This window comes from Oncorhynchus masou, chromosome 3 (genome assembly GCF_036934945.1).
Source record: "Oncorhynchus masou masou isolate Uvic2021 chromosome 3, UVic_Omas_1.1, whole genome shotgun sequence".
NCBI classification, from domain to species: Eukaryota; Metazoa; Chordata; class Actinopteri; order Salmoniformes; family Salmonidae; genus Oncorhynchus; species Oncorhynchus masou.
In genome coordinates, this window is record NC_088214.1 from 26701950 (window position 1) to 26909021 (window position 207072).

At 40.7% G+C, this 207072-nt stretch overlaps 6 protein-coding genes across 13 annotated transcripts; 3 read left to right on the forward strand and 3 right to left on the reverse strand.

Moving 5' to 3' along the window:
- Positions 1 to 10929: 10929 nt before the first annotated feature.
- On the forward strand, positions 10930 to 28648 carry cnpy1 (canopy FGF signaling regulator 1). The gene is made up of 7 exons (XM_064936607.1): positions 10930 to 11147; positions 14574 to 14641; positions 15045 to 15147; positions 22085 to 22200; positions 26278 to 26487; positions 27397 to 27493; positions 28466 to 28648. Exons 3-7 carry the CDS (start codon positions 15054 to 15056, stop codon positions 28504 to 28506), a joined length of 558 nt encoding a protein of 185 aa, XP_064792679.1. The 5' UTR covers positions 10930 to 11147; positions 14574 to 14641; positions 15045 to 15053; the 3' UTR covers positions 28507 to 28648.
- Positions 28649 to 33125: 4477 nt separating this feature from the next.
- On the reverse strand, positions 33126 to 38258 carry LOC135513711 (homeobox protein engrailed-2b-like). Its single transcript, XM_064936594.1, has 2 exons — positions 37482 to 38258; positions 33126 to 35525 (listed from the first exon to the last, which is right to left on the reverse strand). Exons 1-2 carry the CDS (start codon positions 37945 to 37947, stop codon positions 35185 to 35187), a joined length of 807 nt encoding a protein of 268 aa, XP_064792666.1. The 5' UTR covers positions 37948 to 38258; the 3' UTR covers positions 33126 to 35184.
- An 8089-nt stretch (positions 38259 to 46347) lies between these two features.
- paxip1 (PAX interacting (with transcription-activation domain) protein 1) lies at positions 46348 to 65283 on the forward strand. The gene is made up of 20 exons (XM_064936620.1): positions 46348 to 46552; positions 47645 to 47779; positions 49184 to 49227; positions 49361 to 49424; positions 49518 to 49628; positions 50230 to 50859; positions 51775 to 52696; positions 52882 to 52976; positions 53111 to 53206; positions 56925 to 57062; positions 57992 to 58113; positions 59886 to 60070; positions 61700 to 61811; positions 62023 to 62125; positions 62301 to 62469; positions 63020 to 63120; positions 64285 to 64419; positions 64532 to 64607; positions 64719 to 64778; positions 64895 to 65283. Exons 1-20 carry the CDS (start codon positions 46472 to 46474, stop codon positions 64909 to 64911), a joined length of 3396 nt encoding a protein of 1131 aa, XP_064792692.1. The 5' UTR covers positions 46348 to 46471; the 3' UTR covers positions 64912 to 65283.
- A 2881-nt stretch (positions 65284 to 68164) lies between these two features.
- On the reverse strand, positions 68165 to 158751 carry LOC135513735 (sickle tail protein homolog). 5 transcript variants are annotated; one of them, XM_064936630.1, is made up of 21 exons: positions 158283 to 158751; positions 135110 to 135396; positions 125891 to 126077; positions 125466 to 125664; positions 122671 to 122767; positions 110129 to 110209; positions 107787 to 108583; positions 106982 to 107109; positions 106657 to 106826; positions 105845 to 106029; positions 94673 to 94809; positions 94284 to 94461; positions 93679 to 94192; positions 92463 to 92745; positions 76098 to 76354; positions 75702 to 75881; positions 75262 to 75381; positions 74497 to 74580; positions 72703 to 74397; positions 71697 to 71816; positions 68165 to 71537 (listed from the first exon to the last, which is right to left on the reverse strand). In XM_064936630.1, exons 1-21 carry the CDS (start codon positions 158506 to 158508, stop codon positions 71529 to 71531), a joined length of 5934 nt encoding a protein of 1977 aa, XP_064792702.1. In that variant the 5' UTR covers positions 158509 to 158751; the 3' UTR covers positions 68165 to 71528. The 5 variants fall into 5 exon arrangements, with proteins under 5 accessions (XP_064792702.1, XP_064792709.1, XP_064792718.1 ...); XM_064936637.1 differs by lacking the exon at positions 158283 to 158751 and adding an exon at positions 140254 to 140364 and having other exon boundaries at positions 68165 to 71816; XM_064936646.1 differs by lacking the exons at positions 135110 to 135396; positions 158283 to 158751 and adding an exon at positions 134408 to 134602 and having other exon boundaries at positions 68165 to 71816.
- Positions 158752 to 168915: 10164 nt separating this feature from the next.
- c3h10orf67 (chromosome 3 C10orf67 homolog) lies at positions 168916 to 189601 on the forward strand. Of its 4 annotated transcripts, none has more exons than XM_064936677.1 (16): positions 168916 to 169316; positions 169587 to 169707; positions 170552 to 170695; positions 170804 to 170878; positions 171126 to 171278; positions 173417 to 173564; positions 174669 to 174727; positions 174884 to 174949; positions 178314 to 178379; positions 183466 to 183585; positions 183692 to 183780; positions 184040 to 184105; positions 184274 to 184361; positions 185023 to 185103; positions 185187 to 185280; positions 188115 to 189601. In XM_064936677.1, the coding sequence occupies exons 1-16, from the start codon at positions 169231 to 169233 to the stop codon at positions 188234 to 188236; spliced, it is 1578 nt and encodes a 525-aa protein (XP_064792749.1). In that variant the 5' UTR covers positions 168916 to 169230; the 3' UTR covers positions 188237 to 189601. The 4 variants fall into 4 exon arrangements, with proteins under 4 accessions (XP_064792749.1, XP_064792758.1, XP_064792764.1 ...); XM_064936686.1 differs by having other exon boundaries at positions 170594 to 170695; XM_064936692.1 differs by having other exon boundaries at positions 169228 to 169316; positions 169598 to 169707.
- A 7122-nt stretch (positions 189602 to 196723) lies between these two features.
- ptf1a (pancreas associated transcription factor 1a) lies at positions 196724 to 197901 on the reverse strand. The gene is made up of 2 exons (XM_064927922.1): positions 197248 to 197901; positions 196724 to 197140 (listed from the first exon to the last, which is right to left on the reverse strand). The coding sequence occupies exons 1-2, from the start codon at positions 197846 to 197848 to the stop codon at positions 196941 to 196943; spliced, it is 801 nt and encodes a 266-aa protein (XP_064783994.1). The 5' UTR covers positions 197849 to 197901; the 3' UTR covers positions 196724 to 196940.
- Between the last annotated feature and the right edge of the window lie 9171 nt (positions 197902 to 207072).

The following is a 207072-nucleotide window of genomic DNA, read 5'->3' on the forward strand; positions in this document are numbered from 1 at the left end:
ACATTTCTACTTCTGTTGCACCTTGGGTGCAGGACAACACTCAGCAGGAGATCAATATATGCATGGCTCCACAAAGCCAAACAACACTAGAATACAGTGAAACAGTGACCAGTTGTTTGTGACGGATAAAAAAATCATATTTAACGGATTGAGGAAAACAACCAGTTTTGTTAAACAACAGGAAAGGCAAAGGTGATCATCTGACATGCTATAAAACACCAAATCGAACTGGCCTTATTCGTCTTAAGGAACCTACAGTCCAGCAGGCAGGTTCGGAATGTGATCTGCGCTGGTGATTGAAGAAAACACCTCCACTGAACAAATCTTGCTTCCAATGTCAAGCCTCGTCCCCATTAACAGACTCAGTTAATCATCCATACTAAGCACCAGACAGACACGAGGTGCACCTCACCATTATGGGCTTAATCATCCCCTCTAAAAAGGTCCGCTCCAACCCTCAGTAGGATTTAATTAAAATAACCACAACAATACAGGAAGGAGCTGCTTGTGAAAATATGATAACCAAGCATGCTCTCCTGATGGCTAATCCTCCATTTACAAAAAGATAAATTGTTCAATGGGACTCTATGGAATGAGGTGTGGGTGGGCAGTGGAAACACAAGCAATTTGTATGGAGAGGATGGTTTCTATGAGAGCAGTGCTCTCAAATCTTTCACATCTTGAAATTGGCTTGCATTTGGAGAGAAATTAACAGCAATTGAGCTTGATGCTGTGTGCATAATTAATTTCACAATCTGATCAGACAGCAATAAATGGCTGTCATGCCTTCCTTTCACTACCCAGGAATCAACATACAGTCACTGTACTACCAGCTTCACTTACATACAGTTGAAGTCGGAAGTTAACATAGACCTTATTCAAATTCATTTAAACTCAGTTATTCACAATTCCTGACATGTAATACTTAGTTAAAAGTCCCTGTGAGTTAGGATCACCACTTTATTTTAAGAATGTGAAATGTCAGAATAATAGTAGAGAGAATGACTTATTTCAGTTTTTAATTCTTTCATCACATTCCCAGTGGGTCAGAAGTTTACACTCAATTAGTATTTGGTAGCATTGTCTTTAAATTGTTTAACTTGGGTCAAACATTTTGGGAAGCCTTCCACAAGCTTCCCACAATAAGTTTGGTGAAATTTGTCCCATTCCTCCTGACAGAGCTGGTGTAACTGAGTCAGGTTTGTAGGCCTCCTTGCTCGCACACCCTTTTTCAGTTCTGCCCACACATTTCTATAGGAGTGAGGTCACGGCTTTGTGATGGCCACTCAAATACCTAGACTTTGTTGTCCTTAAGCCATTTTGCCACAACTTTGGAAGTATGCTTGGGGTCATTGTCCATTTGCGACCAATCTTCAACTTCCTGACTGATGTCTTGAGATGTTGCTTCAATATATCCACATAATTTTTCTTAATACTTTTGTACCTGTTTCCTCCAGCAGCTTCACAAGGTCCTTTTCTGTTGTTCTGGGATTGATTTGCACTTTTTGCACTAAAGTACGTTAATCTCTAGGAGACAGAACGCGTCTCCTACCTGAGCAGTATGACGGCTGCGTGGTCCCATGGTGTTTATACTTGCGTACTATTGTTTGTACAGATGAACGTGGTACCTTCAGACGTTTGACTTGTGGAGGTCTACAATTTTTTTCTGAGGTCTTGGCTGATTTGTTTTTATTTTCCCATGATGTCAAGCAAAGAGGCACTGAGTTTGAAGGTAGGCCTTGAAATACATCCACAGGTTTTTTTTATTTTATTTCACCTTTATTTAACCAGGTAGTCCAGTTGAGAACAAGTTCTCATTCTCAACTGCGACCTGGCCAAGATAAAGAAAAGCAGTATGATAAAAACAACAACACAGAGTTACACATGGGATAAACAAACGTACAGTCACTAACACAATAGAAAAGTATATACACAGAGTGTGCAAATAAAGTAAGATTAGGGAGGTAAGGCAATAAATAGGCAGTAAATAGGCCGTAAATAGGTACACCTGCAATTGACTTAAATGAAGCTTTTAAAGCCATGACATAATTTTCTGGAATTTTCCTCGCTGTTTAAAGGCACAGTCAACTTAGTGTATGTAAACTTCTGACCTACTGGAATTGTGATACAGTAAATTAATCTGTCTGTAAATAATTGTTGGAAAAATTACTTGTGTCATGCACAAAGTAGATGTCCTAACCGACTTGCCAAAACTATAGCTTGTGAACAAGAAATTAGTGGAGTGGTTGAAAAACTAGTTTTAATGACTCCAGCCAAAGTGTATGTAAACTTCCGACTTCAACTGCACATATGGGAAATAAAATGCTCAAAGTGAGGGAACATCCCCTTATCCCTGAGATGTGTGAATGCCTTGGCTTGGCATACATAGCCTGGCTGTGACCCAAACTGGAACCTCATTTTCTCCAGCTACCTTTAGCATTAATAAGCTTGCCCCACAATGTGTCAATCAGAGCCACCTGATACCAGAGAGATGCCGCCGAGCCTACTGCACGCTGGAGGGGGCTAGATGCCAGATCTCCACAGCCTGTTCAGACTCTTTATAACGTTATAATGAATCACTTTACTGAACCAGGGATAGCTCAAGAATATATATATTTTTAAACTTTGATGACAATTTCACCAATCCAAAGTTTATGTCCACACCACTTTTTAGACATATATGTTAAAGCTCATAGGCAGACAGCCAAAAAAGAGTGATACATGAAAACAACACTTTTTTAGAACCTCTTTTTAATTTCCATCATTGAGGTACAGCTTGATATGCTAAACCCATGACTGCATCCTTCATCCTTCACAGCAAAACTAAGCCCCCACCCTTCGCCCTCTAAATTAAATAAATAATGAAATCCCTGAAACTCATATCAAACATTTCCAGTTGTGCAAGGATGCCTATCAATGTTTACCGATTCTCCAACCGTGTTTAGCCATGGCGGAGCATTAAATAGTACCCCCTCATCCACCGCCCCCACCCCATCGCCCTGTGTGTGTGCTGCCCATGTTGTTGTGGAGAAAGAGCGAGCAGCTGCTACTCTCTGGGTGTCTCTGGGGACCCACAGCAGGCTTGTGTTTGGTTTGTGAGCACATCAAGGGCACACCAATGAGAGGAAGGAGACCATTCGATACAACGACAATGAACAGAACTCTTTCTCTCTGGAAAGCATAGGGACTGTAGTAGCTATAGGCCTACATAGACATCTTCCATTTCACCTGAGAGGCAGCGAGGTAAGCCCAGGATGTACAGTCCTCTGATGCAGAGGTTAACATTAGAATATTGATTGTATAAATGTGTTTTTTGTGAATGTAATACTGTTTAGTAACAGAGCAGTGTCAACTAGGTCCTGGGGAGAAAGCACTTTGTTTTGTACACTTAATTCTATTCATTCAATATCTCAACATTATAATCCAATATCTTTCCAATATTGTCCCATTCCATCCTTCCCTTTCCGTCCATTTTTAGGCGTTTCATATTCTTTGTTCACATTTCAACTTTATCCCACGCAACCTCTTCCCAAAACACATTTCACATAGTTTATGCCTGTGTGCTGTGTTGTGTGGTGAAATAACAGCACAAACGTTATTCCTCATCGTTACGACCACACTCAGATCATACATATTTAGTTGAGGAACACATAGGACATCAAATATGTGAAATACCCCGGGGCAGGTAGGAGGAGAACACAACCCCATGCTTAAATTGAGCCTGTCGAGGGGTGAGGGAGCGGGGGCACATTTTGGCCTGACGTGCGGAACAAGCCCCTCGGCTGTCTGTGTATATTAAATCTGTGATTGGAGACAAGGCCTGAACTGAAACCAGGAGCAGGACAATACTCAGGAGGAACGCCAGATAATAATGACTCATCAGTGGACCATCCGTGTAGAACACAACCTAGACGGAGGGACAGATATTACACACCCAACTATTTAGAATGAGCGACTAGCTAAATACATTGGCAAAGCTTCATTTAGGTAACAAAACACAAGGATGAATGGACCAGCATATTCATCGCTTGTGAAACGGTATACCATACCGTATGTTTTGTATTTTGCTTGTTTTTGGCGCCAACACTAGAATGAACATGTAACTGTCTGTGGAAGTTATACGTTGTACAGCAGTGGTGTAAAGATCAATTACTGTAGGCCTACAGTTGAATCCCCTGTGACATCCTTTTAGTGAACATCAGCTGGAGCACTGAAGAAAGCCAACAGCCCTGACATGCTCCATATACTGTACATGAATACTTCACATACAAGTACCCGTCAACAGACTGAGAAATTCCACAGTAGATGAGGAGTGTACAGTATTATTCAACAGTGAATAAAGATGTTGACTGTTCATCCATGCTGTTACTCCTCCCGTTGACTCTGCTTTCACAAGACTACCTCTCTTACACACCACCTGAAAACTCAGAGTATGATTAAAGGGACTATGAAATGGACATTTATGGTAGACAACTGTATTATTAATTTAAATGCTTTTAGATTCTTAGCTCTCACAAATATTTAATTAAAATCCTAAAAACAAGGAACAATATGCTGAATCTCAGGGAAAGCACACATTTAATTTAATGTCATGTGCTCACACAATGGACGACTGCCAAGTCATCTAACATAATCCATGTATCAACATGGATAAGAGAAGCAAATTACTTGGTTTAATTGTCATTTTCTAAAGCAAACTCATACTACACCCACAAGGACATGTCAAAAGAAGGGTAGAAGCTACCTGAAAATCATAAACAGCTTCAGTGAAGATGGCAAACACAGCCACTACATAAACATGGTGAGGCTGAGATACAAATATAAGGGCATCCATATCTGTTCCTGCAGCTTCACACACCAATATACATTCTAAAATACTGTAGGAAAAACATGATGGAGAAAGAGAAGTGCCTATAATATTTCAGAAATCAGCTTCTGAGGAGAAGATATTTCCTATAAGTATTAGTAATACTAATACTATTGAAATCCAGGGATTTGCAGTAAGGGTAAGCATAACCTATATTAAAAAAAAGCTGTTATTAAAAGCCAAATAAAAAATACAATGATCTAAAAAAATATGTAATTATTTTTTGTTATCTAATGTTTTTTTCTAAAACATTCAGGTGGTTCCTCAGACAAGTGGACCGTCCAATACTCACTGTTCACTTGCCTGTCATGTCACATATTGATTTGTAGAGCTCCTGTATACTGCCTCTGTCTGGTTTTAACTTGAATTATAGTTGACGTTCTACTCTTCGAACCCTCCAAATGGCGCACTAAATTATTCCAACTTGGACAATTGTTTGAGGTGCAGTATTAGTGTCCATTTGTCAGATTGTTTTTGCTAGCTAGCAAGTTTCGAGTTCGTTCAGTTCAAGGGATGCAAACGGCAAATAATGTAGACACGTCCCAAATGTGCAGCGCTTACCCCCAGGTTATGAGATATGAGAGCACCTTCTATAACATCTGCTAAACTGTGTACGCAACCAATAAACTTGTATTTGATATGCAACAAATTACACTACTTCTAGCTAGGCAAAACAACGACGCCTATGCTGATGCTGTCTATTATCAGTGACTGTAGTCAGGAATGGCCAGGAATTCAACGATTTGAATGGCTGGGAAAAAAGCATAATAACGTGCCACCTCCTGAGGTTTGAAAGACACATTTTGAACACTTGAGCATAATGTCTGAAACGTCATGTCATTAGCAATTAAAATATTTTTTACCCAGACTTTTATACATTTTGGACATTTACTTTTGCTTTGTGGACAGTAATGGGAATGGGGAGTACTGTTTGTGCTACTGTGAAAATGGAACGCCTTGGGGATGCGCCTCCCATATGATTAGCCCTGCTATGTGCATGCAGAACAAAATAATGGACATGGGGTTATGCTGACTTCTACAACGTGGACACAAAGAGGTTCACCCTGAAGGACAGACCAATGGAATTAATTTACAAATAAAGGTAGACCTAAATGCTTTTTCTTTTGCAAATGTGTAGGTTAGGCTACATTTTGAAATGCATGTTTCAGTCATTCTGATTCTTGATATGGACATTTCGTTAGAATCTTATTTATTATACACTGTGTATACAAAACATTAGGAACACCTGACATTAGGATCTTTCCCTGACATAGACTAGCCAAGTGAATCCAGGTGAAATCTATGATCCCTTATTGATGCCACAATCAGTGTAGATGAAGGGGAGGAGACAGGTTAAAGAAGGATTTTTAGCCTTGAGACATGGATTGTGTAAGTGTGCCACTCAGAAGGTGAATGGCCAATACAAAATATTTAAGTGCCTTTGAACGTGGTATGGTAGTAGGTGCCAGGTGCACTGGTTTGAGTGTGTCAAGAACCTAGAATGTTTTTGGGTTTTTCACACTCAACAGTTTCCTGTGTGTTTCAAGAATGGTCCAACACACCCAAAGTAAAGCCAGCCAATTTGACACAACTTTGGGAAGCATTGGAGTCAACATGGGCCAGCATCCCTGTGGAACGCTTTCAACACCTTGTAGAGTACATGCCTGAATGAAATTGAGGCTGTTCTGAGGGCAAAAGGGGTGCAACTCAATATTAGGAAAGTGTTCCTAATGTTTTGTACACTCAGTGTATCTTGGCTACATTGGTATTTACATTAGATTTTGTTTTTGTCAATTTAGGTTAATAGCCTATGTCACTCAGGTTTGTAGGAGTTATCTGTCATATGTGAACTTGGGCTTCATCAAGGTTTATTTGTGAGTAAATCTAGATTTGAGAATAGCCCATGCTTACCCAGCCACAACGCCACCGCACATCACTGTTCAAATCAATAACACAGACAATTTGTGAAAATAACCTGGTTCAATAGGAATAGGCCTTGAATTGTAGATGGAAGCTTTAATACATAGTAAAAACATACCATATTATTAAACCTGACAGGCAATCTCCTTTAATACTGTGAATCATCAATTATTTCTCTGGTACTTAATGTCAAGATTAATTCCACCACCCCTCCGTAATAAGATGATTTCAGATGACATCTCCAATCAGTGGGCTTGGAGTGCTTCCAACCGATACAAAACCTGTCACATAAAGTCAAAAGTGATGACAAAATAGAAATAACATTTGCATTTGGCTCCTCTGAAGACATACTCTGAGTTAACACAATATTTCATCTGCCTACATCCAGAGAGGTGATCCTGTGTTTCATCATAGTGCATTTTCAGACAAAAATGGCACATCTGGGTTTCATTCTCACTGATCAGTGAATGATAAAACAGTCAGCCCAATGTATTTAAATAGTTATCAACATAAGTGTAAACATTAAAAGTAAAGATGACAGAGTGCGTCAACAACAGCAATGTGCCTATCACATTTGTATAGCGACCTATCTCCCTCTGTGACCCATCCCTACTACCCCCCCTCTTTCCATGCATCACCACCCACCCCAAAATCCCCCTCTCCCTGCCCTTTTGTTCCCCACTCCAGACACAAACAATGTGGCTCCCTGCTATAGATGATGGCAAACTAGCTTGGCATAGAGCCTGCAGCATGACCATACTGTGGATCTCACAGAGGAAGCCATCTGTACTTGTTTATCAGGACTCTTGAGTCCGTCACTAAAAGAGGTCCATCAGTGAGTAACAAAAGGTCATTTTTAAAGATGGACTGGTGACAATGAGTCGTCAGTTTCATAAAAAAAAAAAACGGTGATTAATCAAAGTAGGGGTAACGTCATAGACACGGTATATGATTCAATTCTACAGTATGTCAAGACACAGTCTATGGTTAGGACTGTTAGCTAAATATAAAGTCATAAAATAAGTCAGAACTTATTATGTGGTTGCCTACCGGGATTCAAAAAGCATTACAGAACTTTGCTGCAGTGTCCCGCGACGTTACAGGAAGCAACATCTTTATCTGTGGTGTAGATAAAGAGACAGGGTTTTCTACAGTGTCCTTGCACCACATTCTGTGCAAGTAACAGAAAATCAACCACACTGGAGAGGTATCACTCCAACAGCAGCAAGGTAATCCAGTGTCTCATGAGAATGTAGAAAACAAAGTGAGAGGAGCAACAATTATCCTATCACATCCAAGACCTCATTATATTCAACTAAAGAGGTCAATACTCTTTTATCCAGAGAAGAACGTTATCAGATCTAGTCTTAGTGTAGACAGAGGCCGTTGTATTACCTGTCACTGGTAATTGGCAATGGATCTCTGCAGCACAATGCATCTCTCTCCAAAGGGCTTCGGCTCCCAAGGTCAGTGCAGAACGCACCAAGAAGGATGACAGAGGAACGTCAGTTTCTGCCAAACAAGCTGTCAGCACAAACTTTGTCAGTCAGGCCACAGATTGACAAATAAACTGCTAGAGAATGATAATAGATGTGATCGTCCCCAACTCCAGCCCTCCCTCCATGCATCCCCCGGGACTAGAATAGATCTGAAATTGTACCTTTTGTAAAATGCCAATGTCATTTTATCTTTGGAGATTCAAAAGAAAAGAAGACTCACTTGAAATTCATTACCTTGAGAGTCATTGATTTTGATGTCATCTATGTGGGCTTCACTCTGGCCTGGACGTTTTGTCCTTCAGTGTGTAGTTTGGTCTCCATCCACCTCTGCCTCCTTGTTCTCACATCTCAATATTCTTCTGCACTTTCTGGAATCCCCCATCTTCAGTCCCCACTTCACATAGACATCTAGTATGTGGATCCTATGAAGACCTAAGGTTGGCTATGGCATCAATACTTAGGCCTACTGTTAGGCGCCGTCTAGAAGAGGGAGAACACCACTGACCACTTTTCATTATGCTCTAATTCAACTCCAGTGATGTACACTAACTCCCCCCCCCCAAAATACTATTAATCCATGTGAAAACTGTTCAGCCATGCTCTTGTGGTACCAAGCTGGTTCTAAATTTTCCAAAAGGATTTTGGTCTACGCAGTCACATAATCCCTGTTTGCTGATTTGTCAGGAGTAGATAACACATCGTGTTTACTCTGACCTTGTTCTCATCCAGAAGCTCTCTGGGTCATAAAAAAGCTAACTTTCAACTAACCACTCACCTTTACCACTGACAGTAGATGGGGAAAAATGGGCCTCCTGCTTACTGTGCTAAAGGTCATCATTCAGCTCTTCATCTGACATACCAGCACAAGATTTACTATCAGTACATCACTATCAGTCATCACTATCAGTACATCACTATCATTACATCACTATCAGCATTCACTATCATTACATCACTATCAGTACATCACTATCAGTACATCACTATCAGTCATCACTATCAGTACATCACTATCATTACATCACTATCAGCATTCACTATCATTACATCACTATCATAACATCACTATCAGCACATCACTATCAGTCATCACTATCAGTACATCACTATCAGTCATCACTATCAGTACATCACTATCAGTCATCACTATCAGTCATCACTATCAGTACATCACTATCAGTACATCACTATCAGTCATCACTATCAGTACATCACTATCAGTCATCACTATCAGTACATCACTATCAGTACATCACTATCAGTACATCACTATCAGTACATCACTATCAGTACATCACTATCATTACGTCACTATCAGTCATCACTATCAGTCATTACTGGAGACCAAGTAGACAATAATATACTATTGGAATTGTATCACTAACAGACAATTTTACAGGATATACAGTACATGCCGAATGGTTTTAAAAACATACTGTCCAATTGCATTTCAAGATCTATTCTATGGGGGCTCTGTAGAAAGCTTCACATTGATAAATGTAAATATACTGTATCAAAATCATGTTTATTTTAACTAATAATTGACTGATCAAACCATTTTCTTTCAGCACAAAGAACCAGCTCTATCATATCTATCACATTGTCTCATCTATATTGAGAATTCTCAATGTAAACACACTCCCCCTTTATAAGAGAAGGTGAGCTGTGGTTAATATGCAGTTACTGGTGAGAAAACCAGGTCAAATTTCCCTCTCAAAGGGACCACCTGTCACTAGCTGGAGGCACAATGTGAAACCAACAGTCATTGTAGCACACCTCTAGTTTGCTAGTAGTGCTTGACTACTTTGAATTACTAACCACCAAAATTAAGAGACAAAAATTGTTCATGTATAGAAAATGAGCACCATGATCTCATCACTGCTCATGAATGCAAAACAATTATGTATAAATCAACACAAGCAATTAAATCTCCGTAAGCACAGGACCACAATTAAGCTAAGCTAACATGACTAATTGTTCATTTCTAATAGAATGGACTGGGGTGAAAGGGTAATCCTAAAAGCCTGCAAGAAAAATTATACCAGCACGCCAATGGTTACTATACAATAAAGTAGGGATACAGTATTGACCATTACCTGTTTGATGAATGTTAAAGGGTTTATAAGAAGAAGAATTGTTCATTTATATAGTTTAAGGATATGTAATCTACCGTTATAACTCATTGTATAAATTGTGTGAGTGTTATTGTGGTGCTTGGCAAATTGGCTTACACTTCTGTCCACATTTCTGCAGCAATGCGCCCACATGATGTGGGTCATTTAACAAAGAGATCAGCATAGCCTTCATATTGCACTATTAGGCAATTGGGCTTATTCACAAGGGTCGACTGCGAAGGGTATTACAGGATAGGAACTACTTGGAAAGATGGAGAAAATTTGCGCAGAGTCTATATAGTCGACTCACTCATTAACAAGCATAATCAAGTTACTGTTAGCTCAAAAGCAGGTGATTGTTGTCGATCTGGAAAGCAACTCAGAGCAACTCGACGCCCGGTGTTCTCAGTATGTTCATTCCCGTGAGGCAGCGTTCAGTCATTGGATATCTGTGCTGAGTTTACAATATCATTGGCTCACATAGCTGTCATTGTTCTGCTTCCTGGCTGAACGTGGCAACGCCTGGAACAAGCACGTAAGTAGACACTGTCCACTGACAGTAAGGTAGATATGATCATGGTTCATTCAATACAGGCGAACATTAAAAAAACGAACTTCACTTTAGCCGTTTGTTTTATGTACAGTCAGCATTCACAACGTTGTCCCTCGCGTCTGAATCCGACTTCACTGCTGTAACCTACCGTGCTGAAAAGTTCCTAATTCTTACTCACCTGACTGTTGAATCAGGTAAGTTCCAAGGGTCTATTGTAATCCACTATTACTGGTGTAATTATTTGAAAATGGTAGGGTAGCATATTTGGCCTTTCTCTTTATAATGTTTTTGACAAGGGTAGGCTACATGAAAATAGGCTGCCCCACAACTTTATCTATGCTGAATGCTGCATTCAATTTAGCTTAGTTTTTGCCGCTTTTAACGCGCCGCCAGTGATGCATCCAGAACGCTGTCAATGAGAGCAAGGCGTCTAAAGGAACATTTACAGTGCTGTGGTCAATTTACAGTGCTTTGCATCCAGGATTTTTTATCAAAAAATAATTATTTGTTGAACTTTTTTTTGCAATGCATTTTAACGAGGGTATAATTTTAACTAATGTGTCTGTGTAGGTCAGTCAACCTATAGTATACCTTGCTTTCTTCATACCACATGCCTTTGCTTATTTCAACAGTGATCTACCGGAAGTTGATTTTAAAGATAGAGTCAGTTATATGACTAGATGCACAAAGTAAACAGCATAGCGGGTCAATTATTTCCACAACGACTAAGAGTGTTGGAGCACAGCAAGGCTAAACTTTTTAGGGGCCCTAAGCAAGATTTGGTTGGGGGGCCCCCCTCACAGTCATAACATTTTAGCATAAGTATAATACAGGAAGGCACAATTTATAGTCCAATATTTACACATGTTTTGTGAAGGGGGTATTGGGGGGCAAGTGTTTAAATTGTGCACTATGTAGCAGTGTGTGTGTGTGTGTGGGGGGGGGGGGGCTGTGTGTGTGTGCGTGAGTGAAACCATGTGTGCTAAGGTGCGGAGAATCAGAGCAGGTGGTCAGTTCAGTTCAAGTGTTCAGAAGTCTGATTGGTTTGTAGATAGAAACTGTCTCTGAGCCTGTTGGTATTAGGCCTCATGTTCCAATGACGTCGCCCCGACGTTAAGGTAGTGAACAGCTTGTAGCTGGGGTGTGTTGTAAGGTCTTTGATGATGCTGCGTGACTTCCTCAGGCACCGTTTCACGTAGTCCTGGATGGGTGGGAGCACGGTCCCAGTGATGTACTGTGCGGCCTTCACCACCCGCTGGAGGGCCTTGCATCTGTGGATGGAGCAATTTCCATAACAGGCCATGATGCAACCGGTCAGGACGCTCTCGATGGTGCAGCGATAGTATTTGGAGAGGACCCGAGGTGGCATGCCAAATTTCTTCAGCCGCCTTAGGAAGTACAGACGCTGTTGAGGCATCTTGACAGGAGTGGTGGTGTTGTTGGTCCATGTCAAGTCCTCTGTGATGTGGACGCTGAAGTTCTTAAAACTGCTGGCTCTCTCTACTGCAGTCCCGTTGATGTGGATTGGAACATGTTCCCTCCTCTGCTTTCTGAAGTCAACAATCAACTCCTTTGTTTTTCTGACGTTGAGGGAGAGGTTGTCCTGGCACCACAATGCCAGCTCACTTACCTCCTCTCTATAGGCTGACTCATCGTTGTTTCTTATCAGGCCTACCACCGTGGTGTTGTCAGCAAACTTGATGATGGAGTTGGTGTCGTGCAGAGGTACGCAGTCGTGGGTGAACAGGAAGTACAGTGGACTCACCCCTGGGGGGCCCATGTGTTAAGAGTCAGTGTTGAGGAGTTGGTGTTGCCAATCTTCACAGCTTGTGGTCTGCCAGTCAGGAAGTTCAGGATCCATTTGCGAAGGGTGGTGTCCAGACCCAGGGCTCTGAGCTTGCAGTCGACCTTGGAGGGAACAATGGTGTTGAATGCAGAACTGTAGTCAATGAATAGCATGTAGGGTGTTCCTCTGGTCCAGATGTGTTACGGCCATGTGAATACCGATGGAATGATATATTCTGTGGATCTGTTGGAGCGGTAGGCAAATTGTAGTGGCAATCAATATTTTTAGCTGACATGGGCAAATTGAGTGACTGTCAGTAAGTACGTTTACATGCCCAGTAATAATTCGATATTAAACTGATTATGGCTGTAGGCAGATTATGCAATAGTCATGTAAACACATTACTCTGCTTATCTTAATCAGCGTAAGTGTCACGCCCTGGTCTTAGTATTTTGTGTTTTCTTTATTTATTTGGTCAGGCCAGGGTGTGACATGGGTTTTTGTATGTGGTGTGTTTTGTCTTGGGGTTTTTCGTAGGTATTGGGATTGTGGCTTAGTGGGGTTTTCTAGCCTAGTCTATGGCTGTCTGAAGTGGTTCTCAATCAGAGGCAGGTGTTTATCGTTGTCTCTGATTGGGAACCATATTTAGGCTTTGTTGTTTGTTTGTTGTTTTCGTATTTATTCGTGTTCAGTTATTTTTATTAAACATGAATCTCAATATCCACGCCGCATTTTGGTCCGACTCTCTTTCACCTGAAGAAACCGTTACAGTAAGGTCAAAATCGAAGTAAGCATACGCAGATTAAAACACCTGGTTTTCAGAGAAATCTTTTGAATTATTAGAACATGTAAACATCTTAATCGGTGTTCCAGCGGTGTATTTGATCTGTGTATGTGCAAACACCAGCGAGAGCCTCCCTCTTTAGACCGAATGAAGTGAGTTCGGAAACAACTGAATGTGTGCGTCTTAGAAGTAGTTTTCACATACACATTTTATATGTCCGAACACAGAATCAAATATGCTTCCCAAAAATAACATGGAAGCTGTGGTAGAACGTTTATTTTGATTGCTGATTTTCTGCATTTATCAGAGTGCATTCAGTAGACTGATGTCAGATCTGTCCATGGAAACAGGATTATTAAGGAAAGTGTTCTTCTTACAAAGCATGTATAAACGTTTCAATAGAACTATTATGTTAATCTGACTATCCACAATAATCATATTATTTTGTGAAGGTAACCGTGCTCAGCGACTGACATAACAAGTGGATAACTGCTGATGCACTACCACATTTCTAAATTGCACCTTGTGTATTTTTACTTTTATCACTCTTAACAGTAAGTTCCGACCCCGACTGAGTTCCAACATTTTATTTTGAATTAAACATTTTTTGGGTCTGGGGCCCCCTAGCGGTTGCAGGGCCCTACTCACAGTGCGTAGTCGGTGTATAGACAGAGAAGGCACTGGTGCCATAGCTACCACATTGTAAGTGCACATGCACTGATACTTTGTGTGGCTGTGTGCGAGCGACTTCTTGCTTCCTGCTCATCGCAATATCTGCTGTGCTGCTCCTGCAACGTCATTTTGTTAATTCTACCGTTAAATATACATTTTAACAGTATCAAGCCTATCAACCCCATAACAGCACAATAATGTTTTCTCTCATTCAAACTGTGTTCAGCTTTAGCCATCCAATCAAAATATATCACCAAAGACAGAAACATATATATTTTTGCTGGAATAAAGGACTCTTGTTTATTTATACTCCACTATTCTAGACTACACAGACTCTGCAAAGATTCATCATTCACTACCCTCTTAACTTTTTGCTAGACCAAGGACCACTAACCTCAAGGACCACTAACCTCAAGGACCACTAACCTCAAGGACCTCTAACACCGGTTTGTGTTCCACCTCCTTTCACTATTTATCAATACTTCTCAAGTGAAGTTGTAGACTAAGTTCTGTTTGAATATTTGATCTAAAGATAACACGACTTGTGGCCAAGTCCCTTGTGGAGTGGCACTAAGTTTTATGGCCCATGTTAAACCCAGTTTCACTCTAGCTCTGTACAGATCATGTAACTACTTGGCGCTCAACACATTCTGTTATGTCTAGACAGTTTGTGGAAATCAGTTTTCTTGTTGTTTTGTGTTAAATTAAGGCTACTTCTATAGTAATTTGCCTCAACCGGATTTCAGAATATGACTCTTGCTAGATAGACTGTGGGTGGCGCTCTTTAAAAAAAATAATTGAATAATGAATTGGCTTTGCTTGCCTGCTTTATACATATCTTTCTCTCAGGGTACGAATATGGCACCATGGATTATTCAAATTGCCTTGGTGGCAATGAGTATCTTAACCGAAACTACTGAAGGGAAAAAAGACACGGTGCTGTATTGTTCAGGTAACTTGGGATGTTTATTTGTCCACTTTGTCCTTTTCTACCTATGCAATATGCTTTTTTTCAGGATTTAGGCCTACATGTAATGCAGCCCCTGTTGATAGTCAATACAGACTATAGATTTGCAAAGGGTTGTGAAGTATTGTGATAAAATATATTATTTTGTGAAAGTTAACTCAAGCAAACTAATGTATTGTACGCTTGTTTCCTATCATTTCACCTGCCACCTGCATTTCCTATTCTACATCTGATTGTTTTCTTGATTATCAAGAGTTTTTTTTTTACTGTGCAATTTCGGACAATCCTTATATTAGTAAAACTATTGAGGTCTTATTGTTTGTGCGTGCAGTTTAAAAAAAATATTTCTGTAACGTCTGCTTCCAATTCCAACTCAAACACGTAGATCCCCTGAACATAGCTCACTTTCCAGCTCACACTCTCAAACACGTGGATCCTCTGAATGTAGATCCCAATCACCTGAATTCTAATCACCTGTTCACACACCTGTATGTCATTATAACACACAATTTAGTTCAGTTTTTTGCCCCCACCCCATCACTGTGAGGTATTGTTTGTTTTGCGACACAGCTTTCAGAGCTCTGTCCCGTGCATGATAGTTTTTGCATGCCCCACTAACGACTCCTTTTGCCTATTCCCTGCCTGTACTTTAGCCTATCGGATTTCCTGTTATCTAGCTATTGCCTGATCTCCCGGACTACGTTACTAGCCTTTTCCCTGCCTGTATTGTTGCCCTTTTGGACGACCTTCTGCCTGCCCCTGGACCCAGCTACCTGCCTCCTCCTGTGGTCCTTTACAATAAACACCTGCTGCACCCTGCGCTTGAAACCAACTCTCTGTCTCCCATCGTGTATATTACAATTTCTTTTGAATTTCAAACGTGTAGAAGGACAGAGACAATTTACAATATTCTTTATCTAAAAATAAAAAAAGGTTCACTATTGAAAACTTTGTCATCATGATAATTAACATTTTCCAGCTATTACATAGTTTTAGCAATTATGTTTTAAAAAGGCAAGTTAAACTTGGTAAAAGGCAGCTCATCACATTTAATTGGAGCACCATTTTCTTTCTTTGAACCCAGCACTGCAGTCTTACCAAACCTTGGAGTCATCCTTGCATGACTATGTAACACTTCTCAAGCTACTAATACATTAAATAATCAAAGCTGTGACCGAGGTACTGATGAACAGCCTCTATCTCTAGGCCATCAGACTGTTAACAGTCACCACCCTGCCCTGCCCTGAACCTTAGTCACTGTTACTAGCCGGCTATCACCTGCTACTCTACCCTGCCCCTTAGAGATTGCTGCCCTATGTACATAGAGTCATTGAACACTGGTCACTTGAGTAATGTTTACATACTGTTTTACCCACTTTATATGTACAGCCTGAATTTAAAATGGATTCAATTGAGAATTTCTGTCACTGACCTACACACAATACCCTATACTTTCTAAATGGAATTATTTATTTTATGTTTTTAAAAGTTAATTAAAAATGAAAAGCTGAAATGTCTTGAGTCAATAAATATTCAACCCCTTTGTTATGGCAAACCTAAGTTCAGGAGTAGAAATGTGCTTAGCAAGTCGCACAGTAAGTTGCACATATTCCCTCTGTGTGCCATAATAGTGTTTAACATTATTTTTTAATAACAACCTCATCTCTGTACCCCACACATACAATTATCTGTAAGGTCCCTCAATCGAGCAGTTAATTTCAAACACAGATTCAACCACAAAGACAATGGCGTCGAAGGGGATAGCTGCCGTTTTACGGGATCCTAAACAACTATGCTATTTTGTTTTTTGCATTGTTTGTAACCTATATTGTACATAATGTTGATGCTACCGTGTCTTATGACCGAAAAGAGCTTCTGGACAACAGAAAAGCAATTACTCACCTCGAACTGTCTGAAGATTTTTTTCTTGAATGATGCAAAGGATATACTGCTTCCCCGAGATCAGGCTCAAATCCCCATCATTAACGTGAAGAAAAGACAGAAATACAGGGGGCGGAGGTCGGGTGCCTTGTGAGAATTTGTCGGCAAGTGGGTAAACCGCCTTTACCATCCGTTCTATTGGCCAACGTGCAATCACTGGAAAATAAACTGGATGATCTATGATCGAGACTATCCTACCAACAGGACCGAGTCGTGGCTGAACTACCACACAGAGAATATAGAGTTGGCTGGGTTTTCCGTGCATCGGCAGGACAGAGCAGCTACTTCTGGTAAGACAAAGGGTGGGAGTGCGTCTATTTGTCAATGACAGCTGGTGTGCGATGTTTAATATTAAAGAAGTCTTGAGTAATGCTCGCCTGAGATAGAGTACCTCATGATAAGCTGTAGACCACACTATCTACCAAGAGAGTTTATCTATATTATTTGTAGCCATTTGTTTTACCACCACAAACCGATGCTGGCACTAAGACCGCACTCAACGAGCTGTATAAGGCCATAAACAAACAAGGAAATGCACATCCAGAAGAATTACTCCAAGTGGCCGGGGACTTTAATGCAGGCAAACTTAAATCTGTTTTACCTCATTTCTACCAGCATGTCACGTGCAACCAGAGGAAAAAAACTCTAGACCGCCGTTAGTCCACACACAGAGGCGCATACAAAGCTCTCTCTCGCCCTCCATTTGGCAAATCGGACCATAATTCTATCCTCCTGATTCCTGCTAACATTCAAAAACTAAAGCAGGAAGTACCAGTGACTCGCTCAATACAGAAGTGGTCAGATGACATGGATGCTATGCTACAGGACTGTTTTTCTAGTTCATACTGGGATATGTTCTAGGATTTATCCAATGGCTTTGAGGAGTATACCACCTCAATCACCGGCTTCATCAGTAAGTGCATCGGCGACATCATCCCAACAGTGATCATACGTACATATCCCAACCAGAAGCCATGGATTACAGGAAACATCCGTACCGAGCTAAAGGCTAGAGCTGCCGGCTGCAAGGAGCGGGACACTAATCCATACGCTTATAAGAAATTCCACTATGCCCTCAGATGAACCATCAAACAGGCAAAGCGTCAATATAGTACTAAGATTGAATCTTATTACACTGGCTCTGACGCTTGTTAGATGTGGCAGGGCTTGCAAACTATTACGAACTACAAAGGGAAACCCAGCGGTGAGCTGCCCAGTAAGGAGAGCCTACCAGATGAGCTAAATGCCTTTTAAGCTTGCTTCAAGGCAAGCTCACTGAAGCATGCATGAGAGCACAAGCTGTTCCAGACAACTGTGTGATCACGCTCTCCGTAGCCGATGTGAGCAAGACCTTTAAACAGGTTATCATTCACAAGCCTGCGAGGCCAGACGGATTACCAAGTGTCTTCACTGACATTTTCAACCTCTCCCTGACTGAGTCTGTAATACCTACATGTTTCAAACAGACCACCATAGTCCCTGTGTCCAAGAAAGGGAATGTAACCTGCCTGTTCAAGGCTCAAATCAACACCATCATCCCGGAAACCCTAGACTCACTCCAATTCGCATACTGTCCCAACAGATTCACAGATGACGCAATTTCTCCACACTGCCCTATGTGAGAATGCTGTTCCCATGCCATAGTGCCCACAAGCTCATCACTAAGCTAAGGACCCTGGGACTAAACACCTCCCTCTGCAACTGGATCCCGGACTTCTTGACGGGCCGCCCCCCCAGGTTGTAAGGGTAGACAACAACCCATCTGCCACGCTGATCCTCAACACTGGGGCCCCTCAGGGGTGTGTGCTTAGTCCCCTCCTGTACTCCCTGTTCACCCACAACTGTGTGGCCAAGCACAACTTCAACACCAACATTAAGTTTGCTGACGACACAACAGTGGTAGGCCTGATCACGACAACGATGAGACAGCCTATAGGGAGGAGGTCAGAGACATGGCAGTGTGGTGCCAATACAACAACCTCTCCCTCAATGTGAGAAAGACAAAGGAGCTGATCGTGGACTACAGTAAAAGGAGGGCCGAACAGGCCCCCATTAACATCGATGGGGCTGCAGTGGAGCGGGTCGAGAGTTTCAAGTTCCTTGGTGTCCACATCACCAACAAACTATCATGGTCCAAACAAATCAAGACAGTCGTGATGAGGGCATGACAACACAATTTCCCCCTCAGGAGACTGAAATAATTTGGCATGGGTCCACAGATCCACAAAAGGTTCTACAGCTGAACCATCAAGAGCATCCTGACCGGTTCCATCACCGCCTGGTTTGGCAACTGCTCAGCATCCAACCTTAAGGCGCTACAGAGGGTAATGCGTACAGTCCAGTACATCACTGGGGCCAAGCTCCTGCCATCCAGGACACCACGTCAGAGGAAGACCCAAAAATATTTCAGACTCCAGTCACCCAACTCATAGACTGTTCTCTCTGCTACCGCACGGCACATGGTACCGCAGCTCCAAGTCTAGGTCCAAAAGGCTCCTTAACAACTTCTACCCCCAAGCCACAAGACTGCTGAACAATTAATGAAATTTCCACCCGGGCTATTTACATTGACACCCCCCTCCACCATCCACTGCCTCTACTCACTGTTTATTATCTATGCATAGTCACTTTATCCCTACCTACATGTACAAATTACCTCAACTAACCTGTACCCCTTGTATATAGCCTTGTTATTGTTATTTTTGTAGGTTAGTTTATTTAGTAAATATTTGATTAACTCTAATTCTTGAACTGCATTGTTGGTTAAGGGCTTGTAAGTAAGCATTTCACAGTAAGGTCTGCACATGTTGTATTCGGCGCATGTGACAAATTAAAAATGCACTTAATTAGATCTGAAAGACCAAGGATATTTTCCAAGTTTTGGCAAAGAAGGGTAGCCATTGGTGGATGTGTTAAGAAAAAAAGCAGATATTGAATATCTCTTTGAGCTTGGTGAAGTTATTAATTACCCTTTGGATGGTGTATCAGTACATCTAGTCACTACAAAGATACAGGCGTCCTTCCTAACTCAGTTGCCGGAGAGGAAGGGAACCGCTTAGGGGTTTCACCATGAAGCCAATGCTGACTTTAAAACAGTTACAGAGTTGACTGGCTGTGAAAACAGAGTATGGATCAACAACATTGTAGTTACTCCACAATACTAACCTAGGGAAGGATACCTGTACAGTATACAAATATTCCAAAACATGCATCTTGTTTGCAACAAGGCACTAAAGTAATACAGGAATAAATGTGGCAAAGCAATTAACTTTTTGTCCTGAATACAAAGTGGTATGTTTGGGGCAAATTCAATACAACTGATTACTGAGTACCACTCTCCATATTTGTAAGCATAGTGGTGGCTGCATCATGTTATGGGTATGCTTGTAATAGTTAAGGATAAAAAGAAAAACCTGGTTCAGTCTGCTTTCCATCAGACACTGGGAGATGAATTCACCTTTAAGCAGGACAATAATCTAAAACACACTGCTAAATCTACACTTGAGTTCTTTACCAAGACAGGGGCAGAGGTACAGTTTTGACTTAATTGTATATGTAATATATATATATATATATATTCCAAAATCATGGGCATTCACATGAAGTTGGTCCCCCCTTTGCTGCTATAACAGCCGTCACTCTTCTGTGAAGCCTTTCCACTATATGTTGGAACATTGCTGTGGGGACTTGCTTCCATTCAGCCACAAGAGCATTAGTGAGGTCAGGCACTGATGTTGGACAATTAGGCCTGGCTCGCAGTCTGCATTCCAATTCATCCCAAAGGTGTTCTATGGGGTTGAGGTCAGGGCCCTGTGCAGGCCAGACAAGTTTTTCCTCACCAATCTCGACAAACAATTTCTGTATGGATCTCGCTTTGTGCATGGGGGATTGTCATGCTGGAACAGGAAAGGGCCTTCCCCAAACTGTTGCCACAAAGAATAATCTAGAATGTAATTTTATGCTGTAGATTTCCCTTCACTGAAACTAAGGGTTCTAGCCCGAACCATGAAAACCAGCCCCAGACCATTTTTCCTCCTCCAGCAAACTTTACAGTTGGCGCTATGCATTGGGGCAGGTAGCGTTCTCCTGGCATTCGCCAAATACAGATTTGTCTGTCGGACTGCCAGATGGTGAAGCGTGATTCATCCCTCCAGAGAACCCGTTTCCACTGCTCCAGAGTCCAATGGTGGCGAGCTTTACACCACTCCCGCCGAAGATTGGCATTGTGCATGGTGATCTTAGGCTTGTGTGCGGCTGCTCGACCATGGAAACCCATTTCATGAAGCTCCCGCCTTAACAGTTTTGAGCTGACGTTGTCTTTCAGAGGAAGTTTGGAACTCAGTAGTGAGTGTTGCAACCGAGGACTGATGATTTCTATGCACTACCCACTTCAGCACTCGGCGGTCCTGTTCTGTGAGCGTGTGAGGCCTCCCACTTCATGGCTGAGCTGTTGTTGCTCCTAGACTTATCCACTTCACAATAACAGCACTTCTAGTTGACAGGAGCATCTCTAGCAGGGCAGAAATTTGATGAACTAACTTGTTGAAAGTCATCCTATGGCTGTGCCACGTCGAAAGTCACTGAGCGCTTCAGTAAGGCCATTCTACTGACAATGTTTGTCTATGGAGATTGTATGGCTGTGTGATCGATTTCATACACCTGTCAGCAACGGATGTGGCTGAAATAGCTGATTCCACTAATTTGATGTGATGTCCACATACTTTTGTATATGTAGTGTATTATGAGTTGTATATGTTTTCTTATCAATAGTTCTGCATACATAATGACTTATTCACTTTTGTTTCTAGTGTGCACCCTGTATTATCAAAACATTTCTATCAAGCTTATTTCATGAGAAATAATTTTATTGTAGTTTTACTTTTGCTTTTCGCTAGCTGTGGGTATAATATGGATCTATAAATACTTATTTTATAGTAAATGAGTGCTGTGGATTGTTCTAATCTATGTCTGTTTTTTTTAGCATGCAGGGCTATTGTTGATGAGCTCAATTATTCAATCAGTCAGATTGATCCGAAGAAGACAATCCATGTGGGAGGCTTCAGACTCAACCCTGATGGGAGCCTGACTGATAAAAAGGTACCTACCTCAGTAAAAGCATGTTGCAAAAGTAGGAAATTATTCCAAAGTGCGCTCCTCTAGATCAAAACATCTCATAGTACACATAAAGCTATCAATTGAACTTCCTTGAACAAAAAATATTTGATGATTTATGGATTAAGAGATTGATGCATCATTCATACATTGAAGAATGCATATTCATACTTACAATACTTGATAAAGCATAGGTCTAGTGGTTTCATAGTAGTTCCTGGTTTCCTGGATCTCATACCTTGAGAAATGGAATTTAGTGTCTTGTGAAACATCCCGGCAGAAGAAAAGAAAGATCAGTATGTAACTTCATTTCAGTTTGGATGGTTGTAAGCATTGGTACCCACTTTAATACTGTTTCACCTGTATCTCCCTCTGGAATATTCAAACCACTGTATTTTCCCCTGGAATATTCAAACCACTGTATTTCCCCCTGGAATATTCAAACCACTGTATCTCCCTCTGGAATATTCAAACCACTGTATTTCCAAATGGAATATTCAAACCACTATTTCCCCTTGGAATATTCAAACCACTGTATTTCCCCCTGGAATATTCAAACCACTGTATTTCCCCCTGGAATATTCAAACCACTGTATTTCCCTCTGGAATATTCAAACCACTGTATTTCCCTCTGGAATATTCAAACCACTGTATTTCCCCCTGGAATATTCAAACCACTGTATTTCCCCCTGGAATATTCAAACCACTGTATTTCCCTCTGGAATATTCAAACCACTGTATTTCCCTCTGGAATATTCAAACCACTGTATTTCCCCCTTTTTCGAACCAAGCATTGTTGTGGTGTGAAGAGGTCAGACCTGGTAGTGTTCCAGTGTCCTATCACTAGTGTCCAGGGACCGTCATTAGCTGGTCAGCTCCCCTATTGATCTCAGGGGTTAATCCCCTTTTGATGGTAATTGATAGCTAGTAACGTGCTGTTCATTTAGCGAGGCTGTTTGTGGTTTTTCCTCTCCCCCATGGCCATTTCAAGTTCACTTTCAAGTAAAAGGGATTCTGATATTATATCTCCTAATATGACAACTCTAATTATCTCTCATTCATATAGATTTGAGTTAAATCAAACATTCCATAGGCATAGTATAACAAACATGGAGTTGGATTCATTTTTTCATGAAGTATCGTCTTTACCTTCTCTTTTCAAATCAAATCAAATTGCATTGGTCACCTACACATGGTTAGCAGATGTTATTGCGAGTACAGCGAAATGCTTGTGCTTCTAGATCCGACAGTGCAGCAATATCTAACAATTCCACAACAACTAGCTAATACACACAAATCTAAGTAAAGGGATGGAATACGAATATATCCATATGGAAGAGCAATGGCAGAGCGGCATAGGCAAGATGCAATAGATGGTATAACATACAGTATATACATATGAGATGAGTAATGCAAGATATGTAAATATTATTAAAGTGACTAGTGATCCATTTATGAAAGTGGCCAATGATTTCAAGTCTGTATGCAGGCAGCAGCCTCTCTGTGTTAGTGATTGCTGTTTAATAACAGTCTGATGGCCTTGAGTCAGAAGCTGTTTTTCAATCTCTCGGTCCCAGCTTTGATGCACCTGTACTGACCTCGCCTTCTGGATGGTAGCGGGGTGAACAGGCAGCAGCTCGGGTGGTTGTTGTCCTTGATGATCTTTTTGCCTGCCTGTGACATCGGGTGGTGTAGGTTTCCTGGAGGGTGCTCTTGCTACATGAGAATAGTTTTTTTGCCATCAGTCTCCGTCCTTCCTGATTATTATGCTGTCTATGGATCAGGTGTGTATGTCATATTCACAGGCTCTCATTAAGTGTTTCCTAAAATAGGGTTAATTTGAAAATAAATGCTAATTACAGTTTCTATACCCCTGTGAGTCATGTTCATATTCCATTTTGTTTGCCCTCAAGCTGTGGGGGTGTGCCTCTGCAATACCCCTGTTGTTGTCAGTAGAGAGAGTGTATGAATGCAATGATATAGCTCCACTATAATTACTAAATCAAAATGAATACTAGTACGAGAAGAGTTAAGTATTGAATTATGTACCTGGTTTTTACAGTGCTCTGAACGGTAAGCACACTGACTTTTAAGTGAAACGACCAACAGACCCTGATGGCTGATCAACTCTTTTGATCAACTTCTGTACTTACTGCCCTATGGAAGTGTACCTTTTGCACTAATCACTGGCTTGTTTTGACTTCTGAGCATAAATCCAAGAAACCCTGCCCCCACCCCACCCCACTGGCTTTTGACCCTGTCTGAATCAAGGAGGGAGGGGTGTTCAAGCTTAGATGCCATCATAGGAGATTTGCTGGTCTTAAGTCTCCTTTGCTGTCCTCAGAAAGCAGCAGGGCTCCCTGAAGGAAGGTTGACACCAGTCACACCACAAAGTTAAACCTACAACAATGAATCATTAAGCCAAAGACATTGAACTTAGATGAATAAGTTGATGGAAGTTGTTCATGTCTTCTGTTTTTATATTCGTATATAGATTGTATTTCAAAAATGTATTAATTTTCAGCGAATGGCTTTCAATGTTTCTGGTTGGACCATGACATTTTTTTTTTGTCACTCTTCATTAAATTACATTTCTGTCTTGTCACGATAAAGGTAAATACTGAGGCAATCATTTGTCTGTGTGTTTATGCAAATATTTCCTTTTCTGAAGACTATAACAATATTACACATTGTTGTAAATGGTGGCATTAATAGGTTCTAGTTTTTATGAATTTGTGTGTTTTCATTGGTCCATATTATTCACACCAGAAATTGAAAGCCCCTTTCCAATAATGGCTGGTTTTCCAATGGGAATTCAATGGAGGATAGCATCCCTGAGAAGCCTTTTCTCTGCAAGGTCTGCCTAGTCCCCTCCTCATTCTTCAGGAAATGTGTGATTGACAGGTCCCTTTCAAACCCGTCAGACTGGTAAGGAAGGAATTTAATTCCACACCATTTTCAGGATTGCATGATAAGGATTTGGCTTGACGTTGGACTTTTTCATGCTGGACGTTTTTGGTATGTTTCAAAAACTAAAAAAACAAACATTTTAGGCAGATTTTTCTGACCAATCAAGTCAAGATCTCATCATACATATTCATAGAAATACACCTATGGTGTAATAAAATGTAATAATAATCAGAATAGCTCCATTTTTGGTTTACAATTTTTGCAAAAAATTGCTGTTATGGTTGATATTCCAATTTTTATTTTGAAGTGACTTATTAGTTAAAAGTTAAACATTAATGTTGAAGTAGTCAAACCATTTTTGTTGTTGATAGACCATCCTCAATGTTAACTACTTAGCTATCTGTACATTGAAAAAGGAGAGAAATGTGTACCAAGGTTCAGGCAGTTTCCTGAAACCTTTTTATCTTATTTGTGAGCAGATGGCAGTGAGCCACGGAAGCCCCTTTGTGTCACTACGAGTCAGATATAAAAAAAGAGGAGGGGGAAAATGCTTCTATAATGTAATCAGTGGGTCCGGAAGGGTCCATACTGAGGCTGAAAGGGGACAATAGGGTCAGGGATATATCTACATTGCACAAAATCCAGTTCATCTGCAATATGCCCCCCCTTCCCCTTGCCCAGCACCTTTTGACCGGGATTGACAAGGAAAACTTCCTGCTTTGATCATTGGAGGGTGGAGGAGATGAACCGCCAAAAGGGACCAAAGGATGAGACTGAACTGTTTACCCTGCACTTGGCTGCTGTTTAGGCCTCCCCCTGCTCCTTAACTCAGCCCCCCTCCCTGGCCCTTTCACTGCCCCTGCCCCCCGTCACCCTTTCCCCTCTCTCCTTCCGGGGAGGCCACGGGGGCGGGAGCATGGTGCACCTTGACCTGTCTAGACACCATTGCATGTGTTGTCCTGTTTCCAAGGGGAAGGGGTATACTTCTACAGGTTAAATGTCATAGTTCCAGCATAGGGGAAGTAGGGGTTGTTTGTGTGATGGGAATGGAAGTTAGGGGTCACCGACATGACCCGGCCGGATCCCAAGCAACTTCATAGAACTGGAATCAAACTCAGTTAAGTTTAATTTGTATTATTTTTTATCCACCAGGTCCCTCTTGCTAGGTCTGAGGCCAACTTGAGTGAGCTTCTGGATGGAGTTTGTGGTAGCATGAGTGACTATGCTCTTCATGTGGACCCAGACACCAAGATAAAGCAATACAAAAGATTTGCTCCAAGAAGTTCTGATGCTGGGGATTTTCCTGATTTTAACAATTTCAAGTTTGACGGCCCAGAGGGATCCAATGCCCTAAAATTTGTGGTAAGTGTGGCAATAATTGATTAATTTACTCACATATTTATTAATTTATTTTCACTCATGCTGTACATACTTCAAAGTTCAGGTGAAATTTTTTCCTATGTTCTGCATTTCCAAGTCTTTTTTTTCACCTATTAATTAAGTATTTCAAGGTTGAATAGAGATATTGGTAGCAGAGGGAAACTGATTATTATGTTTTGTTAAACAGGATGAAACTTTGATGTCATTTAAAGTACAGAACTCAATGTTATACCTTGGCCTTCGATATCACAGCTTGATATTATCTGAAAATCCATTTACATTATTGATAATTGGGCCCGTAACATTAAAACATACATTGATATTGTTTTTCCACTTTACTTATGACCTTTCTAATTAAGATATATTGCATGCACCGTAGTCTGTAATATAGAAAGCCATTAATTGAAATTATAACAAGAAATCTGAAAACATGTGTATTAAAGCTTGCATTTGTATTTTTCATTATTATTATTATTTTTTTTTTTCAGTTATTACAATGTAACATTGAAGTTTGTCATTTTGGTGCCAGGGGTGTACTGTATTCTAACCCAAAATGCAGGCAATAACGCGTTTTCCTTTTGTTAATTTACAATTATATTGCGGTCTTACACGTAAGTTGCGCATATTTAAGATCAAGTTAAGCATCACAAGTAAGAAATCGTATAATGCGCAAAGATGTGTGTGTGTGGATTCGCCAACAATCGTGTTGCCTATCTAGGATACATGAGTCATCCAAGATGGCTGAACGGCAAGGCGAGAGGAAAAATGGCAGTCTGCCTCACGGCCATGCCCACTATTGTGTGAAACTACATGCTTGTGAATCTCTCATGTGCGGAGGACCTGTTTTTGCTGTCTGTCGAGTGGCAACCGATCCCCTTTCTTCTGTTACAGTGTGAAAGCATTGTGGAGGAGTTTGAAGATGATATCATCTCTCTCTTTGCCAAAGAGACAGACCATGTGGTTGACAAGTTATGCAATGAAGTATCAGGTACGGTTTCAGACATGTTGTTGTTTCTCTCTGACCAGGCCTCCTGTTTGCCCCTTAATGCATAGATATTACCTAGAACTATATTATCACTCACATCATTACCCAAATGATACTACCTAGAACTATGTTATCACTCACATCATTACCCAAATGGAGTATAGATGACAGCATTGGGTTTTGATTTGCTTTTAGAGTTTATTAAAATGACTAATCACTCTTTTTTTGTATGAACAAATAATCACTGTATCTGGGTGTTTGGGCATTGAAGAGCTTTGATTTGTAAAGAATAGCGGACAGATGACCTACAAAATACAACATTTGGTGATGTTAAACATGTTTAGAAGAGTACCGTGTTGCTTCCAGGGAATAGAAACATGACCACTTTTGGTTATTATGCATCTGAAAACAGAATATGAAAATGTATACATCCAGACACTAACTACCTTTATTCCAGCTCAATTTGTAGTGTCATGATTTCCCCCTTACGTAACTGACATCTTTGATCCACCATTTTGTTTCAACCCTGTTAAGTGAGAGTTCTGAAACAGCAGCTCAACCGGCCAAGTATTATATCTAAGCTGAAACAGTTTATTTAACAATTTAACATCTCAAAGGATGATGTTGTGAACCTATATGAAACTAGTACTCCATTAGAGAAGCTAAAGGGCAATTTTTGTTCAACAAGATCGCGGTCGTAGACCGATAGTTTGAATGTGCTATGTGAAGAAAGTCAGGACGGATTTGGCCTCTTCGCTGCTATTTGAGTATCAGGGTTATATGGCATTCATCATCCGAAAGAAACCACAGCTCCTATCTCTCGTATGTTTTCAATATGATGTCATTCATTTTTCGGCAGGTGTCATTGCAGTAAATGGTGTGTCTGCTACTGGATGTCTGCAATTATCGATAGTTCTTCTCAATAGGCCATCTGAGAAGATGGCGGACTCATTTTTGTCTATATTTCATTTCCAGATCACTGTAAAGGCACCAAATTCCAGAGTGACGAACTATAGTTTTACATGCATCTCTGCTGCCGATGACCGGACCAGTTTAGATATATATTTCAAATGAAGAAATCATTCTTGAAGGATATTGTATCAATCAACTTGAATACTTATAAATAAAGTTTTCTATTTTGAATTGAGATACTACAAAGGTTGTCAAATCCACTGAATTGTATTATGATATAGAAAGTCAGGTGTTTCTTCAGAGGTAGTCCTAGTAACTTCCAGCTGGGAGCTGTTGTCAAAAAGTAATAAATTATACATTTCTTAAATATGCAGGAGGAAGAAGTAGCACTCAAAATAAGGATATGATGGGTGTAAAAACACATAACCAAAACTAAAAGTGCTATACTCAGCCTAGAGGGACTGTGAGGAAGCAGCCATGTCAAAAAAAGATACCGTGGCATCCTACAAGCAATGTCAAGATGATCTAGATGAGCATTTTTTTCCACTTTTGTGCTTTCACTTTCATCAGCTGATCAGCTTTAGAATTGTTTGTAATGTCACAGAATTCCAAATCTGTTGATTGTACAGGCCATTTCTTGTCCAGAATTCAACTGTTGGAGATAGTGGATTTCCGCATGCCAGGTTGCATTTGATTTGCACTGTGTGTACTGGGTGGAGGAGGGAGTTGATTCTTGATTTTGAAATGGGCAGTCCCCTTACGTTCCATCATCTGCTGTCTCCAACAAACAGTCACCCAGTATGTGCTCTGACATATGGGGAAGTATGTCAAATGTTATGACAATTGATCCAACAATTTTTCTAAAATAGCCCTTTTCGACGATAGGCAGCATTTTCAGTGTTACAAAAATTCTGTGCAAAGTGGGGGAAAATAACGTACAGAAGAGCCTTGGCAGATATAAGCAGCCTGATATGCTTATCTCCCTATAAAAACGTGTAAATTCCTAAATCGGGTCAATTATCAACAAAATTGTGATAACACATATCTCAGAAAACAGAGGTTGTAAATTCACCATCTACAGTTTGAACACACTGCTATATACCAGGGAACTGCAAAACCTCATGGACAATGTTGTTCCTTTTTCATATAATGACCCTCACAGCTTTATCCAATAATGACAAATAGTCACGTGTATTTTGGGGCTTTATGGTCTAAATATTATTGAGCATTTTTGGAGTTTTACCCAACATGTATCTACACTTATTTTTACCCAACATGTATCTACACTTATTTGTGGAAAGATTTAGGTCAGTTTTGGAGGAAAAAATGTCAACCTCCTTTGCTAAGGAACGAAGAACAAATGCATGGGTCAAGCTTTGTATGGGTCAAACTTCCACTGACTACATGTGACTGAAAATAAACCCTATGAAGCAGGCAAGTTGAATACTAACCGGATATATAATTTCGATTATCATCAGGAATTACAGCATTTTCCCCCACTGCACATCTAGTTCTTTCAAAACAAAAGTTTTCAACTTGTTGTATATTCCTAGAAGTTGTGTGTTGGGAGTTTATTCTGGCTTAAAAAAAAGTGTCAGCTTTGCTTTGTGTGCATAGCTGTCTCTGGATGTCTAGGGCTTCAGCTTAACTTCATGACAGATCAAGGGTTACCAAGGTGCTGTTGGCAAGGGGCTCAAAGTGGAGGGGCAAACTGCACCACTAAATGCTCATTTCCTACGCATGTTAGTGCCTTTGCAGTATGCTGAGTGGACTCCTGGAGAGTTTTTTTCAGATGAAATGCAACCTTCACACAGGTAATGAGGACAATATGATAAACCATTTGTACAATTTCTTAAATGCAATTTCAATGGTCCAGGAATACCATCTCATTCAGAAATGTTGGGAAAGTGAATATTTCCCTTACTCTCTATAAAGTTTAGTCACTGATCTGCAGCATTAACTTGTATTCTAACAAGATTAAAATATATTTGTCCTGGAGATTAGCATACTTAAGTCCTCCTTTGCCTTTTTGGTAGTAGTAGTGTGCTTTGATCTGTGTTGCGTGGCAAGAGCCTAGCTTGGGCCCGGCCATCCGAGTGCCAAGTGTGAAATTGGCCTGATGTCATCCCTATTCTTCACCTTATACATCTTTCACCAGCTTAATTATATTTCCGCCACAAAGCCCGAGCGCTTCATTCCATATTCAAGTTTGACTAGGAAGCGTTTAAGAACTATGGATAAATAACTCAGTGGGGGGAAGGGACAGGATGGGTCTTTTGTTTGAGAGACACACAAGAGACATCAATACTTTTCTGATATGTATTTTCTTTTTGAGTCAGACTGCCCTTTGCCTCTGCCAATTGGAGAGGTTAAATTTTATGACACTGGATATGTGAACTTATGATAACTAAGATGTAGGGCAGGCTATTTATTTCTTCATTGTCTGTGGGCATTTGCATTTGGACCTTCTTAAAGTCTCGTGACTAAAGTGGTGGCTGGAATGTTGTGGATGAAATCATGTTCATTTTCATGTCCAGAGGCAGGGAATGAAATTGTGGCAGAACTTTCTATCCAAACTTCAACTTTCATCAACATGAAGAGTTATGCAGGAACTTTTTGTGTATTTGATGCTCAAAAGATATCATGCATCACTGTTATGGAGAGTTGGAGGAGAGAACGTACAAGCTTTTTGACGATGGAATTTTTGTAGAAATGTACATAATTTAATGAGATTCCTTTTTAGGGACATTTTGAATTCTAAGGTGTAGAAGAAGTGATGCGTTTAAGGAAATGAGCCACCTGCAGCTGTGACCGAGGGCTTTGACCTTCATCAGGGGATCCCGGCCACAGACTCCATTGAGGAACTAACCGAGTTGCTCAGCTCAGCGTCTAAGGCACCAGCTTTTCTAACCCAGAGAGCTCATCAAGTCAGTGACCGTTGGGCGTTACTTCCACATACACAAGCTGGGCAAGAATAGAAATGCAGATGAGGTTCTGGGGCATTGAGGAGCAGGTCAATGCTGAGAATGGTCCGCACAGATAGCTCTCCCTTTTGTGTTTGGATCCTGTTTCTGTTTTTTGGGGCCTTTCTATACATGTTTGAGAGCATCAGGTAATACTGAGACTGCAGAAAGTTGTGACCTGTATTGGTGACTGAAGTTTGATGTGTTTGTTTATGCATGGCAGTTTTGAAATCCACATGAGTATATTGTATTATGATCATATTCAAAAGGTGTCATTATTTTTCTGGATTTGATCAATGCATGTGAGGGGAAATTGACTGAGATGATGAGAGACTCTGTTCCAGTCAGAAACTGGTACTGGGAAAGCTTCAGCATTCTGGATTACTAGCTCCTCTGTAACCAAACAACACGAGTCTCAAAAGGCTCATTTATGAGGATATGTATTCTATTGAACCTACTAGTTTCAATGTTTCCATAAGCTTTTAATTCCCTGTTTGTTATTCTGCTGTGGATATGTTTGACAGAGCAAATTACTTGAAGGTGAATGTTATAGCAACTGAGTGGAATACAGAGTAAAAGTGCTGTCGTGGGATTCTTAGACCACTTTTGAGATCGTTGCAGAGTTATTGCACATATAATCTCTTTTCGGAAGACAGAAATGAGTACTTTACCTTTTTGAGATGCTGGGCTTTCTCTTTAAACTCTATTCAAGCCTCCTAAGTATAGGGTGGCCTGCATTCAGCATTATACACCAATGACTTCAGAGATGTTAACCTGTATTTTGACTTCGGTAGGAGTTGTGGCGGTCACCCGACCACTACTCAATTGTAAAACTAAAACGAGATATACTCCGCTGCATATAACTTAGACATCATGGTGCACCTTGGTGCAAGTTATGTGTAACTTTTCTTTGTGGTCAACATTTCTTTTTAGTATTTTGCATTTAGTAAATACAATGTAGACTGTGTTTGCCTGGCGAAACCAACAGTCGTCCTTTCCATTGTCATTTAAATAAAAATGCCATTCCTGGTGCAGGGACAAGATGCTTTCTCTGCATACCAAATTTGATTGAATTCTGTTCATACTTAAACTTGAAAAGTGCAACTTTTTTAAGTAATTTGAACTCTGTAGTGATTTAACTAATACTTTTCAGTCCTGTTACTTTACTGTAGGGTTACTTTAATTTACTGTTTCACTTGTATTTTCTCTGTTATTTACAAGGACATTATACAGTAACTATGGATACTTCTGTTGCCACTTCCAAGAAATCAACACAACTATAACTACCTGGTATTTTGTGCAAGTGCTGCTTGTTTGAATAAAACCCAAAGAAACCAGAATGCAAGTAGGCCTATTAGGTCATTACCAGCATGTAATTTATGTAAACACCACTTAAATTGCAGACTGTAAAACAAGTCTAATACGTTATTTCCATGCATGAAATAATGTTTTCTTCTTTATAGGTTTATTTAGCTGATGACCACCTGCAAATAGCAAATCACACAATGCAGTCTACCCTGTATGAGAAAACACGTCCACAAATATGTGTATTGAGAGCTAAGCCCATCCAGAAAGAGACATGGGGCAGGCCTTGTATCAAGGAAATGATCATGCATCATACATAAACCCACCAATTGCCTATCAGAGGACAATATTTTTAAGTGGCATTATTTGTTCTGTACTTCGATTAAATTCTCCTTGCTGTCTCATTTACCTTCAAGACAGGCCAGTAATTGTTATTCAAATTGATATTCAGTTATTTCAACATAAATGTGGCTTGGCCATATCACATTTATGCCTTAGAAATGATTCCCAGAGGGGCAGTTTGTGAATTAACAGTAGACGTTAATCAGCCTGTACTTTTAGAGCCCTCTGATTACTAACATGTTGTTTATATCACTATAAAAAAATAAAGGATTTAAACTTGTCTTAGTATTCTTGTGGTTTATTTACTTATTGGTTAATTTCACAGTATGATACAAATTATTTACATTTGTCTCATATCAAAGAATACTGACAGAAAAATACAACCAAATCTTTGTCCTTCTTTATACATATGCTTAAATATTCTGTTGTAAATTCACGTTGTATACCATCTTTAATGGCAATAGCCCATTCTTGTTATAAACATTTAACGTGTTATTTATTTGTAGCACAGTTCTCATAGAAAAGTTCATTTACAGAATTTTTAAGGCAAAGTGTGTTTTAAATTTGGATTTTAATTTACACACACTTAAGATTGACAATAAAAGATCATTCACATCATAAGACCACAATTTGGTAGATACAGCAACTTTTGTCTCGTGATATACAGGTGACAAATTGCAGGTTTCATGCAAAGGCCTCTAAATGTTTCATTCACAAAAAGAAGTTATTGCAAGATAAATAAGTTATGTAAACATTATTTTAGAGAAACAATATGGGCGCTGAGTATTGTTTATAAATATGAACATTATGTTATTTGCAAATAACAATAAATTGTATTTCAAACTATGGAATGCATGGACAATTTGAGATACATTATTTGTACAGTAGACTTATATATGATGCCCATTGACGTTACTTCAGCGGTGAAGTGTTTCATAAAGAGTATAATGATTGAAGTGAAGATGTTCCATATAGGCCTATGGTACAAAGTTAAAGGTCCTTGCATGGCACTGAAATCCTGATTTGAGTCGGGGTTAAATTGGATTTTGTTGGTGGTGGAAGTGACCCAAAACGGATGCATTTCCATTATAATTCCAAATGGATATCTGTTCAATTCCCATTGTTGTCATCCACCCCCACCACTCCTCCCTATTTAACCATTGGATATGAGCTACGCGCGCATAACTTGAACTTTGGGGTGAATCATAGCATTGTTAACCAATGGTAGACTTGCAAGAAAGTTCGTTTTACGCGTTTGCATACCAGACAAATATTTCGGTTTATAAAATACTCTTTTGTTTTTCTTACTATATGCTATGGGTATTTCAAGATAGGTCCTTTCGTGAAAGTGAAGTTAGGCTACATTCCTTTTATGACTCAACTCATTTCTATAGTTTGGGTCAAGTTTAAAGTAATTTATAGGCCTATTGAATATATTATGTATTTATTTTTCATCAAATCTCAGTTTCATATCAATACATGTACCCAAAGCTGAATTATTTTACTGAATTTATTCATTTTTAATGCTCACGAGATAGCTATAGTTAATGCAGCACTTGAATATAAAAATGCATTGTTATCAGATAATACGCATCATTTAATGCGTATGGTTCCCTCCATATCAACTCAGACAGGCTGTATTTTTACACAAAACAAAGGAGCCTCAGAAAACATATTTTCAACATGAACATCAAAGTACAAGGAAACAGTGTGATAAAAAAAAGTAAAAACATAGATAAACACTATTTAGGCTATTTAAAATTCACAGTTTCCAAAATGCAGCAGAACAAATCTTTGGACATCAGCATGTTTCCATTATTTCGGTCAAATGTGATAAAAACAAAACAAAAACAAAACAAACTTTGATGCTGAAGCAATTCTAAAGTTCCAGGGAGAACATGGCAAGTTTTATAACACAAAATGGTTTAAACCAAATCAAAGTGTATTGGTCGCATACACTGATTTGCAGATGCTATCGCATGTGCAGCGAAATGCTGGTGTTTCTAGCTCCAACAGTGCAGTAATAATACCTAGCAAAGTTTAAAAAACAATAAAAAAAAACAACTATACCTACAGAATATTGCAAAATCCTGTCTCATTCATGTTTTAAATATTTGCTGGTGTTTTTGTACACTGGCCCTTTAAAGTTATTTATTGCTTTGTATCTTTTCTTCAATCGCTGTCTGATTTTTCATCCTTAGATGATGTGGCATGATTGTATAGTCCCTGTGCCATCAGGTGCAAGGCTAAAGAGTTTTTATTCCCGGTAGCCTTCTTTATTTTAGCCCTCTTGTTTTGAAACCATATTTTAATTTGAGATTCGTTGAGGCCGAGTTCTTGTGCCAGACTCTGTCTTCTCTGTTCGGTCAGGTACCGACTAGTCTGAAACTCCGTTTTTAGTCTCTGGAGTTGTTCTGCTGTGAAGGCCGTTCTTGGACGCTTGTCATCCTTGCTTGGGGTCGTCGTCGTTGTCGTGGTAGTGGTCGACTTCTTTGGTTTACGAGATCTTGGCCCTGTAGATTAGAATACATTCAATGATCAGACATTGAAACAGACACAAATTATGCCTTCAACATCCTCAATAACATCACTAATGCCTGACTCATTCATATGATTATCATGTCGATCAAAACAGATTCGTAGTACTCTAACATGCTAGAATAGACCTAGTAGGATATCAGTAGTAACCAACTATTAGGCCCAATGGGCCTTTAGTAGCAGAATAAGTATTGTGGTGGTATTAATATTAGCTAAATTGCCAGTATAGGCACAATAAGCTGTAGACCTAAAATTGTATTCGAATGTAAAGTATTCTAAAAGGGTGCAGGGTTTTGTGTGCATAGGGGAGGATGATGGGTGGGTGTTGATGGGGGTGGGGTTAGAGGGAGGGGGTATAGGCGCCCCTTTCTCGCTGTTACCATAGGAACTACATTTATAAGCTTCATAAATATGTAATGATTATCGTGAACATTTCATAAAACTATTTTTGAGTTGGCTGGTTCTACACCAAATAAGAGATCGATTCGCAGCTACACGTTTATTGGATTCACAATAGCATTTGAATGTTATTATGATCAATAGGCCCTTTTCTTCCATCGAAGTATATTTTTCCGTACTCCTGCATTTAAGTTTCTTATACCGTTTATTTCGTTACATGCAGACCTATGTTATGAGACCAACATACAGCACAGTGGTAACTTTTTTTGTTTCGTAATGGAACTTTCTTTTGTTACTATTTTGGAGTTGTTCAGAGAATTTAATGTATTCATTTCAATATGCATAATATAGGGCATATATGTTATACGACGATGGCATGTTATCGATATTAACTTCATGTGCTTCTAAATAGCTGAATGGATAATCCAATATAGTTTAACAATGTGTTAATTTGAAACGATGCTAGCTAGAAATTAAATAGCCTAGAAATGAAAACAGACGGTATCTATATTTGTTACTTTGATACACTTTGGAAGTGTATTTACTTCGACATTATATGAAAAAGCTCAAAATATAACAAACATTCGGCTATAGGCCATAATGGAAGATCTGACAATCACATCCTACAGCAGTAGATAAACACTTATGCCAGGCCTAATATCCTAATATGAGAATAGTTTAAGAATAAGATAAACTACAGGCTGAATATAGCAGAGGAGGGAAGTAAAAAGTAACTATAAAACAACGTCTTTATTCATAATATCTGTCAAATTTTTCTCTCGAAACGTTGCACTCTAAAAGTCTGATTGCACGCATCTCAGTCATTTCGCATATAGATGGAATACTTTTTGCCTTGCTCCATTGTCAAAACAATATGCTAATTAAATATTAACAAAGACGAGTGAGGAACAATGGCGATAAACTGCGTTTCAATACTGATTTAAAAGTTGCTTTACAAGTTAACTACTTCAATATGTTTAATACTTCGATACTACCTTTTTTTTCCTCCAAAAAGTATTGAATTTTCTATTTTTTTCATCCTTTTCATTGTTTTCTTTATTAGGGCTACTCAAACGGAATTGTCAGCTTGATAATAATTGCATGACTTGACAAATATTTTTAAGGAGATACTTATAATAACAGTAACAATACGATGACATTGCCTATAGTAGGCCCTATGCCTAATATTTGGTTTGTAACCGCCATTATCATCCAATCAGAATTCTAGGTCAATCGAAATATTCCTTGTCGTTATGGATAAAAAATAAATAATAATAACATTACTTGGCAACCAAAAAATAATTCGAAATTTTTTTTATTCATTTCCTAAAAGTTTCGGACAAATAGTTGAAAATGGGCTACACAAAGGGATAGTTTTTATGTTTGTATAATGCGGCTGCAGGAGATCGTTTCAGGTTTATATTTTTACTTATTTAGTTCACTGAGTCAGTTTATATTGCACAAGTGATCCAATGGTTCATGGTATTCCTATTCTTACTTTATACTAAGGCAAGGAAAATACTATACTTTACCTGAGGATGGTCGGTCTGAATATCTTGTACAATACACCCAGGCTGGCCAGAGCATAGGTTTCGACGAAGGTGCAGAATTGGCTTGAGAACTATCCGAGTCGGAGCTTAGGCACTGATCTCCAATTTCTCCTCCGGACTTGAGAGGCGCATCTCCAACAATATCTTTTTTGGGCTCACCGACTGAACGAGAATTCGATGTTCCTTCCCCTGCCACGGTCCCACCTAACTGCCCAGATTTGGGGGGAAGGCGAGGACTATTCTCTCGTCTATTGAGGTGATTCTCATCATAATTAAAAGTCCCGTCTTTCCGCCGTCCAAAGTCTGGTCTCAAAATATTATCAATGTAAAAGTTCGTGATTCGGTGCGGTTGCTGGTTCCCAGGTGCTTGAAGAAGAGGAAGAATAGCTCTGTTGAATTCTTCGCCCGAATCCTGACGCTCTCCATTGCGATTATCATCTTCTTCCATGGTGAAATACTCAATGTCCAATTCTGGTAGCCTACCTTTCTCGCTCTCCCACACAAAATTATGAATTCCAATGAATGAATGTTTTAGCTTTCCTTGTCCACTGCGTTTTTTAAATACAATGTAATTGGAAATAAAAACGAAATCCGTTTTTTTTTCAGTATCTAGTTTTGGTAGTAATAAAACCACGCCTCTTGCCTTTTTCACAAAGAAAAAACATACTTCAAATGTATTTTTCCGGCTTGCTGCGATCAATCTATTTGTTGAGGAAGTAGACTACCATTTAAAATACTGAGTAGTAGTAGTCCCCTTTCAGAACCAATCCAATCTTGATGCTTCAACTACTAAACTACGAGTAGATAAAGAGGCGCTAACTGCTCCTGAAATACTTTCACTATGGATTTTCGTTCTTATTTTTAATAGGCTACGAGTCCCCCCAGTGACGTTGCAGTCCGGTATCTAAGACACGTGCCTTGAACCAATAGAGTTCGTGAAATGTTACCACATGACTAATGACTCCAGAATACTAGAAGACCGATGACAGCACCCCTACATCTCACCCAATCCTCAAAGCTGTAGTATTCAAAAAACATAAACAAGTAGGACACCATTTCTGATTCAGTCAGCCTTCCCAGTTTGTTTTTTTATAATAAAAAACAAACTATTTTCTGCTGAGAGTTTAAAAAAAAAAAGTTTTTTGTTATAGACATATCTCCACATTTCGTTGGTTCTTCGGTTCAAAGCGCACACAAGACTTGCCCATGAAAATGGGGTATCCTCGAATGGGGGAGGGGTGTGAAACCTCAAATATGTTTCTCAATCTTCCCCCCAAAATTCTGGATGATTGAGGAATATTTCCAAATAGGGATGAGCCATCACTCCGGAAATGCTCTAGCAGTCCCCAACATTACTGAATAAGTTTCCATCGGTGTTTCCCAGAGTAGCGCATAGTTGGCTAGGGGGACACGATGGGTGGTGCACTTGCTAGGCTACTCGTTTCTTCGTCTATTGCACGTGAAGTAGCCCTATGTCAAATTATATGTGAATGCAACTTAATATTCCCCTATGTTGTCAAGGTAGCCTAATCAAATATGGTGCGCAATAGGCATCCATTGGTCTCCGGTTGTCCAGTAGTATCTATAACCACTATAGGGCATGGGTAATGTAGTCTATACTTTTTATCATACGATTGTCGCTCTAGTGGACGCGGACAATCTGTTTGGTCTTTAGTCCAGTCAATAGCCGAAATCGGTTTGCGCGTAAAAAGGACCGTGGCGCTTTAAAAATTGGCGATGCCATCAAACAGCTGTGATATCAGACGTTGCGGTGAAGAATCGAAGACTATTCTTCTCTCGGTGGCCTATGCATAGGGGTGATGTCCTCAGTCAAGTCTTTCGGTAAAATGTAGACTTTCTGACTGTCGTAAACAATCAAACTGGGATATATTTTGACATATTGATGAGCGAAATGAGCTCAGGTCAACAAGCGCGCATCATGCTCTCTAAACATGGTGAACTAGGTGTGCATTATATATAGTGCAGGCGTATTGAACAAATTGTTATTTTCTATTTGATAGCCTATGTGTCATGCAGTGCCTATGGCATCACCAAAAACATGACGTTGCCTAGTTGTTGGGATTGGCCATAACATGTCTGAATCCATTATTTTGTGTTATTACACAGCGTTTGAACATTATTGTTGGGTTATTCCAGATGTTATCAACGATCCGCAAAATATTACTGTAAACAAATAATGCACAAGAATAGCCTATTAATTAATGTTTTGGACTGCTCCTTAGAAAATATTAAATTACCAAGACTGGCTTTTGTTTGAGAATATTGAGTTGGATTGATCTGATCTAGTATTCATTATACTTTTCCCTTTTTCATTTTCCTTATAGTTGGATGTAGAGGTTACAGGTTTATAGACAACATCACGGAGAGATTACAAAAACCTTTGCATATAGCAAAAACTGAAAAAAGACATGTGTTCATGAAATATTGACTTATAATGGTCAAATCATTCGTTATATGGCTGTATTAAATCATACACGTTTTAATCATTTATATTCCAGAAATACAATTGTTCAGCTAAATGTGTGTTTTTTGTAGTCCCAGTGTCTTCTTAATTCATCTTTGTGATTAGTTTTGTTTAGGTGTGCCTATTTTAGTCCTGATACAGGATATTAGGCTGCCTATTTTAGCATTTAATTGTTACATTGATTGTTAATGTTTGGTGCACCTGCATCAAACATTAAATGTGACATATAGACTATTCATACGGTATGCCTAAAGCATTTAAAAGGACAGCTTTGCATGTGGACTAGGTGTGCCTTGCCTACATGCGACGAAGCAAACAATGAAATTCCAATTCCATATTGCTGAAAAACACGTGCAGACTTGTTGACGTTATTTTAAATTATTTACGCTGTTCTTCAATGCTTATTTGAAAACGTACCAGGACTCGTTGGTGAAGTTGGACCCTGTAATCGAAAATACATGCAGCTTGAAGTTGTCAGAGGTCCAAGCAATGTCAGATGAGTTTTGTTAAGCTTCTATTTTTTTAGAAGGTGTATTTCGGCCTACTCCGCCACCCCCCCCTTCCCTGCACACTTATTCGAAATGTATTTTAACCTGCTTTGAACTTCTCAGGCAAAACAAGGATCCTAGAATGACATTCTATAGGCCTAGGCAACTTTTCCACAATTTAATCAGGCAGGTGAGAGAAAGTAGATCCACTCTCCAATGACCTTTTATTTAACCTCATTCCAGGGGATTTACACCAGTAAAAGTCCAAATATTCACTTCACCTTTGAACAGTAACTGTAACTAATTAATAAACCACCACAAAGTTGTAAAATGTTAAATCCAAGCTCATGCAGATTCGATAGCCTACTGAAATGGTGACTAATTCCTTTATTGTGTAATTTAGTTGGCTTATAATAATATTATTGCATGTATGAATTGCATTCATAACCTTGTCCTATGAAATATTGAAATTCGTGTGGAACGATTAACAAATGTGCAGAGATGTGAATATTAGCCATTTAAAATATTTTGACGGAAGTTTCTGTCCTTCATGTTGACATCCCCAACTCTCACAATCTGCAACACTGTCTGTCAAACATAAATATAATTTGCCATATTGTTTGCAAATGTTCAATCGTTCTTTTACGGAGTTAATCTTAGGCCAAATCATATTTTCTATATTATTCTTAATTGCTCATATTTAAAAACATCGCAGTTCAACCTATATGCAACTTTTCCTAAAACACATTTCTGTATAGCCAATTATTGGCAGTTGGAAAAGTATTTCATTATGAGTCCAATAATTCCAGTCTAGCCTATTCTAACAGAGTCATCCACCGACAATTTTAATAGGCCTAGGCAATCTGGTGCCCATTTTCGGAACTTTCATCCTAGCTCTCCTAACCCAGTCAAAACTTTCTATTTCGGTAAATGTCTTTTACTTTCCCTCAGAAAGGGTTATGCTTCGGGGGCAGAGGGATTTGTGAATGAACGCCATAGCGTTGGCTGCAGCTCACAGATCATAGCCCCAGATCACCAGCACACAGATGTGCTCCATTGAATGGCTGTGATATCTGCTCTGTAACAATGCAGGGGTCATGTTGGATCCTGACGCTTCCTGTTGGCCTTTGAAAAACAAACGGAGAGAGAAAACACTAAGGGGGTCCCCGAGGATGAGGATAAAGGTTAGGCCTACTGACCACTTCCTATAGTCTGGAAAGCTTTTGGTGAAAATTGTGCGGCACACTGGTCTCAACCGTGATAAGGTTTTTCTGGCCAGGACATAGCCTATCCAACTTTCATATTGGTTTCCTTTTGGTTCGATTATGTAGATTATCTATTGGCATGACGTAATCTCCCGACACATTTTAAATTGTTCTTATGCGAATTTATTTATACTCATACCCCGTTAATTATGTTTACCTCGTTTATCCTCACATAATGTCATATTCCAGTGAAATGAATCCTGAACTCAACTGATTGCCGTCAGTATTTTCATTTTAATGTATAGCCTACGTGTCATTTAAATGTATACTTTTCTATAAACATGTAATTTATTGGATAAATGGCATTTGAAATACTTTCGGATGTGCTTGCTATTTACTTATAGATCATTGATCTAAACTGTCCCTCCCTCTGTCCGCACTTTCCTTTATGTGCAAAGTGACCAAGTCTCCCTCAACAAGACGTTGAAAAGGCCAATGGGACGATTGTTTATGGGGTTTAATTACTGGTTAATCCCCCCGATCGCCCTGGCGTGGATAAATCCCAGTTGAATAGGCGTTTGAAAACTGAGCCAGTTTGGATTTCTCCAGTCAACTCAACCCCAGCCTTTTCCTCTACTTTTTGGTGACCATGGTTGCAGCAACTATAGCCTATATCAGGCTACAGCGGGGAAAAAAGGGTTTTGGTCCATTGTGTTTTAATTTCGGTCAGTTCAGGAAATAAATAATAGCGTGTTTCAGTGAAATAGCCTATGGCTACTTGATACATGATTATAGGCCTATAGAAATATAAAGAATTGCATCTTTAATTACATTTACTGGAATTTAACTGACACCAGCAGTGCAATTTAGGACCAATTGAAAATGCTAAGCAAAGTTGTCTTGATCCTGATGGCATTTCCCCATCATAGTTTATGTCACCATTTAAAGAGATACGGATTCCAGCCATGTGTTTTTGCATGTGCATAATAGGAATTTAGTTAACTTTTGCTTGTCTTCAGTAATCAATGATGTATTAAGTTCATTGATCACCATATAGAAAATGTATCAATCAACTATTATAATATATGATTTTACACTCATTTAGTCATGTACACTAATTTAGCCCTGTACAAATATGTATATTAAAAAGTATAAAAGGTGGACTTTATTCAATAGTGAATGTATAATACATTATGGCATGCTACACTGTTGTATGACATCTTTTGATGGCATATATGTGACATTGGATTTGACAGAATAGATACTTCTCATTACAATGCATTTCGTCATATTCATGTAGCATAGATTTGAAGAATACTTCATTAAGATCTTCACTCTTTGTCAGAGCTAGAGAGACAAGGGAAGATGAAAAGGGTGGAAAGCAGAAATGTGAGAACTTTTGTGCAAAACTTTATTCAGTCAAAGTGCAGTAAATGCTTTTGCTTTATGTTAAATAGCATTTGACAATCTCTGTCAGCATGAATGGTAAACATAGCCGATACTGGTGAACAATAGCCCATACTGTACTCAGTTCAAAAAAGGAAATCACAAAAGGCACTGGCTTAGTTAGACATATTGATATTTTCAAAGACTCAAACCATTAGTGTGTTGTGCTAGGTGTATCTGGCTTGGTTATTCAGCATCATAATTGACCATTAAATAACATGTAATATCTCATATGAGTGTTTTCAATAACGTCTCGTGAACGAATATGCATTGATAACCTTATGACCTTGACCTAATATAAAATAACATTGAGAAGCCATCTCCTTTACAGTACTTTAGTGGTGTTATTTCATCAACCAAATAGTAGTTCTGATAGAATATCGGGGAACAATGCCCTAATTAAAAATGTGTTGCTCCCTTTTTTAATCTGAGCTTGCTGATTGAATCTCTGTGTAAGTACTACTGTATATGGACCCCAGGGATATTTTATTAGACATGTTGGCTCTTTCCCTTTTGCTCCAGCAGGTCATTTTCAGGTTTTCAATTAACAGAATGTTATTAAAATGTAATAGCCCTGATGATCTGCTCACTATTACTTTAGAGAATATGTTCATAATTGAATTGATGTTACCCCCATATTGAACTTTCAACAGTACAGTAGGTATACTGTACCATAACAGTTGGTGGTTTGACCTATTTGCCCTACAAACTGTTTGAAAGTGCCTTGAAGTGTGTGCACAATGCACATGTTTGTGTGAGTGATTTTCTGTGATTTCATTCACAGCTCTCACCGAGAAAGAAGCTCTTAAATTTCTGGTCAGAGGCAAAACAATTCATAGTGAATGTTGTATCTTTCCAGCAGGGGTCTCTTCTTTGCATTGTCCTGAGTGGTTGTAAATTACGAGCGTATTAGAGAAAGTGTAAACAGTTCCATCTAGTGGTACATTTGGGTTAGGATATTTTGGATGCACATGGGATTTTATTAAATCCTTTTAAAATCATTTATTTCAGTTGATTTTCCAACTGTAATCTAAGAAAACTAAGACTTATCAGATCTGTTTAAACATGTAAACATGATAAACAAAAAAACTGGTTTATGGTAATTGCCCTAACAATCTGTTATGTAAATATATCAATATAAGTAATAATTGTCATTACAAAATTATCAACATAGGCTACATGTGATCCACGATTCTTGGATGGAACACAATCATCTTCACAACCTGAGGCACAGCTGGGGATAAGAAACAAAATGGTTACCATGGAATCTATCCAGGGAGGGAAAGTTGGCCCTGCTCCCAGAAATCTCTGGGCGGAAGGCTGACTGTCAGTCCCCCACCAGGACTATGTACGACGCTGCCTCAGAAGGGAAGGGACTGATACAGGATGGTTGCTGCTGGTGAGCCTGGTGGCAGTCCTGTTAGTGAGAAGATGAATGTCTCAGTGTAATTCAAATTAATAACTAAAATGTAAAAAAAAATAGACTACAAGGTCTACTTGTGATGCTGTGTGTCATTTTGAGTCCTGGTAAAAACATTTAGTGGATTCAGAATAAGGTGTATTATTAAATGGAAAATTCACCCAAATGTACCTCATAGAGGGTAGCCTATGGAACCAGAGAATCAGTAACCCAACATTGTTTTAAATTTATGTGCTCTATGAAGGATCAGATGTTTCTAATGTTCAAAATTTGAATCATTTTCTCTGTCCAAAATGTTTCCAATGACCTAGGCACAGTTTGTTAGCTGTGGCTTCATGATGGACTCCCTGTCATGAAATCATATAGCCATAATGGTCACAATTCTTAATTTATTAAATGGCATTACACCAATGTGCTCGCGGGTGACCTTGATAGTCATGCTGGATTAATATAATCCTCTTGAGCATGCTATACCTGTAAAGGAGAAAGACAATATGCTCATATGGGTAAAATTGACTTAAATCAAACTGCTTCACCTTGTCAAAAGCTCCAGATCAAGGATGTCAAATTGTAACTCTGAGGTCACAAGGCCACATTCTCATACGTAATGTAGCTGTCAGTGAAGTGATCCAATTATGGCTTTAATTGGATGCATTTCAGAGTTTGTCAAGGTCTTTTCACACTGATGTCCATAATTCACTATGGATATATCATACACACCCCTGCTATGGTCGATTTGATAGCACTTCAATTTGACACCTTCTAATTAATGAAGCAATTAGGCCAATTAACTAAGAACCGTTGAGGAATGAATTCCATAGTAGATGAGATCTTCGAAAAGGTGAATTACATGTGTCTGTAACATTAGGGGAAAACGTGCTACTCTAACATACACGTTATCACCCATAAACATGAATATAGTACCATTTCTATACATTTTCATGGGGTGGAGAGGCCGTTTAAAAAGTCTGCATGGCCACACTTACAGTATGATCTGTCTTTGTTTGCATGACTTGCCTCATTAAATAATACATTGTGTCTGCTACAGTCTGATAATATGGCGCTTTTCCTGCTCTTCCACTGCTAGGCTAAATTAAAGGCCATCATCACTAGGCCAACATCTGCTTCAAGCCCTGCCTACACTCTTAGAAAAAGGGTGCTATATCTTGAACCTAAAAGGGTTTGTTGGCTGTCCCCATAGGAAAAGCCTTTGAAGAACCATTTCAGGTTCCATGTAGAACCCTTTACATGGAACCCAACAGAGTTCTCTTCTGGGGACAGCCAAATAACCAGTTGGAACCATTTTTTCTAAGAGCATAGGAGCTGCCTGACATGAGGACAGTTTTGCTTTTGGGGGGACACTGGCCCAGACCCCTGAGGCATCTCCAGCTTTTAACAGAGTTCATTAATGATCTCAAGCTTCTCCCATTATCTGCATTATTATATCTGTCTGCATTATACCTATTTTCTGTAGCTGGTAAAGAGATCCCTGTTTAACGTTCAATAAAGTTAGTTAAGAAAATACCCCCTCCCGTTTGTACCTTTGCACTGATCAGTATTTTGGCACTTCAGCATGGCTTTTCCACCTTGCGTCATTACTTAACTCCTCCCATAGACGTTCCATGTTTCAAATTGTTGTGGGGTAGCATTTCTATTTGATAAATGTTTGTAGAGTTCTGTTGAATGTAAGGCGATGCATTTAGTAATGAATATAATAAATATGTATAACACAATACATCACTATATCTGAGAAACAATACATAAATGAAACAATGTTATTCCGTTCCACCCCCTTTGTCGTCACGCTCTGGTACAGGCGCGCTCAGTGAGATTTGGCGCTAGTGCCTTGAGGGGAATAACTTTTTAATGTCTTTTGACTTTTTAGTGATTTTGTTTTACATATCTTGATTAGCATTTTATGGATAATAATGTCGGATGAAGAACCGAAGGTCCCGGAGGATCTCTTTAAAGATGTTAAATTTTACGTGGTCGGGGACATTGACCAAAAGGTAAAGCTATCACTGTTGACATATAGCTAGCTAGCTAACCTAGCGAAGTAATGACGTTTACCGCACTAGCCAGTTAGCATAGCGAAACGCTAACGACCAGTGTTTCCATTTCCCTTTTGTAACCCGTATTGTTTGCAGATTTGGTGTATAAACTAATACATGCATTGCGTTTTACAAATATATATGAAGTTGTCATTGATCCAGATGAGGTTAGTTTGTTGACGTTAGCGACCGTAGCCAGTTGGATGCTTAGCTAGCTAGCCAGTTTTCTACTAGTGCAGGTTAGCCTGGCATTCCTATGACTTGGTTATCCAATTTTGCAACGCAGCTAATAATACACTAAATATACATTTGGCATGTTTTGCATTGTATATGTATGGATTACCATAGCTAGAACGAGATGGATTGATAAACCCAGGGTCGTTAAAATAATATTGAGGTGATAGCCCATCGTCGGTTTGCTGAATTGTGCGCCTGTCATTGCGCATATGCGAGGACAAATCCGCCATTGTAGAGATGCAAGTGGCAACTTCCTGCCAAATCATGCCTTTAATTTACGCGCCTGTGTTTATAATCTGATTTATCGTGTACATACGATGTATATGCCTAGTTAAATACATCACGAACATTTTCAAATTGTTCCTTCAAACTATGTTTCAAATAATCAATCCCACTGAGATTGATTTGGCCTATACCGTGCATATTTTTGTCACTTACTAGCTAGCTAATAATCAACAGTATCTTCTACTGCTCATTGATAACGTGAATTTCTTAAGTATACAGGCCACTCCATGATTGATGAATCGCGTCTTTGATGCCTCCTGCCTTTTCTTATCACACTTTGGTTGTAATTGTACACATTTATCATATAATTTATCATATTTATTTTTTTACAAAAGTTGATTTTATTAAATATTTTCTTAACACTTTTTGTTGTTGTAAAACTGCATTGTTGGTTAAGGGCTTGTAAGTAATCATTTCACTGTTGTATTATGCAAATACGATTTAATTTGATCATGTGCATATAACTGGTTCATTCGACCCCCAGGTGTTCTGTTTTATTTCATTGATGTGATTTCATGTGCACTTTAGGTTGTCCAGCTGCTGAAAGCAGGGAAAGGCAAGGAGGTCTCATACAATGCCTTGGCTACACACATTATAGCAGAGGATGGAGATAACCCAGAGGTTGGGGAGTCACGAGAGGTCTTTGACCTTCCAGTTGTCAAGGTAAGGGTGTGAATTATACATGGATAACTGCCAAAATAAAGGAAAAACCAACATAATATGTTTTAATAGTGCGTTGGACCACCACAACCTGCCAGAACAGCTTCAATGAGCCTTGGCATAGATTCTACAAGTGTCTGGAAGTATATTGGAGGGACACAACATCATTTTCCCACAAGAAATTCCATCATTTGGGGCGTCTTCATTACGCAGATTCGGTTGCAAAACGTTTCTTTAACGGAAGTCAATTGAATGAAAAGGGGAGGGACCGACCTGAATTTGTCCAATAGAAACTCTCGTTTTAGTTATGTTTTGCAACTGTTTGGCTAATGATTACACCCCAGGTTTTTTTGTTGATGGTGGTGGGAAAGCTGTCTCAGGCGCCACTCCAGAATCTCCCATAAGTGTTCTATTTGGGTTGAGATCTGGTTAAATGCGGAATACATATTTCAGTTGAATGCATTGTTGTACAACTGACTGTATCTCCCTTCACCCTTTAAACCATCTATGCTCCTTTGAGACCCCTCTTTCAAAGTCACTAAGCAGTGGTGGAAAAATAACTCAATTGTCATACTTGAGTAAAAGTAAAGATACCTTAATAGAAAATGACTCAAGTGAAAGTCACCCTGTAAAATACTACTTGAGAAAAAGTCTTAAAAGTATTTGGTTTAAAATATACTTTTAAGTATCTAAAGTAAATGGGATTGTTAAAATGTACTTAACTATCAAAAGTAAAAGTATAAACAATTTCAAATTCCTTATATTAAGCCAATCAGATGGCACAATTGTATTTTACATTTTTATTGACGGATAGCCAGGGGCACACTAATTTACAAACAAAGTATTTGTGTTTAGTGGGTCCGCCAGATCTGATGCAGTAGGGATGACCAGGGATGTTATCTTGATAAGAGTGTGAATTGGACAATTTTCTTGTCAAAATGTAACGAGTACTTTTGGGTGTCAGGAAAAATGTATGGAGTATAAAGTACATCATTTTCTTTAGGAATGTAGTGAAGTAAAAGTTGTCAAAAATATGAATAGTAATGTACAGATACCCCCAAAACCTACTTAAGTAAAACATTAAAGTATTTTTACTGAAGTACTTTACCCCACTGTCACTGTGATCTCTTCTAGCTATGGCATCCAAAATAATGGGCAACTGGGCATTTTTATACATTACTCTACCCTAAGCATGATAGGCTGTTAATGGCTTATTTCTCAGGAACCACACCTGTGTGGAAGCACCTGCTTTCAATATACTTTATCCCTCATTTACTCAAGTGTTTCCTTTATTTTGGCAGGTACCTGTATATCCCTTTATGTAGACAATTCACAAAAAAACCTGGAGCCTTGGTGGTGTGAAGGGAAAAAGTTCAACCGTTTTAAACTGTTTTCCTTGTTTTTCAGCCGTCTTGGGTGACTTTGTCTGTCAGATGTGGAGACCTGCTACCGTATCTTTTCATAGAAATGAATTTCATGAACAATTGATTGATGTTTGTGAATTATATTTTAACGGTAACACTTTAGCTGAACGAGTAGCTGAACATTTGAGTTGAATGACTTTCTTAACATAAGATAATTCAGAGTCACCGGTTTCTCCCCAGAGTCAGGACAAATATTCTTCGGTGTCACGGCATGTCTACCTAAAGTATGTACTTTTACGTATATATTGTTTTATGGATTTATTAGGATAAATATTTTATATCATGTTAAGATCTTTCTCATGCATTTCTTTGTTTAGCTACCAGATGATCTGAACACTCTTTGGGCCTTGATCACTTTTTATGGTGGTGACTGTCAACTCAACCTAAACAAGAAGTGTACTCACCTGATTGTTCCAGAGCCAAAAGGGGTAATTATTTTTCAGTACTATTCTCACCATATTAAGTTTTGTCATTCTTGTGTGGTGTTTGTGTTTTTCTAATGTAAAATTATTCCAATGCTCTTCTGATTCACAAGAAAATATGGGGGGAAAAACACGATTTAAAGTGTTCACCCATTTTGGAGAAAATTGACAAATTGGTGAATTGGAACAGTCTTCTGAAAAATAACGTCGGCATGTTACTATTTTTAGGATCTATTGAAGTGCCTGCTGAGGCCTTGCTTGTGTTGGACATTTTATAAGTCTTGCTTTGGCACTGGTCTGTCTGATGGTTATTGCAGGAAGGGCATGTCTTGTTTTACTGCTGTCTTTATGCTCAGGCACCAGGAGGTAGAGCCTGCCCATAGGCTGTCTAGTGTCTAGTCTTTGCTTGGCCACTGAGAAATGCCTGAACACAACATGTCTTTGTTACTTCAGGTTGTATTCTAATGAAACAATTAATCTCAAGATCTTGATAGCTGTACTATGTTGGTCAGATGATACCAAAACACACATTTTTGCAGTACACAGAACATGATACACCTGAAACGTATTATTTCTGTACATTCACGCCGTGAATTGTGTTTTCCAGGAAAAGTATGAGGTTGCCCTGAAGCACAGCAGCGTCAAAATCGTCACGCCGGAGTGGATCACACACTCCGCATTGGACAAGAGCAGGAAGGACGAGGCTCTGTACCACCCCCGGCTGACCTACCAGGAGGAGGATGAGGAGAGCGAGTACGAGTCGCGCTCTGAGGGCAGCTACAGCCCTCCAGGTCGTAGGCGCCCAGGCCCCAGGTCCCGGAGATCCAGCCCCTCATCAAGAGATGACTCCCCTGCTAGTGGCCGAGGAGGGACCTCGCCCAAAGCTGAGCGACGAGACGAACTCATGTTTGATGACTCGGATGACTCTTCCACGGAGAAGGAGGAGCGGAACCTGAACTGGACCCCAGCGGAGATGACCGGGCCGCCCCTGGGTCCCAAACGCAGACTGCAGCCAGTGAAGGACTCTGGCCTGATCAACCTCTGTGCCAGTGTTCCCCCTGTGCCAGGCAGTGCAGGGCCATCAGAAGCCCGGGCTGCCCTAGTACCCAGTGCTGCCCAGCCAGGGGCAGAGAGGACAGAGGGCATGGCAGGCTGGAGCCCAGCGGCCAGGACACTACGGAACATCACCAACAACTCTGACATCCAGCAGACCACAAGGCCCCCCAATGTTGCACACGTAAGAACACCGTTCTTTGGCGTTCTCTCAGGCTTTCTTTCTTGCTTGGTTTCTTTTGCAGTAGTGGTGTGAAATCGGGGTTCGAAACGGCGACCAGAACTCTCGCATTTGCAACCATTTTACTTGGCATTTTTTTATGGAGTTGGTCATGTAATTTTTTTGGTTAACAACTTGCTTAAAAAAATGCTGTTATCATGATTTATTCAAACCATTATGTGCATTTGACCAAATATAAACCATATGAAAGTATCTGCCTGCCCCTGTTTCGCTGTCGTCTGCTGTGTGAAGCCACTCTCACTCCCTCTCCCTACTGTGCTCATGGAGGAGAGAGGGATGGATTCTAATAAGCATAGAAGCATATGACCGTTGCTCAAAATGCATTTGTGGGAAAAATATAGTTTTCAAAGCAACTACTGTTGTTCTAGTTACAGAGAGGGTGGCAGGTAGTCTAGTGGTTAGAGCGTAGGACCAGTACCCGAAAGGTCAGCTCGGGATTTGATACAGAAACAAGGTAAAAATCTGTTGTTCTGCCCCTGAACAAGGCAGTTACAAGGCAGTTACGAGGCAGTAACCCACTCGTCATTGTAAATAAGAATTTATTCTTAACTGACTTGCCTAGTTAAATAAAGGTTAAAAAAAAGAATGTAAATACCCAGTAGATTTTATATTCGGGCCAGTAGTTTCTTTTTAAAACTCTGAGTAAATCTATCCAAATCAATCTAAGAACACAAGGGCATGCTAATTTAAAATATGGCGAGTCATTATTAGCCTGGTTCTGTATGGAATGCAGGTACATATGGGACACAGGTCAGGTCATTATGGTCACATAGCGGCAAAGTATTGGCGCAATGCCATCAACTGAAAAAGTTGATGTCATTGATCAAATGTCAACATTTGTTTGGTTTCTTACCACAGATCCTACAGAGTCTCTCTGCCTCAACGAAGACATTAGAGCAGCAGCAGCAAACGAACCAGGGCCAGCCCAACGCCCAACCCAACCCGCTCCTGTTCAACCAAGCGAAGCCCCAAGGTCAGCAGCAGCTCACAGCCGAAGCACAGCAGCAGTTACTGCAGCAGCAGTCTCATCAGGTCCCCCAACAACAACAGCCACAACAACAGCCACAACAACAACAACCACAACAACAACACCCACCTCAGCAGCTGCCACAGCAGCAGCACCCCATGCTGCAGCATCTCCCACCACAGCAACTCATGCAGTTGCACCACCAGCAACAACAACAACAGCAGCAGCAGCCACAGGTTCCTCAGCCAGGTTTCCCTCCTCAGTTGCCACAACAACAAGCACATCAGTTCATCCAGCAGCAGCCACAGCAACAGCAGATCCACCAACAACAGATCTTCACCCAGCAGCAACAACAACAACCACAACATGCATTCTCGCAGCAACAACTGCGACCGCAGCAGCTCTTGCGGCCACCAATGCAGCAGCAGCAGCTCCAGCAGCAGCAGCATGCTTTACAACAGCAGCTACAGCAGTTCCAGCAGCACAGGCTCCAGCAACAGCTGCAGCAGCAACAGCAGCAGCAGCAACAGCAGCAGAACCAGCAGCAACAGCAACTCCATCAACAACACCTCCAACAGCAGCAGCAGCAGCATTTCCTGCAGCAACAGATGCAGCAGCAGCACATGCAGCAGCTCCAGCAACAACAGCAGCAGCAGCATCTGAAGAGCCAGCAGCAGTCGCTGCAGCAGCATCCAAGCCAGCAGCCACTCCAGCAGCAGCAGCAGCAGCAGCAACAGCAGCAAGGGTCACTACAGCCTCAGCTCCAGCCGCCTCAAGTGCACCAGCTGTTTGGCCACGAGCCAGGACAGGAGAGTAAGTTCTCTAAGACACAATTGAGTTTTCAATTTCGGTTTCAGGTCATTACAAAAAGTCATCAAAATACATTACGAAAACAATTGTGATCAGATGATATACATCCAATGATCATCATGCTGTTTTTAATTGTTATAGTTCTGATTTGTTTGACTAACCAAACCTTGTTCTGTTTGCTGCTGTAGTTCCTGAAGATGGCTTCTTGGTGGGCTGTGTGTTTGCTGTTGCTGACTACCCAGAGCAGATGGCAGACAAGCAACTCCTTGCCACGTGGAAGAGAGTAAGAAAAAAAAAACGTTCATTATTTTCTTGGACTTATCTTGTGTCTTAGCAAACAGCATTCGTTATAACTGCATTTTTTATCAACTGCTGTTTTTCCCCTTGCATTGCTGAGTTGTATTTTGTGAATCGCAGATTATCCAGGCCTATGGTGGAATTGTGGACTCCTCTCTCAACAACCGCTGCACTCACCTGCTCTGTGAAACTCAAGTTAGCAGCATGTATGTCCAGGTAAGCATCACTATAAAGAGTTTTTCATCTCAGCTAAAGGCTTGTTTGAAGGACAAGTGTGTGTGTGTGTGTGTGTTAGAGTCCTGCATCGGGTCGGATACCCGTGGTTGACCCGCAAAAAAAATAGCTGGCGGGTGGAATGAAAGTAGAGGTCGACCGATTATGATTTTTTCCAACGCCGATACCGATTATTGGCGGACCCAAAAAAAAGGCTGATACCGATTAATCGGACGATTAAAAAAAAAAATATATGTTAAAAAAATAACTAGAATTTAATTTATTATTTTTTAATATATTTTTAGTTTAATTAATTTTTAAAATGTATTTATTATTTATTTGTAATAATGACAATTACAACTACTGAATGAACACTTTTTTATTTTAACTTAATATAAATCATCAATAAAATCAATTTAGCCTCAAATAAATAATGAAACATGTTCAATTTGGTTTAAATAATGCAAAAACAAAGTGTTGGAGAAGAAAGTAAAAGTGCAATATGTGCCATGTAAAAAAAGCTAACGTTTAAGTTCCTTGCTCAGAACATGAGAACATTTGAAAGCTGGTGGTTCCTTTTAACATGAGTCTTCAATATTCCCAATACACAAGTATATATTTTTAAACCTGCATATTTAGTTAATATTGCCTGCTAACATTAATTTCTTTTAACTAGGGAAATTGTCACTTCTCTTGTGTTCTGTGCAACAGAGTCAGGGTATATACAGCAGTTTGGGCTGCCTGGCTCAATGCGAACTGTGAAGACTATTTCTTCCTAACAAAGACAGCCAACTTCGCTAAACGGGGGATGATTTAACAAAAGCACATTTGCGGGAAAAAAAGTATAAACGTTGCATGAATGTACCTAACCATAAACATCAATGCCTTTCTTAAAATCAATGCACAGAAGTATATATTTTAAAACTGCATATTTAGTTAAAATAAATTCATATTACCAGGCAATATTAAACTAGGGAAATTGTCAATTCTCTTCCGTTCATTGCACGCAGAGTCAGGGTATATGCAACAGTTTGGGCCGCCTGGCTCGTTGCGAACTTATTTGCCAGAATTTTGCATAATTATGACATAACATTGAATGTTGTGCAGTGTAACAGGAATATTTAGACTTATGGATGCCACCCGTTAGATACGGGTGGCATCCACGGAACGGTTTCGTATTTCACTGAAAGAATAAACCTTTTATTATTGAAATGACAGTTTCTGGATTTGACCATATTAATGACATAAGGCTCGTATTTCTGTGTTATTATGTTATAATTAAGTCTATGATTTGATAGAGCAGTCTGACTGAGCGGTGGTAGGCAGCTGCAGGCTCGTAAGCATTCATTCAAACAGCACTTTCGGGCATTTGCCAGCAGCTCTTCAAGTATTGCACTGTTTCTAACTTCAAACCTATCAACTCCCGAGATTGGGCTTGTGTAACTGATGTGAAATGGCTAGCTAGTTAGCGGGGTGCGCGCTAATAGCGTTTCAAACGTCACTCACTCTGAGACTTGGAGTAGTTGTTCTCCTTGCTCTGCAAGGGCAGAGGCTTTTGTGGAGCAATGGGTAACAATGCTTCGAGGGAGGCTGTTGTCGATGTGTTCCTGGTTCGAGCCCAGGTAGGGGCGTGGAGTGGGACGGAAGCTATACTGTTACACTGGCAGTACTATAGTGCCTATAAGAACATCCAATAGTCAAAGGTATATGAAATACAAATGGTATAGAGAGAAATAGTCTTATAATAACCTCAACCTAAAACTTCTTACCTGGGAATAAGAAAAGCGTTGATGTTTATGGTTAGGTACACATTGGTGCAACAAGTGCTTTTTTCGCGAATGTGCTTGTTAAATCACCCATTTGGCAAAGTAGGCTATGATTCAATGATAAATTAACAGGCACCGCAACGATTATATGCAACGCAGGATACGCAAGATAAACTAGTAATATCATAAACCATGTGTAGTTAACTAGTGATTATGTTTGATTGTTTTTTATAAGATACATTTAATGCTAGCTAGCACCTTACCTTGGCTCCTTGCTGCACTCGCATAACAGGTAGTCAGCCTGCCACGCAGTCTCCTCGTGGAGTGCAATGTAATCGGCCATGATCGGTGTCCAAAAATGCTGATTACCGATTGTTATGAAAACTTGAAATCGGCCCTAATTAATCGGCCATTCCGATTAATCGGTCAACCTCTAAATGAAAGCATTATTTCAACCCGCGGGTCGGCTCGTGGTTCAGAACAATTATTCTGTAGGTCAGAAACATTTTAAATCAAGATTCTATTTTTTTTTTACAAACCCAGGAGCTTGTTGTGTTGCATTGGGTTGTGAGTTCCATTCTGTGAGTGGTGAGGCAGACCTATAGGCTACTAGCCATGCATGCAGTGGAACTGTCCATTATTTGTGTGGTGTTGAAACTTATGTTTCATCCCCTCCATGTGAGAATACATTGCCAAGTTTAGGCCTACTTTCCATGGATAGTCTAGCTCACATGAAAAGGGCAAACGTAACCAGAGAATAAAAAGGTTATGAAATTCAGAATTGGGAAAATAGGTGCTGCGCGGGTGAAATCCCTGGTTTGGTTTGGAAGGATCATTGTGGACAAGAACAACAACCTGGTAGATGGATACACAGCCTGCAAAAAGTGCAAGCAGGTATTTCTTTACAATAGGCCAATTCAGTTTATTAGCACATTAATTCAGGCTTTTGTTAATTTAGACCAGGGGTTCCCAAACTTTTTCACACCTTCCAGCATTAGGGAACATTCTGTGCTTATTTCCTGCAATTCTTTACATTTTGCCATGTCTAATGTGTGTTCATTTGTTATTTGAGTGAGAACAAAATTACAACTATCTATGGGCAAAGAAAGAAGAAAAAAAACATTAGCTGACATGAGCTAGTTGATATGTACATTTCTGACAAGTTATACATGGCTCTCTAAGGTAAGTAATGACTGACATGACAAGAGGAACTGATGATGCACTACCCAATTTTGAAATTGCACCTTGTGCTTTCTACTATGATAACTTTCAAGAGTAAGTTTAATGCCGGACTGAGTACATTTTTTTGTGGTGGGGGGAACCCCACAGTTTGGGAATCACTGATTTACACAGGCCATATCAAGTTTAAACCAGTGTGCCCGGTAGAAGTTGTGAGTATAACCTACTAAATAAATGTATTTTTGCATCCTATATTCGATTCTGGGAATTGTTTAAGTTTCAATTAAACTATTTTATTATCTAAACAATGTTGAATGTAAAGGTTTAGTTATGTCAGCTAAGAAGGCTAATTAGAAGGCCCTTTTTTTCCAGAGGGATTTGAGTCGTCTATGTGCCGCATCTCATTGTGAAAAATAAAAATATATTGTTCTTAATTCATGGCATGGTTTCCTTTTATCCAAATGTTGAATAGACATGCAGACAAATGAATTCATACAGGCCAGGGAAGGGGAATAACAGCCTTCTATTTAATTAATGAACCATTTTTATTATGTTATTTGGCGGGTCACGGATCGGCTCTCAGAACTATTCTATGCGGGTGTGTCGGGTTACGAGAAAAACCAGTCCTGATGTAGGGTATATTGGGTGGGGCTTGGAATTGATGTGGCCGGGGCGGATGTGTCTCCAAAAAAAACGGATCCGTGCAGGACTCTAGTGTGTCTGTGTCCGTTTTATATTAGGTTTTAAAGGTCATCTCTCTTGTTGCTGTACCTCAGGCCCTACGGGAGGGGAGACGCTGTGTCACTGCCCACTGGCTTAACACAATCCTGAAAAAAAAGAAGATGGTTCCTCCCCACAGAACCCTACACCTCCCCTTCGCCTTCCCACCTGGAGCGAAGCCCTGCTCACAACACGTATGCATCACTTCCGCTTTGTCTCACCACATTCAAAACATCTAACATGGGTTGGGAACTGCTTTCATTTGTTTTTATTTTGAACAACGGTACAATCAGTGGTGTGCTATTTCCCCCCCCCCCATAATTTCGCAATCAATGTTTATTCTGACATGTAGCCTATTGAAGAGACCTGATATCATTTTAAAATCTGTATAAAATGCATCCCGCAAATGAGATCAGATAAATGTTTCCATTTTTAATACCCTCAAACACCAAATTAGGCCTACCAAAACCAAAAAATAAAGGGCACCATCTCTGTCAATCGTGGATGACAATTCTTCACGTTTTACGGATGAAACGTCCAAGCTGTATGCCAACCATTTGAATCTAAATCAGTTTCATGGGTACATGCTTTCAGATCTTCTTGATTGATGTACATAACCTACTGTTTGAGTGCATTTTAGAGCAGATGAATTTCACAAGCTTTAGCCTCCCTGTGTTTTGTTTGTCAAAGCAAATATTTTGCCCAGTGGCACGTTCTGTTGAGTCTTGGCCTCATGATTTAAAAAAAAAAAATGCAACCATTCAGCACAATCATCCTGACGTCTTATACGAAATGATGTGTTTTTTGGTCTAACAGTAACATTGTACTAGCTATTATATTTGGTTTGTTATGTCGAATACTGGTTCATCATTAAATGATCTTGCGTGAACTTGATTCCACTTCAACTTTATTAAATGAGCATCATTGCATTCTGAGAAGTGGCAGAGCGTTGCTCCGGCAGCACTACACCCATGGGTACAATCATACATTTTGCATTGGTGTATGATGAGGTAATGACTAGAATTCCAAGGAGAACGAGGCCTATGTAATGAATAGCTCCGAAGTAGTGTTAATAGCTTCAATAGTAAGTCCATTGACGTTCCTAACATTCGTTCCTCCTCAGATCATCTCTGTGACTGGCTTTGTGGACTCAGACCGTGATGACCTGAAGCTAATGGCCTATCTGGCAGGAGCCAGATACACAGGCTACCTCTGTCGTAGCAACACCGTGCTCATCTGTAAAGAGTACGAGAAGATATTGATATGCTTTCACCTATTTAGAATGGCATGCAAATGTTGTAGACACAGTCCAGTGTTTGGCGTAATCATGTTCAGAATTTGTGTGGATGGGTTACAGGTTTTATATATACAGTGGGGCAAAAAAGTATTTAGTCAGCCACCAATTGTGCAAGTTCTCCCACTTAATAGGTACACTTCAACTATGACAGACAAAATGAGAAATTGTAGGATTTTAAAGAATTTATTTGCAAATTATGGTGGAAAATAAGTATTTGGTCACCTACAAACAAGCAAGATTTCTGGCTCTCACAGACCTGTAACTTCTTCTTTAAGAGGCTCCTCTGTCCTCCACTCGTTACCTGTATTAATGGCACCTGTTTGAACTTGTTATCAGTATAAAAGACACCTGTCCACAACCTCAAACAGTCACACTCCACAAACTCCTCTGGCCAAGACCAAAGAGCTGTCAAAGAACACCAGAAACAAAATTGTAGACCTGCACCAGGCTGGGAAGACTGAATCTGCAATAGGTAAGCAGCTTGGTTTGAAGAAATCAAATGTGGGAGCAATTATTAGGAAATGGAAGACATACAAGACCACTGATAATCTCCCTCTCGGTCTGGGGCTCCACGCAAGTTCTCCCCCCGTGGGGTCAAAATGATCTCAAGAACGGTGAGCAAAAATCCCAGAACCACACGGGGGGACCTAGTGAATGACCTGCAGAGAGCTGGGACCAAAGTAACAAAGCCTACCATCAGTAACACACTACGCCGCCAGGGAATCAAATCCTGCAGTGCCAGACGTGTCCCCCTGCTTTAGCCAGTACATGTCCAGGCCCGTCTGAAGTTTGCTAGAGAGCATTTGGATGATCCAGAAGAAGATTGGGAGAATGTCATATGGTCAGTTGAAACCAAAATATTACTTTTTGGTAAAAACTCAACTCGTCGTGTTTGGAGGACAAAGAATGCGGAGTTGCATCCAAAGAACACCATACCTTCTGTGAAACATGGAGGTGGAAACATCATGCTTTGGGGCTGTTTTTCTGCAAAGGGACCAGGACGACTGATCCGTGTAAAGGAAAGAATGAATGGGGCCATGTATCGTGAGATTTTGAGTGAAAACCTCCTTCCATCACCAAGGGCATTGAAGATGAAACGTGGCTGGGTCTTTCAGCATGACAATGATCCCAAACTCACCGCCCGGGCAACGAAGGAGTGGCTTCGTAAGAACCATTTCAAGGTCCTGGAGTGGCCTAGCCAGTCTCCAGATCTCAACCCCATAGAAAATCTTTGGAGGGAGTTGAAAGTCCGTGTTGCCCAGCAACAGCCCCAAAACATCACTGCTCTAGAGGAGATCTGCATGGAGGAATGGGCCAAAATACCAGCAACAGTGTGTGAAAACCTTGTGAAGACTTACAGAAAACATTTGACCTCTGTCATTGCCAACAAAGGGTATATAACAAAGTATTGAGAAACTTTTGTTATTGACCAAATACTTATTTTCCACCATAATTTGCAAATAAATTCATTAAAAATCCTACAATGTGATTTTCTGGATTTTTTCTCTTCTCATTTTGTCTGTCATCGTTGAAGTGTACCTATGATGAAAATTACAGGCCTCTCTCATCTTTTTAAGTGGGAGAACATGCACAATTGGTGGCTGACTAAATAAGTTTTTCCCCCACTGTATGTGTGTGTGTGTTTTATGCCTGCATCATGTCTGTTTTACTTTACTGTTGGAATTCCCTGTGTTAACCCTCTCCCTCCCTGTCTCCTCAGGCCCAGTGGTCTGAAGTATGAGAAGGCCAAGGAGTGGAGGATCCCCTGCGTCAATGCCCAGTGGCTCTGTGACATCCTCCTGGGGAACTTTGAGGCTCTCCGGCAGATCCAGCACAACAGATACTCCAACTTCAACCTGCAGGAACCACTCATCCCCAACCAGCATCTGGTTCAGAACCTACTGGGTACAGGGTTCAGAAGTCTTAGTGGGGGCAAGGGGACTTTACAGCGCATTCGGAAAGTATTCAGAACCCTAACCTTTTTCCACATTTTGTTACGTTACAGCCTAAACGATGAAATAAAATAAAACATCCTCATCAATCTGCACACAATGCCCCATAATGACAAAGCGAAAACAGCTTTTTAGACATTTTTGCAAATTTATTTAAATAACAGATACATTTTATTACATAAGTATTCAGACCCTTCATTATGGGACTCATAATTGAGCTCAGGTGCATCCTAGTTCCATTGATCATCCTTGAGCTGTTTCTATAACTTGGTTGGAGTCTACTTGTGGAAAATTCAATTGATTGGACATGATTTGGAAAGGCACACAACTGTCTATATAAGGTCCCACAGTTGACAGTGCATTTCAGAACAAAAACCAAGCCATGAGGTCAAAGGAATTGTCCGTAGAGCTCCGAGACAGGATTGTGTTTATCTGGGGAAGGGTACCAAAACATTTCTGCAGCATTGAAGGTCCCCAAGAACACAGTGGCCTTAAATCATTCTTAAATGGAAGACGTTTAGGACCATCAAGTATCTTCCTAGAGCTGTGACCAAGAACCCAATGGTCACTCTCGTAGAGCTCTGGAGTTCCTCTGTGGAGATGGGAGAACCTTCCAGAAGGACAACCACGTATGCAGCACTCTACCAAAGGCCTTTGTAGTAGAGTTGCCAGACGGAAGCCACTACTCAGTAAAAGGCACATGACAGCCTACTTGGCGTTTGCCAAAAGGCACCTAAAGGACTCTAACCATAAGAAACAAGATTCTCTGGTCTGATGAATGCCAAGAGTCCCGTCTGGAGGAAACCTGGCTCCACCCCTACAGTGAAGCATGGTGGTGGCAGCATCATGCTGTGGGGATGTTTTTCAATGACAGAGACTGAGAGCCTAGTCAGGCTCGAGGGAAAGATTAACAGAGTATAGCGAAATCCTTGATGATAAACCTGCTCCAGACCCCAGTGGGGTGAAGGTTCACCTACCAATGAGGACAATGACACTGAGCACACAGCCAAGACAACTTAGGAGTGGCTTCAGCACAAGTCTCAATGTCCTTGAGTAGCCCAGCCAGAGCCCGGACTTAAACCCAATCGAACATCTCTGGAGAGGCCTGAAAACAGCCGTGCAGCGACGCTCCTCATCTAACTTGACAGAGCTTGAGAGGATCTGCAGTCAAGAATGGGAGAAACTCCCCAAATATAGGTATGCCAAGCTTGTAGCATCATACCCAAGAAGGCTCAAGGATGTGATCACAAAAAGGTGCTTCAACAAAGTACAGAGTAAATGATCTGAATACTTATGTAAATGTGATATTTCAGTTGTTTTTTAAAATATAAATTTGCAACAATTTCTAAAAAACATTTTTTTTTTCTTGATGATAATTGGGTATTGAGTGTAGATTTTTTGTTAATATAATCCATTTTTGAATAAGACTATTGTAACAAAATATGGGGGGGATAAGTCAAGGGCTCTGAATACTTTCCGAATGCACTGTATATGGGTAATAATCATTTAAAAAAATTGAGGGTGATGGACAAAATTCTTACACACAGGTGTGGATTATACATTTTTCTCTGTTTGATTTTAGGTGCTTGGCGGGCTCCTGTGAAGGTTTCACCTGATGCGTTGGCAGCATTGCAGCTGCAACAGAAGCAGAGACAGTCTGAGTCAAACTCCCAGCCTCCAAATAAGAAGCCAAGGTGAGTCTCCATCACTCTAAATTTCACAGTGTTGCGTAGCACAGCATGTTGAATTCGTCAATCTGCAAAAATTTGTGTTAGGAAAAATATTTGTTTCTAAAAAATTTTTTTAAAGTTTATATATTTATTTATTTGTATGTATGTATATATGGATACAACGCAATTACCTAAAGTTTCTCACCCAATGATCCAAATGTTCTCTCAATTGTAGACTTGAGGAGATTCAATCCCCAACCAAGAAGCTTCCACCAGAGTCGACACCGTACATTTTCTTTACTGGCTTTGAGCCAACACAGGTCCAACAATTCATGAAGGTAATTGCCTTTTTATGCCTCTGCACAACTGAGTCTGCAGGAAACAGTCATTGTCTATAATTACTGTTATCCATCACCAATATTTCTCAAAACGTATCACAGGATGACTTCTGATTCTCAGCACTCACAGACCAGCCTCTGACAATGCATCCGATGTCTCCTTTTGTCTATCCAGAGGCTGCACAACCTTGGAGGGGAGATTGCAGAGAGCGCTCAGAAGTGTACCCATCTGGTGGCCAACAAGGTGACGAGGACGGTGAAGTTTCTCACAGCCATGTCAATCGTCAAGCACATCGTCACCCCTGAGTGGTTAGAAGAGAGCTGGAAGAGCCAGAAGTTTGTCGGTACGTTAAATATGCATTCAGTTATTAGAGAATAGATCTGTGTGAGGGAGTTTCATGTTGCGAGACACTGTTGTGATCACTTACTTTTTGTGTGTAGCTTTGTAGAGTGTATGTGGGTTCTTAGAGTGAGTGTGTTTTGGTTTTTGAGTTTTTGTACATTCTTCAGAGTAGGGTTCCCCAACTGGTGGCCCGCTGACTGAATTTGGCCCGCGGGTGATTTTATTTCAAAAGTGAAATTTAAAAAAATGTTTTTATTGTTGAACATAAGCGTGTGAAAACACCAGCAAATCACTGATATTAATTTAGTGATCGTATACAAATCTAAGCAAGGTATAAAACTATTATGTTTTAGTCAAATATGATCTGTTTTGACTTCTTGCTGTCAATTTGCAGAATACAAACTACTTGGAATTATGTTCTGGCCCCCTGACCATCTGCTTAAGAAAATCATCCCTTGGCTGAATCTAGTTGATGATCCCTGCTTTAGACTACAGTATGTGTTTATTCGTTAGAGTATGTGTATTCTTATAGTACGTGTTTGTTTATTCAGATGAGCAGAACTACATGCTGAGAGATGCAGAGGCAGAGGTGCTGTTTGGCTTCAGTCTGGAAGAGTCACTGAAGAGGGCCCACACTGCACCACTCTTCAAGGTCAGTGAAACAATGCACTTATGGAATCTATCCCCATTGTCTATCTGCCTGGACAGTGGACACCAATGTGTATATACTTGTTCTGTCGAGTCAGATTGTTATCGAGTCAATTTGTCTGATTGGTTGCATTCGATTAGGGCTGCACAATGAATCGAAATTGCAATATTGACATGTGCAATATCCATATTGCATGCAATATTTTGAAACGCCAGTCAGCCGCATGTGAGGTCCATTTGTAGTTTACTATGTTTGTCGTCGCTCTCCCTCTCTTGCGGCTGCTTCCCACACACCTTCCCACACACCAAGCCCCAACCCGTCACTCAACAATGCAGTTCCACCTCACCGCTGTTTGCCCGGTTGTTGGTCACTATAAGTTTGCATGCTGTTCTGTCATGTGCAGTCAACAGATTGTTCCAAACAAGCATGATGGTGCTTTCCACTTTGCTTTCTTAATATGAATCACTCGATTTCCATGATTCCAACAGTCACCCAAGTGTTTTGAGCTACTCTGTACTAAACATTAGGAACAACTTTCCATGACACAGACTGACCAGGGGAATCCAGCTGAATGCTATGATCCCTTATTGATGGCTCTTGTTAAATCCACTAGAATCAGTGTAGATGAAGGAGAGGAGACCGGTTAAAGAAGGATTTTTAAGCCTTGTTACAATTGTGTCTGTGTGCCATTTAGAGCATGAATTGGCAAGACAAAATATTTAAGTGCCTTTGAATGGGGTATGGTAGTAGGTGCCAGGCACACCAGTTTGAGTGTGTCAAGAACTGCAACACTGCTGGGTTTTTTCCACGCTCAACTGTTTCTCGTGTGTATCAAGAATGGTCCACCACCCAAAGGACATCCAGCCAACTTGACACAATTGTGGGAAGCATTGAAGTCAACATGAGCCAGCATCCCTGTGGAACACTTTTGACACCCTGTAGTCCATGCCCTGACGAATTGAGTCTGTTCTGAGGGCAAACTGGGTGCAACTCTCAATATTATGAAAGTATTCCTAATGTTTTGTACATTCCGTGTAAGTCAAATCACAATCGCAAAATTTGGTTTAAAAAAAACACAATTACATTTTTTGCCCATATCTTGCAGCCCTACATTAGATACCCAACTGGCTCATAAACATGTCTTTCTGTTTTTCTCTCCCTCTCTAGGGCAAGTATTTCTACATTACCCCTGGGATCTGTCCCAGCCTTATCACTATGAAAGCCATTGTAGAGAGCGCAGGAGGCAAGGTGCTCCCCAAGCAGCCCTCCTTCCGCAAAATAATGGAGCACAAGCAGAACAAGGTACTGGTCCTCTCCATGTCGTCACAGCATTGTTATAAATGTGTACTTGGAAGGATGTGACCGAGGTGATGTTCTATTACTGAACTCGTGGAACGTTTTCTGTTCTTTTCAGAACCTTGCTGAGATCATTCTGATATCCTGTGAGAATGATCTTCATCTCTGTAGAGAGTACTTCTTGAAGAACATTGGTAAGAGAAACCTGTAAACGTACACATTTGGATGTGGCCGATTTTGTTTTGACATCCTGTTTTGACTCTAGCCTAAACCTACTTCTTGTCTCCTCTGTTTCTTCCTAACAGACACTCACAATGCTGAGTTTATATTGACTGGTGTATTGACACAGAAAATGGATTATGAATCATATCCTTTTAAATGAAACATGGGTTTTAAGATTGTGGCAATTGATTGTAGTGATTGTGATAGCCACTTTGTTTTTCTGTTAAAGCCCAGCTCACCACTTTCCTTAACAATCTCACGTATAAATTCACATGATGGCGAAGACAAGAATGTGAAGATGAGGAGGCAGCAAGGAAGGCTAAATACAAGTTGCAATGTACAGTCACACTACCCTTGATATTTTGCAAGATTTTGTACACTGTGGATAGATAATCGGTCGTTTTGTAGCTTTTTGTAACAACCGTTAATAATACATACATACATTTATGTTATTTTTGTGGACTGAATGTTTAAATTATGGATTTTAACATGTTTTATTGTATTGTCAAAATGTTCCAGCAATTATTCAACACTTTTGGAATAAAATCAGAACTTTGTTGTCGAAATGAATCTGAGAATTTTTTTGCATTCTCGCAAATTTCACTATTTAGATATTCATGGTACAGTGCCAAAACTCTGCCGAGAGGCATTTTACAATCACAACATAAGAAACAGTTTGTTTCCAAACTGCACTAAGCAACATAATTTAATGATCAAATTCTACTGTTATACCAGACTTTTCCAAACTACCAAATTGAACATGGTCTCTACTCTTGATCTTACTTTTAAGACATAATTCCTCAAAGACTTGATTTAATTAATTGTTAATGAAGTATTAAAGTAGTTACTGGTGATCGAAAATTGCTTGCTGTCAGACAAGTGCCTGGAGTTATCTCTTGGCCCCTCTGGTGGGTGAATAGCCTGAGGTGATGCCCTCAAAAACACAATTGAATTAGTGCCTCATCCAAGGTCGTGTGCCAGATATGCTTTGGGGAGCTGATCACGTTACCAAAGATGTTGAAGTTTGGAAAACTGGAACCAAGTCATTGTTGTTGCATTGTGGATAACATTTTGGGTTTCTAAATATGCTTTGTGTCATTAAATATTATGTACTGTGCACAATGCTGTTATCTTCTTCTGACGTCATAGAACTATATTTTGAATAACCTTCATTTCCCATACAGGTATTACTAATAACCTTGATAGGCCTACTGTAGTGGATCCATAGGTAACTATGAACAGGGGATCCTCTTTCTTGAGACCCTTGGGTTTTAAGAAATCTAGTGCTGTACAGGGATTCATAGTCATCTGAAAAGAAACTTGGCTCTATAATCAAACAGGACGTACCAAATCAGTATTAGCAGAAATATAGGTTACATTTGCTGACAGAGGTGGGCAAGAGGAGAGATCCATAGTCCATTGCATCAAAAAATTTTGATTTTCAGGACCTACAGTATGATGAATAGATTTTAGCTAAAATTAATGTCTATATATGCCAGAGCTTTCCATTAGTTCTCTCTTAAAAAATATTGCATAAAGCCACTGTACTTGAACAAATACTATATTGCACCCACTTTCATTAATTAAATAGAAAAAAATGTCATGTACAATTCAGTAATAAAGCATTGCAGCAGTTCCAAAATTTTTTTTTGCCATGACCCTTGAAGAGGGGTAGCAGGTAGCCTAGTGGTTAGAGTGTTGGACTAGCATCCGAAAGGTTGCAAGATCAAATCCCTAAGCTGACAAGGTAAAAATCTGTCATTCTGAACAAGGCAGTTAACCCACTGTTCCTAGGCCATCATTGAAAATAAGAATTTGTTCTTAACTGACTTGCCTAGATGATAAAAGAGCAAACACTGACAGCTATTTTCCACTGTCCAGACTGCCTGCAACTCCATAATAAAGATACATTTTAGTCACATGCACCAAATACAACTGGTGTAGACCTTAATGTGAAATGCGTGCTTACGAGCCCTTCCCAACGATGCAAAGTTAAAAATAATAATAAAATATTAACGAGAAATGAATAATAAAGTTACCAATGATTCTTTGTTTGCTCTCTGCAGTGCTGGCTGCTAAACGTTGCTATGATGACCTATCTAAATACCAACAAAGGACAGCACTCACATGATGCACTTTCATTGATTTAGGGCAACAGAGTTAAAAATGAAGACAATAGATTTGACCACATTCCCCCCTAATCTATTTTTAGCCAGGACCGTAGATGGTGGCCATAGAGTGTGACCCACCATATGGGAAATAATGCTTTTACCCACAGTGGTCACCAACACTGGTCATGGAGAGCTACAGGGTCATGAGGAGCTACAGGGTTTGTAGACTTCTGTTCCTGTCAAATACCAACACTTTAACACTTGCTTTTGTTTCACTAATAATTTATGGTGTAATTTGTTCATTGTAAATCTTGTCGGTACTGGATATGTTGATCTGTAGATATTTATTATCCTTGCATCTTCACCTCACCTCGTTCATGCTTTGTGCTGTTGCTAAAGATCTAACAACATGGCAAATTTATTCACATTTCTAGTATTACTTACAGAAAACTACTTGGCTAATTTGGCAACCATACTGATTGACACCCTCATTACAGTAATTCCAATTAGAAATGCAAATTAGGGAGCCACATCTTTGATTAACTGACAGAAAGTTCCTTGTTGGTTTGTGGATGTCCTCCTAGACTTGTGCTGTTGATGTGACACTACTATAAAGCATTGGGAGAGATCATAATTAACCCTATGATGCTAAAGTGAGTTATTTTTAATTACCAGCCATCCGTCCCTCTGTGTTGCATCTCACAATCTGGACTCTCTTCAACTTTCCTGTGTTAAATATGATGCAGAATGATGATATGCTAATTACCGTAGATGGGCATTGGGATTCATTATGTCTGGAATTTACATGAGCTAATTATCGTTTAATGAAACTAATTACTAATAATTTTACTAATTAAAAGGATGAGATATCTCATTATGGTTTTTTTCTCTTAGTGTGATTCCACAATGGACTGTGTGCATATACAGTATGGACAAATTGTTTCAGGAAATGTGTTAATGACATTCACTAACACATATTATTTGTAATGTCTAAATGTCTTATTTGTAATGTTTTCATGTAGTTTTCTTTGTAATAGCAATATCCTTTCATGACCTAATCATATGACCATTTAAATTGGTTTCAGATTTTATTTTGGACTTTTGGACAAATGATTGCTTCAATATCATGGGGAGCTGTTTGAAATGTGTTTGATATAGACACAAATAATATTACATTTAGGTATAGCTATTTTAGGTAAATTCTACAGAACATTTGAAAAATACTGGTATGCAAACCTGAGTTTTGCTGTCTGGCTGCTCTCTTTCCTGTACAATTGCATGTGTATATTGACCTCTGTTGGGCAATAATAGGAATCGCAAACAGACTTTGCATTGATTCCCACAATATGTCAGTGAACCGATTTTCATACAATCACACATTAATATAACATGAACACATAAAGCATACAGCAAATCACTAACAGAAAGCCCTTTATTAGTTTCTCAACCTCACAAGCATTAAATTCTACAATACCTTTTTACAACATGGTTTACAGCTTTACAAAATCAGAGAACACAAAATATTTACAGAGTTGTGAAAACAATAGTTCTCTAACATGACAGATAAATCTCTAAAAGGGCATGCATAGGAGTGAAGTTTGGCAAGTTAAAATACTTTTCTGAAGACAAAACTCTCTTAAATACATACACTTGCATGTAAACTTCTGTCACTAATTATGAATGTAAACACCAGTTACTAATATGAATATAAGTCAGTTGCCATCCCAAAGGTAAACATTACAATGTCCACATAGTGCATGTCTTAGATACATGATCTGTAAAACCAAACACTTTAGTACAAGCATGTTAGTACATCTACTGCCTTAAAATGCCTATCTTGTTAGCTCAAAGGATTTGGCAGTGCATCGGAAGCTTGAGAAATCACCAAGCATTTTGATCTTCAATGTTCCACTTGCACAACTCCACACATCTAAGATCATTGCATAAGAGAGATGACATCTGAGTGACTGATGATGCTAGATGAAAGTCTGCATCTATGCCTTCATCCACCATAAAAATGTAAATAAATTATTTGATTTCTTTACATAAATTGTTATTTTAGATCAAATCTTTATATTATTAAGTGTCACTAATTCGTTTAAAATATAACACCATCCGTTAAAATCACAGATTTCTCACATCAATAAAAATGAACCACTAAACTACATTAGTATTAACTCTAGAATGTTTGCACCTTTTTGTGTTGATCATTTGTAAAGCTAGTAGTTCTTGTGAATATGTTTATCATCATACAACAGGGTCATTCCACCAATTCGGTGCCTTTTGAGAAGTGTAACTTGGAAGAAAAAAAAAACCTTTTGATTTCACTTAATTTGTACATTCGGTCATAAAATGCACATTTAACTTCATAAAAACATATTCACGTAAAAAAAGACCCTATTAAGTGCCAAATAAAGTAACATTTCATCTTAAATCAGCCATTAATCCCCTCGTGAACAGGGGGAATGTACGTTTGTTGTGTGCAACAGGGAGTGGCAATTAAATGCAAGCTAGCTTCACAAAAACAATGAAATAGCTTAAACATTTCTAGCCTGTCTTATCTATGTGTTTTGCTCGACCCATTCAGTTTTCCACCACAAAACACCAGAAAATGGCCAGAAAGAGTAGAAACGGCTCACCTGCTCTTACACTATGATTTGACTATGTTACATTCTTATTACGATTTTTTTTTAAAGGAATAGTTTCACCATATTAAAAACAGATTTCAGTTAATGTAACAGGATTGACCTTAAAATGTAAATGTTTTGTCCTTTAGAAGAACCTCTTATCCAGAGCGACTTACAGGAGCAATTAGGGTTAAGTGGCTCCTCAAGGGCACAGGCAGAATTTACACCTCGTCAGCTCGGGGATTCGAAACAGCGACCTTTCGGTTATTGGCCCATCGCTCTTAACCTCGAAACTTCTTGCCTCCAAAATGAGAGATAGATTTAAATGAATCACTAATCACATGAAATAAAAAATACTTTTCAGAAATGACTGTCAAAGCAACAACTCGGGCTTTACAATGACGGTGAAATTATGGAGGAATCTTTGGATTAAGTTGGTTGAAATCTTCCTAGAAGTGACAGGGTTGATGGAGGAACATGTCAAAATGCTGAATTGGCACTTTAGCAAACCTTTATTCATATATTTTTTTAAACATTGAATTCTCCATGGAGTCTATATTAAAGGGCACTTAATTTAATATAACAGGTTTTTACAATTCAATACTGGTGCACAATGTCTATTTAAATATCAAAGGGACGCAAAAGGCGCTATTTTCGTGGAACAACCCATAAACTGAGGCAGAAATGAAAAAAGTTCCCCTTTCTGAAAGGGAGCATGGAATGAAAACCAGCTCACGCTATTCTCTGTTTTTGTATGTGAACTCAAATTGATCATGATTAAAAATGTATCAAAGCTAGAGAGAAATGAGAGAATGCCCTGCAATTGTATTAGGTTGCCTTGAAAACAGCACTTTCCTCAACTATACTCTATACTGTTATGTAACAGGGGTCTGTGTGCTGCTAAAAGCTTAGCTTCCTCCACTGTCCGACTGCCCAATACTGGGTTCGAACCAGTGATCCTCTGCTTCGCAACACACGTAACTGTCCTCCTTGACAATGTTCCAATGTGTTGAGCCATCCAAAATGTACAAATTGGATGGCTCCATCTGCAACATTTCAAGCAAGCTGTGGCATGAGTTTACGGTATGTTTTTAACTTTGTTACATATAGATATAAAAAGATGATCATATGTCCTTGGACAATGAAGCTGCTGGTGTATGTGTGGTTTTACTGCTGTATCCACCTTGCATCTTGTGTCCGGTGAAGCTGGGTATATGAGCAATGCGGTGGATACTCCTCGCACCTTGACTCATGGCAGTCGGGGAGAGGAGGGATGGAGAGGGAGGGGAGGAGGAGGTGGAGGACGTGGATGTGGGGGACAAAGAGGAGGAGTTGGAAGAGGGGGAGGTGGAGGAGGAAGAGGAAGATGAGCAGTGAGAGAAAGGGCTGGGTCGGCCATTTTGGGTTTGTGATGAGAGGGAAAGAATTTGACGTCTGTCATTGAGAGAAGGGCTAGGAGGGACGAGACGACTCAGATTAAGAGACGGGATGAAAGATTTGTGTGAGGAGGATGGGGAGGAGGAAGGTGATTTAATAGGGTTAGACACAGTGTTTGGACCGGGCAATGACATATTTTTTCCAGAGCTATGACAAAAGGCTGGGATCTTAGAAGCAGGTAAAGCAAGGAAATAATGGTTACTATCCCCACCAGCTTTCTCAGCACTTCTGTTAGCCTGCGAAACAAAGATGGCGGGAGATATGGAATGTCAAGAAAGGCAAAAGAAGGGTTATTATACAAAGATAAATAAGCATCATGTTAGAAAGCAAAGAGGTGGCACTAAAATACACTAATTATAGATCATTCATAGAAAATATGAAGTCAGGATATTATCTACAGGGTTAATGATGCCCACTAATTCACTAATTCAATGCACCAACTCATAACACACATGCAGTGTTTATGACATAAATATCATGCTTCTCAGGGTGATATAAAGAGGGTTAAATAATATTTGGACAGTTCACAGAGGGTGAGTTTAGTTTGAAAATATGTTTAGTTTAGTTGATTTAGTTTAAGGTTGAAGACGTTGAAAAAGTGAAGTGAATCTATCCTTGCCAATCTATCCTTGCCTCCACCTCCAAGTGGATTACAGTTACATAGTGAGCATGCTCAAGGAGCATATAGAGGGGAAGAAGAGGGTACAGATGGTAACAGTCAAAAGGTCTTGAAGACATACAGTAGGAGAACAAGACAGAGAGTGAGTGGATTCAACAAACAGATCCTATAATTGTACAGTTTCCAAGGCTTCATGTAAACTTCTCTAAATCATGAAAGTAGTTTCTCCAATACTTCCTAACACAGGCCATCTTACAGTAAAACTACCTGTGGAAACTGCTTCTGAGTTTTTCCTCCTGGTTTGCCAGCTGACCCGGCTGGTTGCTGCCAGGACTTTGCAGACACAGAAAGTGACATCTGACTCGAAGAAGGAGAGCCACTGGTATTCTGTAAGTATTCAAAAACAGACAAAAGTCATATATTAGGAACAGATTGTGAAAACACCTAAGAGCCAAAGCAACAACAACAGAAAAGACATGTATCCAGAGATAAGATGGCAGTATGCTTACAGTAGATCTGTGCTTCCCAAACTGAGCTACTAGTAGAGTTACCAGCTCCAGGGGGAAGTCTGGGACTATAATGGGGGATTTTGTGTTGAGCTGTATTCTTTTTTTAGTTTGCACTTATAGTTCCACATGCTGTTTGGACATTATTAGTAAAAGCTAATTAAGTTATTTTACTATCAGCTGAGAATAAATTAGCACCCTTGTCATTGATGGTTAAAAACAAATAATATTTATTTATGGTGTTGCGGTATGCCAGAGATGTTCTCATAAAGTAATAACGTTATATTGCCTGTGATTACAGGCTTTGGGTATATCTAGAAAGCTGCCGAGTCCAGTTAGGGGTCCTCGTCTTTTTTCTAAAGTTCAGGAGCCACTGACCCGCCTGCATCAACACTGAGAGCAAAGCATGCACAGTGGAACCATGGCCACAATATAAAGCCAGTCACTGTTCAAAGTCCACAATTAGGAAACAAACACACGTCATAGCAACCCAGGTACCCTGGGACAACAATTATGTCAGCTGACACCACAAAGACAGCTTATAAGCAGAGGTAGATCCCAGCTGTATCCCCAGCAGCGCCTGAAAAACATGTTAATCTTTAGTGGTTAGAGGGAGAGAAGGTGGGAATCTACCAGGGACACAGCCACCAGCCCAGCCCTCATAGGGACCCAGCCACCAGCCCAGCCCTCACAGGGACCCAGCCACCAGCCCTCACAGGGACCCAGCCACCAGTGCAGCGTTAGGGGGAAGGAGCTCTAAGAGAGACCTGTTTCTTGGAGCTGCTTGTGATGGATGGCCTGGGAAGCTCTGGTTTGGACTTCTTACTCTGAGGATGCTTCAGGAACTTTGAGACCTGAGGAGGGGCAGACCTCTTGGAGGGACTTCTCTCTCGTTGGGATTTCACTGTGGCTGGAGACTCTTCACAGGAGTCGGTGTTAGGCGCTGCTGGGCTTATATTGTCCACAGTGATCTCCAGCTGTTTAATGGTCTCCTCTAGACTGGTTATGGAGTCGTAGGCATTCTTACAGATCTCCTCTGTCCTGCGTTTAGAGTTTGACCTGGTGAGAGTGCTTGGTGACGTGATGTTATTCACAGAGGTGAGGTGACTAAAGTCAGTTTGTGGTATGCTACTGCTGTTGATCTCAAACCTTTCGGTCTCATTCATGTGTCCGTCCCACTCCTCCTCGTCCTCATAGACCACCACCTGAAGTGTCTTCTTCCCTGTTTTGGTCCCAGTGCGAATCGCCTGGCTGATGGCCGCCAGCTTATTTTTGGGGAACTTGAATTTGAACTTCTTTTTGGTCTCTGGTTTACTGGTGTTTGAGGGCTCTGTTTTAGACTGTTCTGGTAATGAGCACTCTGCTGTACTCTTCTGTTGCGCAACCACAGCAGGAGTATTATGGTGACTGGTTGCAGTATTTCCTGTCACTGCTGTCTTGTTTGCCTGATGTAGATAAGTGTTAGACTTTACCTGAGGTACACTCTTCTCTGATCTTGCCTCCTCTGCTTCCTCCTTGATGCTCTCCTGGTGCAGCAGCCTATCCAGCTCCTCCTCACACTCAAAGATGGTGGACATACGCTTGTAGGCCGACCGGATGTCCATGGGCTCGTCGAATATGATGATCACAGGCTTCCTGTCGAAGCCACTGTGCTCCTGGCTGATACTGGTGGTGTCGTTCCCCACACTGACGGTCTGAACCTCGGACATGCTGGTACCATTCACTATCTCCTGGTACTCCCCAGTGGACAGAGCCTGCACTCTGTTGCTGGTGATCATCATGAAGGAGATGTTCTCAGGAGGAGGAGGGCCCTCCTCGTCTGGGAGGTCAGGGCTCAGGCTGCTGCCCTCCTCTACATACCGTGGTGTTCTGCTTCTGAAGGACCTCAACACTACCTGCTGGCTCTGGCTGTCACCCAGGCGCCTGCTCTCTGGTGGAGACCCTGGACTACCTGAAACCTCTTGGCCTGTACTACTCACAAACTGGATTACTGGTACTGGGGGTGGTAAAGATGATGATAGTGGAAGTGGTGGTGATGCTGGTGAAGATGGTGGTGGTGATGATGATGGTTTACTGTTAGTAAGATAACAGTCTTGCTGAGAGGGTTCAGATATGTCCTGCTTCTCTGCAGGTATTGGAGGAGACACAGGTTCAACTACCCCCACTTTCTGACACTGAACAGGATCCTTCCGGACATTCTCATCAACGACGCTCTCCTTCCCACTATCTTCTCCAACTGCTATCTTCTGTATATTAGGAGGACAATCTTGGCTTTCCAGCACTGAGTTACATGATACCAGAGGTGTTGTGTATGCTATTAGTAACTCTGTCTGCTGGGAGTCAAATGTATTTGAGTTTGCCACCTGTGAGGGGGACAATGTTCCCTCCCTGCCTTCCGATTGGTCTGTTTTTCCCGATGGAGGCTTCTCATTGGATAACTGCCCTGTGACATAATACATGACCTGGAGAAAAAAAAAATCAGGGGAATATCAACATCAAAAATATACAATATACTCTATTCTGACTGAGGAACATGGTTATTTGGGGAAGTTAAGACTTACCCTGGGACTCTTTGGAACAATGACAAATCTGTTTTCGTCAGTGTTGAGCACACTTTTCTCATTACCCTTGTTCTCCTGACTCTCCTATGACAGTTTAGGAGATAACATCATTGCACAACAGCTCCGAGTTCAGTTTACTTTTCAAATTACATTGAGGAGACCAACCTTGGCAGCCAAGAGGGCATGCTTAGAAAACTAAGGGAAATAGAGTCAAGCACAATGTCATAAGAGATATGCCACAAATGATCAGATGCAGATTCATTCACGGAGCCAGGCAAGAACACTGCACAGTGTGAATGACAAGTCTAATCTCAGAGTGGAAGGAAATGGAAATTAATTGAAGATAATATCACATTTGGAAATCAAGAGCAAACATTTTCCAACACCAAGAGACACCTTTTATATGAGATCAGCCAATTCTCTGAAAGGCATTGATAACATGACAGACAGGAAACACCAAAAGAAACACCAAACCTCCAGCCCCCCAGGCCATTCCAATAGCAATAGCTGCAATAGCTGCAATAGCTGAATACAGCAATGAGTGGCAGTCAGACCAGTGTTCAGAAGCATATTCAATCAAAAGCAAGCTTTCGATCCAAGCTCAGACCAGATTCAGAGGCTGATTAAGCTGTAAGCACAGACAGAACAGACAGGCAGGCCCCAGATCAGATTAGTGTTAGAGGCCAGACAAGCAGTGAGTGAGTTACAAGCAGTGCATGCCTATGGGGGCGGAACGGGTTAGAAAAAGGGTACCACATCTGTTACCTTTGGGTCTTTGGGTGAGAGAGAGAGTTCTGGCTCTATCTGTCTGACTTGAGATGCAGTGCTTGTAAGGTCTATGACACACTTTGTGCTTACATCTCTAAGAGTGTACTTCTGAAACACCTGAGGAGGTCAAATTACACCAATTAGATCACAGATCGTATATCATGACAAGGCCTCTGTGACTGTACAACAAAGGCTGAGTTAAATATCACAGTAACTGATGTATTAGGCAGAGCATATTCTTGTTCACACAGACAAAACCCTTTCCTCCATTGAACAACAGAGGGAGACATGAACACATTTCCATGAGGTTTTCGTAGTAATACAGGTAAGATAAGACCACATACAATAGAGCTACTGTTTATGTTAAAAAAGGCTAAAAAAAAATAGACAAAGGCTTTGTACATATTTGTGGTTTACATGTGACTGTGTATTTTTACCTGTAGTTCCTTCATGAATTTATCCTCTTCCTCATCATCATCCTCTTCTTCTTCATCCTCCTTTTCCCCTGGCTCAGCTGAGGCTATAAAAACAGGAGTGGTTTGGGGCTTGGGCTTGACCTCTGGGGGCTGTCTGGTGGGTTTGGGACTGGGTTGAGGGACCACCGCCTCTTCATCATCCTGAAGGGGATAGTAACACATTGACTTGGACACTGGAATACTTGCCAGAACAAAACTGGCTTAGATAAATTGTCACTGTATCCCCCACTAGGTCATGTGTGCATACACTACTAAAGACAACCATTTGACTGGCAGTGTTATGAGGTTATCCTGTTGAAGACAGCTGTCTGGGAATGCTGCTTGACTAGTGAAATTGCCAACAAATGAGTGGCACACCTGGGCGGTGGTGGCTTCCTTCCTGGTAGTAAAGATGACTTCTCCAGACCTCCCTGTGGTCAGCCCTGGGCCGGACAGTGAAGGGAAGAACCTCCGTGCTGGGGGTGGTGGAAGAGACTTCCCTGACTTCTCTGGGCTGTTCTTCATCTCTCTCTCCACACTGGGCCTGCGAGGCTTCTCAACCATAGGCCTGTGTGGTCGCTCAGGGCTGACCTGAACAGTCATCTCAGCAGCCACATCAGCTGCCTGAGTGGGTTCTGTCAGACGACACACAGACACAGACAATTTATACTGTATGTAGAGCATAAATAATACATACACATCTTGACAAAAGTTTTATTAAACCATGTTTTCAACCCCTTAGCACCCCGCCTAGCAATACAGGTTGGTTGTCAGTCCCCACCCCCCCCATATCTCTATCTACCTGCCCCCTACCCCATATGTTTTCAACCCCTTAGCACCCCGCCTGGCAATACAGGTTGGTTGTCAGTCCCCACCCCCCCCCATATCTCTATCTACCTGCCCCCTACCCCATATCCCCTAACCTAGGATGCTTTTACGTCCACCCCCCCCCCCATAAAAAAATATGAAAATAGGTACTGTATATGTAGCATCTTAGGATGCTTCTTAGATTGATGACACTGGACACATACGTATGTTTTAGTATTTAAATGGTAACTTTGAATAACATTACCGGAATGCACCTGGTGTAAAACTACCTGAGGCTTTCTCGAGCACGATATATATTGCAGACATTTAAACGTCGACGGATAGCAGAAAGCAAACCCCGTTTTGAATCAATACTGCCATCTATTGGTAAACACAATACTCAACATACATATGTGTATATATATACTGTAGTAACCTGAAATATTTATGTTGAGTATTATATTTACCATATATATATATATGTGTGTGTGTGTGTGTTGGGCTTTAGCTCAGATTATTCTTCACAGAGTCTTCTTCACAAAGCAAATTTGTCCAGGCCTCAATTGTTTCTTGACAAGAACCTTTCATTCTCGCTGTCGATAATTCTAATGTTATAACTTCTACTAGTGACTGTATCCACTGGTGAATTGTGAGAGTGGGGTGTTTGCCACTTAAGAGCCAGCATCTTTTTGTTGCGGAAGTGCTGCCTGCCCGCAGTAATCGTCTGTGATTGACTGAGAGATTGAAGGAGTTATCATCGTTTAGTACCATAGTAGATGCAACGCATTGAATGTTTACATTCATGCACTTCGAAATTAATTTTGTAACTTTGTCCCAGAAGCATTTAACTGCAGGGCACTCCCAACATCACATGAAGGAATGTGCCTACCTGTTTTAGGAGACACACTGAACAGTGTGATACAGTCTGTGAACAAATTTAGAATGTATAAATTGGTGGTTCAGATTACGGGATGACAAGGTCATATTTTTTCATATTCTTTTCCAGTTAAAGGGTTATTCAGATTCACTTACTGTAGATCTGTGTACCATACTTTTTTAATGTCTAGCCTAGAATATGAGCTTTCCAAAAGTGCTTAAAAAAACTTTATTTATAGATTTTCAGATATAACAACAAAAACAGTACAACCCCAACCCCTCATCCCTCCCTCCAAACCACCCACCCACAAAGGCATCTATAAATATAAGTTAAATAGGAAAGAAAAATAGAAACAAACATTAATAGAAACTGAAACATTGGAAAAATCAGCACAAATGGCCACTAGAACTGACATGACTGCTCACCAAACTATGCAAGTTACACTAAGTAAAAGACAGGCTGTCCACGTATTGTATTAATGGAGACCAGTTTAAGTCTAACTTCTGTCGGGACCCAAGCACAGTGTATTTCACCCTCTCCAGAGGCAGGGATGACATCACTTCCTTAACCCACTGCATAAAGGAGGGCGGCTTTGCAGACTTCCAGTGAAAGAGGACAAGGTGGCAAGCTAGCAGTGATGCTGTCGCATTCACCTGATGTGTGGTAGCATTCTGGTCTAGGGGAAGTACCCCAAAAATAGCAGTGACTGGGTTGGGGCAAACAGCTGCATTACACATATGTGAGAACGCATCAAAAATGGGTCCCAGAGGCCACTCAAAGATTTGCATGACCAAAACATGTGTTGCACAGTTGCTGGACTCTGGGGTCAACATTTGGGTATATTTTTTGCCAATCTGTCATTTGAGTAATGGAGACGGTTCAAAACCTTAAACTGAATAAGCCATTGCCTTATGCAAAATTATGTGTGGATACACTCAATACTTTATTGCCATATACTGTATCACCGGGTAGCTTGCCACCTGTGTCTTGCTCCATTGCAGATTTTGTATTTGCAAAGGAAGGCGGATTAATGTCCTGTATTATGTCGTATAATCTTGAGATTGTGCCGTTCAGATAAGGGTTAAGATCTAAACACCTCACGACTGGACACTTTGTGGGCTCGAGTGGAAATTAAAGGGAAATGTATTTTGGCAAAGTTGCAAGTATCTAAAAAAGTGGGTTTTGGGAATATTATGGTCAACCCTCAGAGTATCAAATGAGACAAATGTGTTATCAACAAATAGGTCACAAAAAAACATTTGTGGATTTCGTGGATTCGTCCTTCGTGGACCACCTTATGAAATCCTGCTTACTGCGCTCCAGGAGTGTTTTGAAGTTATGTGTAAACAGAGTGTGTGACCTTTATTCCCAAATAAGAAAAAACCTGATGCTCCACCTTAAATGGGAAATTGGCATACCCAATTCCTTCTGCTAACTGATTCATGGGGAGGAGCATGCTTTTTGTTAGGTTTAACTTCTAACCAAAGAATGTCCCAAAACCTTGTAGCATGTCCAAGAGATGGGGTATAGACTCCACAGTGTTAGAGATGTATAAAAGAAGACCGTCTGCATATAAGGACACCTTGTGAGTCATGTTGCCCCTCAATATCCCCTTAATCCTCTCCTCCGCCCGCAGAGCGACAGCAAGAGGCTCAGTAACCATATTAAATAGGAAAGGGGATAAACAGCAACCCTGCCTGGCCCCCCTGTGGAGAGGGAAGTAGCTGGAGGTAACATTGTTGGTGCGAACAGAAGCCACTGGGGACGAGTACAAAATCTTAATCCAGTAAAGGAATGGCGGCCAAACACAAATCTCTCTAGTAAATAATTATTCCCACTCAACCCGGTCGAAAGCCTATTCAGCATCAAGAGATGACAACCTTTGGCTGTAGAGTTGACTGGGCAGAATAAAGAACATTAAATAGCCGGCGAATATTGTAGAAATATTGCTTACCTGAGATAAATCCGGTTTGGATCACTGTCTCTAAATGGCACGAAAGGCTTATAGGGCGGTACGAGCCACAGTCTAGGGGATTGTTTTTTTAAAGAAAAAACTAAATAGTCGCCTGGGTAAGTGTCTGTGGCAGTTTCTGACTAGAAAGGATTTCATTGTACATTGAGCTGATGATAGGAGATCATTTAGAGGAGAATGTTTTATAAAATTCAATAGGGAAGCCATTAGGCACAGGGGCTTTACCACTCTGCATGGACTGGATTGCCAGAGTAGCTTCATCATCACTTATTGAGGCATCCATGTTGGTTTGTTCATCTGAATTGAGACAGGGGATGTCCAGATTGTCTAGAAATGCATGCATACAAGATGTGTCAGGAAGAGCCTCTGGTGAGTTAAGAGCCGAATAGAATTGATTAAATTGATTGTTGATTTCTTTGGGATTGGTAGACGTTAAATCAGCTGCAACACAGAATTAAGGTATTGTGCTGCTAGCAGCGGATTGTCAAAGCTGGTGAGATAACAACTTGACATAGAATTTTTGACTGGACTTAAAACAGCAGTTTGTTTGGTGGAAAGATTGTCAAATTTCGATTGGTGTAGCAGTCTCTCTTTGTAGAGTTCAGGAGTCGGAGAAGAAGCATATCTGTAGTCCACATTTAGATTGAGTTGAGAGAGCTCCGATAAGCGTTTGGTGCGCTGTGTGTTGGCATGGTAGCCTAGTGGTTAGAGCGTTGGACTAGTAACCGGAAGGCTGCAAGTTCAAGCCCCCGAGCTGACAAGGTACAAATCTGTCGTTCTGCCCCTGAACAGGCAGTTAACCCACTGTTCCCAGGCCGTCAGTGAAAATAAGAATTTGTTCTTAACTGACTTGCCTAGTTAAATAAAGGTAAAATAAAAATACGCTGTGTATGAAATAATTTGTCCCCTTAGATATGCTTTTAACGACTCCCACACAGTAGAGTGAGACACATCAGGGGTGCAGTTGATCTGTAAAAAGACATCAATGTGAGTTGATATGTATTTTTTTAAAGGCACTACAGGATAGTAGTAGTGGGTCAAGTTGCCACACGCATTGTGACACAGTACTGTCCGGAAAGCGGATATCTAGCTGGACAGAGCTATGGTCTGATATAATGATGCTGTGATATTGGGGCGGCAGGTAGCCTAGCATTGGACTAGTAACCGAAAGGTTGCAAGATCAAATCCCCAAGCAGGTAAAAATCTGTCGTTCTGCCCCTGAACTAGGCAGTGTTCCTAGGCCGTCATTGAAAATAAGAATTTGCTCTTAACTGACATGCCTAGTTAAATAAAGGTAAATATATATATATATATATTGCCTATTACAAAAGGAAGAATTCTATTGTCCAGCAGGAAAAATTAGTTGATTACTGCACCTGATTTTGAAAGAAAATATTAAAAAATATTGGCTATTAGTTACAAAAGGAAGAATTTTATTGTCAAAATCAGGCACAGTAATCATTTCTAGAATCATATACAAAAAATGTTTAGCCCTTTTTTCTCCCCAATTTCGTGGTATCCAATTGTTAATAGTTATTGTCTTGTCTCATCGCTACAACTCCCGTACGGGCTCGGGAGAGACACAACCCAACCAAGCCGCACTGCTTCTTAACACAGCGCACATCCAATCCGGAAGCCAGCCGCACCAATGTGTCGGAGGAAACACCGTACACCTAGCGACCTGGTCAGCGCGCACTGTGCCCGGCCCGCAACATGGGTCACTAGTGCGCGATGAGACAAGGATATCCCTACCGGCCAAACCCTCCCTAACCCGGACGACGCTAGGCCAATTGTGCGTCGCTCCATGGACCTCCCGGTCGCGGCCGGCTGCGACAGAGCTTGGGCTCGAACCCAGGGTCTCTGGTGGCACAGCTAGCACTGCGATGCAGTGTAGAATCCTATAATTTGTCTGATCCATGGAGGAGCAATCCCACAGAAAACAAGTAAAACCTAGAGTATGATTCGTGGACTGGAGGGAAAAAAAGGAGTACTGTTTAGCAGTGGGATTTGCTCCCACATTGTTGGGCTTCGGTCGGGATCTGTCTAGACTTGGATGCAATACACATTTGAAATCTCCGCCCAATATCAAATGATGAGGGTTAAGGTCGGGAACTGTTGCGATAAGGTCAGAGAAATTGAGCGTCATCCCAATTAGGATCATAGAGGTTAGCCAGAATAAACCATTTCCCCATCACTATAATATATCTGCCATTAGTATCTGAAATTACTTTGGTGGAGACAAGCTAGGTACCTTTTCTGATAAGGATGGCTGCCCTGCTGGTCTACCCATTTTCTCTTTAGTTTATCATGGTCGCTGGACCAGAGATGGGTCTCTTGGAGAGAAACCATGTCCGGACTTAAGGACTTAAGATGAGCATACACGCGGCTATGCTTGACCACCTGATTAGTTCCTTTCACGTTCCAGCTGATAAAGAAAGTGGAGCCTAGAGTATGTGAATTAGGCAGTCATAGTAATCAGAAATGAATGTTAGGACAATCACATGGCCAGTGTGCTGAAAGGTCAGAGTAATAAAATATAAATACAATTTTAAAAAACTGCTAAAAACAGCAAAATACCCTGAAGAAAAGCTTGGACCCCTATGCTGGCCTTCCCCCTGTTGGTAGGCTGCATCTACCTCTCCTAGACTAGAGCAAAATGCTACTGTGTTAAACTAAACCTCAGTAAAGTTCTATCCAGGGCAAACATAATCACATTTACACCTAGGGAAGGGGATTCTGGAGGGAAACTGTCACACCCTGATCTGGTTCACCTGTCCTTGTGATTGTCTCCACCTCCTCCAGGTGTCGCTTATAATCCCCGGTGTATATATCCCTGTGCTTCCTGTCTCTCTGTGCCAGTTCATATTGTTTGCCAAGTCAACCAGCGGTATTTCCTGTCCCTATTTTATCCCAGTCTCTGTTTGTTTCTAGTCCTCCTGGTTTCGATCCTTGCCTGTTCTGACTCCGAATCCGCCTGCCTGACCACCAGCCTGCATATCCCCTTGTACTGTTTTGGACTCAGATCTGATTTCTGACCCCTGCCTGGCCCGACCTCGATACTTCATATCGTCTGGTACCGTTTGTACTCTGCCCTGGTTTATGAACTCTCGCCTGGCCCCGACATGCCTTTGACCACTCCCTTTGTTATAATAAATATTGGAGCACTACCATCTGGCTCCTGTGTCTGCATTTGGGTCTCGCCACGTGCCCTGATAGATGGCTGAGGTGGTTCTAAGGTATCTTATGCTATTTGCATATTTGAAGGATAGTAAAACAATATATAAAAAAGGAGGTATAGGAATATGTCCCCCCCCGACCAACCCCATCTACTTGGGATGACTTAAAAACACATATACAGTTGAAGTCGGAAGTTTACATACACTTAGGTTGGAGTCATTAAAACTTGTTTTTCAACCACTCCACACATTTCTTGTAAAAAAACTATAGTTTTGGCAAGTCAGTTAGGACATATACTTTGTGCATGTCAAGTAATTTTTCCAACAACTGTTTACAGACAATTCCAGTTGGTCAGAAATTTACATACACTAAGTTGACTGTTCCTTTTAAACAGCTTGGAAAATTCCAGAAAATTATATCATGACTTTAGAAGCTTCTGATAGGCTAATTGACATCATTTGAGTCAATTGGAGGTGTACCTGCGGATGTATTTCAAGGCCTACCTTCAAACTCAGTGCCTCTTTGCTTGACGTCATGGGAAAATCAAAAGAAATCAGTCAAGTAGATTTGTAGACCTCCACAAGTCTGGTTCATTCTTGGGAGCGATTTACAAACACCTGAAGGTACCGCGTTCATCTGTACAAACAATAGTATGCAAGTATAAACACCATGGGACCACGAAGCCATCATACCACTCAGGAAGGAGACGCCTTCTGTCTCCTAGCGATGAACATACTTTTAGGCGAAAAGTGCAAATCAATCCCAGAACAACAGCAAAGGACCTTGTGAAGATGCTGGACGAAACAGGTACAAAAGTATCTATATCCACAGTAAAACAAGTCCTATATCGACATAACCTGAAAGGACGCTCAGCAAGGAAGAAGCCACTGCTCCAAAACCACCATAAAAAAGCCAGACTACAGTTTTCAACTGCACATTGGGACAAATATCATACTTTTTGGAGAAATGTCCTCTGGTCTGATGAAACAAAAATAGAACTGTTTGGCCATTATGACAATCGTTAGGTTTGGAGGAAAAAGGGGTGCTTGCAAGCCGAAGAACACCATCCCAACAGTGAAGTACGGGGGTGGCAGCATCATGTTGTGGGGGTGCTTTGCTGCAGGAGGGACTGGTGCACTTCACAAAATAGATGGCATCATGAAGAAGAAAAATTGTGTGGATATATTGAAGCAACATCTCAAGACATCAGTCAGGAAGTTAAAGCTTGGTCGCAAATGGGTCTTCCAAATGGACAATGACCCCAAGCATACTTCCAAAGTTGTGCCAAAATGGCTAAAGGACAACAAAGTCAAGGTATTGGAGTGGCCATCACAAAGCCCTGACCTCAATCCCATAGAACATTTGTGGGCAGAACTGAAAAAGCGTGTGCGAGCAAGGAGGCCTACAAACCTGATTTAGTTACACCAGCTCTGCCAGGAGGAATGGGCCAAAATTCACCCAACTTATTGTGGGAAGCTTGTGGAAGGCTACCCAACATGTTTGACCCAAGTTAAACAATTTAAAGGCAATGCTACCAAATACTAATTGAGTGCATGTAAACTTCTGACCCACTGGGAATCTGATGAAAGAAATAAACGCTGAAATAAACCATTCTCGCTACTATTATTCTGACATTTCACATTCTTAAAATAAAGTGGTGATTCTAACTGACCTAAGACAGGGAATTTTTACTAGGATTAAATGTAAAGAATTGTGAAAAACTGAGTTTAAATGTATTTAACTAAGGTGTATGTAAATTGCAGACCTCAACATTTAATTAAGTAAGTAAATAGGAAAACAAACCCAGTAAAATTCAACATTTGTAGAAATGTAACCCTCTGTTGAACATCCTAACAAGCCAGAACACTGAAAATTGACTGGCATTGTAATTAATACCTGTCGCTCGGCTATACAACCAGCAAACCCGTGCCATCCGCCCACAAGCACCAGAGCGGACCAACCAGTGAAATTCTAAAGAATAATACATATGGTCCTTTGGGAGTATAAACTTATATGTATTAAACATGCTCACAGTATGTTAGTAGGGTATCCTATTAAGGCATAGAAAGAGAGCTCAGAGGCTAGCCTTAGGCAGCGAATAGGCTAATTATTACTGCATCACCTAGCACTGTGCCTATACAGCCACAGATAGTTGGTAAAAGCTAACTGTGTCATGTACTGTAAATAAAATACTATTCAAACTATATTGTCCTTGTGAGAACATGTCACCCTATACATACCATCATTGTTCATAACGTTAAATTACTGGATGAATAATTGTCATTTTTTATTCCGGCCATCGTGGGTGATGGGAGCCGCTCGCGCTGGCTTACGGAAGACATCCTCCTTCTCCTGAATGTAGTGGAATTTAACTAACTTTTCGGTAAGGACTGTATGCTTCTGTGCGATTGGGGGCGTAATCGAGGCCTAGAATTTCCTGTAGCAATTTAGCTATGGACAGGGTAGGCTGCATTCCGCCTACGGTCTCGAGTCCCTCTCTCACGCCGAAAATTTGACTGTTCCCCCGGCGCTGTCTGTTCTCGAGGTCCTCAACCTTGGAAGTGAGTTTGAAGACATCTGATGATAGCCGGGTGACTTGCTCTTTGTGTCACCACTTTGTTGGAGTAAATATTTGCACCATCTTCCAGGCTATTCAGACGGGTGTCATGTCTCACCAAGTCTAGATTAACGGAGTTGATCTTTATGTTGACCTCGGTGGAGAGAATAGCTATTTGTGGAGATGGGTCAGTGGATAATGACTCCACCTTAGCCAGCACAGTCTATTCAGGTTTAATGATAGCCACCATTACCATGTCTAGGTTGGGGGGGGATCAGAGTCAGTGTCAGGTGAGCCCGAGGTTTCAGCAGAGGCCTGCTCCTTTGTGGGCCGCGGACCGTTGTCTCAACATTTTACGATAAAAGTGCCAACATTTTCAGAAAATAAGACAGATTAGTAAATTGGGTTTGATTCCAAATTAAATGTTACAAAATTAACACGTGGGGGAGGTGTTGGTCAAGTATTAATAGTAAATTGTTCGCCCTGGATCGGAACACTGAGAAAACGTGACTTCACAGGTTGCTGCTCACCAGCGCTCCCCCTTTCCACATTTTCTTATGTTAAAGTCTTACTCTAAAATGGATGAAAACATTTTTTTTTTATCCTCAATCTTTGTTTTGTGTCCCACAAAACCACTGAAATATCACATTTACATAAGAATTCAGGCCCTTTACTAAGTACTTTGTTGTAGCACCTTTGGCAGCGATTACAGCCTTGAGTATGATGCTACAAGCTTGGCACACTTGTATTTGGGAAGTTTCTCCCATTCTTCTCTGCAGATCCTCTCAAGCTCTGTCAGGTTGGATGGGGAGCGTCGCTGCAAAGCTATTTTCAGGTATCTCCAGAGAAGTTCGATCTGGTTCAAGTCCGGGCTCTGCATTGTCTTGCCTGTGTGCTTGAGGTCATTGTGCTGTTTTAAGGTGAATTTTCACCCCAGTCTGAGGTCCTGAGCACTCTGGAGCAAGCTTTCATCAAATATCTCTCTGTACTTTGCTCAGTTCATCTTTCCCTCGATCCTGACTAGTCTCCCAGCCCCTGCTGCTGAAAAACATCCTCACAGCATGATGCTGCCACTACCATGCGTGACGCTTGGCATTCAGACCAACAAGTTCAATCTTGTTTTCATCAGACCAGAGAATCTTGTTTCTCATGGTCAGAGTCCTTTAGGTGCCTTTTAGCAAATTCCAAGCGGGTTGTCATGCACCTTTTACTGAAGAGTGGCTTCTGTCTGGCCACTCTATCATAAAGGCCTGATTTGTGGAGTGCTGCTGTGATGGTTGTCCTACTGGAAGGTTTTCAAATCTCCACAGAGGAATTCTGGATCTCTGTCCGAATGACCATCAGGTTTTTGGTCACCTCCCTGACCAAATCCCTTTCCCCATGATTGCTCAGTTTGGCTGGGTGGCCAGCTCTAGGAAGAGTCTTGGTGGTTCTAAATTTCTTCCATTTAAGAATGATTGAGGGCACTGTGTTCTTGAGGACCTTCAATGCTGCAGAAATGTTTTGGCTACCCTTCCCCAGATCTGTGCCTGACCTTATATGTGTGTGTGTGTGTGTGTGTGTGTGTGTGCGCGCGTGTCTCCAAATCATGTCAAATCAATTGAATTTACCACAGGTGGACTCCAATCAAGTTGTAGAAACATCTCAAAGATGATCAATGGAAACAGGATTTACCTGCGCTCAATTTTGAGTCTCAAAGCAAAAAGTCTGAATACTTATGTAAATAAGATATCTGTTTTTTTAAATTATTTATACATTTGCAAAAATGTCTAAAAACCTGTTTTCGTGTTGTCATTTTGAGGTATTGTGTGTGTATTGATGCAGATTTTTTATTTTTTTTAATCAATTTTAGAATAAGGCAGTAAGTTAACAAAATGTGTAAAAATTCAAGGGGACTGAATACTTTCTGAATGCATTGTATATGGTTCAATCATCAGCATACTGGGACACAAAGGCTTTGTTTAGTGCCAGGTCATTGGTAAAAATATAAAAGAATAGATGGCCTAGAGAGCTGCCCTGCGGTACACCACATCCTACACGTTTCACATTAGAAAGGCTTCCATTAAAGAAAGCTCTGTGAGTTTAATTAGCTAGATCAGAATCCACGATATGGCAATCTAAGGTTGAAAATGCATAAAACATACAGTACCAGTCAAAAGTTTGGAAAAACCTACTCATTGAAGGGGTTTTCTTTATTTTTACTATATTGTAGAATAATAGTGAAGACATCAAAACTATTAAATAAAACACATGGAATCATGTAGTAACCAAAAAAGTGTTAAACAAATTAAAATGTTTTATATTTGAGATTCTTCAAAGTAGCCACCCTTTGCTTTGTGTAGGTGTGTCCAAACTTTTGACTTCTACTGTAAGTTAACAGGTTATGGTCAATAATATCAAAGGCTCCACTGAAATCTAACAGTACAGCTCCCACAATCTTTTTATTATAATTTTTTTTCAACCAATCATGAGTCATTTGTGTCAGTGCAGTACATGCTGAGTGCCCTTCTCTATAAGAACGATGAAAGTCTGTTGTCAATGTATTTGGTCAAGGCAAAACAGTTTGCTAAGATCTGGCAACAAGCTGATAAGTCTGCCGTTAGAACCAGTAGAGGCCGCTTTACCACTCTTGGGTAGTGTAATGACTTTGGCTTCCCTCCAGGCCTAAGGACAAACACCTTCCTCTGGACTGGCTATTCCCAAACTGGGGTACGCGCAATGTCGTCGGGGGTACGCCAAATAAAAAATGTGATTTACATTTTCAAATAGTCCATTTAGATTTTTCAACGGGGCTATACATTTGGGTGATGTTTTTTCTCGCCCGTGTAGCCTCGTTTCACTGCCTAAAATAAAATTGACAGTTGTGAATCTGATGCAGCCAAAGAGCTACTGCCCCCGTTCCCCGGGAAAGCACCGAACAACAGACAGGGACGTTGGACTATCGAAGAGGCGCAAATATGATGAGAACTACATTGGTTTGCAGTTCACTTATATTGGGAGTAGTGCCTTTCCTCAGCCACAGTGTGTTTTTCGTGAAAAATTACTAATCTCACAACTTGATGACACCTTCACTCCTGGGCAAACATTTGGAAACGAAACATGCCAATTTGAAAAATAAACCACAGGAGGTTTTTGAGGAAGAATTAAGATTACTTTTGAGCAGTAAGCAACAGATACCATTAATAAGAAGGGGCTAGAAGCATCTTATGTGGAGAGCTACCGAGTGGCTAGAACAGGCAAGACCCATACTATTGTGGAGGACTTAATTCCTCCTGCTGCCGCGGATATGGCTGGGACAATGCTTGGGGGAAAGGCAAAAAAAAAAACTATACAGACAATGACTTCATCAAACAACACTGTTTCACGATGCATCAGTGATATTTTTTTATTTTTACCTTTATTTTACTAGGCAAGTCAGTTAAGAACAAATTCTTATTTTCCAGGACGGCCTAGGAACAGTGGGTTCTAACTGCCTGTTCAGGGGCAGAACAACAGATTTTGTACCTTGTCAGCTTGGGGATTTGAACTTGCAACCTTTCGGTTACTAGTCCAATGCTCTAACCACTAGGCTACACTGCTGCCCCGTGATGTATTAAAACAATTACTGCTTCGCATACAAGCTAATGAATTCTATGCGTTACAGCTAGAGGAGTCAACAGATGTGGCAGGCCTGGCACAGCTCCTAGTATATATCTATTACGTTTATTTGGGGTCAATTAAGGAAGATATCCTCTTCTACAAACCACTGGAAACCAGGACAACAGGAGAGGATATTTTCAAAGTACTGGACAGCTTTGTGACATCAAATGGACTTTGGTGGTAAAGATGTGTTTGTATCCATACTGATGGCGCAAAAGCCATGACAGAGAGACATAGTGGTGTGTTAATTGGAGTGCAAGATGCCCCGATGCCACTTGGTCACACTGCAGCATCCACCGAGAGGTTCTTGCTGCCAAGGGAATGCCTGACAGCTTGAAATATGTTTTGGACACACAGTCAAAATGGTTAACTTTGTTAAAGCAAGGCCCCCCTTAACTCTTGTGTATTTCCTATATTATGCAATGATATGGGCAGCAACCATGGAACACGTTTACAACAACACACAGGTCTTTCCATCATTGTATAATTTTGTGTGTGTAAATGACCTCAAGTTTACAGACAATGTTAAATGTGATATAGCAAAGCACCTGAGTGAGCTGGTTGCGCAATTACGCAGGTACTTTCCCAAAACACAAACAACTGGATTCGTTATCCCTTTCATGCCCTGCCTCCAGTTCACTTTCCAATATCTGAACAAGAGATCCTCATCGAAATTGCAACAGGCGGTTCTGTGAAAATGTAACTTAATCAGAAGCCACTGCCAGATTTCTGGATAGGGCTGCGCTCAGAGTATCCTGCCTTGGCAAATCACGCTGTTAAGATACTGATGCCCTTTGCAACCACGTAGCTATGAGAGAGTGTATTCTCGGCCCTCACTAGCTTGAAAACTAAATACAGGCACAGACTGTGTGTGGAAAATGATTTAAGACAGACTCTCTCCAATACAACCCAACATTGCAGAGTTATGTGCATCCTTTCAAGCACACCATTCTATTTAACCTGTGGTGAGTTTTTGATGAACAAATAAGGTTTTATATGTAAGATGGCTAAATAAAGACCAAAATTATTGATTATTATTATATTATTGCCCTGGTCCTATAACAGCTCTTTGTCACTTCCCACGAGCTGGGTTGTGACAAAAACTCGCACTCATTATTATGTTTAATAAATGTCTCGTATAGTGTGTGTGGCAAGCTTACAATGATGGAAGTAAAAAAACATTTGAGAGTGCGCTGACCAGGGTGCTAGTGGGGGTACACAGCTGGAGGTTGAATGTTTGAAGGGGTACGGGACTATAAAAAGTTTGGGAACCACGGCTCTTGACTAAAATTAAAGAAGTGACAGATAGCAGTGATCATAGGGTCATCTACCATCCTCAGTAGCTGTCATTCTAAGTTGTCAATGCCAGGAGGTTTGCCATTATTGATTGATAACAATCATTTCCCCATCTCTCCCATACAAACTTGCCAAAATTCAAACTGACAATGCTTTTCCTTCATTATTTGGTTAGATTCATTTTATAACTTGAAATTAGGCTGAATTTATCTATGATCTTCAATGCGATTGAGATACATTGTCTAGATATAGTAACATATTGTCCAGGTATAATGAGATTAAGTGATCAGTAGATTTTAGGGAAATTTATGTTTTTTCCTTCGATTGACAAATTGCCTGTGCCAGGGATTCAATGGATAATACAAATAGCAAAGGAGAAATTGAATCACCCTGTCTAATGCTTCTAGTGATTCTGAACGGAGCAGAGCAGATATTGCCTGTTATAACTATGGCTGAGGGATTGGCATATATAGTATTTTAATCATATTAATGAAATTGGAGGCAATTCCCATATGTTCCAAGACAGACAAAGATATGACCATTCTAGTTTATCAAAACATTCTTCTGTATCGAGAGATAAAACAGCCTAAGGAGCTGTTGTTTCTGATGAAGCATTTAAGATATGTAATTGTCAATGGAGGTTATCCGAGGATAAAGGTTTTGAGTCTTGAGACGGGACAACAACATTTTGGAAAACATTTTAACATCTGTGTTTATCAAAGATAGTGAGAACACTGGGTGGCATTCTTACTTTTCTTTAATAAAAGCAAAATTAGTGCTGTATTCACATCTCTCCCAAATGAACCTTTGTGAACGCCTGTATTAATAATTTCGAGCAATGGCGGACCTAATTGATACCAAAGAAATGTATAGACCTCAGGGGCAATACCATCCCATCCAGGTGATTTGCCTTTATTCATGCTATCCAATGCTGTTTTGAGTTCATTGAGAGCGATTTAGGCTCCCAGCGAGGTGGCTTCCTCTGTTGAGAGAAGAGGAGTTCTTTATTCTTTTAGAAAGGACTTAGTCTGGCTTGGTGTGGATTCACAATCAGAGGTGTACAGAAGTTTACAAGTGTACAGGTGTTTATAGAAGGGGGATAAGCTTTGAGCGTTGGACAAGGAACCGAAAGGTTGCAAGATCGAATCCCTGAGCTAACAAGGTAAAAATCTGTTGTTCTGCCCGTGAACAAGGCAGTTAACCCACTGTTCCTAGGCCGTCATTAAAAATAAGACTAACTGACTTGCCTAGTTAAATAAAGGTAAAATACATTTAAAAAAATGTATTTAGGATTCAGATACAATAGTTGCTATATCAGCTAATTGATCATTACTGCTTGTTGGCCAGTACAGTGACCGATTACCATGGAAGTTATGGTTGAGTCTAACTCGAAAGTCGGCAAATTATGCTCTCTGTCTTATCAATAAGTTATGTATTGACTTTGGAAAGAGTAACAGCTACCTAGTCTGAAAAAAGTGTTTATTGAGAACGCTTTAACACAGTTAACAGCATTTCTAATTCTGATATCTTCTTTAATTGTGATTTATTCAACCCAGATGCAAATGCAGTTGCATTATTATTATTTTTTTAAACAACCTTTGGTGGCATCCCATAAAATCTGGGGGTCATTGCCTGAATTTGTATGAATCATTATGAATTAATTTAGTTCAATTTCAAATTGATCACAGAATGTAGGATTTTGTAGTAATAAAACATTGAAACGCCATTTTGTAGGAGAATCTGAATTGTGTAATTGGCTGTAATAGGCGTGGTGATCGGACAAGCTCATATGTCAATTTTCTATTTTCTTAATTTTAGAAAATAGAGGTGTAGATAAATAATATACAATTGATTCAGGATAATCTTTTATGCCTGTTTGAGTAGAACATTTACTCATTTGCTTTTGGATTATGTGCTTGCCAGGCATCACTGAGATTGTAATCAGAGAGTATATGCTGGAGAGCCTTGGTTGCGTGTGGATTGTAGTTAGTCTTATTAGATTTGTCCCGCATGTCCAAAATGGCATTCATGTCTTTCCCAATAACCAGATGGAATTCAGTTAATTCTAACAATTTGCTGTTCATAGAATCAAATAAAGCAGGATAATATGAATTTGGAGCATACGCATTAATAAAGGCAATTTTCTTTCCATTATGGATACATTTAAGGAAAGTGATTCTGCCTTATTGGTCTTCGCCCTTAACCAAGATGGTTATTTCCACATTTTTTATGTATCATTATGATTATTTACACCATCAGTTTTGTTTGGGGATGATGAACAATCTTCCAGTTTGTACAATGGTTATGCATTCTGAGTCCTTCCAGAGTTTCTTATAAAAATAGGAAAAATTACAGCAAACTGGTAACTTTGATGCTTCCAACAATTGAATTGGTCTATTAACTTCCATAGTTCCTTACCTGGAAGAGATGCCTCAGTAGGTTGAGGGGCATCTACTTCGTCTGGCAGTGGAGGGTTGAGGGGAAGCTCTGGGTCTGGGAGAGATGGCTGGTCTGGAGCTAGGGGTGGAGGGGAGGACTGAGCCTCCCTTCTCCTGGTCTCAGTCACCTCCAGGTCGGGTATGGCCTTCATCAGGCTGGCCTGGGCCTCCTGGAGAATCTGCTCAAACTCACTCCCAGAAGAGGTGGCTGCTGAGTTCTGTGGCGACCTCCCCTCCTCCAGGTCCTGCACTCTCTCTGCCGTCTGTGGGGTGGAGGAGATTTTTAAAATTTATTTCACCTTTATTTAACCAGGTAGGCAAGTTGAGAACAAGTTTCTCATTTACAATTGCGACCTAGCCAAGATAAAGCAAAGCAGTTCGACACATACAACGACACAGAGTTACACATGGAGTAAAACAAAAATAGTCAATAATACAGTAGAAAACGAGTCTATATACAATGTGAGCAAATGAGGTGAGATAAGGGAGGTAAAGGCAAAAAAAAGGTCATGGTGGCGAAGTAAATACAATATACCAAGTAAAACACTGGAATGGTTGATTTGCAGTGAAAGAATGTGCAAAGTAGAAATAGAAATAATGGGGTGCAAAGGAGCAAAATAAAATAAAAAATACAGTAGGGGAAGAGGTAGTTGTTTGGGCTAAATTATAGATAGGCTATGTACATGTGCAGTAATCTGTGAGCTGCTCTGACAGCTGTTGCTTAAAGCTAGTGAGGGAGATAAGTGTTTCCAGTTTCAGAGATTTTTGTAGTTCGTTCTAGTCATTGGCAGCAGAGAACTGGAAGGAGAGGTGGCCAAAGGAGGAATTGGTTTTGGGGGTGACCAGAGAGGTATACTAATGATATATAATGGCCCAGACGTCTCAATGCATACCGATCAGAAATGTAGATGCACTTTACTGAGATTGGTTTATGTTAGAGAACTGGCAGAGGGCTCTGTTTAATCCTCTTGAGTGATAGTGTGGTAAGTAACAGTCATCTCAGTTTTAAAGACTTTCTTCATCTCAACCCACCTACCTTGAGCAAGTTTCCTGGACCCAGATTAAGTCCAGTCTTAGACTAAGAATAATCTCAATTTAATATTTTTAGTCTCGCTTTAAGCTTAAACAGGAAACCGACTCATGTGTTTTACAGACACTAAAATAATTACTAGGATTATCAGACCGACTATGACTACCTCAACATCCATGACAATGTGTTTGATGCTGCCCCTGTTGGTGTGGATCTCCTCTGAACCAGGTGGTTGTGAGGTGGTCTCAGTGCTGCTGGCCGTGGGTGCCGGTCCATCGCCACACCAAGGGACTATTCTCTTCTGCAGGGCCGGACTGTTCTCTCGGCTGCGGGGACTGACCTTGGCCACGGTGGGGGAGTCTCGGCCGTGGGTGGAGGTCAGTGGGGGGCTGGGGTGGTGTGGCAGAGCCGCTGAGTGCTGACAAGAATGCATGTTGACGGGAGAGCTCTTCACACGGTGGACAATGTCAGGTGAGGTGGGGACTATGTCTGGCCTGCCTGCAGGGTTCTTGACCTGTGGCTGGGGGGTTCTGACAGAGGGCCTGGGCTGAGGTTTGGGGGATTCCATGGTGGGGAGATTCTTCCGGGGGGGTTCAGACTGGGCAATGGCAGGCTCTACACCCCCCTCTGCTGTGGCTGCTCCAGGCTCGGGATTGTGAGGATGATTCTCTGTGACACATCTGAAGGGAACACAGCACAACTTTATTTGACTACTCAGATCATCAATCATCCTCTTACATGTCCTGGATGATATATAGGGGCAGCATGTACCTTCTGAGACCGCTGAGAGCCTCTGTCAGGGCTTTGACCCTCTTAAGCATGCTGTCCATCTTATGAGGCTCCTCCTTCAGGAAGCGCACCGCCTCCACCTCCACACGCAGCACCGTCCGCATCTTCCCTTGCAGGCTTGGGAACTCACCTGACAGAGGGGCGGGAGGGACCATAAATCCTAAAGTTGTCACACATCAACGAGGTGTCAGCTATCCACGGTGTCCTTTCTTACCCTTCACATATTTTAAAACATTACAGAACTGACTGGTTGTATATGATTAATGCTGCTATGGCGTATCTCCTGCTATTGGTAACTTCATCACTTGAACATCTTCTACCTGTGGTCAATGATGTGCTAACCTCTAGCAGCAGCCCCAGACAGTGCTCACCTTTAAGTCCAGCCAAGGCCTCTCCCACCCTCCTGAGGTTGACAGCTCCCTCCTCCACGTCCCTGAGGGTGATTGACAGCTGACCTTTGCCGGAGGACGAGTCTCTCCTCAGACGGTCCACATACTCCTCCAGCTCCCTGAGAGACACAGGTTCCACATCTCATCATAACATTACAGTAAAATGTTCATGTTTGGCATGACAAGGAAAGACATTGGTGATTGGCCTATATTATGATGGTGCTCACTGCTCAACTAATAAATGGTTCCATTTTTGCATCTTCTCCCAGGCACTGTAGTTTTTGCACGGTGATTTCTCCTAATGTAATAACGAGCAATAAACATCAGATGGCAACGAAGTAAATGTTGAGTTCATGCAAGTGTGTGCAAAGCTGTCATCAAGGCAAATGGTGGCTTCTTTGAAGAACCTCAAATCTAAAATATATTTAGATTTTTTTACTCTTTTGGTTACTACATGATTCCATGTGTTATTTCATAGTTTTGATGTCTTCACTATTATTTTATAATGTAGAAAATAGTCTAAATAAATAAAAACCCTTGAATGAGTAGGTGTGTCCAACCTTTTGACTGGCACTGTATATACACATTTTGGGGGACACGTTGTATATTGTAAAATTCCAAATCAAATCAAATTTTATTTGTCACATACACATGGTTAGCAGATGTTAATGGGAGTGTAGCGAAATGCTTGTGCTTCTAGTTCTGACAATGCAGTAATAACCAACAAGTAATCTAACTAACAATTCCAAAACTACTGTCTTATACACACAAGTGTAAGGGGATAAAGAATATGTACATAAAGATATATGAATGAGTGATGGTACAGAGCAGCACAGGCAAGATACAGTAGATGGTATCGAGTACAGTATATACATATGAGATAAGTATGTAAACAAAGTGGCATAGTTAACTTCTTGACGGGATAATTGTCATCAACAACCGCTGAATTGCATAGCGCCACATTCAAATAACATTACTAAAAATATTTATATTCATGAAATCACAAGTGCAATATTGCAAAACACAGTTTAGCCTTTTGTTAATCCACCTGTCGTCTCAGATTTTGAAAATATGCTTTACAGCGAAAGCAATCCAAGCGTTTGTGTAAGTTTATCGATCGCGAGACAAAACATTATGTACACTTAGCATCAAGTAGCTTGGTCACGAAAATCCGAAAAGCAATCAAATTAATCGTTTACCTTTGATGATCTTCGGATGTTTTCACTCACGAGACTCCCAGTTACACAATAAATGTTCCTTTTGTTCCACAAAGATTATTTTTATGTCCAAAATACCTCCGTTTGTTTGGCGCATTATGTTCAGAGATCCACAGGAAAGAGCGGTCATGACAATGCAGACAAATTCCAAATAATATCCGTAATGTAAAAACATGTCAAACATTTTTAGAATCAATCCTCAGGTTGTTTAAAATATATAATCGATAATATATCAACCGCAACTGTCTTTAACAGTAGGAGAGGGAGAGGCAATGTTGCCCAAACTCTGTTGCGCGAGCCAAACTCATGCGAACACCTGATGCGATGTTATCTTTCTCGCTCATTTTTCAAAATAAAAGCCTGAAACTTTGTCTGAAGACTGTTGACACCTTGAGGAAGTGATAGGAAAAGCAGTCCGATATCCCTTTAAATGGAGCAAAGGCAGGCTATGGAACATGGATTTTTCAAAATAGAAGCCACTTCCTGGTTTGATTTTCCTCAGGGTTTCACCTGCAGTATCAGTTCCGTTATACTCACAGACAATATTTTGACAGTTTTGGAAACTTTAGAGTGTTTTCTATCCTAATCTGTCAATTATATGCATATTCTAGCATCTGGTCCTGAGAAATAGGCCGTTTACTTTGGGAAGGTTATTTTTCAAAACATAAAAATAGTGCCCCCTAGCTTCAAGAGGTTAAAGTGGATAGTGATACATGTATTACATAAAGATGCAGTAGATGATATAGAGTACAGTATATACGTATACATATGAGATGAATAATGTAGGGTATGTAAACATTATATTAGGGAGTATTGTTTAAAGTGGCTAGTGATATGTTTTACATAATTTCCCATCAATTCCCATTATTAAAGTGGCTGGACTTGAGTCAGTGTGTTGGCAGCAGCCACTCAATGTTAGTGGTTGCTGTTTAACAGTCTGATGGCCTTGAGATAGAAGCTGTTTTTCAGTCTCTCGGATCCAGCTTTGATGCACCTGTACTGACCTCGCCTTCTGGATGGTAGCGGGGTGAACAGGCAGTGGCTCGGGTGGTTGTTGTCCTTGATGATCTTTATGGCCTTCCTGTAACATCGGGTGGTGTAGGTGTCCTGGAGGGCAGGTAGTTTGCCCCCGGTGATGCGTTGTGCAGACCTCACTACCCTCTGGAGAGCCTTACGGTTGTGGGCGGAGCAGTTGCCGTACCAGGCGGTGATACAGCCTGCCAGGATGCTCTCGATTGTGCATCTGTAGAAGTTTGTGAGTGCTTTTGGTAACAAGCCGAATTTCTTCAGCCTCCTGAGGTTGAAGAGGCGCTGCTGCGCCTTCTTCACGATGCTGTCTGTGTGGGTGGACCAATTCAGTTTGTCTGTGAGGTGTATGCCGAGGAACTTAAAACTTACTACCCTCTCCACTACTGTTCCATCGATGTGGGTAGGGGGGTGTTCCCTCTGCTGTTTCCTGAAGTCCACAATCATCTCCTTAGTTTTGTTGACGTTGAGTGTGAGGTTATTTTCCTGACACCACACTCCGAAGGCCCTCACCTCCTCCCTGTAGGCCGTCTCGTCGTTGTTGGTAATCAAGCCTACCACTGTTGTGTCGTCCGCAAACTTGATGATTGAGTTGGAGGCGTGCGTGGCCACGCAGTCGTGGGTGAACAGGGAGCACAGGAGAGGGCTCAGAACGCACCCTTGTGGGGCCCCAGTGTTGAGGATCAGCGGGGTGGAGATGTTGTTGCCTACTCTCACCACCTGGGGGCGGCCCATCAGGAAGTCCAGTACCCAGTTGCACAGGGCGGGGTCGAGACCCAGGGTCTCGAGCTTGATGACGAGCTTGGAGGGTACTATGGTGTTAAATGCTGAGCTGTAGTCGATGAACAGCACTCTCACATAGGTATTCCTCTTGTCCAGATGGGTTAGGGCAGTGTGCAGTGTGGTTGAGATTGCATCGTCTGTGGACCTATTTGGGCGGTAAGCAAATTGGAGTGGGTCTAGGGTGTCAGGTAGGGTGGAGGTGATATGGTCCTTGACTAGTCTCTCAAAGCATTTCATGATGACGGAAGTGAGTGCTACGGGGCGGTAGTAGTTTAGCTCAGTTACCTTAGCTTTCTTGGGAACAGGAACATTGGTGGCCCTCTTGAAGAATGTGGGAACAGCAGACTGAGATATGGATTGATTGAATATGTCCGTAAACACACCAGCCAGCTGGTCTGCGCATGCTCTGAGGGCGCGGCTGGGGATGCCGTCTGGGCCTGCAGCCTTGCGAGGGTTAACACGTTTAAATGTTTTACTCACCTCGGCTGCAGTGAAGGAGAGTCCGCAAGTTTTCGTTGCAGGCCGTGTCAGTGGCACTGTATTGTCCTCAAAGCGGGCAAAAAAGTTATTTAGTCCCAGGTGGAATGAATGTAGATGGAGCCCTAAACATACTTTTCATGGGGACAGATGGGTTACAATCTCTAAAGAACAGTTTCAGATGCAATGTGCGTATGAAATAGTATTCTAAACATGTTGCAGTTGCGCGTCCTGATATTCAGGATGTTTTGCTCCTAAATGTGTTGTTTTGTATACATTTTCTGGAAATGGTTCACTGAAGTCTGTTGCACTGTACTTGCAGCCTACTTGTTTTGTTTTTTCCAATCAAATCTAAAATAAATTGAAAAATAGAAACCAAACGGGGGATCTATTTCTCAATTTTAAGCTTTTCAAATATATTCCATTCTCTTGTTTATATTATGGTTATATTCCCACTAATATTCCTTTGTGTAATTCAACTTTGACGTGTATTTTTCTGTCTTTATAATACTAATATTTCACTTGTAAAGAGCATTTCTCACGCTCAATGCAAATTAAGTTGGTTGAAGCTTGCTTTTGTGCGCAAATCATTTGACTGCTACAGGTTGAGATTATTTATTCTCTTTTATTTATGAAAAGGAGCTGATACTGGCCTTCATTACTTATGATTTATTTCTGATATTTTAGCTTAATTAAAATGGCAATATGTAACCCGAACAAATTTAGATAGTATAGCATAGAGAATCATCTTATTTTGTCACATATACTGAAAATGGGTGAACTATTAGAATTTTTGCAATTTCTGCATAGTGCAAGCTGAAGTTTATATTATGGTGTTTCTATTCCAAGAAAAACTCAAATACATTACATTTTATAGTAGCCTATATATTGCTTACCTAAAACATCTGTTAATACATTTGAAGTCATACATAGTTGAAGTCGGAAGTTTACATACAAATACATTTAAACTCAGTTTTTAACTTGGGACAAACGTTTCGGGTAGCCTTCCACAAGCTTCCCACAATAAGTTGGGTGAATTTTGGCCCAATCCTCCTGACAGAGCTGGTGTAACTTGCTCGCACACACATTTTCAGTTCTGCCCACACATTTTCTATAGGATTGAGGTCAGGGCTTTGTTATGGCCACTCCAATAATTTTGACTTTGTTGTCCTTAACTTCTTGTGACTCCCCATCCCGGGTCCGGGAGCGTAATCATCGCCTGACACTAATTAGCATAACGCAACGGACATAAATATCCCTAGAAAATATTCCTATTCATGAAAATCACAAATGAAATATATTGAGACACAGCTTAGCCTTTTGTTAATCACCCTGTTATCTCAGATTTTCCAAATATGCTTTACAGCCAAAGCTAGACAAGCATTTGTGAAAGTTTATCGATAGCCTAGCATAGCATTATGCCTTGCTAGCAGCAGGCAACCTTGTCACAAATCAGAAAAGCAATCAAATTAAATCGTTTACCTTTGATGAACTTCAGATATTTTCACTCACGAGACTCCCAGGTAGATAGCCAAAGTTCATTTTTTCCCAAAAGATTATTTTTGTAGGCGAAATAGCGCCGTTTGCTCTTCACGTTTGGCTGAGAAATCACCCGGAAATTGTAGTCACGAAAACGGCAAAAAATATTCCTAATTAGCTCCATAATATCGACAGAAACATAGCAAACGTTGTTTATAATCAATCCTCAAGGTGTTTTTCAAATATTTATTCGATAATATATCCGTCGGGACAATTCGTTTTTCAGTAGGATCGATTGGAGTAATGGCTACCTCTGTATTTTACGGGAGAGTCACCCTGGGAGCCATCAGGTGACCACTTACGCAATGTAGCCACCTACGGCTATTCTTCAACATAAATGCGTAAAACTACGTCACAATGCTGTAGACACCTTGGGGAATATGTAGAAAGTGTAAGCTGGTTGATAGCACATTCACAGCTCATTAGGCACTCATTGGAACGCAGCGCTTTCAAAATATGGGGCACTTCCGGATTGGATTTTTCTCAGGCTTCAGTTCTGTTATACTCACAGACAATATCTTTGCAGTTTTGGAAACGTTAGAGTGTTGTCTATCCAAAACTGTCATTTATATGCATATTCTAGCATCTTGTCTTGACTAAATATCCTGTTGAAAACGGGAACGTTTTTTTTACAAAAATGAAAATACTGCCCATGTTCTGCCGCCATTTTGCAACAACTTTGGAAGTATGCTTGGGGTCATTGTCCATTTGGAAGACCCATTTGCGACCAAGCTTTAACCTCCTGACTGATGTCTTGGGATGTTGCTTTAATATATCCACATAATCTTCCCTACCTCATGATGCCATCTATTTTGTGAAGTGCACCAGTCCCTCCTGCAGCAAAGCACCCCCACAACATGATGCTGCCACCACGTGCTTCACGGTTGGGACGGTGTTCTTCGGCTTGCAAGCCTCCCCTTTTCCTCCAAACTTAACGATGGTCATTATGGCCAAACAGTTCTACTTTTGTTTAATCAGACCAGAGGACATTTCTCCAATAAGTATGATCTTTGTCCCCATGTGCAGTTGCAAACTGTAGTCTGGCTTTTTTATGGCGTTTTTGGAGCAGTGGCCTCTTCCTTGCTGAGCGACCTTTCAGGTTATGTCGATATAGGACTCGTTTTTACTGTGGATACAGATACTTTTGTACCGGTTTGCTCCAGCATCTTCACAAGGTCCTTTGCTGTTGTTCTGGAATTGATTTGCACTTTTCGCACCAAAGTACGTTCCTCTCTAGAAGACAGAATGCGTCTCCTTCCTGAGCGGTATGACGGCTGCGTGGTCCCACAGTGTTTATACTTGCATACTATTGTTTGCACACATCAACATGGTACCTTCAGGTGTTTGGAAATTGCTCCCAAGGATGAACCAGACTTGTGGAGGTTACAATGTCTTTTCTGAGTTCTTGGCTGATTTAAAAAAAGAAATTCTATGATGTCAAGCAAAGAGGCACTGAGTTTGAAGGTTGGCCTTGAAATACATCCACAGGTACACCTCCAATTGACTCAAATGATGTCAATTAGCCTATCAAAAGCTTCTAAAGCCATGACATTTTCCAAGCGGTTTAAAAAGGCACAGTCAACCTAGTGTATGTAAACTTCTGACCCACTGGAATTGTGATACAGTGAATTATAAGTGAAATAATCTGTCAAAACAATTGTTGGAAAAATTATTACGCACAAAGTAGATGTCCTAACTGACTTGCAAAAACTATTGTGTGTTAACAAGAAATTTGTGGATTGGTTGAAAAACTAGTTTTAATGACTCCAACCTAAGTGTATGTAAACTTCCGACTTCAACTGTATACCAATGTTAAAAAGTAGAAACCATATTCTGAACAAAAATATAAACGCAACACAGTGTTGGTCCAATGTTTCATGAGCTGAAATAAAAGATCCCAGAAATTATCCAGAAGCACAAAAAGCGTATTTCTCTCAAATTCTGTGCATAAATTTGTTTTTTTCCCTGTTAATGAGCATTTCTCCTTTGCCAATATTATCCATCCACCTGACAGGTGTGGCATATCAAGAAGCTGATTAAAAAGCATGATCATTACACAGGTGCACCTTATACTGGGGGACAATAAAAGGCCACTCAAATATGTGCAGTTTTGGTACAGAACACAATGCCACAAATGTCTAACGTTTTGAGGGAACGTGCAATTGGCATGCTGACTGCCGGAATGTACACCAGAGCTGTTGCAAGAGAACCCAATGTTAATTTCTCTACCAGAAGCCGCTTCTATTGTCATTTTAGATAATTTGGCAGTATGTCCAAACTAGAGGTCGACCGATTATGATTTTTCAACGCCGATACCGATTATTGGAGGACCAAAAAAAGCCGGTACCTATTAAAATCGGCCGATTTTTAAAATGTATTTGTAATAATGACAATTACAACAATACTGAATTAACACTTAATATAATACATCAATAAAAATCAATTTAGCCTAAAAAAAGCAATGAAACATGTTTAATTTGGTTTAAATAATGCAAAAACAAAGTATTGGAGAAGAAAGTAAAAGTGCAATATGTGCCATGTAAAAAAAGCTAACGTTTAAGTTCCTTACTCAGAACATGAGAACATATGAAAGCTGGTTGTTCCTTTTAACATGAGACTTCAATATTCCAAGGTAAGAGGTTTTAGGTTGTAGTTATTATAGGACTATTTCTCTCTATACCATTTGTATTCCATATACCTTAGACTATTGGATGTTCTAATGTTCTAATAGACACGGGGTGCGCACCCCGTGCGCACCCCGCTAGCTAGCTAGCCATATCACATAGGTTACACCAGCCTAATCTCTGGAATTGATAGGCTTGAAGTCATAAACAGTGCAATGCTTGAAGCACAGTGAAGAGCTGCTCGCAAAACGCACGAAAGTGCTGTTTGAATGAATGCTTACAAGCCTACTGCTGCCTACCACCGCTCAGTCAGACTTCTCTATCAAATATCAAATCATAGACTTAATTATAACATAATAACACATTGATAAGTCGAACCCGGAAACTATCATTTTGAAAAACAAAACGTTTATTCTTTCAGTGAAATACGGAACCGTTCCGTATTTTATCTAACGGGTGGCATCCCTAAGTCTAAATATTGCTGTTACATTGCACAACCTTAAATGTTATGTCATAATTAGGTACAATTCTGGCAAATTAATTACGGTCTTTGTTAGGAATAAATGGACTTCACACAGTTCGCAACGAGCCAGGTGGCCCAAACTGCTGCATATACCCTGACTGCTTGCACAGAACGCAAGAGAAGTGACACAATTTCCCTAATTACAAGTAATTCATGTTAGCAGGCAATATTAACTAAATATGCAGGTTTGAAAGTATATACTTGTGTATTGATTTTAAAGAAAGGCATTTATGTTTATGGTTAGGTACACGTTGGAGCAACGACAGTGCTAAATCATCACCCGTTTGTAGGCTGTGATTCGATAAGAAATTAACAGGCACCGCATCGATTATATGCAACACAGGATATGCTAGATAACTAGTAATATCATCAACCATGTGAAGTTAACTAGTGATTATGTTAAGACTGATTATTTTTTATAAGATAAGTTTAATGCTAGCTAGCAACTTATCTTGACTTCTTGCTGCCCTCATGTAACAGGTAGTCAGCCTGCCATGCAGGCTCCTCGTGGAGTGCAATGTAAGGCAGGTGGTTAGAGCGTTGGACTAGTAACTAGAAGGTTGCAAAAAACGAATCCCCGAGCTGACAAGGTACAAATCTGTCATTCTGCCCCTGAACAAGGCAGTTAACCCACCGTTCCTAGGCCGTCATTGAAAATAAGAATGTGTTCTTAACTGACTTGCCTAGTTAAATAAAGGTGTAGATTTAAAAAAATGTTTTTTTTAAATCAGCCAAATCGGTGTCCAAAAATACTGATTCACGATTGTTATGAAAACTTGAAATCGGCCCCAATTAAATCGGCCATTCCGATTAATCGGTCGACCTCTAGTTTACATGTTGATAACAATCTTTTGATTCTAAGCCAACCCTGTCTGTTTTGCCCCAAGTGTTGCACACACACACATCGGTTTTTGTTGCTAAACGGGCAGCAGGTAGCCTAGTGGTAGGGCCAACAACCAAATGGTTGAGCTGGTAAAAATCTGTCGTTAACCCACTGTTCCTAGGCTGTCATTGTAAATAAGAATTTGTTCTTAACTCACTTGCCTAGTTAAATAACGGTTAAATTTAAAAAATAAAAATGTCTACACTAAATTACCAAAAGTATGTGGACAACTGCTTGTTGAAAGTCATTCCAAAATAATAGGCATTAATATGATGTTGGTCCCCCCTTTTCTGCCAAAACAGCCTCCACTCTTCTGGGAAGGCTTTCCATCAAATGTTGGAACATTGCTGCTGGCAACTTGCTTCCATTCAGCCACAAGAGCATTAGGGAGGTTGGGCAATTAGGCATGGTTCGCAGTCATTGTTCCAATTAATCTCAAACGTGTTTGAGGGGGTTGAGGTCAAGGCTCTGTGCAGGCCAGTCAAGTTCTTCCACACCGATCTCGACAAACGATTTATGTATGGACCTCGCTCTGTGCACGGGGGCATTGTCATGCTGAAACAGGAAAGAGCCTTCCCCAAACTGTTGCCACAACATTGGAAGCACATAATAGTCTAGAAAGTCATTGTATGCTGTAGTGTTAAGATTTCCCTTAACTGGAACTAAGGGGCCTAGCAAGAACCATGAAAAACAGCCACAGACCATTATTCCTCCTCCACCAAACTTTACAGTTGGCACTATGCATTGGGGCATGTAGCATTCTCCTGGCATCCACCAAACCCAGACTTGTCAATCGGACTGCCAGATGGTGAAGTGTGATTCATCACTCCAGAGAAAGCGTTTCCACTGCTCCAGAGTTGAATGGCAGCGAGCTTTACACCACTATAGCCAACGCTTGGCATTGCGCATGGTGACCTTAGGCTTGTGTGCGGCTGCTCGGCCATGGAAACCCATTTCATTAAATTCCCGACGAACAGTTATTGTGCTGAAGTTACTTCCAGAGGCAGTTTGGAACTTGGTAGTGAGTATTGCAACACTCGACGGTTCTGTGAGCTTGTGTGGCCTACCACTTCGCGGCTGAGCCGGTGTTGCTCCCAGACATTTCCACTTCACAATATCAGCACTAAGAGCAGGGCAGAAATTTGATGAACTGACTTGTTGGAAAGGTGACATCCTACAAAGGTGCCAAGTTGAAAGTCACTGAGCTCTTCCGTAAGGCCATTCTACTGTCAATGTTTGTCTATGGAGATTGCATGGCTGTGTGCTCAACTGTATACCTGTCAGCAACAGGTGTGGCTGAAATAACCGAATCCACTAATTTGAAGGTGAGTCCACATACACTATGTATTCAAAAGTATGTTACGCGTGAAAAAGTGTGAGCAATAGCTGTTTCCCAATATCTGTTTTCCCACCCAAATTGTGCTCTCAACATTACATAACAGCTACATACAGTATACAGTAACACAGGTGTTTAACAGATACATTACTGTCTAACCCCCCCTATCCCCAAGATGAATTTGGCCCAGTGATCTGACATAGTAAAGTAAGACATTGGCTTTGACTCCATTACTAATCTCTCCTATCACCGTCAGTACCACAGTCCCCCCAGATCACATACTTAACCTCATTAGCACTCATTTAAACATTGTGAAACATTACTAGCAATTTTTGGCTGAATACCAATGACTCATTCCATAGCTGAGTTAGTGTACTGGTAGATAGACTGTGCTCTGATTCACTGGAATCTGTTCTGATTACATAATCAGAGTAGATTAACTAATCCCACTTGAGCTGCAACGAATTACTTCACATTGCAACATAAGATCACGCTCACAATGTTAGCTTCAGCGGTTTAGCCAAATAAAAAAAACTAATAGGGCATCTGGAGCAATTGCGTATTACTATCGTCTGATCACTGTTTATTGTAGGAAGTATATGATTTCTCTTTTTGTTGCCATAGGATATAATCTGTACTCTTGTTATTAACAATAGCTGTATAAAAGGAAGATGGGCTCAACAAAGTCAATGCCTTCAATAAATTACATATCCTGTCAGTCAGTGTGTGGGGTTCCAACCCTTTACCTGAGCTGGGCCAGAACGCTCTCCTCCATGGCCTGGTACTTGCGTCTCTCCTCGTCCACCGTGGTCCTCTGTCTCTGGCCAGGCTCGGTCTCCTGCTGTTGTCTCTGTCGGGTCTCAGACATCACCTCAGCTAGCTCCTCCTCTGCTCTCTTCAGCATCCCCTTCACACTGTCCTGGTTCTGCATCTAGTAATGGACCATACACAGTGGCATTACAACACTCACTCAATGAATGAGATGCACTATACGTGATGGAGGAATATAACAGAGTACATAATATGAACACACCATATAAAGGTATACTGTATATATTGGATCTAAATATATGCAGATTCTCTCAGATACCACTATTGTGAATATTGTACATCTGTCTTTTACATTTGTGTTTTCAGTTATGGTGCTTGGATGACAAGAGGTATCACATAAAGCTGCAATAGGAAACTTTTTGGGCAACCCAACCAAATTCACATAGAAATGTGTGTTATATATGGAAGTGTCATTCTCATTGAAAGCAAGTCCAAGAAGTGGCTTCCCTGTTCTTAAGTTTCGTTTTTGCATCTTTGACTTTCGGTTTTGTACACTAGCTTCAAACAGCTGAAAATACAATATTTTTGATTATGGAAAATATATTTCACAGTGGTTTAGATGGTACAATGATTCTCTACATTATACTTGCTATTTTGTGACAAACTGAAATTAGGCTAACTATTAGAATGTTTGCAACCAGGAAAGGGCGGAGCAATTTCTGCATAGTGCATCTTTAAACAATTCTGATAATGGATTAATGTAATGTGCTGGTGTCTTATTAAGTACCTGTAGCTGTCGGAGTTGGTGAAGCTGCTGTCGGAGGTCAGTGACGTTCCTCCTGACCGTGGTCAGTGTGACCTGCAGGGTGGAGTCAGGGGAAGGGGCCTGAGGGACTAGAGCATTGAAGCCATCTGCAAGGAGGGCAGGGGTTCTGGATGCAGGAACTGGTGACACTCCTACACATCAGATCAGTGAGACAACTCTATAAGTTACTGTAATACGAGATTAAAATAGGGCAGATTCAAAATAACTTGAATTATCCATGCATGAAACCACAGAAAAAGAATCCTAATTTGACTTTGTAACACTAATAGTTGTGTAATAAGAGCACCTGCACTGTTGTTGACATGGAAAGGAGAAGCAGTCCTCCTATCTATCTCAGCTGGCCCAATAGCAAGTGCATGCTGAACAAGGCCAGCCAGACTGGCAATCTGTTGTTCCATGGCCTTCATTCGCTCACTGCAAAACACAATACATGTTCAGCCAAAAACAATACTGTGCTATGTACAGGTAACTGCCAAAATAAAGGAAACACCAACATAAAGTGTGTTAATAGGGCGTTGGGCTACCACGAGCCAGAACAGCTTGGCACAGATTCTACAAGTGTCTGGAAATCTATTGTTGGGATGCAACTCCATTCTTTCGGTGCCACTCCCGAATCTCTCATATGGTTTACATCGTTTTCTTGCTTATCAAACCATTCAGTGACCACTTGTGTGCTGTGGATGGGGGCATAGCCATGGTAACCAAAATAATGGCCTGCCCAGGATTTTTTATACATAACCCTAAGCATGATGGAATGTTAATTGCTTAATTAACTAAGGAACCACACCTGTGTAGAAGCACCTGCTTTCAATATACTTTGTATCCCTCATTTACTCAAGATATTGGCAGTTACCTATAATACATAATATTAACAACAACAACAACGCATTGAATTTCTATCGTGCTTTATCAAAAACCCAAAGGTGAGGTGGTAGTTAGTTACCCAGGACTCCCTGGAAAACAGAGGCAATCGTTACTGAGTGGACTATAAACAAATAAATGAGCTCTCTGTCAACAAATAAAATGAGCCCTCTGTTACGTGAGTATCAACATAGTTATAGAATGAGTAATTCTATGTCTGTGAGTCTCACCTGGTCTGGGGGTCATTGGGGCTGAGGTGTCCCTGAAACAGCCTGTCCCCATAGTGCCCTGTGGGGAGCTCCACAAACACAGGAGAGGAGGACACAGAGGACACACTACCCCTGGTCCTGTTCACCACCTCCACTGTATTACCATTACTCTCCTTCCGCAGAGACCGGCGAATATGAGAGCCCCTCTCTGAGGCCACAGGGCCGTGGTTGTCGTTCAATCTGTGAGGGGAAGGGGGCGGAGTTTTGGTGCCGAGTGGCGGTAGTCCCTGGCTTTCCCCGTACCTCCGGGACTTCTGTCTGTAGAGGGAGTGCTGCTGCTCCGGGTTCTCTGTATAGGAGGCTGGGGACTTGACCAAGGCTCGGTGGAGGCTACCACCACCTATGTCGACCATGTCTCCCTTGTGGCCATCCCCCTGGGAGGAGGCGATACTCAGCCGGCCCTCCTGGACAGCATAGGGGTCAGTGACGTTGACATACAACCCATCGGCACGCACCAGCGCCATACTTGTACTGCTCAGGTCCTCGTCAGGTTTGACGTCTCTTCTCTCCAGGATGGCACTGGGGGAGGGTGTGACGGACCTGCTGGGGGGCCCACTGGACATGCTGGCCCTGGGGAGGGTGGCACTGCCTGGCATCCCTCCCCCTGATCGGTGGCCATAGGGGATCCTGGAGGGGGAGGAGGGCATGGAGCGGACTGTGGGGGGAGACATGGACCCCTGTATGGAGTGGACAGGACTGCAGGTGGATTGTAAAGTGTGCACAGGGCTATGACTTCCATACAGTATCTCCCTTGGTATCTGTAGACAGGAGGAATATCAGAGAAAAGATCATCAGTCAATGAAAAGAGACTTGATGTGCTATGCAGAGTGACTCTCAGTCATTAAGTTAATGGTATATCTGTCCCCCCAAAAATAAATCTATGAATCAAAATGTTGCTTTTCTTAATGACAAATTGTAGACATAATGTGCATCTGTTTTGACAAAAGCCATACACAGAGTGTGGGAGAAAAAGAGAGGAAAACCACATCCACAAAGGTGGAATTGTACCACGGGTAAACGGCACTATCTGTTTAGACATGTCGTTGTTGCACAGTCATGCGTCACTGTGCAGAGTGAAGACACAGAGCGTTTGTTGTGTATGATGTGCGTGCAGGACTAGTTCAATACGCAGTATGAGTAATTCCCAACATTACCATTGACACATAATTCTCCCTGATCTGCATCTTTGTCTGTATTCATTTCAGAGTCTTTTCACAACAACAATCTAAAGACAACTTGTTCAGATCATAAGGTCATGTAAAATGGACTCTTGACACGATTCCCGTGAAAAAGTCCATTAATCAAGCATTGTCAGTTGATGTGTAAACATGCCAATCACTGAACTGGAGCAAATCTAAGCTAAATTACATTAGCCAGAAATAGTTGACTACAGACTCAAGAAAATAATTGTTATGGTACTCACAATCTTCCTAGTACTCGTGCTGCAGGTACATGCTTTACCTTTACCAGTTCAGCAGATTTCAAAAGTGATCAGAAAGTTATAGAACCGTTGCATGATGCAAGAGGGGTGTTGGCTAACTTTGCGTTCTGCTTTTTCATAGGGATTATCTATTCACCTTTCATAAAGTGGCTTGTCATAACAGATAAAACTGCATTTGGAATATTCTAGAATAACCCTAGAGTCAAACAGGTGACATTATTCACAACGACTGGGAATAATGTGAAAACCAGTTGTATTGTTTTATGACAATAAGAGCAGCTCATTCATACACAACAAGTCATTGACATGTACGTTGAAGTATTATTATTTATTTTTTTACCCCATTTTTCTCCCCAATTTCATAGTATCCAATTATTAGTAGTTCCTATCTTGCCTCATCGCTACAACTCCCGTACGGGCTTGGGAGAGACGAAGGTCGAAAGTCATGCGTCCTAAAAAACACAACCCAACCAAGCCGTACTGCTTCTTAACACAGCACGCATCCAACCCGGAAGCCAGCCGCACCAATGTGTCAGAGGAAACACCGTGCACCTGGCGACCTTGGTTAGCACGCACTGTGCCCGGCCCGCCACAGGAGTCGCTGGTGAGTGATGAGACAAGGACATCCCTACCGGCCAAACCTACCCTAACCCGGTCGACACCAGACACTGCCCCTAATCAAAACGAAACAAAACGGCCTAAACCCAGCCGTCAGAAAACACAGAAAATTAAACTTTTTTCAGTGTGTCAATCACTCTCGAGTCATCTGGGACCCACGAGCTAAGCCCAAGGGACTACTAGGGGGGCACTTGAACATTCGTAGTGTCATTCCAAAAAGTGAACAAATTCAACATCTACTCACAGACTCCAACCTTGACTTTCTCTGCCTCTCAGAGACATGGCTCCATAAACACTCTCCATATGCTGCTTTGATTGTGCCTGGCTACAATGTTTTCAGGAGAGACAGGATTGAAGGAAGAGGAGGGGGTGTGATTATTTACATTAAAGAACATATCCGATGTAAACAAATTGAGTGGTCATGTGATAATGAACGAGAATGTATCGGCCTGAAAGTTACACTGTCTCCCCAAATGTCTTTTACCCTCATTGGAATGTATAGGCCACCTTCCACCAAAAGTGTGTATTTTGATCAGTTTAATACCATGCTTAGGGAATGTGATTTTGGGAAAGAGGTCATCTTAATGGGAGATTTTAACATTAATTATGAAGACAAGTGTTGTAGGAAAACCCTCAAACGGATCACTAATACCTTTGACCTTACACAGCTAGTTAAAGGGCCAACCAGGGTGACTTGTTGCTCTAAAACACAGATTGATTTGGTGTTCAGTAATAAACCAGAGAGAGTGACTAAATCATTCAATATGGTTACTGGGCTGTCTGATCATAATCTGACACTTATAGCCAGAAAGCTGTCTAAGAGCAGGTTTAACCTCTCTACTGTTAGAAAGCCGGATCAACTCAGAATACCTAAGAGTGAATTAAACTATTTTGAAAAAGCAATTAAGGGAATAAACTGGAATGATCTCTTGTCCTATACAGACGTGGAAGCTGAAAGTCAGGTTTTTCTATCCACAATCCAGACTACAATAAATGGCTTCCTAAAGAAAATCAAATCCAAACCTGGCCAAAAGAGCACTCTTCCTTGGCTAAATGGAGAAATCTGGAAATTGATGAAAGAACGAGATTATGCTCTAAAAATAGCCCTAAAATCTAAATTAGAGCATGACAGACGTAGGTTTACCATGTTGAGAAATAAGGTGATGAAAGAAATCAGACAGGCCAAGGCAAACTTTTTTATTAACATAATTGGTGAAGCAAAGGGAAATTCTAAATTGATATGGGAGAATCTAAAAAAGTTAACAGGGAAAGATGATAGTAACACTGCAAAAAGACTAGAAATCATGGTGAATAACAATCTAACACAGGATGCAGTCGAAATAGCAATAGCCTTCAATTCCTACTTTATTGACTCTGTCAGGGCACTGACACAGAACCCCTCCACCGGTTTCTTGGGCTCAGTGCTAGTGAATGACACTCAACCTGTCTTCATCATAAGGGAGGTTTCTGAGTCAAAGGTGAACAAGGTGATTAGCTCACTAAAGAACTCTAAAGCCAAAGATGTGTTTGGGATGGACTCTACCTTTCTTAAAAACTACAAAGAGTCACTCATTGGCCCCATTACTAAGGTCACCAACACATCTATTGGTCTCGGTGTGTTTCCAAGGGTATGGAAGTCGGCCATAATAACGGCCATCTTTAAATCAGGCGACCCTGCTGACGTGAGTAACTACAGGCCCATTAGTATACTACCTGTGGTGTCAAAGGTTGTTGAAAAGTGTGTAGCAGAACAACTGATTGCCCACCTCAACAACAGCCCCTTCACATTACACTCCATGCAGTTTGGCTTCAGAGCGAAACACTCCACAGAAACGGCCAACTGCTTTCTTCTGGAAAATGTGAAGTCCAAGATGGACAAAGGGGTGCTGTTGGGGCTGTGTTTCTGGACCTAAGGAAGGCTTTTGATACTGTTAACCATGAGATTCTCATCACAAAATTGTCAAAGTTCAACTTTTCCCCTGATGCCTTGAGATGGATGAAATCATACCTTGAAGGCAGAACTCAGTGTGTCAGAGTGAGCAATGAGCTGTCGCCCTATCGTAGCTATGATGTGGGCGTGCCCCAAGGGTCAATACTGGGGCCCCTCCTGTTCAGCCTGTACATTAATGATCTGCCTTCTGTCTGTACTGGGTCTGAAGTTCAAATGTATGCAGATGATACAGTGATATATGTGCATGCAAAGAGCAAACAACAAGCTGCACAAGAACTCACTACTGTAATGGTCCAGGTTACAAAGTGGCTCAGTGACTAGTGTTTGCATCTCAATGTGAAAAAAACTGTTTGCATGTTCTTCACAAAGAGGGCAACAGATGCTACTGAGCCAGATGTCTATGTGTCAGGGGAGAAGCTCCAGGTGGTATCCGATTTTAAGTACCTTGGCATCATACTTGATTCCAACCTCTCTTTTAAAAAGCATGTGAAAAAGGTAATTCAAATAACTAAATTCAACCTAGTTAATTTCCGATTTATACGAAATTGTTTGACAACAGAGGTAGCAAAACTGTACTTCAACTCTATGATACTCCCCCACTTAACATACTGCTTGACTAGTTGGGCCCAAGCTTGCTGTACAACATTAAAATCTATTCAGTCTGTCTACAAACAGGCTCTCAAAGTGCTTGATAGGAAGCCCAATAGCCATCATCATTGTCACATCCTTAGAAAGCATGAGCTCTTGAGTTGGGAAAATCTTGTGCAATACACCGACGCATGTCTTGTATTCAAGATCCTTAATGGCCTGGCTCCCCCTCCACTCAATATTTTTGTTAAACAGAAAACCCAGACATATGGCAGCAGATCCACAAGGTCTGCCATGAGAGGTGACTGTATAGTTCCCCTAAGGAAAAGCACCTTTAGTAAATCTGCATTCTCTGTGAGAGCTTCCCATGTCTGGAATACACTGCCATCAGACACACATAACTGCACCACATATCACACTTTTACAAAATGCTTGAAGACATGGCTAAAGGTCAATAAGATTTGTGAACATGGTCCCTAGCTGTGTGTTGCCACTTTCCATGTTGTCTGTTGTCTGTAGCTTGTGAGGTGTGGAAACACTTTGTTGCTTTTTTGAATTTTGTCTTGCTGCTTTTTGCTCTATGTTGCTCTGTCTGTATGCTACGTCTTGCTTGTCCTATGTTGCTATGTCTTGCTTGTTCTATGTTGCTATTGTCTATATTGTAATTGTTTTTAATAACCTGACCAGGGACTGCGGTTGAAAATTAGCCGGCTGGCTAAAACCAGCACTTTTACCGAAACGTTGATTAATGTGCACTGTCCCTGTATAAAAAAAAAATATAAAAAAATAATAATAATTTAAAAAAATAAAAAATAAAAAAAAATAATAATAAATTGTGCGTCGCCACATGGACCTCCCAGTCGCGGCCGGCTGCGACAGAGCTTGGGCGCGAACCCAGAGTCTCAGGTGGCACAGCAAGCGCTGCAATGCAGTGTCCTAGACCACTGCGCCACCTGGGAGGCCTGTTGTAGTATTTTAAACTCAGTTTGTGCATAATTCTAGCAAAATTCCCTTCATGATCTTTTGCGCATAACATTGATACCCAAATATTTCCACAATAAAGCAGACAGACATTTAACATAGGCCTGCTACAATGAAAATATTCTTATCTTGTTTTCCCACATTTCCCCTTTTCTCAACCTGTGCAAAAACAACAGGAGTGCCTCAAACAGGAAATATTTTTAGAGTATGGCATTATCAATCTTATCTGGTCAGAAATACCCTAAAACACATGGGGCTATTCCATCTATGGAAAAATATGCTGGGCTGACCACCAGTGGGTACAGTAATAAACTTAAACAAAAGACACATTTTCATGCCGACATGCATTCCAGACCAGGGTAAAAGTGTTATCATCTTTCATCCACAAGCCTAAATGTCTCTGTGCCTACACAAAAAGATTCCAAAAGAGTTACGCGGCTGTCCACACAGGAAAAAAGAGGTAGAATCCTTTTGGGTTCCACGTAAAACCCTCTGTGGAAAAGGTTCTACATGGGACTCAAAAAGGTTCTACCTAAAACCAAAAGTGTTTTACAAGGAGCCTAAAGGGGTTCTTCAAAGGGGTTTCTTATGGGGACAACCGAATAACCCTTTCAGGTTCTAGAGAGCACATTGTTTTCTTTCTGTGAAGAGGAAGATCTGCACTACCACAGACATCATATGCATTTATGGGCAGCAGGTTCCCTAGGGGTTACAGTTTTGGGCCAGTAACTAAAAGGTTGCTGGTTCAAATATCCGAGCAAGACACTTAATCCAGGGGCGACTTACTACTATGGCTGACCCTGTAAAACAATACATTTCACTGCACCCATCAGGTGTATGTAAAACAATATATATATATATATATATATATATATATATATAGTCTGATCTTGTGAGGTGTGAGTTAAATCAAGGTGTCTAAGGTGTGAGTTAAATCAAGTGGATCTGAGAATAAAGAATGTCCAGGATGGTCGGGCACTTCCTTCGGTGTTGCAACACAAGGTTGTACACAGTACGTCAATCTAACAGAACACTCTACTTTCTGAGCAACAAGGCCTCTGATCACTAGGCACTACTTCTCCTAACAGCACAACACAACGTGCTGAGAACAACACCCACCAAAGGAATTTGAGCTCTTTCCCAGCAGGGTTACATGCCTCCCAATTAGGGTTGCAAAATTCTTGGAACTTTCAACGAAGTGCCTTGTTTTCTGGAAATCCTGATTGGAGGATTCCCGGAATCAGGAGGGAAAACCAGGGAATTTATTGAAAGTTCCTGGAATTTTGAAACCCTACTCCCAATCCCTGGGCCACTCAGAAGCCCACCTGACCAACTGAGCTAATTGATCAGTTCAGTGATTGCCTAAATTCAACACACCTGTCCTTCCAGGTCGGTTAAATAAAACACATGAAGTGCCTGCAGCACTCCAGGACCAGGTTTGCCTACCCCTGCACTATGATGTCAATATGGTGCAGACCAGAGGCGGTCGGAGCTGTTTAAGAGGGAGGACATTTTTTACTTTTTATGAGAGTGGACTTATTTATATTACAGCATATTGGATGACTGTCATTCATATTCTATTCACCCAGTTCAATGTAACAGCGATAGATTTAGGCTACAACATGATAGTCAAATTCAATACCGCCTTGCACATCCTTGCCTACATCTAGTGGATCTAGGGGTGAAATCATTGGTCCAACAGTTGTAAATTAGTTTCTATTAGACAAATTCAGGTATGTTTATCCCTGTTTGGTTCCATGTGAGAAACGTTTTTCAACAGAATCGGTGGGATGAATACACACCTGATTACAAGTAAACACAGTTCACGTTCTTAGCAGCCACGTTGTATTCCTTCAGGCATCTACTCGCTCTCCTCCTCTCACCTTTTCCCTTCGCTTGTGGACTTCAATGCACAACACAACAGCTGTCTGTGGTCAGGTGATAAAACCTTTCCAAGCCATACCATATCATAACCACAACACACAGCCTACATCGTTGTCAACATATTAGCTAAAGTTATGTCATAGTCAACATAGCAAATAGAACTAATGTGTTAGCAAACCTGCTACAATCATGCAGTACAGTAAGTCAATAAGCAATTTAGCAGCTACACCAGCGGGCCCCGGTGTCAATAAATTAGTAAGACCAAAAGCTTGCTTAGACTTGGAAGAGTTCCAGTGTTGGATAGTCATAGCCAGCTAGATAACATAGCATCCCTCTGTTTGAGCTGGGTGTTTGAGTAGGCTAAACTAGCGAGCTGCATTTGCTAGCTAGGTAAGTAAAAGTGAATAAAAATGACTAAATATAGCTCTCTCTCTCTTGTTTGCTTCTCCTTCAATTTTTGAAGAAATTAATTTAGTAAAAACTGTTCAACTATTGCCTTTCTTGCTCTCTGTTTCAAATACTCACCACATTTTATGCAGCGCTAGGTAGCTGTAGCTTACGCTTTTACTACTAGAAGCATTCTCTAAACCTTTGATTGGTGGGCAACATGTCACAGTTCATGCTGCAAAAGCTCTGACTGGAGGACGTCCTCCAACCCGTCATAATTACTGTGTAAGTCTATGGAAGTAGGTGAAAACCAATGTACCCAGAGGAGAATGGAAGCTAGCTGTCCTCCGGCTACACCATGGGGCTACCCTAGAGTACTTAATTGCAAAGCAGTATGTTTTAATCAATTATTTGGTGACATGTCAATATATTTAGTATAGTTTAATCTAAAAAGGATAACTTTATGTTTCACAAAATAAATAAAAATTCACTGAGGAGGATGGTCCTCCCCTTCCCCCTCTGAGGAGACTCCACTTGTGCAGACGTCCACTATCCAAAACGACAAGATACAATATAAAATAACTTTCAACAGTTTGTTGAGACACAGCTCTGCCCTACTAAGCAAAAAAGCAGTCGATGCACATTTGGTCAAAAAAGTGTTATTATTTTATACATTAAATACATGCTTTATCATGTGGACAAAATATCCTGCCTCCATTGTGTTGTGTTATGGAGGGGGGGTCATGTTTGCAGTAACTGCAGAACGTTCCATTGAAACCAAGGAAAAAGGCAGTAACTGCCATCACTCACATCAGTTACTGCCTTTTACCTTGGTTTCACTGATCTTTGGGCTGCAGTGTCTACGGTTTACCTTGGCATTATTTATTGTCCTTTGCTGATACAAGTATCAAACTATATGACACTGACAACCACATACAAATAAATATATGAAAACAAGTTTGTGCTAAAAAAAAAATGTTGTCTGGGAAGCTTATTCCAGTGTCACAGGTCATGTCAGAGGTCAGGGTCAATATAAATAAAAAATAACATAATAAAACAACCACATCTCCAACGATCTGCCTACAATTCATTTGGCTGAACAATAAAAAAAAACTTAGAAGTAATTTATCACATTTTCACTCTATGAGCAGTTAATGCTCTTTGCTTGGTAGGGTAGAGCCTTCAGGAAGTATTCACACCACTTGACGTTTTCCAACATTTTGTTGTGCTACAGATTACATTTAAAATGGATTAAATTGTGATTGTGTGTAGGCCAGTGACACACAATGACTATAATGTCAAAGTGGAATGATTTTTTTTTTAAAGCTGAAATGTTTTGAGTCAATAAGTATTAAACCCATTTGTCATAGACAAGCCTAAATAAGTTCAGGAGTATAAATGTGCTTAACAAGTCACGTAATAAGTTGCATGGACTGTGTTTAATAATGGTGTTGAACATGATTTTTGAATGACTACATCTATGCACCCCACAAATACAGTAATATGCAAGGTCCCTCAGTCGAGCAGTGCATTTTTCAAACACAGGGCAAATCCAACACAGAGTACCACTCTTCATATGTACCAGCATGGTGGTGGCTACATCATGTTAAGGGTATGCTTGTGATCGGCAAGGACTATGGATATTTTTGTTGATAAAAAGAAACGGAATAGAGCTAAGCACAGGCAAAATCCTAGAGGAGAACCTGGTTCAGTCTGCTTTCCAACAGACACTGGGAGACAAATTCACCTTTCAACAGGACAATAACCTAAAACACAAGGCCAAATATACACTGGAGTTGCTTACCAAGATGACACTGACAGTTTTGAGTGGCCTAGTTACAATTTTGACTTAAGTCTGCTTGAAAATCTATGGCAAGATTTTAAATGTCTGTCTTGCAATGATGAACAAACTTGACCGAGATTTAATAATTTAAGAATAATGTGCAAATATTGACAATCCAGCTGTACAAAGCTCCTAGAGACTTACCCAGAAAGACTCACAGCTGTAATTGCTGCCAAAGCTGATTCTAAATTTAATATTTCTGTATTCCATTTTCTATTCATTTGCAAACATTTCTAAAAACATGTTTTCAATTTGTCATTATGGAATATTGTGTAGATGGAGGTTAAAAATATATATTTAATCAATTTTGAATCCAGGCTGTAACACAAAATGTGGAATAAGTCAAGGGGTATGAATATTTTCTGAAGGCTACAGTAGCTACAGTATTACTTTCCTCTGGTTTTATTTATATATGACATGAAATAACTCCGTGATGGTCAATAATATCCTAGTGTAACTATTTCGGAGACAGATTGTAACTGTAAAAGACATTCAGAAAATTCTACAGTAAATACTTGTCATTTCTAATCCAGAATGGGAGCTTGCCATGAAAGCATCAACATACTGTCAGTAGTACATTAGTGGCATGTAGCATGCTTTCAATTCAGTCCAATAAAGTGATCCTATCCCATTGGGAACAGACGTAATTTCAACGTCTAGTTTTTATTTACATTTATTTACATTATGTTGATGGCTTTTTGCAAATCCGATCAGTTTTCCACATTGAATCAAAGTCAACACATTGAATTTGGTTGTTGTTGAAATAACGTGGAAACCACCGTTTTTGCCTATTGGGAATACATGGCTAATGTGATTATTGGAAAAAAGACAGTTACGAGATGAGTTGTTCATACTATCAGAGTCATACTATACTGACTGACAGAAGAGCTCCTGAAAACAGACTTTTTTGGCCCGCGACCCTATTTTGATATTTGCGACCCCACCAAGTTAGCTAGTTGGCCGTTGATTACCTATGAAAGTCTATTACAAATCAGTCTGACAGTACTTTTGACTGTATTTCAATCTGAAGGAAGTATGGTTGGAATGCATAAGAAAGGTATTGGAAAGTTCAGAAGATCATCAGGCAATAATTGTGTACGATATTCTTCCAAGATTTAATGTCACATGCACATACAGTGAAATGCCTTTCTTGCAAACTCAAAACGCAACAATGCAAAAATCAATAACAATGTATTACTAGAAAACATAGCATAAATAAGAATAGGATTTATGAAATACACAATAAAGTAATATATACATTAAATATTTAAAAAGTCAGATCCAATACCATATTTACATGTGCAGAGATACTGGATTGAGGGAGGTAGATATATATAGGGGTAAGGGGACTAGGCAACAGGATACAAGATAAACAGAGTAGATGCAGCTTGCATGTGAGTGGGTGTGCAGGTGTGAAGAGTCAGTATGAATGTACATGAATATTATGTGTCAGTGACCAAATGATGAGTGACAGTGTGTGTGTGTGTGCAGCGCCCTGTGAGTGAGTGTGTGTGTGTGTTGGAGTGACAGTGTGTGTGTGTGCAGCGCCCTGTGAGTGTGCATAGCGACAGTGCAAATATTGAAATAAAAGGTTTATAAAGATACAAGGTAAACTCAGTCTGTGTAGCCGTTTTGTTTGCTATTTATCAGTTGTATTGCTTGGGGATTAGAAGTTGTTCAAGAGCCTATTGGTGTCAGACTTGATGCACACGTACCTCTTGACATGTGGCAGCAGAGAAAATAGTCTATGGCTTGGGTGGTTAGTGTCTGACGATTTTTCAGGCCTTCTTTTCACACCGCCTGATACAGAGATTCTCGATGGCAGAGAGCTCGGCACCAGTGATCTACTGGGCTATCCACACCACCCTCTGTAGCGCCATGTGATCGACAGCGGTGCGTTTTCCATACCAAGCAGTGACGCAGCCAGTCAATATGCTCTCAGTGGTACAGCTGTAGAACCTTTTCAGGATTTGAGGGCCCATGCCAAACTTTTTCAACCTCCTGAGGGGAAAGAGGCACTGTTGCGCCTTCTTCACAACTGTACATGTGTGTTTGGAACATTTTAAAACTTCAGTGATTTGGAAACTGAGGAACTTGAAGTGGTCTATCTGATCCACTGCTGCCCCGTTGATGTGGACGGGGGCGGGCTTTTCCCTGTTTCCTGTAGTCCACTATCAGCTCCTTGGTCTTGCTGATGTTGAGGGAGAGGTTGTTGCTCCGGCACCACACTGCCAGGTCACTGACCTCCTCCCTGTAGGCTGACACATCATCGCCGGTGATCAGGCCTAACCCCGTTGTGTCATCAGCGAACTTGATAATGGTGTTGGAGTCATGCGTATCCATACAGTCATGGGTGAACAGTTAGTACAGGAGGGGACTAAGGACACACCTCTGTGGGGCCCCTGTGTTAAGGGTCAGCGTGGTGGAAGTGATGTTGCCTACCCTAACCCCCTGGGGTCGGCCCATCAGGAAGTCCAGGATCCAGTTGCAAAGGGAGGTGTTCAGACCCAGAGTCCAAAGCTTGGTGATGAGCTTGGAGGGGACAATGGTGTTGAACGCTGAGCTGAAGTCAATGAACAGCATTCTCACATACGTATTCCTTTTATCTAGGTGGGTGAGGGCAGTGTGGAGAGCAAATGAGATTGCGTTGTCTATGGAACTGTTGGGGCGGTATGCAAATTGGAGTGGGTCTAGGGTGGCTGGGATGGTAGAGTTAATGTGTGCCATAACCAGCCTCACAAAGCACTTCATGATTACAGAAGTGAGTGCTACAGGGCGGTGGTCATTGTGGCATGAGGCTCAAGGTTGTTGTTGTCAAAGCGTGCATAAAATACATTGAGTTCGTCTAATAGAGAGGCATCGTTGGGCAGATAACGGTTGGGTCTTCCCTTGTAATCCATAACGGACTGTAGCCCCTGCCACTTGCGACAGGCGTCAGAGCCTGTGTAATACGATTCCAACTTATTCCTATATTGTCCTTTAGCTCATTTGACGACTCTGCGGAGGTCATAGCAGGCCTTCTTGTACTTATTCCTATCTTTGGCCATAGCATCAGGTTTGTCTACGATAGCGCTGTGTGCGGAAGCCCTGCTCTTTAGCTTAGTGCCAACCTTGGTGTTAACCTTGGTGTTAATCCAGGGCTTTTGATTGGGGAAGCAGCGAACCCTCACCGTGGGTACAACGTTGCCGATGCATTTGCCAATGTAACAGGTGACAGAGGTGGATAGCTCATCAATGTTATAGGTGGAGTCTCGAAACATATTCCAATCAACGCTAGCAAAGCAGTCCTATAGCATAAACTCTGATTCTGGTGACCATTTCTCAACAGAGAGAATCATGGGTACTTCCTGTTTCAGCTTCTGCTTGTAAACAGGAAGCAAGAGTACAGAGTCATGAGGCAAACCCCTCCCCCCCTTGATTTCCCTGACTCCACTGTCCTGTCGGTGAATAGAGAAGCCATCGAGTTGGATAGCCATGGCGGTTATCCTGTCCGAGAGCCATGTTTCTGAAAAGCAAAGAATATTGAGAGTCCCGTTGGTAGCAAATCCGCGATTGGAGGTCATCCATCTTATTATCAAGTGACTGTACATTAGCTAGTAGAATGGAGGGAAGAGGTGACCGATCCACCCTCTCTTGCCTCTGTAACGCCGGTGTTTTCTCTTGGGTTGCTCGAAAATTGGGTTGGAACTAAAGCTAGAGGAACCATCAAACAGGCAAAGCGTCAATACAGGACTAAGATCGAATCGTACTACACCGGCCCCGACCCTCGTTGGATATGGCAGGGCTTGCATACCATTACAGACTACAAAGGGAAGCACAGCCGAGAGCTGCTCAGTGACACAAGCTAAACTACCTCTATGCTCGTTTCAAGGCAAATAACACTGAAACATGCATGAGAGCACCAGCCAAAATGACGACTGACCCGTAGCACTCACGTCTGTAGCCATGAAGTGCTTTGAAATGCTGGTCATGGCTCACATCAACACCATTATCCCAGAAACCCTAGACCCACTCCAATTTGCATACCGCCCTAATAGATCCACAGATGATGCAATCTCTATTGAACTCCACACTGCCCTTTCCCACCTGGACAAAAGGAACACCTATGTGAGAATGTCTAAGTCTAGGTCCAAGAGGCTTCGAAACCGCTTCTACCCCCAAGCCATAAGACTGATGAATATCTAATCAAATGGCTACCCAGACAATTTGCATTGCCCCCCCCTTAATGCCGCTGCTACTCTCTGTTATTATCTATGCATAGTCACTTTAATAACGCTACCTACATGTACATATTACCTCAATTACATCGACTAACCCTGCACATTGACTCTGTTCCTGTCACGAGTCCGACCGAGGGTGGCTTCCCTTCCCGGTCGGGTGGCGCTCGGCGGTCGTCGTCACCGGCCTATTAGCTGCCACTGATTGTCTTTCCTCCCCCTCCTTGTATGTTTATTGGTAGCACCTGTTTGTGATGATTAGTTGGGCTTCTTTAGACAGCCGGCCCGCCTGTTTGTTGTGCGGGATTATTCATTGTAACCTTCGGCTCTGTAGTAGAGGAACGTGTTAGTTCCTGGTCGTGCATTTTTCAGTAGTCATTTTTCATTCCCTGTGTTTTGGGGCCGTTATTATTGTGAGCACCCTGTAGTGCGTTGGTGCAATTAAAGAGCACAGCATTGCACTCTCTGTCTCCTGCGTTTGACTCCACACCCACGACACCCGGAGCATTAAAGTTCCGGTACCCCCTGTATATATTCTCACTATTGTTATTTTACTGCTGCTTTAATTACTTGTTTATTTTATTTCTTATTCACATTTTTTAAACTGCATCGTTGGTTAGGGGCTTGTAAGGTCTACACGTGTTGTATTCGGCGCATGTGACTAAAAATATTTGATTTTGATAACTGTTTAGCAGGGTATACCCAAACACAGAGAAGAATAACCCTGCCTCTGATCCTACTTCTATTACAATCAAGAATACACAAGGTTGCTTTTATCCCTGTGTGTGTCTCAGAATGATGAGCTAAAGGCCCCTGGTTAGGGATTTAGGACCGGAAGCTTCCTTGATGTCAAAGGTAGTGCACTAGACAGATGGATTTAGGGGACTTAGGGGAGTTTGTGTGCTTGGCTGTGTTATCATTTGGGCTTCACTCACCCTGCCCTCAGCATTGTTAGGCCTTGCGTTGCTGCGATTGAAGGCATGTGCAGGGTCTTTGTGGTACACCTTCAGACAGCATCGAGATGTAATATTTCTGAAAAAAAGAAAAACGTCCAAATTTACACTGCTTGTGTGGACCCCTATTCCATTTTGTAAACACACACCATTTTGTAAAACACAGGTTTTATTTTTACATTTCTTTATTTATTTAACTAGGCAAGTCAGTTAAGAACAAATTCTTATTTACAATGACGGCCTAGGAACAGTGGATTAACTGTGTTGTTCAGGTGCAGAACGACAGATTTTTACCTTGTCAGCTCAAGGATTCGTTCAAGCAACCTTTCAGTTACTGGCCCAATGCTCTAACCACTAGGCTAGGTTGCTGACATCTAACAGCGAACTACACTCCACTGTATAATTGCTAGCCTTCACGGCACTATATTTCTCAGTCTACTGTAGCGCAGTGTTTCTCAAACCTCTCCTTGGGGGACCCCCAAACATTTCACAATTTTGTTGTAGCCCTGAACTAGCTCACCTGATTTACCTAGTCAAGGGGTTGATGGTTAGTTAACAAGTTGAATAAGGTTTGCGAGCTCTGAAATATATCAAATACATGGAACCACTGCCGTAGAGGAGTGTCTGTGCAGATTAGGGTGTGGTGAAGACAGACACCCTGTCATCAGCAGACATGGGCCTCCTCTCTTGTTGCCTCAACAATACCCCAATTAATGCCTCCCTGCCTACACTGAAAAAGAAGGAGGTGGAGGAGTATTCATGTTACGCTTAGAATGCTGAAATGCAGAAGTAGAGACTAAATTACTTGCAAGGCTTCCCCTGTAATTTGAAGATCTATACCAAAAGATGGATGTTTTAACAGCAGTGTTATAGATACTTGTACTACTATACAGCACACAAAGCTTGACAATCCCTTTTTTACCCGACCACACAACATACAGTAGCATTAGGTAGTATCATACTGTACCAACCTCCATTGTTAGGTAAAAGTGTGCCAATTTGTGTCTGTCAAGTGTTTAACTAACCCTATGAAAGTCACGCCAACTTCCTGTTGCAAGTCCTAAACAGTTTTTGAATGGGCTTCAAGCTTATATCATAAAATTCCTGAAAAAGTGGTCAATTAAGATACATGTAAAATTATATTCAAATTCGTGGATTAATTTACTTCTACTTGATGCTTTTCATGAAGGTTTTTGATTATGAAAATAAAATAAAGAATCAAAATCAAAAACATTTATGAAAAGTGTCAGGTTGAAGTAAATTAATCCACAAATACGAATACACAGTACCAGTCAAAAGTTTGGACACACTTACTCATTCCAGGGTTTTTCTTTATTTTCTTCTACAAAATAACACATATGGAATCATGTAGTACCAAAAAGTGTTAAACAAATCAAATTATATTTGAGATTTTAGATTCTTCAAAGTAGCCACCCTTTGCCTTGATGACAGCCTTGCACACTCTTGACATTCTCTCAACTACCTTCATGAGGTAGTCACCTGGAATGCATTTAAAGCATGCTATGCTTTATCTTGGCCAGGTAGCAGTTAGAAATGAGAACTTGTTTTCAACTAGCCTACCTGGTTAAATAAAGGTGAAATAAAAAAATAAAATAACAATTTTAAATTAACAGGTGTGTGCCTTGTTAAAAGTGAATTTGTGGAATTTCTTTCCTTCTTAATGTGTTTGAGCCAATCAGTTGTGTTGTGACATGGTAGAGTTGGTATACAGAAAAAAGCCCTATTTGGTAAAAGACCAAGTCCAGGTTATGGCAAGAAGCTCAAATAAGCAAAGAGAAATGACTTTAAGTCATAAATTAGTCATAAACCTCGATGAAGAGACTTGCTTGGGCCTAGAAACACGAGCAACGGACATTAGACAGGTGGAAATCTGTCCTTTGGTCTGATGAGTCCAAATTTGAGATTTTTGTTTCCAACCGCGTGTCTTTGTTAGATGCAGAGTTGGAGAACGGATGATCTCCGCATGTGTGGTTCCCACTGTGAAGCATGGAGGAGGTGTGATGGTGCTTGGCTGGTGACATTGTTGGTGATCTATTTAGAGTTCAAGGCACACTTAACCAGCACGGCTACCACAGCATTCTGCAGCGATATGCCATCCCATCTGGTTTGTGCTTAGTTGGACTATCATTTGTTTTTCAATAGGACAATCAACCAAAACTCACCTCCAGGCTGTGTAAGGGCTATTTGACCAAGGAGAGTGATGGAGTGCTGCATCAGATGACCTGGTCTCCACAATCACCAGACCTCAACCCAATTGAGATGGTTTGGGATGAGTTGGACAGCAGAGTGGAGGAAAAGTGGCCAACAAGTACTCAGCATATGTAGGAACTCCCTCAAGACTGTTGGAAAAGCATTCCTCATGAAGCTGATTGAGAGAATGCCAAGAATGGGCAAAGCTGTCATCAAGGCAAAGGGAGGCTACTTTGAAGAATCTAAAATATATTTTTTATTTGTTTAACACTTTTTTGGTTACTAAACGATTTCATGTGTTATTTCATAGTTTTGATGTCTTCACTATTATTCTACAATGCAGAAAATAGTAAAAATAAAGAAAACCCCTTGAATGAGTAGGTGTGTCCAAACTTTCGACTGGTACTGTACATTTACATGAATTTTTATGATATAAGCTTGAAGCCCATTCAAAACCAGTATGGGCCTTGCAACATAACATGCTCAATGGAGGGGAAATGTCATCTGAAGAAATAAATCACAACAGAAGGTAGAGTCACTAATGTACAGTAGATAGATGAACACACCTGACATCAGTTAGCTCGTGGTACATGTTCCTGGTCTCATCTTTGATGTACACAGCTACACTGGGAGACTCCAGCATCTTTATGGTGAGCTGCTGGGGGAAAGCACTAACAAACAGAGCCCTGATTGTGTCTATGCTGGTAATCTCATTGGGCATCCGGATCTGCTTGGTTTCCTCTGCGTACTGCAGGTACAGCACACCTGAAGAGGGAGGGTGAGAAAACACTTTGTAACATCAAAATTAGAGCGAGAGCGAGAGGGGTAGAGAGCGAGAGAGAGAAAGAGAGAGACAAAGACAGAGATCGAGAGAAACCGTGAGACCTCAAGGAGTGAGAGCGTAAAAGATTGGGAGAGAGAGATAACGTGTCAGAGTACAAGGACATGTGTGACATAGAGCATGCGAAAGAGAGAGCTCCATAGTACCTACCTAATGATCTGTCCCTGGTCTGGTTGGCAGAGCGGACCACCGGCAGGCTGGCCCGTGCCTGGCAGCCACGGGTGAAGACGGCTGGACCGTCTCCCTCTGACATGGTCTCCAGAGACTCCAACGAGAGGTGCTCGAGCTGCTCCCCTATACTGGGCGGGGGGCTGGCAGAGTGCTGGGGGCTCCTGACCTGTAGAAGCAGAAGGAGAGATGGAAGATGGAGAAACAGTCACCAACACACAATCACAAAAGTTCTATAGTCAGGGATGTGATGTATTCAACCTGAAGTTACATCTACTTCCACTAAATTACTGTCAAACATGCATGCTTGCACACAGAAATATGCTAAAGTAGGACCAGTCTGCTTAAGGGCACCTTGCTCACTTTTGAAAATAACAACTGTCAACACGTCTTTAAGTTAATTTGTAGTTAACTGTCATACTTGCAAAAAAAGCAGATTTAATGGACTTGTTCTGTGTATTTGGCAAACACATAATTTGATGTGAATGTGTCCCTGATGCATGCTGCCTCTGTAAGGGTTACTTCTGGGGACATCTGCAACCTGACACACAAACACGCACACTGAGTCACTCACAGCATTTACATTTTAAGCTTGGCACTGACTGGGTTACGCTGACACACTCTGGTGAATAACCACCTCAGGCAGCTCTGGATCAGAGTGCCCTCTCCTCTTCACTTTGACTCACATAATTACCACTACATTATTTGATGCACAGGAAATAAGTTGAATTCATGAAATGTACATAAATACAGTATAGCTAGTGGTAGTGGTATACATGCTTTGTTTCAGTTTTAACTCTGCATCTCATTACAACAGACCTATTCTATTTCTATGTCAACATATGCTTTGTTTGAACATGTATTTCTAGACTCATAAATATATCCAAATTCCCATAACAACAATGAACACGGAATAACAATACTCCAAATTTGGCTGATGTTTATTCTCTATCAACATAGTTTTGGTCTCTCCTTTCATTCCCATAATGGTAATGCTTTACCGATAATACTAAAACTTCAGAGCAAATTTGAGCTCAGAGCAAATCATTTGTTTAGTTAATCAAAAGGTACCCTTAAAGGCCTCCAATAACTTGAGCTGTGGCTACTGGCGAGAAAACACACTGGTTACATCCAATTATTCTTTCCCAATAGATTTACTTTATCTTTCATAAAATATATGTTCAGTATTTCCTACCTAAAAGAACACAAGATTTGGAGTTGACAACGAGCATGATCGTGATGGGTGTTAACTGTCATCCACTTCAGGTTGACCCTATGGGTTTCAGATATTGTGTTAATAATGCATTAGAAGATTTGACTAGCTAGAGAAGCTACCTGTGCTGGAGTTGAAGGCACCTACAAGTCAAAACCTTTACGGACTCCTACACTGGGGTTTTAACTTGGCTATGGAACAAAAATAACTGTCCCATTGTTTAGTAAGTGGGAGTAAAACCATGTATTACATACAATAATTACAGATGGATACAGTGAAACTACAGGTTCACACTGTGATAGTGATTACAACTGTGATACCGGTTTGAAGCTGGCACAATAATACAACAAGGGAAATGTAGTACATTGTAGCTACTAAATGCAGCTAGTTAATGTTTAAACCAGCGTCACTTAAGCGGGACTCAGCGATCTGGTTAGCTAAATCTTGCAAAGGTCCCCTCTAGAAGGACCTTGCCATCTGGGACACTGTAAAGTCCATGGAGAATAAGGGCACCTCCTCCCAGCTGCCCACTGCACTGAGGCTAGGAAACACTGTCACCATCAATAAATCCACGATAATTGAGAATTTCAATAAGCATTTTTCTAAGGCTGGCCATGCTTTCCACCTGGCTACCCCTACCCCGATCAACAGCCCTGCACCCCCCACATCAACTTGCCCAAGCCTCCCCCATTTCTCCTTCACCCAAATCCAGATAGCTGATGTTCTGAAAGAGCTGCAAAATCTGGACCCCTACTAATCAGCAGGGCTAGACAATCTCGACCCTCTCTTTCTAAAATGATCAGCCAAAATTGTTGCAACCCCTATTACTAGCCTGTTCAACCTCTTTCGTATCGTCTGAGATCCCCAAATATTGGAAAGCCGCGCAGTCATCCCCCTCTTCAAAGGGGGGACACTCTAGACCCAAACTGCTACAGACCTATATCTATCCTACCATGCCTTTCAAAGGTCTTCAAAAGACAAGTTAACAAACAGATCATCAAACATTTAGAATCCCACCACACCACCTCTGCTATGCAATCTGGTTTCCGAGCTGGTCATGGGTTCACCTCAGCCACGCTCAAGGTCCTAAACGATATCATATCCTCCATCGATAAGAGACAATACTGTGCAGCTGTATTCATAGACCTGGCCAAGGCTTTCGACTATGTCAATCACCACATTCTTATCGGCAGACTCAACAGCCTTGGTTTCTCAAATGACTGCCTTGCCTGGTTTACCAACTAATTCTCTGACAGAGTTCAGTGTGTCAAATCGGAGGGCCTGTTGTCCAGACCTCTGGCAGTCTCTATGGGGGTGCCGCAGGGTTCAATTCTCGGGCCGACTCTTTTCTCTGTATACATCAACGACGTTGCTCTTGCTGCTGGTGATTCTCTGATCCACCTCTACGCAGACAATACTAACCTGTATACTTCTGGCCCTTCATTGGACACTGTGTTATCTAACCTCCAGACGAGCTTCAACGTCATATAACTCTCCTTCCGTGGCCTCCAACTGCTCTTAAACGCAAGCAAAACTAAATGCATGCTCTTCAACCGATCGCTACCAGCACCTGCCCGCCCATCCAGCATCACTACTCTGGACGGTTCTGACTTAGAATATGTGGACATCTACAAATACCTAGGTGTCTGGTTAGACTGTAAACTCTCCTTCCAGACTCACAATAAGCATCTCCAATCCAAAATTAAATCTAGAATCGGCTTCCTATTTTGCAACAAAGCATCCTTCACTCATGCTGCCAAACATAACCTTGTAAAACTGGCTATCTTACCGATCCTTGACTTCTGCGATGTCATTTAAAAAATAGCCTCAAACACTCTACTCAGCGAATTGGATGCAGTCTATCACAGTGCCATCCGTTTTGTCACCAAAGTGACATATACTACCCACCACTGCGACCTGTATGCTTTCGTTGGCTGGCCCTCGCTTCATATTCGTTGCCAAACCCACTGGCTCCAGGACATCTATAAGTCTTTGCTAGGTAAAGCTCCACCTTATCTCAGCTCATTGGTCACCATAGCAGCACCCACCCGTAGCACGCGCTCCAGCAGGTATATTTAACTGGTCACCCCCAAAGCAAATTCACCCTTTGGCTGCCTATCCATCCAGTTCTCTGCTGCCAATGACTAGAACGAATTGCAAAAATCACTGAAGCTGTAGACTCATATCTCCCTCACTAACTTTAAGCACCAGCTGTCAGAGCAGCTCACAGATCACTACACCTGTACATAGCCCATCTGTAAATAGCCCATCCAACTACCTCATCCCCATACTGTTATTTATTTTTGCTCCATTGCATCCCAGTATCTCTACTTGCACATTCATCTTCTGCACATCTATCACTCCAGTGTTTAATTGCTAAATTGTAATTATTTCGCCACCATGGCCTATTTATTGCCTTACCTTCCTTATCTTACCTCATTTGCACACACTGTATATATACCTTTTTTATATTGTGTTATTTCCTGTATGTTTGTTTATTCCATGTGTAACTCTGTTGTTGTTTGTCGCACTGCTTTGCTGCTTTGTTCTCAACTAGCCTACCTGGTAAAAATAAATAAAAATAAAAATAAATTCTGAGGGGAAAACAAAAGTGCCACCTTGTTCTGCTACAAGCCTCTCAGACCAAGATGGGCCGAGCCTGTCAAGAGTGCAATAGAACAAAAACACTTCCAGCTGTGCCCCCGAAACCACTGAATCTATCTATCCATCCAATATGGACCGCATGTGTAGAGCAACAATTGCATACCTCTCCACCATAAGGTAGCACTCCGTCACTGTTCAAGGTGTTACTTGTAGTGAAGGGAGGGAAGAGCACAGCACAGTGAGCCAGATAGGGATGAAAGCAGGGCCAAGCATCAAATGGCCCACTTTGATCTCTAATCACTGACAGATGCATGGGCAGAGACCAGACCATGGTTCCTCTGCTTTGGTGGGATGCCAGGTCTTTGAAAGCATTGGCAAATGTTTCATCCTCAACTCCTACCTTGCTGCAGAACATTAGAATGATCACACTGGGTAACAGGTAGATGGATGAGCATTTAACTAACACAGCAACATGGACTTCACCACATAAGAAGAGTAGACTCTGGTTTCACTGCTACTAAAGTCATTGAAATCATTCCATTACAAAAATGTGAAGCATTTTATAACAATTGTACACATTTTATAGCAACTCTATATATATGTACAGTTGAAGTCAGAAATGTACATACACCTTAGACAAATACATTTACACTCAGTGTCTCACAAATCCTGACATTTAATCCTATTAAGAATTCCCTGAGCTAGGTCAGTTAGGATCACCACTATTTTAAGAATGTGAAATGTCAGAATAATAGTAGAGAGAATTAATTATTTCAGCTTGTATTTCTTTCCTCACATTCCCAGTGGTTCAGAAGTTTACATACACTCAATTAGTATTTGGTAGCATTGCCTTTAAATTGTTTAACTTGGGTCAAATGTTTCAGGTAGCATTCCACTAGCTTCCAATAACAACAAGTTGGGTGAATTGTGGCCCATTCCTCCTGACAGGGCTGGTGTAACTGAATCAGGTTTTTAGGCCTCCTTGCTCGCAAATGCTTTTCAGTTCTGCCCACAAATTTTCTATGGGATCGAGGTCAGGGCTTTGTGATGGCCACTCCAATACCTTGACTTTGTTGTCCTTAAGCCATTTTGCCACAACTTGAGGTATGCTTCGGGTCATTGTCCATTTGGAAGACCCATTTACAACCAGCTTTAACTTCCTAACTGATGTCTTGAGATGTTGCTTCAATATATCCACATAATCTTCCCTTCCTCATGATGCCATCTATTTTGCGAAGTGCACCAGTCCCTCCTGCAGCAAAACACCCCCACAACATGATGCTGCCACCCCTGTGCTTCACGGTTGGGACGTTGTTCTGCGGCTTGCAAGCCCCCCCCTTTTTCCTCCAAACTTAACAATGGTCATTATGGCCAAACAGTTCTACTTTTGCTTCATCTGACCAGAGGACATTTCTCCAAAAACTACGATCTTTGTCCTCATGTGCAGTTGCAAACCGTAGTCTGGCTTTTTATGGCGGTTTTGGAGCAGTGGCTTCTTCCTTGCTGGGCGACCTTTCAGGTTATGTCAATATAGGACTCGTTTTACTGTGGAAATAGATACATTTGTACCGGTTTCCTCCAGCATCTTCACAAGGTCCTTTGCTGTTGTCCTGGGATTGTTTTGCACTTTTCGCACCAAAGTACGTTCATCTCTAGGAGACGGAACGCGTCTCCTTCCTGAGCGGTATGACGGCTGTGTGGTCCCATGGAGTTTATACTTGCGTACTGTTGTTTGTACAGATGAGCGTTGTACCTTCAGGTGTTTGGAAATTGCTCCCAAGGATGAACCAGACTTGTGGAGGTCTACAATTTTTTTCTGAGGTTTTGGCTGATTTCTTTGATTTTCCCATGATGTCAAGCAAAGAGGCACTGAGTTTGAAGGTAGGCCTTGAAATACATCCACAGTAGAGGTCGACCAATTAATCGGAATGGCCGATTAATTAGGGCCGATTTCAAGCTTTGATAACAATCAGTAATCTGCATTTGTCACCGATTACATTGCACTCCACGAGGAGACTGCGTGGCAGACTACCTGTTACACGAGTGCAACAAGAAGCCAAGGTAAGTTGCTAGCTAGCATTAAACTTATCTTATAAAAAACAATCAATCTTAACATAATCACTCGTTAACTACACATGGTTGACGATATTACTAGTTTATCTAGCTTGTCCTGCGTTGCATATAATCGATGCGGTGCCTGTTATTTTCTCATCGAATCACAGCCTACTTTGCCAAACGGGTGATGATTTAACAAGCACATTCGCAAAAAAACACTGTCGTTGCACCAATGTGTACCTAACCATAAACATCAATGCCTTTCTTTAAAATCAATACACAAGTATATATTTTTAAAACTGTATATTTAGTTAATATTGCCTGCTAACATGAATTGATTTTAACTTGGGAAATTCTGTCACTTCTCTTACGTACCGTGCAAGCAGAGTCAGGGTATATGCAACAGTTTGGGCCGCCTGGCTCGTTGCGAACTTTGTGAAGACCATTTCTTCCTAACAAAGACCGTAATTATTTTGCCAGAATTGTACATAATTATGACATAACATTGAAGGTTGTGCAATGTAACAGCAGTATTTAGACTTAGGGATGCCACCCGTTAGATAAAATACGGAACGGTTCTGTATTTCAAATAAACGTTTTGTTTTCGAAATGATAGTTTCCGGATTCGACCATATTAATGACCTAAGGCTCGTATTTCTGTGTGTTATCATGTTATAATTAAGTCTATGATTTGATATTTGACAGAACAGTCTGACTGAGCAGTGGTAAGCAGCAGCAGGCTCGTAAGCATTCATTCAAACAGCACTTTCGTGCATTTGCCAGCAGCTCTTCGTTGTGCTTCAAGCATTGAGCTGTTCATGACTTCAAGCCTATCAACTCCCGAGATTAGGCTGGTGTAACCGATGTGAAATGACTAGCTAGTTAGCGGGGAGCGCGCTAATAGCGTTTCAAACGTCACTCACTCTGAGACTTGGAGTAGTTGTTCTACTTGCACTGCAAGGGCCGTGGCTTTTGTGGAGCGATGGGTAACGATGCTTCGAGGGTGGCTGTTGTCGATGTGTTCCTGGTTCAAGCCCAGTTAGGGGCGAGGAGAGGGACGGAAGCTATACTGTTACACTGGCAATACTAAAGTGCCTATAAGAACATCCAATAGTGAAAGGTATATGAAATACAAATGGTATAGAGAGAAAGTCCTATAATTCCTATAATAACTACAACCTAAAACCTCTTACCTGGGAATATTGAAGACTCATGTTAAAAGGAACCATCAGCTTTCAAATGTTCTCATGTTCTGAGAAAGGAACTTAAACGTTAGCTTTTTTACATGGCACATATTGCACTTTTACTTTCTTCTCCAACCCTTTGCTTTTACATTATTTAAACCAAATTGAACATGTTTCATTATTTATTTGAGGCTAAATTGATTTTATTGATGCATTATATTAATTTAAAATAAGTGTTCATTCAGTATTGTTGTAAATGTCATTATTACAAATAAATAAAAATCGGACGATTAATTGGTATCGGCTCTTTTTGGTCCTCCAGTAATCTGTATCACCGTTGATAAATCATAATCGGTCAACCTCTAATCCACAGGTACACCTCCAATTGACTCAAATGATGTCAATTAGCCTATCAGAAGCTTCTAAAGCCATGACATCATTTTCTGGAATTTTCCAAGCTGTTTAAAGGCAGTCAACTTAGTGTATGTAAACTTCTGACCCACTGGAATTGTAATAGTGAAGTGATAAGTGAAATAATCTGTCTGTAAACAATTGTTGAAAAAATTACTTGTGCCATGCACAAAGTAGATGTCCTAACCGACTTGCCAAAACTATAGTTTGTTAACAACCTAAGTGTATGTAAACTTCTGACTTCAACTATATATATAAACCTATTCATCTATAAATACCAATAGGAAAATGGTATCTGTAGACCTAGACTATTCCCCTCATTTAAAGGGATAGTTAACCCAAATTACAAAATTATACATTGGTTTCCCTACCCTGTAAGCAGTCTATGGACAAGGTATGACAACAATACATGCGTTGGTTTCGTTTCCCTGGAACTGTTCCCAAATGCTAATGTTTTAGCTTTGTGGGCTTTGTGGCACAAATACCCAAGTCACGGTAGGTAACATTTTTGATACTTTTGGTTTATTTGGACATGAGGATGTAGAAAATGTCTAATATCTTACCATAACTTGAATGTAAGTTGTGCCACAAATGCTAAAACGTTGGCATTTTGAAACAGTGACTGGGAAATAAAACCAAAGCATAGATTGCTATCATACATACCTGGTCCATAGACAGCTCACATGGTCATTTGGTTGAACTATCCCTTTAAGAAAAAATACCAAATGAACGCAAATAGACATTGATGTAGTTGGAGTGTAGGCGCCAGACTAAATTGAAATGAAAAAAAAACATACGTAAAAATAAATGTATATACTGGTAGCATAGGTTACACTGACTGGAAAGTATGCAGGGCAGGTTATTGCGTATATCTGCTATTCTTATATCGGTTTATCTGCAAACTACCAACAAGTTATCACTACTGTACAAGCATCTGCGCTACACCAATACCAATAGAATACTGTAATTGCACAACTGGAGGTAAACTAGGTAAAGTAGTCTAATGTAGGCCTACTTTCAACGATAGTTTACCTGAACGTAGCCTAAATATCAAAACCTCAATCCGAGGGTAAGCGTGCGTTGCATGAGTCCTGCTCAATTCGGAGTAAACGGGTTTCTTTCGCAATGACTGCAACAAGACGACGTTCGCTTGTAAAATGAGCTTTCCTCGAGGTGACAGGTGTGGCCATGGAAATGGCCACCTAGCCCAAATGCGGGTCTGGATTTACCTGTCTAACTTGTAGAACAGTCACAGTTTATTTTTCCACATGGCCACTTCTAGCATCAGCGCGCGCACGGCACCACCCCCCTGGCGAGGCGGCACCGCTATTTCAGGTAGGCTGGACTAAACAGTAAGCTTATACTGAAATTGTTCCATACTTTATTCTGTTTTACTGGAAATTCTTATTGACATCTCTATTTCCATCATTTACGTTAGGCTACACTCCAGGCCAGGCACACCTGACACCACACAATAGTATCTAATTAACGTATTGCATATGTATTGATGAAACACCATGTATTGAATTTAAAAAAAAAGAAAGAATATGTTCTACATTCATGAAATTCTTCAATTCAAGGCATAGTGAGACAAATGTGTCATATGTGCTTTGAAATCCTTATACAGTAGCTGATATACTCACACCAATACAATAACAACACAAGCCTACAGTGTATATCATGCCATTATGCAGGGAATCAGTACCAACCAATTAAAAAAGGGTTCCCGCTTACATGGTCTCTGAGGCGGTCCTGGTGGCCCATGATGACAGCAGCATGGTGAGGATACCTCTGCTTCAGGTGCTCCAGGAACACCTCTTTCTTCCTCTCTACGTCAGCGTGCTGCATGGTCAGGGGGTCTCTGGCACTGTGGGGCCCTTGCCCTCCGATGGTGTACCTCCTGGGGACTGTGCTGGGGGAACGTGGCTCAGAGTGGTGGTTCTGGTTCTCTACAGTCTGCTGCCTGTGGAAACGCTCTACATCCTCAGGTGATGAGTCTCTCTGGTTGTTGTTTCCTAACTCTATTAGTAAAACAGATATAAAAGAGAATCATATATTACACTATAATAATACAACAGATATAAAAGAGAATCATATATTACATTATAATAATACAACAGACATAAAAGAGAATCATATATTACGTTATCGGGATTCAAACACACCAAAGAAATTATGTTGTTATGAAGTAAAACACAACCACAACTCTTACATGAGGGTGTTAACTGTTTATCAGTTGAAGGCATTCAGTTGTACAACTGACTAGGTATCCCACTTTCCTTTCCTTTCCTTGTTTACCATGACACGCAAACATCCAAAGACAAGACCGTGCATGATGTGTACAACAGTATTTCATGTGATGAGTAATCATAGCTGTCTGTTTCATGAACCTTCAGAAAGTAGTTTTGCCTTTAAGAGTTCCATGGATGGCAATCTGTGCTGCACTCATATTCCTAGCACACAATGACTACCTCAAGCTTGTTACTATACAAAGTTGTTGGATAATACTTTTTTTGTACTATTATTTTTTTAAACATTTATTTAACTAGGCAAGTCAGTTAAGAACAAATTATTATTTTACAATGACGGCCTACCCCAGTCAAGCCATCCTCTAACCCGGATGACGCTGGGCCAATTGTGCACCGTCCTATGGGACTCCCAATCACGGCCGGTTGTTATACAGTCCGGGATAGAACCAGGGTCTGTAGAGACGCCTCGGGCACTGAAATGCAGTGCCTTAGACCGCTGTGCCACTCGGGAGCAAATGGATGCATTTGCAGTTTGATTTTGTTTGTGTTTCAGATTATTTTGTGCCCAATAGAAATGAATGGTAAATAATTTGTCACTATTATTGTAAATAAGAATAGAATATGTTTCTAAACACTTCTATATTAATGTGGATGCTACCATGATAACGGATAGTCCTGAATGAATCATGAATAATGATGAGTGAGAAAGTTAGAGGGTCAAAGATCATACCCACAAGACATGCTATCCTCTCACCATCACCAATAACAGGGGAGGTTAGCATGTCTTGGGGGTATGATCTCTCACTCAAAATTCACGATTCATTCAGGATTATCTGTAATCCTTGTCAATCATTTTGACCCCTACCCTTTTGAGAGAGAAAAATATTACTTGTTAAACAACATTTCTTTCTCTGAGCAATTGTATTAGTATAAAAAACATTTTTAAAAAGCTCAGTATTTGAATGATTTATTTTATACAGTAATTATTGCTAGTGTTTATTAAGGGTGCCAATCGTTTTAGGACCCCTCTGTATGTTACCTAAATTAACACCTACAACATGAACCCAGAGGGTGAACAACACACAACTCAAAATATTTAAACAAACTGAAACAGGCATGTGCCTTACTTTTACTATGCTATAGATACAGCATAGAAATGTGGATCAAAAAAGCAAGAATCCAACCTTGTATGGCTTAAGAATGATAAGGCCACCATGGAGTTTGCTTTTGAAAAGGGTGGTATCGCCTAAGCATCTTGAATATGAAGGCTTAGACCCTCAAAGCAGGCAGACCAAATGAGAGAGAAGTTCTAATCCTCTGTATTCATTATATCTATCACATAGTGCTGATTTAGTCTGGAGTCAGACTGTCTGTAGTCTTGTTGGGGGAGATTTAGGCCTACTTTATCTCTTGGACTTTCATCACACGATTGTGTGGTGATATACGTGCCTACTGTATGAATACACAGTACAGAGCTTCATATTAGAACAAATGCGTAGATTTTCAAACACGTAGACAAAATTATTATGATATTTAAAATGCTTTACATGCTTTACTCAGAGCATGCACAAGCCGTGTTTACTTCATCTTGACTAATGACTGATGTCCACATTGTTGAGTAGCATTTTGCACAACTTCAGGCAAAGAATGACGCAACACATCTTGTTGACATTTTAAGTGGACCTAAAGGTATGCCTTTTTGGTTAAGCAGAAAATGACTTTTAGAATTATGCTGGAAGGGCGGTATGTGTGGGGGGGTTGTGTCACGGGAAACGAATGGCATCAACACAAAGCTGCAGTTTTGTAAGAACGCATCTGTTGTAGTATAATTACAAATCCTGTATAGGAAAGAATTCAATGCTGGGACAATGCATCATCAAGAGAAGTCTCTTATAGGTTATGGTCAACATAGATGTGCTTCCTGCTCAGAACAATGCCTATCCCACGAGGAAGCCATCCCACGTTGGTTAAGGGTCTGCTGGAAAAACAGACTCCCATCTGCATGTGTTGTTTGTCTGGAAGATGATTGCTATCTCTTCAATCTAACAGCGGCAGGCCTAAAGCAGTAATCAGCCAAAGACTTGAGCAAGTCCCCTCACCTATTAAGCTTTTAAACAGAGTGGATACAAGCAGGACACCTCAGAGGATATCCTCAACCCCACACCTTGAATATACCAGGGAACTGTTATGAGATGTTTTCCACTTACGGCATGGAGGACAAATCCATGTAACACAACATGTAAAGTGTTGGTCCCATGTTTCTTGAGCTGAAATAAAATATCCCATAAATGTTCCATATGCACAAAAAGCTTATTTCTCTCAAATTTTGAGTACAAATTTGTTTACATCCCTGTTAGTGAGCATTTCTCCTTTGCTAAAATAATCCAGCCACCTGACAGGTGTGGCATATCAAGAAGCGGATCATTACACAGGTGCACCTTGTGCTGAGGACAATAAAAGACCACTCTAAAATGTGCAGTTTTGTCACACAACACACTGCCACATATGTCTCAAGTTTTGAGGGAGCGAACAATTGGCATGCTGACTGCAGGAATGTCCACCAGAGCTATTGCCAGAGAATTTAATGTTCATTTCTCTACCAGAAACCACCTCCAATGTCATTTTAGAGAATTTGCTAGTACGTACAACCAGCCTCACATCCACAGACCATGTGTACGGCATTGTGTGGGGGCGAGCGGTTTGCTGATGTCAACGTTGTGAACAGAGTGCCCCATGGTGGCAGTGGGGTTATGGTATGGGCAGGCATAAGCTACGGACAACAAACACAATTGCATTATATTGATGGCAATTTGAATGCACAGAGTGACTGTGACAAGATCCTGAGGCCCATTGTTGTGCCAGTCATCCGCCGCCATCACCGAATGTTTCAGCATGATAATGCACGGCTCCATGTCACAAGGATCTGTACACAATTCCTGGAAGCTGAAAATGTCCCAGTTCTTCCATGGCCTGCATACTCACCAGACATGTCACCCATTAAGCATGTTTGGGATGCTCTGGATAAATGTGTACGACAGTGTATTCCAGTTCACACCAATACCCAGCAACTTCGCACAGCCATTGAAGAGGAGTGGGAAAACATTCCACAGGCCACAATCAACAGCCTGATCAACTCTATGTGAAGGAAATGTGTCGCACTAAATGTGGCAAATGGTGGTCACACCAGATACTGACTGATTTTCTGATCCACACCCCTACTTTTTTTAAAGGTATTTGTGACCAACAGATACATATCTATATTCCCAGTCATGGAAAATCCATAGATGAAGGCCTAATGAATTCATTTAAATTGACCAATTTCCTTATATGAAATGTAACTCAGTAAAATCTTGTTGTTGCATGTTGCGTTTATATTTTTGTTCAGTGTACGTCAAAGGGTGTGAAACACACTGAGGTCAAAGAAGGTCCTACTACAGTCCAGAGGAAAGCTGGGCTTGTAACCAGAATATAGCAAATTCAGGTCCTCTCTGTATCATATCCCAACCCATCCAGTTGGATATAAAATGAAGCAAATGTGTGAGTTTAAATCAGCAAGACTACCTCTGCTTTTATACTCTGGTTATAAAGGAAGAGAGCATGAGGCATGCTACCAGGAAACAAAGACAGAAAGCAGAGATTGTAGGCAGGTCACAGGCCCATGTATGAGTCTCAGTTGTAGTCAAGCTGGACTATTTATCTTCCTGGAATTAGGCAAGAGGAGCCTAGGGAGAGAAGGAACTCATTCTGGCATGTGCAATGTGCTGTGAAGCCTCCTCGGGAGGGGGGTGGGGATGGGCAGGCAGGGATGTACACAGCTGTTGAGAATTTCCCCAGTGCTTCAATCTTGGCTATGAAACATGTTTTTGTTGATTTATCTGAACCAGTTAAAGAGACAGGACTATTTTGTTTTCTGTTGTATCATTTGAGTGCACAGTGGTTCCTTAACCTGAAATAGACTCTGGGTCAGGAGCTTATGATGAACTGTAGGTCTGGGTTACAAAGCAGAATTACATATGCCTAACTGTAGTGTCAGATTATATTCCGCTATGTGTAGACTTTCTGTATCATATTTTGTTTCTTCAACCAGCCGCACATCGAAGTAACATACAGTATAACACCATGTGAGCGAGACCTACAGTTCATCATAAGCTCCTATGTAGGCATACTTGTCAGTACATCTGCTTAGTGTTGTAAGACTTCTCTGCATGTCAAAGTTTCAGACTAATTGATGAGCTTCCAAGGAATGGGCTTAATCCATCTATGTAATAGAGTTTCTAAATACAGTAATACCGCTCGGGAACCTTGTCCTCCCTCTTGTCTTTTATCCTGCTTTAAATATTTAAGCTTAGCGTTCCCCACTTGACTGAGTGTTTAATTAAGATAAAACTGGGTATTAGTTGGCTAATACAAGGAATATTATTCAAGTGTCTCTCTTACTACAACCTCTGACTGCTGCTTTAGTCCAGGTTCAGTTTATTGGTGATTCCTCAATGACACCTTGGATCATTATTCACTAACATGACAGTCACAGTATCCAAACGCATCCACCAGAGGAATACTGCAAAGACCACAGAGACAAAAATCAACAGATAAACATTTAGTCTTTACTTAGATTACATTATGCCTTACCTCTTCTCCCTCTCCAGTGAGTATGCCGTATGTACTGATATTCCATTACTTTGTATGCTATTCCCTTAAACACTATGAATTCTGCATTGACAGTGCAGACAGTGTTCAGGTCTTTCTGTAGTGCAAGGTTATACGTGGAAAGTTATGGTCAAAACCAACGTGTGTGTGTGTGTGTGTGTGTGTGTGTGTGTGTGTGTGTGTGTGTGTGTGTGTGTGTGTGTGTGTGTGTGTGTGTGTGTGTGTGTGTGTGTGTTCCTGAGGAAGCTCCATTGTAAAGCTGTCCTCACTTTTTCCAAACACCCTGTTTTCCAGCCTATGAGTGCATGTTGGGAATACATGGCATAACAAATTAATGAACAAATACATATCTTTACAACATAAGTTCCAGATGGTCAAAGGTTTAACATATATACCTTTATAATAAAAATGTAATGTCTAATTTTTTTTCTTCATAATAATATAAAAAAAAGTTTGACATCATTAGTCTGTTCTTTTTGGTGATTTTTGCCTTCATCACCTCAACCTCTCCCACTGTTCCCTCTTCACACAGCTGGACTCTGAGGTCAAGGTCACAGTCATGGTCGTCAAACTGGAAACCCCACCAATAGTTTCCTTCATGAAAACTTGAAAATAACTACTATTTGGTTCTATTGTACAAATCAGCATTCATTTTCTATCAGAAGTGAACCTGCAAACCAAGGCCATGCAAACAAGCATAGGAAAATAGACTAATTCCACAGCAAAGAGTAATGTTTTGTTGTTGTACTTAAATTCATCAGGCTTTGACGTTAGATGTTAGTAAGTGGACTAAAATGTGTCACATTTAGTATTTGAGCTGTCATAAGAACAGAACAAAATTATACAGAACAAAAATATAATTTCCTCTCAATACAGTTTGAACTCCATGCATTCGATTTTCACTGTTGGGTAAACCTAAGACACTCACGGTGGGCTGTATCAACACTCATTTTAAATGTTCTGTTGGGCATTGTTGATATTGTACATGGAGAAAAGCCCTGAAACTGTAGTTTCACGTAATTGCATACAAGTAATGCTCTTGCATAGTGTAGTGGTGTATATAAAGTGCTTCGAAAAGTATTCAGACCCCTTGACTTTTTCCACATTGTGTTACGTTACAGCCTTATTCTAAAACTGATTACATTGTTTTCCCCCCACATCAATCTACTCACAATACCTCATAATGACAAAGCAAAAACAACAACATTTTTTAGACATTTTTCCAAATGTATTAAAAATTAAAAACAGAAATATCACATTTACATAGGTATTCAGACCCTTTACTCAGTACTTTGTTAAAGCACCTTTGGCAGCGATTACAGCGTGGAGTCTTCTTGGGTATGATGCTACAAGCTTGGCACACCTGTATTTGGGGAGTTTATCTCATTCTTCTCTGCAGATCCTCTCAAGCTCTGTCAGGTTGGATGGGGAGCGTAGCTGCACAGCTATTTTCAGGTCTCTCCAGAGATGTTAGATCGGGTTCAAGTCCGGGCTCTGGCTGGGCCACTCAAGGACATTCAGAGACTTGTCCCGAAGCCACCCCTGCATTGTCTTGGCTATGTGCTTAGGGTCGTTGTCCTGTTGGAAGGTGAAGCTTCGCCCCAGTCTGAGTTCCTGAGTGCTCTGGAGCAGGTTTTCATCAAGGATCTCTCTGTACTTTGATCCTCGATCCCTCGATCCTGACTAGTCTCCCAGTCCCTGCTGCTGCTGCCACAACCATGCTTCGCCGTAGGGATGGTGCCAGGTTTCCTCCAGATGTGACACTTGGCATTCAGGCCAAAGAATTCAATATTGGTTTCAACAGACCAGAGAATGTTGTTTCTCATGGTCTGAGAGACCTTTAGGTGCCTTTTGGCAAACTCCAAGTGGGCTGTCATGTGCCTTTTACTGAAGTGTGTCTTCCATCTGGCCACTCTACCATAAAGGCCTGATTGGTGGAGTGTTGCAGAGATGTTTGTCCTACTGGAAGGTTCTCCCATCTCCACAGAAGAACTCTGGAGCTCTGTCAGAGTGACCATCAGGTTCTTGGTCACCTCCCTGACCAAGGCCCTTCTCCCCCGATTGCTCAGTTTGGCAGGGTGGCCAGCTCTAGGAAGAGTCTTGGTGGTTCTAAACTTCTTCCATTTAAGAATGATGGAGGCCACTGTGTTCTTTGTGACCTTCAATGGTACCCTTCCTCAGATCTGTGCCACGACACAATCCTGTCTCAGCGCTCTATGGACAATTCCTTCGGCCTCATGGCTTGGTTTTTGCTCTGACATGCACTGTCAACTGTGGGACCTTATATAGACAGGTGTATGCCTTTCCAAATCATGTCCAATCAATTGCATTTACCACAGGTAGACTCCAGTCAAGTTGGAGAAACATCTCAAGGATGATCAATAGAAACAGGATGGACCTGAGCTCAATTTTGAGTCTCATAGTAAAGGATCTGAATACTTACAGTGGGGCAAAAAAGTATTTAGTCAGCCACCAATTGTGCAAGTTCTCACACTTAAAAAGATGAGAGAGGCCTGTAATTTTCACCATAGGTACACTTCAACTATGGCAGACAAAATGAGGGGAAAAAATCCAGAAAATCACATTGTAGGATTTTTTATGAATTTATTTGCAAATTATGGTGGAAAATAAGTATTTGGTCACCTACAAACAAGCAAGATTTCTGGCTCTCACAGACCTGTAACTTCTTCTTTAAGAGGCTCCTCTGTCCTCCACTCGTTACCTGTATTAATGGCACCTGTTTGAACTTGTTATCAGTATAAAAGACGCCTGTCCACAACCTCAAACAGTCACACTCCAAACTCCACTATGGCCAAGACCAAAGAGCTGTCAAAGGACACCAGAAACAAAATTGTAGACCTGCACCAGGCTGGGAAGACTGAATCTGCAATAGGTAAGCAGCTTGGTTTGAAGAAATCAACTGTGGGAGCAATTATTAGGAAATGGAAGACATACAAGACCACTGATAATCTCCCTCGATCTGGGGCCCCACGCAAGATCTCACCCCGTGGGGTCAAAATGATCACAAGAACGGTGAGCAAAAATCCCAGAACCACACGGGGGACCTAGTGAATGACCTGCAGAGAGCTGGGACCAAAGTAACAAAGCCTACCATCAGTAACACACCACGCCGCCAGGGACTCAAATCCTGCAGTGCCAGACGTGTCCCCCTGCTTAAGCCAGTACATGTCCAGGCCCGTCTGAAGTTTGCTAGAGAGCATTTGGATGATCCAGAAGAAGATTGGGAGAATGTCATATGGTCAGATGAAACCGAAATATAACTTTTTGGTAAAAACTCGTCGTGTTTGGAGGACAAAGAATGCTGAGTTGCAAAGAACACCATACCTACTGTGAAGCATGGGGGTGGAAACATCATGCTTTGCGGCTGTTTTTCTGCAAAGGGACCAGGACGACTGATACGTGTAAAGGAAAGAATGAATGGGGCCATGTATTGTGAGATTTTGAGTGAAAACCTCCTTCCATCAGCAAGAGCATTGAAGATGAAACGTGGCTGGGTCTTTCAGCATGACAACGATCCCAAACACACTGCTCGGGCAACAAAGGAGTGGCTTCATAAGAAGCATTTCAAGGTCCTGGAATGGCCTAGCCAGTCTCCAGATCTCAACCCCATAGAAAATGTTTGGAGGGAGTTGAAAGTCTGTGTTCCCCAGCAACAGCCCCAAAACATCACTGTTCTAGAGGAGATCTGCATGGAGGAATGGGCCAAAATACCAGCAACAGTGTGTGAAAACCTTGTGAAAACGTTTGACCTCTGTCATTGACAACAAAGGGTATATAACAAAGTATTGAGATAAACTTTTGTTATTGACCAAATACTTATTTTCCACCATAATTTGCAAAAAAATTCATAAAAAATCCTACAACATGATTTTCTGGATTTTTTTTCTCATTTTGTCTGTCATAGTTGAAGTGTACATATGATGAAAATTACAGACCTCTCTCATCTTTTTAAGTGGGAGAACTTGCACAATTGGTGGCTGACTAAATACTTTTTTGCCCCACTGTATGTAAATAAGGTATTTTGTTTTTTATTTGTCATAATGGGGGCTTGTGTGTAGATTGTTGAAAAAAAAAATATTTAGTCCATTTTAGAATAAGGCTGTAGCGTAACAAAATCTTGAAAAAGTCAACGGGTCTGAATATTTTCCGAATGCACTGTAAGGGTATACTGCATTAGGCTATTAAATAGCTCAAATTAATATTATCACATCATTATGATGATTGGAAATGTAGCCTACATGTTCATAAAGAATATTTCATTTTCCTTTAGCAGAATATTTCACACGCAGCTATACAGTTTTGTTTTTGCACCCCCCCCCCCCAAAAAAACTGCCAATTTTTAATCAGCAGTTGAATTAATTCAACATGAAAAGCGTGCCAAGTGGATGTGACACTTAAGGTCCACTGTGTGACAGTCCACACAAGTGGATTGAAGAGTGGTGAGAGAGTTAGAGACAGAGAGAGTGAGAGAGAAAGAGAGACGCAAGGGTAGCACTAGATAGAGCCGAGGAGAGGAAAGGAAGCCTAGTCTCGCTCTCTCCTTTTGACAAAGCTGAGCTGATTGATCTAGTTCACTTCTGCCCCGAAGGTGGATCTCTGAGATGCCATGCTGCATTGGTTCACTGACTACACTACACAGCCAGCCATCGAATGCTTCAGCTTCAACTACATATCGGTTTGCACAATGCTGGAAAATGTCATTATGGTTATGAGGAAGATATTTTTCCGGATGGGTTTTTGTGTCCTTATCGCAGAGTAGAGATAACGAGAGAAGAACAACCATGACAATTCGAGGAATTGCATCTCAATGCTGAGAATAAAAAATGTAAGGGTGATGGCACCCTCTATTGGTGGGTCAGATCTTTACTAATTTTGTAAAAGTAACTCTCAATGTCTTTATCATTGACTAGCATGTCATATTCCAGGACAGAAACACAATGAACACTTCACTCACAAAAATATGGACTTCCAAACCAAATACAATACCCCATAATGTCAAAGTGAAATTGTGTTTAGACATTTTTACAAATTAATTAAAAATGAAAAGCTGAAATGTCTTGAGTCAATAAGTATTCAACCACTTTGTTATGGCAAGCCTAAATAAGTTCAGGAGTAACAATTTGCCTAACAAGTCACATAATAAGTTGCATGGATTCACTCTGTGTGCAATTACAGTGTTTAACAGGATTTTTTAATGACTACCTCATCTCTGTACCCTACACATACAATTATCTGTAAGGTCGAGCAATGAATTTCAAATACAGATTCAACCACAAAGACCAGGGAGGTTTTCCAATGCCTTGCAAAGAAGGGCACCCATTGGTAGATGGGTAAAAATGCAAAAAAGCAGAGGTTGAATATCCATCCCTTTGAGCGTGGTGAAGTTATAGGTGTCCTTCCTAACTCAGTTGCTGGAAAGGAAAGAAACCGCTCAGGGATTTCACCATGAGGCCAATGCTGACTTTAAAACAGAGTTTAGTGGCTGTGAAAGGAGAAAACTGAGGATGAATCCACAACATTGTAGTTACTCCACATTACTAACCTAAATGGCAGAATGAAAATAAGGAATCCTGTACAGAGTAAAAATATTCCAAAACATACATTAACTTTATGTCCTGAATACAAAGCATTATGTTTGGCGCAAATCCAACACAACACATTACTGAGTGCCATTCTTCATATTTTCAAGCATGGTGGTGGTTGCATCATATTATGGGTATGCTTGTCATCAGCAAAGACTAGGGAGTTTTTTAGGATTAAAAGAAACGGAATAGAGCTAAGCACAAGCAAAAACCTAGAGGAAAACCAAGTCCAGTCTGCTTGCCAAAAGACCCTGGGTGTAACGATGTACGCTGAAAGTCGGGAAGCAAGGTCAGGCAGTGATAACATTTAATTAAGAAATGAACAAGAAACACAAACAGCGCATCGACATGAAACAGGAACAATGACGACTGGAGAAGAAACCAAAGGGAGTGACATATAAAGGGCAGGTAATCAAGGAGGTGATGGAGTCCAGGTGAGTGTCAATATGTGCCTAACGCTGATGACAGATGTGCGCCCTAATGATAGTTTTATCTAAAAATTATCACTTTTTAAATATTTCACTATTTGTATTTTTATTAAATTTCCTGAGGAGGATGGTCCTTTCCTTCCTCCTCTGAGGAGCTGCCCCTGATGTATGTGTGTGTGGATGTGTGGATGTCTGTGTAGGTATGTGCGTGAGTGAGTGCATGTGTACTAAGGTGCAGAGAGTCAGTGCAGGTGGTCAGTTCAGTTCAAGTGTTCAGAAGTCTGATTGGTTTGTAGATAGAAACTGTCTCTGAGCCTGTTGGTATTAGACCTCGTGTTCCAATACCATCTCTCCAACGCTAAGGGAGTGAACAAGCTTGTAGCTGAGGTGTGTAAGGTCTTTGATGATGCTGCTGGGACTTCCTCAGACACCATTTCAAGTTGGGGCGGCAGCGTAGCCTAGTGGTTAGAGCGTTGGACTAGTAACCAAAAGGTTGCAAGTTCAAATCCGTCGTTCTGCCCCTGAACAGGCAGTTAACCCACTGGGCCGTCATTGAAAATAAGAATTTGTTCTTAACTGACTAGCCTAGTTAAATAAAGGTAAAATATTAAAAAATTAAGTGGATGTCCTCAATTGGTGTTAACACGGCCCCACTGGGCCGTCTTCACCACCGGCTTTAGGGCCTTGCTTTCGTGGATACAGGATGCTCTCGATGGTGCAGCGGTAGTATTGAGAGGACATATTTCTTCAGCTGCCTTAGGAAGCAGAGGCGCTGTTGTTGTTGGTCCATGTGGATGCGGAGGAACTTAAAACTGCTGACTCTCACTTCTGCAGTACTGTTGATGTGGGCATGTTGGACCTCCTCTGCTTCCTGAAGTCAACAATCAATTCCTTTGTTTTGCTGACATTGTCCTGGCACTACAATGCTAGTTCAACTCCTTCTGCAGTCGTGGATGAACAGGGAGTACAGCAGAGGGCTGAGAACACACCCCTGGGGCTGTCTCTTAACACAGAAGTGTTAAGAGACAGTGTGGATGAGGTGTTGTTGCCAATCCTTTCAGCCTGTGGTATGCTCGTCAGGATGTCCAGTATCCAGTTGCAGAGGGTAGTGTCTAGACCCAGGGCACTGAGCTTGGTGACGAACTTGGAGGGAACAATGGTGTTGAATACTGAACTGGGGCCAATCAACAGCATTTTAATGTAGGTGTTCCTCCTGTCCAGATGGGTTAGGGCCATGTAAACAGTGATAGCCTCTCCCATGGATCTGTTTGAGCGGTAGGGAAATTGTAGTCGGTCCAGTGTGCCTGGCATGCTGGCCTTGATGTGGGATGTGACCAGCCTCTCGAAGCACTTCATGATGACAGGGGTGAGTATGGCGGGCCAATAGTCATTTGGGCATGTCACCTTGCTTTTCTTGGACACTTGGACAATGGTGGTCTCCTTGAAGCATGTGGGGATTACAGCCTGGGACAGGGACAGGTTGAAGATGTCCAATTAGTGCACACTCTGACGACGCGGTTAAGGATGCCATCTGGGCCGGCGGCTTTGTGAGTATTCACTCTTTTGAGATTTCAGCCTCGGAGAGCGAAAGCACCTGGTAGTCCGGAGTACCGAGAGATATCCTGGATGGCTCCGTAGTCGGTCTCGAAGCGAGCATAGAATATGTTCATCTGGTAGGGAGGCTTTGGTGGGTAACACATCGAGTTGTCTTTTTGCGTCCCTAATGGATTTGTGGAGCTCGTACCTGCTTGCCTTGTACACGTCATGTCGCGTGCCACTGAGTCATCTGGGCTCATTCTACTGACATTGAATGCTGCAGTACAGGCTCTGGGGTTGGGTTAAATGTGGAAGACAGATTCTGGTTGAATGCATTCAGTTGTGTAACTGACTAGGTATCCTCTTTCCCGTTTCTCAGCATGGTACGGATTTCTCCGTTCATCCAGGGTTTTTGTTTGGGGTATATCCGGATTGTTATTGTGGGTACACCATCATCGACACATTTCCTAATGAATCTTATTAATGGCGATGTACAGTACATTCAGTGTCCAGTTTATTAGGTACACCACCCCGTTCACGAAAATGGTTCGCTCCTACTGACAGTGGGTCATGTGGCTGTGGTTTGCTATTAAAAAAACATGTAGACAGGCATTGAGTCATTCAGGAACTGTTTGACTGAAAGTTAGAATGGGCAAAACGAGTGACCTAAATAGCTTTGAGCGTGGTATGATTGTCGGTGCCAGGCGCGCCAGTTCCAGTATATCAGATGCCTCCTGGTATTTTCACGCACGACAGTATCTAGGATTTACAGAGAAACAAAAAACCTCCAGTCAGTGGCAGTCCTGTAGCTGAAAACAGCATGTTGATGAGAGATCGAAGGAGAATGGCAAGAATCATGCAAGCTAACAGGTGGAACACAAACAGGCGAATACTGGTGCAGTACAACAGTGGTGTGCAGAACAGCACAAATTGTCGGTCCTTGTCACGAAGGGGCTATTGCAGCAGATGACAACACTGGGCTCCACTCCTATCAGCTAAAAACAAGAAGAAGAGGCTCCAGTGGGCACGCGATCGCCAACACTGGACAATTGATTGAGGAGTGGAAAAACATTGCCTGGTCCGACGAATCCCGGTCCCTGTTGCGTCATGATGATAGAAGAGTCCGGATTTGGCAAAAGCAGCATCAGTCCATGGCCTCATCCTGCCTGGTGTCAACGGTACAGGCGGGTGGTGGTGTAATGGTGTGGTGAATGTTTTTCTGGCACACGTTAGGTCCCTTGTTTCCATCCCCCAAATAATTCAGGCTGTTCTGGAGGCAAAGGGGATCTGACCTGGTACTAGATGGGTGTACCTAATAAACTGTCCACTGTTTTGTATATTCCTTAATGTAGGAACTATCTTCCTTTATGTGCAATCAGTGAAAGTATTATGTTTTTCTCTCAATACCAGAAGGATGACACAAGTAAAGTTTAGTCTAGTGCTGTAGGTTGGCTATCTTTGAATGCAGCAGGTAATCATTCTTAAAGGCATTACTTAATATATACTTAATAAAAATATATTTATATACCAATAATGGGGTCAATATTACTAATGGTTTATGTTAAGATTTGTGAAATATTTTAAGCTTTATTTTCATGATATATCACATTGTTCGTCTGCATAATTTAAATATAACATTTGCATGAGACAAAGTCCACTTGATAAATAGTTTTTGCTCTAATATCCTATGATGTGACTGGTGCCAATGACATCTATAGTGCCAAAAACTGGTCTGGTGCAGCCATCTAATGTTGCATTTACTTTATATTCTCACAGCTTCTAAAGACATATACAATATCTTCACATACTAAATTTCATGGCCCCATGTCCATCGATTCAGTTCTTATAGCCCTGGTGAGATATGGTGCTATAGTGGTGTAGTGTGCCCAACTTGGCATATGCGCTAACATGCATCGAAAGGTACAGTGCGTGCATCTATAGGTACTTTTTTCTTAAAACCATTAAATATTGATGTAATGAGTCTAAATACAACATCTTGAGTGAATTTGATGTGTGGTTCATGAGGAGAAAGATGATTGCAGATGATTTTGAGCATTAAAGTTACATATGTAAAAAATTAGTTTTTAATAGTTTCCTTGGTTTTTGAGATATCAACTCCAAATTCAGTGTGGTTCATGCTAGGCACATTCATGATATTAATGACAGGTTTGATAGGCCACTGTGGAGTCGATTTACAATGGTTTAAATGGACATGTTAAAACAGACATGTAACATGGGCCTACATTCCCCCAAAATTGTAATTTGGTCTTGTGTTTCATGATAAGAAGATGGAAGTATTTCTTAGCATATTAGGTTACAGTGCCTTCAGAAAGTTGACTTATTTATTGAAAATGAAATACAGAAATATCTAATTTACATACACTATTTATACAAAACTATGTGGACACCCCTTGAAATGAGTGGATTCCGTTATTTCAGACACACCCATTGCTGACAGGTGTATAAAATCGACCACAGAGCCATGAAATCTCCATAGACAAACATTGGCAGTAGAATGGAAGAGCTCAGTGATTTACAATGTGTCACCGTCATAGGATTCCACCTTCCCAACAAGTCAGTTTGTTAAATGTCTGCCGTGCTAGAGCTGTCCTGGTCAACTGTAAGTGCTGTTATTGTGAAGTGGAACATCTGGGAGCAACAACGGCTCAGCCACGAAGTGGTAGGCCACACAAGCTCACAGAACGGGACTGCCGAGTGCTGAAGTGCGTAAAAATAGTCTTTCCTCTGTTGCAAAACTCACTACTGGGTTCCAAACTGCCTCTGGAAGCAACATCAGCAAAATAACTGTTAGTCGGGAGCTTCATGAAATGGGTTTCCATGGCTGAGCAGCTGCACATAAGCCTAAGATCACCATGCACAATACCAAGCATCGGCTGGAGTGGTGTAAAGCTCGCCACCATTGGACTCAGTGGAAACGTGTTCTCTGGAATAATGAAACCTGCTTCACCATCTGGTAGTGCAACGGACGCATCTGGGTTTGACAGATGCCAGGTGAACGCTACCTGCCTGAATGGAATAATGGTCTGGGGATGTTTTTCATGGTTCAAGCTAGGCCCCTTACATGCTGACCAGACCGGACACGTTGCGTGCGCGGGCATTGCAAAATACATTTCGAAATCCATGTTATTCAATTATTCCACCCACATTGCTCGCACGCGCCAATGACCATCTGCGTTGCCAAGGACTAAAATAGAAGTCATTCCTATTTCTGACGCAGATCGCACTGAAAGTCCTGCCTCTCCCATCTCGTCATTGGTTTATAGAAGCAGGTACCCACGTGCCATCTCCTCATTGGTTATACCCAAGTGGGTGATTGAAAGACAAAATGTTTTGCCGGTCGTCGTGGTAATACTATGAAAGTTTAGATGCCAATCACCATATAAGTTCAAAGATGAAAAAGCCTGGAAGGAGGAGAGATGACTAGAAACGATTCGGTTCGCCATTTTATGTGTGGAGTAATTGTCGGAGTAGAGGACCTTGTGCATTTCAGGTAAAATAACAACTCAATGTTTATATCCCAGGACAAATTAACTAGCAACAGCAAGCTAGCTAAATATGACAAATTAGCTAGCAAGTGCAAGCTAACTAGTTAAATTACCATACATGTTTAATGCTTTTCGACCTGTCCCCAAATTAATGTCATTGGTTCAGAGTTTGTTTTGATATTTTAACCTGCGTGTCGTGATCGCGTTTGGTGTAGGGGGACAAAATAAATGTATGCACGATAGCGCACGATGGCGCACTCGCGCAGCCGGTTTGGGTTCCGTGTTAGAATGTTAAAGTCCTTGAGTGGCACAGCCAAAGCCCAGATTTGAATTCCATTGAAACTCTGTGGAAAGTCTTGAAGATTGCTGTTCACCTCAGCTAACTACCTAACTTAATAGAGCTAGAGAAAATCTGCAAGGAAGAATGGGAGAAAATCCCCAAATCCAGATGTGCAAAGCTGATACAGACATACCCAATAAGACTCAAAGCTGTAATTGCCGCCAAAGGTGCTTCTACAAAGTACTGACTCAGGGGTGTGAATACTTATGTAAATGAGACATTTCTGTATTTAATTTTCAATAAATTTGCAAACATTTCTAAAAACATGTTTTCACTTTGTCATTATGGGGTGTTGTGTGTAGATGGGTGAGAAATCTATTTAATCCATTTTGAATTCAGGCTGTAACTCAACAAAATGTGGAATAAGTCAAGGGCTATGAATACTTCCTGAAGACACTGTGTGGGCTAATATGCATCTACTGGTATAGTGTGGCCATCTTTGAATGCATCATCTTTATTTTCTCAAACTCTTTCATGACTATTGTGATGAGTGCAAAGAGCAAATTTGGAGTTAATCTGACTTTAAGTCTATGAGAAGATTTTTATGATTACTTTAAGCATTAGCGTTCCATAGTCAAAATAGTTTGTTGACTTTTTTATATCAATGCCAAACTTAACATGATTAATCATGGTAATGTCTTTGATGACGCCAAAAAGTTTCAGTGGAGAGGATTTACAAAGGATTTAAATAAACACGTAAAATCTGATTTATCAATAACTCAGGCATCTCTTAATCAATCCCTTAGCTTTTCTCAAACTGCACTGAACAAAAATATAAACTCAACATCAAACAATTACAAAGATTTTACTGAGTTACAGTTCATACAAGGAAATCAGTCAATTGAAATAAATTCATTATTCCCTAATCTATGGATTTCACGACTGGGCAGGAGCGCAGCCATTGGCCTAACCACTTGGGAGCCAAGACCACCCACTGGGGAGCAAGTCCCAGCCAATCGGAATTAGTTTTTCCCTTTATAACAGACAGAACATGTATGCTGTTGTGAGGCCGGTTGGATGCACTGCCAAATTCTCTAAAACAACATTGGAAGTGGCTTATGGTAGAGAAATTAACATTCAATTATCTGGCAACATCTCTGGTGGACATTCTTGCAGTCAGCATGTCAATTGAACACTCCCTCATAACTTGTGACATCTGTGGCTTTGTATTTTGTGACAAAATTCCACATTTTAGAGTGGTCTTTTATTGTCCCCAGCGCAAGGTGCACCTGTGTAATGGTCATGCTGTTTAATCAGCTTCTTGATATGCCACACCTGTCAGGTGGATGGATTATCTTGGCAAAGGAGAAATGCTCACTAACAGGAATGTAAACACATTTGTGCACAACATTTTTGCGAAATAAGCTTTTTGTGTGTATAGAACATTTCTGTAATTTTTTATTTTAGCTCATGAGACATGGGACCAACACTTTACATGTAGCGTTTATATTTTTGTTCAGTATAAGTTAGGAGGTAACATGGGTCTACATACCCAAATTTGGTGTTATTTGGACTTAAGGTTCAAATGTCCAGGTTGGAGGAAAATCTGTCCTAACAAAACTTATGGGTCCTAGAGGCAAATTTGTTCAGCATGAAGAAATACACCTACATACAGTACAAAGTTTCAAGTCTCTAGGTCAAACGGGTTGACAGATATTTGGGTTTAAGTGAGACCGCATATAGGCCAATCGGTACCATTCTTTTTGACCAAGTTACTCATGGCCTCTACATACAAAGTCAAATAACTCAAGTATAGATTGGTAATTAGAAAGAAAGTTACCAAGCTACAGTATACTTGAGTTACTTGATCAATGAAAAAAAAAACATCTGAGAAGAACAACAGCTTCGCTGTGAACCCCTAATTATAGGGTATAAAGGCAGTCTGGTCTAGAGGAGGCAGACTACATATTGTTGATATTGTGAGACTTGAGTTGTTTTTTATCTGATGCACTTCACTGAGTCTGAAGGCTGGGACATTCAGCCTTGAAAATATGCTATGAAATAGTATGTGACAAGGTTTTATAAAGCCACATGAGCTAGAAAAAAAATATCTTATGAGACCGTTTTGAAAGATGAGTCCTGGGAGAGCAAAGCAATACCGTAGTAATATTTTACTCTTCCTTTCTGTCTGCTCACAAGGCTACTTACCCATCCTTTTAAGACTCCTCATTCACTAGGAATGCATCCCAAATGGATCCCTTTTTCTTGTAGTGCACCAAGGGATCTGGTCAAAAGTAGTGCTCTGTGTAGGGAATAGGGTGCCACTTGGAAAGAGCCAAGCTCTATCAACTCATACAGATCTACTGATCACTGACTTTAACACAAGTTATCCCAAGGATTTCCCCTCCCCTTTTTACACTCCTGACGGATGTTGGCGTGTCTGTTAAGTGAAAATTCACTTATCTTTCAATGATCTAGATTGCCCAACAATTTAATCAAAAACCTATTCCCGTATCCATCTCATGTAAAGACATGGGGAGGTATGCCACACCCACTTTAAATCAAAACCTGTGTTCAATGTAATTTACTTAATTGACCCTTCAGTCAGTTTTCAAAGATGTTGAGAGGGTGGAATTGATGTGCTGCCTGAAATAGCCTATAGCCTACTATATACAGTATAACACTGTTGGCATACTGTAGCAATAAAACACCTAATAAACACAGACTTTCACAATGATCAATGCCACACATGACATCAACCTGTTGCTTGGTTCAGGGTAGCATTTTATAAATAGCATAGAAGTCTGAACTGATCCTTTAGTGTTTAATACATGCCCTATTATGCTCATTATCAGCTGTTATTAACTTTGCCAACCACAGTTTCCAAATACATTTTCTTTATTGGTAATTTGGCATGCTATCACAAAGACTAGGTAAATAAATGTGAATTACAATAGATTCAGTAACCTTGTGTGAACTTGACCAAACATGGCTTTAGGGTACGCTCTAATCAGTTTATACAGAATGTGCGTACTTCTTCTCTCCCTAGCTTGTTCATCCTTGTTGCATGACTTAAATCTCACATTATGCCCCCAGCACTAGTATGCGGGGGAGTGTTTTTAATAACTGTCTTGGTGGGGGCTGTCAAGCATGTGCTGTGCAACAAAACGTTACAACAATAAAAGCATGGAACATGAATGTCCTTACATACTAACTGTAACAGGTTATGGACACCAAGAGAGAGGGACATCCAGAATTTGTATTACATTTTTTGTTGTTGTCTGGGTGGCTCTATTAGCTATAATAACATACAGCTACAGGCTGTATGTTCGCTCCTCTATTGGCCTGTGAATCTACCAGAGGGAAGAAAAACAAACGCCAATGAAAACTTTCATTTTAAAGGGTTCTTTTAAAGTAAATATCTGCAGGTTAGCTAGGTAGTTACTGTAAGTCAAGCTGAGTTAATCATAAACTTGGATGAGAAGGGGCCCAGTTCTAGTTATAAGGAGTCATTTGGAGAATTAGGGATGGTTTTCCGAATGGGAGAGCAGGAATTTCTATTGTTTCTGAGAACACTGGCCTCGATGATGTCATCTGTATGCATCTCATCCCGAGACTAAACCAAAGCCACAGAAATAGCCATGTCACGCCAGTATCACCTAAATCATTATTAACAAGGGAACAAAATGTAGTCTAAATCAATTTAGCAGCTGTTTCAGATGTGTTGAGTTCATGAAAGAATGCATCGCTGTTGTGGCTATAAAAAAAGACATGTCATTAGGGCTGTAGTGTAGAGGCTGTAGAGGTGGGAGGTGGGGGTTGGGACAGACAGGGCCGGGCAGACATCCGTCTGATCTGAAATCACGCAGCTGTCAGAGCGAATCAGAATCAGGGTCTGTGAGCTAGGCTGCTGCCTGAGATGACACAAGGATTGCCATAATTAACAGATCACATGGGTTACGTAACTGAAAATGAAGTGACTTGGTCAAAATGAAAAAGGTCTGTTAGATCCAATAATACACAGATAAGGGATTTTAGGTAATGAAGGATACAATGTAATGAAAAAAGTATAATTCACATCCTAAATTCTACTCCACATCATGACAAACAGTCTTCACGTTGCAATTGACAGAGCACTTAGGTTACATTTCACAAGAGGATTGTACATTTCAGTGGATAATTATTCTGATAATAATACCATCCGATTTGCCTATTAGTTTAATCTCGTGGATATTGATGTTTAAAAGTATAAACTTTAAATCCTGTCAACACTTGCTCAGAAACCAGTCTCTATCTTTGGAAACAAGGTGTTGATAAAGACACCAGTATCTTTATCTAAAAAACAGGCATCCACTTTGAAGCTGAGAAAGCCTGTTGAGAACTGTCTTTGCTTTAACCCTATCAGCCCCAAGACTCCAGCAACAAACTGGCTTTTCATTTATCTGCGTGCCCCCCCCCCCCCCTTATATTTAGCCTCTCAATGAAGTGTTTTACAGTTATTTTCAGGACAACCAGGGCTACAAGTAGAACAGATAACAATTTGACATAAACAGTTACACTCGTGGTTTTATTGACAAATGTCAATAAAAACTAAGGTCCATCAAAGCAAAAACCTGATAACAATTAATTTATCTGTAAGTACAGAAATTGTTTGCTCAATGGGAAATGAATATCTAACTACTCAGTGACAACTGTGTGGAGTTTGGAGTTTGTGACAGCAACTATGTGAGCTTATTACAGTATCATAGACACGACGGTATGTCCTGTGATTTCCTATGATCTTCTATGTAGAAGAACCCCTTACCTTCTAACTACTCTTTCGTAGCTTGTGAGAGTCATAGAGAAAAACACGTGCGTGTTCGTGGGAGTCTCAGCTTTTCATAGATTGCTTTCAATAGTTTGTAGCTCAAATCATTTGGACTCTACAGACGATTTTGTAAAAAAAAAGACCTGGCCCTGCGGCTCCTTCGGGATCTGTCGTTGTCTCACAAACACCGGTGTTGCTCAGCCACCGTTAATCATACTGGCTAATGGTTGGTATCTACGGATGCAGAAAATAATATACGAATCCAATGGTACAACCCAGTCTGTAGCTTAAACAGACAATGTATAAAAGGGGTTAGAAGGCACAAAAGTCATCAGGTTAATACTACAGTTTTGGGTGATCTTGCAGCTTAGATATTGACATATGCACTGATAATTACCACCAGACTATGTCCAGTGGCAGGCATTGTGATGCGCTAAAAGATTTAGATCAAAGGAAAACAGTATAATTATTATTTGACAAAAAATATATAGAGCAACTGGCAGCAACATGCTGAATTGTGAGTAGCTACAACTTACATTTGAATATAATAATTGACAATACTAACTAAAACACAATTGTCAACAGATGTAGACAATGAAAGATGAGATCATCATCAACTGTTAAGCAGGCGAACCATGGCTGGGATGGCCCTCATGATGAATCATTCACACACTAAAACTCAACAGGTTATTTACTCCCAACTAAATTGCAAAACTACTATCACTCACGATAGAAGACCAGGTTCAGTACTATTCTATTCTATTTTAAGTCTACTCTATGTCACTTGCATGTGACAGCAGGTGTGAGAGGATTTTAAGCCGAGGGCTCAGTGTGAGAAGTGCAGTTTGTCACAATGTATGAAGAAAGGGAAGACATTTCAAAAATAGGCTGGTTAAAGGGTAGTTTAGCAGAACAGTCTTGTATCATGTCCTGAGAGGAGAGCAGAGGATTAGTGTTCAGATCTTTCTCTGAATACATGGTGTTAAGCCTGCCACTGGCAGCAACTGACGATAGATAGACAGCCACAGGAAATGTCATCTGTTAGTTATAGGCCATGTATCGCAGCCATTGTTCGTCAGCTCAAATGATATATTAAACCTAGAGGGAACCTGAGTTCACTCACAGGCTCATTTGTAACCTGGATAGTGTGAGAAATGTTTTTTTCTCTATGCGACTGATTCCAGCTGCAGAGTTGGCAAGGTTCAATTCAAAACGATACAATTTGCAATCAGAGGGTCTGCAGCAGCAGTTACTTTTGAACCGGGGCAGGAGATTAACCCAACTTTACTGAAAGAGAATGTGATGATAAGAGGGAGAATGTAACTAATCAGCACAATGATAGCTAAAAAGGTTGACCCCAGGGCTTAATCCACTGGCCGCTGAGGGGGCCTAGGCAGAACAATGTGGCCAGACTCATGTGCTTCACCCAGGAATGCATGACAATACAAAATAGCCCTCTGAAATAGCCCTCCACATACTGTACAGTAATTGTGTGTGTGTGTGTGTGTGTGTGTGTGTGTGTGTGTGTGTGTGTGTGTGTGTGTGTGTGTGTGTGTGTGTGTGTGTGTGTGTGTGTGTGTGTGTGTCAGCGTGTAGGTGAGGGCGATAGAGAGAGAGAGTGTGAGAGAGTGTTGGTGGGGTGATCATGACTGATGCACAGAAGCATGTACTGTTGGCTACAGTAGCACAGATTTAATTTGTGGTGTATTGACTTTGATACAATGTCATTGTCAATACAATATCCTATGGCTCATACAGTACATCATCAGAAAAAAAGAAAATCATCAGAAAATCTTGCAGTACAGTAGTAAGTGCCTTAGACTATAAACTTAGACTTTTGAGAGTTCCTACCTTTGGGTGTGATGGAGCTGGACTGTTGGTGTCCTTCCTCCAGGGGTGTCTGCTGGACAGGTTTGGGTCTCACTACATGTAGGTTCCCCTCACTCCCAGCCCTCATCAGCCTCTCCCCGACCCGCAGCATACAGGATCGGTTACCCACCGGGCAATCCTTCCTCTGAGAGGGCTGCTTGGACCCTGCCGATGAGGGTCTGCCCAGCCTGGACGACTTGGATGTCATCTTTCCACCGTCAACAAGAATTCCGGTCAGATACTCCAGGACGTCTCGTATTTCCCTCTGGCTCCTCTCTCTCACACACTTCTGCCAGTCTGTCTGTCCAGTTGGTAATCAAACTCTCAGTAGTCTGAGTGCCAAGCCTTGACCGGACACGGAGGATTAGCTGTCTAACAAGAAAAAAGTATCTTTAGACAAAGCCCAGCTCCTTAGTTAGATAGGACGTAGAGTTCATCAGCATGATTCCACATGTGCAGTCTGCTGTGCTGTGCCTTGCAGTACAACGGTCTGTGAGTCTGTATTGGGAGAGTCAGAAGCCTCACAAGCTCTCTCTCTCTCTCTCTCTCTCTCTCTCAAGCTCTCTCTCTCTCTCTCTCTCAAGCTCTTCTCTCTCTCTCTCTCTCTCTCTCTCTCTCTCTCTTTATAGTAAATGATGCTTAGATGATCCCACACTGGTGACAAATTACCTCTAATCTAGTCGAACGGATGCCAGGGTAACGGTAAAACCCTTCCTTAATATGAAGGTAATCTCAGCACGGAATGTTTAGCCTACACAGTATTAATGGCATAAGGTTGCAGAGAGCACAGATGATTACAGTTTAACGGTTGTCCTGCTTCTGCTGAGTAGGCATGGATGCCAGCGCATGCAGGCAGCTACAACCTCACTAAGTAGTGTGTAGTGCTCTCTGATAGGCTGCCTCAGGGAAATCTGCTTGCTGGTTAGTAGAGTTCACATCATTAGAGACGACAGATAGAGGTAAACTAACAGATAAGTTGTAATTTAAGATAATGGTAGGCTACATAGAGACAACAGGGAATTGGTTCATTGTTAGAATATCTCGGAATAATGAGTGTTTTTTTGGGACAAAATCCAAACAGTTGATGTGGGTTTAGATGACAGGGGAGATTGGATGTGTTAGAATTTGCCATGACAGAAAATACAAAATAATATAATATATTACAAGTATATAAAAAGCTGATTGTATATCAAATATAACATCTTATTGGACAATAAAAGGTCAGATAAAACACCTTACTGTAGCATAGCATGCACATGTCAAAATCCACCTGAATAACATGACATTAAAGCCTTTATAGAAAATCAAACCCCAGTAGAACCAACCCAGACAAATCTGAAATGGGTAAATAAAAATGTAAAACACCACGGGCAAGTGTCACGCCCTGACCTGTTTCACCTGTCTTTGTGATTGTCTCCACCCACCACCAGGTGTCACCTGTTTTCCCCATTAGTTCCCGGTGTTTTTATTCCTGTGTTTCCTGTCTCTCTGTGCCAGTTCGTCTTGTTTTGCCAAGTCAACCAGCGTTTTTTCCTAGCTCCTACTTCTGCCTGTCTCTGTTTTTTCCTAGCCCTCCTGGTTTTGACCCTTGCCTGTCCTGACACCGAATCCGCCTGCCTGACCACTCTGCCTGTTCTAACCTCGAGCCTGCCTATCGCCTTGTACTGTTTGGACTCTGACCTGGTTTATAAACTCTCGCCTGTCCCCAACCTGCTTTTTTGCCTGCCCCTTTTGTTATAATAAATATCAGAGCTCAACCATCTGCCCCCTGTGTCTGCATTTGGGTCTCGCCTTGTGCCCTTATAGCAAGAGACAAAATGCAGATGTGCTGCCATGCGAGCCAGTCCGCGGTCCTTCCCTCGTTGGAAGGATCGGGAGCATTCAGGAAGTATAACTGACCCCGTTGTGCTCCCAGCCTCCATAGCCTAAAGAAAATTAGGATGTGACAGTCAGATAAACAGAGCCAGGAAATCACAAATGAAAGGCATCATGTCAACTGAATACAATCTCTAAGCCTTCTCTGTGGGCACATTTACAAAACATACATATGTAACAACTTATCCTAAATGTTTGGTTGGGGTTAGTTTAAACATAATAATAGATCTTTAAATACTCCCTTCTATTAAAAGAGTATCTGTAGGTTATTGTGGTGAAATTCATCTGTCTGTGTTGCTGGTTGGAACTATCCTTATAGCCACATGAACCAACAGTACAGGACCTAAATGTGGGGTAATGGACTGTGGTTCAGCCCTGTGGCTCAGCTACTCACTAAACCAGTGATCTCCACTCTCCCTATCCTACTGGACCTCCTGGAGTTAAACTAAATGATCTGTATTAAAATCCTCTATAAAGTCCTGGCCACTTCACAGTTAAGTGACCCAGTTCAATCATATAGTATAAGGGACCAATTATCTCTGTAGTGGTGGTGGAAAAGAATCTTCCATTGGACTGTTCCCTCATCATGATACTGACACGGGATGGTCAAACTTCATCATCACAAGAACAGCCCTGGGTGGCTCCATGGCATTTGGTCATGAGAAAGCATTGCATTGGTAACCGTCCCTAAATACTGGTGACTAAATATTGAAACATTGAAGACAACTACTGTCATAACTATTTCTGTTGGTGAAAATGAGTTTCTGAAATTCTTACCTTCAAAATTGTACACTAAACATGTCTTGAAGAATATTATTGTCTTCAATAAGAGTAGACAGACCCCCAGACTATCTGAAACACAGCCAAATAATTCCTCAATCTTATATTCATAAACAGGACAGTCACAACTAAGTATATTATTTATTGACAAAACATTTCAGATGTAGACTGTTTATTTTTAAAATCACTGAACCCAAAATGACCCATTGTGCAATATTCCCGAGATCAATTTAAATGTCATAGGCTACTACGTGCTAAAACACTCACTGGTGTAAAGTACTTAAGTCGTTTTTTTAAAGTACTTAAGTCGTTCTTTACTATACAATTTTTTGGGACAACTTTTACTTCAATACATTTCTAAAAAAAATGATGTACTTTTTACTCCATACATTTTCCCTGACACCCAAAAAGTTCTTGTTACATTTTGAATGCTTAGCAGGACAGGGAAATGGTCTAATTCCCACTTATCAAGAGAACATCCCTGGTCATCCCTACTGCTTCTGATCTGGCGGACTCACTAAACACACATGCGTCATTTGTAAATGTCTGATTGTTGGTGTGTACCCCTGGCTAACCGTCAATTTAAAAAATAGGAAAACGGTGCCGTATGGTTTGCTTAATATATAAGAATATAAGAATTTAAGAATGTGAAATGATTTATACTTTTACTTTTGATACTTAAGCATATTTTAGCAATTCTACTGGGTGACTTTCACTTTTACTTGAGTCATTTTCTATTAAGGTATCTTTACTTTTACTCAAGTATGACAATTGGGTACTTTTTCCACCACTGAAAACACTATGTTCTAAAGTGTACACGCAGTATATGCAATACAGAAGCATAGGACCATATACTGTTGATAAGATGCATCATTAATTGTCATCATAATAATTAAGATCACTGTCCTGGCCCTCTGTCACATGTATAGGTTTGTGGTCTATTTGCAGGCTAATGTCCCAAAATATATCCCACCACATGTTACAGAGGGAGACAGTTTCTGCTGTCATGATTCTCTGAAGCAAGAATAAAATGGCTTTAATAGGGGTTTATTTTCAGCAGTCCAACACTCTCCCTTCATGTCTTGAGGAAGGGCCAAGGGGGTTTCCCTAGCCCTGAGAAAGGGTATACACACAAGGCAAGGAAGCACACAGAGGTCCCTAGCTATCCTCTTAGGGTTATAGGAATATAACCTGTCACAAGTAGTATAACCAGTATGTGGTGGGCACTTGAGCAGGCACTGTTTTACAATTGGGCAATTTGATCAATTCAAAACTAAATAAAGCCTTGTATAGAAAAGCCAGATTCATTATAGGGAATGCTTAAACATTTATACCACTGAGGGTTAAACATCACCTTTATGTAGCTAATAGTCAATGACAGGTGTTGATAGCGTGACACATTCTGTGCTTTTCGCAGCACATTGCTCACACAGGCTATAGGGTGATTTTTTCAATGTAAGTGAATGTTAGTATGTACTGTATTCTTAAATATCCCAAATCTATTGAGAACCAGATAATTGTAGCTCTACTCTGGTTTTGTTATTGATACTGAATTACTTATTTAAGGTGGGGTCCTGGAACCAGCATTTTTTTTTTTAAAGAACTGTCTTCTCAGAGCTCTCTCTGGGGCCCTCGTGTGGTCATACATGTATCATATTTGGTACATTTTTCAGACCCTTTCTAGAATGATTGGCTGTTGGAAGAAGCCTCACCTCTGATTACACCAGTTTTACCTTACAGTAGTCATATACTATGCTTCATCAGTCAATGTAAAATCACATTTTAAGTACCAAAACATTACATTATATGCAACATTAACTTGTTGGTTCCTGAATGAAACCAACAAACCATGCAGCTCTTTTCAGGACTTTTCAGGGCCCGTTATTCCTGCTTGCTAAGTGACTTATGGTTTAATGATTTTATTCCAACTCTTGGCCACAGAAAGTGATGGATGCGTCCAGGAGAGTTTACTATCACAGAGAAATGACAGAGGAGAGGACGCGAGGAAATGTATTAAAATAAAGTGTTTCCTCTCCACTAGGCCCTGATGTAAAAGTGTCGCCAATTCAGTCAATTTCTCCACAGACTGGGCATAAAATGGTCGTGTGTCATAATCATTAAGGAACCGTTATATTTTTTTAATGTAATTGAAGCACATTGTAATGGTCTCAACTAAGAAGGGATATAATATGGCTGAGGCTCCTCTTCTCAAAAGGCTTGTGACCATTTGAGATCCTATTGCTATGCCTGTGATGTCATCACATAAAACATCAGAGATGATGTTGGGGGGAACAGATGATATAATATTATGGAACTAAAATATTTGTAATCTGAATCATATACAATTAGTATTCTACCCCCTAAAATCAGTTTTAAACCTTCTGTATGACAACACTCCTCTGCTCCCACAAACAAACCATATGTCAGATTAAAACCTCAAAGTGTCAGATGCTCCTAAACCTCTGACTAAGTAATTACTTTTTTTTATTTGCATATGGAGGCTTCGCAGTTCGGATTATTTTAGTATGGGACGCCATTTGTTCCAAATATTCACATTTCCTCTGTTGTGATGTTATTGTTGCTGGCTATTGTGGGTGGGCTGGCCTAAAAGAGCTTTGTTTTGATTTATTTTCAATCCAATCTGGCCCTCTGTGTGTGGACCATGTTGTGATCCCATGGGGTTAATTTGCTGACTCTGTCCCCTTAACACATCGCCTGCTGTGGGCTCTGTCTGCCTCTGAATGATTGGGTCATGAGCTGCTAGGCTTAATCTACTTTGTGCCTGGGGTATTTAGTGATTTCATCATGCATTGGCTTTCCCCACTTGAGCTATGATGTCAATGTTTTACTTTCTAGTCTATTTTATAGGCTGCAGCCATGTGAGGTGATATTTTGGATGTTTCAGATTTTTTGTCTCAAAGCAGATGGCACTTGATTCTGATTAAATCACACAGTAATAAATGGAAAATATGGATGTTGATCATTTTACATTTCTTATCATTTTTAACTGTTTTATGATTCAATACTGCTAACATGCTATGCTGCTTGGAAATTAAAATGTTTACAAACAGCGCTGTTGGATGATTGGCTGAGTGCCCAACTCTGCCTTGGTTGGTTGATTAAAAAACAACAGCTTTGCTGACTTGAATAGAACAGAGAATTAATAATATCAAATACTGCTTAACAAATGCCATGCAAGCTGTTGTGGTTATTATCATTACATTTTTTTTTTGTATCTTTATTTAACTAGGCAAGTCAGTTAAGAACAAATTCTTATTTTTAATGATGGCCTAGGAACAGTGGGTTAACTGCCTTGTTCAAGGATTTGAACTTGCAACCCTTCGGTTACTAGTCCACCACTCTAACCACTAGGCTACGCTGCCGCCCAAATGTGTTAAACCTACTTAAACCTACAGATTACATATTTAACTTTACCACAATTCGCATCAACAGATTGACTCACGCAGCCTTTGCCTAAACGACAAATGTGATAAAGGTGCAGTTTATCGCTGCAAGATTTAATTCCTCAATGAGGTACTATCCTATCACCACTAAAGGGCAACATGTATTCTAAAAGTCTGAACCGTGAAATCACTGTTACAAAGGGAGAATCTGAATTGGAATTCTGTCCTCTCCTCGCCTCCTCTTGAAAAAGGTCAAAGGTAATCAGATGTGCAGAGAAAACGTGGATACTAATGTGCTTGTATGAAATTAAACTCTCCTTTAACTCTCTAGAGGGCTCCCGAGTGGCGCAGTGGTCTAAGGCACTGCATCTCAGTGCTAAGAGGCATCACTACAGACACCCTGCTTCAATTCCAGGCTGTATCACAACCAGCTGTGATTGTGCACAATTGGCCCAGCATCGTCTGGGTTTCGCCAGGGTAGGCTGTCACTGTAAATAAGAATTAATAATAATACAAAAAAAAGAATACAAAAAATCTCTAGTGTATCATCAAGAAAATTAAATCACAGAGGGGGAAACCCAAAATACATGTGTAAAAAGAAATGTAGATAGTTGTGCTAGACATTTTATAGATAAAAGCATAAGTAGCGTATTGTTTTTAAATGTGTGTATTCTTTTCTCGTCTGAGAAAAACAACAGCTGTTTCAAAGTGTGTGTGGTGGATTTCAAAACCTACCGCAGTAGGATACACAAATTGACACTCTCCTACACACTCTCCTAAAGCTTAACAGTTTTTGTGGAGGAGAGGACAAAATATCAGTCATTCATAGGCCGAACCATTTAAATTCTATGAAAATGGAACGGTAAATCACAACAGAACAGAAAGACCGGACTAGCCTACCGACAATGTTGTTTAATTTGTTTAGAATGTATTATGTTGCTGACACAACATCTAAACTCAGAAAAAAAAGAAACGTCCCTTTTTCAGGACCCTGTCTTTCAAAGATAAAACGTAAAAATCAAAATAACTTCACAGATCTTCATTGTAAAGGGTTTAAACACGGTTTCCCATGCTTGTCCAATGAACCATAAACAGTTAATGAACATGCACCTGTGGAACGGTTGTTAAGACAATAACAGTTTACAGACGGTAGGCAATTATGAAAACTTAGGACACTAAAGAGGCCTTTCTACTGACTGAAAAACTCCAAAAGAAAGATGCACAGGGTCCCTGCTCATCTGCGTGAACGTGCCTAAGGCATGCTGCAAGGTGGCATGAGGACTGCAGATGTGGCCAGTGCAATAAATTGCAATGTCCGTACTGTGAGACACCTAAGACAGCGCTACAAGGAGACAGGACTGACAGCTGATCATCCTCGCAGTGGCAGACCACGTGTAACAACAGGATCGGTACATCCGAACATCACACCTGCGGGACAGGTACAGGATGGCAACAACAACTGCCCGAGTTACAACAGGAACACACAATCCCTCCATCAGTGCTCAGACTGTCCCCAATAGGCTGAGAGAGGCTGGACTGAGGGCTTGTAGGCAGGTCCTCACCAGACATCACCGGCAACAACGTCGCCTATGGGCACAAACCCAACGTCGCTGGACCAGACAGGACTGGCAAAAAGTGCTCTTCACTGACAAGTCACAGTTTTGTCTGACTAGGGGTGATGGTCGGATTCGCGTTTATCGTCGAAGGAATGAGCGTTACACCGAGGCCTTTACTCTGGAGCGGGATTGATTTGGAGGTGAAGGGTGCGTCATGGTCTGGGGCGGTGTGTCACAGCATCATCGGACTGAGCTTGTTGTCATTGTTGTCATCATCAACGCTGTGCATTACAGGGAAGACATTTTCTTCCCTCATGTGGTACTCTTCCTGCAGGCTCATCCTGACATGCCCCTCTAGCATGACAATGCCACCAGCCATACTGCTCGTTCTGTGCGTGATTTCCTGCAAAACAGGAATGTCAGTGTTCTGCCGTGGCCAGCAAAGAGCCCAGATCTCAATCCCATTGAGCACGTCTGGGACCTGTTGGATCGGAGGGTGAGGGCTAGGGCCATTCCCCCCAGAAATGTCAGGGAACTTGCAGGTGCCTTGGTGGAAGAATGGGGTAACATCTCACAGCAAGAACTGGCAAATCTGGTGCAATCCATGAGGAGGAGATGCACTGCAGTACTTAATGCAGCTGGTGGCCACACCATATACTGACTGTTACTTTTGATTTTGACCCCCCCCTTTGTTCAGGGACACATTATTCCATTTCTGTTTGTCACATGCATGTGGAACTTGTTCAGTTTATGTCTCAATTGTTGAATCTTGTTATGTTCATACAAATATTTACGCATGTTATGTTTGCTGAAAATAAACGCAGTTGAAAGTGAGAAGACGTTTCTTTTTTTGCTGAGTTTATAATGAATGCTGGCTTTAACACATAAACAAAGTCAACTCATAGCATTGCAAGAGTAAGGTCCTATGCAAAGGGAAAAACTAAATCTTGACGTCTTTAAACTGTCAATTACAGTGTTTCAAATGCAGTGAACATGCTTTTCTTACATGCCTCTGAATTACATCAGGAAAAAAGTATATAAATTCATGTCATAGGGGTCACAATGTCTTATGTTTTCTCTATTGAAGAAACACTTACCAAACACTTCACAAGGGCCCTTCAACTCCAGCCCTGTTACACTGGTGCACTACGCCGTCACAATTAGCAAATCAAATTACTTGGACAGCCCATTAATGCACTATGGGCAACCTATGTGCTTCATTAATATAAATCACCAGCATCACTGGAGCTGATGGGGTGAAGTCTGCTTTCCAATATGTATTTGATAGAGCAATTATGCATGCGCAATCTAACTTGTGAAGATTAGATCATCTTTTTTGAATCCATTATTTTCAAACATTAGCAAATGTGTCCTAAAATTCATCCTTTGTTCAAAACAAAAGTATTGGTTGAATAAATTATAAATGTTTTAATCTCCAATGCATGGGGACATGTCTTTAATAAGACACACTTATATTTCCTGTTGTAGTCGTTAACCAGTTACTGAATGGAGACCCCCGTGTCGTTCTTCCTTAAACATTTGACATTGTTCTGGGCTGCAGATGGCCTATTGTTCTCACCCAGTATGGTCAGGAAAAATATGGACTCTAACAAGTTATCCCTCAAAACCAACAGTTTGGAGAAAAAAATAACAATAGATTTCAATTCTGTTTAAGTTAGTTACAAATACTGTACGTGAACAACCATGAATACATAATACAATCTCTATGTATGTTGTGAGGTGTTGCTAAATAAGATGTTTGAGACAATTGCTTCAGTGGTGGTCCCCCCCCCCCCCCCCCCACACACACACACACACACACAGATCGCTCCCCTGAGTCTCCACGGCGGTTAGGCTATATCCCTATTGACGTGTATGGTATTGATCTTCAGTGTGATTCCATTCCAAAACCACACAGCTGTGAGACTCTGAATCTTAAAACAGAATATCTCAAACAAAGACTTCACATTCCAGAAAATAGGATTATATTCACTAGTAAAAACAGAAAAACAAATAATAATACCATCACCTCCTATTCATTGGACTAAACTGTTTTTGATTAATTAAAGCGCCATACTGCCTGGCCCTCAGGGCAGACTCAGATGTACTGTAAGCAACGCTGTGTGAAAGGGGGAGGGGAGGAGACATACCTAGTCTGCTGCCTCTGTGACTATGGATGGGGCTTTACCAGGGGAATAGATTTCAGATTTAGGGATTATGTTGCTCAATCAGACTCTAAGAGATTATGCTATTTAGACAGACTAGGATATTACAACTATTTTAATGTTTTTATATTGTGTGAAAACAATTAATTTTGTGATTAGAGTTTTTCACTAATCTCAGATCCATTCAATTTTAAAATGTGTACAATTTAATTGGCCCTATTTTGCCCTATTTGGCTCAATTTCAATAACCAACAAAAATATGATGAACTGAAATTCACAAGAGTGGTAACAGTGAAGCCTGTCTGGATACAAATTGTTATGTTCACAGGAACATAATGTTACACATTTGGAAAGGAGTAAATTATAGATCAAATAGTAATCTGAATCAACGAATGCACTCATCATACATTAGCACAAAAACAAGTGTCATCATCTGAAAGTTGCAGTTTCAAAGATTCGTATTTTGATTATGTTAACATCAGTTGGTTGTTACGAAGAAGAAGAAAAAACATATTTCATTGGGGTCCCTCTGGTGCCCAAAACCTCTTAAATGAGGGTCAACCATAACCTGCAGCCTAGACTGAACAGGCACTTGCGGTGGCGGTTTACACTAGTTACCATAGCCACAAAGTCCACAATGTCAAAATTGGCTCAATATGGTAAAAATGAATGAAAACTAAAATGTAATTTCTGGTCTAAATTTAAGGTTAGGCGTAAAGTTAGTAGTGTAGTTAAGTGAGCTTTAAAATCACATTTTAAGAAGATAAATTGTAGAAATAGGCGGGGTTTATGACTGTGTTTGTGGTAACTAGTAACGACCTTTCATGACAGTGCGCAGATAGAACTCTGGTTGCAAGCCAGCTAGCTAGTTACAATGTGATGTAAAAATATTAAAATAAGAATTGTTCGATAATCGTGGCTGGAGAGATTTGACACGTCTACCATTCAAATAACTAGCTCAATGACCATTTAAAGTAAATAAGATATAAACAAGTAGAAAATCATACCTGCTCCTGATGACAGCTAGTTTCCCAGTTGTCCAAGTAGCTATAGCAACACCATAATCTGGAGTGGCAAAGACAAGCTAGCAAATCAACTAGCTAGCAAGCAAGTGATTTTGAAACACAAAATCTGTCTGACATTCACGGTCATGAACCTCGTGTGTAAACAAAGAAATATGTGTACGAATGAGGACGAAGAGGAGCTATTTTCTAAAGAAATAGAGGAAATCCGCAAGTAAGTAGCTAGCTAATTAGCTAACGTTAGCCAAACAAGCTAGCTAGCTGTAACTTTTTTCTGTCACATGCACATTCTAACGGTACCCAGCTATCTCTCGACTCTCAATATTGGTAACGTTAGCTATCTTGGTTATTATATTGGGCAAGCACCTGTTCCATTTTCTAAATATATATATATTTTAATAATGATTGACATTGTTTTCTCCACTGTTTGTTTTTTTTGTCTGTCTATTTTACCTGTTTGTCTGCTGCGGCGCCTAATGTGGAGGTTTTCACTAGGGAATCAATTGAGGGTGGGATTCTTTGGTCCAGATGCTTCTGTCCAAACCGATGTCTCAGAATTACCCACTGTCAAGTTACTATCTGACCACACTGCTGAACTTATAAAGGTAGGTTACTTTAGTTTGTACATTGCTTGCTTATATAAGAATTTAGTTTCTCCATACAATAAATGCACATGTTTATTACAAAATAAAGATTCAATTTATACAATCGAAAAGTTTATATTTTCAAACAACTCCAATTATTAGTATAATCCTTTTTGATTTGGCTACGTACAAAAAAACACTGCAATCAGAAGAGCAACATAGAAAGTGAAACGCCACGCCTGAGTGACAGTGACTTGTGCATTCCTCTAGATTTGCTCAGTGTTTCAATTCACTCTGCATCCCCTTTCATCTCAAAATTCCTATAACTTTAGGCCTAAATGCATGTCTCTTATATCTCCCCAGTCCCCCGCTGAGAGGGCATATGGAGGCTTTGTTCTGGGGAAGAAAATGTTAGCAAGGGCGCAGCAATGACTGCCCTTGCCTGCAGAGTTAAACAAATTGATTGGCAGGCTAGTAGATTTGTGGGGTATTCATTCTCCAAAGATTGAAAGTGATACCAATTCAACAAAGAAGGAACCAAAACAGAGTACAGTAGCTGCTTCCTTCTGATTCAAGCTGATTATGCTAGCTGCTGAGTTATACGTATGTCCCTTGTGCTTTAAAAGAGCACAGTCTTGATGTGTTTGCACCTTGTGTATTTGTCAAATTAAAGGCTATAATACATAAGAACATTAAATTCATTGGGGAGGCCTATTCAATTTATTTGAACAATGTAGACTAAACAACATCTAGCTTACAGTATAAGAAGAAGATGCATTTCAGTTGATGAATTGTGCTGGAATGTGCTTTGGCTCAACATGCCTGCATAAAGAAATGTTGACTAATCTCCCCCTTTGTTTGTTAGAATATGGATACCCTGAAAAAAGACATTTTTTTGAAAATAAAGTTCATACAGGCACACTATGAGTCCAAACTTCAGCAAGAGGCAGAGTCCTTGTATACCTGCATGAATGACAAAGTGAAGAGTTTGGAGAATCATCATAAGGAGGTGACAGATATTTTATTTGTACAATTTATTTTGTTACATAAATAATTACCATGTTCTCAGTCAAATTGCATTATGCTTATAAACTAAACTAAACATTGTTTCATACAGAAAGTAAAAGTTATACGGAAAAGTTATCAACAACAATTCAATGATGCAATCCATGTGATCAGAGGCAGCTACAAGGTATGGACACATTAAGCCTAGTGTGTTACAACAATAACATGTTTCACTGTATATTGTCATAACTCTTATTGTATCCCAAATTATAAAGAGCATTGCATGTGTGCATGTCTCTATCACCAAGTTTTTATAATGCTTTCAAAATATATTGACTGTGTATTTCAAGCATTTCGCTACACCCACAATAACATCTGCTAAACATGTGTATGCGAACAATAACATTTGATTTGACTGTGTTGTTTTATTTCAGAATTACTACCTTAAAAAAGGAGAAAATGTAGCTGCTGTTGCTAGTGAGACAGGGAGACTGAAAGATCTGATGAATGAGATCCAAGAGAAGAACTTGAAGATCACGTGTATGAGTGAACAGCTGAGGGAATATGAGGAGAGAGTCTTCACAAAGGTAGGCTGGGATCAGTGTGTTCTTCACTTTGCCCACTTACTCTAGTGTTGTGAGTCACATATTGTATTTTGTCTTATCCTAATTACATTCCAAATTAAGAAGTTAAAGAATTAAGAATATTCAATGGTTCTGCTAGACCTGCCAGTGGTGAACAATACGATTGTAGTTAATCATGGTTAGATAAAAATGCATTCAAGGGAGGGGTGGTGATATACACACCTTTTGTTTGACCAAAAGGTATTCATTTCTCATCAGTCATACCTTTTATGTGGTGAGTGACACCCCCCCAGAAATCAACATTAATTAGATATTTAGTGTTACAAGGTGAGGTGTATTCCCCTAATTGCCTTGTTTTAATGAGGCCGGGCAGCCCCTCACTCTATCTCTCGATTCCTCTCTCGCCCCTCAGTATTTTAGTTTTGTCCAACACAAGTGGGACTATACTGTAGGCAGATGGCAGGGAGAGTAGTCACACAAAACCAGCCTCTCAAAGTGAAACAGATGACTGCAGCTCTGGAGAATCGCTCCTTTGTTCTTTGTGCTAATGAGAGTGGTCACGGCCATGGGAGAACCGCATGGCTAATCACTCGTAGTTACCACTCTACGGCAGATGGTGGAGCCAGAGGTAAAGGAAGTAGCGTTTCTTCTTCAATTGCAGTGCAAACAGTCCGTCAGCCATGCAGTGTTTTGGGTTTTAGATACAGCTGTATAGAGAGAACCAGAGACAGAGGGAACCCCCATAAAACAAGAAAAACTTGTGTTTATTGCTGTCACTCATAGTTAGTTAACTTTATCTTGGATGGGGAGAGAGACGAGCGGATGGATGGTGTTTGGTGGTGCATGAAGAGGTGATCATTTGTTGATGCCGATCGGGTCGGGGCTGTGCCAAGGTAGATGGAACGGTGCCCAGGCTGATTACAGAGAGGACCAACTGGGTAATCCTCTGTGGCATGACATGTAGCTTAGCCTAACGCGGCGTCAAAACTGCAGTGTCACACGCAATGCAAGCACTCCTAACCTTATAATCCCTCTAAATAGTTTTTTCATTATTTAAATTAACGCTGATACAGCATAATAGTTTAGTCCATAGAGTGCATACAGTTCCTGATAATGTCAAGCTTATGAAGCATGGCTAACTATGTGTGTTTCCTTTTTAATTCAAATGTGTCATTTGGCAAACCTGGATGTATTGGGTGGCTCTCTGTTACAAAAATCTATTGAATTCACACAGTTTTGGCATCATTCCAACAGAAACAAAAAGGCATTCATATTATTTTAAAAAGTTAGATTTCTTTACTCAAATATGACCCCTGCTCACAAAAGTACTGTCTTCTTTCATTCTAAAACAAGAGGAGGAAACAAAACAAGGGAAAAGCAGGGTGGGGGGACCTTGAAGCTTTGAAAGCCTTTGAACGCCTGCACACTGCACAGTCCTAAGTGTGACAGGCATGCAAAAGCCCTGTTAATGTCCAGGGCATGAATGGTGGCTGCAGCACAAAGTGGAGAGGGCCAACTGCGTGGATATCACAGGAACCTGATGGGCTCCATGCGGCTCCCAGTCTGCAAACTTCACTGCTCTGACATGTGATGTGATCCTGGTGACACTGGCAGCGCTGCCACTGAGGGAAGACACAAAGGCAACAAGCCCCCCCCTGGAAGCTGTGCACTCTTCAAACCCCCTGGTGTTGCCCAACCATACTCCCCCAGTCTCCCCCCTCAGCCCTGCCTAGTTACAGGCAGCGGTTGTTAGAGACCAGGGCCCAGACCGTGGGTGGAAAGGCCCAGCTGCCGCTTTGGACTTCCAGAATAAATTGACCTGAATGACAGGGGCACGCAAACAGTATGATATGTATTATCCCTGTCAATAAAAATGTCCCCATGAATTATGGTCTTTGTATATAATGTACTGCCTTCTTTCTTCCGGGCAAAGAGGGGTGAAAAAAAACTCATGGCCGGAGTTCTTTTTTGTGTCTCTCGGCTTTTTATTATTCAGGGGGAAATCGAAGGAGGCAGAAAGTTGTACGATTGCTTTGTTTCTGAAAAGGACTCATACTTGCCACGCTGCTTGAGCTGTGTGCCTTTTGTTTTGCGGATTAAAGAAAAAAGGTTAAAAAGGAGTTGTCATTTTTTTTCTTCAGATTAGCTGTGAGGCTTTGGATGACCCGGATAAAGAATGGCTGAGACAAGAGAATCAAAAGCTACAAGACGACATTGACTCCATGCACATTGTCATGGACCAGGTCCGCAATTCCTTGGAGGCTAAAGAGCAGCAGTTGGAAGATCTAGGTATTGTGGGGATTCTTTTCATTTTTGTAACAAATCCTATTTCCTGCAGTTTTTTAAGATCTGCTTATTGAAATGTTATAGGATTTAAGATGTTAAGTCATAGAATCTGGACCATAAAATCCATATTGATGTCATTCTGTGGCTCAATAACTATGTTAAACTGTTTAGTGTAATTGATAAATCTTTACTTTTTTACCCCATATGCAAACTTCCTACATCAATTGCTGTTTCAACTAGGCTAATCATGTGCCCCCTGCAGCAGATATTGTCTGGAAACATGAGCTAATAACTCACAGTTTGGCAGCCATTGGTCAGATTGTAATGTTTGGCCATCCAGTCCACAGTGTGGGAGTCCTTCAAGAGAAAGTAAACAGTGCACAGGTGTATTTTCAAGGATCAGTGTTTTATCTCTCTAAATGTTTGATGTTCATTAATTGCTTATGTAACTTAGGTAACCATCTGAATATGTTCCCCCGGATGTATAGATACAAACAAAGCACAAACATATCTCACCTGATAAAATGTGATAGTGCCAAGGCCTCCGTTGACTGCTACATGTTACATTTCATATCGGATGGGGTTTTGAAGAGGGCACATCTCATTAATATGACCTTAACCATATTCTTAAAATGTGGTGTGTGGTGTCTGGCCAAAGAGCATTTCCTCTTTTATATGTTGTTCATTCAAATCAAGTAAGTATTTTGTATGTGCTGTGACTAACTACAAGAGCTTTATCTGAAGAAGTTGGATGCAAAGTTTGCAAACCCACACTTGGTCCTTGAACTTAGTGTTTTAGGTCACCAGAGGAACAGTTGGTGGCAGGCCAAGCTCATCAAGGGTGGAATGCCAGGTCAGAACCCTGTCAGGACCCAGACCACACTGGATTCAAGTGTACTTTCTCAGGCCACCGCCGTAACTCAGTGGGACGTGGATGGACGTCATGTCACACTACTCTCTCAAACTCCAAACAACCCTGTCTCTTAGGCCTACCCTCCCCTTCCACCCTATTCCTCTGATAGCCTGAAACCAGACGAAAGTGGGAGTGTTTCCTGTCTCTTGCTATCCATCTCAGATAACCAAAGTGCTCTTTTTACTTTTTTTCAGCACATAATCTAAACGATGTCAAAGCAAAGTTAGAGGATGAGAAAAAAGCCCTGCAAAAGGTACATGCAACAATGGTTATTTTGCAACTATGCATAAAGCAAAACATTTATGTACATGTAAAGCAAAAAGGATTACCATGCATTGTTTTGTATAAAGTGGAGCGAATTAGGAGAAATGCTTACGGTGACCCTCCCTCCCCTCCATTTTAATTCTAGATGACCAGTGACTATGATCATCTGAAAGTACAACTCAGCATTGAGAAGGACACCGCCAGAAACAAGGTAAGCATCCTTTCCCTTGTCACCAGTCTTTACGACCTCCAAGTGAGTCAATGTTGAATTTGGCTGGTGAGAAAACTATGTTTACAAAACATGTCTCAAAGTTCTCTACCCTCAACCCTGCCCGTGCTGAACTGCTGTTCTATCCACATTACATGGCCTAAGAGGCAATCTTCCTGGCCGTGTTTGCAGTCCACTCATATAGAGTGGGAAAAAAGCCTTGCTAGCATATGCCAGGTAAGACAAGAGCCCTGATAGATTTCAGTGCAGCTGAATGTTCTGTTAGTTTTGTCATCAAAATGGAAGGATGCCGACACATTGCTGCGTCTCTCTTACTGTAAAGCAACTGGTAAGTGGAGGAAGACAATCTAAATGGTTTTATGAGGTATTATCAAGCTTTCACTGAGAAAACAAAGGTTAATATTTGACACAGTAGTGTGGTTCCATTGGCACAACATTTGGTGAATGGGCCTTGAAGGCCATGCTTTAATGTGTTGGGTTAGGATTATTTAGCATTCTTTATTGATACTGAAAAGGTAGATGATCTGTTTAACAGTCATATGTGGTGTGAAAAATGGAATTCTGCCAGATCATTTTACTGAATTGTGCTTGAAATTATAGAAATTGTGCAAGTTCTACTATTCATGCATGTCAACTCTTTTAAACAGCTCTACCCTACAGTATATATTTCTTGGTTATTTAAAGGGCCTACCAGGTGTCGTATTGATTTGGTCAATGTAGAAAAATACATTCTTACAAAACAACTACACCCTTGGCATTTTCATTTACAGAAGGTAGCAATCATTGCCCACAGAAATGGGTGATGTGGATTGTTGATAAAGCAAATATACCAGTCATAATTGTTTTTCTCAGCCCCTTCTCTTTTCACTTTAAAGATACTAATCAGCAGTGGTAGAATCTGAAAGCTAACACTTCCTGTGCTACTCTAGCACTCAATTTGGTCACTTCTAACACACTTTATTGAATGCCTTGCCCTGACCCCATAGGGTTGCTAGGATACTTACTTTAATTAGATTAAAATTAAGTCTCACCGCATTGATTATTGTAATTAACTGCGCACCGATAAAAATAAAATATTAATTGTATAAGGTATAAATTATTTGCTAATTTGTCACTGAATACTTGAGATTTACTACAGGCCTTCTCCTCCCTCTAATCATAATTTTCTTTGGACATACAAAACAATTGTCCACCTTAAGGATGCATTATTAGTATCCATTAATAACCTAGGTCATTTTGGGACCTGTAGGTGCAATGGTTCAAATATAAGTGAACATCAGAGAAAGCACTTAGTAAAAGGAATCTGAACACAGATACTGGGCTTCATCATAATCAAAACAACACTAATTGACGATCTTGGTCAGAGGATGATCACCATTAGAAATACAGCAACAAAAAAAGATTGGTTAGAGATCAAAAGAGTGGCTCGTTGATAGACCCTGTTCTCTTCACTTCAATAAACACCAAACAGCCAGGGATGAGTAGAGGTTAATGGTGTGTGGAGCAGATGGTGTGTATCCAAACTCCTTCTCAGGAGCAGCTTTAGTTAAAGACTTCTAATAAAGATGTCCTTAATGTAATTTCAATCATCAGTCAAAAGGATTATACATATTTAGTGTAACAATTCAAATCCCCCTCTTTTCAAATGTCTTTGTTACCGGGCCTTTTGTACCCTTCCTGTGACTGACAAACTCAATGTTAAGTGCTACTATAGTGTTTATGCATAAAAATGTAAAATGAAAAAAAAGAGGACGTTTTTCACATTATTTTGCTGACTTTGATCAATGAAGCAGAACATTTGCTTCTTCCATAGCTGTAGGGCCCCAAGGGAGAGACTTCCAATGGGAGGCCAAAGCCTAGCCGCTGAAAGCCCAGCTGGGTGTAAGCTTCAGCTACCCGTCAAGACTCACTCTCTCATCCCTGAATGTCACAATCACATAGAACACCAACAGTACATTGGCTTGCATCAAGGATAAATTATACAAAACATCTGTACTTGTGAGAACATCATTTTATTTTAACAGAAATGTATATGGAGCTATAAGGTGACATTTTCATCACGCAAAAGAGCACAGATCTGTGCAAAAGCTACCGTAAAACTCAGAATCTGCAGCACAATTACCTTTTTAACTGTTTGATAAGGAGAGGATTATTTAAGTTTAGTCAACTAAAGTTTAAACTGTGGGAGTCATGGGATGCAACTGAAGCAATCAAGAGTTAGTGTTTGGAACTCGCATGTAATAATATGTCATCCTGACCCGTGTATTGCTCATGCAAAAATGTTGCACACAATATATGGAAGGGCACCATGGGAGGAATTCTTGTCCATGTCCCATAACCTTTTCACTGTGGGATACTTTGGGACCCTGTACCAATTCTAGGCCGGGTGTGATCCGGACAGTCATGAAAGCAGGGTAGCGATACGTCAATCATATATGCAGGTGCAGTCTGGCATCTAGCTTACCCTGTCAGGGCTCTACAGTGCAACCATTTGGCGTATATGCTACAGCATTAACTAGCTAACTAAGTACAGAACCTGGTAACCACAGATGAAAGTTATCATAATCCTTGTGGGAACTTTACCAGTAGTGTGCAAACACTTGGTGGCACAGAAAGAAAGGAAAAGGAAGAGCTTCTTCAGTGGATGTAGCTAAGATTCATGATATAGGCCTTATATAGGCTATATCTCAATCTTAAAAATCTATTCTTCTGGTGCTCCTAAACCCAGTGTTTTGTCATTGCTGGTAATTCTTATCATTAATACCTCAAGTATGTTTTGATTGTGTTCTTATTTATTTGTGTGCTCCTAAGATTTTTTTTACTTAAGAGCAATTGTGCTCCTTGTAAAAAATGTCAGCATAGAATCCTGCCTGTGGGTCCTGTCTTGCTCTACCCACATTATTGTTGTGCTGAATGATCTTCGTGTCCACCCACAGTATCTTTAGAGGGCTCTTCATTCAATGCAACTGAAGAAACTTATATCCTGGGTGTTGATTCTACACAATAGCATTTAACAAACACCTATCAAGGAATCAAGGCCTTCAGTGTCCTTTTTAACTAAATTGAATCATTTTCATTGGCTTGGTTTAAAAAAAAAAACTTTTGTAAAGTGCTTTATCGCTAAAATCATTATCTGCAAAAGTACTTAAAGAACAAACCACAGTGTCATCATTTTACTCTCGTAATCTCTTCAGATGATAATCATGTGTTGCTAATGAATGATATTCAATGAATTTCTCAAGACTAGATTGATAAATCATTTGGTACTGTTTTATCATTCAGAACATGTATTTTAAGGAAAATAGGATTGTTTTCTCTGTGACAACCTGGTTTATTAATTTCACAGATGAAGTCGCTAAAACAAGAGCTGGAAAAAGAAATACAAATCATTGAAGACATCCGGAAGAGTGAGGTAAGTAACTGACATGACCTGGCTGCACACGTTTCGCGAGTCGTGGAAGCCGCCATTATATTTCCAAATTCCCTACAGGTAAAAACGTGCCACGGTCAAGTGCTGCTATCAGTGTCAGGATGTTTAGAAGTCTGGGTCTCTCCGGTGAAGGACAGTTAGTTCATCAGTGCAGACATTAGGCTCATAAAGCAAAGAGAGGGGATAATGTGCGCACGTGTTCTCTCTGTCCTATTGATTTTAGCCATGGGAGTTGGGTTAAAATACAACCTGTTTCACATAAGTCAACAGAGAAGTGAAATCATCAACGAAGTAAGTGTCTGTCGTGGCAGTGTTTCGAGACGACACAAGGAATGTGTAGGCAACGCCTTTTTATTTCAGTTTCAGAAACATAAAACAAAAAGTGCTGAATGTTGCAACTTTAAAGTCCGCAAGCCTCATTATAGCATAACACCATATTGCTTCTACACTCACATTACCACAGCTGGATTTATTGACAGCACAAAATCTATACTTTGTTATAATTGTTCTAAATCATTTTGACACCCAGCTTTGATACCCCCCCACACACACACACACACACCTACCTACCTCACCACCGCTACTATATTGACTATACAGTTTACTCAACAATAAAGCTGAAGCACTTCAGCTACATATCACTCCCACTTTTGCTTATTCATCCCTTGGTCTGGGGGGGAGGATGGGTATGATTCTGTCAACACACTGATCACATAGAGCCAGACTGTGTGTGTGTGTGTGTGTGTGTGTGTGTGTGTGTGTGTGTGTGTGTGTGTGTGTGTGTGTGTGTGTGTGTGTGTGTGTGTGTGTGTGAGATGCATGCAGCTGACACAACACGCTGATGGCTGGAGTGGATTGGCTAGCCTGATTTAATGGGCCACCACAATGAGTGGTTGAAAGTCCACTTCATAAACAATGACTTAACAATACAGGGACCATAGAGCCTGACCATTATGGATCCGTTTTTTTATGGAAAATATGTCATGTCTCATCCTACCCAGGCCATGGTCTACCAGTTGATAAGTTTGCTCTGGGTTCTGCTATTTTATATGGATTCAGTGCAATGAGCTGAGTTGTCTGTTAGGCACCAACAGTCATACAAGATGATTTTGCTGGGAGGTTTTCTCAGTACCTAAATGGTTATAAAAGAAAGAAAAATCAGTGATGATCAAACTGGAAAATGTTATGGATTTACAGTTGAAGTCGGAAGTTTACATACACTTAGGTTGGAGTCATTAAAACTCGTTTTTCAACCACTCCACAAATTTCTTGTAAACAAATTATAGTTTTGGCAAGTCGGTTAGGACATCTATTTTGTGCATGACAAATCATTTTTCCAACGATTGTTTACAGACAGATTATTTCACTTATAATTCACTGTATCACAATTCCAGTTGGTCAGAAGTTTACATACACTAAATTGACTGTGCCTTTAAACAGTTTGGAAAATTCCAGAAAATTATGTCATGGCTTTAGAAGCTTCTGATAGGCTAATTGACATCATTTGAGTCAATTGGAGGTGTACTTGTGGATGTATTGCAAGGCCTACCTTCAAACTCAGTGCCTCTTTGCTTGACATCATGGGAAAATCAAAAGAAATCAGCCAAGACCTCAGAAAAAAATTGTAGACCTCCACAAGTCTGGTTCATCCTTGGGAGCAATTTCCAAACGCCTGAAGGTACCACGTTCATCTGTACAAACAATAGTACGCAAGTCTAAACACAATGGGACCATGCAGCCGTCATACCGCTCAGAAAGGAGACGTGTTCTGTCGCCTAGAGATGAACGTACTTTGGTGCGAAAAGTGCAAATCAATCCCAGGACAACAGCAAAGGACCTTGTGAAGATGGGGGTGCTTTGCTGCAGGAGGGACTGGTGCACTTCACAAAATAGATAATTTCCCTTCCTCATGATGCTATGTGGATATATTGGAGCAACATCTCAAGACATCAGTCAGGAAGTTAAAGCTTGGTTGCAAATGGGTCTTCCAAATGGACAATTACCCCCAAGCATACTTCAAAAGTTGTGGCAAAATGGCTTAAGGACAACAAAGTCAAGGTGTTGGAGTGGCCAGCACAAAGCCCTGACCTCAATCCTATAGAAAATTTGTGGGCAGAACTGAAAAAGCATGTGCGAACAAGGAGGCCTACAAACCTGCCTCCATTACACCAGCTCTGTCTGGATGAATGGGCCAAAATTCACCCAACCTATTGTGGGAAGCTTGTGGAAGGCTACCCGAGACGTTTGACCCAAGTTAAACAATTTAAAGGCAGTGCTACCAAATACTAATTGAGTGGGAATGCCACTGGGAATGTGATAAAAGAATTAAAAGCTGAAATAAATCCTTCTCTCTCCTGTTATTCTGACATTTCACATTCTTAAAATAAAGTGGTGATCCTAACTGACCTAAGACAGGGAATCTTTACTAGGATTAAATGTCAGGAATTGAGAAAAACTGAGTTTAAATGTATTTGGCTAAGGTGTATGTAAACTTCTGACTTCAAATGTATATGGTAAGGTATTCTTGTTATGGCCTGGTGCTTTATCCAAGCTGCTGAGGCTGGCTGTAGGCTACATCCTGTTGTTACGGATAAACACCTACGCCTTTTCTCCCTTTCTAAAGACAATGAGTTTTTGAAAGGTGACAAGAAGGCCTTCCTTTCTTTTTCTCTCAAACTGAGAAGAATGGAAACCCCATCCTGACATCCTTGTCTTAACTAGACTAACAACACAGCTATAATACACCCACCACTCACCATGGCAAATCTTAGTCTTTCCCTATTCATTCATTTCCACATAGGAACCAACTGGCTCTCCGTCTCAAGCCTTTATGATGAGACCTGAGTTAGTCCTTCAGATTATGGGAACATACTCTTAAAGACACAATATTTAACATTTTCTGCTGTTTAATGAGCATTTAAAGGAATAATTATTGAGGAATATAACTTAACGCTTTTATGAGCATACATATCCCCAGCCCCACCCCTCTGCTTGCAGAACAAAGTGGCAGGGTTAGGCTATTGATATTACAGATGCCTTTTTGATTCAAAAGACAACCAGATATGTCTTGAGAGTCAGAATTTAGTCTTTGAGGACTCTCAGTTTTTTAAGAAAAGCCGATGTCCGGCAGTGACCTTACTTGACCTGACCTTCACACGCCCCAGACCATGTGCACTAAATCAGCTAACATGGCCATTCACAATGCTGCCTTAGGTTCTGATTATAACGGCCACTAGTTTGTTTAAAGCAACCATTGTTAGACTTGAGTTAGTGGGATGACTCAAAACATAGGGCCCCCCCAGAGCCATATATATAGAGAGTTCGGCAAGGTTTTAGAACGGCTGCCATGTTAGTGCCTGTATTCTTGGAATGTTGGTGATATAACAACATGAGCGCCACCTACAATTCACTATAAAATGACCCTCTGTAAACATGCAAAACTGAGCAGCGATTTTTAAGACATTTTTATTGATTCATGATAATGTGTATCCAAGTTTGTACTGTGTTGTGGTGTCAACAAATTGCATATCTGCTTTCACTAGATATCTTCATAGGTGTTCTAAAAACTATCAGAGATACAAAATTTAAAAAGCACAATGCATTTATAGCAACAGCTATAGAGGAGAAAGTGACGTTCTCGGAATGTTCAGACAGAAACCTCATTAGCCAAACTCTCGCTCTCTCTCCCTCTCTCTCTATAGGGGATAGGATATAGGACCATGTATATACACTACTGTTCAAAAGTTTGGGGTCACTTAGAATTGTCCTTGTTTTTGAAAGAAAAGCACATTTTTGTCCATTTAAATTAACATCAAATTGATCAGAAATACAGTGTAGACATTGTTAATGTTGTAAATGACTTTTGTAGCTGGAAAAGGCTGATTTTTAATGGAATATCTACATAGGTGTACAGAGGCCCATTATCAGCAACCATCATTCCTGTGTTCCAATAGCACGTTGTGTTAGCTAATTCAAGTTTATAATTTAAAAATGCTAGTCGATCATTAGAAAACCCTTTTGCAATTATGTTAGCACAGCTGAAAATTGTTGTTCTGATTTAAAGAAACAATAAAACTGGCCTTCTTTAGACTAGTTGAGTATCTGGAGCATCAGCATTTGTGGGTTCGATTACAGGCTCAAAATGTCCAGAAACAAAGAACTTTCTTCTGATACTCGTCAGTGTATACTTGTTCTGAGAAATAAAGGCTATTCCATGTGAGAAATTGCCAAGAAACTGACGATCTCGTACAATGCTGTGTACTACTACCTTCACAGAACAGCGCAAACTGGCTCTAACCAGAATAGAAAGAGGAGTGGAAGACCCCGGTGCACAAGGAAAAGTACATTAGAGTGTCTAGTTTGAGAAACAGACGCCTCACAAGTCCTCAACTGGCAGCTTCATTAAATAGTACCCGCAAAACACCAGTCTCAACATCAACAGTGAAGAGGCGACTCTGGGATGCTGGCCTTCAAGGCAGAGTTGCAAAGAAAAAGCCATATCTCAGACTGGCCAATAAAAAGAAAAGATTAAGATGGGCAAAAGAACACAGACGCTGAATAGAGGAACTCTGGCTAGAAGGCCAGCATCCTGGAGTCGCCTCTTCACTGTTGACGTTGAGACTGGTGTTTTGCAGGTACTATTTAATGAAGCTGCCAGTTGAGGACTTGTGAGGCGTCTGTTTCTCAAACAAGACACTCTAATGTACTTTTCCTTGTGCACCGGGGTCTTCCACTCCTCTTTCTATTCTGGTTAGAGCCAGTTTGCGCTGGCTCTAAACCTATCTAATGTTACATTAAGCTGGGTGAGTGGAATATGAATTCCAGTCATCCAAAATGCTGTAATAGAAATAAGGCCATGCTCATGAAAAAATAATCGTCCTCCCTCGTCTTAAACGGCAACGACCGCACAGTACTATGTGACTCTGGGGCCCCCCATTTTTAAATTGAGTTTGAAAATGGATAAAACACACAAGGGCCTCCAGAATCCTATTGTTCCTTTTTTCACAACTGATGTTCAAGGGATAACAATGTGAGTTACCAAAACTGAATAGCCATGTTTTTATTTCAGAAACTTGCTTTGGAAAAGGAAGTTAATGAGAAATTGAGTGCAGAGAAGGAGAAACAAAAAAGAGAAGTGCTTGCTCAGGAGGCCGTCTTAAAAGCTCAAGCAGCAGAAGAACAACCCGTGGTAAGATTTGCTCTCCTCAATATCCATACATGACATGATTTGTACTAAGCAGGAGAAGACAACCGCTGAACACATTATTGGAATCTTCACTAGTTTATTTCTATAGTTTCAGGTTGCTGAAGGGGGGGAGGAGTTGATCCAACAACTTAATGAGCTAAAAAAGATGGAGATCTTACAGAAACAAGATATAGAGAAGTATGTGTCTACTTTTTCTAATCTCATTTTGGGTTGGAAAGAAGGGACATGAATAGGTTAGACAATTACATGTTATAATGCATTATCTACTAGTATTACAGTGTTGATTGCAGTGTTAAAGATCAGCCTTGCTATAACACAATAATTTATAGTAGGATCACCTACCACGCTAATCTCAGTGCATGTCAGACTCCGTGCATCTGGCTCAACATGGGATTTAATTCGCTCACACTGTATTTTACTTTGTTGTTTACCAAAGACTCCAAAAGCAGTTGTTTCGCTGTAACGGAATATGGGAAAAGAAATTTGAGATTCTGAAGGCGAGGTATGTATGAATGTGTTTTAACTTTGACTTAGCGCATAGCAAATTGATCATAGAATGTCAATTGCATCTTTAATTCAATAAAAAAATATTGAGCCAGTTGACATTTTGTTTAATTATATTGAAATTTTGTTTTTGAGCACATGTTTTCTCTCAAACATCCATTGTAAGTTTCCATGCCATCAAAGATGAGATGTTCTTGCGACAGACGTTACAGCGGCAGGCAGCTTCACTGCAACATGCCTCAGTCAACTACATGGTGAGGAACAAACCATTCATAATGAGATTTTAGGATGGATCTTTAGGGATAGTGCATGTAAAGAGGTACCTTTATCCAAATGTATTAATATAAGGGCAGTACAGTGATCTGAAAAGAGCATGTAGTAGGGATACAGTACATTTCACTGAGTCTAAAATTCAAACAATTACATGGGCTTTGGCATGATTTTTGTCAGCCAATTCCATGGCTCAATCACCAGAGGAAACCAACACCTGTGTAATACACACACACAACACATGCACACACACACCCAGTCTTATTTTTCAAATGGGTACATCAGAGCACACAGATCAGAGTTTAACAGGTGCAGCCCCATGAAGCCCGTCATTTAGTCCTTCATTGGATGTTGCTTAATAATATTTATAGGTTTGGGTCCGGCTTTTTTGTTTGTTTCCCCCTCTTTTCCACACATGGCTGTTCACCATGAGCAGTCAATCATTAGAAAGACAGTTGCGATGAAAGCTTAAGATGTTTCTCGAAAAGCTCACTGGTGTCAAGATTCTAATGCTATGGATGTGAGCTGCACAGTGCTCTACACTGATCACACTGCACACCTATCACTCTAAGCATCAATGGAACAGTAGCCTGCTCCAATTATAAAGATATTTTGTATTCTGAATGTCTATTTTATTTCCTGTAGATGGACAGTGCTGATTCTTACCAAAGTCCTGTGTACAATGGATGCAAAATGCCGAGCAGCTATGCCACAGGGACACCTCTGGTTTGTATCAAAAGGAAAAGGCAGACATGTATTCTAACTTCTTGTGTGTTGGATTCTTTAGCTAAATGTGTTTTCTGTGTCAGCCCAACATAGGTACTGGAGGTTTTCAGAAGATGGACAGAACCGGTGAGATCATGGACATCAGTGTGTTGAGTGGCAGAAGAACAGATTGTTCAGGTAACTCATTTAACTGACTACTAGGACCAAATCCTAACCTGGGACATGCATTCATAATTCAAACTTTGAAGCATAAGTTCCATTGTCATTGATGCAAGTATGTGCTAATGTTTGGATTCAGCCCCAACATGTCAAATAAGAAATGACCTAAATACCTTTAGAAAAGACATTAAGGAATGGATTATTTCAGTATCGCTGAAGGTGTATTGTTTTCAATAAAGAGACAAAGTTACTACCCAAATTCAAAGACCTATATTTCCTGTCCCAACACACAGTGTAACTTGCCTGATGAAAAATTACTTTGAGTTCATATAGATACATGTCCATTTGCCTTTGGAAATGGATTACAGATGTATAGGATTGGGATCCCTTGTTAACGTGGTATCAGGAGTGACAGAAAAAGGAATAAACCTGGCTAACTCCCTTTAATCTTCCTGTTTGTGCACTATTGACTTTCTGATAATTGGGATCCCCACTAATGAGCTTAGCAGACATGACTGGCTGGATAAGTAGGAGGCTTAATTCCTTCTGTCAATATGAAAGCTCTCTCTCAGACAGAACTATCTGATGCACAGAAGCCAACAAATTAATCTGATAGATTACTCTGTCGTCCTGCTGAAATATGTAGCCTAAACAATCCAATAACCTGAGAACATATGTCTGTGTCATTAGGACGAGCTACTTCCTCCTTTCCCTTGAACACTTTTTAATGTCACAGATATGATATTATTCAAATGTCTTAGACAGCCCACTGTGTAACTTTTGGTTAAATGTATCCATTCAAATTCGATAGCAAACATGGATATACATTTTATAATTCATAGTTTATTATGATTAGCTGTATAACTGTTAGTTGTACTTGTGTTAATTCATGTTTTTAGTGATTTTATATCAGGTCATTTATTTGTATATTGGTAAGTCTATTTGTATGCTTTGTGAGGTTTTATGACTTGGTCTAGCCCTGTCCAAGTGTCCATTGATACAGACCTAGCTTTGTGTGAGAGGTCCAAAGGGCCCGTTGATGCAATAGCGTAGAGTCAACATGGCTGACAAACAGCATGGTGGAGGGTGACAAAGTTGAAAAGCCACTGGTCTTCAGACCGATTGGTCCGTGGGCAATGACCTCTACATCATGCATCCAGCCCCTGACTAAACCATGGGAATTTAGCCCATAGATCACCATTGACAGTCCATAATTGAAACATTGGAGATAAGGCACCAGCCAGCATACAGGTCTTGACACTTAGTAAGAGTTGGCAAACACTGTTGTCACACATCAGATTATGTGTATTTTGTGGGTCAGTAATCCAAGATGGTTTGAATGATTTTGGCCCTATATTGCACGCTCGTGCTCTGTGTCGTGCTCTTTGATTGCTGACCAGTTGAGTGGAAAAGGTTCACATACTGAGTGGGTGGTGGGCTTCCAATAAACAAGGAACTTATATTAAATTGCTCATAATACAGGCTAAGCTTTAGGCAGTGATTTGAAATGTTTGTATAATTGTTGATCATATCTGTCACTTATACATTTTAAATAGGCCTAACTCTAGTTGTTCTTATTAATATAAATTCATATTATATTTATGCATATTGCTTTAAACATACTTTTGTCATTATTAGCAATAAGGACCCAGTGTTTGCTTGTAATCTGTATAACATTCCAATATTTTTTTTTTTATCTAAACACATACAAGTTAATGGTATCTAAAACAAAATTGTAAAAGGGTACACATTTTATATTTTTATGGCAAGCTGTTTTAAAATGCTAAGTGAATTTACCCCCAAAAATATCCTCAATAATGGGTTGTTAGAAGAACATACACGGCTAATACATTTTGTCCGTCTTTGTCAGTGAATACGTCTGGCCCCCATATGCTTCAGTACAAAGCTATGTGAATAAGGCATTTACAAACCCAGGCCTACCGCATTAAACTCTATTACAATCTTTGTTCATGGTAAGTTATCAGTCTCAATTAATCAACTTCAACAATGGGAATTCTGATGTGTTCAAGCACCCTGAAACCTCTAGGTCAGTAGAAGGGCACATCAGAGCCCCGTTCTCAATTCAGCATCCTTTTCATTTTATTGCCTTTTCCATGTCTTAAAACATTGTTTATCTATATACAATTTTCATATTGTAATAACTACTACAAATAGAAGCAAGAAAATAAACCAAAAAGATTAGAGAAAGAACCTAAATGCTCTTTATTCAAGGGCCTCATTGGCTTTCTAGTTAATAAAAAGTATCCTAGTCACTCCCTAAGGACCATGTCCTCTGTGCTGCAATGTGAATGGTATTGTTATGGCCATTCCTCTGCTGTTGAAAGGGGGTACCCACTGGTTTGATTCAGTTACACGGTTTAGTAAAGTTCCCCCTCCCACTGCCTTGGGGTCTATGGAGCGTCCCTGACCTGTTTAGAATTGGCCAGGGAGATGTCATGTCGCCCCTCCCATGGGCAGTACCCAAATTCATGTTATTGGTTCAAAAAAATTACTTGGGATGGTGAAACCACTGCTTTTGAATCACAATTTGTTGAACCGGACAAGAAAAATACACATTGTAAAGGTGGGAATCAATCCACAAGGATGGATCAATAGTCCAGACTAAAAGTGTCAATGATCTTTGAAATAAGAAATAATACCCCAAAAAATGGAAACATTTGTAAAATGCTTTACTGCACACATTGAGTTTCATTGCAAGATGATACATCCTTCTAATGTCATCCTGTAGGTTTAGAACAGTGATAATATCAGAATCCCAATGACAGTTGTTTTAACGGTTTAACTTACAGCCCATGATGCCAATATATTAATGCCACATCATTTTATTCTAGAATCCCAGATGGAATCAGGAGATGAAGAGGAGCTGTGTGGAATTCTTCCTCTTCCTTGCCTTCTGTCCCATACCAGGCAAAGAGCGTCCCTCACATCTGCAATCTGCACCCCTTCAAAATGACAAACCTGTACCAACATTTATGCTTTACAGACAATTAAACAAATTAGAAAGTTACATACATATCTGATGCATTTCAGTAGCCTAAGGCTGCATTTACATATAGGCAGCCCAATTCGGATCTTTTCCCCACTAATTGGTCTTTTGACCAATCACATCAGATCTTTTCACATCAGATCTTTTTCAGAGCTGATCTATTGGTCAAAAGACCAATTAGTGAAAAAAGATAAGAATTAGTCTGCCTAATTTTTCTCTCTGCTCCATGCAATATTTGTACAGTTGCAGTAAATCAGTTTTAAAACAGCAAGATTTTCTTTCATCCTCATTGGCAAAATGTGTAGAATTGTAGGAAGTTAACAGTTTTTTTTGTGGGGGAGGCTTGCTCAGACCTTGCTTGGGGGGCCTGCCAAACTGTGGTACACCACTAATCCAGCCAGCCACATCTCACTTTCCCAGGCTGCATTCAGAAAAAAAAGCCAAACCCCCACAGTCCGCTGCTGCAGGCCCCTTTCATGCCAAACCTCATGACATTAAACGACAGGCTTAAAATCAATTAGCAATTTCTCCTTCAATTGGATGTCATTTATTACTGATGATGGTTAGAATATGACTCTTTCACTGTCTCACAGTCCTCTTTATAAACATTATGTGATTATACATTAACTTCTTGTTATTTTCAACAGTCCATCATTTGGTGACTTTAATAAGACACTTTTACATTCTAGCCGGTCATTCAGTAAAACACTATGGGCTGTAGGGTAACCATGTTGTCATAGAAACTGCTGGCATATATATTATGTCTCAGGAGGGTTTCTTACTCAGGACGTTTGCCTCTTTCAGAGCTTCTGCATTGGTTGTAAGACAACAAAGTGGGGAATTTTTGTTGGACTTAAAGTAATTGCTTTCATTAAATGCTGGATAAATAGCAATTGCTGGTATGGTGGAGTCCAGCAGAGTTTCAGCATACAGGGTTAATCAGAGTAAGTGCTGGCTGGAAACCTTCCCAACACCATGGCTCTCAGCCATCTTAACAAGTCCCCAAGTTTATGGTCACTTAGTACAGAACTACTCAGTTCAAGCTTTACCATTTGATTCAACTCTTTGGAATAGAATGTGAAATAGACCCACTGTCTGCAAGTTATACAATCCCTTCCAATTATAATAATATATGCATTTGTCATTATTGATTTACACCTATATAGTCTACTTTCCTGAATATCTTTGAAGTATATATGGTAACTTTTTGTAAATATATACCAGTTCTTCCATTAAAATATTATCAGAATGTAAACCCGAACGTCTTGTCTTTTGAAATGTAACCATTTTGTTTTCACATAAAGCTGAATTTATCCGAAACGTTTTGTGCCACTTGAATCTCAGCTGCATTTGTCTTGCAAATGCATCCCTGCTGCGCAATGCTTAGAATAGGAAAAGAGATCAGTTGGACAGCAGTGAAGTTCAAACCAGCGAACAACTAAAGGGCCTGTTTCATAGATTTCCTTTTGTGAATATTAAAACGAGACCTGGTGAAAAATGATGCATGCTTTTACACTTCTGCAACCTGGCAACTGAGGGGAGAAAAAAAAACTTTGAAGAACTAAATCTTGGAGAACAAAAGAGCTGGACACATTTAGCAGGATTGCAACGAGTTTTGTGTCCCAGGCACATGACGTGCATCACGGAAACATATTGTATCGAAATAGTTTTGAGGAGAATACTGGGGATGAAAGAGAAAGGGTCTCTTTGATCAGCGCCCTGGGGTCCCCAGTTCCCCGAATGCGCTCAGACTGACTGCAAGGCGTTATTCACTTTCAGCTAGACACACTTACATTGCCTATGAATGAAATTAGCATATTTGTAATTTATCACATTTTTTTCAATCTTTTTGTTTCGTTACTCAAGGTAAAAAGTAGACTAAATGAAAGTAGATCAATCATCAACGGGGAGAGAGCCAAGCAATTCAGTTTCCCAAAATAACGTTATCAAAAACTCAGTTCGATCATATGTGAAACAAATGTGTTCTCGGCATAACTTTTCAAAAACTAATTTTATTAACACTTTCAAACTGTTTATTGTGGGAATGTCATAATATGCCAACTTTTATTTACATTTAGAATCATAAACCTTAAGTTTGTAGACTAATAATGTAGCCTAACTGTCAGGAATCAATCAGATCTACCAAAAAAGTTACATCTCTTATAATTACGTTTTTGGGAAATGTAATGGCATAACAATTGTTATCATGACTCCTTCTAGGACGTAAGACTATAGGAACATATATACACGTTTATAATCAAACGCGTTGTCCTGTGAACGTCCAACACATATGGTCACTGGATCCTTAGTGTGAACGAGCGTTAATGAAAGGACTCTAATATTTCATATGGGGCACTCAAAAGCTGTGCAAAATGCCTCTCATATTAAGCACAATATCCACCACTCATTCAGTCGAACAAAGATCATAGCAAGACGTCTTTATGGCTAATTCAGTCAAAAGCCCATCTCCCATTCCCCCGTGGAAAGGTCAGTGTTGTTGTGTTTGGTCCACCAAGGGGGCTTTTTCAGCGGAGAGTCCAAGCCAGCTGTCTCTGTCATAGTCCAGCTATTGGGAGAGCGCACACTCTCATGCTTGTTATATTGCTATAGGTCTACTGATTCAAACATTTTGCATTATAGAAATTAGTTATTTACTTTTGTTAAACAAAGTCCCCAACATAATTAAACAGGAGGTATAGTTTGTCGAGTTTTTCTAAATAATAAATGTTATTGGAATCTTTAGAGGAATACCACTCAAATATGCTGTACTATTATCATAAACAGTTCAATGTATCTCAAGTAGGCATAATTGCCTATATGCTTCCCACTTCATGAAATACTTCAAATGTTACGCACAGTTCTATATTTTTCACCCATGAAAACATGGTTGACATCAACATGCCAATGAACAGAAGATAGAACACATAAGAATATGAAGAGAGAATTACTGATACAGTAGTAGATGTGCTCATTTTTGTTCTATATCTCGCTGATATAGACGAGGCTTCTTCTCACTTGTTTGCTTTTCCGTTACAGTCAAGACGTCCTCTCATTTTCACTCTGATCTCACGCTCCATCAAACATCACTCTCGCTCCATCAAACATGACCCTCACTGAGATTTCACCCACCCAATGAGCCACTCACTCTTTAAAAAAGTCAGCGTCTTTTGTCAGTACAAGCTCACATTCAATTATTATTTATTGAACGTCTTGGTTTAAATTGATTAAACAATGTTAAAATACGGTATATGCTGATTGGTGTTTTTTAGATGCCTCTCATTTGTGCGCTCATCTTAATGTGCCAAATTATAACCTTAATATATGCACATAATTATCATAACTTATTAAGGTATGTGCGCGTAAACTTCAGTGCGTATTAAGAATCGGCTATGAAACTATCCATTACAAGTAAAAGTATTGGATTGGTATTTTTATTTAACCATGATGATCCTATAACGACATGAACTAAAATGCCAACCCTCCATAATTAAATTACTATTTTGGGGCTATAGACTATTGTAATATGGGGTAACGTTGACACTCTACTACTGCGTATAGAAAATGTATGTTAGCTAACCAAAGCCCATATAACTGAAATATTAACAACTAACGAACAATTGACGAACAAGGACCATGTACAAGGCATGTGGTTACTTAAGTCTATAACCGGTCTTGGCGTAAAAGAACAGAGAAGCTCTCCATTAGCACCCTTACATTCACCTGTCCATTCTTAGCTGAGGATATATCTCCATGCGCAAAACGGTCACTGATTTTGGTGTATTTATTTCCTCCCTTTGGGTCTACAGTTTGGCCTACGACATTTTTCATCATTAAATGGGGTTCATTTTTCAGGGAAGGTTATAAATGTACCTTGCACCTTGCACCTCCTTGCACCATCTTGTACTCGCGCGCATTGGGGACACTTGTTGCCTCGATCACGTTTGTCTATTGAGAAGTGAAATATCCCCTAAAACACACAAGTTACCATCTCGAGGGCTTCCCCAGTACAAAAGACTGGTGCCTTAGCACTATATGCTTAATGGATTTAGCCGTGGAGGCTTTAATAAAGGTAAAACGCGGTCTTTTAAAAGTTGGAAAGGGTCCTTTATTTGCTTTAGATGGAGTACTTGCGCACAAACCAAAGCGCGCCTGGGCATTGACTCGTCCTTTCTTTCAGGAAGCAAAGCGACCACCATAGCTTGTTTCATTACAGCATAAGCTTTTCATCACCCTGCTTTGTTCTGAATGAAAGTAATGCTGTGAATTAAAGAAATGACAATATTTTCTATCAGCTTGAAAGTCCAAGAGAAGGGCCCTCGAGCTTGGCAAAAATCAGGCACGTCATTCATCATGTCACCCCGCACCTGTGGTCTTGGCATTGAAAGTACACAAATCTATTCCTATTAACCTAATTATTCAAAAACGCCACAATGGTTGAAATAGAGCAGGTTGAAGTCTGTTTATTGGTCGTAAATGTTTTTTTTTAAGATCTCCCCAACCTCTTTGTTAGCTCGGCGCGGAGTCCGCCTCTTCCTTTCAGACAGGAGTAGCCCTGGAGTTTTCCATTTTCAATCGTAACATCTGCTTAATCTTACGGATCAAAATATGGAGACAAAACATATGTAATGGAGATTTGTAAAATCCTGGTAATGAGTTATTAACAGGAGAAAACAATGGCTCAGGATGGAGAGAGCCTTACGGTAACAAGAGTCGCCAAATGAAGCGCCTGACATTTTCCTTGTTGGTAAATGGAACCTGTTTGAACGCCAGGTGATGGTAAGAAAATCAATGTCCTTAGGAGCCAGGCTAGCTCTAAGTCCTTCTTTCTACTTGAAAAAATTAGCAGACATACATTTAATTGGCTTATCAAGGCACAGCAAAAGGCCGCAGTCTAATTGCCTGCAGATAGACCGAGGGACAAAACGAGATTGAATGTTTGCTGGATCGTAATAAAGCTTTCAATCCAAGTGTATCATTGAAAATGTGTTTTATTATAACAAAACGTCATGCTTTACAGTTCCCATATTGTATCTAGACAATGGTTTGGGACATTAAAGACGAGAAAACCATGCCAACACGTATTGGAGACATTGTAAGGACCTCTCTCTTTGCTTGTTTTAAGCAGCTGCTGTCCAGGACCCAGAAACACAAAAATAACAAGTTTGAAATACCAGGTGCATCCTATAAGAACGTCGACGGGGATGGATATATGTTACAGCCTTGGACATGTGAGTAATAAAGATATCATTTGGATTGTAAGACGTCTCCACGCCATGTAAAAGGAGAGGCGCCTGGGCAGCGCGTTCTCTGGCAACCTCGCCCTTCCCTCCATGGGTCTCTGTACTCATTAACCCGGGCCAAGTCCTACACTCTTAGAAAAAAAGGATTCTGGATAGAACCAAAAAGGGTTCTATGCTCGCTTTATATATAGCACCCCATAATGTTTTATATAGAAACTAAAATGGGTTCCATAGAGAACCCTAATATATATAGCCATTTTGGTTCAGTGAAGAAGAACCCATGGGGTTCTGATCAAAGAACCCTACAAAATAGTTATATATAGAACCTTTAGAGATGTCATATATGAAGCAAACTTTTTGGTTCTATCCATAACCTTTTTTTCTAAAAGTGTAACACCTGTTGGCTAGCCATGTCCTATCATCCAGAGTACCACAATAATCTATTTTCAATTATCACTGGTATGTGCATATGTTTTTCAATCATAATGTTGGGCCATTTGAACATTTTGGCGCTTGGTGCGAAAGGATTTATAAGGCTACCCACGAGGTTTACACTGCCCATGGGGCAGACTCAACTGGTGTTTGTTCAACCTCAACCTCGCAGCTGGTACCCCGATGCCACTGTGGAGATACATTAATGAAAACGCGGGAGTTCGGGGGATTTAAAGACTCTGAGGCCATATTTTTATGCGCGATAATCCAAAGTATGAGCAGATTTACAGTTTATGAGAATCTTATTAGGCGTCCTTCCCAGTGCTTACCATACGCTTATTTGGGGATTATTATAGTATTATAGACAATGAATATAATGCATTTAATCATTTTACTTTCATCTGATTAATAGAGATATGACTGAAATGTGTTGGATATTATAATGTAGCCTACTTTCATGAAATAATATTCTTAGTGGTTGGTTTTCCAATAAAGCCTAATTATTTGTAATTCTAACACTTGTCATTATTAACCTATCACAGCTTTTTGTTTTATATTTCTTCATATTTTTGATCTTCTACAATGTATGCTGAGTTGCATGCAAGCTGATGCGCATAGGCCTGCGCTTGGTCATGGACACCCTTGTGCGTAATTTCTATTTTTTTGCAACAACTTTTAAATGGTAAAGATAGACTATATATACGTTTTTTTAAATACACAAACACGTGTTCATTATGAAGAGTGTCGATATAATTGACAGTGAACAATGTCATAACACATCCATAAACCTCGTATTTTTCTTTTTTCCAAGAGGGCAGACAGACAGACCGACACCCTGGAATTACTTGGGTCTATACGACTACCGCGCTAATAACATACGGCTGTTTTCTATGGCTTGTGACACATTTACTGACCATAAACTTGCCTTGGATGCCAAAGCACCTCCGCCAGTCTGCAACAGGTAGTCAACGGCTACCCAAATGTTATAGGGAATTGCAAGCCTTTTCAGTATCACTAACTTATTCTGAACCAAATTGGAGCTTGGCATGGTTTTCCAATGTTTAGCCGAGTAAGAAAAGGAATAAAACCTGTCAGCCCGTAAATGGTGCTCTTTTAAGCCTTTGCCAAGACCAAGCACAAGAGTGACAAGATAGAGACCCAAGTGTTTCACTGCTTATGCCCTTCCCTTCCGCTTGATTGGTATTGCACCAAAGGATGTTTTGAGGGGTTTTGAACTGTGCTTGCACACAAAACCACAATCGCTCTATAGCATTAGGTGCGACCAAACAATGATCCTACTGTTGTTTTATTGTTCTCTGCCACTTCACCAAATTAAATTTAAATGTTGCCCCCGACAAAATAGATGAAGACCAGCTACAAGACTTTCTGGGTCCTTTATTAAGTTTAAGGCTGACTTGCGAACATTTGACTTTCTAATGAATGTAATGAGATTACATGGTCTATTGTGTGGTGTCTAGAACGCGGATAACTGCGTTGTTAATGAGGCGGTAATGCAATAAGAGATGGGATTATAGGTCGGTCCACTGAGATTCCTAAAAAGCACATGCACTGAAAACTTGTCAAAATATTGAACTGGAGAGTTTCAACGTAGAAAAAAGCACATATCTCATTATTTAGGAACAAATTCGAGTAGGATAATAATATTATCCATAACAATAATACAATAACTATGCATAATAATAATAATAATAACAATAATAACAATAATACTATTATTACTAATAATAATAATAATACTTAGAAGAAAATAATCGAAATGCAAAGACTAATCCAGAAAATGAATATACCTTTCTCTTTCCCCATCCGAAATGCAAGTGTTATCCGAAATGCTCTTAGCCAGATGGTTGAATGAATGTGTGTTTGCAAGTTTGGGCATAGGCATATATCTGGGCTACCACTACATAAATGGGGGAGAGCTGACGTAAAAATGGCAAGGGAACTCGTTGGAAGGATGCCGCTACCACGGGAAAATTTTGCCTTGAAGCACCTGCAGCACATTGAAGAAAACAGCTTTTACAGCAAGCAATCGGTTTAGTCATGCCCCTTTAAACAATATAGTAGACCAACATAGTACAACTATGGTTTATAGCTGCAGGCCCTGGTATTTTAAGCCATTGAATTGTATCTGCATGTTTGTTTTCATTTACATCTGCTTTGCATACCCAATTTAGATTTTTTTTAACGAAGTTTGTTGGTGTATATAAGTTACATTACTAAGACCTACGCAGGTCACAGCTTTATAAAACGTAGGCCTCTAGAAAAGGAGTTATCAGTCTCCATAATCAGATACCCCGTATAATTACTACTTGCTAATTAAGTATTTGCATACGCGGGCTTGGGTTGAGAGGCCCAATACGTCATGCATTTAAACTTATACTGCTGGATATCACTGACTTTCAGGTGAACAACCACGTTCTAAAATATAGGTTTAGTTGACTTATTGATTAATGCATGTTGATTGATTGATTTATGCATGTTGATTGATTGATTTATGCATGTTGATTGATTGATTTATGCATGTTGATTGCTTGTTGCACTGTTGTTATCCATAATAACTTTCCTTTTATGAGTATGATCTTCACCACATGGAGTTAAAAATGACATGTTTTGAATGTGAGCAGGAGCCTATGTGGAGGAAAGTGGTATAGACCAGACAACACAATGTATTCATCATTTAAAAGATACATTTATTCTCAGATTGCATATAAATATAAATTATTTTAAAATGTATTATGAAAATAGTTTGGTTTTCGTATATTCATCAATGTTAAATTAAAACATATATTATCATGAAAACAATTAAATACATTTTGCTACATATAAAATGATTGCCCAGCTGCCTTAATTAGGAGAACATTGACAAATATATATTTACACGTAAATAATCAACGCTAAAGACAACGTTATATATTAACATGGATTTACAATGTGTGTATAACAATAAGTTCTTTTAGACATATTCATAACATTTATTGGGCTCAGGTTAAGCTGAAAGGAGGCTCGTTTTCAATGTTGTTCAGGGAGGGTTTCATGTGCAGTTTTCGTGGGTCCTCGGGTGTCCAAACTTTAGCGGTTCTAATGATGTTCTGGTCTTTCAGCTGTTTCTCGTCTGTCCAGGACAGAGAGTGGCCGGCAAGGGGAGGCAACCCGTAGTCAGGGTCACTTGGAGACGGAGATCCTGAGAAGGGGACAAATTATTAGTAATGGACCAAGTCTTTCACAAATGAGTAACAATACAGTCCAAAATTAAGTCATTATCATTATCTAACCATATGGAAAACTTACTTGTTCCTCTGTGGCAAATTATAACTTTTTTGGGTTGAGTCGGTGCTTCACTGTCGGAGTTTCGGATGGGCATGTCCGACTGTACGAGCTCAGCGAGGAAGTTGATGTAGCCAATGGCCAGGCGCAGGGTATCGACTTTGGAGAGCCTCTTCTCGTATGGCAGAGTGGGGATGTGAGACCGGAGTCCCTCGAAAGCATCGTTAATGGACTGCATCCTCCGCCGCTCCCGGACGTTGGCAGCCTGCCGTAAATGTTGCATCTCCATATCGGATCTCATCCGCCTCCGCCTTTTTAGCATCGGGACATCTCCTCCCATCTGAGGCGACAGCTCTGAGGTGCTGTCAGTGCATTCATAAGAGAAGGTAGAGGAGGAGGAAGAGAAGGAAAAGTTGCCAATTTCACAATAGTCCCCATCGTGCGCTAACCTGCTGTCCTTGTAGTAATCTTGGAAATGGCTGGTGAGAAAATCGACATCGTCATCTAGAAACTCGTCGGTGTCCAAGTGGTCCCTGGAGGACTGGTCCGTAAAGAAATCATCCTCGTCAAAATAAGGGGAAGAGAAGGAGTCCAATCCTGTAAATGTATCTAAGACAGTGTCCATTTTTTTGCTGTTGTTTTCTTGTTGCCCAGTAACAACAAATTTGATCTTTGCGCTGCCTCTGGATGCTCAAGAGATAGTTCAGTTGAAGGCTGACACGCGAGGACTCTTATAACTACATCCACAGTCGCGTGCCATTAAGCAAACGCGTTGGCCAATCAGCGTTGAGTGTACACTACACTCAGCAGCCGAATGTGCACCTAGAGATAATCTCTTACCACTCCGCCCCCCTCTACCGCGCAGTGTTTACCCCCCTCCTGCACTACATGGAAAACCGAACACAGGGCTAAATGGGCAACAAAGCATTACAGGGCCAATGATCAACTAAGTCCAAAACATGCAGCTACCTTACATTGTAGCCTACCTTTAAATCTTTACAATAATTTTAAAGAAAAGAGAAACCCACACACTAGTCTTGCAAGTATCATTATTTATTTATTAAAGCTTAGCCCGACGCTCTTGGCCTTCGTCAGAGCTTTTGTGGAAGTTTGTATTTGAGCAAGAGCAGTGTAGTGTTTTTTATTTTATCTGAAGTAATCGCCTTATTCCCACCCACCTGCAACGAGAACTCAGAGGGGTAGATTTTTGAATGTTGATTCAATACAATTATAAAGGGATTTACTTACAGACTAAGTGTCCATATCTGGTTGCATGCTTAAACAACAATATATTATTATTATTAATACTATTCGGCTAATATTACTATTTGGCTACAATAATAGTGTAATAAACAGAGTCTTTTCCAAGGCTCCACGTCTTAATGATCCTATTGGTCTTTTGTCAATGCAATCTAAATCTATTTCCTCTTATTCAAAACCTACTTTTCGAGATTTATACAAGAACATACAACGTCTGCATTGAAAAGGCTTATATTACACTTAATGTACCCTTGCATCTATTGGGACTGAACAATGTGTAAAGTGAAGAAAAAACAACATTTCGATACTAGCCTAATTAAAGGGTCGAGCAATAACACCCCAGATAACAATAACACCCCTGACACTTCATGAAGGCATGCACATCTTAAAGCAGGTATCTTCCTCATTCAATAGCCGACAAATCATGCCTGCAGCAAACTGTTAGAGCCCTTTGGTCTGACCACTTCATTACTAGGCCACCCTGCTATATTGGAGGATTCCAATTCCTATTAGAACCCATAGAACGCAGAGCAAAAAAAATGTGCATGTCATTGGAATTAAAAGTCATTTTAGTGTTCGACAGGCAGACAAAATGATGTGTTCATCAATCATAGGTTTTATGACGCCGCTCTGCCTACACGTTGGCTCTACGCAGTGGACACTCGCTTGTTCACGCCGCAACCATGTAAAAAATATACTACATATTGCAATAGGCTACTCCAGATAAATCGTTCATTTTGTTTGATCTCACGCAAAGATAAGGATGCAATCATATCCAACACTGATAGTGCAACAGGTAGGCCTATCTAAGGTAGGTCTAGTTAAATATTGGCATGGGGTAGACTATTTTTTAGCAAAAGCATGCCGAAACAGAATACCAGGCATCGCTTGCACAATGTTCAAAACTTGCATAATTTTAAATCTCGTTTACATTTTTGTTACCGCTTTCACATTTAAGGTTTAATTCACCTGCCTTTATCTAAAAATAGTCTATTTCTAATATAATATAAGGTTTGTCTTGAAACCATGTGTGCTGGAATAGTTTTCATTTTCAAGGAAGGTTTATGTATTAAGCTATTGTAAGTTTTTTTCTAGACTGCAGAATGTTATAAAATAAGGATAGACCTGGAATTTAAAACAACATTGCTTAGTTACCTTGGCTTATATACATTAACGCGAGTTCTGAATGTGCATAAAAACGTGCTCAACATGGGATACCAAATAGACTATACTGCAAGAAAACGCGATTTAAATCCTTCAGGTGTTCAGCACCATAATAACAATCCTTCGGTCTAAGTGGTTCTAGGAACATAAATAAATGCACCAGTAAGGAGACCGACTGCCCACTTATGACAGCAAGTATGTTTTATTATGGGGAAACTGGTGTCAGACAAATGGCAGTGTGGCTTCACAGTGAGCGTCAAATAGGGTGTTTGTCAGACACCTCACAACAAATTACGCCGGTACCTGAAATATTGACTGGTCGGAGTCTATAGGACACCCCCATTCAGATTGAGATGGAGGGGGTCACTTTGTTACTTGAAGGCGAAAAAAAAATATTTGAATGTAGGCTATGGGTCTTGCGCCTCGCCGCAAGCTGCTACACGAGGCAATAGAGGCACAGTCCGTGGGAATAACGCCACTTGCGCCTTGAGCCAGTCAATGCAACTCGTCCCATAATAATGAGCGCTGCTGCTTTGCACCTTGCATGCGCATTTTGTTATAGTTCTCTGTGAGTTTGCTTTTCTTGGAATTTAAACACGCTGATGTTAGAAGAGCTAATATAACATATCATATATTTCCACATATCAAATATATTTTGGAATGAGACAGTCTGCTATCAATCCATGATGAAAATAAACAACACATTTGCTTTAGTCATACTGGCTTAAATAATATTTTCGATTTGATTTATTAGTTTACATTCAATGTATCAACGTTATAGACTGGTCCACTAGTCTGCATGATTGTCTGTTGGGCCAGACTGGTACCTGAGCGCTGACTGGTCGTTAAGCAGGACTCTCACAAATTGCTCGCAGACAGGACCGTGACCGTCAACGTCACACGATCAATTCACCAGTGTGACAAAGCTCAGTGCCAGCGGACGCTGCAAAGCGAGCGCTGGCATGGGAACAGCAACACTTGGGTCTCTTCAACAGACGGCATAATGGTGAACATTATAAATGAGATGTCGTATTGCGAAGGTCATGGTGTATTACAATTCATGGTGAGGGAGGGCCAGTGATGCATGATTCCAAGACTCGATATGCGTAGGCCTACAGTTTAATTGTAGATTTACGCTCAGTACAGTTCTAAATTCACATATACTTACTTGCTGTCTGCTGTTGATAAAAAAAACGTTATGGATATTGAACATCTCTTTCTTGGAGACCGAAAAGCTTACTCCAGTGCAAATGGTGGACATAATCCTCACAGTGGAGAGTCAAGATAAAGCCATGTAAATTTGAGTATGCAAAGGATTTGAGAAAATCAAGATAACATTAGAAACTAAACGGATTCAAACCGATAAAGAACATGGAATGACGTAATAAATCTTACACCTTGCCAAGGAAGTTTGCAAGTGCGATGGAGCGCACATGTAGCCTATAAAAACAACAAATTATCAAGATACAATGTATAAATTGGGTTAAGAAAAGGTGCTATGAATATGAGCCTGAAATATGAACGTTCTCAGGTGACCATTAGCCTATGTCTCCAAAGCACCTGCAACTAGTGGATTCATCCTAATGCATTTTACCATCACAAGTCCACACAAAACAAATAGTGACAGTCAACAAGATACAGTTGATACTTCCCCTTTCACGTTTCCATTTTAAGACTCACAGGTTACCCAATGTAACCCCACAGGATATCCTGTGGTGCTGAAGTCAGCCCCGCACCATAGACGCACTTCCAGCCTTGTGCCATGCATTTGCTTTTATTCTGCTCGCACGCTTTTCTTTTCATCTCACATTTTTAGTGACCTGGTACCTGAAAAGCTTGCTGGTAAAGTGCCATTGACTACCACAACCATGCGTTTTCATGGCCTGATTGAGGAGGTCAGATGTCAGTGGGAGCTGGATGCGCAAGATGCCGAACACTGGGGATTCCCTGGGAATCCCACCACATGCGCCCTGGCCACTGAAATAGCACGCGGGGTGCTCGCTCTCCAGATTGCCAGACAAATTAGAACGGTGCTCATGGGGTCTGGAGAGACTTGAGTCATTGATAACAATGAATGCACACAACATTCTTAAAATAATGTCTTGTTTAAGATATTGTCTTCCAATTTTCACCTGACATACGGTTTAGGCATTTTCTGCACACCAGCATGAATAACTTGGTAACTAAATGCCTGAAGGCTTATAATAGACACATAACGCAGAGTCTTGTTTCTATGATGTAGTGTAGATTATCATTATTCTGATAATTTCCAGCAAATCTGATGATTAGCATATGATTCAATCAATTAATTAAACATTTAATCGAGGCACTTTAACAGGCAGCGAAATGAACCGCTAATCAAAGCCCCCCAATGCCCCCCTCCACCCACACACCCTTCTTCAGTCGACAAAATATTAACATAAAAATCGCTTAAGTAATCATAAATATATCCTCAAAGAGATTAAGGAAGATTATTGATTCACTATTCCTTGGCCTAATTGATTTTTTGCTCTAATCTGAAAGTCTCTGACCGGAGCACTGGGGTGGTTATGGCTATTCACGCAGGGAGAGATTAGGGTAGGGATATTCTAGCGTCCTACAAATCTTTTAATACAACGCGGGAAACCTGATGCTTCCTGTCTGGGTTGGTTTCGTTTGCAACAAATCTGTCAGTCTGTTTTATAAGTAGCCAAGCAATAGCAGTTTAGTCAATTGGCATTAAATGAAAAGTGAATAACTACCTCGACATCTGGGTAACCATTTGATACATGGTACATCAACATTGGGTTTTTAGAATGGTAATCTGGTGATCTGTGTTAATTTGTAGGTTTACCATCTCTCTCCCAAAGCGTCAGAGATCAATCACAGCGACAGACAGACAGACAGACAGACAGACAGATCAAGAGACATCCAGGAAAAATAAATACATATGTCCATTAACCACATTTGAAGTTGATTAGTTAAATCAGGTGTGACATAGGCTACACATATGAGCTACTGGGACATAAAAACATGCAGTTCTGTAGCTCAGGTCATGTCTCACCTTCCCAAAGAGACAGCTTCAAACGCCTCCTTCATATTTTAACACTTTTCAAACGGGCTTTTAACTTGGAATATGATTATGTTTTGCCAGATACAGTATGTGTGTGATGCACATTTTATGTGGAAAATAAATACATTTTGCATTGGCTATTATTTGATACAATCTTGTACAGGTTGTTATAACAGTATTATTAGCCTATAATTTTTTACTTAACTGCAGGTAAATTGACACATTTTACAGCAACAACCTAACTAAAAGTTGAAGGGTAGAGTAGACCATTTGAATGACCCAATTAGCCTTATAACTGGGAATTAGAGCACAATCTGAGCACTCATGTTGAGAATCTAGCCAGGACACTGGGGTTAAATCACTAACTCTTGGGATTAGTATCGGATTAGAGGTTTTAGTGACCACAGAGGATCAGTACAGAAAACCCTGGGGTGTTGGTGTAGAGCGATAAGTGCACCGTACTGGCCCTCCAATACCAATACCAATACCCAGCAGCATCTGGTCTCCGATCTAGAGATGGACCAGACCCAACACGGTTGAGTTTCAGGTTGCCCTGGGGCAGGGTTTAATCCAGATCAAAAATGATTCTGTGTTAGATTTTAGATGCTGCTCCCCAATAACCTCTGTTCAGCCTCCTTGTTCAAAAGGAAACAGAAAGTTAATTAATATTTTAACCAAATGTCATGGGATCATTAGCATGCGCTTGACTGTATCATATGCTATATCATAGCATATGATGTGATATCATCGGAAGATAACTAATTTGAATTTCTCTCAAAATGTTATCAAAAAGCAAGGAGGGACCAACATACTGTACACTACATTGCAAAAAGTATGTGGACACCCCTTCAAATGAGTGGATTCGGCTATTTCAGCCACACCTGTTGCTAATAGGTGTATACAATCGAGCACACAGCCATGCAATCTCCATAGACAAACCTTTGAAGTAGAATTTCCCATACTGAAAAGCTCAGTGACTTTCAACGTGCCACCGTCATAGGTTTGCCACTTTTCCAACAAGTCTAATTTCTGTCCTGCAAGAGCATCCCGTCATCTGTAAGTGCTGTTATTGTGAAGTGGTAATGTCTAGGAGCAACACCGGCTTAGCCGCAAAGTCGTAGGCCACACAAGCTCACAGAATGGGACCGCTGAAGGGCGTTGCGTGTAAAAATCGTCTGTCCTCGGTTGCAATGCTCACGACAGAGTTCCAAACGGTCTCTGGAAGCAACGTCAGAACAATAACTGTTCGTTGGGAGCTTAATTAAATGGGTTTCCGTGACCGAGCAGCCACACACAAGCTTAAGATCACCATATGCAATGCCAAGCATCGGCCGGAGTGGTGTAAAGCTCGCCACCATTGGACTCTGGAGCAGGGGAAATGCGTTCTCTGGAGTGATGAATCACACTTCACCATCTGGCAGTCCGACGTTTGAATCTATGTTTGGCGGATGCCAGGAGAACGCTACCTGCCCGAATGCATAGTGCCAAGTGTAACATTTGGTGGGAGGAAGAATAATGGTCTGGGGTTGTTTTTCATGGTTCGAGGTAGGCCCCTTAGTTCCAGTGAAGGGAAATCTTAATGATACATTGTAGACAACTCTGTGCTTCCAAATTTGTGGCAACAGTTTGGGGAAGGCCCTTTCCCGTTTCAGCATGATTGGTGTGGAAGAACTTGACTGCTCTGCACAAAGCCCTGACCTCAACCTCATGGAACACCTTTGGGATGAATTGGAACGCCGTCTGCGAGCCAGGCCTAATAAACCCGACCTCACTAATGCTTGTGGCTGAATGGAAGCAAGTCCCCGCAGTAATGTTCCAACATCAAGTGGAAAGCCTTCCCAGAAGATTAGAGGCTGTTATAGCAGCAAAGGGGGACCAACTCCATATTAATGCCCATGATTTTGGAATGAGATGTTTGACGAGCAGACGTCCACATACTTTTAGCCATGGTGTGTAATTTAACACAGCACAAGGTTATTTGAACCTAAATAAAACATTTGGACAAATTGACCCCTGGTGTGACATTTAACCCATCTCCTCTCCCTTATCTTGACAGGCAAGTTGTGATATGTTTATATGGATATCTGAATATGAATTATTGACAAATCATGCAATTTAAGTTTTACACATAGTTTTGAGGTATAGTTCCTTTGGATGAAGTAATTTAAATCAAAATGTAGTAAGCCATTTGTGGGATGCACCTAGTAAAGCTGCAGATAGAAATTTAATGTGAAAGCTGATGATTTTTAATCTACACTCAGAAAAAAAGGTGCTACCTAGAACCAGAAAAGGTTCTTCAATTGTCCCCATAGAACCCTCTAAAATAACACTTTTTGGTTCCAAGTGGAACCCTTTCCCTAATACAAGTTTCTAAGTAGAACCTTTTTCACCATCAAAGGGTTCTACCTGGAACCAAAAAGGGTCATCCTATAGGGAAAAACTAATATCAACTGTTTCTATGAGTGTCGGTTTCACAACAGAAAAGTGTCTGTTCGAGCAATATATTTTAATCTGAGCATTCGGGAATGTTTTCTAGGAACAAGCCACTGTTGTTTCCTGCCATTGAGGACTCATGGTGGTCAAGACGGATGTTATCATAATGTGCAGGCATTACACACCTGTTTGCATGTCAAGACAATAGCATGCATCCCATTTCCTCCACATTTTGGGCATATTTTTTTAAATGTTCTATAAATGGTATATATATATATATATATTTTTTAGTTACAATATTGCAGATACATTGCAGTTTTTCGGTCCAATAATGGATCATAAATGCTAAGGCATCACATTGAAGAAAATCTCAAAATACATCAGTGCCACCCAGTGGTTAAAATAGGAAAAGCACATCAGGCTGACCGAAAAATTGAATCAGTCAATGGAAATGAATACTGGTCAAGACTGAGAACAGAGTTGATAATTATTTTATTCTGTGTTTATCATATGTATGCACATATACTCTCTATACAATACAACTTAAGATCAGAGTAGCATGACAGACCACTGAACAGAAACAGTAAAAAAACAAAAAAATGAAATCATCAATAAATAAATAGTTTGATAAATAAACAGATGAATTAGGTATAGATTTTATAATACTAATATTGTGTCTGCATGCTTACTGGAACATCCTCATGTATCACTTCTGTACAAACACACAAATGGTTATTTTCAAGTACAAGTGGTGTTTTGACTATGTACAAAATGTTCATGAGGCTACTTGACCGTATTGAAGAAAGGCCAACATGTCAACCGAGGAAATCAGGAAGCACTTTGAGAGACCCACAACCACACACACACTCACCTCTAAACACTGATGCACACAAAACGACACGCACACCCACACCCACATACTGGCATGCACGCACGCACAAACACACGCACATGTCAATAACACACACACACACACCACCAGCACTAGGAGACCCTGATTTGACAGACTGAATTTCCATCTCTTCCTGAGAAATAACACAGAGCTAAGCCTGCTGGAGCATCACACTGGCCCACTTGGGATTGAACTAATATACCCAGAAACAGTTTACTAATAAAAGTAAACCACTGAACTTGCTACTGGAAAAACATTTTTAAGAAATAAAACGACTTGCATTCTTAGTGTCCCTCTGTTTTTAGGGTATTTCATACTGGGTGGCTCATCATTGCAAATATCCTCAGCTGTCATAAATCCACTTTAGACACCCATCAGACTTTACAAAAGGGAAAGCAGGATTAGTTTGTCCTTGTACCAAGAATTTCTAAAACGTTTAAACAGATATTTCTCTAGAATAAGCAACTATGTCTTTACAATAGACGGCTTCAGCATAACAAACCAACAGAAGTGGCTACAGAAAAAATGTTTTGTCTCAACTCTGATCTTCACAGATGGGATTTCAAAACCAAAGTGTTCATTTGTTTTACACATTTACTTCATCTGATTTGAAACAAATATTGCTTATGCATAATATACCCTGTTCGTTTGCCAATCATGTCACAATCAAAGAAAAAAGATTCAGAGGTTTGAATGGGACATGAAGCAAGGCATTCTGTTTGGCCCATGCTTAGGTGAAAGTACAAAGAGCTAAAGAAACCAAATGCTCAAAGATAATTATTATTTGCTTTCTGTTAGGATATCAACAGCTGTCTACATTGATTAAGAATGCTATACATTTCACAAGATCATGGTGTATGTTACACAGGTGTGGGTAAAAGTGCTCAACTTTTTAAAAGAAGGATCACGAAGCGGTCCTCTTCAGGCGAGGATCTATGTTACATAGATAGAAACAAGACCAGGATCAAATTTGCGAGAGACAGATAATAATATGTAAGAGAAACAACTATACCGGTGGCATTTCTCTTCCCATTACGGACAGAATAGT

Excerpts from the sequence above, each read along its gene's own strand:
- cnpy1 (XM_064936607.1), top strand. The coding sequence starts at position 15,054 with ATGGCACCATGGATTATTCAAATTGCCTTGGTGGCAATGAGTATCTTA. Across the intron at positions 22,201-26,277 it reads GGAGCCTGACTGATAAAAAG|GTCCCTCTTGCTAGGTCTGA; the intron begins GTACCTACCTCA and ends TTTATCCACCAG. Across the intron at positions 26,488-27,396 it reads CCAATGCCCTAAAATTTGTG|TGTGAAAGCATTGTGGAGGA; the intron begins GTAAGTGTGGCA and ends CTTCTGTTACAG.
- LOC135513711 (XM_064936594.1), bottom strand. The coding sequence starts at position 37,947 with ATGGAAGAAGATGATAATCGCAATGGAGAGCGTCAGGATTCGGGCGAA. Across the intron at positions 35,526-37,481 it reads TTCAGACCGACCATCCTCAG|GGCCAAGATCTCGTAAACCA; the intron begins GTAAAGTATAGT and ends TCTAATCTACAG.
- paxip1 (XM_064936620.1), top strand. The coding sequence starts at position 46,472 with ATGTCGGATGAAGAACCGAAGGTCCCGGAGGATCTCTTTAAAGATGTT. Across the intron at positions 52,977-53,110 it reads TCCTTGCCACGTGGAAGAGA|ATTATCCAGGCCTATGGTGG; the intron begins GTAAGAAAAAAA and ends TGTGAATCGCAG. Across the intron at positions 64,420-64,531 it reads TGGAGCACAAGCAGAACAAG|AACCTTGCTGAGATCATTCT; the intron begins GTACTGGTCCTC and ends TGTTCTTTTCAG.
- LOC135513735 (XM_064936630.1), bottom strand. The coding sequence starts at position 158,508 with ATGACATCCAAGTCGTCCAGGCTGGGCAGACCCTCATCGGCAGGGTCC. Across the intron at positions 108,584-110,128 it reads GAAAGTCAAGGTTGGAGTCT|ATACCAAGGGAGATACTGTA; the intron begins GTGAGTAGATGT and ends TCCTGTCTACAG. Across the intron at positions 106,827-106,981 it reads CCATGTCAACAACAGTGCAG|GAGTGTCACCAGTTCCTGCA; the intron begins GTGCTCTTATTA and ends TCTGATGTGTAG.
- c3h10orf67 (XM_064936677.1), top strand. The coding sequence starts at position 169,231 with ATGAACCTCGTGTGTAAACAAAGAAATATGTGTACGAATGAGGACGAA. Across the intron at positions 174,950-178,313 it reads AGGACACCGCCAGAAACAAG|ATGAAGTCGCTAAAACAAGA; the intron begins GTAAGCATCCTT and ends TTAATTTCACAG. Across the intron at positions 183,781-184,039 it reads CAGAAACAAGATATAGAGAA|ACTCCAAAAGCAGTTGTTTC; the intron begins GTATGTGTCTAC and ends TGTTTACCAAAG.
- ptf1a (XM_064927922.1), bottom strand. The coding sequence starts at position 197,848 with ATGGACACTGTCTTAGATACATTTACAGGATTGGACTCCTTCTCTTCC. Across the intron at positions 197,141-197,247 it reads AATTTGCCACAGAGGAACAA|GATCTCCGTCTCCAAGTGAC; the intron begins GTAAGTTTTCCA and ends TCCCCTTCTCAG.